General features: G+C 40.0%; 2 protein-coding genes and 1 non-coding gene across 19 annotated transcripts; 1 reads left to right on the forward strand and 2 right to left on the reverse strand.

Annotated features, from left to right (window-relative positions):
* Positions 1-3,385: 3,385 nt before the first annotated feature.
* LOC133255241 (collagen alpha-1(I) chain-like) lies at positions 3,386-16,416 on the reverse strand. The gene is made up of 4 exons (XM_061429767.1): positions 16,228-16,416; positions 16,004-16,162; positions 15,293-15,894; positions 3,386-14,281 (listed from the first exon to the last, which is right to left on the reverse strand). Exons 1-4 carry the CDS (start codon positions 16,414-16,416, stop codon positions 14,227-14,229), a joined length of 1,005 nt encoding a protein of 334 aa, XP_061285751.1. The 3' UTR covers positions 3,386-14,226.
* Positions 15,454-128,238, forward strand: KTN1 (kinectin 1). Of its 17 annotated transcripts, XM_061428970.1 has the most exons (45): positions 15,454-15,541; positions 16,262-16,323; positions 44,949-45,501; positions 48,613-48,750; positions 50,120-50,290; positions 52,961-53,091; positions 62,303-62,419; positions 64,232-64,372; positions 69,055-69,161; positions 69,977-70,109; positions 71,953-72,040; positions 74,618-74,784; positions 75,413-75,481; positions 76,743-76,780; positions 77,597-77,687; positions 78,061-78,129; positions 78,968-79,005; positions 79,152-79,233; positions 80,026-80,094; positions 87,482-87,516; positions 87,936-88,026; positions 88,971-89,039; positions 89,639-89,676; positions 90,350-90,440; positions 90,590-90,658; positions 91,871-91,908; positions 92,477-92,567; positions 92,645-92,713; positions 93,202-93,239; positions 95,044-95,134; positions 97,907-97,975; positions 99,007-99,044; positions 100,689-100,779; positions 102,792-102,878; positions 106,397-106,486; positions 110,866-110,946; positions 113,289-113,378; positions 113,499-113,591; positions 114,691-114,762; positions 114,970-115,053; positions 115,219-115,302; positions 118,201-118,284; positions 120,133-120,225; positions 121,073-121,193; positions 127,762-128,238. In XM_061428970.1, the coding sequence occupies exons 3-45, from the start codon at positions 44,979-44,981 to the stop codon at positions 127,764-127,766; spliced, it is 4,074 nt and encodes a 1,357-aa protein (XP_061284954.1). In that variant the 5' UTR covers positions 15,454-15,541; positions 16,262-16,323; positions 44,949-44,978; the 3' UTR covers positions 127,767-128,238. The 17 variants fall into 17 exon arrangements, with proteins under 17 accessions (XP_061284954.1, XP_061284952.1, XP_061284957.1 ...); XM_061428968.1 differs by lacking the exon at positions 16,262-16,323; XM_061428969.1 differs by lacking the exons at positions 15,454-15,541; positions 16,262-16,323 and adding an exon at positions 16,460-16,547.
* A 152,046-nt stretch (positions 128,239-280,284) lies between these two features.
* Positions 280,285-280,346, reverse strand: LOC133256286 (U7 small nuclear RNA). The gene has a single exon (XR_009739160.1). It is a non-coding gene; the product is annotated as a U7 small nuclear RNA (small nuclear RNA).
* Between the last annotated feature and the right edge of the window lie 8,012 nt (positions 280,347-288,358).

The following is a 288,358-nucleotide window of genomic DNA, read 5'->3' on the forward strand; positions in this document are numbered from 1 at the left end:
ATGATTTCTTATGTCTGAGCTTTTCTGAGACAACGAATAATTTAAAACAGATGTGGCAGATATGAGGTTTGCAAATTGAGGGGACACAAGAAATACTGTAACTTTTATAGGATGAATCATATGAAATTTATGTTTTGTAAGTCAAAATTGTGAAACATCAGCAATTTCATATGCTTTACTCGTAGTTTTTCTCTGCTGCTACTACTGCTAAGTCATTTCAGTCGTGTCCGACTCTGTGCGACCCCATAGATGGCAGCCCACCAGGCCCCACCGACCCTGGGATTCTCCAGGCAAGAACACTGGAGTGGGTTGCCATTTCCTCCTCCAATGCATGAAAGTGAAAAGTGAAAGTGAAGTCTCTCAGTCGTGTCCGACTCTAAGCGACCCCATGGACTGCAGCCCACCAGGCTCCTCCGTCCATGGGATTTTCCAGGCAAGAGTACTGGAGTGGGGTGCCATTGCCTTCTCCCAGTAATTTTCTCTAAATCAAGTTAATTCTATTTAGAACCTTCATCTTGTCACACTGACTAGAAAGATAATCTAGGCCGTATGCAGGATTCCTCTACACTTCCCCCTTCATCTACTCCTGTCCTCCCTCCAGCCTCTTCCTGTACCTGAGAATACGTCAAAGTTCCAGGGTGAATGGGACATTTGGGGAAGGGAAAAGAAAGAAAAAGAAAGTCGCTCATTCGTGTCCGACTCTTTGTGACCCCAAGGACTATAGCCTACCAGGCTCTTCCATCCATGGGATTTTCCAGGCAAGAATACTGGAGTGGGTTGCCATTTCCTTTTCCAGGGGCCCGACCCAGGGATTGAACCCGGGTCTCCCACATTGTAGGCAGACGCTTTACCATCTGAGCCACCAGGGAAGTCCTTGGGGAAGGGGAAGAGCATCTATTTAAGTCGATGTTGTGCCTTTCATGTCCTTTGCCTCTGTTCTTCGTAGGCTGTGCTGAGCACATCCAAAGAGTCATGTCTGACTCTTTGCAACCTTGTGGACTGTAGCCTGCCAGCTTCCTCTGTCCATGGGATTCTCCAGGCAAGAATACTAGAGTGGGTTGCCATGCCCTCCTCCAGGGGATCTTCCCAATCCAGGGACTGAACCCATGTCTTTTACATCTCCTACATTGGCAGGCTGGTTCTTTACCACTGGCACCACCTGGGAAGCCCAGGCTGTGCTATGTGCAAGGAAATCAAGAAAGGCTCTTAGGGACCTGCCAGTCTCTGGTCAGTGGTTTCTTCTCTGAGGTCTTATTGCTTCCATGGTAAGTAGCATATCTGTGATTGCAAAAGGGCTTCCAAATGACCATGACAAGGCTTACTGTAAAGGAGCTGGGTCACTGTGCACAGGGCCTGGACACTCATAAACACTCACTAAAATTGATCTGAGGAGTAAATAGATAATCCCAAGTGGTCAACCTAAGCATACTAAGCTGAGTGAGTGGGAAAATAGCAATAGCAAACTCTTACAGGATTCTTAACATGACAGGCATTGTTCTAATTGCTCTGTATAAATTAACTCATTCAGCTCTTGCAATGACCCTAAGAGTTATGTAACTGAGCAGAGCTAAAGTAAGCTCTCAAGATTGTAGCAGACCCCTGCATTTGGACTCTAAAGCCTGTGCACTTAAGCACTAGTCCATACAGCAGCCCAAGCATGGAGGATGCTTTCTACCTTTGTAGAGAAAGAGCTAGGCCTTCAATCTCCTCGTGTATTGCTTTTAGCTTCAGCACAGATTTCACTAGTGGCATTTATCTATGATATTTCAGATCACTAAAGAAGCCTGGGCAACATCCTGGCTTGCAGCCAGCCCTCTGGCCTTCCTGTCTGGTATACTTTGCAGGACTGGTCATGTGAGAAAGACAGCTAACAGCAACAATTGATGGGTGATGAATGGCTGGAAGTAGGGCAGCTCGAAGCATGACGGGGACAAGGAATGCAATCAGGAAAATGCTGACCTGGAACTTGAGTGGGGTAAGTTGGGCTGTGACGGATGGAAGGCAGCAGCTGCACGCATGGCATGTTGGCACACACAGTCAGAAACGCTACTTAATTTGAATTGAAATGGGCAACTTGAGAGGCAGAGCTGCAAGCAGTGACCACAGCCACAGACCAAAATACAGACCTTCCATTAATCTGTCCAACCACACTCACAGTCTTGGGTAGTATTGTTGTTGCTCAGCATCGTCCTTCAATGTGATAAAGCACCATGATACAGAGCTGTGGGCCCCAGAGCCATGCATTATGAGACTTCTGTGGGAGGAGTAGGCAGAAAAGGCTTCAGACTGAGATTTAATGGGCCCATCAGAGCCAATCTCCAAACAAAGATTCCTATTTAATATTTGGAATGGTCATTTTGGAGCACACTGAGGTGTCTGTGAATGAGGGCAGAGTATTATTGGTTCCTTTTTATTTCACACCTCAAAGTCATGGGCTCCCTATGTTATTTTTCTTCTTTCCTATTGTGGTTATTGAACTTACATTCAGCCCAAGTCAGAGCTTTGGGCACCTGGGTGCCAGGAAATTTGACTCAGCAGGAACCTGATCCTGAGCGATCAGTGGACTGTTGGGTCCATGCTCTGTGGGCTCCATATTATTCTGGATGCACTTGCTTGATTTGCATGGGGGAAAGACTTCATGGTTCTGTAACTTAAAAAAAAATACTTATTTAATTATGGCTGTGCTGGTCTTCTTTGCTGAGCATGGGCTTTCTCCAGTTGGGGTGAGTGGGGGCTATGCTCTAGTCGCAGCTTGGGCTTCTCATTGTGGGAGCCTCTCTTGTTGCTGAGGATGGGCTTCAGGGCATGCGGGCTTCCATAGTTGTGGCACGTGGTCTTAGCTGCCCCTAACTTATGGAATTGTCCCAGACTAGGGATCAAACCCATGTCCCCTGCATTGGCGGGCGGATTCTTAACCTGGATTACCAGGGAAATGCCATATAAGTCTTTAATCCATTTGGAACTGATTTTTGGTGTATGCTGTAAAGTAGGGGTCCAATTTCATTTTTTTGCATATGGATACCCTGTTTTTCTAGCACCATTTATTGAAGAGTATCTTTTCCTCATTGTATATTCTTGGTACTCTTGTCAAAGATCAATTCACCATATATGCATGGATTTTTTTTCTGGGCTTTCTATTCTCTTCCTTTGGTCTACATATCTGTCTTTATACCAGTACCATGCTTTTAATTACTGTAGTTTTAAAATATATTTTGAAAATATATAGTTTAAATATATTTTCATCTTTGTTCTTTTCCAAGATTGCTTTGACTATTTGGAATCTTTGTGGTTCCATATGAATTTTAGGATTTTTTTCTATTTCTGTAAAAAATTGCCATTGAGATTTTGATGAGGACAGCATTGACTCTGTAGACTTCTTTGGGTAGTAGAAACAATTTAATAATATTAATTCTTCTAATCATACAACTCAATAGCAAATAAACCAAACAATGTGTATTAAAAATGCACAAAGGACTCAAACAGACATTTCTCCGAAGAAGATGTACAAATGGCCAACAGGTACATGGAAAGATGCTCAACATCATTAATTAGCAGGAAAGGCAAATCAGAAATACAATGAGATACCACTTCATATTCAGTAAGATAGTTATAATAAAATAAGACATATGATTTTAAATGTTGGTGAGGATATGGAGAAACTGGAACCCTCATCTATAATTGGTAGGAATTAGTGCAGCTCTTGCAGAAAACAGTTTGATAGTTCCTGGAAAGATTAAACATAATTACCATAAGAGGCTAGCAACGCTGCTTCTAGATATATACCAAAGAGACCTGAAAACACAATTTGTACACAAAATTTGCACACAAATGTTCGTAGCAGTGTTATTTAGCCAGAAACAACTCAAATGTTCATCCGTTGATAAATGGATAAATTAAATGATATATTCACAAAATGCAATATTATTCAGTCAAAAAAGGGATGAAGTACTAATTAATGGTATAACATGGATGAATCTTGAAAAAATTACGCTGAGTAATTTTTTACTCAGCGTAAAAAATTACTGAAAGAAGCCAGTCACAATTCACATTTTGTATGATTCTATTTACATAAAATGTACAGAATAGGCAAATCAATGAAGACAGAAAGTAGGTTAGTAGTTTTCAAGAGCCAAAGGGCTTCGGTGGAAATGGATATTCATTACTAATGTCTATGGGATTTCTTTTTGGGATATTGAAAATATTCTAAAATTGACTGTGGTGATGGTTTTACAACTGAATATACTTAAAATTATTGGCTTGAATACTTTAAATGGGTGAATCGTATGATTTGTGAATTATATTGCAATAAAATATATATATTAATTATATACAACACACATGGAATCAACAAGAAAGGAACAAGAAATACATTAATTTTTAAACATTTTATTTTAGCCCCAAACCATATCAATGACCATTTATTCTCCAATAGTTTGATGTAGGGTTAACATTTCTCTGAGTATAAGTTTAGTGATTGAAGTTCCACATTGCTTTTCTTGCATAAATCACACTGAAAAGAGTTGCATATGATTTCCCTTATACTTTTTTCTTAAAAGATAAATAAGAAATTAAAGACATTAGCAATGTAATTGCAAAGGTCTTTTAGATTTTTTTCAAGGTCCTTGTAATCTTTTGTATTCATCTCACACACTCCTAATTTGTTATAACAGCTTTATTAAAATAATTCACACACTATAAAATCACCCCTATAAACTGTACAATTTAGTGGGTTTTAATAAAATTCACAGTTACACACACACACCTATTTTGACATTAAAATTTGTATTTACCACTCTTTCCAAAGTAATAGACACAGTTTTAATAAACAGTTCTTTTTGCACTCAGTATTTGATTAAATCATGTAAATGCAGTCACAGAAATTTGACTTGAGAAAACATAACTGACCCTTGGTAAGCATCCTCATTCACCAGCATAGATGTTCTTGGGTGTTCTAGTGTGTGGCCTTTGGCACAGGTGTTGCAAAGCAGTGAATAGTACAGAGAGAATGGAGAGAGCCCCTGAGTCTGGAGAACAAGTTAAGAGGAGGCTGGTAATGAGAGTTTCTACTAATCGAGCAAAATGCTCTCTAGAAGCTTGAAGGAAGAAGAAAATCTTATGGCTTCCTATAAGTGGCTTTGAAATGGGTCTGTAATAGATAAAAGCTTTCTCTTCAGAGGAAAAAAAAATGGAGAGATAAAATGAGCCTCAGTATATGGATCTCTGAGCTTCAACAATTATCAACATGAGGTCAGTCTTGTTTCATCATCTGTAGTCCCATGTACTTCCCCCCATAAAAATATGGATACAATTTTGTTTTTATTATTTCTCTTCCAAATGGAAGAGTACTTTAGGTACAGCAAAACACTAATCTAGCAACACAGCTCAATGAAAGTTTACATATGTATATACCAGTGTAACTATCACTTGGATCAAGACAGAATGTTCTACCTCATAACGCTGGGAAAAAAACATACAGAATATTCTTAGCTTATTGGGAGGTTTCTTAATGTCCCCTTTTAGTCCTCACCGCCCCACTCCACAAGATAATCACTATTCTAATCAGTCTCACTATAAGTTAGTTTCACCTGTTCTTAAACGTCATGTAAATGAATGGTATAGTGTGTCCAGCTTCTTTTAATCAATGTCATGTCTATGAGATTGATTTACATGGTTGCATATAACAGTAGTTTGGTTTTTTTTATTGTTTTATAGTATTTTATTATGTGGATACACCATAATAAAGATTATTTTATTGGTTTGTTTAATTTTTGGTAGTTTAAAAAGTTTATTTTTTACTTTTTTAATTTTGACCCATGTGTCTTATAAAATCTCAGTTCTCTGACTAGGAATTGAACCCTGGCCACGGCAGTGAAAGCACCGAATCCTAACCACTAAACCACCAGGGGACACATTATTTTTTAGTCCATTTTACTGTTGATGGACATAGAAGTTGCTTCTAGCTTTTCCGTGAAGCTTCTCATACATGTCTTTTGGTGCATATATGCACTCACTCCTGTTGGGTATATTTATTAGAGTGGAATTTCTGGTTGTAGAGTATAAACATATTTAGCTGTAAGTACTATAAATTTCCCAAACTGTTTGTACCAATTTATACTCCTACTAACTCCATCTCTGGCAGTTGGTGATGGACAGGGAAGCCTGGCGTGCTGCATGTAGTCCATGGGGTTGCAAAGAGTCGGACATGACAGAGTGACTGAACTGAACTGACTGATACTCTCACCACCGAGTGAAGGCAGATCTTTCAGTTGCTCCACATCCTTGCCAACATTTAGGATTGCTGGTCTTCAGGGGTTTCAGAAGTGTAGTGGTAATCATTATTCCTTTTCCATTTTAATTTCTTTAAATCAGATAATATGTTTATTATTAAAGTCCAAGAGGATGTAGTTAAGTTAAAATGGGAGTCATTAGAATGGGCCCAAATTCAGTTGACTAGGTCTGACCTAGAAGAGGTCAGAGCACAAGTGCACAAAAGACCATGTGAGATCATAGTAAGAAGGTGCCTATCTGCAAGCTGAGGAGAGTCCTTAGGAAAAGCAAACCTGGTGACAATTTTGATCTTGGACTTCTAGCCTCCAGATTGTGAGAAAATTAATGTCTGTTGTTTAAGCTGATCAGTCTGTGATATTTTGTTATGGAAAACCTAGCAAACTAATCGGAGAAGGCAATGGCACCCCACTCCAGAACTCTTGGCTGGAAAATCCCATGGACCGAGGAGCCTGGAAAGCTGCAGTCCATGGGCTCGCTGAGGGTTGGACACGACTGAGCGACTTCACTTTCACTTTTCACTTTCCTGCTTTGGAGAAGGAAATGGCAACCCACTCCAGTGTTCTTGCCTAGAGAATCCCAGGGACGGAGGAGCCTGGTGGGCTGCTGTCTATGGGGTCACACAGAGTTGGACACGACTGAAGTGACTTAGCAGCAGCAGCAGCAGTGAACTAATGCATAAGGTAAGTGAATATCTAATTTTATAAGAAACTCTTCTCTAAAGTAGTGTGTCATTTTGCGTTTTCACCAGCAATGTATGAGAGTTTCGGTTGCTCGGCGTCCTTGTCAGCACTTGGCAAAATCTTGCTAGGTGTGCTGTTGTTACTGTTGTTCGGTTGCTAAGTCACGTCCGACCCTTTGCGACCCCATGAACTGTTGCATGCCAGGCTCCTCTGTCCTTCACCATCTATCAGAGTTTGCTCAAACTCACCATTGAGGCGGTGATGCTATCTAACCATCTCATCTTCTGTTGCTCCCTTTCCCTCGTCTTCAGTCTTTCCCAGCATCAGGATCTTTATCAAGTAAGTGTGCTGAGGGATCTAATTATGTTTTAAGTTTGCAATTCCTTAGTGACTTAATAACACCGAACACCTTTAATTCTTATTTGCCAATCAATGTAGCTTTAATTTTCAATTTTCTGATAATTAGTTACAGTGGACATATATCTATATGATTATTGGTCATTTGGATAACCTCATTTGTAAAGTGCCTATTCAGGTATTTTGTCTGTTAAAAAACAGGATGTCTGCCTTTTCCTTTTAGAGTTGTAGGAGCTCTTTACATATTCTGGAAATAAGTATTTTGTTGGCTATATGTATTTCAAATATCTTCTCCCAGCTCTACCTTGCATGTCACTCTCGTAATGATGTTTTTGATGCAAAGAAGTTCTTCATTTTAAAGAAGTGAGATTTTTAATCTTTTATGTTAATACTTTTTTCTCTTATGTAACAAATGTCTATCTCAAGATTATGAAGATATTCTCCTATGTTTTCTTCTAAAAACATTATTTTAATTTTCATATTTAGGGGTACAATCTGTTTGAAATAAGGTTTTTTGTGTGTATATGATGAGGGAGGCATCACACTTTTCTTGACCAATTGATCCATTACTAATTTACTGAAAAAAATGTATAAAAATGTTTATTTATTTAATATATTCTTTATTGAATGAACGATTCTTTAAATTCTACAGTGCTTTACAAGCTTCAAAAGTGTCACACAAGTGATTTCTATGGTTCGTAATAACCCTTTTTTTTCTCCTTCCCCTATACTGCCTCTTTCCCCTCCCCTCTCCCCACTGGTAACTAGTTTGTAAGTCTGATTCTTTTTTGCTTCATTCACTAGTTTGTTGTAGTTTTTAGATTTCAGATATAAGTGATATCATATAGTATGTGTCTTCTCCTGTCTGACTTATTTCACTTAGCATGATGCCCTCCAAGTCCATCCATATTGCTGAAATGGCAAAATTTCCAGAACGTGTAAAATTTAAACTATAGACAATATGTGAGGAATGGAAGGTGGTAGTATTCCCACATGAGGGACTGGAAGGCAGTGCCACAGGAGTAATATAATTAGGAATGAGTAAGTAGGGTTATAGAAAACTTTAACATTCAAAAGTATTGCCTATGAAAAATATTAAGTCCTGAATAGGCCTCCTTCCACCCATCCTCCCCCAAAATTCAGAACACGTGGTCTGATGTGGATCATACATAATATGTGGACTACACTTTGGGAAATGCTAGTAAAGGCATGGCAGGTACTGTAGGTCTCTTTCCTTTTTAGCTCATGTTGATATAATTACTTTAAAAACTCTGTGGACTTCCCAAGTGTCCATTTATAATCTATTTTTCATGATATAAAAGTCAGGGGACTTCCCTGGTGGTTCAGCGGCTAAGACTCCACGCTGCCAATGCCGGGGGCCTGGGTTGGGTCCCTGGTGGGGGAACTAGATCCCACATGCTGCAACTAAAGATCCCATGTGCCTGCCGCAAATAAGACTGGGTGCAGCCATATGAATAAATAAACAAATATTAAGGAAAAAAAAAGCCAGGCCCATAAATCTCTTTCAAATAAGCTATTATCTACCTTGGACTCTCTTTGAAGTTGTGGTGGGATAATGGCTTCAGATTTTTAGAAGCCCCACTGTTTAAACAGAGAACATCTGCAAGGTAGGCTCTTAAAAATCCTTAGAACTTCTGTCTGTCTGTAAGGATCTAATCTGCTCCACCTTAAACCTCTCTGACTTTTTGCTAAAGAATCTTGTAGTTCTAGCCTAGATTTACTTTCTGCTCTGAAGTCATTTGAAGATTGTTCGCCATCAACAATAGATTCCTACAACTGATGGGATAAGATTAACTACAAAATTTATGAAAAGAAACTGGAAGGAAGTTTAGGACTCATTCAAACCTGATGCTTTGTGTAATACCTCAGTTGTTGATTTGTACTTCTTTCAATCAAAACATTTTTTTCTTTTTCAGAGATATGCTATTTCCCTTTTCTCAATACTAAATAACTTTTGCCAAAAGTATTCATTGAACTTTCCAGTGGCGTATCTGTGCTTGGATCTGAGCTGTTCACTAATCTTGACATTATATCCTCTATTGCGAGGCTAGAAGCTGAAAGCAGTTTGTTACTGTTGACCTTTATGCTCTTGTAATTTAGTTTCTTTTCAATCTCCTGAACCAATGGGAATTCAGATCTCTCATAACAGTCCTGATGCACTCAGTAGAAGAAATACAGTTATAGAAAAATAAAATTTAAAGTCAAAGAAGGAAAAAAGTAGTAAACCAAAAATCTCTTTCATTGGCCTTTAGCTGACAGTAGACATCTCCTTTCTCTCCTGGTAATTTCACAGGAGGTAGACTCTGAGTTTCTAAGTATGATGAATATTTCTTGATTAGTATTTAAATTCACAGTTCATTGTTTTTTGAAAATTCTGCTCTTCTTTATTGTTGTCCTTGAAAAATCAGAAGAACTGATTCATAAGAGCATAATACAAGACTAGCAATCTATTTACCCCATTATATGGCTGAGGGTAGTACCAATAGAGGTTTTGTGGGAGGGATTGTTTTATCTCAGTTGTTTCTGACCTGAAATGAAATAAATCTTAATCTTGAGTTCTACTCTGTGATTGGTGCTGTAAGCTCAGTCCATCTGTGAACAGATCTTTTAACAATCACTGATGTCATTACCCAGACACAATAGAAAATGACAGTGATGCTCAATACTTAGAAGATTAGGGTACCCCACCAACAAACCCCCATTGAGAGTGACTTCTGATGAGATACGAAAGAACACTGAGCTTTTTCTAGAAAAGTCAGAGCTCACAATCATACAAGCAAAAAATAAATTATTGGATTAAATGGGTAAGTATAATTTTTGGTCAGTTAAGGAAATGAATGCTTGGTGAACATGACATATCATAAACTAAAACAAAAGTAAAAAGGCTTAAATAACAGAGCATTGCAAATGAATATGAAATATTTGGGTTGGATTAGATGATTTCTATCATCCCTTGCAGATCTAACATAAATTTTTCATACTGCTGGAAAAATTAATGAGAATTCACAAAAAAAGATAAAGATCAGAGTACCACATTCATGTCCTAGAAAATATGGGACAATATGAGTAAAGAGCACACATTAGCATGACAGTCAGAGTTTTCCCTTCAACTTGCCAAGAAAGCACTGTCCCCAAAGACATGTAAACAGGATGTTTGTGAAGAGAAGCTAGTGAATGAATGGGCAAGCCATTGTCAGATGGTTCCCTCTGGGATACAGAATAAGCCCGGGTGTCATCAAGGATATATTTTGGGAGAGTAGTTGGGCCTGACATAAACAAGATCCACGCTACAGCAAATGTGTTGAATTATTTCAATGTCTCAATAAGGTGATCAGCTGTCCCAGAATTCCTGGAACTGGGGGGTTTCCTGGGATATGAGACTTTGAATAACAAATGTGGGAAAATCTCAGGCAAACTGATAGAATTAACTGCATTCAGCCCAAATAGAACTATGCTGTGTCGCTGCAGAGATCAGAAGCCAAATTTTTAGAAGCAGATGATTAAGTAATCTAGCCCTAACTCTAACCCTAATCCAGACAGAGAAGAAAAACACAAAACTCGAGGAGCTTCAGGCTGGAAAGAAGGAAAAGAGGGGCCAGAAGAGCCATGTGGTGAGGTTACCGAGATTAAGGAAAAAAAAGCCTTACAGGAAGTAATCAGCTGTGATGTGTGACAGAGAAGAGTTAGTAGCAGGGAGATCCTCGGTGACTTCAATGAGAGGTGTGTCAGGATCCAGTTGGGGCAGAAGCAGAAGTAGGTTCCTGGAGTATAAGCAGTGAGTGAATGGGTAGTGAGAATACAGTCAAGTGAGTTGCTTACCAATCTACCAATCAATCAAAAACCTGGTTTTGAAGGAAATGGGTAGATAGGGTGATCTGGAGTTTGAAAGAACTGTTTTCCCCCTCATTTAAGTGGAGAGATTCCTGAATACACTCATGACTGATGAGAGGGAAAGGTTGAAGATTCAGAAGGAAAGGGCACTGCTGATGGACTAAGGTCCCCAAGGAGGCCCAGAGGGCTCACATCCAGAAGTCTGTGTCATGAGAGTTGGCATTCAGAGGAATTCTACAGCCTTCACAGACTAACGATTCACAATGGAGCTTGTAGTCTATTTATTCACTCTCACAAATACAACATTTCCAAAACAATGTATGGAAGTAACAAAAGGTAGCTTTTAAAAATTGTTGACCTGGATCAAAGGAAATTGGTAAACTGGAGATGTGGCCCGAAATAAATGGAACAAAGCCTGGGAAAGGTTAATTACAGGGTTGTCGTAGTATAGGGAGGAGAAAACACTGGGCACGGACTGACTGGGATCTTAGAGTTATCAAGAGGAGCTGAATATGAGCAAGCAAATAGAAGTGTGGTTTAAAAAAAAGGCACTTTTCTGTGGGACACATATTTTTGAATGCATGATTTATATTCAAACACCTAACATGATGCTGTGCATGTTGCAAATATTGCTGACTTGGTTTGATTTGTTGCTACTGATCTGCTCTCACCAGGTCATGCTCTTAAGAATTATTTGGGCAGCAGTGGTGACAGTTATGCTGAAATATCCATGTTCTCTTGCCTGACTCCTCAGGCTGAGGTTCCTCCCTGCAACTTAGCTGCTTGGGGTGAAGCTTGTACAAACAACAGTGGTGAAAGAGAGCAACTTTTTTTCCCCTTTGTGTGACTAAGTTGCCTTCATGTTGACCACATTTTAAAATTTAGGGCTCACTGAACAACTAATACTAATCAACTGAGCTAGCGGCTCAGCAGTAAAGAATCTGCTTGCCAATGCAGGAGATGAAGGAGACACGTGTTCAATCCCTGGATCAGGAAGATCCACTGGAGAAGAAAATGGCAACCCACTCCAGTATTCTTGGCTAGAGAATCCCATGGGCAGAGGAGCCTGGTGAGCTATAGTCCACAGGGTGGCAAAGAGTCTGGACACCACTGAGTGGCTGAGCATACACGCATGCTACACAGGTAGCTTTACCTCCCTAATCAATCCTGCCCAAGTTTCCCTGCAAAGGCCCCAGTTATGTCTCAGGATTGTACAGGCACAGTGGAAACTCCCTTCTGCTGAAATAAGACTCTAAGATTTCTTGCAGCTATTTAGGAGTGGAAGTAAGATGTGTTGCTTATCTATTACTGTATAACAAACTATCCAAAAGTCATAAAAAATTAAATACAGTCAGAAATTCAAGCAGGGCTTGGCTGGGTAGTTTTTCTGCTCCATGAACTACTGACTGGGATCACTTTGTGGTATTTAGCTTGTAGCATGGATGGTCTGGGGTTTCTAGAAGCCTACTTTCGTATGTTTGGCACCTTGGTGGAGGCAGTTGGAAGGCTGTGCCCAGCTGGTCCTCTCTTCCTCCCCCTGTAGTCTCAAGGCCTTGCCACATGGTCTCTCCAAAGAGGTAGCTGGACTTCTCACATGGCAGCTTAGGGCTTTAAGATCAATGGTTCTAAGAGACAGCAAGTGAAATTGCCTGTCTCTTACAATCTGGGCCCAGAAATTGACACAGTGTTAACTTCTGGCATACCCTGCTGGTCAGGACGGTCACAGAGGCCCCTCAGAATCAAAAGGAGGGACACTGATCCCACCTCTCTATGCAGAGTGGCGAATGATTCACGGTCACCTTTAGTCTGTTATGAAAGAATTTGAATGCCATATGCTTGAAGAGATTTTACGTGAACATGAACAATGCAGATCTCTGATAAGCAGTTAAGTGCCAGATACTTTGTTAGGATACCTGGTTATTTCTAGATCTGCAGTTGTAGCTGTCTGTATGAACGGCCCCACTCCACTATTTGGGTGGAAAAGGTGGACCTGGAATCTGGTTTTTACTTTTAATTCTGTGAAATGCTTCTGTTATAGTTTCATCTCTGCCATCCCTTCACTGGTGAAGTTGGAGATGTAATCTGTTACTCATGTACTACTCAAATCTCTATATAATTCACCACTTCTGGGAAGTCTTCCCTAGACAAAACAGGAATAGCCTGCTTTCTCTCTGTCTGCTAGAGATACGTACTGTGAGTCTTTAAAGCTTTTCCAAAATTAGAAAAAAGAATTATTACATGTTAAAAATTGGAAGGTACTCTCCAAAAAATTGTACTTTGTTAAAGAGGTGGGGGGAATACTCTTTAGTTAACAGTGTTACACTTTATCATTTTCAATAAAATTTATTTTCTAAGTTGTCACAGCTAGAGATAGCTCAGCTACTGGGAGTGTTAATCCTTTTTAGCAAGTTAGTTGCTGTTTCGGTAACACTGAGGGTAGTAAGCAGCAACCAAGGTTAATTATATCTGTTTAATTATAGTTAATTATATTATATTTCAAAACTTAGAGGGTAGGTCTTAATTCCTAGTAGGGTTTACCATGCATAACATTTCTAATAAATCTTTTTGATTTGATGTGGATAAATATGAACTTTATAATAAGGAATGAAGCACACAGTCACTTCCTTTTAAAAAGCCAAAGTTCAAAAACTCAGAGAAGTTGGAATAGCTGATACATTTACACTTCTTTGTTTCAAACTACAGAACACAAAAATAAGTGATCCCTGAATATAAGAAGTGGCATATTTGCTGTAAACATGCCTCTAAGCTCGTTTCTGGTCTTATGTACAAGTGTACCTAAAAATTACTGTCTCTAAAACGACACTGGGCTTTAACAGAAATCATAAAAATTATAGAATTTAAAAATTCTAACCTAAAACCTGCTTTAGTACCAACCAGAGGAAATTAGACGGTTATTGGTAGGGTAATCAAGAGTCCTTAAACTCCTTTTACAGAAATGATTTTTCCCACCTTTGTAGTAAGAGACTAATGGCTTCTCTCTTCAGTGAAGCTGGATCCTTTATCACAGGCTCAGGAGACAGCCCGCGGCTTAGAGACAGACTGCTTTGAGGACGTTGGAACCGCCGAGGTGCTGAGTAACCCTACTGAGAAAGAAAAAAGAGGAGGCGCTTCCGGAGTTAAAATAAGACAGAATGCATCATTGGAGAACACAGTGGCTGAAGGACTGGCAGAATTCTCAACAGCTCAGGCTACCACATACTGTTCAGTTTTCGTTTGTACTTTGGAGGGTCTTTAGAAACCTCTGACAAAAAAATAGAGGTACAGTACCTTTTTAGCCAGTCAATACAAAGGAAACCCTGTTGGTATAGGAACTGTTCTGATGTTCATTACTTAAAAATTGCTCGTTCCCCTTTGTCAGTATGGAGGGGGAGGTGTTAGTGATGAGTCTTAATTTTTTGTATCCCTATCCACCCTCTAAAAGCTTTTGAATTATTTTGAGCGCTGATAACATTTGAGGAGAGTTTGTAGTGTTTTGTGTATGTTCTGTACAATGTCTGGCATTCTGCGAGAAATTGATAAGCAGTAAATAATAAACACATCTCATTCGCCAGTGGACCAGAAAGATCGCTGTCATTCTTTTAGCAAAGAGCAAACTAATAGGCAGGAATTCTGGCCAGCCTCTCCTTTCCGTTACAGCTTCCAGTTATTTACCCAGGCTTAAGGAATGGCCACCGGTTGGCAGACACAACAGCTTCACAGTATTTGCACACAATTTATTTAGGTCGGCTTAAAATCTTTCTCTTTGACGCCAGGGTTGTCCGACGAATTCAGAGAGAAACTCTGGAGACAGAGGGATGGAAGATTTCGTTTTCCAGTGATTTCCGAGGAGGAATCTGGGACGGGCTGGGTGAAATCGAGTACCATTTGCTTAAGGTTAAAAAAAAAAAAAAATTCCAGTCTGGGGGGCCAGGTGGTGCTTCGGTAGGAGGGCCATGCAAGACGAAACCAGCTTTGGAGGAAGGACGCGGGGGGTGGGGGTTCCTGCAAGAAGAGAATTCCGCTGTGCCTCGAGCGCCCACCCTCCACCTGGCTGCGGGACGTTATCTCTGGAGAAAAGCCCTGGAATCCCGAGCCCGCCGGACGCTGGGACTTACCGAGTGCGCGGGAGAGCGCGCGGGGGCCGAGGCGGCGACGCCTGTCCCTTTAAGGGGCCGGTCTCCGGGCACCGCCGGGGCCCAGACGCCGGGACGTGCCGGGGCCGCCCCGCCCCGAAGCCGCCCGTTTCCTGCCGGGCGGCGCGACGGCACCTGAGCAACTGCGGCGGCGGCGATTCGGAGCGGGCGGCCGGGGCTGTAGAGCCGGCGCCGCCGCGTGTTCCCGGTCTCCTTTCCCGGCCGCACAGGGTAAGGGAGAGCAGGCCGCGCCGGGCCCGGGCTCCGACCGCGGGGACCGCGGAGGGGGGAGGGCTGCGCCGGCCGCGGGGTGCCGGGCCGACGGGAGGGCCGCGCCGGGCGGGGGGCGCGGCCGCGGGGTCCCGACACCACCCGCCGCCGCCCCGCCGTAGGCCTCGGGCGCCGGGTCGTCTCCGCCGCCGGGCTCCAGCTTGGGCCCGGCTGCCGGGGCGGGCGGGCTCCGAGGGGCCTCTCGGCCTCACCGGGCCGCCCCGGCCCGACCTCGGTTCCGCCGCGGCGCCTCCTCGGAGGACGTCTCCCGAGGGCGAGGTCGGCGGGAGAGGGCCCTGGGGTGACCGAGGAGCCTATTTTTAGCCAGGCGTGAGGGCCCCCGGGAGGGAAGGCGGATTACCGCCTCCTCGGCCGGTGGACGGAGGGAGCGTGTCCCCGGCGGCGGCCCTGGGCCACGCTTACGCCATGCTGGAATTTCAGCCCTCGCCGCTCTCGGGGTGCTTGGGGAAGCAGCGCTCGTCCGTGCTCAGGCCCCCTCCCGCCGACCAGTGCTTGTCCCCGGGCCCCGGAGTGGGGCGGTTGAGGATGGGAAAGCAGCGTGAGGGGAGAGTTTGGAAAAATCTGGGGACCGCCCGGGAGAAGGGGGAAGTTATTCTTCCTCTCCCTGAGGGGTGTGTCTTCCTTACGGATTCTCCCTCCTCTCTTCGGTTATCCAACAAGGAGATTTTTGGCTTCGGGGACCTCGACAGAAAACCTAACCTGCAGTCTAGAGAAGTCGTACGGTAATCAGACGTGGGCAGTGCTGCCCCGCGCGTCGGTGGTGAAGGAGCATGTGGGTACCGGAGACAGACAGCCCCAGGCGCGGGGAGCCGCATCCTAACCTCAGCTAAGCTGCACCCTGATTAAATTCAGGAACGGGTTGTTTAATACTAGCTGTTCTTTTTGGGAGGAAGGACGAATCTTAAGTTCATGGTTGGGCCTATTCCAGGAGAGGATTCCTTAGCAGGTATCTTAATAAGCACTGCTTAAAAAGCTGCAGTTGGAAGTTAACTGTTCAGAGTTAAGGGGTTTTTTGAGATGCTTTGTGGAAACCCTTGAGAAATTTAGACAACCGTTTTCTGCTAAAGATAAACATCTTGAGGTGAATGAACTAAACACCCTAAATTGTGTAGGACTTCTCTTAAAGTTTGAATTCTTGGTTAATTAGGTTGTTCTTTTCACTACTTCACCTAGCAGGCGAATGGTATCACTGTTTCCAGCTTGGCTGAACTAGTTGCTGCTGAGACTGGTATGATTGTCCCAAGAATAACATCAGAGTACTCTTAAGTTGATCTGTTTTGAGTAGACATGCCTTGCTATAAATACTTTTCATATTTAATGTGTTATCTGAGAAGTGGCCCCCACCCCCACCCCCGTCTCCGACCCCCCACCTGCTCTTCTTTAAGGATATAACAAGAAATAACTGGGTTTATTGTTTGTAGATTCTAAGGAAAATTCATTAATTCATCCTTTCCCCCTGCCTCCAACATTGAATTAGAAATGTCTCTTTTAATTTTGCAGCCTTTAGCAGTGTAACTGTCTATCAGATGCACTTAAAGAGTGAGGCATTCTGTTTACCTTTCTGAGATTCATACTGAAACTTATAACAAAGCCTGATGAAATTTTTTCTTAAAAATATTAAGCTCTTTAAAATTATAAAGAATATTGAGTATTGTATAACTCTTATGGGATCAGGGTCAACATTATGAAGAGCCATTAATTTACCATTTTGTTTCCACTTTAGTTTTTTCTGTATCCTTTAATATCATAGTCTCTTCTGCTTGATGCAGATGTTTTCTTGATTGTCTCACTCCAAGCCTTCTTAGAGTTTATAGACGTTAATCTGCTTTTAGTAGGGAGAACATTCTAATAATTAGATATTAAATGGCAATCAATATGACATTTATGAAGGACCTGAGGTTAGTGAAGGACAGGGAAGCCTGGTGTGCTGCAGTCCATGTGGTTGCAAAGAGTGGGAGGCGACTTAGCGACTGAACAACATGAATAAATAAAGTTGAGTTTCATTGTTTCCTCTTTCAGTATTTGTGAACATGACTTTGTGTGTTCTGATCTTAGAAATGTAGTTTATGTACAAAGCACAGGTAAAACATTGGTTTAGATAAGAATAGAAGCTTTTTTTCCCTATAAACAAAATTAAGCAGAAAGGGGGAAAATTATTAGTATCATGACTAAGGAGTTTGATTTAACTTAACCTTCTGTATCTGAGCTCTTGAAAGAGAAAAGTAATGGCAGTTTATAACCGTTTGCATGCCAGGCTATTGAATTGGTGTTTTAAAGTCCACTCCCCTACCCTCAGTCTTTGAAATACATTGTAGCATAAGCCATTTAGGCTCTTAAAATTAATTTTTAAAGTGGTATAGGGTTTTAATTGGTTTTATCTTAAAAAGATGAAATAGGTAAAATAGTATACTTTTAGTTTTTGTTATTTAGTCAATAAGTTGTATCAAATCTTGTCTGACTCTTTTGCAACCTCATGGACTGTAGCCTGCCAGGTTCCTCTGTCCATGGGATTCTCCAGGCAAGAATAGTGGAGTGGGTTGCCTTTTCCTTCTCCAGGGGATCTTCCTGACCCAGAGATCGAACCCGCGTCTCCTGCTTGGCAGGCAGATTCTTTACCACTGAGCCACCTGGAAAGCCCATACTTTTAGTACTAAGAATAATTTCAGTAATGACTCTATTAGGAAATCTATTATTTCTAGGAAATGTGTAAGATGAGTTCACTTCTTTTTAAAAAAGTTATGATTTTAGTATTTTACCTATCACTTTACTACAGTTAAGAATTTTAACCTCACGTCAAGTTTCAGCAAAGTGATTTGTATACTACATGGGACTTACACAAAATGAATTGTTTATACTCCCCTTCTTCCAGGGTATTGCTTTTAGGGTTTCTCTTCTTACTAATTACTCTCCTTATTTAGTCTTTATGATTCGTCCTCACTCTTGAAGTGCTCTTGGTTCACTTTACTTTCTATATTCCTCTGATGATCTCATCCAACGTCATGGCTTTAAATACCTATATGCTGATGGCTTCCATTTTTATATCTCCAGCCCAGACTTACCTCCTGTGTTCTGTAAAACCTGTTCTGAATTTCCTTTTGGATGTGAAGTAGTAAACTCAAACTAAAATTCCATGTTCCTCTTTAAACCTGCCTAAGGTGCAGTGTAATCTGTCGTACTAGATGACAGCTCTGTCCAACATTCAAGTGAAAAGAAAATGGAATCATCCCTGACTTATTCATACTTGGTATTCTTGGCTCAGTCTTATTTTGAAAATATATCCAGAATCAAGTCACTTCTTACTACCTCCATTGCTCACTAGGCTAGTCTAAACCAGTCTTCTCTCTTGTCTAGATTTCTGCAGTTAAGTTCCTGATGGGTTTCTCTGCTTCTGTCCTGGCTCTCTGCAGTCTTTTTCAGCAGAGCAACAAGATCATAACTCTGTCTTCAAAAATCCTGCAGTGACTTCCCATATGCATCGTAAAATCTGAAGTCCTTATGACCTACAAGGTCTTACAGAATCATCCTACTCTCCGCATCTCCCCTTGCCTCTCCCAGGATAGCGACTGCTCCGCCTCCTGCTTATTTGGCTCCAGTCCCACTGTCTTAGGGACTTTATGCTGGTTGTTTCCCCTCCTTGAATCACTTTTTCTGTGAGGTATCTCTATGAGCCATTCACTTGTCTCCTTCATACCTGCTCTTTAATTGTTTTTCAGAAGTCTGCTTTCCTGCTTAAAGCTGCACTTCCCTGCTTATGATCCCTGTTCTGTTTTCCATAGCGATTGTCACCTTCCAACAAGCTCTAAAATTTGCTTGTTGATTTTGCTTATTGTCTCTTTTCTCTGCTCCCAGACATACTATACTGTAACCTCTATGACAGGGCTTTTTGTCTGTTTTGTTTATTGATGGATCCCAAGAATTGCTCAGTGGTAAAGAATCCGCCTGCCAATGCAGGAGAAATGGGTTCAATCCCTGGTTCGTGAAGATCCCCTGGAGAAGGAAATTGCAACCCACTCTCCTGTTCTTGCCTGGGAAATCCCATGGACCGAGGAGCCTGGCAAGCTACAGTCTATGGGGTTGCAAAAGAGTCAGACGCAACTTAGCAATGAACAACACCAGTGGTTTAGGGCAGTGCTTGGCACATAACATAATCTCAATAAAGATTTTTTAAAATTTTGTTTATTACAAGTGAATTAAAATCTATATCTCCTGCAGGGTTTTTCTTTTTTTTTTTTTTTACTGTGATGCATATCTCAGTTTTGGACACATGTGGTTTTCAGTTTGCTCCTTTCCTATGAGCAGACAGCACAAGAAAAATGGCTGGGAACCTTTGGGAACACCTTGATGGAGGAAGGGATGTTGGAGTTGTGGTGGAGACCTTACCTGTCCCATGTGATTAGGATCATTGGTTAGGTCTTTTAAAAAGTTGCTTAAAGCGAGAACTCAAGGTATCTGTGCACTTGGTTTTAACTTTAAGCAGGTACTTTTATTTGCCTCTCATTTTATTTGGATCAATCTCTTGTCTTTGAGTAGAGGTCTCCTGATCTTTTTGCTATGCATCATACCCTAAGAGCATTATCTATGATTTCTAGTATTCTTTCTTTAAAAAGTAAAATGAAACTTTCAAACTTCAAAATCATTCTGGGTTTTTCCAATCCTTATTAAGACCTTCCAAAGGATTTAACTTAGTTTTGTAGAAATGAAAGCTTGATCTTTATTCTGTCATTTAATTGATTTATAGAAATAAAATATATAAGTGAGTAGGTGTTAGCCAGAGCATTTAGCTTTCTGTAGACACCAGCCCCTGTATTTTTAACCAAGGGGACAAATGTCATTTAATTCAGTGAGAGGTTCTTTAAGATAGCTTCTATATTGAATAGTTCTCACAGGATCCTAGCTGTCTACCATTACTAGTGGAGAATGTCATTTATCCACATTTATTTTGATTCTCAGTGACATCTGCAGTTACTTATCAGAACTTATATGATTTTTAGTAATTACATTGTATATCAAGAGCCTTGATGATGTGCTACATTCTCACTGGAAAATGTGTGATGATTATTATTTATTCTTATACATGAGTCACTTAAGTTGCCAAGGAAACAGTCTGGTCTGAAAGTCAGTAGTAACTAGGAGACCTGTAGGTCTTAGACCTTATTAACTAAACTTCTGTGCAAGTTTCTTGTCTGGAGAATCCCATGGACGGAGGAGCCTGGTAGGCTGCAGTCCATGAGGTCGCTGAGGGTCGGACACGACTGAGCGACTTCACTTTCACTTTTCACTTTCATGCTTTGGAAAAGGGAATGACAGCCCACTCCAGTGTTCTTGCCTGGAGAATCCCAGGGACGGCGGAGCCTGGTGAGCTGCCGTCTATGGTGTCACACAGAGTTGGACACAACTGAAGCGACTTAGTAGCAGCAGCAGCAGCATGCAAGTTTCTTATTTTTCAGTTCTTTAATTGTGTAGTGTGTGGTGTAAGTGGATAAAGTGTGGGTGCTAGGGAGTCCGAAGAACTTGGCTTTGAATTTGGCTTTGCTTCTTAAAACCACTTACTGTATGTGTAGATTTACCTGCCCAAGACTCATTTGCCTTGCTTATTTTATCTTAGTAGTTGCTACATAAGTGATAGCTAACATTAGAGTGCTTATTTGCTGTTTAAGACTTTGTAAATACTTTATGTATAGTATCATATTGACTCCTCTCCACAGCCTTATGAGAGAGATGGTATTTGATGGAAACAGTGGAGGCAGGTTAAGTAATTGTCCAAAGACACAAAGCAAAGAAAAGGAGGAACTGGAATTTGAACTAGATATTCTGACTCTAGAGCCCATTCTCATCCATTGAGCTGTTTTATAAGAATGTTTTCTGGAAAAAAAAGAAGCACTGTTCATGTGCAGTTGTCTTTTGTTAGGTATTATAAAATTTCATTAAGGTTATAAAGATTTCTTTCCCATGGAGCTAGAGGATTAACTCTGAAAGCTAGTGACTTAAATTTGAGGACCTAAAGTTTTCCAAGGAGAGAAAATAGTAAAAGCTACTTAAAACCAAATGCTATAAAATATTTTATATAGAAAGCAGTAGGTAGACTATTATCTTTTTAATTTATAAGAAATTTTTTCAGTCTTAATTCCTATGTATGTGCATTATAAGTTACTGCCATGTGATCTTGTAGGCATTGCTCAGTGGTTATTTTGGAAAGGCCAACCCTGATCATCAAAATACATGTCCTCTTTGTCTGAGCTTTACATTTTTCTTCATTGCATTATCAGTTATTACCTAACATCATAAAGCTGTGACCAACCTAGACAGCATATTAAAAAGCAGAGACATTACTTTGCCAATGAAAGTCCATCTAGTCAAAGCTATGGTTTTTCTAGTAGTCATGTATGGATGTGAGAGTTGGACTATAATGAAAGCTGAGTGCCCAAGAGTTGACGCTTTTGAACTGTGGTGTCGGAGAAGACTCTTGAGAGTCCCTTGGACTGCAAGGACATCCAACCAATCAACCCTAAAGGAAATCATTCCTGAATATTCATTGGAAGGACTGATGCTGAAGCTGAAACTCCAATACTTTGTCCACCTGATGGGAAAAACTGACTCATTTGAAAAGACCCTGATGGCTGGGAAAGATTGAAGACAGGAGGAGAAGGGGACGATAGAGGATGAGATGGTTGGATGGCATCACCAACTTGACGGACATGAGTTTGAGTAAGCTCTGGGAATTGGTGATGGTCAGGGAGGCCTGGCGTGCTGCGGTGCATGGGGTCGCAAAGAGTTGGACATGACTGAGCAACTGAACTGAACTGATAATTTATGCTTATTTATTTATTTGTTTGATATCTGTTTCACCTGTAAGAATATAAGCATTATGTGGCAGAAACTTTGTCTTGTTCACCACTGCGAACTGTGTTTTTGGTACTTAGGTACTGCTCGCCAGATTTAATTTTTTTAAAAATTAACTTATTTTAATTGGAGGTTAAATACTTTTCAATACTGTGATGGTTTTTTGCCATACATCAATGTGAATCAGCCATAGGTAAACATGTGTTCCCCCCATCCTGAACTCCCTATTCAACCTCCCTCCCCACCTTAACCCTCTGGGTTGTCCCAGAGCACCTGCTCTTGGTGGCCTGCTTCATGCATTGAAAATGAGTGAATCAGTTGTCTGATGTTTGCAAACGATTGGGACTCATTGAGCCTTCTGCTTTCCTTGTCATTTGTGCCATCCTCCTCCTCCATTAGCATGACTAGTTGATTTACATGGAATGCCATGTAAAGTGAGACTTCAAGAATAAGGGTTTCAAGTTGACTCTTGGGAGGGGGATGGAAAATAAAATTTAATACACGAATTTCAGCAAAAATACTTCTCTGCTTAGTAGCAGTTAATCTTAATTGATCAGTAATGTAAGTTTTCTAAGTGAAATATGTACATAAATTATTTAGTGATTGCATATGTCTAGATCTATTTATCTTTGAAATAAATTTGAACAAGCTACATTGAAAGCTCCTCAATGTTCTGAATGCTGTGTTGTTGAACACTTATTTCCTTAAATTTTAAAAATCCACACACCGGTTGAATTTATGTGCTTCTGGACTGTACTTGTTTACTTTATTGGGAAATCATGCTTATTTGAAATGTGTTCTATAATTATTTTACATAGTTTTCATAACCTGGATGTCTCAGGTGGCTGAACGTGATTTCTGTGAAGTGAATTTCTCAAGCTTCTCGTATAATTTGGTATTTTCATTTCTGGGTATAGTTTCAGTTACTGTGGTGTATAATCCTTTTTTGTATTTTTTTTTTCCTAAACACTATAAATGGGATCCTTCTGTATGAGTTTATTTGCAACTTCCTTTTTCCCCTCAACTTTATTGTCCTAATATTTTTCTTCCATGTTATATATAACTTTGATTCATTCACTTTCACTTCTACATGGAATTTCATTGTATGTATATTTTCTAATTTATTATCTGTTGATGGACATTTGGGTAGTTTCCAGTCTTCTTTTACTATTATAAACAATGCTGTTATGAATACCTTGTATGGCTCTGTTGGTGCACTTGCATCTATACTGTCTCTAGGTGGTGTTTTAAAAAATTTTTTTGTTCTTAAAATAAGAAATAACTTTCACATTATGAGACTCAATACATTATCAGATATAAACATATATAACTAAGTTTCTTGGGGGGAAAACCCTATGTGTTGCTGCTGCTGCTGCTAAGTCGCTTCAGTCATGTCCGACTCTGTGCGACCCCATAGACGGCAGCCCACCAGGCTCCCCCATCCCTGGGATTCTCCAGGCAAGAACACTGGAGTGGGCTGCCATTTCCTTCTCCAATGCGTGAAAGGGAAAAGTGAAAGTGAAGTCGTGTCTGACTCTTCGCGACCCCATGGACTGCAGCCCACGAGGTTCCTCTGTCCATGGGATTCTCCAGGCAAGAGTACTGGAGTGGGGCTCCATCGCCTTCTCCGCTATGTGTTGCTAGTTTGTTTCATTAAAAGTACAATTGCTAATCAAGACCTACTAAGTTGATTTTTGTTACCTACTAATGTGTTGAGATTAGCAGTTTGAATGAATTGTTTTGGACCTTATATCTCGCTTGGAGTGGAACTGCTGAATTGTAGGAGAGTTTCATTTTCAGCTTTAGGTAGTGCTGAGTTGTTTTTAGGTATAATTGTAGTACCAGTTTATTCTCCACATTCTTGCCTATATAGTTGACCCTTGACCATCTTGGGGGGTTAGGGACGTTGACCCTCTGTGCAGTCAGAATTCATCCTATAATTTATAATTGGCCCTCCATATCCCCTGTTTCTCTCAAACCGTGGTTGGGTATCTGTTGTGTTATACTGAGGTAGTTACTATTGAAGAAAATCTGTGAATCAGACCCTTACATTGCACTCCGGTGTTGTTTAAGGGTCTACCTTACATAGTAATGGTAAATAATAAAGTTAGACAGCCGGTTGGGCATGAATTGATATCTTGTGGGTTTTGCATTTTTGCTTATGAGTGGAGATGTATTTTCCAAAATTTGCTGGCCATTTTTGTTTCCTTTTCTCAGAAATGACTGTTGGGTTTTTTTTCTTTATTTTTTAAAAATAATTTTTGGTTGTGCTGGGTCTTCGTTGCTGTGCATGGGCTTTCTCTAGTTGTGGGGAGCAGGGCCTACTCTTGGTTGAGGTGCGTTGGCTCCTCCTTGTGCTGGTTTCTCTTGTTGCAGTGCACAGGCGCACGGGCTCGAGTAGTTGTGGGTCGCATGCTCTAGAGCAAGGGCTCAGGAGTTGAGGTGCACAGGCTTAGCTGCTCTGTGACATGTGGATCTCCTCGGTCCAGGGATTGAACCTTTGTCCCCTGCGTTGGCTGGCAGATTCCTGCCTACTAGGTCTATACAGTCATCAAAAACAAGACCGGGAGCTGACTATGGCTCAGATCATGAAATCCTTATTGCCAAATTCAGACTGAAATTGAAGAAAGTAGGGAAAACCACTGGACCATTCACATATGACCTAAATCAAATCCGTTACGATTATACAGTGAAAGTGAGAAATAGATTTAAGGGACTAGATCTGATAGAGTGCCTGATGAACTGTGGACGGAGGTTTGTGACATTGGACAGGAGACAGGGATCAAGACCATCCCCAAGAAAAAGAAATGCCAAAAAGCAAAATGGCTATCTGAGGAGGCCTTACAAATAGCTGTGGAAAGAAGAGAAGTGAAAAGCAAAGGAGAAAAGGAAAGATATACCCATTTGAATGCAGAGTTTCAAAGAATAGCAAGGAGAGGTAAGAAAGCCTTCCTCAGTGATCAGTGCAGAGAAATAGAGGAAAACAATAGAATGGGAATGACTAGAGATCTCTTCAAGAAAATCCCAGGTACCAAGGGAACATTTCATGCAAAGATGAGCACAATAAAGGACAGAAATGGTATGGACCTAACAGAAGCAGAAGATATTAAGAAGAGGTGACAAGAATACGCAGAAGAACTGTACAAAAAAGATCTTCACGACCCAGATAATCACGATGGTGTGATCACTCACCTAGAGCCAGACATCCTGCAAAGTCAAGTGGGCCTTAGGAAGCATCACTATGAACAAAGCTAGTAGAGGTGATGGAATTCCAGTTGAGCTCTTTTAAATCCTAAAAGATGATGCTGTGAAAGTGCTGCATGCAATATGCCAGCCAATTTGGAAAACTCAGCAGTGGCCACAGGACTGGAAAAGGTCAGTTTTTATTCCAATCCCAAAGAAAGGCAATGCCAAAGAATGCTCAAACTACCACACAATTGCACTCATCTCACCTGCTACCAAAGTAATGCTCAAAATTCTCCAAGCCAGGCTTCAGCAATACGTGAACCGTAAATGTCCAGATGTTCAAGCTGGTTTTAGAAAAGGCAGAGCAACCAGAGATCAAATTGCCAACATCTGCTGGATCATGGAAAAAGCAAGAGAGTTCCAGAAAAACATCTATTTCTGCTGTATTGACTATGCCAAAGCCTTTGACTGTGTGGATCACAATAAACTGTGGAAAATTCTGAAAGAGATGGGAATACCAGACCACCGGACCTGCCTCTTGAGAAACCTGTATGCAGGTCAGGATGCAACAGTTAGAAATGGACATGGAACAACAGACTGGTTTCAAATCTGGAAAGGAGTTCGTCAAGGCTGTATATTGTCACCCTGCTTATTTAACTTCTGTGCAGAGTACATCATGAGAAACCCTGGGCTGGATGAAGCACAATCTGGAAATAAAGATTGCCAGGAGAAATATCAATAACCTCAGATATGTAGATGACACCACCCTTATGGCAGGAAATGAAGATATTAAAGAGCCTCTTGATGAAAGTGAAAGTGGAGAGTGAAAAAGTTGGCTTAAAGCTCAACATTCAGAAATCTAAGATCATGGCATTCAGTCCCATCACTTGATGGCAAATAGATGGGGGAACAGTGGAAACAGTGGCTGGCTTTATTATTCTGTGCTCCAGAATCACTGCAGATGGTGACTGCAGCCATGAAATTAAAAGACGCTTACTCCTTGGAAGAAAGTTATGACTGACCTAGACAGCATATTGAAAAGCAGAGACATTATTTTGCCAACAAAGTTCCGTCTAGTCAAGGCTATGGGTTTTCCTGTGGTCATGTATGGATGTGAGAGTTGGACTATAAAGAAAGGTGAACACCAAAGAATTGATTATTTTGAACTGTGGTATTGGAGAAGACTCTTGAGAGTCCCTTGGACTGCAAGGAGATCCAACCAGTCCATCCTAAATGAGATCAGTCCTGGGTGTTCATTGAAAGGACTGGTGTTGAAGCTGAAACTCCAGTACTTTGGCCACCTGATGTGAAGAGCTGACTTATTTGAAAAGACCCTGATGCTGGGAAAGATTGAAGGCATGAAAAGGGGATGACAGAGGATGAGATGGTTGGATGGCATCACCGGCTCCATGGACATGAGTTTGAGTAAACTCCGGGAGTTGGTGATGGACAGGGAGGCCTGGTGTGCTGCGGTCCATGGGGTCGCAAGGAGTCGGACATGACTGAACTGAACTGAACTTAGGGAAAGTCCTTGTTTTTCTCTTTGATAGGAGTTCTTTTATGTTCAGAATACTAATTTTTTGCTTATCACACATCGCAAATGTCTTTTCCCACTTTGTGGTTTGTGTTTTTCATTCTCTTATGGTTTCTTTGTTAATAAATGTTAAACCTTTTAATTTAGTAGAATTTCTCAGGATTTGTGTTTTATACTTTGTGTCTTGTTTAAGAAATCCTTTTCTACCTCAAGGTTGTAAAGATATTCTTGCATGTTGTCCTAGGAAGTTTAATGTTACATCTCATAATTCTTTCTCAGGAGTTGATTCTTGTTTTTTCCCTTTTGTGCTGCTGGTGTATTTTCTCCAAAATTCCACTGCTTTGCATTTCAGTTTGTTTTTTTAAGTAGTAAAATGTGTGAATTTAGTAGATACTTTTGAAATAAATCTTTGAGTTATTAGTATTATGTGCTGTCCACACCTTGCTTTTAGAGTCATAGGTAAATATTGTGTAAGAGCATTAAGGTATGAATGGTTGTCTAGTAAACTTTGAAGTCTTCACTCTCCCCCAACCCCCATATGAAGTTAAAAATTTGTAAACATTTCAGTGATACCATTGTTTGCATGTGGTTTTCTGAAGTTATTAAGGACATTTGTTGTGAAGTAGTCTGGTTAGTTATTTTCTTAAAGTTGCAACTGTTTGTGCTTGATATTTTATGGTTATATTGTAGTGCACTGTGAATGTAGACCTATTTCTCTGTATCCAGCTTGGAGTATACATACAATCTGAGGATTCAGATCTTTTTCAGTTTTGGAACATTCTCGGCTCTTTAAATATGTTAATAACTCTCCAGTACTTCTCTTACTTGTTACTTACTTCAATTACTTCTCAAATTTCTTCTCTTTTGGTTGACCTATGTTAGAGTCTGTTAGTTTATCCTCTGTGTATTTTAATTGTTCTTTCAGTTTTTTTTCTCTTTATTTTTCTATGCCTTGTACTAGGGTAGCAATTTATGTTTTTCTTCTGCTTCTGTCCATTAAGAGTTTATTCTGTCTGTTGAGCCTACATGGCAGTATTTACAATTTTCATTTCTTAGATTTGGAGTTGCTTTTTCATATACACCTGCCTGTTTCATTTGTCTCAGTTTTTGTTTTATAATCTTTTTGCTATTTTGTAAAAAGATTCCTTTATCACTCTGACAGCTTCAACATGCTCAAATTTAAAAATCTTTGTCAGACTGTTACATAAACTAATACCATCTGGTGTGAATTCATGTTTTTATTGATTTTTGTTTCCTCCCCACATTATTAAATTTCTTCCTGTGTTTTGGTTTATTTATTTATTGAGTACATTTTGAGTGGAGTTTTTTTTTTTTTTTTAAACCTTTTTTCCATCCCCCACCTCAAAATTATTATTTTTTTAACTGTTTCTACCTGGCTTACTCTTCATCTAGTTGCAAGCTAGGTTTGTTCTGAAGCAGTTAAAAAGAGAAAGCAAGGTGGATAGAAGTGTTTCTAAGATGAAATCATATACTGAGAAAGAGGGAGGTAAGGGTGTGTGTGTATGTGTAGAGAGATCTCATGTTTAGGGGAGTATTGAATGAAATCTAAAACGACAGTTTCCTATGATGGAGAGGAATATAGAGTAGAAGAGCACAGAAAAATCTATGGGTCAAAGCAAGCAGCTCAGTTGTGTCCAACTCTTTGTGACCCCATGGACTGTAGGCTGGTAGGCTCCTCTGTCTGTGGGATTCTCCAGGCAAGAATACTAGAGTGGGTTGCCATTTCCTTCTCCAGGGAATCTTCCCAAGCCAGGGATCAAACCTGAGTCTCCTGCATTGCAGGCAAATTCTTTACCATCTGAGCCACGAGGGAAGCCTAAGAAGAGCACAGGGGTACAGTTTATGCTCTGAATTTCCCTTTTGCTTCATACTTGATTCTGGAACCATGTATATATTTTATATAATTATTAAAAAATTTCTAGAGGAAAGGAAATCCTCTTACACTGTTGGTGGGAATGTAAGTTACTGCAGGCACTGTGGAAAAGAATATGGAGGTTCCTCAGAAAACTGAAAATAGGATTACCGTGTGACCCAGCAGTCGCCCTTCTGGGCATATATCCAGGCAAACTTATAATTCAAGAAGATACATGCACCTGTATGCTCATAGCAGCAGTATTCACAACAGCTAAGACATGGGAACAATCTAAATGTCCACCAACAGAAGAATGGATAAAGAAGATGTGGTACATATATATAGTAGAGTACTACTCAGCCATAAAACAGAATGCATTAATGCCATTTGCAGCAACATGGATGCAACGAGAGACTGTCTTAATACTAAGTGAAGTAGCTTACATGTGGAATCTGAAATATGACACAAATGAACCTATCTATGAAATAGAAACAGAATCAGGGACGCAGAGAGTAGATTGGTGGTTTCCAAAGGGGAGGGACTTCCCTGGTGGCTCAGAGGGTAAAGAATCTGCCTGCAGTGTGGGAGACCCAGGTTTAATCCCTGGATTGGAAAGATCCCCTGGAGAAGGGAATGGCAACCCAGTCCAGTATTCTTGCCTGGAGAATCCCATGGACAGAGGAGCCTGGAGGGCTACAGTCCATGGGGTCACAAAGAGTTGGACACAGCTAACACACACACACACACACACACACACACACGTGGGAGGGCTGGGAGAGGGTTTGATTGGGAGTTTGGGATTAGAAGCTATGAACTGATGTGTATGGAATGGATAAACAACAAGGTCCTACTGCATAGTGCAGGAAGCTATGTTCAGTATCTTCTGATAGCCCATATGGAATCTAAGAATATGAAAGAGAATGTGTATATATATTGAGTCACTTTGCTGTACAGCAGTAATTAACACAACGTTGTAATTCAGTTATACTTCAATGTAAAAACTAAAATTAAAAAAGGGGACAATTTGAATATCAGTAAAGACAATAACTAATGAATTGAAGCTAGTCAATTGTATGTTTAATCTTCAAGTTCGTAATGCTAAAAATTTTAAAAAAGTTGCTGTTGGGCTAACATTATTTTAACAATTTTGCTAAGTAAAGAAAAATAAGCATTTATCCTACTTTTCTTATATGAATTGTATCTCAGGGTAGCCAAATAGGTCATAAGAGAAGTTTTTTTCTGTAGATGTATTCTAGGTAAGAAAGAAAGAGGGGATGGACTTAGAATATCACCATTTTGCATCTCCTGATGAATAATGTCTAGGCAAAGATCTCCAGTAGTTGGTAACATCATGGAGACATTGAGGGACTTCCCTGGTGTTCCAGTGGCTGAGATTCTGAGCTCCCAACGCAAGGGACCCAGGTTCTATCCCTGGTCAGGGAGCTAGATCCCATGTGCCACAACTAAGAGTTCTCTTGCTGTAACTAAAGACCCCACATGCTTAACAAAAAGAATGAAGTTCCCGGATGCCACAACTAAGACCTGGTGCAGCCAAATAAATAAACTTTTGGAAATGTGCCACGCTGTCTGTGCCTTAGTCTTGCACTGAGGTCATAATCCTAAATCTGATCTAGCCTTTAAATTTAACTACCAATTTATAGGAAATAGAAAAGACAAAAACAAAAACTTGTTAGCACTGTGGGGATTCCATCGACAAAATTCATACTGAGAATCTCTACAAGAAAACTACCTGGTTTTTCCAACCCCCAATTCTCGGATTACAAGAAACTGAATAATAGATAAAGGGATGACAAATGAAAGGAGACAAGAAATAAACATCATTCAATACAGAATAACTGAAAAAATATTTACACAGCAGTTGGGGAGATGTGAATACTGGCTTGATATTTGATATTAAGGGATTATTTTTAATTTCAAATTTGCTGTGAGGCTGGATTTTTGCCCTTTTTCCTCTCCAGGCTTAGGGCTTCTATAAAGCTATAGCACTGTTACCATAGGTTTTAAGTCTGATTCTTTTTCTTAGATACGCTCCCCTCACCTCCCCCTGAAGCTGCCCCCTGCCTCTCTCATAGACTCTCTAAGACTGACAGGTGGGTCTGAGCCTAGCTCCCATCAACTCTGCTTTTGCCCTGGATCTTGGTGCACATGAGATTTTGTGTGCAGCCTTTAAGAATGAAGTTTTTAGTTTCCTCCAGTCCCAGGGGGCTCCTGCAGTTAAGCTCTATTGGTCTTCAAAGCCAAGGCCTCTGGATGGCTCATCTACCTACTGCCAGAACCTTGACATAGGGCTAAGAACTCTTAACTCCTCTGGGAGAACCTTTGCAATACAGTTATTTTCCAGTTTGTGGGTTGCCCACCCAGAACATTATGGGATTTGATTGTATCATAACTCCGCTCCTCCTACCGATCTCGCTGTAGTTCCTTCTCTGTGCCTTTGGACTGGAGCCCACCAGGCTCCTCTGTCCATGGAATTTTCCAGAAAAGAATACTGGAGTGGGTAGCCATTCCTTTTTACAGGGGATCTTCCTGACCCAGGGATCAAACCCGGGTCTCCTGTATTGGCAGCAGATTCTTTACTGTCTGAGCCACCAGGGAAGAAGCCCTTACGTCTTTAGTTATAGAAAATCTTTGTGGGTAGTTTCCAGTTTTTTTCATTGATGGTTGTTCTACAGGTAGTTGTGAATTTGGTGTGCTCATGAGGGTAGGTGAATTTAGGGTCTTTCTACTCCACCATTTTGGCTGTTCTATAAAATCTTTTTTTTTAAATTTGATTAAAGAAAAACATGTTTGTTTTTGTTTGTCTTGAGTCTTTCTTGTGACACGTGGGTCTTTTTTTCCTTATGTGGGCTCTTTATTGCAGCTTTTGGGCTTCTCTCTAGTTGTGGCACATGGGCTGTAGAGTGCAGCGGTCTAGTTGTGGCATGAGGGTTCCAGAGTTCGTGGGCTCTGTAGTTGTGGCGTGTGGGCTCTCCGGCTGTGGCCTGAGGGCTCACTAGTGGTGATGTGAGGGTTTAGTTGCCCCGTGACGTGTAGGGCCTTAGTTCCCCATCAGAGATTGAACCTGTGTTCCCTGCCTTAGAAGGTGGCTTCCTGACCACTGAACCACCAGGGAAGCCCCATCTCTTATAAAGTCTTAATGAAAGCTTTTTGTGTAACCGTTGGGTGGTAGGCGAAGGAGGCAAGCTCTCTCTTTTCCTTGTGTGAAGTATGGACATTTCTTTTCCTTTAGTTTACCCTTTGCTGACTTGGAGTGTATAATGTATATAGTCACTCAGTTGTGTCTGACTCTTTGGGACTCTGTGGACTATTGGGAGCCCACCAGGCTCCTCTCTCCATGGGATTTTCCAGGCAAAAATACTGGAGAGGGTTGCCATTTGCTGACTTGGACCCCTTAAAAAGTCCCAGTTTTATGTACCTGTCTCATTTCTACTTCCCCAACTTATAGCCTTGTGTTTCCTGTGATAATCTTGAGTGGCCATTAATACTTTCAGTTCCTATATCATATTTCCTCTCTCCCAGGATTTCCCTTAATTTCCAGAAAACATGTCTATTTCAAAACAAAGCAACTTCCGTAACGTTTAATTGAAAGAGTTTTCACTTCCAATTTAAGAAATAGAGTCCTTAAATTAGCTTTAAAATCACGGTTTAATTTATAATTTAAAAATACAGTGAATTCAGTTTAAGCTTAAATTATATTATGAAAATAATATACGCACAGCGGAAACAATGTAAACATTCTGAAAGATTTAAGATGAAAAGTTACCAGACACGTACCCAGAAGTCACCATAGAGTTAATGGCTTCTGTTGTGTCCTTTCAGGAGCTCTCTAAGCATGTATGGGCATGACTGTGTTACTTAAAAGGGAATTTTCTCTGTATGTAGTAGTGATAGTCGCTCAGTTGTGTCCTATGGACTGTGCCTACCAGACTCCTCCGTCTGTGGAATTCTCCAGGCAAGAATACTGGAGTGGGTTGCCATTTCCTTCTCCAGGGGATCTTCCCCACCCAGGGATCAAAACCTGGGTCTCCTGCATTTCAGGCAGATTCTTTACCATCTGAGCCTTGTGCAACTTGCTTTTTATGTATACTTGGTTTATTTACAATATTTTTGAATGTCTTGCCACTTTACATGTGAAGCCCTACTGTAAGGTTATTTAATCATTTCCCTAATGTTGGACATACGGTTCTTTCTAATTTTAAAGTTGCTTTACTAACAGTGAACACTCTTTTTAGTGTGTCTTTGTATTTGTGTGATTACAATAAACTACCAGAGAAGGAGTTTTCTCTGTTGAAGAGTATGCACTATTCTTATATCTGTCTAGGAGATTGCATTAGTTATAACCAAGTTAGCACTACCTGAGAATACTGGTTTACATACTTCCTAGTTCATGTCAAATTTTGTAAATACAGTTTTATTGAGGTATAAGAGGTATAATTGACACACAATGAACTGCATGTATTTAAGTGTACAATATGATAAATTTTGACATGTGTACACTGATGAAACCATCACCACAATCAGGATGGTGTACATATGCATCATCTCCAAAATTTCCTCATTCCTGTTTGGTAATCCCTCATTCCCACATGTTCCTTCCCTGCCAATTTAAGGTGGAAAAGGTAACATTGTTTTAATTTGCATTTCTTTAATATGAGTGAGGTTGCAATAAAATATATATATATTTGTTGGATATCTTTTTCCCCTCTAGGAATCTTGTAAAGGTGTCCTTTAACCTTTCTGTCTTGTGTTCATCTTTTTCTCACATTTTTTGCTGATGTTTGTAAGTTAAGGCTACCAGACCTTTGTCTTTTTTGAGTTTAGTCCCTTATTTTTTCATAAAATCTTTACAGTGTTTTCTGGGTCAGTTTTTTCCATTTTTTCCTTGATGGCTCTGAGTATTACATGAGACATAGGGGGAAAAAACCTTTTACAAACAAAATTATTTTACATGAAAAGAAATACATTTGTCTTCTGATTTTTCATGGTTTAATTTTTTAACCTTTAAAAGTTTGGTCCATAAATAATTTAGTTAGGGGCTTTAATTTTTCCCCAAATTGGCTACCATTTATGCTGATACTATTTATTAAATCATAGATTTACTTATTGATTGGAAATGGCTCTCTGATATTATAGTAAAATTTTCTCACGTATTTGGGGCTTTTTATATTACATTTATTTGGCAGTTTTTGGGCAAGAGGTAAACATTCTTGTTTCCTAGTGAAGTTTTCCAATAGTTCCCTTGGAGTTTTTTGAATAGTATTTGACATTCTTATCTTGTCATTTACATTTCATGTTTAGTTTGTGAAATGATATTAAGTATTATGTCTTTTTGGGAAATAGGCAAGAATAAATATATTATTTTATCATTTTAGTACCCTCATTGATGAGTGACCGAAGGCGATGAACTTTAGCTTAACACTTTTTAACTTCCCTGGTGCTCAGACGGTAAAGAATCTGTCTGCAGTGCAGAAGACCTGGTTTCAATCCCTAGGTTGGTAAGATCCCCTGGAAAAGGGAATGGCTACCCACTCCAGGATTTTTGCCTGGAGAATTCCAGGACAGAGGAGCCTGGCATGTTATAGTCCATGGCATCACAGAGTCAGACGTGAGTGAGTGACAAACGCTGTCACTTTAACACCCTGGCAAAACTTTCCTAAAGGATGATAGGGTTTGAAGTATGTTTTCTGTTTGTTGATAAATTTCATCAATACCATGCATCAGTTATTAGGAATGCCTTGTGGTAGTGGAATTGGACACAGTTGATGAGGTTTAGGGCAGTTAGAGGGCCACAAGGAGAAGTTACGGGAGGAAGATTGTGGATCAAAACTAGGAAGAATATTCTAATGTCTTTATAGAAGGAACTTATGGGAGGTGTTTATTCCTAATAAGCATAAAATCACTGACCATTCAGCTGGGATGTAGTTGACTTAGATGGCCTCTTCCAACCTAGAGATCTTGTGAAGTAGATTTTAAGACTGTAGATTTTAGGGGAAGGAAGTCTTCTGTATATGGTGTAACTGTGTTACAGATACATCAGTGGTATGAATTTCATGTTCTAATGTTAATTTTTTGAACAATTTTGATGATTTATAATCATCTTTAGAAACTGATTTTATGTATTGATTTGAAATACTAATTATTTAAATGTATTATTAAGTTTCTGGTAGTAAAGCTTTTAATTTGTATAACTTAAGTTAGCTTTCTTTACAGAATAAACTTAACCAGGTTATTTCCTGTGGATATGTTTTAAAATGAACAGTGTCTTTTCCTGAGAAAATGGACTAGTTCGGGCTTGATGGATAAGCAAAAATCTGAAGGACTGGCATAACTCTCAGAAGCTACCAGCTATGCAGATCCATTTCAGTTTTTTGGAGAAGCTGTTCAAACTGATTTATCTAGTCTTGTATTAAAGGGAAAACAATGAATGGTTAAAAGAGAACCAATAGAAGTTTCATGTGTTGTGACATGATACCTAATGGAGAAATTGAATTTCATCACTCATCTCTGGCTTTAGTTGGATTTGTTTCAGATTGGGGTAGCAGTACTCTAGATTGGGTATTGCTGAAATAATTTAAGGGATGTGTTAATAAGGTGTGAGTCATAGAAATAAGTATGTGTTGCAGTATACAAGGAGAAATTGCACCTCAGCTTTAAGATTCCAGTGTAGTCTGTTAGGTTAATTTTAGGAAGTTGTAAATGGAGTTCCCATGTTAGGCAACTCAGTGTTTGCTTTGTTAAAGTATTTTATCTTTTGATTGGTTTGAATCTTTTCCTCTTGTTGTAAAAGATAATTGTATACTTGTATTATGGACCCTGGGGCGGTTATAATTTTGTTGTAGTGACAAACTAGAGAATAGAAATTTAGATAAGTTTTTGTATTTTGATGGCCTTTTCAGGAATTGATTAATTTGTTTTTTTTTATTGGTTTGTAGAATCAAGTTTTAAAAAAATTTTATTGTAGATTTAATACACTTGTAAACTTTTAAACTTTTTCAGCTATGCAATATATAAGATGAATTCACTTATTTTCTTGTGTTTTCTTGAAGTACTTTATACATTTTTTTAAGTTGTCTGGATGTCTTTATTTGATCTGAATGATCAAGCCTTTCCTCTACTGATTTGAAATAATTTACAATAAACTAAATTAAAAAAATCAGTTTGGATCTATTTTAGATTTTGAGTTCTATTATTCTCTCTTCATTTATCTTCGTTGCACTGCAATATATTATGTTTCTATAATTGCTAGACTATTATGCCCTGTCCCATAGAATTCTGTGAACATGTACATAAAAATAAATGCTCTAGGATTTTAGGAAGAGGAGAACTATCTGTAGGCATGGTGCTTGAGCTGGAAGAGTAGATCTCATTGACACTCAGGTTCGGTTTTTATACCCTGTTTTAGTTTTTAAAGTTGTGTCTCTTTTGTTTGGTTCTGTTGGGTCTCTGTTGCTGCGCGTTGGCTCGCTCTAGCTGCGCAGGGCTGGACTCCTCTCTGGCCGCTCTCTTGTTGTGGAGCATGGGTTCCAGGGCGTGTGGGTTTCAGTATTGTGGTGCCAGCCTCAGTTTCCCCATAGCATGTGGAATCTTCCTGGGCCAGGGATTGAACTTGTGTTCGTTCCCTGCATTAGCAGGCGGATTCTTAACCGCTGGACCACCGGGCAAGTCCTATGCTCTGTTTTGGATGCTCTGTAGGTACTTAACCTCATGCGAAGAGTTGACTCATTGGAAAAGACTCTGATGCTGGGAGGGGTTGGGGGCAAGAGGAGAAGGGGACGACAGAGGATGAGATGGCTGGATGGCATCACTGACTTGTTGGACGTGAGTCTGAGTGAACTCGGGGAGTTGGTGATAGACAGGGAGGCCTGGTGTGCTGCGATTCATGGGGTCGCAAAGAGTCAGACACGACTGAGTGACTGATCTGATCTGAGGTACTTAATCAGCTAGATCATAGATTCATTTAAAGTCAGTGAATCTATTTGTCCAGTACCGATAAACATCTTGTGTTCTCCATTCCAGGTTTTAAATTTAAGTGGAGAATAAAGTGAGCAAAATTTATAAATAAAATATTAGCCATATAATAATTAAAATGTATTTTATAGGACCGACAGTGCCCCCTTTTTTACCCTTACTCTGAACTAATAACTTTCCCATTTCATTAAGAAAATAGTAGCATCAGGAGGATAATTTACACAGACTTATACACTGTATCGACCTCCTTGCCTGGGCCTATATATTCCCTAGATGTCTGTGCTTCCATCTAAGGCCAGTCTCTTTAGTTGCACACCAAATTCTTTCCCTCTTGCCATTTGAAAACGTTGTCCCTCACCCCTCTCTCTCCTGCCTCATCAGACTTTCCCCTTCTACTGGATCATCTTGATCAGTGTATTAACATGCTGTAATTTCTTCTGCCTATACAAACCAAATTCCCAACCTCATATTCCCCTCCAGCTTCCATTGCACTTTTCTTTATTACTTCATAGGAAATCTCCAGAGTCGTCTCATCTGCTGGAGTTCTCACTTTTCACTTCTTTTCAGTCAGGTTTTGATGATCACCACTCTATTGTTTTGGTCCAAGTTACCACTAATGTCTCTGTTGCTAAAATCCAGTAGTCAGTTTCTAGTTTTCATTGTACTTTATTTACTAACACCATTTAACAAAGTTGATTCATCTCTCCTTCTTGATATATTTTATTCATTTAGCAACCAGAGTGACATTCTCCTAATTTTCTTTTTATTTTATTCTCAATTGTTCAGGGGCTCTGTCTTGAGACCTGGGCTCTGTTTATCCTCATTCCCTTGGTGATTTTTTTCTCTAAGCCATGGTCCTTCCAATTCTTTGTCCTCTGCCCCTTTCAAATGATCTCTTCAACCTCATCTTTTACTACATTTCCTCTTGTACATTATACTTGTCTTTATTGTTCTTGCTCAAATGTGTCAGGTGTGTTCCTGTCTCATGTACTGTATATAAGTTGTATGTAAATTGTGTAACAGTGTTACACTTAATGGATGATAAAATAACTATACAAAGTGAATTAATAGACTGTTGTGGAAGATGGTAGTTGAAAAGATACTTTCATTGTAATGATTTGAGCTATGTTTTGAGGGATAAGCGAAGATTTGATAAAAGGAACAAGGCAAAACTTTTTGGGTTTGATACTAGAAAGGAGGGGCAATTGGACTTTGTAGAAAGTCATTCCTTTTGGTTTCCCGATTTAGAGTCTGCTGTGGCTTTTTACTGCTAGTTTTGTCTACTTAGTTGACTGCTAACCTTCCGTATCTGGTTATAGTTTATATTTCTCAAAATCATATCTAGAACTCCCAGACAAAAACTTACTCCTGTATTCTTGAACTTGACATGTGATTTCATAGTTTACAGATTTCTTCCAAGCTGGAAGCATTGGTGTTGTCTTAGATTCCTTCCTAACTTTCACCATCCTCTAATCTCCATTGACTTAATTCACCCTATCAGATCTATTTAGCCTATTGAAATAGTCATTTTAATTGGTTTCCTTGCACTTGTGTTAACCTATCCATTGGATTTTAAATTTTGATTGTAACTTATTTGTAGAAGTCCTAATTGATTCATATCTACCTAATTACTTTTGATAGTTTCTATTTTTTACTCATTCCCCAGTTTCCTCTTAGTTACTTTATGTGTGTAGGTTATAATCTATATCTACTAATTCAGGTATCTTAAATCTTTAGGGATGTGATTCCTTAGTTTATTTCTGTTGCCTCTTGCTCATGGTGGCTTATCTCGTGTTCTGTCATTTTGTGTTATGGGCTCTTATCTGAATGACAGTATTTGGGAATCTTGAGCTTCCTGGCTTGAGGGAGCAACCCAGCAAAGAAGATGTGCATTCATTTTTGTCACATGCACTATGGGTACCACCAACTTGGGACCGCTTAAATATTTTGTCTTGGCATTTCCAAGATCATGTAAGTAGTTTGGACTTTAGCTCTGTGTAAGAAGAGACCCCTAAAACCAAGTCAGAATTGGGACCAAAAGTCAGGACTCTTGACTTCATTGTAGTGCTTCATTGTACTACTAGACTGTAAATAAGTGGTGGATGACTAAGGATGGTGACAGTATCCCCTTTGAATAAGCATAGATGGGAAGAGGAAAACAGAGAAGAAGCTAGAGGGGTTTTACAGAGTTGTAGAGGAGATGTTCTATGTATGTATGTACACATACATACCTATACTCTAAACATAAAGCAGAAGTGTCTTATAACTTAAACACAAAGGCGTTTTGTGTTTAAAAACTTTGTGTTTAAGTTATAAGACACTTCTGCTTTATGTTTAGAGTATAGGTTAAGATCCTGGGCTATAGGGCCACATTTCTTAAGATTCACATCTATATGTTACTACTTTGAGCTTTGTGGCTTTAGATAAGTTACTTAACCTCAGTGCCTCACTTTCCTTGTTTTTAAAATGGGAATGATAATAAGGTTTTGAGAATTAAATGAGATATTCACAATAGATGCTTAAAGTTCTAGCATAAAGTAATTGCTCAAAAATGTTAATTGCATGTGATAAATAGTAAGAAAATAAGTAAAATGTATTTAAGTTTTAGTTGATTATTAATTTCCTCATTTGGCCTTTAAATATATTTGCCTTCACTATGTGATTTCTTCTAATGCAAACTTATTAACTATTTGGCCCCATGTTGTATAATTAGAGGAAGTCTATTTAAAATTTGGTTCACTTGACAGAGGCATCTCTACTGCCGTTAGCTGTTAATTACATTAAAATTGTGTTCTTTTAAAGTTTAAGGTGTGATTAAGTTAAAAGGTCCTTAATATTACAAAGGGAATGTGATAATATGGAAGAAATTAGCATTGGTGACTTCTGCTGTCATCTCATAGTCTGAGACTCTGCTTGTCTCCATGTTTTTCTATTAATAACTCAACAAATGTACGTTGAATTGCTACTATGGACTTAGATAGTATGGACTTTGATACCTGATTCCTGTCGTCTTGAAAAATGAAAGTGAAGTCGCTCAGTCCTGTCCGACTCTTTGCCACCTCATGGACTGTAGCCCACCAGGCTCCTCCCTCCATGGGATTCTCCAGGCAAGAGTACTGGAGTGGGTTGCCATTTCCTTCTCCAGGGGATCTTCCCGACCCAGGGATCAAATCCCGGTCTCCTGCATTCCAGGCAGACACTTTAAACTCTGAGCCACCAGGGAAGCCCTTCCTATCATCTTGAGTTAAATTAATTCTGTCTCAACTTCTCCTTCCCATTTCTTTCACTTTTAAGTTGGCCACCCCCGCCCTACTACTTCCTTTAAAAATCTTTCTGTCTTTCATCTTTTCCGTGTATTTCTCTGAATTTCATTCCCAGTTCCTTCTTGGCACCTTTCCCCCTGCTTTGTATTACGCTTCTACCTATGGGTATAATGTAAAACTGGAATACAGAATGAAGCAGGGAAAAGACTACTAGAGTTTTGCCAAGAGAATGCACTGGTCATAGTAAACACCCTCTTCTAACAACACAAGAGAGGATTCTACACATGGACATCACCAGATGGTCAATACCAAAATCAGATTGATTATATTCTTTGCAGCCCAAGATGGAGAAGCTCTATACAGTCAGCAAAAACAAGAATGGGAGCTGACTGTAACTCAGATCCTGAACTCCTTATTGCCAAATTCAGACTGAAATTGAAAAAAAGTAGGGAAAACCAGTAGACCATTCAGGTATGACCTAAATCAAATCCCTTACGATTATACAGTGGAAATGAGAAATAGATTTAAGAGACTAGATCTGATAAGAGTTTCTGAAGAACTATGGACTAAGGTTCATGACATTGTACAGAAGACAGGGATCAAGACCATCCCCAAGAAAAAGAAATGCCAAAAAGCAAAATGGCTGTCTGAGGAGGCCTTACAAATAGCTGTGAAAAGAAGAGAAGTGAAAAGCAAAGGAGAAAAGGAAAGATACACCCATTTGAATGCAGAGTTCCAAAGAATAGCAAGGAGAGATGAGAAAGCCTTCCTCAGTGATCAGAACAGAGAAATAGAGGAAGACAATAGAATGGGAACTACTAGAGATCTCTTCAACAAAATCAGAGATACCAAGGGAGCATTTCATGCAAAGATGGGCACAATAAAGGACAGAAATGGTATGGACCTAACAGAAGCAGAAGATATTAAGAAGAGGTGGCAAGAATACGCAGAAGAACCGTACAAAAAAGATCTTCATGACCCAGATAATCACGATGGTGTGATCACTCACCTAGAGCCAGACATCCTGGAATGTGAAGTCAAGTGGGCCTTAGGAAGCATCACTATAAACAAAGCTAGTGGAGGTGATAGAATTCCAGTTGAGCTCTTTCAAATCCTAAAAGATGATGCTGTGAAAGTGCTGCATGCAATATGCCAGCCAATTTGGAAAACTCAGCAGTGGCCACAGGACTGGAAAAGGTCAGTTTTTATTCCAATCCCAAAGAAAGGCAATGCCAAAGAATGCTCAAACTACCGCACAATTGCACTCATCTCACACGCTAGTAAAGTAATGCTCAAAATTCTCCAAGCCAGGCTTCAGCAATATGTGAACTTTCAGATGTCCAAGCTGGTTTTAGAAAAGGCAGAGGAACCAGAGACCAAATTGCCAACATCCGTCGGATCATGGGAAAAGGAAGAGAGTTCCAGATAAACATCTATTTCTGCTTTATTGACTATGTCAAAGCCTTTGACTGTGTGGATCACAATAAACTGTGGAAAATTCTGAAAGAGATGGGAATACCAGACCACCTGACCTGCCTCTTGAGAAATCTCTATGCAGGTCAGGAAGCAACAGTTGGAACTGGACATGGAACCACAGACTGGTTCCAAATAGGAAAAGAAGTACATCAAGCCTGTATATTGTCACCCTGCTTATTTAACTTATATGCATAGTACATCATGCAAAATGCCGGACTGGATGAAGCACAAGCTGGAATCAAGACTGCCAGGAGAAATATCAATAACCTCAGATATGCAGATGACACCACCATTATGGCAGAAAGTTAAGAAGAACTAAAGAGCCTCTTGATGAAAGTGAAAGAGGAGAGTGAAAAAGTTGGCTTAAAGCTCAACATTTAGAAATCTAAGGTCATGGCATCCGGTCCCATCACTTCATGGCAAATAGATGGGGAAACAGTGGAAACAGTCAGTGACTTTGTTTTTTTGGGCTCCAGAATTTCTGCAGATGGTGATTGCAGTCACCATGAAATTAAAAGATGCTTACTCCTTGGAAGGAAAGTTATGACCAACCTAGAAAGCGTATTAAAAATCAGAGACATTACTTTGCCAACAAAGGTCTGTCTAGTCAAGGCTATGGTCTTTCCAGTGCTCATATAGGGATGTCAGAGTTGGACCGTAAAGAAAGCTGAGCACCAAAGACTTGATGGTTTGAGCTGTGGTGTTGCAGAAGGCTCTTAAGAGTCCTTTGGACTGTAAGGAGATCCAACCAGTCCATCCTAAAGGAGATCAGTCCTGAGTGTTCATTGGAAGGACTGATGTTGAAGCTGAAACTGCAATATTTGGCCACCTGATGCGAAGAATTGACTAATTTGAAAAATCCCTGAAGTTGGGAAAGATTGAAGGTGCAAGGAGAAGGGGACAGCAGAGGATGAGATGGTTGGATGGCATCACTGACTCAATGAACATGAGTTTGAGTAAACTCTGGGAGTTGGTGATGGACAGGGAGGCCTGGCATGCTGCAGGCCATGGGGTAGCAAAGAGTCAGACACAACCGGGCGACTGTACTGAACTGAACTGTGGTATATTAATCACTACTGTAGTTCTTATTCATTTTGCCATTTTTAAACAAAGAGTTGAAAACTTTGTGAGTTCTTCTTAAACTAACAAATTTTAAAGTATTAAGACAAGTGAGACTGCACCCATGATTATTGCACAGTTCTTTAATTTACATATTAATCTTAATGACCTATTTATTATACATGAGATATTTTGATCCTGCAAGTAAAATTATGGTTTTGATTATTCAGCATTTAATTGAATTTAGTAGTCTCAGTATTTACAGTTTTAACAGCAATATTTTATTGAGTTGATACTTGTTAATTCAACCCATTCTGATGTTATGTATTTAGTCTCAGCTTTTCTTATTATATGTAATATTGCCCTGAACATCTTTACATATGCTTTTCTTTGTACATGTCTTGGGATAAAGCATCAGGAATATTGGATTAAAGCAATGCAAACATTTTCTTGACTTTAAATTTGCCTTGGTGTTTTGGTTGGACTCCTCCTAGATGCAGAAGGAGAGCTCAAATGAAGGGGCATTGAATTGTATGAAGGGAATCTCCTGAAAATCTAAAGACTGAAATCATGATTCTTCCAGCCTTATATGAGACCTAGAAAAGGGAAGTAGAAAAATCATCAGGAATCTGTGTTTCAGAGTTTCTGTGGTTTCAGAGTTTCTCTGAAGGTTTCAGAGTTCTGTGTTTCAGAGTTTCTCTGAAGGTTTGCTTCTTTATCTGCTTCGTCATAGATTTTGTCTCCTAAGAAAGACTTATGCTGCATGGACTGGAGCTTACTATTCATCAAAGACCTTCTGACTTTGATTTGACATTTTTCCAGCATTTTGGCTACTGCTCAGTGTCTTAGCCTCTTTTCTTTCCTCAGAGCAAAAATCCATAGAGTTCTAACTCATTGTTTTGTCCTTTTTCTCCCCTAACCTAACCCTCAGCCAAATTGAACAGGCTTTGTAGCCTGTGGATGGTAATATTAAACAAAATCCAAACGTAAAACATCTTTTAAAAATAATTTTTGGTTGACCAGTGACAGGCATAATAAAATCTGTCTAATAAAAATTTTTGGATAGTTCATTAATTATTAGAGAAGAACAATTCTATATGTTTCTTTTTAGTATTTTGTTAGCCTGTGATTCACTCTCCCCTTCATCTTGTTAAATCTTTCTCTTAGTAGTCCAGGGTTACATTAATATCCTTTAAATTTTGCTTAAATTGTTGTAATAGGATGGGATTACCAATTTTGTTTTTGAAGTATAACTTTTTTGCAGTAAGAGGAGAAGGCAATGGCACCCCACTCCAGTACTCTTGCCTGGAAAATCCCATGGACGGAGGAGCCTGGTGGGCTGCAGTCCATGGGGTCGCTGAGGGTCGGACATGACTGAGCGACTTCACTTTCACTTTTTACTTTCATGCATTGGAGAAGGAAAGGGCAACCTGCTCCAGTGTTCTTGCCTGGAGAATCCCAGAGACGGGGGAGCCTGGTGCGCTGCCGTCTGTGGGGTCGCACAGAGTCAGACATGACTGAAGCGACTTAGCAACAGCATTACCTTGGAAAAAAATCAAGAGAAGCAGCTTATTTGTAATTTATTTTAGTGCCAAATGACTAACATTTTGATTTTTATTTTATTTCCATATTCTTGATGGATCCCACCATATCATGAGGCAATGGTTAGCTGGAATAAAGGTGCTCACAGCTGAATGAACTCCCTTTATTTTCTTTGCTGTTAAGAGTGTGTACTTTCAATGACTATCTAGAGTGTTAGTAGTTAATGCCTCTTTATTTCCATATATAGTATATTCATAAACATCGTACAATAAGAGAAAAACTAAATACTGATAGTATCAAAGTAGATATTTTGGGAAAAATGAACTTTTTTTCTGTCAGAATCTTTTCACATGCTTGAAAAATAGAAGGATGTCTTACATTCCTAGTTACCAAAAAAAAATTTTTTACAGTATATAGTATATTTGAACTGTAAAGTAATCAAGTATATGATTTAAAAAACTAACCTGTTTAGATTTGTAGATCAGGTTAAATCTGAAGACCTCTTGAAAAAACAGAGGTTTTGTGTGTTTAATTTTTATAAGACTGACCCAGGTTTTTGTTTTTTCTTTTTTCCCCCACATTTAGGTTTTATAGGATCACATTAACAAAGGCACCATGGAGTTTTATGAGTCAACATATTTTATTGTTCTTATTCCTTCAGTGGTTATTACAGTAATTTTCCTCTTCTTCTGGCTTTTCATGAAAGAAACATTATATGATGAAGTTCTTGCAAAACAGAAAAGAGAACAAAAGCTTATTCCTACCAAAACCGATAAAAAGAAGGCGGAAAAGAAAAAGAATAAAAAGAAAGAAATCCAAAATGGAAACCTCCATGAATCCGATTCTGAGAGTGTACCCCGGGACTTTAAATTATCTGATGCCTTGGCTGTAGAAGATGAGCAAGTTGTACCTGTTCCATTGAATGTGGTTGAAAGTCCAACTAGTGTTAGAGAAAGAAAGAAGAAGGAAAAGAAACACAAGCCTGTACTAGAAGAGCAGGTCACCAAAGAAAGTGATGTATCAAAGATTCCATGCAAAAAAGTAGAACCTGTCCCAGTTACTAAACAGCCGACTCCCCCCTCGGAAGCACCTGCTTCAAAGAAGAAACCAGGGCAAAAGAAGTCTAAAAATGGAAGCGGTATTGTAATCTATTAAACTTTATTGCATGGTTTTATTTGTTTTAATAACTTTAATAGAGTTGGAAGTTCAGATACTTTAAGTGTGCACACATGCTAAATATTGAGTTTGAAATCGAGATCATTATCCTTTTCACTATTTGTTTTCATTAAATGCTGCTAGAAAGAGTTAGTATTGATCATAAAACAGCATTTAAAGCTAAATTTCACATTACACATATGGAAAAGGCCTTAAGTGGAAATATATAAAATGTGTTTTACTAAAACCACCAAAGACCTATAAATATCAGTAGTTAGAAGCTTTTACATTTATTTCAACCAATACTTTCTAATCAATGTGATAAGAATTAAAGATGAAAAGAGAAATCAGTTATCATTTTTATCCTTGATTGATTTACTTTGCAAACATTTATCATACGTCTGTTTTGTGTTAGTCACTATATAGGTGCTAAGACTACAGAGGTAAAGAGTGCATTTTCCAGGTAGTCACATGCAAACTGTATATACAAGCCGAAATTCATTATTATAATATAAAAAGTTTAGTATAATGGGCTAGATATGTCTCAGTCAGTATCGGCGTACTAAAGTGGGTCACTTAGAGCATGTAATACCTAAAATTAATCTGAAGTGTTGAATAAATATTAGCTAGTTTTTCTTGGTGAATTGGGTGCTCTAAGGAGAAGGGTTAACAGATGCAAAGGAAAGGACATGAGAAATGGTGTGCTGATAGGTGAAAGTGTGAATTGTTTGCTCTGTGTGAAAGGATTTGTGTTTACCATTAAGTTGTTTTCGTATCTTAACTTGTGGAATATTAAGTTATCGTTATATTGGATTTTAAATATTTACTTGCCAGCTATGTCAAGCATGGTACTAGAGAAATAAGAGTAAAGGGGAGAGGAGGACATGTGAGCCAGTAATGAAATATGACTTACATAAGAAAAGTACGAAGTATAGAGGTAGTACAGAAGCCAAAACAACTGGTACATACGGGACCCGTGGGCCAAAGGCTTTGCAGAGGAGGCAGTGCCTGAACTGGGTTTGCAGAATGACTCAGTTCATTAAGGAGATAGTGGGATTTTATTCCTCATTGGCAGAAGATCATGCATAAAGGAATAAAGGTGCAAGAATGCAGTGTGTTGTTGAACCCTGAAGTGGGAGGTAGGGAATGGTAGGAAACAAAATTGAAAAGGTAATGGAGTGGGTAGATGAGGATGGTTTTTGTGTACAGAGCTAAATAGGTGGGATGTATAATTTGGCCATTGTTGAGGACTTTCAAACAGGTTAGTTTCCATTGACAGATTTACATTTTAGAAAGGTATTTTTGGCAGAACTTGGGAAAAGAAGTTTCATAGGGCAGTGTTTGATGTAGGCAGACTTGTTAGGAGAGTATTGTTTTCCAAAGTTAAGCTGAAGGACTGAACTGTGGTAGTGACAGAAAAAGTAGAAAGGAGATTAGAGGGATCTGCAAAGCAAAAATGACATGGGTAACCTTATTGGATAGGATATGGCAGATAAAAAGGAGAAAGCAGGATTAAAGATGATTTCCAAGTTCTAAGTTAGGTCAGGGTTGGCAAACTGCAACCTGTGAGCCAGATCTGGCCTGTTTCTGGTTTTTTATAGCTCATGAGCCAAGAATGGTTTTTATATTTCAAATAAAAGAAGAGTAATATTGTGTTAAATGTGGAAATGATATGAAATTGAAACCTCTGTGTTGTAAATCAAGTTTTTTTAAATGCAACAACACTCTTGTTAACATCTGTTTGTGGCTGGCTCTCACAAGGCAACAGCAGGTGAATAGTTGTGATAAAGTCTAAATGGCCACAAAACCTTTACTGTCTGTTCAGACCTTTATAGGAAAGGTTAACCAACCTTTTATTGGTAGATGTGGATAGCACTAAGAGGCAATACTGGGGAGAGAGTGGATGTGCATGGAGAGGAGAATGCTCTCAGTTTGTGTTTCTGGTGCCTGTGGTGGCTGTTCACATAGGGAGCAATTCAGGATGCAGTAGGAAAGTTAGGTACAGAGGCGTAAGGCTAGAATACAGATTCAGAAGATTCAACTACTAGCATGCAGGTAGTAGTTGATGTCATGGTTGTAGAGAAGATTATTCAAGGGAGGTATTTAAAATGAGAACACAGCCCTGAAAAATACTAGATATAAGGTATTCAGTAGGAACAGCTTACAAAGAAGACTGCAAAGGAATATTCCAAGTGTAAGAAAAGGATTCTCATGAAAGCTGAATTTTAAATTTTATTTATTTTATTGTGGTAAAATAAGTATATAAAAATTTTACCATTTTAACCATTTTTAAGTGTATAGTCTATGGCATTAAGTACACTCACATTCTTGAACAGTCATCACCACCAGCCATCTCAAGAACTTTTCATCTTTCCCAACTAAAATTCTGTACCCTTTAAGCACTAATTTCCCACTCTTTCCTCCCCCTAGTTCTTGGCAAGCAACATTCTACATTCTGTGTCTATGAATTTGACTGCTCTAGGTACTACATTGTAAGGGAAATCATACAATGATTGTCCTTTTGTGACTGGCTTATTTCACTTAGCCTAATGGAGAGGAGAGAAATTTAAGGAGGTAGAGACCAATAGTTTGAAATGCTGAATAGAAGTTAAATAAGGATTAAGGGATATTATTGATAGAATCAGGCATTTGGGACATTAGGGACCTGAGTAAACTTTTTTGTGAATATAATGAAAGAGATAAAAATCAGGTTGCAATTAGTTGAGAAATGATTGGTAGAAAAGAAAGTACAGACTGTTCTTTTGTCAATATAAGAAGGAAATGGGTGTGGGAGGCTAGGGATTACAGTGGTGGGAAGGGTTTTATTTTTTAAGATAAGAGATTTGACAATGCCTATAAGCTGAGTAGGGTTAGGAGTGGCTGAGAAATGGGATATAAAAGGAGCAAGTACTAGAAATCCTGATGAAGTTAAAGAGCAGTTGTAGCAGAGCAAGAAAGCTAGAATAAGTGAGGGAATTGTATATCAGAGTTTAAAATTTTGGTGGTAAAGCATTCTGGGAAGTATTCATTAATAAATTTTTTTCTGATGTGTTCATTTTTTGCTACTATGATTTTTCATTTATTTTTAATAAAGATGATCAGGATAAAAAGGTGGAATCTCTTACGGCACCTTCAAAAAAGCAAGAATCATTACCTCTGCATCAAGAGACTAAACAAGAAAGTGGATCAGGAAAGAAGAAAGTTTCATCAAAGAAGCAAAAGACTGAAAATGGTGAAACATGTAGATACGTATTTTATAGCTACTAATTCTAGAGAAGTCTACTAGGACAAGGACCCTAGAGACCTCACATGCTCCTTAATTCTCAGCTTAATGTGTATATTAACAACTTTAGTACTAATACAAGTCTAGGGTGCTTTGACAGATGGGCAGGGTATAAGTTTGTGGTGAAAACCTTAATCTGAAATTTAAAAAAGACAAAGCATTTATAAATATTCTCATTCTTAAGTGAGTTTTGAAAATAATGTAAATAGCATAAAAGCTCTATAGAAGAAAAGTTTTCCTGAAATATATGTACTTTTAATATCATGTAAAGATCATACTTGAGAACACTATCTAGATTTATCATTACCCTGCATTCCTAATCATTAAATGTAATGTGCATGTCTATATGAGAAGCATCCAGTTAAAAGTGATGGAGCAATTTTTATTCTCAGTTGTCCACGAGATGTCTTAGCTATGAAATTTATGTAGATTAAATAGTAATTTTTATAATATTGGTCTGTGATAGCAACCTGTGCTAGAAAATTGGAAAGGGAAAAGGTGAAATTCTGTTATTTGCATTAAAATTATGGTATATCAAGCAATCAGGTATAGAAAAAATCATCCCAGTATTTGATAATATCAAGTATTTATTACAGATTTTAAATAAAAGAACTGTATGTGCCTCCAAGTTTTTGTTTTTTTTTTTTAAAGTAGGGCTATAGAGAGATTTCCATATGGGTGTGGAATTTTGTGTCTCTAACCAACAAATATCAGAACGCTACTTAAACTCTTACAGTTCTTCACATTAAAGCTAGAAACTAAGAAAGCGTCCTACCTTCACTTTTAATGTTGTTTTGGAAGTTTTAACTAGTGTAGTATGATGTGCCATGTAAGTTAGAGGTATAACTATTAGAAGATATCTACAAGGAACAATGGCTATTTTTGTATCTAGCAAGTAAAAAAATCAGTTAAGAATTATCAGTTGGAATAAGAGGTCAGTAAAGTACCAACATACATAGAAATTAATAATTTTCCTTGAGCACTAGTTAAATGTGAATGGATTCTTAGTTAAATCAGAAGAAACATGAGATCGAACCAAAACATATAAGAATGTATAAGAAGAAATTTTCAGATATTGTTAGAAGAGATGTGTGATACACTTTAGATAACCTAAGTGATATGTTGTAAAATAATATTGAATGGCTATTTCTTAATTTGAAGAGTGTTTTGACTTGTTAAAAAGGATATATAGGAATTTGAAGCCAAATTGAGCTGGTAATAACTGCATTTATCATGAAACTTAGTTGTGCTTACATGTTATTTTATTACTCCATTATAAAAAGCCTTGTGTGATTATGATTTGTAATTTAACTTGCAGTTTTGGTAGATGAACCCCTTATTCATGCAACAGCTTATATTCCTCTGATGGATAATGCTGATTCAAATCCTGTGGTGGATAAGAGAGAGGTTATTGATCTGATTAAACCTGACCAAGTAGAAGTAATCCAGAAAACAGGGGCTAAAAAACTGAAGATTGAAACTGACAAAGGTAATGTATACAGAGTGCAACAACCTGTTGTATTGAAAAAACATATTTTTGAGTTCTTACGGAATGAGTGCATTTTCTCATAGAATCAATGAATTCCAGAAGGCTAATAGAGTCTTTGTGGTAAAGGATTTATTGGTAGTTTTCTTATCCAGTCCTCTCAGTTTTATAGAGCTGAACATTGGACTTTGACTTTTCTGAAGTCTCGTAGCTGTTTTGCTGTCTGATAATCTCTTCCCTTCTTTTATTGTCTCAGAGTTTTCTGTGTTAATTCACAGAAAACTATTATTTTGGCCCATGTGGCTTGTGGGATCTTAGTTTCCTGACCAGAGACTGAACCTAGAACCATGGCAGAGAAAGTGCTGAGTCTTAACAGCTGGACAGCCAGGGAACTCCCTATTATTATTTTTTTAATAGGGTTTTCTTTTTTTTAAGAGCAGTTTAAGTTCATAGCATGACAGGAGCCGGCATATTGCATATTGAGTGCAGCACTTTTCAGGATCTGGAATAGCTCAACTGGAATTCTATCACTGCCGGTAGCCAGCGTGAGGAACTCCGTCGGCCCATGACAAAGGTCATGAGGAAGGAGGCTCAGCATACGCAAAGGCGGGATCGAGCCTCAGGAGTCCCCCATCTACCCCCAAAACCAGAGTCTGCCTACTTTCTGCTTTGTGCTTTCACCTACACCTCTGACTTTACGGGGGGCTGTACCCCACTACCTCTCTCTGAAAAAAGAGTTAGCTTACAGCTCCAGTTAATAATTCCTGGGTGTGACAGTGTTTAACCTACGAACTCCTTTGGAAATCCTCTAGCCTGCCTGAATAGGTTTTTCTGGCCACATGTGATTGCTCAGAGCCTCCCAACTGTGAGAGGCATGAAATGTTCTAAACTGTCTAAATACAGATTCCTTTGAGCAGTTAAAAGATTGATTAGAAATTGTATTGGTGAAGGGATTTTCACTTGTCAGCCAATGTTTGCTGCTAAATTTCCATATCCCTTACCTGCTGTGTCCCTGGCAGTGTATTGATTAATATAATTGGTGTAAGTAGTAGCTTTAATGTTTGTAACCTGGGACCCTTGAGTTAATTCTTTTTCTTGTTATAGCCCACCACACCTTTGCTCTGTAGGAATGCAACTTTATCTAATGCTTTTGGAGGGTGGCGCTCGACTTACCACCTTTAGAGAAAAATACGTTTTCTGAAGAAAGGGTCTTAAAATGTTAACAGGCCTCCGGGCCAGAATATGATGCAAATCACCTAAGCTTTTGCATATGATAAGTCTGCAGGAAGAAAGCCTAGCTTGCTACATGACTCTACCCCTTCCCCCATTATCCTCTATGGATAACTTAAGGTATAAAAACTACTTTGGAAAATAAAGTGCGGGCCTTGTTCACCGAAACTTGGTCTCACCATGTCGTTCTTTCTCTTACCTTCTGGCTGAATTATTCAGCCTCTTTTCTCCACTGAATTTCCTCACTGAGCTATCCTTATTCTATTCGTCTTTATATCCTTAATTAAAGTATGATTAAGCAGTTGTTTCCTGATCCTCTCCGACGCCGTCCCCGCTTCGAATTCCCTGGATCCACCAGGGCTGGACCCCGGCAATAGCAAAATTGAGTGGAAAGTACAGAGTTCCCATATACCCCTTGTTCCCATATGTGCCCACAACTGCCCTTTTAAACTTATGATATAGCTGAAATATTAGAAGCTCTGGGCTCCTTTGGGTCTAACAGGTGGCTGTTGCTTTTATGGAAACACAGGTGTTGTCTAATATAAGAGCTCTAGGGGAACTGAAGTGAGGTATTTGGTGCATGGATTTTTAAAATGTCAGGATTGCTTTTATGTAGTTTATTTTTGTAAAATAAGACTTTTTGTTAATTGTCTCATTTTTTTGTCTGTAAAGTTTGGCTCATATGTTGTGAGTATTACAGTTAAATAAGAATATTTGTGAACATATTTAGTATAGATACTAGCATACTAGACATTTGAATACTTTTTTTTCCCTTGGCACTTTAATACTCTGCAGTTTGGATGTAAACCCCTATGTATTATATATGTCTGTGTGTGTGCGTGTGCTCTCAGTCACATCTGACTCTTTGCAAGCCCATAGCCTGCCAGGCTCCTCTGTGGAATTTTCCAGGCAAGAATACTGGAACAGGTTGCCATTTCCTCCTCCAGGGGATCTTCTTGACTCAGGGATCAAACCTGAGTCCCTTTTGTCTCCTGCATTGGCAGGTGGATTCTTTACCACTGCACTTGGGGAGCTCGTATACATAATATATGTGGCAAACAACAAGGTCCTACTGTTCAGGAAGCTATGTTCAGTGTCCCATGATAAACCATAATGGAAGAGAATCTAGAAAAGAATCTGTATGTATAACTGAATCACTTTGCTCTATGGCAGAAATTAGCATAACGTTGTAAATTAACTATATACTTCAATTAAAAAACATATTCTGCAGTTTGAGCAAATTTTTAGTTAATTATTCAGTATTAAAGATGATAAGCACTTTTTCCCCCTCTCTTAACTAGAGCATTTATGTTGTTTGACCTGAAATGTAAGTCTATTTTCTCTTGGTTATTGACTTTCTGGGTCAAGAATTCTTGGTGCTTTACCTTTGCTGTCTTATCATGTATCTTCTAAATGTTAATTTCTTTTTTTCCCTCTTTTAAGAAAATGCTGAAGTAAAATTTAAAGATTTTCTTCTGTCCTTGAAGACTATGATGTTTTCTGAAGAAGAGGCCCTTTGTGTTGTAGACTTGCTAAAGGAAAAGTCTGGTGTGATACAGGATGCTTTAAAGAAGGTAAGCGTAGTTTTGCTTATGAGCCTATTTGAGAGCAGTGATTAGAAGTTCACCAAGCAAGACTTCTGCTAGAGCAATAAATTATAATCTATTCCAATCTTATACCCCAGTAACACTTAGTCACATTTAAAAGTTCTGGAATGCCTTCAGAAGTTATTTCATGTATCCATACTAATCAAATTACCTATTTAGTTCAAACAGGTATCCGAGTCATCTGAGGTTTGACAAAAATGAATTGCTTATAATAAATAAGATGATTTATATAACTTTAAAGTCATTTGGCACATGGCTAAGTTGTACCTTGCTTTGTTGTGAATGTAAATACTGAAAGCAAGGTCAGGTGATTTCTGGATAACATGGAATGTTTTTATGATTGAAGGTAGCACCATTCAAAGCATCTGGGAATCTTTTTCTTGTGTGTGTATGAGATATTACTTTTTTTAAAGTAAATGCTTTGAATGATAAAATCATTGCTATGACTGACTAAAACTTGAAAAAATCCATTAAGCTGCTATTTCTCATTTTATTATATTCAATATTATATCATGTGTACTATGGCATATTGCAGAAGGTGACAAGTTTTTAAGTGTTACTTGTGTGAGATAAGATGACATGGTATCTGGTGTTCAATATTAGATAGTGGACTTAACCATTCTTAGGGCTTCCTTGGTGGGCCAGACGGTGAAGTCTGCCTGCAGCGTGAGAGACCAGGATTTGATCCCCAGGTTGGAGAAGGAAATGGCAACCCACTCCAGTATTCTTGCCTGAAAAATCCCATGAATGAGAAACCTGGTGGGCTACAGTCCATGGGATTGGAAAGAGTCAACTGAGCAACTAAAACTTTTTTTTTTTAAGCACACATACTCCTAACATGTTTCTGCTTTAAAACCTTTAATGGCTTCCATTTTTTCTTAAAGACCACCCTGGTTGAAACCATGACTTCTCTTTTGATTACTGTCAGTATTCTCCTAATTGATGTTTCTGTATTCCCTTGTAGCCTTCTAATCTATTTTTTCTACACAGTTCCAAGGTAACCTCTAAGGGTAAATCAGGTTATATTGTTCACTGCTTTAAAAACATTTTGGATATCTTTCTCTTTGCACTTAAAACATAATCTAGATTCCTTCAAAGGCCTATGTCTGTCTATCTCTGTAGCCTTATCTCATGATATTTTCCTCATCCTCTCATTAAAGCATACCAAATGTTCTCTTCCGTCTGGGTTGTCATAAAACCCCTAAGCCCTTACCCTCAAACTTCTTCCTTTGTTTAATTCCTCCTTCAGTTTTCCATTTAAATATCATTTCCTCATTTAAGGCTAATTTGAATTCCTAGTCTAAATTATTCTCCCTCATAGACTTTCTCCTAACATCTAAATTTTTTTGTCATAGCATTTGTGATGACATTATGTCTGTCCATATTTCCAAGTATCTGTTGACAATGTTTTACAAATCTGTGGCATTTTACAATGTAGTATGCTTATTAGTCTCCATGTGGTGCCAGCACTGGTTCAGAGTAAAGGATGTGTTCAGGGCTCCTCAGAATAAGTGTGATAACTGTTTGACTTTGTATCCAAAGTCAGATAATTCTCTTGCAAGGAACTTTCTTGCAAGTGTATATCTTAATATATCTTTAAAGAGTTCTTAGAGGTTTAAGAAAATCTCCTAGCAGGGAAGAACCTCCAGCTGAAGTTAGTTACTAACTGTTTGAAATTACTCCTTTTTAAAATTAATTGGTTCAGGTTTTTCTCTTTTGGCTAAGGCTGTGGTTGGTGGTTTATGGGTGCAAGAATAGACATTTTATTGCTTGGGACAGCTTTGAACTCTAGAGATTAGTCAGACTCCCCTTGATAGCTGAGAAGGCAGGCTGAGAAGGAGGTTGGGAATTGTTAAAGATAATGTTTTGAAATAGAATGAACATTTTGAAACTTTACATTTTTTTCCTTTTTCTTGGAACCTTTGGCTTTCAATTAAATCTTGTTCTGGCTTTCTCAGGGAGTGGTTCTATTCTTATCTTCAGGGACTCAGTGCCCTTGTAGATCCCCTGTATCAGGAAAAGACTAGGTGAGTTTAATTACTCTCTTTTCATGTCATAAAAATTGAGTCTTGGTCAGACCTTTTAGTAGATTTCAAGATCCTGGATATAGGTGAATATTCACAAATAATAAAGACCACCTCAGAGAAAGGGAGAAGATAAATGCAGGAATACAAGCATAGGTGTGGGATAGAGATAGAGGAGTTAGAGGACTTGCTGACTGATTAGATATGGTGCTAAAGAAGAGTCTAGAATGAATGTTTGTTTTTGTTCTGGAGTAACTGGGTAAATTATGGTGAAAATGGTTATTCATGAATACATTGCAGAAGAAGAGAGAGCAGAGGGTTTTGAAAATTTTTAGGGAGTTGTTTTAGGCATACTTTGGAACTTTTAAGTGGTTATAATCATTTCACAGTTGAATATATATTTCTGTGGAGTTGAAAATAGCTTGCATCGGGAGTAGTTTCGAAAAGTAATCAACTGTCATCAGTACATACAGGGGATGTGTGTTAGCCCAGAGAGGATGTGTGGAGAGGTAAGAAAGCTCAGGAATGAACCTTGAGAAGCATCAATATTTAAAGGTCAAGGAAAGCCACCACAGAGGATACTGAGAGAGAAAACACCAGGAAACAGTGGAATCACAGATGCTTAGGAAGGGTAGAGAGTTCAGCAGTGGTGGTAAAAATCACCAGTGACATGCTTTAGAGCGATCAGGGAGAATAAGGATTGAAAAAATGGATTTGATATCCTTAGTAAAAGCACTTCCATTGTACTACTAGACTGTAAATAAGTCGTGGATGACTAAGGACGGTGACAGTATCCCCTTTGAATAAGCATAGATGGGAAGAGGAAAACAGAGAAGAAGCTAGAGGGGTTTTACAGAGTTGTAGAGGAGATGTTCTATGTATGTATGTACACATACATACCTATACTCTAAACATAAAGCAGAAGTGTCTTATAACTTAAACACAAAGGCGTTTTGTGTTTAAAAACTTTGTGTTTAAGTTATAAGACACTTCTGCTTTATGTTTAGAGTATAGGTTAAGATCCTGGGCTATAGGGCCACATTTCTTAAGATTCACATCTATATGTTACTACTTTGAGCTTTGTGGCTTTAGATAAGTTACTTAACCTCAGTGCCTCACTTTCCTTGTTTTTAAAATGGGAATGATAATAAGGTTTTGAGAATTAAATGAGATATTCACAATAGATGCTTAAAGTTCTAGCATAAAGTAATTGCTCAAAAATGTTAATTGCATGTGATAAATAGTAAGAAAATAAGTAAAATGTATTTAAGTTTTAGTTGATTATTAATTTCCTCATTTGGCCTTTAAATATATTTGCCTTCATTATGTGATTTCTTCCAATGCAAACTTATTAACTATTTGGCCGCATGTTGTACAATAAGAGGAAGTCTATTTAAAATTTTTCCTACTTTCTCTTTTCATTTCCTATCCACTTTTTAAAATTATAGCATTTGTTTATAAGATACTTATATATTTAATGTTTGTTTTGTGACTGTACCTTTTATGATTGTTTCAGTCTTAATTCTACAGCTTAATGGTGGGTTCAAAGCTTGATATCAGTTCTTTTGTCATAAACTTATTTATTTAATGTGGCTTTGCATTGACTCTTGTATAAATATTCCCTTGGACAAAGCATGTCTTTTCAATCCGGAGATTCAGTGTCCCTTAAAAGAATTGAAATAGTGGAGGTGATGGAATTCCAGTCGAGCTATTTCAAATCCTGAAAGATGATGCTGTGAAAGTGCTGCACTCACTATGCCAGCAAATTTGGAAAACTTAGCAGTGGCCACAGGACTGGAAAAGGTCAGTTTTTATTCCAATCCCAAAGAAAGGCAATGCCAAAGAATGCTCAAACTACCTCACAATTGCACTCATCTCACACGCTAGTAAAGTAATGCTCAAAATTCTCCAAGCCAGGCTTCAGTAATACGTGAACCGTGAACTTCCTGATGTCCAAGCTGGTTTTAGAAAAGGCAGAGGAACCAGAGACCAAATTGCCAACATCCACTGGATCATGGAAAAAGTAGGAGAGTTCCAGAAAAACATCTATTTCTGCTTTATTGACTATGACAAAGCCTTTGACTGTGAGGATCACAATAAACTGTGGAAAATTCTGAAAGAGATGGGAATAGCAGATCACCTGACCTGCCTCTTGGGAAATTTATATGCAGGTCAGGAAGCAACAGTTAGAACTGAACATGGAACAACAGACTGGTTCCAAATAGGAAAAGGAGTACGTCAAGGCTGTATATTGTCACCCTGCTAATTTAACTTATATGCAGAGTACATCATGAGAAATGCTGTGCTGGATGAAGCACAAGCTGGCATCAAGACTGCCGGGAGAAATATCAATAACCTCAGATATGCAGATGACACCACCCTTAAGGCAGAAAGTGAAGAGGAACTAAAAAGCCTCTTGATGAAAGTGAAAGAGGAAAGTGAAAAAGTTGGCTTAAAACTCAACATTCAGAAATCTAAGATCATGGCATCTGGTCCCATCACTTTTGGGAAATAGTTGGGCAAACAGTGGAAACAGTGTCAGACTTTATTTTTTTGGGCTCCAAAATCACGGCAGATGGTAACTGCAGCCATGAAATTAAAAGACGCTTACTCCTTGGAAAGAAAGTTATGACCACCATTTCACACCAGTCAGAATGGCTGCGATCCAAAAGTCTACAAATAATAAATGTTGGAGAGGGTGTGGAGGAAAGGGAACCCTCTTACACTGTTGGTGGGAATGCAAACTAGTACAGCCACTATGGAGAACAGTGTGGAGATTCCTTAAAAAACTGGAAATAGAACTGCCTTATGATCCAGCAATCCCACTGCTGGGCATACACACTGAAGAAACCAGAAGGGAAAGAGACACGTGTACCCCAATGTTCATCGCAGCACTGTTTATAATAGCCAGGACATGGAAGCAACCTAGATGTCCATCAGCAGATGAATGGATAAGAAAGCTGTGGTACATATACACAATGGAGTATTACTCAGCCATTAAAAAGAATACATTTGAATCAGTTCTAATGAGGTGGATGAAACTGGAGCCTATTATACAGAGTGAAGTAAGCCAGAAGGAAAAACACCAATACAGTATACTAACGCATATATATGGAATTTAGAAAGATGATAACAATAACCCTGTGTATGAGACAGCAAAAGAGACGCTGATGTATGGAACAGTCTTATGGACTCTGTGGGAGAGGGAGAGGGTGGGAAGATTTGGGAGAATGGCATTGAAACATGTAAAATATCATGTATGAAACGAGATGCCAGTCCAGGTTCAATGCACGATACTGGATGCTTGGGGCTGGTGCACTGGGACGACCTGGAGGGATGGTATGGGGAGGGAGGAGGGAGGAGGGTTCAGGAGGGGGAGCACATGTATACCTGTGATGGATTCATTTTGATGTTTGGCAAAACTAATACAATTACGTAAAGTTTAAAAATAAAATAAAAAAAAAAAAAAAGTTATGACCAATCTAGATAGCATATTCAAAAGCAGAGATATTACTTTGCCAACAAAGGTCCGTCTAGTCAAGGCTATGGTTTTTCCAGTGGTCATGTATGGATGTGAGAGTTGGACTGTGAAGAAAGCTGAGCGCCAAATAATTGATGCTTTTGAACTGTGGTGTTGGAGAAGACTCTTGAGAGTCCCTTGGACTGCAAGGAGATCCAACCAGTCCATTCTGAAGGAGATCAGCCCTGGGATTTCTTTGGAGGGAATGATGCTAAAGCTGAAACTCCAGTCCTTTGGCCACCTCATGCGAAGGGTTGACTCATTGGAAAAGACTCTGATGCTGGGAGGGATTGGGGGCAGGAGGAGAAGGGGACGACAGAGGATGAGATGGCTGGATGGCATCACTGACTCGATGGACGTGAGTCTGAGTGAACTCCGGGAGTTGGTGATGGACAGGGAGGCCTGGTATGCTGCGATTTATGGGGTTGCAAAGAGTCAGACACGACTGAGCTACTGAACTGAACTGGATCTTTTTTGCCTGTTGTCTTTATTTTTAAATGGTTGTCTAAGGAGGCCTTACAAATAGCTGAGAAAAGAAGAGAAGCTAAAGGCAAAAGAGAAAAGGAAAGATATACCCATTTGAATGCAGAGTTCCAAAGAATAGCAAGGAGAGATAAGAAAGCCTTCCTCAGTGATCAGTGCAAAGAAATAGAGGAAAACAATAGAATGGGAACAACTAGAGATCTTTTCAAGAAAATTAGAGATACCAAGGGAACATTTCATGCAAAGATGAGCACAATAAAGGACAGAAATGGTATGGACCTAAGAGAAGTGAAGATATTAAGAAAGGGTGGCAGGAATACATAGAAGAACTATACAAAAAGATCTTCATGACCCAGATAATCACGATGGTGTGATCACTCACCTATAGCCAGACATCCTGGAGTCTGAAGTCAGATGGACCTTAGTGGAGGTGATGGAATTCCAGCTGAGCTATTTCAAATCCTAAAAGATGATGCTGTGAAAATTCTGCAGTCAACATGCCAGCAAATTTGGAAAACTCAGCAGTGGCCACAGGACTGGAAAAGGTCAATTTTCATTCCAATCCCAAAAAATGGCAATGCCAAAGAATGTTCAAACTGCTGCACAATTGCACTCACCTCACACGCTAGCAAAATAATTCTCAAAATTCTCCAAGCAAGGCTTCAACAATACGTGAACTAAGAACTTCCAGATGTTTAAGCTGGATATAGAAAAGGCAAAGGAACCAGAGATCAAATTGCCAACATCCATTGGATCATAGAAAAAACAAGAGAGTTCCAAAAAAACATCTGCTTTTTTGGCTACACTGAAGCCTTTGACTGCGTGGACACAACAAACTGTAGAAAATTCTTCAAGAGATGGGAATCCCAGACCACCTGACCTGCCTCTTGAGAAATCTGTATGCACGTCAAGAAGCAACAGTTAGAAGTGGAAATGGAACAATGGACTGGTTCCAAATTGGGAAAGGATTACATCAAGGCTGTATATTGTCACCCTGCTTATTTAACTTCTATGCAGAGTACATCACGCGAAATGCTGGGCTGGATGAAGCATAAGCTGGAATCAAGATTGCTGGGAGAAATACCAATAAACTCAGGTATGCAGATGACACCACCCTTATGGCAGAAAGCAAAGAAGAACTGAAGAGCCTCTTGATGAAGGCAAAAGAGGAGAATGAAAAAGCTGACGTAAAATCCAACATTCAAAAGACGATCGTGGCATCCAGTCACATCACTTCATGGCAAATAGATGGGAAACAATGGAAATAGTGACAGACTTGATTTTCTTGGGCTCCAAAATTGCTGAGACGATGACTGCAGTCATGAAATTAAAAAACGCTTGCTCCTTGGAAGAAAAACTATGACGAATCTAGACAGCATATTAAAAAGCAGAGACGTTACTTTGCCAACAAGGGTCTGTCTAGTCAAAGCTATGGTTTTTCCAGTAGTCATGTATGGATGTGAGAGTTGGACCATAAAGAAAGCTGAGCACCAAAGAATTGATGCTTTTGAACGGTGGTGTTGGAGAAGACTCTTGAGAGTCCCTTGGACTGCCTGGAGATCAAACCAGTCAATCGTAAATGAAAATCAGTCCTGAATATTCATTGGAAGGACTGATGCTGAAGCGGAAGCTCCGATACTTTGGCCACCTGTTGGGAAGAACTGACTCACTGGAAAAGACCCTGATTCTGGGAAGGATTGAGGGCAGAAGGAGAAGGGGGCAACCAAGGATGAGATGGTTGGATGGCATCACCGACTCCATGGACCTGAATTTGAGCTACCTTCAGGAGCTGGTGATGGACAGGGAAGCCTGGCATGCTGCAGTCCATGGGGTCGCAAAGAATTGGACACGACTGAGGGACTGAACTGGATCTTCTTTACCTGTTGTCTTTATTTTTCATATTTTGGTCATAAAAAAAGATAAAGCTTTTGGTTTATTTCTTATTTTTGTTTACTTCTCTACACGGTGAACTCTGTCTTCTACTATGTTTTCAGCAACACATCTTTTTCTGTTTGCTGCTTCTAATTGGATTATATATCTCTTATGGTTTTTTATTTCTACTTTGGGTTTTGCCAACTCATATTTCATCTCATTCTGTGGTCTTATTTTCTTCTGAATTATTTCTTGTGAGGTCTGTTCCTTCCTCTTGTTTTCAAAAATTGTTGGTATGTTAGACTTTAAAAAGTCATGGTGATCTTTTTTAATCACAGTTTTTGTCTGTTCTTGACCATATTTTTAGAGTTATTTTTTTGCACTTGGGATTTGGTTTTTCTTATTGCTTTTCTTGCTGTTTTCTCATATCTTACATAGACCCTGTTTTATTTCTTTTTCATTGATACTCCTTTTCCAATGATAAGTGTTTCTCTTGCATCATCTCTGTGGCTGGAGGTTGATAATGAAGGGCCAAGGCCCACAGTTCTCCTTGGGCTATGAGTCTTTCCTTCTCAGATAAAAAACTTCATTCACTACAGCGTATCTCACTGTAGAGAATCTCTCGTAACTGCCTCACTGTTTAGCTGCCCTCTTTGAATTAGGTTTATCTGTCTAATATCTTCTATATTTCTACTTCTGCTTCTTGAGACCTCCTAGCAAGAAAATTCCTACCTTCTATCTTTGTTCTTGTGCCTAATACCAAATTGGGGATTGCTGGTTTTACCTTTCAGTGTAAGCTTGTTAACTTCAGAGATCTATGTAACCCATGGCATCTCTGTAGTCTTGGGTATATTCCGGCTGGGTTGCTGAGCATCTGCTTTGATCTCCACTACTTTTGGCAGTCTTTCTGATATTATGCTTTGACATTACAGTTGATTGTTTTATTGTAGTTCAGTTTGCATAGGTTTCATGTTCCTTTTTTTGATCTTTTAGGAGGGAGAGAGTACTGTCTTGACTTTGTGTTTAAAAATGGAAGTCTATCATTCTTTGTAAAAATCTGTTTCTTGATTGATATGTGTCCTATTGTATACATCAGAACATGTAATGATATAGCGATTTTTCCAAATGATATTTCACTGACAGTGTTTGTCAGTCATTCTATTTTATATAGCGAACTCTGCCTTGGCCTAAGAACACTTCATATCAGATAGTTCATTTTCATAAAATTCATTAGCCATTGTTAATTATTAACAATTCTGTATTGATTTCTCAATTGTAGTACAATAAAGGAGAGTTGACTGCACTTGTTCATCAGCTTCAAGAAAAAGACAAGTTAGTGACTGCTCTGAAGGAAGATGCTGCCTCTATGAAGGATCGGTGTAAGCAGTTAACCCAGGTGAAGACATGCTTGTATTTAAGGGTTATACTTTCTGAATCAGAGGCAGTGAAGGATTTTAGAAATTGTTTATAATTCCTCATTTATCTGTGTAATTTACACCCAGTGAAAGTAATTTTCTTTTAGAATTTAAGTGGTGGAAATACCACTATTTCATGGTATTATATCCTATAGTCAAATTGTGAATTTAAAATAGCAGTACTTTTAGGTATACTAATTTCAGAATAATGGAACTATCTGGACACTGGGAGCATGTTTCAATTGGTTTTGACCTAGAATTATTCTATAGAAGCACAAAACTCAGTGTGATCTTGTTTAAATCCAATTTATTGGATAAATGTGAAACTCTTACATAGGTAGTTTTTAATCAGTGAAGTTCTTTAAACCCTTTTTACTCTGAGAAGTTTTTAAAAAAAATCTTTTAAAAAAATATAAAAGTACAGACTTCCAGTTATAAAATATGTAAGTCCAGGGGAGGTAATATACAGCATGGTGACTATAGTTGTTAATACTGAATTGTATATTTGAAAGTCGCTAGAAGAGTTATCACAAGAAAAAATTTGTAACTACGTGTGGTGATAATGTTAACTAGACTTATTGTGGTGATGATTTAGCAATACATACAAGTACTGAATCATTATATACTCGAAACTAATGATATTCTGTGTCAGTTACATTTTAAAAGATCATGTAGACTGAGGACGTAATTGAAATTCTATAGTAAATGTAGTCTCATTTTTCCTGAAGTGCTTTTTCTCCTTTTAGGTGTTAAATACAGTAGAGTAAATGAAGTTTATTTCACTGTCATTTATGTAGCTACTTGATTACATTATGAGAATGGCCTCATTTGAATATAGAATCTTTTCTGTGAATTTAAGGTGAATAAAAGTCAATGGAAAACAGATTAAGATTAATCAATTATGACTGCTAAAATAAGTATTTCTATAAGGTTAGAGACTATAATTTTCTGATTATTTTTAAAATTAGAAAAAGAATCTGTTTACTTTTGTGTAACTCATTGAGTTATATACTTAAGATGTGTTGTGTATGCTTTTCCTAAATGTATTATGTACATCAGTAAAACAATTTGCACATGTAAATAAACTCGTGCTAATGGGCAGCTCTTAGTTAAGTGAATATCTTAAAGTTTATCAAGCCGTTTCTTAGAACAGAGGAAATGGACTGATCATACCTGCAGGTAACTTTAAAGTTGCTTGGCTTTCTTGCATTTTAGTAATTAATATTTCTTCTAGGGGTTCATAATACTTGCAACACAAAACAAAATCACTCTTTTAATGTTTGACTTGGGAAGATAATAAAACTTTCTGAGTTTTACTTTCCCTATTCTGCTATAAACATATCCTTATCTCTTCCTATAGGAAAGAGACTTTTCTCTTCTTGACGATTTTTTTTTTCCTGGGGGCCTTTTCTGTACTCCAGAAAAGAGCTGGTACCTGGAAATAATGAAGAATTAACTGGTTTGCTTTAAAAATGTTCTTTTTTATAATCAAGTTACATGTAGGATTTAATCCCACATTCAGCTCATTAACTGTTAGACCAAAAGTACATTTGAAATATGAGTAAACAGAGCAGCTAAGTGTTTTATGAAGGGAATTGGTATAAAGAGCAGGTAAGATGTAGAAGACAATTTTTTTTTAAACCTTTGACCTTGGTTTTTAAGCAAGTACTTATTTCAGAATTCATGATTGTTTTGCTGACATCTTTTTTTTACTGATGTTAAATATGTTTTCTTAGTAAAATCTTGTTCTTATTTTTTTAAGTATTTTTTTTTTTCCTGATTTACTCTTCTAGGAAATGATGGCAGAAAAAGAAAGAAGCAGTGTGGTTATAGCAAGGATGAAAGATCGGATTGGAACGTTAGAAAAGGAACATAATGTGTTTCAAAACAAAATGCATGTCAGTTATCAAGAGACTCAACAGATGCAGATGAAGGTATATTTTTGTTCTTTGAAAAGTTAAGTGAAAGTAAAGTTAGAATGTAATATTTTATTCCACATTTCTTTGAATACAAAATTAAATAGTTGTATTCATTTTATTAGCAAACTTAAGTGCCCTGTGCTGGCTTTGATATAAATGTTTAATTAAACTGGCTCCCTCTCCTTAAGTAAGCAACTTTTTTAGGTGGGTAGGCTGGAAGCTGACAAGTAAATACTCTGTTACAATAGAGGTAAGTAAGCATCTGGTGCTTTGGAACAATGGAGATGAGAGGTGGGGAACAGAAGGAGTGTTAGGGAAGACTTGTTAGCAATGATAAAACAGACTTTGTTGATTCTTTGGAAACAATTAGGCATTGTTAGGAAAGAGTGAAGGAATGGGCACTGGGTATAAGGCTTATTACCCAGTGAAATTCCTTCCCATCCCGAGAGATTGGTGGTTCAGTAGGTCTCTTTTGGGGCCCAGGACTGAGCTTTTTAATGAGTGCACTCCAGGTATTTTTGATATAGGTTGTCTAGAGATAACAGCTTATGAGAAATATGGTGATGGTTGTGGTATTTGGCATTCAGGGCTGGAATGAAGAGATCTAGAGAAATAAATAAAGGTCTTGTATACCTGAAGACATGTCAACAGACATGAATTTGAGCAAACCCCAGGACATAGTGAAGGACAGGGGAGCCTGGTGTGCTGCAGTCCACAGGTTCGCTAAGAGCTGGACAGGACTTAGCAACTGAACAACATACCTGAAGACTGGTGGGCCAGTGAAGGAGTTTAAGCAACCCAGCAATGTGTTTATAGTATTTTAAATTATTACTCAGACATAGTATGAGAGTGATAGCAATGTGAAGAGTGGAACAAGGGATAGTGGGAGGACTTTTGCCAGAATCCAAGTAAGAGAACAAAAACCTTAAGTCAAGACATTGATAATGAGGCCATTTATTTGATAAAAAAAAAAGGTAGTAGATAGGGCTTGGTGATGCAGTGGAGAAGAGAGGGAAAATGATAATGGTTTTAGCTTAAGTGACCTTCAGTTTTGTGTTCTTATTTTTGCCTGTTTTCTTTCAACATTTTAAAGGGTTCAGTGCTTACTGTCTATTTTTACAGTGTTAATCCATTTTCATGATTTCCTTTAGGTCTGGACCAGTGATTTTTCGTTGTTTTCTTTCTTTTTGTTTCCTCACCCTCCCTTCCATTGAAATATCATTTTTATTATTGATAAAAAGACTATTGAAGAATATGGTTTGGCTTGCTTGTCAAGTGGGCTTATAATACTCCACTTAAGTGAACCTTGTGGATCAATGATTTCTTTTGAAATTGTTTCTATTGCCAGATGATGCTTCAGTTTGAAAGTGCTTGTTGTCACCTCAAAATTAACATGTGTGTAAAATTTAACTGTTGATTTTGGTCAAGTTGTTTTTATTTTCTAATGTTGTGAAGCAGTATTATTATTCTGCTTGAATCCTTTGAATTCTCTCTCCTTTGCCCAATCTACAGTTTGTTTTAAAATCTTCAGTTCAGTTCAGTTCAGTCTCTCAGTCGTGTCTGAATCTTTACAACCCCACGAATCGCAGCACGCCAGGCCTCCCTGTCTATCACCAACTCCCAGAGTTCACTCAGACTCACGTCCATCGAGTCAGTGATGCCGTCTAGCCATCTCATCCTCTGTCGTCCCCTTCTCCTCCTGCCCCCAATCCCTCCCAGCATCAGAGTCTTTTCCAATGAGTCAACCCTTCGCGTGAGGTGGCCAGAGTACTGGAGCTTCAGCTTTAGCATCATTCCCTCCAAAGAAATCCCAGGGCTGATCTCCTTCAGAATAGACTGGTTGGATCTCTTCGCAGTCCAAGGACTCTCAAGAGTCTTCTCCAACACCACAGTTCAAAAGCATCAATTATTTGGCGCTCAGCTTTCTTCACAGTCCAACTCTCACATCCATACATGACCACAGGAAAAACCATAGCCTTGACTAGACGGACCTTTGTTGGCAAAGTAATGTCTCTGCTTTTGGATATGCTATCTATATTGGTCATAACTTTCCTTCCAAGGAGTAAGTGTCTTTTAATTTCATGGCTGCAGTCACCATCTGCAGTGATTTTGGAGCCCAAAAAAATAAAGTCTGACACTGTTTCCACTGTTTCCCCATCTGTTTCCCATGAAGTGATGGGACCAGATGCCATGATTTTCGGTTTCTGAATGTTGAGCTTTAAGCTAACCTTTTCACTCTCCTCTTTCACTTTCATCAAGAGGCTTTTGAGTTCCTCTTCACTTTCTGCCATAAGGGTGGTGTCATCTGCATATCTGAGGTTATTGATATTTCTCCCGGCAATCTTGATTCCAGTTTGTGCTTCTTCCAGCCCAGCATTTCTCATGATGTACTCTGCATATAAGTTGAATAAGCAGGGTGACAATATACAGCCTTGACGTACTCTTTTTCCTATTTGGAACCAGTCTGTTGTTCCATGTCCAGTTCTAGCTGTTGCTTCCTGACCTCCATATAGGTTTCTCTAGAGGCAGGTCAGGTGGTCTGGTATTCCCATCTCTTTCAGAATTTTCCACAGTTTATTGTGATCCTCATAGTCAAAGGCTGTGGCATAGTCAATAAAGCAGAAATAGATGTTTTTCTGGAACTCTCTTGCTTTTTCCATGATCCAGCAGATGTTGGCAATTTGATCTCTGTTTCCTCTGCCTTTTCAAAAACAGCTCGAACATCTGGAAGTTCACGGTTCACGTATTGCTAAAGCCTGGCTTGGAGAATTTTGAGCATTCCTTTACTAGCGTGTGAGATGAGTGCAATTGTGTGGTAGTTTGAGCATTCTTTGGCAATGCCTTTCTTTGGGATTGGAATAAAAACTGTCCTTTTCCAGTCCTGTGGCCACTGCTGAGTTTTCCAAATTTGCTGGCATAGTGAGTGCAGCACTTTCACAGCATCATCTTTCAGGATTTGAAGTAGCTCAACTCGAATTCCATCACCTCCACTAGCTTTGTTCGTAGTGATGCTTTCTAAGGCCCACTTGACTTCACATTCCAGGATGTCTGGCTCTAGGTGTGTGATCACACCATCGTGATTATCTGGGTCGTGAAGATCTTTTTTGTATAGTTCTTCTGTGTATTCTTGCCACCTCTTCTTAGTATCTTCTGCTTCTGTTAGGTCCATACCATTTCTATCCTTTATCAAGCCCATCTTTGCATGAAATGTTTCCTTGGTATCTCTAATTTTCTTGAAGAGATCTCTAGTCTTTCCTGTTCTGTTGTTTTTCTCTATTTCTTTGCATTGATCGCTTTATTTCTAGTTTTTCTTGCATTCAGTTTTTAGATACGACCTTAGTTTATTATTTCTTACTAGCATTATTACAACATTCTTTTTTATTTTTAGAGAAGGTAATTTATTTTTTACTTTTTAAGTTGATTGATTACTTTACAGTATTGGTTTGATTTCTGTCATACATCAACATGAATTGACCATAGATGTACATATGTCCCCTCCCTCTTGAGTCTTCCTCCCACCTCCCATCCATTCCCTCCCCTCTAGGCTGTTACAGAGCCCCAGTTATAGCATTCTTAAGAGGTCTCTTTTCCAGTCTAATATATAATTAGCACAAGATTTTTATTTGTAAAATACTGCTTTGGTCACGTTAGTAGTTTGCTGAAAAATGAACAGTTCTTTACTGTTATCAGAATTCCAGTAGTATTTTCTGTGGAAATGCTACTAATAATGAAAAGTGAATGAATCTCTTTTCAGGTTCTTAACCCATCCACTACTTTGATGCTCTAATTTGGCTCAATCCTCCATCTTCCCAGCCCCCAGCCTTTTGAAATATTCTTTTCCATTAACCAGATTATTAAAGAACTGATTTTTCCTGACCTCATGTAATCTTTCCCCCTCTTAATTGTGACTTACATTCATTTGAAAAGTAGTTGGATAGTTGTGGCAATATCTTTTATTGAAGGTTAAGGGTTTTGAATTGATTATTTCTTTTTTTGAACTTGATTGCTTACAGAGGTCAAGATATGGTTTATATATGATAAGTTTTCTGAGAATTAGCAACATATACTTTTTTTTTCCTCTTAATTGAATAGGTTTACTAAAAATTATTAAGAGTTTTTCACATACTAAAGTGAGGATGTGAGAATATAAGTTTCAGTGTTTTTTGTCTTTTGATTCTATAATTCTGAAATAAAAAACTAGAAGCCAAATATTTTAGCAGGTAGACTTTTATATAGTGAATTTGCCATCTATTTGGATATGGCTCAATTTGTAACTTAATGTAAATGTTTCAAACATATGTTCAGTCTTTAAATTTTTGATTACTAAAACCTTTTATTAAAATATTGCTAACTTAATTGACATATTCTAGATCAGTACAGTTTCAGTTCTCTATGAGTCTTGTGTAGAAAAGATTTCTAAAAATATCTTTCAGTTCTAAAACAGCATCTTAGATATTTATTTTGCATATGATAGCAGCCAGCCTCTACTTGCTTTCTTGAATGCTGTGATAACTTATATTTACTTTGTATTTGACACTATCAAAATGTATCCTTTAAATTTGCTTATATTTATTTGAGAAGAATATCTAGACTTTATGCTATTGATGCTTTTTTACTTTTCATCATGATAAATTTTCTTTGAGGTTAGCTCTGGCAGTTATTGTTTTCTAAATCTTACGTGTGTAAAATAATTTTAGTTCCAACAAGTTCGTGAGCAGATGGAGGCAGAGATAGCTCACTTGAAGCAGGAAAATGGCATACTGAGAGATGCTGTCAGCAACACTACAAACCAACTAGAAAGCAAGTATGTTCCCAAATGCTTTACTTTTAATAAAATGACAGTATTTTCATTGAATGGTAGAGTGTTTTCTTCAGTCACCAAAATGTGTTTGATAGTAATTGGTTAGACTTTTGCTTTTTACACGTGTTTTTAAAATGAATAAATTTTCAAAACCTATCCTCCTGCTTTTGAAGAAGCTCTTCAGGTAAACCGCATGGTAAATACTAGTGCCACCAGTGCCATAACTTACAAATTTAAGAGGCTGAATTAGCAAGTTTTAGACCTATTTCCTGTAACAGCAGTTCTCAACCTTCATTATTCTGAAGAGTATCTGGCATGTTAGCTACAAATCATATTCTTGAGTCTTATCCTTGTAAGTGTATGATTTAGTGGCTCTGAGGTAGAGTCCTGGAATCTGCATGTTAAGACACATTCCTTGTGATAGTGATTTAGTTGGTCTGAGCCATACTTGAGCATGCAAGCATGCACAGTGCCATACTTTGAGAAACAGTCCTAGAGAAGACTAGCAGCATGCTTACATAGAATAACTATTCTGATTGGTTGATTCAGAGCACTGATTTGAGAGTGATTCCTGCTCATGGTGTGTGGTTACCCATTTTTCTTGATTATTTTATGGTAACTTAAGTGTTTATATTATTGTCATCAGAATGATTCAGAGATTATATTCAACCAAATTCTTTATTAGTATACACTTGGAGCATTTGTTGTCATTTACCTGTAAGTGGAATCACTAACTCAGCAAAACTCACATGTTTTCTTTAGTAATTTACATGTGTTTGTAATAATGGAAGGTTCCTAATCCAGTTAACTGTTTTCAGGCAGTCTGCTGAACTAAACAAACTGCGCCAGGATTATGCTAGGTTGGTAAGTGAGCTGACTGAGAAAACAGGAAAGCTACAGCAAGAGGAAGTCCAAAAGAAGAATGCTGAGCAAGCAGTTACTCAGTTGAAGGTGAAACATTACCTTTATTTATCATTTCATAAATAATGTGGCTTTTCAATCCAATGACCTGAAAGTGTATATAGCTTTTGAGAAATGTTGTTTGAGGCTTAATGGGCCTGTATAGAAACATTTACACTAATGAAAGAATTGAATACAGGCTTGAGTTTGAAGTTAAAGACTATTTGAAGATATAAAAATTGATATTAGCTGAGTGACAGGCATAAACAGAATTTTACCTTATGTGTGGAGGTGAGGGTCTGCATGTATAAGACAAAAATCAAATTTTTGATAGGTAGTTAAAATCACCTTCAGCATCACTTATCAATAACTTGGATCTCTAAGTAAGGTTAGTAGAGCCTATTTTTATTTCAGCATTGGAATAGATGATTTTCTGTTGTGTGAGCATGAGGCCAAGTAATACTCCAGTTGCTTTCACTTGAGCCACAATAGAAAAAAAAATCACACAGTTTCTTTAGACACCAGAGTGGCACTTGGTGCCATTAGATGCTTATACTGAGAAGACATGCATGGGGTTGCTTAGGCTGACTGAGAGAGAGGAGTGGACTTATTTTTCTTGCACATTTTAGCCTGTGCATATTGAGTAGAGTGATGAGTAGAATTGTCTGTTCCTCCTTGTACAGAGGAGAGGATTTGTTGAACAGTTCAGTTTCTGTAAGTTAAATGTATTGGATAGATTCCTACATAAGTCATCAATATAGATGGTATACTTTAATACCAATTCCAGAGTTCAGTTCAGTTCAGTCTCTCAGTCGTGTCCGACTCTTTGCGACCCCATGAATCACAGCATGCCAGGCCTCCCTGTCCATCACCAACTCCTGGAGTTCACTCAAACTCACGTCCATCGAGTCGGTGATGCCTTCCAGCCATCTCATCCTCTGTCATCCCCTTCTCCTCCTGCCCCCAATCCCTCCCAGCATCATCGTCTTTTCCAGTGAGTCAACTCTTCACATCCCAAGGATGGAGGAGCCTGGTAGGCTGCCATCTACGGGGTCACACACAGTCGGAGACGACTGAAGCGACTTAGCAGCAGCAGCAGCAGCAGCAAGTCTTTGCATGAGGTGGCTAAAGTATTGGAGTTTCGGCTTTAGCATCATTCCTTCCAAAGAACACCCAGGACTGATCTCCTTTAGAATGGACTGGTTGGATCTCCTTGCAGTCCAATGGACTCTCAGGAGTCTTCTCCAGGGCAGTAGAGGTTAAAAGGGCTCTGAGGATAATTGAATGTAGAAAGTAGCGTACTTTTTGTTTTCTTGAAGTTTTCATGGGTCCCTGTGGGAGAGTGATATTGTTGTCCTAACTTTTATTAAATATTTGTCTTGCTAATATATTTGCTGATGACATTCTTAAATATGATGTTTGTGCTCTATGGATATGGATAAGTAGATTAATGACATTAAATATTGTAGTCATAATTGAAGTGTTGTGCTATACCTCAAAATAAGAATTTTAGGAACCTACTAAAATTTAGCAATAAAGATATCATCCTGTCTTTTGAAAAGCCTGTCACCTGAAGGAAGATTTTTGGAAAGCTCATCATAGCTAAGTGGGTCAGATATATACATAGCAGCAGCTATATTGATCCACCAGCACAAATAAGGAGTTTCTGAAATCTCTAATCTGTAAATCCTGTATATTGGCAGGTAGAATGGCTGTGACTGATAGTATCTGTGCATATTATCAGGCTGAGCACATCTGCCTATGTTATTAAAATGTGGGAGACTAGTGACTAGTTGTTGGAAGAAGCAGTTTTATGGCACAACAGTAAAGATAGAAGATGCTTTTTTTCTGTAAATTGAAATCCTGTGTTTGTGCTGACTTATCCTTTCCCCAGGTTCAACTTCAAGAAGCTGAGAGGAGGTGGGAAGAAGTCCAGAGCTATATCAGGAAGAGGACAGCAGAGCATGAAGCAGCTCAGCAAGGTAAGGGGAAGAAATATTCATATAAAGTTACTATGTAATTCTGGGTAAAATTTCTGCCCTTCTCCATATGTGAAGAAAGTATAAATTGGCATTTTGGTTATAGCTCAATAAAAATAGCTTTTACACTTTGAATACTTTTATTTCTTTAACATTTCTTAGGGTTTTAAAAATAAGTCTCTACTGGTTTTGTCTGAGGTATTAAGTTGCAGATAAAATTATAGTCCATAAACAGGGTAGTAGGAATCTATGTGTGTTCCATTTCTGTGGTTATTCTCTCTCATTCCATGATCAGTTCTTTATTTAATTTTTTTTTTCTAAGAAGGACTCATTCCTGTATTGTGAAGAGAAAAATGGTGAGAGCATTACCATTCCAAGTAGCTGACTGAAAACTATCTACGTAATGCTGGCTTTCACTATTCTTAATTTGATGAATTCATTTAGGAGATAATGGAGCTTGTAATAGTGTGTTTTATCTGTGTCCCCCTTCTTCCCATGAAAGTGGTGGTGAGCCTATAGTAAAATACAGTTCCAAACACAAGAGTAGATCATACAGAGTTTTGGCCCTGTGTTAGACCTTTGGTTTCCTCTGATATTTTTTACCCCTAGGCATTTCCCTTTGGTTCAGTATTTAGATATGTCTAAGATATTTGAAGGCTTTTAAAAAATATATATGAAGTTTGTTGTTATGTTAAGCTATATTAGCTTATTTTAAATTAGTATGTTATATTTCATCAACAAAGCATTAGATTTTAACAATAGTATGACTGTGTAACTCAATGTTGAGTCAAGATAAATAAAAGTACAGTTCTTGAGCAACGTTTTTAATTTCCTGAAGTTAATTATTGCTATATATATATATATATATATATATATATATATATATATGATGATTTGTTTATTTTGCTGCCTGGGGTCTTGGTTGTGCAGCGGGACCTTCCTTGCATCATGTGGGCTCTTTCTGTTGCGATACACACGCTAGTTGTGGTGTGCAGGCTTCGGTAGTTGTGCTGCTCTGTGGTATGCTGTGTGGGATCTTAGTTCCCCACCAGGGATTGACCTTGCATCCCCTGCATTGCAAGGTGGATTCTTAACCCCTGGACCACTAGGGAAGTTCCTTCTTTATATTTTTAACTTGCTTTATATTTTTAATTTGCTTGATCTTTGTTTTATTGTTTCAAATTTTACCTAAGGTTAAACTCCTTAACCTCTCTGTTTCCCCCAGCCTCTCAGCATGTTAGATACTGGTGAAGCTCTCAGTTTTTCCTGAGGCTATGCCTTTGGAGTCCTCATTCTTTCTGCTCCAGTACTTGTTGCTTTCTAGGTTGACGCTGAGCTGTCTTCTGAGACTTCCTTTAGTCTGTTTACTCTGTTTTCTGGATCCTATGTCATTGCCATCTTTTAGCTTTCCTCCCTCATTTAATAGTATATCTTTTAGTTGCTCTATAAGAATATACCTCAAGGTACATTTCTTGAGGCTTTGAGTATCTGAAAATGTTTTTAGTCTTTCTACTTTAATGCTTAATGGGTAGTTTGGATGTGGAGTTCTAGGTTGGAAATAGTTTTCCCCAGAGAATTTTGAAGGTATTAATTTGGTGTTTTAACTTTTCCTAATATGGTAAAAAATATGCTCTCCTGATTCTAATCCTGGATGTTACCATTACATGTTTAATTTTCAAGAGTTTTTTCTTGAGTTGTGTTCCATTCTATTATTAGTGTCTTGTTAAAGAAGTGACATTATCTTAACTTTTCTTAAAACCATGTAACACACTCATATATACATTGTTTTTCTCTCTGTTTGCCTCTCTGTCCTTGGTGGTAGTGTGGTATGTTTTTATTTGTTTGTTTTTTCCTCCTCTGTTTTAGAATTATTTGTCTTATAGAATAGGGGAGGCAACTCTCATGAGTTTCTGTTTTCTTGAGCTTTTACTTTACCCTTCCTCATCTTTGCCAAGTCAGTGATCATCTCTCCATTTGTTTTATCTTAGTTTCTTGTCATTTGGAGTTCTATTTATTTTCTAATTGCATCAAAGACTGTTTTTGTTTCTCATTTTCTTGTTTTGGGATTATTGCTAAGAATAGAAGTAGGCAGAAAAGTGTTAATTATTTCATCTTACACCAGGACATTTGTCAGCTTTTAGCATCTTTGTCTGTTCTCCAGGTATGAGAGTACGAGGAATTGACAAGAAATTCACTGAATAACTTACTAAAACATCTTTGGGGAAATTAAGAATGTTTTCAAGAAATGATATACAGTTTTAAACATTCATGTACTGTTCAGATAACACATTTATTAATTATGTATTTTGTGTCAAGCCTTGGGCACAGCTCTGGATATAGAGAAAAGGCAATCTCTGATCTCAAAAAGCTCACTCTTTGGGAGAAGAGGTGAATTAGTACAGTGTGGCAGGTGCTGTGAAAAAAGGTAAGCATAGGCTGCTCAGGGGAGCCACATATAGGTGGGAAGGCACAGGAGAGATTCAAAAGGGGAATATTCCAGGGGAGGTAAGCCTGCTCTCAAGATGAGTAGCAGTAACCAGGCAAAGGAAGAAACCTTTGTAAAATGCAGTGTTTTGTTAGATCTACAGAGTAAATTTGTGGCCAAAGAAAATGAAGTACAGAGTCTGCATAGTAAGCTTACAGATACCTTGGTATCAAAACAACAGTTGGAGCAAAGACTAATGCAGTTAATGGAATCAGAGCAAAAAAGGGTGAACAAAGAAGAGTCTCTACAAATGCAAGTTCAGGTATCTAATTTTCCCTCTTTAAAAAATAATAAAGATGGGCAGTGGTTGGATGTGTCTTGTGTAGGAGAGAGAGGATAGCCTCTTTATCCTAATTTTGGAGTGGGGATGAAAAATTTAAATTTAATCTTCGAGCAGTTGTCACAATATGGTCTGAATATGTGCTCAAAGATACCTTTACCCACAGTCTAATGCTTTTTGTATTAGATTAGGAACAGTACAATGTATTCTTAATTTCTGCTTTATAAATTAGCTCTGAGAATAGAATGCCTCATCATTGTTATTTAAAATGGTGCCTTTTGGAATCTTAAGTGAAGTTGCTCGGTCCTGTCCCACTCTTTGCTACCCCATGGATTGTAGCCTACCAGGCTCCTCCCTCCATGGGATTCTCCAGGCAAGAGGATTGGAGTGGGTTGCCATTTCCTTCTCCAGGGGATCTTCCCCACCCAGAGATCGAACCCAGGTCTACCACATTCCAGGCAGACGCTTTAACCTCTGAGCCACCAGGGAAGCCCTTTGGAATCTTGAGTACCTTTAAAAGATAAACAGATGTATCTGTAACTCATTTTGTTCATATACATTGGCATTTTTAATAGCACACTTCTTCCCTCTCCTTTTTGGTTTTTGAAAGGATATTTTGGAGCAGAATGAGGCGTTGAAAGCTCAAATTCAACAGTTCCATTCCCAGATAGCAGCCCAGGTAATGGTGCTTTCTTATTGCTTGTCATTACTAGTAACTTCCTAGCTGTGTAAATAATTTGAGTGCCTGTGCAGTGCCATGCACTGGATTAGTAGTTGGGTGACTAGTCAGTGAATCACCTGGCTGATCCTGAGTGGTAAGTGCTCTGATAATTATGTTTAGTGCTGTGAGAGAACAGTATGAAAGAAATCCAAATCTGACTAATGGGAAGGTGGGTTAGAGAATTTTTAACCTTAGGAGAGAAAAAAATGTCCACCATCCTGTCACAAAAAAGGAGGAATTGGCCAAACGGTGTCAAGAATAACCGTTTATATATTAAATGTATTCATTAAATATTCACTAAACCTATTGTTCTTTGGCATCATTGTTGTGTAACGTGATAGGTAGGTAGATAGATACAGATACATAGGCTTTAGAATATAAATAGTATAACATTAAGAAGAGAAGAAACTTTTAAATACTTAACTGGTTAGCTTGTTTCCGTAATATACATACTGTGAATTTCAGTATTTCAACTTAAAATTCTAAAAATTGTTTGTAGGAAAAATAATAAGAACAGAAGTCACTTTTCTGTGTGAAAAGTAGTTCTAACATCAAAAGCTTATTTTTAAGGTTCAGGCAAGTTGAAAATCCCAAAACTGTAAACAGGTTTTTTTTCCTAATTGTTTTCTTTGTAGGAACTATTGTGTAAAATTAATTGAGAAAGAATTACATAGGTGTTTGTGTGTTTATGAATGTTTGTGTGTATGTAAATTATTAACTCAAATTGGATTGAGATCTTAAGTTATAGCTGAGAGGTAGTTCTAGAAGATTTATCAGAAATTAAATACTTAGTACCTTTGAAAAGTAGAGATGAACATGGGCTTTATTAAATGACTTGTTAAACTTAATCATAAATGATATCATTTCATTACTAGGAATTTTTATTAAGGAGAAGCTCATAAATGAAAAATAGCCTTTGCTGCCTTTTTTTTTTTCCCTGTGTACGTGTTGCTTGTCAGTTAAATAGTTTTCAGGCCTGCCAACTTATTTCATTAGAAATGTCTTATGATGCTAATTCCCTAATACTGGAAGCTGTTGATCAAATTTACTTTCAGAATAATAGCTGTTATTCAGTGAACATTCATCATGAGCCAGCTACTTCCTTAATTTTATATACATTTATTTCTTTTAATTTTTAAAGCCCTATTGTGATGATTATTGTACAACTTTTGAACTTTCTCTTAAAGGCTTTTGTGTTGACACTGTTTTTCTTTCTTAGACCTCCGCTTCAGCTCTAGCAGAGGAATTACATAAAGTGTAAGCCTGCCTTCTATATTTCTCTTAAAATTGCTTAGTCATCACTAACTTATATCTGTTAGATTCTACACTTACGATTGATTTTATGTTCTAACTTGTTCAGAAATTACTCTCAACTAGATTTGGAACAACTTTAGCTCTTCTACCCCTATGCATTGTGTATTCTGTGTTTTTATGTCTTTGTCATAAAAAGAGTTGGAAGAACTCTTTCCTGCAGGCATTAGCAGTTATGTGGACGAGATCACTGTGATCTGAGATTAGTGGAAGTTAGTTTTTGTATCTAATAAGTAGTTACACCTACTCTCTATCTAACTATGGAGTGGTTGGATGGCATCATTGACTCAGTGGACCTAAGTTTGAGCAAACTCCAAGAGATAGTGAAGGACAGGGAAGCCTGGCCTGCTGCAGTCCACGGGGTCGCAAAGAGTTGGACATGACTGAGCCATTGAACAACAACAATCTAACTATATGGTGATATGCCAAAAATAAAATTCTTTTTTTGTTATGTATTGTATAATTTGTATAGACATGGATCACGTAAGTTCAGAAGACCTGAAAAATGCTTTTGACATTACCAGGCTTGTGAGGTTAAATTATTAACTTCTTTGACCTCAAGTTTTAAAATAGGGGTATGTATTTTATGAAGTTGTAGTAATGCATGTGACAGTTAACTACTAACTGAAAGGGTCTATAGAGATTGAAGATACAGTTATATGAAATTTACTCAAGTAAGGTTGATCATACTTGAGGCTTCTAATCCTTTGTGACTTAACTTCTAAATGTTTATTGACTGTACAAATCTATTTCCTTTTAAAGGATTGCAGAAAAGGATAAGCAGATAAAACAGACTGAAGATTCTTTAGCAAATGAGCATGATCATTTAGCAAGTAAAGAGGAGGAACTTAAGGTACAGTACTTCTTAAAAATGGCTGCAATACTTCATAGGCATTGAATTATCCTGATCTTGTCATCAGTACAAATGTCTGTGAAGCCTGGAAAATACTCTAGAATTCATTTGGAAATTGTCTCTTTTCGAAACTACAAAATCCTCTTTAGCCCTCTAAGAGGAGAAGTTCAAAGGCCTTTTCTCACGTGATATTATTCACGATAATTTGGGAAATATGTTAAATAACAGGACTTGATAGTTTTCTTTCTGATAGGAAGTGGTAATTTGAGGTTTATGCTTTGAGACCTTTGCTTAGGTAGAAAAGAGACATTACACAACTTCAAATCTAATTTTATATTAAATAATTCTAATATTATTTTTCCTTTTGTTCTAGGACATACAGAATATGAATTTCTTATTAAAAGCTGAAGTGCAAAAATTACAGGCCCTGGCAAATGAACAGGTAGATCTTTATTGCTTTTAAGCATTTACCTTAGAATTACAGTTTGTTTATACTTATTTTCATTGGTATCACAAGCCCTAGTTTTATCCATGTAGATAATAAGTATAATGGTTACCTGTGTTTGGCTGCGTGATGTGTTGTTAAAAGCCTCTTCTGTTTGACCATGACCCTCACAACTCACCTGAATGTTTCTGTTTTCATGTTGAAATTAATATTTGGTCCAAAGAAATTGATCACTTTTGAGTTATTGGTGAGTGAAGTGAAAGTCACTCAGTCATGTCCAATTCTTTGCGAGCCCATGGCCTATACAGTCCATGGAATTCTCCAGGCCAGAATACTGGAGTGGATATCTTTTCCCTTCTCCAGGGGATTTTCCCAACCCAGGGATCGAAGTCAGGTCTCCTGCATTGCAGGTGGATTCTTTACCAGCTAAGCCACAGAAGGGAAGCCCAGGAATACTGGAGTAGGTATCTTTTCCCTTCTCCAGTGGATCTTCCCAACCCAGGAATTGAACCAGGTTCTCCTGCATTGCAGGCATATTCTTTACCCACTGAGCTGTCAGGGAATTATTGGAGGACTTGATTATAGCACTCATGTGCTGATTTGTTTTCACCTTCTACCATTTAATCAGAAAAGGATGTAGCTTTTACTAGGATAAAAGTTGATCAGTGAGAAAAAATACTAGACAGCAAAAATTATTACAGTAATGTATGCTATTCATTTTACTATTAATATTTACTGTATATAAAATATAACTTTAATAAGTAAAATTAAGTAAAAGAATAGGTTTGAGTGCTTCCTGAGAAATAATAGAATTCTCATCTCATTCCCAATATAGGCTGCTGCTGCACATGAACTGGAGAAGATGCAGAAAAGGTGATTAAAGTATTGCTGTACTTTAGGCCATTCATACACTTATGTTGAAGTGGAATTGAAGAAAATATTACTGCTAATAACCAATAGTTGTGTACATAATTTATATAAGCTTTCTGAATGTATGAAGTATTTTTTTTTTCTTACAGTATTCATGTTAAGGATGATAAAATACGATTGCTTGAAGAGCAGCTACAGTGTGAAATTTCAAACAAAATGGAAGAATTTAAGGTGTGTAATTAAACTTGTCAACTCAGCTTTCTTTGAACAACCTTGTATAATTTTTAGTTGAAGTGAATGTAGAAATAACTACTTTTTATATATAATCACTCTGAAAAAGTATTTCTATAGTTTACATGGGGACTTAATCTATTATTTTGACTTATTTGTTTTTATAATAGACTTGATATTTGTTTTGCCCCAACCTTTTCTCTACATTTTTAGTTGATAGTTTGACATGTTTTTATTTGCCTCTGTTGCTGATGTAGTATTAGTTTCTGTTCATGGCCAGATATCTTGAGTATTATTGTAAAGTATTCTGATTGCATGGGTACATCTCTGCATGCAGTAAGATTTGCTTTTTTTTTTTTTTTTAGTTTGTGTTGTTTTTTTTTTTTTTTTTTTTGCTTAATAGTAATCCTGTAAGTACTCTCTTATGAAAGCAGGGTTTCCCAGAATTCATTGGGACAAATTGTTAAACTTTTTGAAGTACACATGAAAGGGTTCTAAGCCCAGTGTTAAAACATTTGGGATAAACCACATGACTGAATTAGACTACTTTTTAGATATCATCATACATGTACTTTATACCATTACTGTATTCCTATACCCTGGAAATAGATTCATTGAAACTGAAAAATGAAGCCACCATGAGATTTGCATTCTTAGGTCAGTATATAATTCATCTCTCACTTTATAAGTGCTTATAGTAATTATACGGCTTTGATTTTTTAAAAACTTACTCAAATGGTTGCTTTGTTAATTTTTCCTAATAAAGCAGTAAATTGAGATTCTTTCTTTTAGATTCTAAGTGACCAAAACAAAGCATTACAATTAGAAGTTCAGAAGCTACAGACTCTTGTTTCTGAACAGGTACGGCTTTTCATGAATTACAAGTTAGAAATATCCAATGTATAACAAGGTACGGTTCTTCTTAAATAGTAATCAACTAATTCATTTTTAGGAATTTCGTTTAAATGTAGATATGTCTTTTAATTGCATTTCTAGTCATCTTGTGCTAGTCAAGTATCTAAATTGAGGAAAATTAACATTTTTTTCCTTAGAAGAAGCTAATATGAACCTGTTTATAAACACCACCCCCACACCAAAAGAAAAAGTTTAATAGGATGCATAAAAATAATTTCCTTAAATCAGTTTGATACATTTAGCTCTCAGGATAATAATCCTTGGTCTTTGGGAGCTTCAGTTTTTGCCTCTCAAACAGTGTGGATTCTTAAAAAGAGACTGTTTGAAACCTACTTTGTTGTTGTTTAGTTGCAAAGTCGAGACGGATTCTTTTTGTGACCCCCTGGACTGTGTGTAGCCTGTCAGGCTCCTCTGTTCATGGGTTTCCCGGGCAAGAATACTGGAGTGGGCTGCCATTTCCTTCTGCAGGGCATCTTCCTGGCTCAGGATCAAATTCGAGTCTCCTGCATTGGCAGGAGGATTCTTGACTGCTGAGCCACATGGGAAGACCTTGAAACCAGTACCAGCACTTAAAAGCATTGATGATCAAATTGTTTAATTTTTCTAAGGCCTCTCATTCCAAGTCTTTTACACTGAGATTTTATTTACATTCTAAGCTTGTTAGAATTAAATGGGGGAGTTTATATATAGTTGAGTAGCCTAGTGCTTTGTGTATAGCAGACATCTTAAGCCTTAATTCCTTTCCTTTAGAATATTTATTTTTCCCATCTCATCTCCACCTGCTTCTGCCGTGATACTTCTTTTTGTATTTATAGCAAGCCATCAAAACTATAGCAGCCTGAATAAGCATGGCTCCATAAACTCGCGCCCCAGGTGATGTCTGTTCTATGGCTGTTCTTAAGAGTTGCATTCATACTCTTCTAAATATAATTCTTCAAATTCTGGTTTTTAAAAGTATTCTAGAAACACGTCATATTATATGACACATTAAAATAGAAGCCTTGCATGTTTCTCTATTACTGTTAAATTTGGACACATTTTATTAGAAGCTGAAATGTAATAATAGCACTTCCTTTAGCAGATGCCTGCTTTCTTTTTAAAATTCACATTTGTATAAGTACAAAAGTAGTATAACATTTTAACACCAAAGTTTGTAAAAAAGACAAAAATTATGCATAATGCTACCACCCTAATATAGTCTGGTATAATAACAATTAAAAAAAAAAATTCACATCTATGCAGGTGTTGAATTGGTGTAAGTGGCTGTGCCAAATGCTGTGGAAGTATCTTAGAAGTATTTTGTTAACATCCACTTGCTTGTCGGGAATTAATCCATTATTTCTTATTTTCCTTCCCTACTAAATATGATGTTAAGTGCTTTGCATATGCTTTATTACGTTACGCTGTATCCTTTCCAACTAAAGGTAATGGAAGAGAAAATGTTGAATGAATAATGTTTAGTGCAGGGATGTAACTTCATGCCAATGTAATGCTCAATTGGTATTTCATTTTTATTCTTAAATCTTACTCCTATTTCCTTTTGTTGTGGTATGGCTTTTAACAAATGTAGTATTTCATCAGTTTAAGATTTTTTCCTCCTTCTCAGTTTATCACCCGAAGAGTGGATGTATCTTAGTCTCTGGTTACAGTTTAATTGAAGGCATCTTTGATTTTTAGTGTTATGTAGTGTTATTCTCCCAGTTGTGAAATATAGCATTGGTGACTTGGATTAGATAAAATATGATAGATATTTTTTGGTTGTCTTAATTCTTATTCAGAAAAGCAGAATGTAATTCTTTTTTTGAATTGGTTGTCAGAGATTCTGAAACATCTATTTTAATATGTAAAGTTTTAAACTTTCTAAAATTAATTTTATGGGAGGTAAAATAAATACTTAGAAACTCTTCAGTCTGCCCTGCTGCTGCTAAGTTCCTTCAATCATGTCCAACTCTGTGCGACTCCATAGACGGCAGCCCACCAGGCTCCCCTGTCCCTGGGATTCTCCAGGCAAGAACACTGGTGCGGGTTGCCATTTCCTTCTCCACTGCATGAAAGTGAAAAGTGAAAGTGAAGTTGCTCAGTCGTGTCTGACTCTTAGCGACCCCATGGACTGCAGCCTACCAGGCTCCTCCGACCATGAGATTTTCCAGGCAAGAGTACTGGAGTGGGGTGCCATTGCCTTCTCCGCTTCAATCTGCCCTAGAATTCCAGTATTAAAGGTGCTGGTGATTCTTACTTAGGTTTCAACAGAGTACCTGGATCTTTTCTTTTTAGTTTTATTCTGTGTTTAAAATGATACTCTTTATCAGTAGATAAGAGTAAAACCATTAGCCTTAATTTTTTTTCCCTTAAGATAACCTGATACCCTAAGAACTGCCATTCTAACATCTTACATAAAATTCCTTATCATATGTGTGGAGTTAATATTTTTTAAAATCCCAATTTCTTTTTTTTTGGGGGGGGTTTGAATTGTATTTTGTTAAAATACTTTTTATTGAAGTATAGCTGATTTAGACTTGTTTAAGTTTCTGGTATACATAAAAGTGATTCAGTTATACATATATATATTCTTTACATTTTTTCATTGTAGTTTATTACATGATATTGAATATAGTTCCCTGTGCTATACAATAGGATCTTGTTTATCTAATTTTCTTATTGGGTCAGGCTTCCATCTATAAAGCTTCTGTGTATTTTTAGATATTCTGTTAAGTAACACTGAGCATGAGATGGGTTTTTTTTTTTTTTTTTTTTTGAGTGAAGATGAGTTTTATGAAGAACAGTCCAAAGAAGAGAATTCCATAGCCACATTTTAAAATTTATCTAAAAGAACTGTTTGATAACAAGGGAAACTCATTTTTTAAGATTTGCTCTTTGACTAATTTTTAGAATTTTTTCTCTTGTTCTGAAAACTCTTTAAATTAAAAAAAAAGAATAGTCTAGAAAGCATATGTAATGCTCAAAATCCTCCAAGCTAGGCTTTAACAGTACATGAACCGAGAACTTCCAGATGTTTAAGCTGGATTTAGAAAAGGCAGAGGAACCAGAAATCAAATTGCTGGGATCTGTTGGATCATAGAAAAAACAAGAGAATTCCATAAGAACATCTAATTTTGCTTCATTGACTATGCCAAAGCCTTTGACTGTGTGGATCACAACAAACTGTGGAAAATTCTTCAAGAGATAAGAATACCAGACCACCTTACCTGCTTCCTGTGAAACCTGTATTCAGGTCAAGAAGCAACAGTTAGAACCAGATATGGAACAACGGACTGGTTCAAAATTGGGAAAGGAGTACATCAAGGATGTATATTGTCACCCTGCTTATTTAACATATTTGCAGAGTGTAAACCATGCGAAATGCCGGGCTGGATGAAGCACAAGCTGGAATCAAGATTGCTGAGAGAAATATCAATAACCTCAGATAATGCAGATGATACCACCTTATGGCAGAAAGCGAAGAAGAACTAAAAACCCTCTTGATGAAGGTGAAAGAGAAGATTGAAAAAGCTGGCTTAAAACTCAGCATTCAAAAAAGTAAGATCATGGCATCTGGTTCCATCACTTCATCGCAAATAGATGGGGAAACAATGGAAACAGTAAGAGATTTGATTTCTTGGGCTCTAAAATCACTGCAGATGGTGACTGCAGCCATGAAATTAAAAGATGCTTTCTCCTTGGAAGAAAAGCAATGACAAACATACACAGAGTATTAAAAAGCAGAGACATTACTTTGCTGACAAAGGTTCGTATAGTCAAAGCTACAGTTTTTCCAGGAGTCATGTATGAATGTGAGAGTTGGACCATAAAGAAAGCTGAGCACCGAAGAATTGATGCTTTTGAACTATAGTTTTGGAGAAGACTCCTGAGAGTCCCTTGGACTGCAAGGAGATCCAACCAGTCTATTCTGAAGATCAGCCCTGGGATTTCTTTGGAGGGAATGACGCTGAAGCTGAAACTCCAGTACTTTGGCCACCTCATGCGAAGGGTTGACTCATTGGAAAAGACCCTGATGCTGGGAAAGATTGAAGGCAGGAGGAGAGTGGGACGGCAGAGGATGAGATGGTTGGATGGCAACAGCGCTTGATGGACATGAATTTGAGCAAGCTCTGGGAGATGGTGAAGGACAGGGAAGCCTAGTGTGCTGCAGTCCATGGGGTTGCTAAGAGTTGGACACGACTGAGCAGCTGAATAATAAAAAAGCATATGACTGTGATGTTGTATTTTTGGTTGTTATTATGACTTCTGTCTTATCTTGGCAGACCAGAGAGCCAGCCGTTTGGTTTTTCCCTCTGGTCATTTTTATTGTCAGTGCTAGTAAAAGAAGAGATAAAAGATTAGCGTAATTTAATTTTTTTCATTTCCACACTTCTTTAACCCCTTCCTACCCAGCAGTCAGAATTCCAAGTGACAGTTGAGAGATGAGCAGTTTAGTTATAAAAAAATTTCAGTCCCTTTGCCCCATGGATTTTTATCCTGGAGGAAAAGGTTGAGCTTATTGAAGCAGAAACCAACAATGGTACCAAGTTGTTGTTTCTTTAGGTGTGGGAAGCAGAAAGATAACAAATACCAGGTAAGGTAACCTGCATATAAACTAAAGAAGAAAAGACTTATGGACTGTAGCCTACCAGGCTCCTCTGTCCATGGGATTTTCGAGGCAATAGTACTGGAGTGGATTGCCATTTCCTTCTCCAGGGGATCTTCCTGACCCAGGGATCGAACCCAGGTTTCCTGCATTGTAGACAGACGCTTTACCATCTGAGCCACCAGGGAAGTCCCCCAATCTTGTGAATAGAGCACACAAATAAATCAGTCACTAAAATCTCATTTATTCAGAATAAAACAAAACTTTTTTTGGGTGGGGAATATCCTGAGCTGTCTTTTTTTTTTTTGAGCATCATGAGCATCATGGAAAAGACCCTGATGCTGGGAAAGATTGAAGGCAGGTGGAGAATGGGATTACAGAGGATGAGATGGTTGGAACAAAGGAACAGGATGACTTTTTATTTTTATTCTAATACTTTTGTCAGATTCAGTGGAGCTTGGTGGGCTACAGTCCATGGTGTCACAAAGACTCAGACATGTGTGAGCAACTCACACACACACATACAACAAGATTATTAAGTAAAGATGGTAGAAGTAGAATATTTTTTTCTCTTTTGCCCTGCAGCCTTGTTGTATTTTATTGAAGAAAATTTCATTACTGTATAAGATGTAATTTAGAAGATTATCCAGGGAGGAGGAAATTGGGTTGGATTAGATTAATAATATATAAAGTTAAAATACTGGATTGATACTGAATTGGGTCAATTTAATACAATTGAATATTCATTGAGCAATTGACGAAGAGTACTTAAACTGTAACCTTGTTAAAGGATATCCAGTCCACTAAATTTTTACTGAGAGTATGCTAGGTACTGTGCTACAATGCTAAGGCTATAGAGATGAATAAGGCTTGATTCCTGCCTTTGAGAATATGGGTGGAGATAGATGTATACATAGAAAATTGTGATGAATAAAATTCTTCTTTTTTTCCAAAAATTCTTAAAATGTGGATAGGTTTAGATGAAGAGAGAATTCTATCTGAAGGAGAATAAGGATGAAGAGGCACCACAGAGAGGGGACAATTAAACCTGATTTTGAAAAAAGCCAAGAATTTGCTGAGTAGCTAAGGGGAAATCCAGGCTAAGGGAGTACAGTATTAAAAGTCATGGCAGTGTGTGGAAAATTGGCATATTCAGGGTATATTGTGGAGGTGTAAGAAGAGACAAGCTTGCTAGGGCCTAATCATGAAAGCTGTGTAAGGACCATGAGCTTGATCTATTATGTGGCTGTGCTGCTGAAGGATGTTGAAAGAATGAATAAGCATTTTGTCTGGTATGTTAGATGAATCATAATGGTATCCATGAGGTGTTTGAATTTATGTGGTAGTGAAGTATGCAGTACTAAAGGTGTAATACAACTAATTGATTAAGCTTCATATAACTAAGACTTAATAGTATCTTTTTAAAATTGAGTTACAATTGACATTACTTTCAGGTGTATAACATAATAATTTGATATTTGTATTACTGTTAAATGATCACAATAAGTCTAGTTAACATCTGCCATCATGCATGGTCGCAAATTTTATATTGTTTTTATGTGAGATGGGATTCATGAAAAATAAAGATGGACAAAAGTCATCTTGATGAAAGGTTTATAAACTTACTGCATGATTTATTTTTCAGTTTATAATCATGATTTAATATATTTTTGACACCTCTTTCCTTTCTAGTGGTAGGAAAGTTTTTTTTCCCATTGAGAAGTTCTCCTGTACCCCTCACAATATAATCCTTGTGAACTAGAGGCAGGGTATTATGATATTTGAGATGTGTAAAGCTGGAAACTTAACCTAAGGTATTGAATAAAACATAGTTAATTTTTAGAAATATTTAATAAATGAAATCTTAGGACTAGGATTTGGTAATGGAAAAATTAATAGTATTTGTGAAAAATGGTTGTAATAATGGTTTTAGTAAAATGGGAAAAAATTACAAACCTAGTAGTATTAGGAGAAAGCAGGTAGGGAACAGAAGGGGTAGAAGAGAATGTTGAAGGGAAAAAGACCCTGAACCTGTTTTGTCAGGTTACTTAGCTGCCTGAAGGCCTAGGACTTCGAAGGGGGTGCCCCACTTCTGGACACATAGTAAATTATAACATTGAGGAATTTGTGTGTATAGGGGGAATACTAGAAGATGGGTCAAAGATGGGGACCAGCTCACATGTCATGTTTTAACGTAACAAGGAGACTATGTGCTTGTGTTTCTTCTGCACTTGATAGTCAGTTTTAAAACATTCTGTATATTGACTTAGGTGGTGGTTATGTGAAATCTGCATGTTAAAAATTCATTGAATTGAACATAGGTTTTGTACACTTGCCTTATACCTTAGGTGAAAAACAAAAATGAAAAAGAGCAAAGCCTCTTTCTTGGCCTACAAGGCCTTAGAGCCTTGGAATTTTAGATTTGAAGAATTAATGTAAAGGAGAGGCAAATTCTCTTCTTATCCTTAAGATTTTCTTTTATGGTAATTAAAAACTTACTCACAAGGGTAAGTTTGGGCATTTCCAGCCCATTTTATACTTCATCTTTGTCTTTTGTGTAGCCTTGTCTCTTGTGTTTTCTGAATGAAAAAATTCTTTAACTATTAGCAGTCTTTACGGATCATCTTCCTAAATTTTGGATCTATTTAATACTAAACAATTTTCATAGAGTTCTATTTATAAAGTAGTTTTATTTCATGCAAACTTGGTAAAAGTATCTTTTTTTTTTTTTTGGTGATTTTGTTTTAGCCTAATAAAGATGTTTTGGAACAAATGGAAAGATGGTAAGAGATTAAAATTATTTTTAATATTTTAATGACTCATTTCTACCAAGTCTGAGATAACAGAATGATTAACTATATTACTGTAAATTCTTAAAATTTTCTTTGTACTTCACAAAGGGAAGAGAGTGATGTACTGTTGATTGCTTTGGCATTCCATTAGGTTTGTGAGAGTCATGTATGACCATGATTTACTTGTTTAGGCTAGCATGTAAGCATGCATTACTTGAATACATTTTACTTATTGGTAAAGAGGAAGAACCCTTGGACCAGGATTGAAGATCATCAGAAACCTTTGTAGAATTGAAAGTTTATAAAGAACGATGGGCATAAGAGTTAATCCATGTCAAATATTTATTTAGAAATCATGTCATTTTCCTTGAAATAGAGTTCATACATGTGTTTTAAATTTATTATTTCAGCATTCAAGAGAAAGATGAGAAGTTGAAGACTGTAGAAGAATTACTCGAAACTGGACTTATTCAGGTGGCCACGAAAGAGGAAGAGCTGAATGTAAAGCATATTGTATATTTGTTTTACCTGTGATTATTCAGTAACATGAAGAGTTTTTGCTGTAACGTGTAATATTTTTCCCATAGCTTTTAGTTACCCACGTTTAATGAATTTATATGATGTTCTTTTTTCATTAAATTTAAGATTTTATTATAAATAGAAAAAAGTGTGGTTGACTGTAGCATTTACTGCCTTAATGAAGTAGATACTGTTATTATGGTTTCTAGTGCTTTCCCACCTCCACCCATGCCTGAATTATAACCAAACAGTAACTAGTTATAATAGTAACCAGTAGAGTTGATAAGTTCATGAAATAGTGTTAGAGACCAGAGAAATGAGAGAATGAAGTTCCATTTTATGGTTATCATTAGCCTTGCCTGAGTGTGTGCTAGGTTGCTTCAGTCGTGTCCGACTCTTTGCAACCCCATGGACTGTAGCCCACCAGGCTCTTCTGTCCTTGGGATTCTCCAGGCAAGAATACTGGAGTGGGTTGCCATGTCCTCCTCCAGGGGATCTTCCTGACCCAGGGATCGAACCCGCATCTCTTATGTCTCCTGCATTGGCAGGTGGGTTCTTTACCTCTAGCACCACTTGGGATGCCCCATCGTTAGCCTTAAGTAACTTAATTTGAATACGATTGCTGGAAGAAATAGGGTAAACAGTGTATTTGATTTTAAGGCGAGAAGTGACTTGACAAGTGGTATACTTTGTGGTTTTCAGGTTGTGGAAACATAAGTAAAAATACTTGAGAGGATAATCAAATTAAAACTCTATTTGGCTGGCTCTGGAAGTTACAGAATTGTAGATATGTAGAGCAACTGAGATTTCTGGGCCTTCAGAAAGGAAAAGAAGCAGCTAGAGAGAAGTGAGAAGCTACTGTATTTTGAAGGTAGTTGTTTTTTCAGAAAATTAAAGTATGTTGTACTTATGTATCTTTGAAAAAGGCAATAAGAACAGAAAATTCATCTTTGGCAAAAGAAGTTCAAGATTTAAAGGCCAAGCAAAATGATCAGGTAATATATTAAATAGACCCTATAACCGTTCTCTTTTAAACAGTGGGCGTACCTGTTACCAAATACAGTAGCAAGTCTTGTTTGTTCCTCCTTTCCCCAACATGGCATTTGCCATTTGTAGTTTTAATCTGTGATTGATTGGTGACTTGATTTTGAGTAATACGAGCTGCAGTTTAGTAAACGCTGACTTTATGGCAAACACTGGATAGAGTACTCTAGATAGCATGTCCTTGCTCGTTACTGTAATGATAGATGGTTTTGAATATACATATGTAAAGTAAAAATTCTAAATAATAGTAAAAGAGGTTACCTATCTTCTCCTTATATGGTTAGGATCATTGAGTTAATAATTTTAATATTTATACATTGGTTTTTCTTTTGACCTACACTTACCATAAGTAGCTTTAAAGCTCCTTACTTTCAAAGTGCTTTTCATAATTCTGACATTTAAAAAAATCTGGAAAGAATTAATTTCCAGGTTTATTTTTCCCAGATTTTGCTATAGTAGAAAATGTAATTTAAAAAATAACATACTTTTCTATTTATGGCCCATTTATATTTTGAGCATATTACTAAGTAGGATACCCTCCTATTTCTAGGTTTCCTTTGCATCTCTAGTTGAAGAACTTAAGAAAGTGTAAGTAATGACATTATTAAGCTGGTCTTTTTCTTTTGCTCCATTTTCTTCGTGCTCATAAGTCTTACTTTATTGTGCAGTTGAGGTGGCTAGGATTTTTTCATTGTTGGAATAAGGCAACTTAGCTGTGCTTTCCCAGTGCAATTTGTGATTGTTAAAAATCCGTTTCCATGGTGGACTCCCATTTATTAACTTAGAGTATCGAATTGTTAATTTTGTTTATGCAGTAAGAACTATTAATGAACAGGTTATATTGAATAGAGGTCAGTTCTTTCTGTGTGTTGTTTTCTTGAAGTGTCTGTGAGGTTTAATGCTATAATTGTATATAAGTTCTGCTATAGCTTTCAAAGCTCTCTAGAGGCCTTTATTGTTGAGAGGAACTCAGTTCTCCCCAGTGTTCTTTGGAATACAAATCTTACATTGCCTGTGCTCTTTTGAAGCGTGTCACCAGCGTCTCCTTGCGTGTATAGGCTTCAACCGTCTAGTAGTTACTGCTTAGTTCTTGTTTAGGAAGAACTCTTAAGTGTTTTTTCCTGGCTGCAAGTTGTTCTTTTACTTAAAAGGGGGAGAATTGATTTGGTGAACTTGTTCATGATTTGGTGCTGTTTTTATATGTTAGTGGTGGGTTTTGATGATTTCTGTCCACGTTTAACACTGCATTTCCTTATCTAAGGATCCATGAAAAAGACGGAAAGATCAAGTCTGTGGAAGAGCTTTTGGAAGCTGAACTGCTCAAAGTTGCTAATAAGGAGAAAACTATTCAGGTATTGAGAGAGATAAAACCTATGTTTTGTTTTTTTGTTTATCAACTTTAGTGAATACCATTTAATTTCATGTGTTTGTCTGTACATTGCATTTTATGTCAATTTCTGTGTTTCCATTGTCCAATCTTGTCTGTTTTGTCATTGTCAAGGATTTGAAACAGGAAATAGAGGCTCTAAAAGAAGAAATAGGAAATATCCAGCTTGAAAAGGCTCAACAGGTAAAAATCCCAGAGCCATAGCATGACAGATTTATTAGTGTATATGTATTTATGAACTATTTGGTTTTTTTCTTGTTACTCAGAAAACAACTTTTTAGTAGTGTGTTGTAAGTATGTTGGGTTTTGTGCTTATTATTTTTGCCTGATTTAAGAAAATGTTCTTAATATTTGAATCAACATACCTTTTAATTGTTAAAGTTCTTTTTCTGGGAAGTTTTCTGTAGTAATGTTTATTTTAGTTTGCCAACTTAACAAAACACCTTGGTAAACTTTTTTTTTTTAATGCATGTTCCAAAATATTTTTAATATATGTATTACTCAACCTTTGCCTATAGAATAAAGTACAGATTTCATGGAGGTATTTCAGAGGTAGATGTGGTTACTGGAAATAAATGTGTGGTTTTGGTGAATTTAATCTGATAAGGTTTCATTGAAAGAAATATTGAGATTGCATGGAAGAGATGATTCATACATTGATCCAACAGATTAATTTAGAAATGTTTATTCAGTTCCTCCTACTTATCAAAGTATAATTTGTTGGAGATAATGTGTTGAATGAAATAAGGTATGAGGAAATGATTAAACTCCTAACAGAGATTGAGAATTCAGAAAGTCCCCTCCTGAGGAGCTGATACCTAAGCCAATATCTGAAGGGACTGTGAGAAGACAGTGGGGAATAAAAGATCCTATTGTATTGTCTATGATAAGAAGAGATTAAAGGAGAGTATAAATAACACTCCAGTATTATTATCTGGAGAATCCCCATGGACAGGGGCCTGGTGGGCTATAGTACATGGGGTTGCAAAGAGTTGGACATGACTGAGAGACTAAGCACACACTTACATAAAGTACTGTTGAGTAGTTGGCCTTGAAGACTGGGAGGGAAAAGTGCTCTGACATTGTAGGGAGGTATGTGGACAGTTAATATTGTAATTTTCACAATTTTAGGTTTTAGAAGTGTCACTTGCCTTAGACTTATCATTCGTAACTATATTCCTTGTCTCTTCTCCCCCTACACCCCTTTTTAAAATTTCTTACTCTTACTGTCATTGGAGTCAGGACAGGGTGAAATCAAGTCATCTCATTTTGACGTGAATAATTCAACTAGGATCTTTGTGATTTGAAATGTATACATTTTAAGGTTTATCATAAGCGTAGTAAAGTAAACTGAAAGAAAATGAGTTACTTTTTTTCTGCTGCTTTGCATTTCAGTTATCTATCACTTCTCAAGTTCAGGAACTTCAGAACTTGTAAGTATCATCTTCCTCACTTCCCTTTAATATTTCTTTTCCACAAGTTAAATATAAAATTATAATGAAAATCCTAACTCCTTTTTATTTGATTTCAAGTAATATTTTAAAGAACATCACATTATATCTTATATGCCTCAAGGTCTTAAATTTTTCATTAGACTTTAACCTACAGGTTTGCTGATGGGAATGGGGATACAGTGGAAGTCTTATTTTTCTGGTTTATAATCTAAATACGACCTTAAACTGATATGTTGCTCTTTGCTCATTTTAATAGCCACTGTGAAACTGGTTATAAATTTCATACCCAAACTAGTTATAATAAGCTAAATTTGCTGGTATTGACTTAAACAGTACGTTAATGGGTGGGAATAGAGCTGCTTCTCAGCTTGATGTCTCCAAATTCTTATATGACTTTATACATAAAATATTTATTTTTTAGTTTATTTAATCGATTTGGGTTATGAGTACAATCTGAAATATACTTTTCAGTCTCCAGTACTTTTACTTTGTTTAGTCTTTCGTCATGTAATATTTTCATTGATAGTTCTTATTAATTTACTGTTAGATTGAAAGGAAAGGAGGAACAGATGAATAACATGAAGACTGTTTTAGAAGAGAAGGAGAAAGACCTACACAATAGAGGGAGACGGTTACAGGTGAGAAGTTAAAAAGAAAAGGTAACATCCTTTTTTATATTTCAATATCAATTTTATTCAGACTTATTCTTTTTTAGGATCTTCAAGAAGAAAATGAATCTTTGAAAACTCATGTTCAGGAATTTGCACAGCATAAGTTTCAAGAGGTATAGTATAAACAGATTGCCAGCATATTTTATAAAAAATGAGTAATCTCTATTTTACTGTACTAGAAAGTAAAGAAGTTAATATATTCTCCTGAGTTTTTTTTTTTTTATTTTTTTGCCATAAAAATTACTGTGGTATCATAGTTTTATTGTTGTTGATAAAATAAAATTAACTTTTATTCCTGTCAAATCTATGACTGCCTCATTTGTGAACCTGAGTCTGAAAGCATTTCCTCTCCTTAATTTTTCAGACGGACTCTCATTCTCCTTTTTAAGTGTCTGTTGTTTAAGTGGTGTATTAATCTGTAATCCTTTAACAAATGGATATTAAAAATTAAAGAAAATTCATTCTTTGTTTTATGAATAGCTCGATCTTAAATCTACCACAGATAATTGTGTTTTTATTTTATTGGTGACTGATTCTATAATATGTTGTAGAACCTGATCTTTTTGATGTTAGAATTAAAAATGTGAAATCTGTTTCTTAGGCGTGTTCTGCATCACAGTTTGAAGAACTTCAGATTGTGTAAGTATACTTTTAGCTAGCATTTTAAAGAGGAAATTTTCAATATTTTCTTGAATATCCTTGAATATTATGATGAGTTTCTTCTAAGTCTTTAACTTTCTTGTTAAGTGGGAATTATAATCCAAGGGTAAATAAATCTCTATTTGGTGTAATAAACAGAGCCCTTTCAAGTGCTTTCAGATACCTGGAGACTATCCTTTCCAAACTCTTCAAATGCATTTTCTAAAATAGTCTTTCTATTAATATAGACTGGTTTTAAGTTCTCTGTCTCTCTCTCTTTTTGAATGAAGCATGTAATTATTGTAAAGAGAGGTTAAATTTATTTCAAATTAAAATCATTTTTATTACTTGAAAGATCAACATCTCTGAATTAACCAGAAGATAATCTTAGCCATAATCTTGATGGTGAATGTGGAATCTTGCTATAAAAGTAACTTCCACTTTGGGGAAAGTAGTATCTTTTGTCACATTAGTCATATTGTGCCGAACAGTAAAAATATTCAATCTAATGAGCCAAATAGTAAAAATATTCAATCTAATGAGCATGGGCTTCGCAGGTGGTGCTAGTGGTAAAGAAACCCACCTGCCAAGGCAGGAGACAAGAAGAGATGTGGGTTCGATCTCTGGGTCAGGGAGATCCCCTAGAGGAGGAAACAGGAACCCACCCCAGTATTCTTGCCTGGAGAATCCTATGGACAGAGGAGCCTGGCAGGCTGTAGTCCATAGGGTTGCAAAGAGTTGGACATGATTGAAGTGACTTAGCAGCAGCAGCAGCAGCAGCGTACATGCAATGAGCAAAGGAAGTATTAATCTGTTCATCCTAGAAAATTTTTATCCTATGAAGTCTGTTCTCTTAAATTTGTCTAAGTGGTAAAAACTATGTCTGGACTTAATCCTTTTGGCCTTCTATTAATTACTTTTAAGAGATTTTTGCTTAGATATGATCTTTTCAGTTGTTTAAGAAGTGGCTCTTTGAAGCTGTTGTCTTTAAAGAAGTAAAATATTGAAGATATTTATTAAGTCATTATCTTCATGGAGAAAAGGGGATGTCCCTGTTTATGGCACTAATATTGCTCATTTGTACAACTGTTTATCTTTTGGGCTTGTGTAACTGTCAAGGTGTTTTTGTGTCATTTGCAAATAGAAAGCTGAGAGACATGTTTGAGGCCTGTTGTTAGTGGTGTGGTGATGGTGGTTTAGTCGCTAAGTCGTGTCCGACTCTTCATACCCCATGGACTGTATAGCCTGCCAGGCTCCTCTGTCCACGGGGATTCTCCAGGCAAGAATACTGGAGTGGGTTGCCATTTCCTTCTCCAGGGGATCTTCCCAACCCAGGAATCGAACCCAGATCTTCTGCATTACAGGCAGATTCTTTACCAACTGAGCTACAAGGGAAAGCCCTCTTAGTGGTATATAGATCATTAAAGTATGATTTTAGATTTATTTCTACCTTACATCAAAAAATTAATGCAATATTTGAGGGAGCACTTTTAGGTTTACAGAGAAAATTGAGACAGCGATACAGAGAATTTCTGTATACCCTCCCCTCTCACTTCTCTTCTTATTTACATCTTATATTAGTGTGGTAATTTGTTACAATTCATGAGTGAAGTCAGTATATTGTTATTAACTGTCCGTAGTATCCATTAGGGTTCAGCTTTGTGTTGTACATTCTGTAGGTTTTGACTAATGTATGATGTATCTATCATTATAGAATAATAAAAGGAAAAGTTTATTGTCCTAAAATTCTTCTATGCTCCTCCAATTCACCTAACTAAATAAAACATCTTTGTAAAAATTCTAGGTTGAAAGAAAAGGAAAATGAAATGAAGAGATTAGAAACTATGCTAAAAGAGAGAGAGAGTGATCTTTCTAGCAAAACAAAGCTGTTACAGGTAAATGTATTTACTTAAAATTATCATGTGAGTTACTGTCTTCACATGTTTGAAAACAATTTTAACTACTAAATAAGAAGATAGAATACAAAATGACATTCCTTCCCACCCAGATCCTGGGTCTCATTCCTCAGATAACTACTGTTACTTGTTCATATATAAGTGCCCATGCATAAAATGTGTGTGTGTTTAAATACACTGTATTTTTAATCATACACACTTTTGTATTTTGCTTCTCTGCTCAATTAGTAATCTTTCTGAGATATTCCCACATAAGCACATTTTTATCTTAATGTTTAATGATGATGTTATATTTTTTATATACAATATTTTTTATATACAATAATACAATAATATGATTGTATTATTATTTATACCGCCAGTCTTAGCTTATGAATACCTAGATTATTTAGAGTTCTTTTTCCTGTTAAAACAATTCTATGGTGAGTATCCTTAACACACATACCTTCTGTACTTACAGTGCCATGCTAAGTTGTCTCAGTTGTGTCTGACTCTTTGCTATCCTAGGGACTGTAGCCCACCAGGCTCTTGTGTCCATGGGATTTCCTAGGCAAGAATACTAGAGTGAATTACCATTCCCTTCTCCAGGTGGTCTTCCTGACCCAGGGGTTGAACCTGCATCTCTTATGTCTCCTGCATTGGCAGGCTGGTTCTTATACAGTACTGTATCTGTATTTAAAATTCTTACAAGTGAACTTATGGGTGAAAGTTTTATGCAGAGGGTTTTTTCCCTTCTTGAAAGTGATATTTAAAATAGAAAATAATATCACTTCATCTTCATGTAGTTAGTATTGAAAGTCCTTGTAGAACTTTGTTTTGAAGTGACAGAAGATTTTAGATGTCTGCATTGTCTCATGCATGTATGTGAGAGTTGGACCAGAAAGAAGGCTGAGTGCTGAAGAAGTGATGCTTTCGAACTGTGGTGCTGGAGAAGATTCTTGAGAGTCCCTTCAAACCAGTTAATCCTAAAGGAAATCAGTCCTGAATATGCTGAAGCTTCAATACTTTGGCCACCTGATGTGAAGAGCCAACACATTGGAAAAGACCCTGATGCTAGGAAAGATTGAAGGCAGGAGAAGGGGATGACAGAGGATGAGATGGTTGAATGGCATCACTAATTCAATGGACATGAATTTGAACAAACTCTGGGAGATTGTGAAGGACAGGGAAGTCTGGTGTGCTGCAGTCCACGGGTCGCAAAGAGTCTGACACGACTGAGCAACTGAACAGCAACAACATTGTCTCACATACTTGTTTTCACATTTTCTGCTCCAAGTGTTGGTTCTGACACATTCCCTTTTGTTCCCGAGTCATTTTGGGAATTTTGTCAGATAATGCTAAATTGCCCTCCCAAGTGTTTTTACTAATTTATACTCTCCGATGGACTGAATTACAACTAACAACTAAACTACACTCAATTAAACAACTGAACTACAATAACTAAATTACATTCTCCAACAGAGAGCCATTCCTTTTCATCCTCATCAATACTGATGAAGATGAAAGATTTGATATTCTGCTTGAAAGATGGTTAGATTATTTTAATTTACATTTGCTAGTGAGAGAAGTAGGGCTCCCCAGGTGGGCTTATTGGTAAAGAATCCTCCTGCCAGTGCAGGAGACATAGGTTCAATCCCTGGAGAAGGAAATGCCTAACCACTCAAGTACTCTTGCCTGGGAAATCCCATGGACAGAGGAGCCTGGTAGGCTACAGTCCATAGGGTTGCAAAAGAGTTGGACATGGACGCTACCAGTGAGAAACTAGTCTTCTGTCATATGTGGGGCAGTTTAAGTTTTTCTTTTGACTTCCTTTGTCCTCTCCCCCCAACCTTAGAAGTTTAAAACTTTTATGTACTCAGATGTAAGTAATTTTTTGAGTTTGAAGTCTTGAAATTTATCTCTCCTTCTATGATCATAAGAATGTTTTCACATGTTTTCTTCTAATACTGTTTATAATTTATTTTTGCTCAGATGTTTTATTCACATGTAATTTAAGTTATGAGATTAGCATTTCAACCTTAAAAAATAAAAGACAAGCTACATTTTAAAGTAATCTGTTATTACTTTGCTGCATTGGTTCTTCCCCCTCCTCCCCTCACCCTCGCCCCAACATTTGGAGACATTTTTGGTTGTCACAGCTGGTAGAGTGGTGCTGCTGCATCTGCTGGATGGAGACTGTGGACACTGCCAAGCACCCTACAGTATGTAGGACAGCCCCTCACACACAGACATGTCCAGTACAAAATTGCAGTAGAATTTGCCCTACTGATTTGAGGTATCACCCTGTAGTAAATTCCTACAGGTGTTTGGGTTTGTTTCTGGATTTCTTCCATTGAGACATAGTATAGAGTAATTTCATTATTCCAATTTTATGCATGTGTGTATGCTAAGTTGCTTCAGTGGCATCTGACTCTGTGACCCTGTGGACTGTAGCCTGCCAGGCCCCTCTGTCCATGGGATTCTCCAGGCAAGAATTCTGGAGTGGCTTGCCATGTCCTTGGGCCTCCAAGGGATCTTCCCCACCCAGGGATCAAACCCGCTTCTCATATGTCTCCTGCATTGGCAAGCAGGTTCTTTACCACTCTTGCCACCTGGGAAGCCCTATTCTAATTTTATAAAGTTTTAATATAGGGCTTATTATACTGTTAGAAAATCTTTATTATTTTAGAATTTCCCTGGCTTGTGTGATATGTTTTAGTTTATATTGAAAATAAAAATTCCTGTATTCATGTTTAATTTTTGTTTAAATAGGAAGTACAAGATGAAAACAAATTGTTTAAGTCCCAAATTGAGGAGCTTAAGCAACAAAACTACCAACAGGTAGGTTCTGTTAGATGCTTTGCCCTTTATTTAATGTGGTAAAAATTTTATGACTCAAGACTTTTGCCTTTTCATTGTTTTATTTATTTATAACTGTTTATCAAATTTCCTAAAATATAAAGCAGTTTGCTATGTCATAGCCAAGATATGGTAATCTATAGTTTATAAAGTATCCACAATATTACTGTATATATATTCCAGCTCTGTTTTGTATCTGTGTGTCTATGTTTTCAGATCCTTTAGAATGCTTTCCTTAGCAAGTCAGATAAAATCCTTTAGAGGTCAGTTTAAAACTGTGTGTATGCCTTACTTCTTCCCCTTTTCTCAGAACATCTACAATTGGAGAGAAACTAAGAAATGTGTAATATTATAAGTAATAATTTACCACTATTCAAAATACTTGTTCAAAGTATAATTCTGCTTGAATTATAAAAATGTGTGTATGTTTTTTTAATTAATGTTACCAAAATAGTTTTTAAATTAATTTATCTTATGTATGTATATGGATAAATTGGAAACTATTTTGAAGGACAAAAGAATTAGCGTCCTTGTCAATAAGAAGTTTATAGTAGTTTAGTTTGGGAGATTGTATTCATCAAGAATAAATACTGTATATGAAGGACTATGTACATAATATGTAAATATTATGTAAAAATTTTTACATGCAAATTACCTAACCTTTCTTTCATTAATGGTTTTATTTTTTTTACTTTTGGAAACTTAACATAGTCAAATATGAATTTTGCATTATGAAAATTTAAGGTATTAACTAGTGCTTTACACCTGATAGGAAACTGATATATATTTAAGTGAAAAGTTTTAAGAATATAGTGACAATGAAGATTTGATATAACACTCAATACGTTTTCTAAATGTGTACCTGTTTTTATTAAAATTACTTTTTGTTGGCATATCAATTATGCTATAGTTTTCCCTTTGGTGTTGTCTTAATTTATGTCTGAGAAGAGTTTTAATTATTTGCAATCTTCTGGAAAGCTTTGTTTTAAAGTAACATTGAACTCTTTTAATAGGCATCTTCTTTTCCCCCTCATGAAGAACTGTTAAAAGTGTAAGTAATAATTTTTATTCACAATTTGAAAAGTGGTAAATTTTTGTTACTAAATAGTTCTCAGATAAGCAATTTAATGTAATTGCAAATGCTCCCCTACTATTTACAGTTCTATTTGGATTTCTTGGATAGTAGATCAAAGACCTTAGCTATGCCTTTGGCTGAGCTAATGTACCTTTTATGATATTAAATATTTGGATTTCTTTGAACATTTTGTTGAGCGTGATACTGGTTTTTCAGACATTCAGAAAATATCTAATCACATAGAGCTATACTTTGAAGCCTTTACTAATTTACCTTAAATTACCTCACTTATTCTACTGATATCATTATGGAATTGAACCATGCAAATTTTGGTTTCAGTTCAATTCAGTCGCTCAGTCGTGTCCGACTCTTTGCGACCCCATGAACTGCAGCACGCCAGGCCTCCCTGTCCGTCACCAACTCCCGGAATTCACTCAGACTCACGTCCATCGAGTCAGTGATGCCATCCAGCTAGCTTCTGTATTAAAAAAGCAAATCTTGTAATCTTTATGGTTGCTCTCTTTTAAGGAGTTTTTTTTTTTTTTTTTTAAATGGAAACATTTTTATTGTGGGTCTGTATTTTTCTCTAAAAGGCTATATTTAAGGTCATTTCAGATAAGTTGGTATGCTTCAACATGTTAAATGTCAGCCACATTAAGTATATTCAGTGATATATCTATATGTTCTTCCATCTTGACTTGTTTACAAAGTTGGTGGTGTACAAAGTTACCAGTTTAGAATTATTTACTGTTAAATTGGGTCTTGAGTTTGTCTATGTAGAGCAAGGGTCAGCAAGCAAACTTCTTTTTAATAAATGGCCTGATAGTGAATATTTTAGGCTTTGTGGGCCACATAGTTTCATACTCTTTTTTTCCTTTATTCCCCACAGTTCTTTAAAAACATAAAATCAGGTCTTGGCTTGAGGTCCATACAAAACCAGACTGTGGGTCTTGCCCAGAACTGTGGTTTGCGAACCTCTTATATAGAGCCTTATTCTTAGGGAAGAGATATTTGTACTTTAATTTTCTACCCTAGCTACTTCTCAGCTATGACAGAATCAAAGTATAAATCTTTGCCATTTCTTTCTGCATTTCTGGGAAGTAACTAAGTCATTTGACAGAACCAAAATAACACGAATTCTAAGACTATTATGAAAGTGAAAAGAGAACACCTACCTTACGTTAATGTCATACTTTTATTGTGGGTTAGCCACTGAAAGTCATAATTGATTTCATTACCTTCTGAAAAAAAAAATTTAAGGGAGTGCACCTAACATCACTTTTTACTCTTGTGAAAATAGCTACTTCACACTGCCCTAGTTAAAAATAGAAGTAACCACAACTATAGCAGTTCATGTATTCATGAACTGTTTCTTAGGGGATGATTTCTTTTTAGCATAAATGTCAGCATATCATACTGTGAAGTTTTATTTATTTCTGAAAATAAGAATTCATTCTGAAAATAGATTTTCTGTGGTAACTGTAGTTAAGCTTAAAGAGTTTGCCTAGGTTACTGCGTTTTTCAAAGCATCACCTACTTGCTGTTTTTATTTTGTAGTAACTAATACTATGTTCACTGTTTACCTAAAATACTGTTATATAAATCCATTTTCTGGTTTAGAATTTCAGAAAGAGAGAAGGAAATAACTGATCTCAAGAATGAGTTAGATTCTTTGAAGGATGCTGTTGAACACCAGAGGAAGAAAAATAATGTAAGCAAGTCTTTATCAGAATAAAGCTTATTATTATTATTTCACTGAAATCCATGGATTAGAATTCTTTTAATCTACTTTTACTTTAAATTTCTTAATCTTTGTAGAAAAGTACTGTTTTGTGTGTAGGTTTTTTGAGAACATTATTGAGGAAATCACTTTATTAGAGAGTAGGTTTTTTTTTTTTAATGAATAAGTGAAAAGTCCATTTTGTACACATCTGAATATTTATATATTCAAGTTAGAATTATTATAGCTTCAGGTTTAAAAAAAACCTATAGTTTACTTTCTGTTGAACTTTTACTGGAAAATTATTCTTTCAGCTCATTATCTTAAAGGCTTTTCTTTTTTTGACCGGGCTAGCCTTTTTGTAAACTATAAAAGTAATGCCAGAATTCAAACTTAGTATTTTCAATAATTATGTATCTTTTGAAGTCTCTGGCACTTCCCTTTTTAAACTGAGAGGTGTTTTCAAATTTTGGTGATTAAGCATGTTAGAGGCCTCCCAACCTGAATGCATTTAGGTTAGAATGGATGGGATAGTGCCCTGAGAAATATTGACAAATAGTAAATTTAGATAAGTTTCTTTAAGTCTCTCTGATCAGAAGACTACACCTTTAAGTAGAATACAAGCATTCTTGGTAAATGAAGAATTTTTGCACACACAAGTTTCATTGTTAAGACTTAAGCAAAGTTAGAAATGTTATTGAAATCTAAGCCGGTATTTTCTAATGAAATTTGATTTTTCAAAGTTTGCATTAATTTGTTAATTTAACAAGTTGACATGTTTCTGCTCCCCTGAGTTTGTCAAAATTAGGTACGTGAATTGCCCTTTGTGTGTTTATAATGTTACTAATAGCATTGCTTGGCCAAAAAACCTGAGATGAATTTGCCAGTATTACTGTTGACATCTTAGCTGTGTTTTATGATTGGAATTGTAAGATAAGGAAGGCACAGGAATGCCTGTTTAATGCAGCAGCAGTAGCAGTGCTGGAGGCATTGCAGTGTGTGAAAAGAGCCAGGACACTGGAGGCCAGCAGATTGTGACGTCAGTCCATTCTAGTTCTGCCTCCTCATTTGCTTTGTACATGTGGTCATGCTTATTAACTTACCTAAGCTGTGGTTTTGCCGCCTATAAAATGGGAATACGTACCTCTCCGGGTTGTTACGAGGATTAATGAAAATTTATGTGAAGTGCCAGGTACAGTGTTGGACACACAAGTAAGCATTCAATACATGGTGGTTATTGGCTTTTTAGGTTTTGTTTTCCGTCTTTTTAGATTTCTATATCTGAAGAAAGATGGAAATATAGCAGATTGTCCTTATTCATATTTGCTAATGGAATGCTGTTAAAATAGATCTTTCAGAGCTCAGCTTCTTTCTCTTACAAGAATGGGTTTTATAGCTTTCTAGCCTTCCTGTTTGCCTTGATCAAGTAGCTTGTGCAATTCCTGTCAGGTTGTTTTTTGGTATGCACATTTGACCATGCCAAGAAAGAGAGAGAAATACAATGAATTCCTATGTCATTCTTAGGTAGACTTGAAATGTGTTAAATCAATAAAACATATTTAGAGGAAAAATTGTTATGCTGCAGTGGAAAGTCCCATGAATGATATTGGGTCCTGTTTCAAAATCATATTTAAAGCCTTTTGTAATACTGTGTATTTGTTCTGTCCTTAATCCTTTGATATTCGATGTACCTGAAATTATATTTGTAATCTTGGTTTCTGTGCTTACTTTTGAATGCTTTCTTCTTTGTCTTGTGTGCATAGTAATTACTTTAAAGCTGGCATATTTGGTGTGTATACTAAAACATGGGAAGTGGGCATCTTTATTTTCTCATTCAAACTTCTAAACATTGCTTTTTATTTTTTTGCTAATATACATATTTTCCCATTGAAATAATTTTGCAATAACCAGCATTTAAATGCAGTGCAAAATACTGATGAAGCGAAAAGCAAAAATATTTCAATAATGGATAAACTGAAATCATTCTTTCTAAAAATGATTAGGACCTTCGGGAGAAAAACTGGGAAGCAATGGAAGCATTGGCATCAACTGAAAAATTGCTGCAGGACAAAGTGAACAAGACTTCCAAGGTTGTAATGCTAACTCCTAGAAACAATCCACTGAACAGAAATTCTGCAGCTTGTCTTAAAATCCGACTAAAGCATTTAATTTTACTGCAATTTAAATATAAAATCTCCTTATCATCCATATTTATCACCTTTCTCATCTCTGCTTTTTTCACCTACTCCTTGAAGCTTTAATTTGGGGCATGCTGCTTTGTAGTGATTGCCTGATTTTTGAGCTTTGGTGATTACTGCTTTAAGCTTAAGAGTCTCAGGAGGCCTATGCTACCCATGTAAGCTCTTGTCAGACAGAGTGTACCTCTTGGGTTGGTTAAGAGAACTTGGTGAAAACTCTGAGCCAAAAAGATCTAATCTAATTAACAAACACACACCCAGTGGACTCTCCTAGATTCTCTGAGGCATACCAAGATGACTCAAACAAGGTGGAAAACGATGAAAGTCTTCAGAAGTACAGGGAAGGCATCAATTTTGGGTGTGTTGTTGGGCATGGTCCCTTAGAAGAGATGAAATTAAACTAGGTTTTTAAGTGGCTGGACAGTAATGATGCATATATGTTTAGTATACAGTAGTAGCATAAGGGATAATTCTCTTAACTGGGGTATATAAAGTACTCCTGAAACATATATCCCCCTCTGTCTTACAAATGATTAAGAATTCTCCCTGAGTTCAAGTTCTTCATGGATTTAAAGATTTCTAATAATTATAATTGAAAAGTTGAATTTAAAGATTGAGAGAAATAAATGGGGGCAGTTTCAAGAATTTTGAAAATTCCTACCAAGAATAAACTTGGAACAGAATTGGTGAATTTTGTTATGGGTTAAAGTTCATTATGTTATTCAATTCAGCATTCTAGAAGTATCTAGAAGTATTCTAGAAGTATCTTAGCACATATTTTGTGTGCTAAGGTAGTATGTTGAATTTTAAATGTAGGTCTTTATGACATTTGAAGGACTTTTTTTTTTAAAGCAGAGTAGAATTTTAATAATTTTAATAAAATATATGTTTGTAGTTATATTTCCTTTAGTGTAATGGATTTGTGTTTAGTTATATACTTACTCATCAGGCCCTAATTTTCACTAAAACCTTGATTTGAGACAGCTAGCAAATATTGGGACCAGAGAAATCTAGGCCAGAGAATAGAAAAATCTAGGCCAGCTTGGACATTATTGTTTCATTGTCAGTGGCTGTGGTCAGCTCTGTTAGCAGTAGGGGCTCTGTATAGTTTCTGATTGTTTCTATAACTTTGGTTTTCACTGTTAAGAGCTCCCTTTTAGCTTTTATTTTGTTATGAGGCTGGTTATCTACAAAGTGCTAAACTCTTAATATCATGCTATTCGTACAAGAAGTTATATACCACTTGTCATAGGCATTCTTACATGTTATGATTCCAAAAGAAAACTAGAATTTATTTTACTATGTGTTTGGTGATGAATATAAGAATTTATCCATGTTTCAAACCTCATCACCAAATGCGTGATGGCCTCTTGCATGGCTAATGATCTATAGAGCAAAGACATACTCTTTCTCTGTTTTAATGTGTGTATTTAGACAGTCCTGAGATAGCATAGGTATAAAGTGATACTGATTAACCTATAGACTACAAGTTGTACTATAAGGAGTAAATGTTCTTGAGGAGCCACTGTAAATGACAGGTTCACATGAAAGACATTTCACATACTATTACACTTAGATAAAAATAGTAAGGAAATTGTAATAGTAAGGAAACAATGATGCAATTTTCAGTTATATCTTTTCCAGATTTTAAGGTGGAATGGAAATTGCTATTCACAACCAAACTACTATGTCAAATGAAAACTTTTTACCTAACTTGTTAGTACACCTTTGTTCTTGTTAGTTACAAATTAGACACCTATTTCCTTTAGTTAGATTATTTTTCCCTTGGGGAATTTTCAAAAAATTTTCTGTCCCACAGTCTCTCTTCTTAACTGATTTTCTTTAGAGGTTGCTCTACTGCTTCTATGCTTCATTGCTCAGTCATGTCCAACTCTTTGGGACCCCATGGACTGTAGGCCGCCACTCCTCTGTCCATGGGATTTTTCAGGCAAAAATAATGGAGTGGGTTGCCATTTCCTTCTCCAGAGCATCATCCAGACCCAGGGATCAAACCCCTGTCTCCTGTGTTTCTTGCATTACAGATGGATCCTTTATCTGCTGAGCTATCAGGGAAGCCTACCACTTCTATGGTCAGATGATAAAGATGAGCTCCTGATTGTTTCTGAATTAGCTGTTAATCATTTTCCTTAAATGAATGTACCTTATTTTATGCAGTTAGATGGGTATATTTCTGAAAAATAGTGGACTTCATTGAGTTATTGAAAATATTCCATTAAAACTCATTGAATTATTGAAAATACTCTATTAAATATTCCACTTTGAAAATCCTGCCACTAATCTGAGTAAAGTAACAGCATTGTGTATGTATAGAATATGATTAATCTCTAGCTTCTTACTGCATAACTTTAGATTTTTTATACTATTAGATTTTCTTAAATTGAAGTGTGTGCATCTTAAATCTGTAATAGATTTGAAAGATCAGTTTAAATAATGGGGGAAAGATAGGCTTGAGATCTTGCTAGCTTGCTTGCCTTCTTGTCACCTGTTGAACTTCACCAGTGTTTTGAGATGATTTTCTTGGCTTTGTTTAGATGTGTATTTTTATAGATGTCTTTTTTTAATCTTGTAGAGATAATTTGAATATTAGATATTTATTTTTGTGTGATCAAATCATTATCCTAATTTTGACAAACTGTGGCTTTGAATTAACCATTGATACCCATTAGACTTGGATTTGAAATCACCAAATCTAGACATGCATTTGTAATACTTATCTTTAAATTTACAGCTGACAGAGTCCATGCATATGTGTCAGAATTAGTTTTCTTGATGTATGGCATTGGTGAAGTAGTATACCATCAATTATTCCTCTTTCTCTTTGCTCTTTTTCTCATATGTACACTTGTCAAATTTTGGTGGTTCTTTTTTCCCCCTTTGTTTAGCATAAATACCTTCACTTGACCTTGAAACTGGAAGTATCAAAGTTGCCATTTTAATCCCATTATTAAATTTAATCCCATGATTTGTTGTCCATCAGTGATGTATTTTTTGAAAAGAGACTTGCCAGCCTCAGTTATGTCACCCAGATGCATATTTTTTACATGTAGCTTGTTTTAGCTGTAGGAAATGTTTTTTGTTTTGGCTTGGTTTTTGAATTGTTCCTGGAGGGGTATCACTTGATGGCAAGGAAAATGTTAATATTGTCAGATATTGCCTTAGCTTGATTAATGTAAGACATTATTTGTTACTTAGGATGCTTTTGAGATTTTGCAGATTTTTTTCTTATGTAAGCATTTTGATATTTCAGAATGGGAAATTTGAACATTTGTCAGTAATAAGAATTTTAAAAATACCTTGCCTTTTCTTCCTTTAAGCTTAAAAGACTGTAGCTTTTTAATTTTTCAATTCTGTAATCTTCTGAGTTTGATTTGGTGCTTCCTCTGCTTTAGGAAAGACAACAACACGTAGAAGCTGTTGAGTTAGAAGCTAAAGAAGTTCTCAAAAAATTATTTCCAAAGGTGTCTGTCCCTTCTAATTTGGTAAGATTAATTAATTATTTTTTAAAACATGACATCTTCATCATTATTTAAGGAAGTTGTGAATAAGTAGCATTTGCACTCTGCACTTGGTTTTAATGGTGTGCTTATCAGTCTTTCTCATTTTTAACCTAGGGTGTCTTGAGTAGTTAAAATCAGTTAACTTGGTTCAAAATAATTTGTGTTTTTTCAATTGCTACTTTATTATAATCTATAAAATTTATATATAAGACATTATTTAGGTTATAAATATCATAAATGGGAAAGAAATATTTCTTCATAAGTCAATAGTGGTTGAAAGTGAAAGTGTTGTCACTCAGTTGTATCCTACTCTTTGCAACCCTATGGAGTGCAGCCCACCAGGCTCCTCTGTCCGTGGAATTCTTCAGACAAGGATATTGGAGTGGGTAGACATTTCTGTCTCCAGGGGATCTTCCCGACTCGGGTCAAACCCTGGTCTCCTGCATTGTAGGCAGATTCTTTACTGTCTGAGCCACCAGGGAAGACTCAGTAGTGGTTAATAAATCAGTAATATTCTTAATGGCTTTATTAAAAATAGAACTTAATTTTAGGTGATTCCTTCTTAATTTTAAGAACACTTTATTTTTAAAAGTATTTAATACTAAGAACTAGGCTCTTTTTATTTCAAAACTTAAGATTTTGGTTATCCGTTAACTTTTTAAGCAAAAGTCTTGAAGATGATTTGGAATAGCTTGTTTTATCTGAGATTGTATGTGTTTTAAATGGGAGAGAAAAGTTTACTTGATTCAGAGAATATAATGAATATTTGAGGGCAGAGAAAGAAAGCCAGTGAGTGTGCATGTAGTTTTCTAAAATGATAATAGAAGCCTTTTTTCTTTTAATGGAAAATCATATATACAGTCAAAAGTAGAGAGAATAGCATAATGAGCCTGATGTACCTTGTATCTCACCTTAACAGTTACCTATACGACATGCATTGATACTGACAGTTTTATTTTGGAGGAAGTCAAACATCAGAGCATTTCATCAGTAAATATTTCTAAATAATAAGGATTCCTTCAAAAAATACTATTGTTATATTTTTAAAAAATTTCTTATATCCTACATCTAGCCAATACTTGGATTTCTTCAGTTGTGATACAATCTATTTTAATGAAATAATAACAACTTACTGTAGTTTGTTTTAGTCAGGATTCAAATAAAGTCAACATGTGACTGATTTAAGATGTCTTCTAGATCCTTTTTATTCCACAGGTTCCCTTTTGTCAGCATACCTTCTTGCCCACTTTTTTTTTTTTTTAATGTAGTGGTTTCAAGTTCATTTTCCCAGTCTGGATTTAGCTGACTGCATCCCTGTAATGTCAGTATGTTCCTCTGTCCTTTGTGTATCTCGTAAATTGGTAATCAGTGGAGGCCTGATTAGATTCAGACTCAGCACTCCAGGGGTAGGACAGGGTGGAGGCAAGACTATTTCATGAGCAGTGTTGTGCACTTCCATTAGGAGGGCCATAAGGCTCAGTGATAAAGTGTCTGCCTGCCAGTGCAGGAGATGTGGATTCAATCCCTGGGTTGGGAAGATCCTCTGGAGAAGGAAGTGGCAACCCACTCTGGTATTCTTGCCTGGAAAATTCTGTTGACAGAGGAGTCTATTGACCATGGGGTCGCAAAAAGTTGAACATAGACATGACTTAGCAATTAATCAACAGCAGTGTTTGCCTATGCTTCTTTGGCCCTTTGGAGCTTAATCTTTTTGACACAGCCCTGCTAATCTTTGGTAGCTTCTTTGCTTAGTGGTATGATAAGATGTTCCTGAATTTATCATATGCATTTCCTGCCCCAAATTTTGAATCAGGATATTTCTCTAAGGAGAGGGCTTCGGGTGCCAGGTGTGATGTAAGTAAACTTAATGACCTGTTCTCTGTGCAGTCTGAGTTTAGCTGCTTGCTCTCTTAGGTTTTATCTATGTATATTCTATGTCTAACTTGCAGAAGAAGCAAAAATGCTTCTTTCATTGTAACTGTTGAGGACATATTCAGGTTTGATGACTTAATAGATAATTGGTTGAATTGATGAAATACTGTGTTCTGGGTAATATGGATAAATTGTCAGTTCTAGTGCTGTTTTTACAATAAACACAGGAGGAGTTGTTCTTCCTATATTTCATATTTTTTTACTTTGTAGCCATAAGTCATTTTTATTTCTGTATTCCTACTCTATATTTCATTAATGGAATAATGAAATTGGGAGATTTGTTTGATAGTATTTTATGAGCCAGAAGAGTTCATGCTTTGTATTTCTCTTCTAAGATTATATAATATCACCAGAATTAAAAATTCTTTTTAATGTAGCAAATTATTTCTTAACAGCTGTATTACCCACCTGCAACCACCAAACCTTTTTTACACTATAAATATTTATGAATCACTGTAAGACATGGATGATTATATTTGGCTTCTGTTCATCCACTTGTTAAAAGTTGAATACTTTTGCATGTAGTCTATATTTAAGAAATATATTAAGTTTTCTGCGTGCTACTTAGAGTCTAGTATATAAGTTTTTAGAGATATGATGGATAATAGACTATTTACCTTAAGATAAAGCAATAATAATTAAATTTAATATTAATATAGTCAGTAGATATAAAAGGGCTTTTATACATTAAGTAATTTTTGTAAACTGTTTTCTATTGCTTTTTTGCTAAGAAAATCTGCAGAGAAGAGATCTAAACTATATGATAGAGATTGAAGGGAAGTTTATATACTTTAAGTGTCTAAACAATTTTTCAACTGAATTTAATTTATATGGAATCTTAGTATTTGAAGCTAAGTAGGATTTTAATAGTATGTTTTCATCATCAATCAAATTTATGATTGTGCTCAGTCATGTCTGACTCTTTGCGACCCCATAGACTATAGCCCATCAGTCTCCTCTGTTCATGTAATTTTTCAGGCAAGAATCCTGGAGTGGTTTGCCAGTTCCTCCTCCAGCCCAGGATTTGAACCCATGTCTCCTGCATCTCTTGCATTACAGGAGGATTCCTTACCACTGAGCCACAGGGGAATGTAATTTTTTTTTAAATGAAGAGACTTTTATGACTAATATGTACTATGGGATATTGCACTACAGGGTGATCTCAGCATCCAGTTTTCTTTGTTTTTTATTTTTATTTGATGAAATACAGAGAATCCTGATTCAGCCACATAACTAAAGCTTTTAATTAGAGCAGTTAATATAAATTTCATATGTGTGTGTTTTTTTAAAATCTTGAATTAAACTAAACCAAAGACCTATCAGTGGGCTTCCCTGATAGCTCAGTTGGTAAAGAATCTGCCTGTAATGCAGGAGATCCCAGTTTGATTCCTGGGTGGGGAAGATCTGCTGGAGAAGGGATAGGCTACCCACTCCACTATTAGGGCTTCCCTTGTGGCTCAGCTGGTAAAGAATCTGCTTTCAGTACGGGAGACTTGTGTTCGATCCCTGGGTTGGGAAGATCCCCTGGAGAAGGGAAAGGCCACCCACTCCAGTATTCTGGCCTGGAGAATTCCATGGACTGTATAGCCCATGGGGTGGCAAAGAGTCACACATGACTGAGCGACTTTCACTTTCACTTTCAAAGACCTAAAAGACCTAAGAGGAAATTTGCTTTAAAGTATCTACCAAACACACTTTATCAGAGTTTAAAATTTAGACAAGAAGCATAAAAAAATCTAGAATAATTTATTTTTAACTAATAATTTATTTTAAAATATTTAACTAATAATTTAATAATTTATTTTAATGACTAAAACTATAAGAATGCCTTGTGTTTGCCTCAGCTAACCTTACAGTACAAATATAATTTTTGTTGATTTTAAACACATAAATGTTCATGTATTCTTATTTCTCATTATGATTTTTTAAATGTTTCATAATATTTATTTTCAAGTATTTTCATAATGCCTGGAACACCCTCATAGAATCTAAAATCTTCTGACCAGTGTATCTCTGTAGAACTATCTCCTAAAAAAAGAAAAGTTTGAAAAATTGCTTAATCTAAGCTTTCTCTGTCTTAAAGATTGAATCTATTAGTCCCAGCACTGGTTAGTGATAGAGAGTAATTTTAGCCCAAATCTTACCTGTATGGCCTGAATTTATTTGCAAATATCCTTGGACAGGGTAAATAAATTTAGATTTGATTTTGATGGTAATATAGTACACAGGCATATTTTTAGTGTTTATTTTCAAGACCAGGTCATGTACAACTTACTTAACAACTATAATCTTTTTTGAGATTTCCATAGGGATGGTGTTTGTCTACATAGGTTTCTTTTTATAATCTTCCAATTTGGTTATTTACCTTTTTTTTACTTATTTCATTTAGGTATTTTTAAAAATTAGTTATTTGATTTTTTTCTCCACAGAGTTATAGTGAATGGTTGCATGGATTTGAAAAGAAGGCAAAAGAATGTGTGGCTGCAGCTTCAGGTTCAGAGGAGGTTAAGGTTAGTTCAAGAAGTAAAGTATGTATATTTTAAACAAATGTAGAAAAAAAGAATAAATCAGAATTTGTCCTTAAGTTTGGGAAAGATAATAACTACATTATGAGTAGAATAGTGATCTTTTCAGAAAGTATAAGGTGATTTCATTTTGTGTACATTTTGGTGCAAATGCTATTGTCTTCCTCAAATTTGATATGTGTACAAAGCTGGTATTTGTCATTTCTTTAGCTCTGTTATCTTCAGTTCAGTTCAGCCACTCAGTCATGTCCAACTCTTTGCGACCCCATGAATCGCAGCACGCCAGGCCTCCCTGTCCATCACCAACTCCCGGAGTTCACTCAGACTCACGTCCATTGAGTCAGTGATGCCATCCAGCCATCTCATCCTCTGTCGTCCCCTTCTCCTCCTGCCCCCAATCCCTTCCAGCATCAGAGTCCTTTCCAATGAGTCAACTCTTCGCATGAGGTGGCCAAAGTATTGGAGTTTCAGCTTTAGCATCATTCCTTCCAAAGAAATCCCAGGGCTGATCTCCATCATAATGGACTGGTTGGATCTCCTTGCAGTCCAAGGGACTCTCAAGAGTCTTCTCCAACACCACAGTTCAAAGGCATCAATTCTTTGGCTCTCAGCCTTCTTCACAGTCCAACTCTCACATCCATACATGACCACTGAAAAAACCATAGCCTTGACTAGATGGACCTTTATTGGCAAAGTAATATCTCTGCTTTTGAATATGCTATCTATATTGGTCATAACTTTCCTTCCAAGGAGTAAGTGTCTTTTAATTTCATGGCTGCAGTCACCATCTGCAGTGATTTTGGAGCCCCCCCAAAAAAATCTGACACTGTTTCCACTGTTTCCATTGTTTCCCGATCCATTTCCCATGAAGTGATGGGACCGGATGCCATGATCTTCGTTTTCTGAATGTTAAGCTTTAAGGCAACTTTTTCACTCTCCACTTTTACTTTCATCAAGAGGCTTTTGAGTTCCTCTTCACTTTCTGCCGTAAGGGTGGTGTCATCGGCATATCTGAGGTTATTGATATTTCTCCCGGCAATCTTGATTCCAGCTTGTGCTTCTTCCAGCCCAGCGTTTCTCATGATGTACTCTGCATATAAGTTAAATAAGTAGGGTTACAATATACTTGACGTACTCCTTTTCCTATTTGGAACCAGTCTATTGTTCTATGTCCAGTTCTAACTGTTGCTTCCTGACCTGCATACAGATTTCTCAAGAGGCGGGTCAGGTGGTCTGGTATTCCCGTCTCTTTCAGAATTTTCCACAGTTTATTGTGATCCACACAGTCAAAGGCTTTGGCATAGTCAATAAAGCAGAAATAGATGTTTTTCTGGAACTCTCTTGCTTTTTCCATGATCCAGCGGATGTTGGCAGTTTGATCTCTGGTTCCTCTACCTTTTCTAAAACCAGCTCGAACATCAGGAAGTTCACGGTTCCTGTATTGCTGAAGCCTGGCTTGGAGAATCATTTATAAAACTGAATATTTATCTCTGATTCTCTTTTTAGTTTGGGTTCAGGAAGTAAAGATCAGTTAATAGGTAGAACCTGACTGGTTTACTGACATAATACACTATTCAGGAGTGTTCAGAGCCTAGATGCATTTTTATGCTTGACTGCTAAAATTTGTGAGATTCATTTTTTTTTGTATCTCAAGTGGCATGAATATAACCCTGTGGCATTGTGACTTTATTTCATATGATGGTCTGCTTTGATTTTACTGTCTCACTAGGTAGTGACAAACCTATTTATATAAAATTGTATGATTATATTTTGTATTAAACATACTCTAGAAGTTTTATCTTTTGGCCATTCCTCCTGGCTTCTCTGGTGGCTCAAAAAAGTGAAGAATCTGCCTGCAATGTAGGCGATCTGGGTTCACCTCCTAGGTTGGAAAGATCCACTGGAGAACGGAATGGGAACCCGCTCCAGTATTCTTGCCTGGAGAATCCCATGGACAGAGGAGCCTGGCAGGCTGCAGTCCTTAGTGTTACAAAGAGTCGGACACAACTGAGTGACTAAACTTTCTTTCCTGGCATGTGAGATCTTAGTTTCCCGACCAGGGTTCGAACCTGTGTCCCCTGCATTGGAAGCATGGAGCCTTAACCACTGGAATGCCAGAGAAGTCCCAGACTGGGAGTTTTATTAGGAAAATCAAATGACTTAACAGTGTCATTGAATTTCACTGCCACTTGAGAAGGTTGAAATGTAGTGATTAATGATAAAACAGAAGCCATTTATCTTAATATATCAATAAGTTCAGAAACAAATTTGAAGCACAAAACTTTCTGGTAAAACTAGAGAATTTTTATTTATATCATTCTTTGCAGGATTTGGAGCACAAGTTGAAAGAAGCTGATGAAATGCACACATTGTTACAACTAGAGTGTGAAAAATACAAATCCGTCCTTGCAGAAACAGTAGGAAATGATTTTTAATCTACATTTTAAAATAATTACTAATTTATTACTTAGTGGCTTAAGTAGTTTATCTTTGTATTAGAACGTGAATTTTTCAGAACAACTATACTGTGTTCATAGGAAGGAATTTTACAGAAGCTACAGAGAAGTGTGGAACAAGAAGAGAATAAATGGAAAGTTAAGGTTGATGAATCACAGAAGACTATTAAACAGGTATTTAAAGAAAGCTTAGTGAAAAAAATAAGTAAGAATTGTGTGAACTATTGGAAAAAAACAAAATCCAAACAAACTGGCAGTTCTCAACGTGGGGGTTCTGGATCAGCAGCATCAGTATCTCATGGGAACTTGTTAGACATGCTTTTAGGCCCCACCCATAGCTTACTGGGGGTGAAACTCTGGGGCCAACACAGAGTTTCAAAGAGCACCCCCTCCACCCCCCCGCAATGATACAGTGTTTTAAAGAGTTTTAAAAACACTGTTTTAAAGAGCCCTGCCTCACCACCACCACCCCCACCCCCACCCCACCCCCTACCCTGCTATGATAACAGAATGTAAAGCGGTGTTGAAGAACCACAATGTGATAACATAAGGCAAATAATTTGGTGTTCACAATGTTTTCAAACACTGATTTGTGACTCATGATATAGTATTCAAGAAATAGTAAGACCTTCTTCTGTTCATGGGACCTGAATGTTGTTAATGTAGTCTTAGTTTTTCTTCTATTTACAGTTTTCCTTCCATATCCATCAGGAAAGTGGTTTCAGAATCTTCAAAGATGCCCAAATCTGGTATCTTGAATGCTCATATAAAATGAATAGTAGTACTTGGGTGTGGTAAAGAGTGCCGTCTCTTGCTCACTTGTTTTCCTGGGCCAACCTGTGCAGAATCTAGAATTGTTGATGGTATTCTGTAATAATACATTTGGGGATTGATGAAGCTGATTATCAGTTAATTGTTAAAAAATTAAGCACTTTAGCTGGACCTCATATAATGTCATGCAAATGAGGTGGTTTTGATCACAGTTTAAATCAAGTTATATGTGACACTGTCATTTTTAAGGGCTTTTAAAATTAAGTTATGGCTTTAAATGAGATACATTTAAAAAAAAAAAAACACCTCTGGGGACACAGTTTTTGAGGGAGTAGCCTACTGTTTTTTCCCTTTGCCTGGTAAAGAAAGTCACTCTTTCTCCTTCCAAAAAAAAAAAAAAAAACCACCTCCGAAGTATCTAATTGATTAAAATTCTACAAGATAGAAAAGCCTTTGTATCATTGGTGGTTTGACTTAGTCTTATAATTATTTCACATTTCAGATGCAGTTGTCATTCACATCTTTGGAGCAAGAGCTAGATCGGTTAAGAAGAGAAAATAAGGATACTGAAAATGTATGTTATCTCATTGTTTGATTTGTAACCTATGGCCTCATTTTTAGCATTAAGGCTGTGTTTTAAGATTTCTTTTATCTAATGATGTGGTTGTTATACTTTTATTGAGATGGTATAGTTTTGGATTCAGTAAGTCTTGTAACTTTTCATTGTAGGGAAGTATCTTAAATTTGTTTCTTAACTTTTCCTTCTTTGTTTCATTGCTAGCTGAGAAGAGAACGAGAGCATTTGGAAATGGAGCTAGAGAAGGCAGAAATGGAACGATCTACCTATGTTACAGAAGTCAGAGAGGTACTTAAAATAGAATTTTTTCAACTTTGCTTCTCAGGTGAAGTTAAATTTATAACAGAATGATAAAATATTTCAGTGTAAGTTGTTTGTGGCAGAACTTCCAAGTAGCATACAAACATGGGATATCATAAGGAGATCAATCTTAAACTCTAAACTTCATTGCAGCTGAAAGATCTGTTGACTGAATTGCAGAAAAAACTTGATGATTCATATTCTGAAGCAGTAAGACAGAATGAAGAGCTAAATTTGGTAAGAAGCTTGTTCTCCACTGTGTATCAAGTAGGCTCTGAAAACACTTGTGTTGACATGTGGAGAAGCCATCCAAACCTTTCTCCTTGCTAACACCCTTAGCTTGGCATTTTTAAAGTTTAAGATAATCTTCATATTCTGATGATTCAAGATGGTCTGTCTTTTCTTGATTTCTAAGATGATCCTTCTTTTCTTAGCTCCTAACAATGGCATGTGTGGCTTGCAACTCTTTTTCAAAAAAGTTTTCTGTGTTTTATAAAACCAGATTTCTTCAACAGCATTATTTTCAGTGAATAAAGACATTAAACAAGCAACGTAAACACTGGCTGCATTGTAAAGTTTCTCAGAATTACCATAGTTAACTGGGCCTCTTATATTCTAACATGGAAGGAGATTAGTGAAGGTGGAAGATACATACTCTTCTTTCAAGGGCAGTGATCCAATCTAGCTTCTTATTTTAACTGGCATTTCTGTACATTATATATAAGGCAAAGCTTATGGAATTCTTTACCATCATCATATCATTCAGAGCATAATAATTTTAAAACTACAGTCTCAGAGTTAGCTAAATGTTGTATACAGTTGTACATAGAGTACACTGTATTCCCATTCTTAAATTTTCTGGAAATTTACACTGACAGGCTTATTTGTTATATAAACATGACTATCTTATTGTATGTTTCAAACAATAGTCATTATGTCTGTCTGTGACTTTTAAAAATTAAAAATGTTACTAGATTTTTAAAAAGTACCTGAATGAACTCTAGTACAATTGCAATAAGCTGACTGTCTCCTTACTATAAGTTGGTGCTGCCAAATTTGGAATTTTCTTTTTAGTATTGCTGTATACCGAAGAAAATTTCTTAACTTGTTCATGTTAAGCAGTGTTACAGCAGTGATCCATGGGAATCAATTTTCAGAGTAGGGCTGTCTATGAAATGCACACATCAAGTCCCCACCCTGACCCCCTGTCCATACACACACCCCTTTCTAGTTTTAAAATAAAATTTACCTTCATTTTACCTGAATTGAATCATTCCCACTGCAATGTAGGATTAATTTTAGGTACACTGGCTGTATATTGCACAGATTGGTACTGTGGTATGCTACAGCTTTAAGGGATATGCTTATCCTATAATGTGGTTTTAAAAAATCCATTTCTAACTACAGTTGTTGGAAATTTTACGTTTAACTTTGGTGCTTCATGGCTGACTCCAATAGTAGCTTCAAACCCAAGGATTATGTTGAGTCTCCATTTAGCCTGGTGCTCTCTTTGTATATTTTGACCCTTCTGTCAAAAGGTCATTTTGAACAGTATTAAATTTTTTTTGCCTTGAGTTTGCAGTCTTCATTTTAATCTTTCTGTTTGTCTTTTGCTCAGGGTAACTTCCACATTTTAAGATATATTAAAGTAATTTTGTTTTTGCTTATACATTGTATGTTCCTGGGCCAAAGGAATAACCTCTCTGATGTATGAAATCAGAGTTAAATAAAGGAGCGAAAACTGAAGGATTTGGAAAGAGTTTGCAAAATCAGATTTGCAAATGTCATGTCTTGCATGCACTGATTGTTTCTACATGTTTGAAATGCTAGTGTCTTATATTTTCCCCTTTGGGGTTTCCAGAACTGTTTGGAATGCTTTGCTTATGGGTAAGAGACATAATCAATTAATTTGATGAGTTTAATTAAAAAAGTTATTTTTGTCAGTCCATTTCCTTCATTCATAATTATTCAGAATACTGAGAGAAGAGGCAGTATGTATTGACACTGGAGTTTAATACAACTTTATAACTTTTAACAAGTTGGTTGAGATGTATATGTTAAGATGTTTCTTGTTGGTATAGTTAAGTCATTGTGGTCTTGCACTCATTTCTCTAGTGACATCTTAAATGATGAACAACATTTAAATTTTTGAAGATTTCATTTTACTGGATTTTTGAAGATTTCATTTTCTGTTCAGTGTTTTTAAAAATATTACATAATTCTTAACTATATAGGTTAAGAAAACCTTTAAACAATTAGTAAACTTTATTACTTGCCTTTTAATTTGAAATAAATGTGGGCAAATAGGCTTTATGAATAGTGAATAATACTTAAAATAGCTGTGACATAAACCTAGACAGTGTATTACAAAGCACAGACATCACTTTTCCAACAAAGGTCCAGATAGTCAAAGCTATGGTTTTTCCAGCAGTCATATATGGATGTGAGAATTGGACCATAAAGAAGGCTGAGCGCTGCTAAGAATTGATGCTTTTGAATTGTGGTTTTGGAGAAGACTCTTGAGAGTCCCTTGGACTGCAAGGAGAGCAAACCAGTCAATTCTAAAGGAAATCAGTCCTGAATATTCATTGGAAAGACTGATGTTGAAGCTGAAGCTCCAGTACTTTGGCCATTTGGTGTGAAGAGCCGACTTATTGGAAAAGACCCTGATGCTGGGAAAGATGGAGGGCAGAAGGATAAGGGGCCGACAGAGAATGAAACGGTTGGATGGCATCACTCATGAGTTTGAGCAAGCTCTGGGAGATAGTGAAGGACAGGAGAGCCTGGTGTGCTGCAGTCCATGGGGTCCCAAAGACTTGGACACGACTTAAGTGACTGAACAACAACAGTACTTAAAATAGTAACACTCTACTGTAATTTTATGGTTTTGTTTTTATATCTGCAGTTTTTTAAACTCTAGTTTGTTACTGTAGCTTTTCTTAAGTTTAGCTTTACAGATTGGAATCTCCACTGCTTACAGCTTTTCTATACATCTGATGCAGCATATTGGCTAATCCACTGTGCATAATAACTGTTAGCGATCCCATTCTTTCTCATTCATTCTTCAGTCCTAGGGATCTCAGCGTAATCAAAGAAGGATGTGAATTTAATTGTGGTGTTCCTTTATTTTTACAGTTAAAGAAACAGTTAAATGAAACACATGCAAAACTTAGAACTGAACAAAGTGAAAGACAGAAAGTAGCTGGTGACTTGCATAAGGTAAGACACTGCTTGTCCTGAAGATGCCATATCATTATAATGTATTGTACTTTGAGTCTTAAGCTGACATACTGCTAACTTCTGATTTATTCTTTTGCATCATCCCATTAATTTGTTCTTAAATTTAAGCTGTTTGCTACATAGTTAGATATTTGGAACTAGACTTTTTGGCTTGTTTTTCCATTTTTCATAATTTGCTTTTCATCATATTTATATAATTAATTGCTTTGTAAAGTACAGATTACATTTTGAATTTAATTGATATTACTCTTAAAAAATTTGGTTACATTCATATATTTTTTATTGGGATTTGCTTATATAGTCATTTACAAAGTATATTTCTTTGGATCTTCTTGCTTCCTTGGTGGTTCAAACGGTAAAGAATCCGCCTGCAATGCAGGAGACCTGTGTTTGAATCCTGGGTTGGGAAGATCCCCTGGAGAAGGGAATGGCTACATACTCCAGTATTCTTGCCTGGAGAATTCCATGGGCAGAGGAGCCTAGCAGTCCACAGTCCATGGGGTCGCAAAGAGTCAGACATGACTGAGCGACTTTCACCTCACCTCATCTCATGTGTCTAAAAGAAGTGTAGATCTCTGCTGTTTCAGAAATTTATTCCTTTATTTCTTTGTAGAAGTATGTTTCTCTTAATCTCACATAGATGGGTGATATTTAGGATTACGTTTTTTATTCTTTGTGTTAGTTTGACAAGTTATTTGTAATTCTGCTGAGATTTTTAATAGTGTAATTTGTATATGCTTCTATCAGAGCTGCTTTCAAGCTATGATTGTGTTTATAGGAGATACAGTCAGCAAAACAAATATGTCACTTTCTGAAAGATTGAAGGAAATATTTCTGTTCATTCTATATGATTATAGCTTATAATTATTATGCAAAAGTCTAGGACTCTAGAGTTGGTTCATATTTCTTTGATGTTGTGGCCAGTAGAGAAAATGTGAACTTAAGTTTTGGAGCTCTGACTTAGATATATATAATACGTTGTCAAAACTGAGCAATCTGATTTACTTTGATACTTGATTTTAGTGTTTGACACTGGACAAACTAATAAAACATGCAGCTTTAGCCTAACAATTTATTTTCTCAGAAGGTGCTTTAAAGATATTAAACAGGTGCTCAAAGATATGGATATGCCATGTTGTTTGGCATAAAATGGCAATAATAGTTGGTAGTGAACTGCCCCATATCTATATAATAGAAATATTGTGTAACTCGTGATTGGAAATGCATATAAATATTTACTGACATGTAAAAAGATAACAAAATTTTTCATGAAGTAATGTGTATGTTAAAAGCCCACGTACAGAACATTTTCTACCAGTCTTCCATTAGGACGTATATGCACTGACAAGGGATTCACACCAGGAATCAACAAACTCAAAAGTTTTAGGATTTACTGCCCACCTATAGTTTCTTTCACATACTCTTTGTTAATATGACTCTTTAAAAATGTAAAAACCATTCTTAGCTTATAAACTGTACAAAGACAGAGTGTGGCTAGATTTGGCCAGCCTCTGATCTAGACTAATATCACTGATGTGATCTTGATCTAACCTAAATACCACTGAGGTTATTTCTGCTTTTAATTTCTTTATACATTTCCTTCATTGTTTGTGAGCATGTGTTTTTATAATCTGGTAGGGGAGACAGCTATTTGATTTTGGATAAAAAACTTGAACAGGTTGACTTTTATGTTGTATTGTGAGAAGAGCTTTAGTTTTACACAAAATATGTAAGGAAATCACTCATTTTTTCATATATTTATATATATATATATATAGTTATCTACCAATTGTAGTATTGATAGGCTCTATATTGCTTTCCTTACAGGCTCAACAGTCACTAGATCTTATCCAGTCAAAAATAGTAAAAGCTGCTGGAGACACTACTGTTATTGAAAATAGTGATGTTTCCCAAGAAACGGTATGCATTTTCTTTAGGTCCAAATCTCTGAGCTAATTACCTTATAAATTATGTGAAGAATGAAAAATCTACAAGATCCATCTCTGAAAAAATGCCTTTGTAATATGCTTCCATCAATTTTGTTGCATTCTTAACTCAAGGTCATCTTTTCTTTGAGGTATCTTATCTGAAATTCTGTGTTTTTATTAATGTTTGTTTTCACTTTAGCTTGGTGAGATATTACATTAATGTTTAGGTTTGAGTTGGGAGGTATTATGGTATACTACTTATGACTGTAGACTCTGCTCCTTGCATTTGAATCCTGATTCTGTTGTTCAGTAGCTGTGTGACTGACTTAGGGGAAACTCTTTAGCCTCTCTGGGTTTCAGCTGCTCCATAAAAGGTAATGATGATAGTACATATTTTGTAGGATTGTTGCAGGGAATAAATGAATTACTATATAAAAGACTTAGAATAGTGGGTAACCCAACAATGCCTCAACTTTTGTAAGAGCTCAATATATGTTTGTTTTTTTTCTGTTGTTGTGAGTGTATTCTCCTTTGGCTCTTTGTACACTTTTTTTATGAAAGCAGAAAAATATTTTTGTCTGATATTCATAGTTTCTTTATTTTACCCTGTGTAGCCTAGTGACAGCATTTATATAACATTAAACTTGCTTAGGTGCAGACTACCTTGCACTGCGAGGTAGCAAATACTATGCTCTATGTGGTTTTATTGTCAATTTTCATGTCATCTTTCAGATTTTTTATATCTGTGTGTGAAACAACAATAAAATATTTTCTGATTTTGGTTGCAAATGCCTTTCCCTTATGCTTAGGGTTTTTCATCTCTTTAATCTTTTTCTTAGGAGTCTTCTGAGAAGGAGACAATGTCTGTAAGTCTAAATCAGACTGTAACACAGTTACAACAGTTGCTTCAGGCAGTAAACCAACAGCTCACAAAGGAGAAAGAACACTATCAGGTATTAGGTAAGAATAACTGAAGAATTGCTGTCTGTCCGTGGATAATTGACATAGTGTGTGTGAATGTATATACAGTGTGTATTTACCATAAATATAGAAACTCTTGTTACCATAGTGGAGATTTTCCCTCTGTATCTCTCTCAAAACCTTCAACTGACAACTTTAGCTTTCTTGGAGTTTTATTTCCATCTTGTATATACTTTGATCTTGTAGTTTAGAGAAGAAAATACATACCTTTTTTTAAAAAAATACATACCTTTTTTTTTTAAAGTTTATCTAAGTTTCATGATTATAGCATTATACTTGTGCACATTGCAAGGTCATAACCACCACAAGACTAATTACCATCTGTCACCGTACAGTTGACCTCCTTTTTCACTTTTGCCCACCCTCCAACTCCCTTCCCCTCTGGTAACCACTAAGCTGTTCTGTTTTGTGAGTTTTTGTTTTGTCTTATTTTGTCTGTTTCATTTTCTTTAGATTCTACATACTAGTGAAATCATGTTATTTGTCTTTCTCTGACTTAGTTTATTTAGCATAATACTTCCAAGTTCTAACCATGTTGTTGCAAATGGCAGTATTTTCTTCTTTTTTTATGGCTGAGTAGTAATTCATTGTGTATGTGCGTGTGTGTGTTTACCTTCTCTATCCATTCATTCATTAGTGGACACTTAGGTTGTTTCTATAAATCTTGGCTATTGTGAATAATGCTGCAATGAACAGAGCCGTGTATATACCCTTTTGAATTAGTATTTTCATATAGAGATACTTTTCTTCTTTGACCTTTCACATAAGATGCTGAACTGAAAAACTGTCATCACAATTTACATTGGAAGCTGGGTTTTATTTAAAGTTGCTTATGGGTAATCAAAGAAATACATTTTTTAATTCTTGAAGTGAAAGTCTTGGCTGAAGATAAATAAACCATCATTAGCCAAACTATGTTTTGAAATTTTATTGCCCATATGACCTGAGAATGCATGTTGATGAATTAATTGTTGGTCCCTGGGTTTTACCTGTTTTAAGAATGACTTAAGTCACAATGCCTTGGGTAATTAAGATGTTCTGGTATGCACTGAATACTGTAGATATTCTTCTTTTGAAGCTGTTTGTTCTATAATAAGCATGCTGTCCTGGAGATCAGTGGAGTGGCCTGTGCAATGCCCCGGGGCAACTTACACTGAATTCTCCCTTTCAGCACTCAAACTTGGGACTCTTAGCTTATGCAGAGGCCTCAGGATAGGTTAGTGAAAGTCACTAAGTCATGTCCGACTCTTTGTGATCCCATGGACTATACAATCCATGGAATTTTGCAGGCCAGAATACAATTTTGTAGCCGTTCCTTTCTCCAGGGAATCTTCCCAACCCAGGGATCGAACCCAGGTCTTCTGCATTGCAGGTGGATTCTTTACCAACTGAGCCCCCAGGAAAGCCCTGGGATAGGTTGGGTGCCTTGAAAAAGTTGGGAGGGACCTCCATCTTGATTCCAGGGGCATTCTATCTCACTTGTAGATTGTCTTGCCTGCCTTTAGTACATACTCTTCTTTAAGCTGCTATTTCAGGTCAGTTACCTCTAAGAAGACTTTGCACATACACTCAACTCATTCTTCTAACTTGTCACAAGAATCATATCTCAGTCTTTTATCCTTGGTAAGCTGGCTTCTCAGTTGCCTAGAGTTACACTTCTGCCACTTTACCAGCCTCCCCTAACTGAGAAAATAACCTTGCTTCCTGTGTCCCAGGGCAGCTTTCCTTCCCACATCTTCAGTCCTGTTTTCTTCTCCACATGCTGCTTCTGTTTAGTCTTGAAAACATGCTCAAATATCTTATTTTAACTTTCTGCTTCAGGATACCATCCTAGTTTTTTTTTATTTCACTGCTTAAAAATTTTTAAAAGAAGTAACTATCCTCATAGTATCTACTTCTTTACTTACTAGTCTCTACTCTGGAGAAAGGCTTCTTTTTCTGCTGTTCCAGGAACTGGATGAAATGACCTGTCATTCCATGTCATTCATTAGTGATTGCCTAATTGCTGGAGCTGATACAGGATCTTCTTTTGCGTACAAGATACTGCAAATAGTTATGAATTCTAAATATGGTGAGGTCAGTCCATAGAAGGGTTTCATATCTGAGAACCTGCAAAATTATAAGCTGTCCTGTTACCCTTTTCCCTTAGGCCTTGTCAATAATATCTCACTAGCATCTCAAAAGTATTCTCTAGTTATTTTCTTTTTTTTTTCTCAGACGTGTGGTCTGAACCATTTTGGCTTTCCTGTTTCCACTTTGGTCTTAATCATATAAAATTTGAGCCTTACACTGATTATCAATAATAACACTTTCATTTTTCAGATTTTTTTTTTCCTGGTTTATAAAATTACAGTGTGTAATTTGTTAAAAGAAATACATATACCCTGGCAACACAACTAAAACTGAACTGTTGTTTAGCGGGAAGCGTATCTGAGTGATGACTCAGCATTCTTTTGTCAGCTGGTGAACATAAGTCCACTTTTGGCAAGTGAAAGGGTGGTTGAATGATCAGTAGTGTATCATGCGGGTTAGATGGATTGTATGAATTCAGAGGCCCACCAGCACTTGAGAACTCTCCTTGCATAGGTTCTATCCAGCACTGACAATGATTACCCCTCTGTAGGGGTCCCTTGGTTCCCACAGCTTTTCTTTATGCCTTTTAAATGTTTGTGTTATCCTTGGTTTTTTAACTTCAGCCATCATTTTTCCTCAGTGTATACTCCCTCTTGTTAACTCTTTTAAAACTATCACTACTACCAGATGATTAAATTGGAAATACAAATTTCTTAATCATCAAAATTTATAGGTTAATGCCTGATGTCAAGAATCTTCTCTTTTTCCCCCCTATTTTATTTAGGTATAGTTTATTACTTTTTTTAAAAACTGAAGTATAGTAAATTTACAATCTTGTTTTAGTTTATGGTATACAGCACACACACACACACACACACATACACACACACATATTTTAGTATCTTTTCCATTATATTCAGTTCAGTTCAGTCACTCAGTCATGTCCAACTCTTTGCGACACTATGAACCATAGCACGCCAGGTCTCCCTGTCCATCACCAACTCCCAGAGTCTACCCAAACCCATGTCCGTTGAGTTGGTGATGCCATCCAGCCATCTTCATCCTCTGTCGTCCCCTTCTCCTCCTGCCCCCAATCCTTCCCAGCATCAGGGTCTTTTCCAATGAGTCAACTCTTCATATGAGATGGCCAAAGTATTGGAGTTTCAGCTTCAGCATCAGTCCTTCCAATGAACACCTAGGACTGATCTCCTTTAGGATGGACTGGTTGGATCTCCTTGGAGTTCAAGGGGCTTTCAAGAGTCTTCTCCAACACCACAGTTCAAAAGCATCAATTTTTTGGTGCTCAGCTTTCTTCACAGTCCAGCTCTCACATCCATACATAACTACTGGAAACCATAGCCTTGACTAGACGGACCTTTGTTGGCAAAGTAATGTCTCTGCTTTTCAATATGCTGTCTAGGTTGGTCATAACTTTCCTTCCAGGGATTAAGCGTCTTTTAATTTCATGGCTGCAGTCATCGTCTGCAGTGATTTTTGAGCCCAAAGAAATAAAATCAGCCACTGTTTCCACTGTTTCCCCATCTATTTGCCATAAAGTTCTTGCCTGGGAAATGGAAAAAGGAGCCTGATGGGTTTTAGTCCATTGGGTTGCAGAGTCGGACATAACTCAGCAACTAAACAACAGCAATAACATATTGACTCTTTTTAGTTTTTTGAAGAACCTCAATACTGTTTTCCGTATTGGCTGAACCAATTTACATTCCCACCAGGAATCTTACTTCTTCTTATTATGTATTTCAAGTGCATGTGAATTGTTTAAGGTAATGGTGTACATTTTCAGTATGGGAAAAGCTATTTTTAAAAGGCAAAAATGAGAGAGATAATATACAGTAATTTAGTTTTCTAAATCCTAATACACAGAACTTAGCATTTCTCTGAATTGTAGGGGTAGGTGTATTTATCTTGTATCCTTAATTTGGAAAACATTAACCTTTTTTTCCTCTTGGAGATCTGCCTACTCATCTCCTATTCTTCTCTTCCCACCCCACCACCTCTCCAAAAAGAAGGCTATCATTCCCCCATGCTTTTTAAAAAATACATATTTAGTTATTTAATGGCTGTGTTGGGTCTCAGTTGCAGCACTCTGGCTTCTGTCTGGTTGCGGGTGTGGGCTTAGCTGCTCTGCAGCATTTGGAATCTTAGTTCCCAGACCAGGGATTGAACCTGTGAAGGCAAATTAGAAGGCAGATTCTTAACCACTGGACCACCAGGAATGTCTCTCCCCCATGCTTTTTAAAGTAATTTTTTTTATAGCTTTGGACTGGTAACACTAGTATTTTGTAGTATAAGTTTTTTTGTTTTTAGATATCTACTTTTTCTTATGTTGTATATTTGCCTGGTCTCTAAGTGTTCCAAGTGTATATCTGACCATACCAGAAAACTTTATTACCCTAGTGTCTTTGTTTGGCTGCTATAACAAAAATCTTATACACTGGCTTAAGCAGCTGAGATTTATTTTTCACAATTTTGGAGGCTGGGGGAGTCTCAGATCAAGGCACCAGTATATTCTGTCAGATGAGACCCACTTGCTGGTTAAAGATGGCCATCTTCTTTTCTGTCCTTACCTGGCAAGAGGGGCACTGGAGCTCTCTGGGGTTCTTTTTTAAGGGTATCAATCCCATTCATGAGTGGAGTCTCCTAAGGGCCCCATTTCCAAATACCATTACCATGGGGATTAGAATCTTAACATAGGAATTTTGAGGAAGAGGGAGACACAAACATTGAGACCAAAACACCCAGGATCCCTTACCTGGAACCTGTGTGTGGAATCATGTGGAAGAAGGATGATGGTTTTAATAGCTAACACTTTGTAAGTGTTCCTCTAAGAATGAACATGCTTCTAGCATGTGGTCATTCATTTAAATGTTCACAACAACCCAATGCAGTAGATAGGTAGGGATTGTTAATAATAATCCCTTAATATGTTTTAATTGTCATTTTACAAGAGAGCCAAAGGGGTTCTGTAAATTGCCCAAAGTCACATAGCTAGAACTAGTTGAGCTGGGATTTAAATCAAGGTGGTCTGAGCCCAGGCCCTGTGCTCTTAATCTGTACTTTTCTCGCCCTGCTTCAAGCACTGTGTGTTCTGATCCGTGTTGGCATTGCTTTCTTTTCTCCTCATTCTATCTAACCCTCTCTTGCCAGCCTCTTCTAGTTTCTTCCTTCAGTCCTGGCTTTTTCCTGAAGTTGATATTTAGTTTGTCAGTAGTGAATTGGAGAGACTTTTAAGCTATCCAGGAAAAGTGAGGTGAAACTTTGTTTATGTGTTTGTTATATATGTGCCTTCCTTACTCCCTTTAACAAATAGATTTTTTCATGATACAGTTGTCTTTTGTTTCTGAAAGAAAAAAGTTCTTTTTTGGTGTATTGAAGTATGAGAGTTAATGTTTCAGATAAAGACTAACTTCTGTTTCTATACTTTACACTTGATTGTCATATGGACCTTCATTTTCTGTAACGTGTTTACACAGCACTTCTCAGTTTAATGTAACAGTGGCCTATGTAGACTTTCTAATCGGCTGTTAATCTTGCTTCAATTATAGTATGTGATAGCCAGTGATTACTTTTAACTTTCTGATTGCTTCTTTTCACCTCAACTTTTTGAAAAATTTCACACATTGTGAAAAGTTGAAAGAATATATAACATTCAGTCACCCTTCAACTGCTTCATCTTTTTATTTGTGTATACATATTTTGTTGCTGTTAAACTATTAGAAAGTCACTTTCAGATAACATGATCTTTTATCCCTAAGCACTTAAGTATGCATCTCAAGAACAAAGATATTCTCTTATAAATCTGTAGTATCACTGTCACATCCAAAATCACACAAACAGTGATTCTATAATATCACCCCTTTTTTAAGGTGTCTCTGCTTATACCTGAAATATCTTTTTAGTTACTTTTTTCCAAACCAGGATCCAGTCAAACTTCACATGTTGCATATGGTTAAATTCTTTTAGTTTTTTTAATGACTTTTGAAGTTTAATTTCTTTGGTCATTTTATCTGACTTGGAAAGCTTCAAAAGGCCTTAGAAAATTTCTGAAACTTAAATTATTTATTCGTGGGTGGAGAGTTATAAATTTCAGTCTCTTTTCAATGCTGTTGATTTATCTTATTAGCTTTATAGTCTCTTGAGAGGAGCAGTAATACAAATGGATTCCCAATGTTGTTTTCTTAAATGTTTTCTAAATAGGGTTCAAAATCCCTACATTATTCTCAGTTTGGTCTGAGGTTTTGGCTCACATATTTTAAAATCCATCTGAAAACTTCTTCTGAATCCTGAGATTTTTCTCTTATTTCTGATTACCATTAGTATTGACTGTTCTGATTTTAGTTGAAAGGGCCGTGCTGGATCAAATGGAATATGTACCTTTGGTGTTTGATAGACGTCTTCTGACTGTCTTTTGTTTCTTTGTTTTAAAATGAATTTGTTTCTTTCTGATCTTTTGCAGAGTGAAGTAATTGGGAAGCTGTTCATTCAAGGAAAACAGAAGGCATTGTATTATATTTTGCCAAATTAAAGCCTTATTTATGTTTTCACCCTTTCTACTTTGTCAGAAACACTGAACAGAGTTTTGTCTTTTCTAATCCTTGTTAGACTACTGATTTAAAGAGAGAAAAAAGCCAACTCTGTAGACACCTTCAGAGTTTAGTTTTATAATAAAAACTGTTTGAATAATTAGACCTTTACATTCCTGAAGATAAAATAAACATGTAATCTTTTATCTTATTTTGCTCAATAAAATTGTTCAGAAGATCAAAAGTGGTAAAGACAATGTAAAATTTAACATTTTAATACTGATGTTGTACACTGTTTTACTTAACATTTTGGGGAGTAACTGCCTCTGACTTCAACTCAAGAAAACACTTTTTGTTGCTAATGTAATCGGTTTTTGTAATGGCGTCAGCAAATAAAGGGATGCTTATTATTCAAATGTGTTCTGATTTTCATTGAGCTTTAACACGTTTCATTAGCACTTCAGAACAACATAATTTAGAGCACAGTCATTAATCGCAACTCCAGACAGGGTAGGTTTGGTGCGTGTTGCCTTCTCAACTGGAGCTCTGGGTCTTCTCTACTACCCACTACCTGTTTTGGTCTATAACATTAGTAGTCTTCCCGTATATACTGGGCCATTCCCTATACCCCTCTCTATCAAAAAGTAAGCTCCAGGAATGCCAGAATAATCTCTCTTGTTCTTTGCTTTATCCCAAGCCCTGGGGAAGTGCCTGTTTCAACTGTGCTCAAATATTTCAGTGAGTGAATAGGTGAAATTAACTTTTATTGTTTATTTGGCCATGCTGCGCAGCTTATGGGATCTTAGTTCCCTCATCAGGGATCAAACCCTGCAGTGAAAGCACCAAGTCCTAACCTCTGGATCACTAGGGAATTCCCCAAATTCATTTCTATACCTTGAGGGTTATCTAAGGTGGTGCCTTTACCACATAGCACATGCACCAGATAGTATTTCTAATGTATGTGGATGTAAACTGAAAAGACTGCTCATGGCCTTTGGGCTACCCCAGGCCTTACTGGGCTGCTTTCAGCAAACTACTGGGAAATTGGTCTGAAGGCCAGCCAGGTACCGTCTAATCAGTATCTCTTCTCCTTTTGCCATTGCCTTTACTTCCCCAGTGACTCAGTGGTAAAGAATCTGCCCACAGTGCGGGAGCTGCAGGAGATGTGGGTTCGATCCCTGGGTTGGGAAGATCCCCTGGAGGAGGGCGTGGCAACCCACTCCAGTATTATCTCCTGGGAGATCCCATGGACAGAGAAGCCTGGCGGGCTATAGTCTATAGGGTCACAAAAGAGTCGGAAGCGACTTAGCTTGGCATAGCATGGTGTAAAGTATTCATATCTCTGCCATCTGAAAAAAACAAATCCAGCATTTCATGCTATAATCTCTTCTTGCTATTTTTGTCCTTTCAGAGCTTATTTTCTCAGAACTGTGCAATTGTATTAAGTATGTTGATTTGGAAAAAAAAAAATTGAGGACTTGGTGTAATCTCTTATTAATTTCTGTCCCTTCCCTCAACATCCCAACCTAAGACATATTCATCTTTTTGCCTCTGAGGAGGCAAGAAGCTTGCAGTTAGGTGCAGTTGTAATTGATGGTGGTTATTAAAGTATTGAAAGTTTGATTGCTGTTGCTTTAATCAGTTTGTCCTACTTCCTTACTCCAGAATCACATAGGAAAAGCTTATCACACTCCCTTTCAGTTCTTCAGAATGCCAAGACAGCTCCATGTTCTCTGAAGTCCATTTCCCTCTAGGTTAAATATCCTCAGTTCCTTAGTTGTCCTGAATGATGGAAGGCTAAACAAGCCTTCTTGTCTTACCCATTCCCAGCTGTTCCTCCTTCCCGTGTGCTATATGCCAATCGCTGGGGAAGGGCGAGAGCATCAAAACAGGGCATCCATGTCCTCAGACTCTAGTGGCTCCTCTTGTCACTGTTGCAGCCAACTGAGGCGGAGAGCCCTGAGAAGATTTGTCAGAATGGCAATGACTACTGGGAGGGGAGAATGACCAGCATAGTTGACAGCAGGCATCTTGATCCTTGAAAAAGAATGGAGAGTTGTGGAAGGGAGTGACGGGATACCTGAGAAGCAGGCTATACCCTTCAGTTTGGTGTAGCAAAGCTAGTGTAATTCTGGGAGGCCAGTCACGTTGTGTAAATCATCCAGGCTTGTGTTCACCCCAGCCGCAAGGAGGCAGTAGCTGTATTTGCCCATGGCATTTGCCCATGGAGGGTTTGAGGCAGGACCAGATTTTTCACACATCTTGTAGATGGCAGGTACAGGAGGAGCAGTGACCCCAGAGGAGGGCTGCATTTGCACCCTCAGGTGAGTCAAGAGATGTTTGTCCCTTGACCGCATTCATCATCTGGGTCCCCAGAGAAGGGAGAGCAAAGAAGGAGTTAAAGAACAGATTCCTTGTTGCTGCCACTAAGGCCAGTGACATCACCTGTACTTGAATTAACTACAGTTACAAGAGAGTTGTGGGGATCTGCTCCGGATGTGCTTGAGAGAGGAGGGAAGTGCTGCTCGAAGATGCTGCTTGGGAAAATGAGGCTGAGGCCAAATCCAAGCCCTTTTACCAACTGGTTGATAGATTTTTCTCTTTCTTCTTGACTCAGTTTCTGCCATTTATGTTTTTCTTGGAAATGGGGAAATTTCATATTCATTCGATTATGACAGCTGATATGTAATCACTCATACAACTTAGCACATGCCAGACATTTTTAAAGCACTTTACTTGCATTAATTCATTTAATCCTCACCAGAATTTATTGAAGGGGCGCTTTTATCATCATCCCCATTTTATAAATAAGGAAGTTGAGACACGGGTGCTGAGGGTAGGGGTGGAGGTTTGGACAATTATACAAGGCCTCACAGCCACTGACTGGAGGAACTAGGATTCCATCCTCCAACTTAAACTTTCTGGCCTCCTTCTCTTATTGGCACACTGATAAATATATTCACATATATATGTGTGTGTAATTATGTGCATAATTTAAATTTACAATTGAAAAAAATACTGTATAGTTTTTTAACCCTACTTTTTCCTGATGTTATTATATACCTTCTCATTTTTCTCTTCATTGTACTTTCCAAGGGATTTTCAACCTCAGTGATTCTCAAACGTGTGATTTGTAGGGCCCTGGGCTTCCCTGAGGCACTTTCCAGAACTCTGAAAGGTCAAAACTACTTTGATAATACTAAGATGTTATTTGCCTTTTTCGCTGATGGTGTTAAAAGAAGTAGGTAAAACTGCTGGTTCTTCAGCAAGGATCAAAACAGTGACTCCAGACTGTTAGTAGGTACTGTATTCTCACCACTATTCACTCCCATAAAGACAATATTGGATTCACTGGACAAAGTCTTTTCTGATGAGATCAGTAGTGGTATTAATGAATGTGGCTTTTTTGTATATATAATGAAATGTGTCAACATTTGGAAGATCTGCCTAACTCCGTGAACCAGAATTTTTCAAATCACCAACGTACAATGTTACAAAATCAGGCTTGGGTAAAAGATTCATTCAAAAAACAAGATAAACGAATGGATTTTAATGTAACAGTGGAAAAAGTTCATTGATAGACTTTCAGACTCTGTATTACAATTAATCTTTAAGAAATTGCCACATCTGAAATGGCTACTTTCCAGTTTTCCAATGACATTTCTGTGTGAGGCCATATTTTCTTCATATACTTCAAGCAAAATGACTTGTCACAACAGATTCAATATATTAGTAGAAACAGTTGTCTTCATGTAAAGCAATGCTGGTCTTCTCACTACATCTATTTTGATTTATTTTGTTTTAGGAAATGAAGTTACATTTCTTGAGAACATGTTCCTTGTTATTTTAAAATAAACGTTTGTAATTTACTTGAAAACTCAGCAGTGGCCACTGGACTGGAAAAGGTCAGTTTTCATTCCAATCCCAAAGAAAGGCAATGCCAAAGAATGCTCAAACTACCGCACAATTGCACTCATCTCACACGCTAGCAAAGTAATGCTCAAAATTCTCCAAGCCAGGCTTCAGCAGTATGTGAACCATGAACTTCCAGATGTTCAAGCTGGTTTTAGAAAAAGCAGAGGAACCAGAGATCAAATTGCCAACATCCTCTGGACCATGGAAAAAGTAGGAGAGTTCCAGAAAAACATCTATTTCTGCTTTATTGACTATGCCAAAGCCTTTGACTGTGTGAAGCAAAACTGAAAAATTCTGAATGAGATGGAAATATCAGACCACCGGACCTGCCTCTTGAGAAACCTGTATGCAGGTCAGGAAGCAATAGTTAGAACTGGACATGGAACAACAGACTGGTTCCAAATAGGAAAAGGAGTACGTCAAGGCTGTATATTGTCACACTGCTTATTTAACTTATATGCAGAGTACATCATGAGAAACACTGGGCTGGAAGAAGCACAAGCTGGAATCAAGGTTGCCGGGAGAAATATCAATAACCTCATATATGCAGATGACACCACCCTTATGGCAGAAAGTGAAGAGGAACTAAAGAGCCTCTTGATGAAAGTGAAAGAGGAGAGTGAAAAAATTGATTTAAAACTCAACATTCAGAAAACTAAGATCATGGCATCCGGTCCCATCACTTCATGGGAAATAGATGGGGAAACAGTGCAAACAGTGGCCGACTTTATTTTTTTGGGGCTCCAAAATCACTGCAGATGGTGTGTGCAGCCATGAAATTAAAAGACACTTACTCCTTGGAAGGAAAAGTTATGACCAACCTAGGTAGTGTATTAAAAAGCAGAGATTACTTTGCCAACAAAGGTCCGTCTAGTCAAGGCTATGGTTTTTCTAGTAGTCATGTATGGATGTGAGAGTTGGACCATAAAGAAAGCTGAGCACTAAAGAATTGATGCTTTTGAACTGTGGTGTTGGAGAAGACTCTTGAGAGTCCCTTGGACTGCAAGGAGATCCAACTAGTCCATCGTAAAGGAGATCAATCCTGGGTGTTCATTGGACGGACTGATGTTGAAGCTGAAACTCTAATACTTTGGTCACCTGTGAAGAACTGACTCATTGGAAAAGACCCTGATGCTGGGAAAGATTGAGGGCAGGAGGACGAGGGGATGACAGAGGATGAGATGGTTGGATGGCATCACCCACTCAACTGACATGAGTTTGAGTAAACTCTGGGAGTTGGTGATGGACAGGGGGGTCTGGTGTGCTAAGGTTCATGGGGTCACAAAGAGTTGGACACAACTGAGCAACTGAACTGAACTGAATTTACTTGGTTTAACTTTTATTACATTGAATATTAATAGAAATAACAAAAAAGTTTTTAAAAGTGTAAAGGAGTACTGAGACGAAAAATTTGATGGCTACTGGTCTAGAATACTATTCTTTTTCAGTGGTTTTAAAATTACACTGGGCAGTTCTATCAGCACTTTCTTGTATTTTGTTTTATATTTAAATCACCTGGTTTTATCATTTTTCAGTCCTCTCACTTTCTTTGCATTTATTTTGTTGCATTTCGTCAACTTGCTGTCTTTAAATTTTAATTCATTTATTTTCAATTTTTCTTATTTTCTATTTCCTTTTAGAGGCTGTAAGTTTTCCTTTGGATTTCTTTGTATCCCACAGATTTTGCTATGTGGGAATTTTGTTGTCTTTCAGTTCTTACAATCATGAATATTTCAAATATACAGAAAGTCATGGAAAATAATTGAAAACACTTGTGTACCCCACTCAATATAAAATATTAACATTTTATCATATTTTTTAAAATAAAAACACAACAATTGATACAGTTAAGGCATTTTGTATCTCTCCCTGATCCCCTTTCTGTCCCTCTCCAGAGGTAGCCACTGCACTCAAGGTAATGTTTATCATTTACATTTTTTGAAGTATAGTTAATTTACAGTATGTGTTAGTTTTAGGTGTGCAGCATAGTGATTGAGTATTTTTGCAGATCATATTCCATTATAGGTTACTATAAGATAATGGGCATTCCTGGTGCTATACAGTAAATCCTTGTTGCTTATCTATTTTATATATAGTAGATTGCATCTATTAATCTCATACCCCTAATTTAACCCTCCCCTCTTCCTGCCTTCCTTTGGTAACCACAGGTTTGTTTTCTATATCTTTGAGTCTGATTCTGTTTTGTGTATGCATTCATTTGTATTATTTTTTAGATTCTACATATCAGTTCAGTGCAGTTGCTCAGTCATGTCTGACTCTTTGTAACCCCATGGACTGCAGCACATCAGGCTTCCCTGTCTATCACCAACTCCCAGAGTTTACTCAAACTCATGTCCATTGAGTCAGTGATGTCATCCAACCGTCTCATCCTCTGTCGTCCCCTTCTCCTGCCTTCAATCTTTCCCAGCATCAGGGTCCTTTCCAATAAGTCAGTACTTCCCATCATGTGGCCAAAGTTTTGGAGTTTAAGCTTCAGCATCAGTCTTTCCAATCAATATTCAGGGTTGATTTTCTTTAAGATGGACTGGTTGGATCTCCTTACAGTCCAAGGGACTCTCAAGAGTCTTCTCCAACACCACAGTTCAAAAGCATCAATTCTTCAGCGCTTAGCTTTCTTTATAGTCCAACTCTCACATCCATACATGACTACTGGAAAAACCATAGCTTTGACTAGATGGACCTTTGTTGGCAAAGTAATGTCGCTGCTTTTTATATAGATGATGTATAGTGTTTGTCTTTCTATGTCTGATTTACTTCATTAAGCATTAAGCAAATGGGAGTATTTAATTCCTTTTTATGGCTGAGTAATATTCCCACACCCACATCTTCTTAACCCAGTTGTCTGTTGATGGTTACTTGGGTTGTTTCCTTGTTTTGGCTATTGTAAATAATGCTATGAACATTGGTGTGTATGTATTTTTTTGAATAAGTGTTTTCACTTTTTTTCTGGATGTATACTCAGGAATGGACTTGTTTAATCATATGATAGTTCTGTTTTTAGTTTTTTAAGGAACCTCCATACTGTTTTCCACAGTGGCTGTACTAATTTCTGTTTCTACCAACAGTATTAGAGGATTCCTTTTTATCCACATCTTCTCCAACTTTTGTTACTGGCAAATTTTTTTGATGATGGCCATTCTGACAGGTGTGAGGTGGTAACTTGTGGTTTTGATTTGCATTTCTCTAATGGTTAGGGATGCCAAGCACCTTTCTGTATGCCTGTTAGTCACCTGTGTCTTCTTTGGAGAATGTCTATTCAGGCCTTCTGCCAATTTTTTGATTGAGTTATTTGCTTTTTTAAATGTTGAATTGTACTAGCTGTTTATGTATTTTGGATATTAACCCCTTGTTAGTTGCATCATTTGCAAATATTTTCTCCCATTCACTAGTTTGTCTTCATTTTGTTGATGCTTTCCTTTGCTGTACAAATGTTTGTAATTAATTTTGTAAAATTTTAATTATGTACTTTAAGGTTTTTTTAGGTACTTTTAGGTTTGTAAAAGTTTAATTAGGCACTATTTATTTTTGCTTATTTCTTTTGCCTTAGGGGAGTGATCCAAGAAAATATTGCTATAATTTATGTCAAAGAGTGTTCCACCTATGTTCTCTTCTAGGAGTTTTATGTTTTCAGGTCTTAGGTTTAGGTCTTTGAAGCATTTTGAGTTTCTTTTTAAAATATGGTGTGAGGGAATCCTCTGATCTCATTGTCTTATATGTACCTGTCCAGTTTTCCCAGAACCACTTGTTGAAGAGAGTGTCTCTTCTCCACTGTATATTCCTGCCTCCTTTGTTGTAGACTAATTGACTGTATGTATGTGGGTTTATTTTGGGCTCTCTGTTCTGTTGATCTGTGTGTCTATTTTTGTGCTAATACTGTGCTTTTTTTTTTTTTTTAATTTTGTATCAGCAGAGAAGGCAATGGCACCCCACTCCAGTACTCTTGCCTGGAAAATCCCATGGACGGAGGAGCCTGGTGGGCTGCAGTCCATGGGGTCGCTAAGAGTCAAACGTGACTGAGCGACTTCACTTTCACTTTTCACTTTCATGCATTGGAGAAGGAAATGGCAACCCACTCCAGTGTTCTTGCTTGGAGAATCTCAGGGACGGCAGAGCCTGGTGGGCTGCCGTCTCTGGGGTCGCAGAGAGTCGGACACGACTGAAGCGACTTAGCAGCAGCAGCATCAAAGAAGTTTGTGCAACTTAAATTTTTTTATTAAAATTTTTTTTATTGAAGTATATATTTGATTTTGTGTTTCATATGTACAGCAAAGTGATTCATTATACATACACATATATCTATTTTTTCAGATTATTTTCCTTTATAGGTTTTACAAAACACTGAGTGTAAGTTTCTTGTGCTATACAGTAAGTTCTTGTTGGTTATCTATTTTATACATAGTGAAAATGTTAGTCCCTCAGTCAGACTCTTTGCATATCTGACTCTTTGTGACCCCATGCACTGAAGCCTGCCAGGCTCCTCTGTCCATGAAATTCTCTAGGCAAGAATACTGGAGTGGACAGCCATTCCCTTCTCCAGAGGATCTTACCCAGGGATTGAACCTGGGTTTCCCACATTGCAGGCAGATTCTTTACCAGCTAAGCCACCAGGGAAGCCCTCTACATAGTAGTATGAGTATATTTTGATTACTTTAGCTTTATAATAGAGTCTGAAGTCTGGGAGGGTTATTTCTCCAGCTTTGTTCTTTTTTTCTCAAGATTGCTTTGGTAATTCTGGGTCTTTTGTGGTTCCATATAAATTTTAGGATTATTTGTCCTAGTTCTGTGAAAAATGTCATGGGTATTTTGATAGGGATTGCATTAAATTTGAAGATTGCCAGATATCCTTCCATTTCTTTGAATCATCTTCAGTTTCCTTCATCAGTGTTCTATAGTTTTCACAGTATAGGTCTTTAGCTTCTTTGGTTAAGTTCATTCCTAAGTATTTTAATATTTTAATGTAATTTTTAAAGGTTTCTTTTTTTTACTTTCTGATATTTCATTATTATTGTATAGAAATGCAACAGATGTCTATATATTAATCTTGTATCCTACAACCTTGTTGAATTCATTTAGTAGTTCTAATCGTTTTGGGGTGTATGTATCAATTAATTTCATGTTTCTATAGGCTTAATACATATGCATGTATCCTGAAACACATAATAGTGTTTTCAAACTTTTTATATAAATCATTCTGTCATTTGCTTTATTTGGTCAATATTAGTTTTAAAATTCATATATATAGCTTTTATTCATTCATTTTTAAGCATGGCTATGCTACAATTTATTTGTACATTTCTCTGCCAATAGACATTTTTATGTTAACTTTTGTTTTGATTTCCTTTAAGCTAAGAGATTTTTTTTTTTTTTTTAGCTTGTGTATTTTCCACATCATGGATTTTTAAATTAAAGTTTTTGAATGTTACTGCATTTGAGTCAGTGAACATGGTCCATATGACACGTCACATAGACTTGGTTTTTTTTTTCCTCCTGAATGTGTGGAGACTTCAGAAGAAAGAAAAATATAAACCAAAAAAAATTAATTTTGGTTTAAAACAAAAGAGATTATATGAAAGACTGCTAAGCTTTGGTGGGAAATGATTTTTATCTATAGAGTAGTTTGAATTTTCACTTGACTTTACCAGGCTAGTTGTTATTCTCTTTGGTTAGAAAATGAGAGTGCCATGCATGTTGAATACTTATTTTCTAGTGATCTCAGGAACACAGGAAACAGAGTCAAACAGGTGGAGAAATGTCTTATTTACATTTATATTTATGCATTATCTGATGTTTTTGTTATGAAAAATCAAGAAATTATGAGTTTTTGAGCAAAGAGCAGATTCTTTCTGAGTTATTCAATACAAAGTTCTTGAGATATCATTCAATGCCAAATACAACCTTTTCGTTTTTCTGCTGAATGCAGTATTCTTTTCAAAATATCTGAAGTATGGTATTGTTGATTGTAATTCATAGACCATAGTTGTAGAAAATGCAACTTCACTTACACTATGAATTGTGTTAAGGTGTGTTCATCACCACCGAAATTGTGCAGGCTTTTCAACCTGTGTGTCTCATTTTCCTTCTTGCTAGCTGTGCCAGTAAAATAAAACTGTGGCTCTAGTAAATTCTAATCTAAATGCAATCTAATTCTTCAGCAATTGCTTTGTTGCCAAGTTCATGGTCAATATCTGTAAGTATTCTAAGCCATTGAAAAGAATGGGTATTTTCTATCTGTTAAATTCAAATTTATTAATTCCCATGGTTCCCAAGCTGTGTTTCTAGTTTATCATTTCTGGGTTGCCTCAGGAATGCATTTCAAACAAGTTCCAAGTGATGCTGATATTGCTGGTTTGGGGACCACACTTTGGAAAATCATGCATTATGGTTTTCAATTTGCTTTCCTTTTTTTGTAATTTCTTTACGTTTTTTTTTTTTTTTTTCTGTCAAATGAGAGTTCTTGTTTTCAAATATTGCTAAATATTTACTAATATATTTTTATGTTACTTTTCTAATTTCTACAAATTTGAGCAGGGAGAGATTGCAGCCTGTACTCAGTCTAACATGTTGAAAACCAAATTCTCCCAAGATATGCCTAAAAAAGGTGAAGTGCTAATTGGTGGTTTTCTTGGTGTTTCTTGTTATTTCCTGGTTATGCCACACAAGGAATATTGTCTCCTCTTTGGTGAATTTCTTTATAGACATGAATGCTATCCTCCCATTGACCAGTGTTATGATTTTTAGCCCCTTGAAAGGAAGACATAGTTGGAATAAAATTAGATGAGACAACAAGTTTTTCTCACTTATGATACCAAGGATAGGATGACTTATGTCCTCAACAGTGTGAGTACAGTACAGAAACCCAGGTATAAAGATTCTTACAGACTCTTTACCTTGATGGTCCCTTAAGGGACCCTTAAGGGACAGTTTCTATGGACTGGATCTTCTGTTAAAACAGATGAACGTGTCTAGTCAGGTGGAACAGGGTTTTTTATTCTGACAATCAATCTTCATAACTTTCTGTCCATAGCCTGACACCTATTGAGTAAACTAACCGCATTTCCTACCCACATTTGCATGGAAAGTACAAAACTTTCTCATAGGTGTCGAGTACCTGGTTTGAATGCTATGAGTAGCCTGCATACTCTAAGCCATACCAGCAACTGGCCATACTGAGACAACTGGCCTGCTCTCCAGTCACTCTCAGAGTAGCTTAGGAGAGAAGGATGAACTTCTTTCACCACCTTACACTACATCACCCAGCACCCTAGAACATACGCTCACTTAGCACACACCACCAAACTTTTAACTAGATTATGACCGATGCCCCTATAAAGCAACTAATTAACCATAGCATTTTATCAATGATAACAGTAATACAAGAATAATAGCATTGTAATAATTACATACATTTGTTGAATGCTATTTTCCAGCATTCGCTGCAACACATGCTAAGTGTTTTTAACCTCACGTTTCATTTTGTCTGCATTACCCACATTTTTCAGAATGCAGGATATGTGTGTGTGCCATGGACCAGACATGATCCATGTGAGGGAGAAATCCAGGGGGATTGCCTTGGATGCTGCCCAGAAAAGACTCAGCCAGACCAAGCTGTAGATACCACCAGAGGCCTATGAACTGAGGAAGAAGCAACCAGCACGTTCCTGCCCTCAAAGGCAAGTGCAGGCGTATGACCTCCAAGGCAGGGAGGGAAGAGTTGGGGTTGGCAGAGTTGCACCAAGGAGCTCAGATCCCCAGGAGCGTTTGGGGGAGAGCCACGCAGAGGAACACCCAGCCCACAGCATGCGGTGTGGACAAGGAGCATGATCTGCTGTCGAGTGTGGCTGCTAGGGCTTATTAGTTACCACATACAGCAAAGCCTCTCACCCCAGAGGGCTGTGGTGAGGAGTGGGGCGCTGGCCTGATAATGGAGATCCTGCGTGCCCCTCGCAGTGAACCAGAGCCTCCCTCAGCACGGAGGCACCAGCATGTGCACTGAAGTACATCTGTGGCCAGGAACTGAGTCCTTGTTGCCAGAAAGCCTGTTTAGGTTCCCTGAGTACATGTCTCAGCCTCATTTGCTGGTGTGTCTTTCTTATTATTTCTAATTTGGGTGTCAATGTTGTAGTTATCTACAGATCTCAACATGAAGCAACATCTTTATACTGGGCCACATCACGGTTAAGCCCATTCCTTCTTGACTTCATTTCTGGGATAGTTTTTGTTTGCTTATGTGCCTGCTTTTGAGGTACTTCCTAAAAATATGGGTATGTTACAGTATGTTTATGGGGGATACGTGACTTTTATCCATTTAATAAATTTTTATTGTACATCTTCTAAGAACCAGGCTGAAGGTCCAGGGAGCAGAGAATGAGAGACATGGTGGTATCTTTACAGAGCTCAGGGGGCCATGGGAGTTCCAGATCATGGAAAGTCCAGTGACAGGCCACTGAGCCAGGTCAAGGACGGCTCCCAGGAGAGTACAAGGTCTCGGCTAAGGCCTGCAATGGAGGGTACAGGCAGAGAAGGGAATTTAGGGTGGGGTGTGGCAGAGTAGGATGGGGGGTGGTGAGGGGGTGGAGCAGGAGGTGTAGGAGGGGGTGATGGATGATTTAGGCGTGTTTCTACCTTCGTCTAAATGGCTCTCCCCTCCTATTGTCAGGCAGGTATGCGGTAATGTTGACGTGACAATTCTGTACATAGGATTTCACTCTTAAAGCATTTCTGAATGAGAACCAGAGCAATCACATTTTTAAATAAATTGCATTTATGGATTGCAAGTTAGGAATTAAGACTTGGCTTAAGCATGTCTTAGTCCATTCAGACTGTTATAACAAAAATACCACAGACTGGGTAGGTTAGAAACAAGAGAAGTATATTTCTCCCAGTTCTGGGAGGTGGAAGTCTGAGATCAGGGTGCCAGCATGGTGGGGTGAGGGCCCACGGCCACATATGGACTTCTCGCTGTGTCTTCACATGGTAGAAGGGGCAGAGGGTCTTTTACATGAGGGCTCCTCCTCATGACCTAATCACCTCCCAGAGGCCCACTTTCTAATGCCATCACCTTGGGGCTTAGGTTTCAACATATGGATTTTGGGAGGGCACATTCAGACCATGGCAAGCATGATATCTGCTCTGAAATGTTCCTGACCATGTATGGCCTGTCCACCCAAAAGCCACACCCAACCTGCTCTTTTGTTGCCTCCTATTATAGGTGCTGAAAAGCCAAATACTTTTCTAGCTTTCCTTGCAGCTTAGAGTGGCCATGTAACCCAAATTTGGGCTGTGAATGTGAACCCAAAGTAGAAGTCTGTAAGAGGGGCTTCCAAGAAAAGAAGTTCTCTCCTGATTTATTAAAAAAAAAAAAAAAGAAAGAAAGAAAGCACATGCTCTGGTCCCACCCTTTGGCCTTTCCCCTTTCTCCTGCCTTGAATATAGACACAATGGCTGGAGATGCAGCAGCCATTTAGTGACATGAAAGACAAGCCAAAGAAATGGCACAAAGGGCTCCCAAGTCTTTTCAATTTTTACCTATCCCTGTGACATCTCGCTTTCAGACTTCTGCGTATGTAAACAGAAGCAAAAACCAATCTGTTTAAACCACTTTAGTTGATTTGCAGCCCGTCAATCCTGTTGCATGATGCTGGGCAGAATCTACTAGTCCTTCTTCTGAGTTTCTGTTTGCATGTTTTGCAGTCTTGCATTCCATTATCACTGACTTATTTTTTGCTTGTCTGACTTTCCCATTACTGTGAGCTCCTTTGGGTCAGGGACTATCTTATCATTTTGGTGACTCCAAAACTACTATAGTGCCTGGCACATAATAGCCACCTCATAACACTTTGTTGAGTGAGTGAAGAACTGAGTGCAAAATGTAGTCATGTGAAGGGTGATGTGGGGAAGGAGACATAAGCGGTAGTGAGACCAGGGAAGAGGTTGTAGCAGGGAGAATCCAGGCAAGAGGTGATGAGAGTACGCGCTAAAGCAGGACCATGCAGATGAGAGAAAGGATGGATTCAGGGGTTATTTAGGAGACAGGATGGACAGGACCTAGTAAGAACTTGGGGAAGAGAGGCAGGGAGAAGAAGGCTCAAGGATGGATGACAGCCTCTTAATATGGAGTGGGTTTGAGTGTCCACTGGTTCTGTGATCTTGGGTTAGTTACTCAGACATGTTGGTACCTTTGTCATCTCATCTGCAATAGGATAACAGTAACACACTCCAGGAGTTGGTGATACACAGGGAGGCCTGGCGTGCTGCAGTGCATGGGGTCGCAAAGAGTTGGACAAGACTAAGTGACTGAAGTGAACTGAACACACTCTTCTGTTTGTTGTAGGAGGGAAATGGCTTAGCACCTGTAAATTCCTTATAACAGAGCCTAGCTCATTGCAGATATTCCATAGTTGTTATCAGTTGTCATTGTCAATATTGGGGCAGGAGAGCAAGAAACTAAGGAGGCTGTTGAGAGAGGTGAGAAGAAGCAGGAGGGGGGTTCAGGAGGAATGAGAAGGAAGGGCCAGATAGCTAGGAGAGTGATGCCAAACACCTGGAAAGAAAGGCTTTATTTAAAGTGGGACTGAAAGCATCTAATGTTCTCAAGAGAAATGGCATTAGATACAGGCTGCTTTTATTCAAGACTTGTGTCAACTGGTTGTGCTGCTTTGATTATTGTTTTAAACATGTCTCAGGGGGCTGAGGGTAAGAAATGAAGAGCTGAAGATGCTCATTTTTAATGTGAAGAATTGTAAGCTATTGTAGGACACAGTAGGAGCCTCGGGAGGGTTGTGCCTACCAGATTTCTGAGACAGTTAATGCAGCCCAATAGCAAGGATAACATAAGAGGCACCGCGTGAGGGCCGGTAGCCCGGAGGCAGTGGAAGATCCTGCACAATGAGCAGGATAAGATGGCCGGGCAGGAACCACAATCAGCCGCTGCATTCGGCACCCTTTTCTAGGTTTTAGGGGAACAGTAACAAAAGCTCCGCTTATGTAGTGCCTACAGGGGTCAAGTATGTTGTACATTACTTCATTCCTTGCAAGACTGGGATGTTATTATGTCCATCTGAAGGATGAGAAAACTGAGGACTGAAGATATTAAGTCACATTTCCAAGATCCGCCAACCAGAAAGATGTAGAACCAAGATTCAGACCAAATCTGGTCACCGAGATGTGGGTGTTTCCCTTTTTACTGTGTTGTACTTTATGACACTGCTGCTCAGGGAATTTTATTGGAGTTTTTGCCTCTGTTCTACAGGAGGTGCTTTTCTTTTCTTTTTTAAAAAATAATTTAATTAATTAATTTATTTTTGGCTGCCCTGGGTGTTTGTTGCTCACAGGCTTTTTTCTCTGGTTGCGGCGAGCAGGGGCCACTCTAGTTGTGCTGGGCTGGCTTCTCACTGTGGCGGCTGCTCTTGTTGCAGAGCACCCGATCGAGGGTAAACGGGCTTCAGTAGTTGCCACTCCCGGGCTCTAGGGCGCAGGCTCAGTGTGTGGCCCACCGGTGTAGTGGCTCTGTGGCATGTGGGATCCCCACCTCAGTGTGGGCGGGCCTCATCCCATCAGTTGGAGGCCTGAATAGAACAAAAACACTGACCCTCTCCCAGAGTAGAGAGAATTCCTCCTGCCTGCCTGCCTTTGAGCGAGGACATCATTTTCTCCCGCCTTCGTACTTGAACTGAAACATCAACTCTTCCTGGATATCGAGACTGCTTGTCTTCAGCCCGAAACTTGGCCCACAGCGTTCCTGGTCCTCCAGCTTGCTGACTCACCCCTGACAGCCTCCATGATCACACGAGCCAATTAATTATGATGAATTTCTTTCTGTCTCTCTTTCTGTGTGTGTGTGGCACACACACACTTTCTCTGGAGACCTTTGATGAAGACACTGCAGTGCTGTGCACATGAACTCCAACAAGTGATAGTGAAGCATGAAAGTAAATTTCCCTGCAAAATGCAGGAGATAGAAACTATATTACAGTTATATGTGGACTTGGAGCAAATATTATTCCTTGAACTTTGTATTAAGGACTCTGATTTCAGGACAGGACAAGTCACGGTAGCAAAGCACTGAAGAACGCTGGATGGGGAAGTTGACAACTCTCTTACTCGGACCCCCGGGGCCTCGCCACCAGACTTCCATCACAGCCTCTGTGAATACTATAATGATCACAGGGTTCACTCAGGAGTCTGGAGGCTCTGTCTTCCCCCAGACACATGGGTGAAGAGGGAAGGGAGGAGGGCATACATCACACAAAACAGAATCTGCATAAAATGCAAACCAAAGAAAAGGAGGACATTTCCTTTAGCCATATCTGGCTGAAGCTGGTCATCAGTTCCTCACAAGGAGAGATTGGAAGGTGGTAGAGAGTCTAGCCCACTGTAGATTACCTATCGTTTGTTGTGTATAATTCTGATTAACTGTAATGATAGTAATAATAACAGTGGACATTTATTGTATGATCACTGTATTCCAGCTGCTGTGCTAAGTACCTTAAGGGTATCATCTCTTTTAACTGTCACACTAAATGAAGTAGATTCTCATATTACCTTATCATATAAATGAGAAAAGTGAGACTCAAAGAGACTCATCAGCTTGCTAAGATTGCACAGCTACTGAGTGGCCTGATTAAGGTTTCATGCAGGCAGTGTGATGTACATACAGCCTGTGTTCTGAGCTCTACTCCCTGGAGTGAAGGTGGCCATTCTCATCTGGTTCTTTTGGCTGACTTCATAAAGATACCTTCCAAGTTCCTGAATGGAGTGGTCCCTATGTGGCAACTGCAGTCAAGATTGTGGTGTCCAGATGGGGCTGATGAGGTGCACAGCTTGCCTATTCAGTGCTGCCTGAGTCAAATTGTGTGGGACTGGATGTGCCATTTTTTTTATGTGGCAGTTCTCACCAACAATGACTTTTGCTGCTTCTTGGGATGTCAGCATTGTAGTTAGATCATTTCCGAATACCCAGGAATTGGTTCCTGGAGAAGGCAATGGCAACCCACTCCAGTACTCTTGCCTGGAATATCCCATGGACAGAGGAGCCTGGTAGGCTGCAGTCCATGGGATCGCTAGGAGTCAGACACAACTGAGCGACTTCACTTTCACTTTTCACTTTCATGCATTGGAGAAAGAAATGGCAACTCACTCCAGTGTTCTTGCCTGAAGAATCCCAGGTTCAGGGGAGCCTGGTGGGCTGCCATCTCTGGGGTCGCACAGAGTCGGACATGACTGAAGCAACTTAGCAGCAGCAGCAGGAATTGGTTCCAAATCCTTTTGTCCCTCAAGCTGTATGGCAATAGGTAAATGATCTAAACCTTTAGATCTTGTATCTGTTAAGGAGGGAGTCTAGCACCTGTTTCATAAGATCATTCTGAGGACTAAAGGATAAACCTGGGTCAAGCATATACAGTGCCTGGCACTCAGAAGGGACTTAAGGAATGTTGGTCTCCTAAAGGAAGAGCTATAACTTTTTGGTCCTGCATCCTTTAGGGTTGTTTTTTTTTTTTTCTCCAATACACATGAATAGAGCCCTTCAGTTCAATCTAACATATTTGTTGTGTACAAATATGGGCTCTGATTCCCGAGGGTCCCTGGCTCCTGAGGTGGGTCGGCAGACTAGGTCCTTGGTTTGTTACAGATCTTGGCATGGGCTTGCAGGACCTACTGGAAGCTCTGAAGAACTGAGACCACGATGGCATGTCCTGCTTCCCACTTAGGGACTGGAGTACAGGTTCTCTAGTCTCAGTGCAGGGAAGCTAGCACAGACTTAGCTGTGTGCCCAATGGCTCATATCCCGGAACATGAATTCTGAAGAGCACCTTCCTACTGCACAGAAAAAAGAAGTCCAAACCTTTGCACCTTGGAGGTGGCAAAGGTGGCATTTTCTTCAGCAACAGGAAGGAGGCACATGAGTAAAGAAATTTGTGTAGTCGCAGATTTCCCTTTCTCCCTTATTTATCTCATAAGACCCTAAAGGACCTGGTGGAGTCTTGACTCCTCCATGGAGTGGAGACAGAGGCTAACGCTTGTTCCAAGGGCTGCCTGCGTGACTCCGGTTGTGTCAAAGGTGTTTGCTCAGGAACAAGCTGTTTGCTCTTCATCCTGACATCTGCTCAGTCTAGGTGCTGGAGCTATTTTGGGTAGCTGACTACAGGAATTACTTCCTATCATCCCTGAACGGATCTCATGAGCCTATAATTGCTCTGAAACTCTGTATGTGTATGTGCCTGATAATAAGTCTGATTTAGAGGCTTAGAGTTCTCTATGGATTTTTCTGCCCTTTCTCATGACCACTGGTTCCTCTTTAGCCAGCAGCGGATAAAGTCTTTGAGGAAGAGAATCCATGCTGAACACAGCCTGGTCTGAACATGCTCTTCTGGCTGTACTGGGTGCCCAGAGCTGGGCAGATGCACCTTCACAGGAACCAGGGAGCCTCAGGAAAGGGTGTCCTCTGGGTTTGCATGGGGCTCTGGGCTTGAGGCCTAAGCTGAGAGATGCTAGGACTCTTGCCACGCTAAGCCTCTTGTCCTTTAGATGTGAACTGTATGACAAGCCTTAAGCGAACTTAAAAAGGGAGAAATAACAGAAAACTGAGCCAAAGAAAATAGAATTAAGTAATTATAATGGCGTGTTTGTCAGCAGGATGCCTTCCAGTAGGTTCAAAAAACATAAATGGATTTCTAAGGCAGTTAAAACCTCTCCTCAAAGATGCTATTAAGGCTGGGAGGGAGGTTTGGGGGAGAATGGATACGTGTATATGTATGGCTGAGTTCCTTCACTGTTCACTTGAAACCATCACAACACTGTTAATTGGCTATACCCCAGTACAAAATTAAAAGTTTAAAGTTTGAAAAAAAAGATGCTTTAAACAGCAGCGGTAGCAGCAGCCATAGCATTTTTACAGGCCTTACCTGTGCGCCTGACACAATGCTCAAGCCTGCATAAATGTGGCTCACTGAGCCCTTATTGCATCTCTCTGATATGTGAAGTCTCACCTCCTTTCACACACATGGAAATGGAGGCACTGATTTTAAACCCATGGCTGGACATCACAAAGGGATGCATGGCAGCACCGAACTTCAAGTGCAGGTCTCACTCCAAACACCTAGGTTTTGATTAAGAAGTTCCAAAGCAATGTGAGCATGAGGCGATTTAGTGATGGAATACACTTTGCCTGTTTCATGGGACTGTTGTCAGAATACCGAAAAGCATTCTGAGGACCTGCGATATTGTACAAGTATAGAGAAGCAGTATTATCATTGGGTCATTTGATTTTTCAGCTCTATGATGGACCCTTAGTGCACATCTCGTATGTAATCACTAGGGGGAGGCAATAGACAATGCATATAAGCAAACTTAGTCTTGGAAGGGAAGTGTATTTTTCTTGTAATTGAGGCTCAGAGATTTAAAATAGAAAAGCAAAGACTTGTGTTAGGCACTGACTGCCTTTCTCATCCAGATTTGATCTTGTGCTTCCACTGAAGAGTTTCCACGAAGGCATCTTATTCTCTCATCAATACTTTGAACAGTGGCTGTTGCCCAGCAAATGAATGGAAGATGCTAAAGGCTAAGCATTGACTCTCTTGTTGTTCTCTGGCTTCTTGCTTTGTTCCTCTGTAATCACTTCTGTTTTTCTTAAGGTTTAGTTTCCCCTTTCTTCATTCCTCTGCAGACCATGTGAAGCAGAGCTAGTGAGGCATGTTCTTGACTATTCTCTTCCACTTAAATGTGCCCTTCTGGGCTAGTCTGTTTGGTTATTGCATGCGGAACTTTCCATGACTATTTCTAGTTCATTGTGATCCTTGTGCTTCTTCTATCATGATTTGTTCTCTTCTCTTTCCATTCTTCTAGAATTCTTCATTTCCCTTTTGGAAAGGGAAAAATGTTGGACTAGTAGTTCAAGCCTTATGAATACCACTCGTGAGCTAGTTGGCTTTGAGACACAGAAGACCACTGTAATGAACACCAGGAGTAACAATAACTTCCAAGTCTACCATTCAGATATAGCATTATTTACTTCATTACGTTAATCTAGCTCTTGCCTCTGCAGAATTACTCAAATAGTCCACCATCTCTCCCACTTCAAATATTTCTGGGAGTCAGTCTCCAGGTACTTATGAAGAAGTCTCTACCTGCAGTGTCTGCACTGTTCTGCCAGGTGAAGACCCTTTGTGGGAAAGCCATATGGAACTCTACTGCCAAAAGGAAGAAGGGCTGTCTTAACCTGTCTTACTACCTGCTAAAAGGAGCCCAGAGCAGTGCTGCTCCAACTTCCAGGTGTGACAGTTTACCACCATCTCTCTCAACTTCAGGACTGGCTGGAGGTGGGGAGAATAGCCTTTCCCCCAACCCCCATCCCACTCGACTTGTGAACATCTCTTCTCCTTTATCAACCAAGGGCCAGTCAATGGTGCTCAGCTCCCCTCCCTTAACACAAGCCCTACATCCTTCTGAAAACAAGGTATTTGCCAGGCATAACCTAATATTTTTGAAGCTATCAACGGACATATCCTGAATTCTTCCCACGAGACTTACCATGCACGTCAACTATTATAAGGCCTGTCCCTGTGGCTCCTGACCCCCAGGGGTGGACATGGAGGCTGTGGCTAAAGATGAGATCTCTACTTTGACTGAAAAGAACTGCCACTGAGACCAGGGCTATCCTCTTGCCCAGGTCTTCATGGCTTTCTTCCTTCACGTTTCCCTCGATCTCTATCTTTCCTTCTAAATACCACTGAAATGTGTTCACGACTGAACAGGCCATGTCGAAAGACACAGATTTGCTTGAATAGGCTCTCCTAACCAGATTTGGGACAACTTGGACATGAAAGTTAATAATCAGAGTAATAATGACAGTAGTGGATAAAAACACATTACATTAAATAAATAATCTACCAGTCCATATTTATACTGAATAAAAAAGGGAAGGAGAAGAAAAATCCCTTCTTTGTAGAAGAATGTAAATGAATAAATACAGAGCAATGACAGAATTTCAAAACTCATCCTTTTTCAGTCACTGCAGTAAAAATTAATTCAGGTAAGAATTTTTAATGGATGCTAAAACCATTGGGTGAAAGGTTGATGAGGCAGAGGGTACTCACAGTTTCTAAGTATCATCTCCTAGATTGCTTTCTAATTACAAAGGGGAAAAGGTCCCTTATGAAGGAGAAATCTGGCAGGCACCACCTTAGCTAAGTGATCAACGTTAACATCAACAATAATGGATACATTGACATCATGGCCTCTGGTGTGACACACGAGGATCAACACCACCTGTGTGGGATTCTTGCCAAAAATATTTAGTCTGAATCTAATCAAGAAGAAACCATAAAACACGTCCAAATTTGAGGACATTCTACAAAACAACTGGCCTGAATGCTTCAAAAATTCAATGTCATAAAAAATGAAATGAGAACTATCCAAGACCTGGTGATATGAGAATTATCATGAGAACTAAAATGAGAACTATCTCAGCTGGTAAAGAATCCTCCTGCAATACAGGAGACCCCAGTTCAATTCCTGGGTTGGGAAGAGCCCCCAGACAAGGGATAGGCTACCCACTCCAGCATTCTTGGGCTTCCCTGGTGTCTCAGATGGTAAAGAATCTGCCTGCAATGCGGGAGACCTGTGTTCGATCCCTGGGTTGGGAAGATCCCCTGGAGAAGGGAACAGCTACTCACTCAAGTTTTCTGGGCTGGAGAATCCCCACGGACAGAGGAGCCCCAAGGGCTACAGTCCATGGGGCCACAAAGAATCAGACACGGCAGTGACTAAGCAAAGCACAGCAAGACATTTCAGCTAAGTGCAATGCGCGATCCTTGACATTGGGAAAAGTTAGCCTCTAAAAGACAGCTTTAGAACAATTGAGGAAGTTTGAATATGGATGGTAATAGTGTTGTATCTATGTTAGAAATCTTAACTTGTATAAAAACTTTTAAGTGAAGAAATAAAATGAAATAAAATATCATTCATTATTTACATGAGTTTGTTTTTCTAAAAGTCTACAGATTTTATGGGCTGGTAATTATTTCTGTGATTCTTACTTGCTCCTTTTCTGATCTTCTCTCTCAATTTTCTTTCGGTTATTTCTTGGTAAGACAGATCTCACAAAGAGGGACAATAAACAAGAAATGGCATTTTAAATATTTATTTTTAAAAATTTTATTTATTTTTTTGGTTGCATGTCATGAGGGATCTTAGTTCCCTGACCAGGGATTGAATCTACACTCCTGCCTTGGAAGCATGGAGTCCTAACCACTGAATTGTCAGGGAAGCCCAAGAAATGGCAGTTTGAAGGGCACCATTATTATAGCTGGTATTTCCTTTGGGGACAGTTGTGGGAGAGTCACAGCTTTTGACAAAAGAGGCCATTTCTGTTTTTAATGGACAAGGGCTTGGTTTGGGGTAAGACCTTAAGGACTTTGTTTAGGTTCTAAAAGTTTACTTATTGAAAAATGCAGTATTTCCTTTCCTTGCTCATACTAGCTCAACACCCAGGGCAGAAGCCTGGAAGCAGGGAGGCTCCGTAAATAGGTCATTTGGATCATGGAGCAACTTGGACATGGAGCCCGAGGGGCAGTGAAGCCAGCAGTTCTTTGCCAAGAGGAGAAACACTTGTTACTACTGGAAAATTATCATTACTATTTTGCTACTATTCAGTTCAGTTCAGTTCAGTCGCTCAGTTGTGTCTATCTTTTTGCAACTCCATGGACTGCAGCATGCCAGGCCTCCCTGTCCATTACCAACTCCAGGAGCTTGCTGAAATTCATGTCCATAAAGTCGGTGATATCATCCAACCATCTCATCCTCTGTTGTCCCCTTCTCCTCCTGCCTTCAATCTTTCCCAGCATCAGGGTCTTTTCCAATGTGTCAGTTCTATGCATCAGGTGAACAAAGTATTGGAATTTCAGCTTCAGCATCAGTCCTTACAATGAATATTCAGGACTAATTTCCTTTAGGATTGACCGGTTTGATCTTGCAGTCCAAGGGACTCTCAGTCTTCTCCAACACCACAGTTCAAAAGCATCAATTCTTTGGTGCTCAGCTTTCTTTATAGTCCAACTCTCACATCCATACATGACTATTGGAAAAACCATAGCTTTGACTAGATGGACCTTTGTTGACAAAGTAATGTCTCTGCTTTTTAATATTCTGTCTAGGTTGATCATAGCTTTATTTTTAAGGAGAAAGCGTCTTTTAATTTCATGGCTGCAGTCACCATCTGCAGCGATTTTGGAGCCCCGCAAAATAAAGTCTCTCACTGTTTCCATTGTTTCCCCATCTATTTGCCATGAAGTGATGGAACCAGATGCCATGATCTAATTTTTTTGAATGTTGAGATTTTAGCTAACTTTTTCACTCTCCTCTTTCACTTTCATCAAGAGGCTCTTTAGTTCTTCTTCACTTTCTGCCATAAGGGTGGTATCATCTGCATTGCATATCTGAGTTTATTGATGTTTCTCCCGGCAATCTTGATTCCAGCTTGTGCTTCATCCAGCCCGGCATTTTGCATGATGTACTCTGCATATAAGTTAAATAAGCAGGGTGACAATATACAGCCTTGATGTACTACTTTTCCTATTTGGAACCAGTCTGTTGTTCCATGTCCAGTTCTAACTGTTACTTCCTGACCTGCATACAGGTTTCTCAAGAGGCAGGTCAGGTGCCAGTATTCCCATCTCTTTAAGAATTTTCCACCGTTTATACTCTTATTTGAGTTCCAAAAGGAAAAACAAAAACAACCCCGATCCCCACCCCCCCCCAAAAAAAAAACAAAAACTGAACTGAAGGAGCATAAGATTGACTTCAAAAACAATGGCACTGGAAAGAAAGAATAAATGTGTAAGGACAGTCTTTCCTGACAAATATAAATCTTTTCTTGGCTTTGGAGAAGTTTCTTTGGTTTTGATTTTTGAGTTAGGAGATAAGTTGAATTTGATATAGGAAGTATTTCAGAGAGAGGATCACACCATGAGAACCAAGCTCCAGCTTTGACGTTTGTTGATGGAAACCCCAGTTAAGTCTGGGTGACCCCACCCAGAGCACGGGTGACTTGTGTGTTCCCTGCCTGTGGTACAGCCCAGGGACCACAAAGGTGGAGAAGGAACGGGCGATTAGGGGACATCCAGGAGGCAGTCCCCTACCCCTTCTTAGTGCAAAGAGAACTCCAAGGGTTGTGCCCTGTAAAGACAAGGAGGGGCTGAGAGAGGCCCAGGGTGGGGCTGGAGAAGATGCCAGTATAGCCATTTACTTAATTTTGACAAGAATGAGTTTGTTACCATCAGCAGAAGAGGGGCTCAGATACAGAAATTAAGTTGGTTATATATAATTAATATGATACCCTGACAGTCTGAGTCAGGCTCTGAAATTGGAATGGCTATCCCTACTTCGTTGGGTTTATCTGGGCCTGAATAAACTGCTGTTACTGAGAGCAGATCATATCTGAACTTCCCTTGCTTTTTTTTCATTCATTTATTTATGTTTTTGCTTGTTTTATTTTAGATTAAGATTTTCCCAGGACTGGGAGGCCAGGCCCTTTATTTCAGTCTCTTCCTCCTCCCTGCTTCATGTGGGATTCCTGATCCAGAAGCCCATGGGGGTGGTTTGCAGTGAATCTTTCTCTACCTTTCTGGGGCTCATTCCTCAGTCTGCACCTGGTGCTGGCCCGAGATGACAGAGGAGTCTCGGGGCACGGGGACCCAAAGGCGCCCCGAGGAGAAGCCCCTGTGCAGTCATTCAGAAACAGGAGGATTTCTTCCACCCCTGGGCGGCAGCAGCTCTTGCTGCAGTTTGTCTTTCAGCCACTCCGGTTACTTCCCCTTGAACGCCCTGGAGGCGCAAGGATGTGAGGCAGCTGCCAGGACCTGGTCCACTCCGTCCACTCCCCGCACCCTGTATCAGTCCATGGTCCACGGTAGGAAGGGCCAGGCTGGGAGGCCGCCGGCTGCCAGCCCTGGAAAGCCACCACCCTGGGCTGTGAGGGTCTTTGTTATTAATCACACAGGTGAGTGTGAGTGCCAGGCGCCCAAGGAAGTTACATGGAACTCTACAGCTTTAAGAGCCCCAAGGAAACTGCATTTGTTTCAAATGTCTAGTAATAAACTGTCCAGTACTAGGACTCGCTGTCCTAGTAAACAGAGTGCCCCATCTAGGGACAAGAATTGGAGGTGACTCTCTCCTATATCCGCAGCAGGGTGTAGGCTGCTGGTGGGCTGGGGTGGGCAGCTGGCCTTAGGAGGCTGCAGCGTCTGAGGAGTGATTATTCTAGAACCTTTGTTCCCACTCCTCCTCAGTGCTCTGTGGTGCAGCACAGCAGATGGTGACAGCTGGGTCCTGCGGGGCTGCACTCACCTTTAATGAAGCGGGCAGCCCCCTACAAACACTTATCATTGAAGGGTCAGTGCTCAGCCAGGCACCTACCCTAGAAAGCATGTTGGGTGCAGGACCAAGCCAGAGGTCAGTTTCTTTATCTGGAAAAATGGGAATCTGATAAGGTGGGTTAAAGGAGGAAAGCTTGATAGAAAGGAGAAATAAGATGCAGCTTCACATGACATTGAAAATACAACAGAAGAGGGAAAAAGTTTATTCAGGAGGAATAAATGGGTTTGTAAGTGATGAGGTCAAATGCAGTCACAATTTACCATCAAACTTTGGGGCAATGAGGACAAAAAAAAATAGTAACGGGCAAGAGAATTTCTAACTATTAAAAGTTAATATTTCATGCCTTCTAGGTACCAGTTGGGTTTTCCTGGTGGCTCAGATGGTAAAGAATCTGCCTGCAATGCAGGAGACCAGGGTTCAGTCTCTGGGTGGAGAAGATCCCCTGGAGAAGGAAATGGCTACCCACTCCAGTATTGTTGCCTGGAAAATTCCATGGAAGAGGAGCCTGGAGGGCTACAGTCCATGGGGTCACAAAGAGTCAGACACGACTGAGTGACTAACACTGAGACTGGGATACCAGTGACTGCTTAGGCATTTGCCAGGGAATGTCTCATTTCATCCCCTCAATAGTCCTATGAGGAGGTCCCTAACTTATGCCCATTTTTACATATGAGCAAATGGGGAGCGAGGTTACATAACTGGGAGGTGGTGGCCCCAGTTGCACTAGGCTGTCTCCTTCCAGAGCCCAACCTAAAACCTTCCTCCTAATGCTGTGCTGCCTCAATATACAGGAAAGGGGTTGTGCAGTTCTTTCTGGCATTTTGATGTGTATCATCAAGCCAAGAACCATAGAGGAGTCCCACAGACACCCAATGGGCCACACCTGATCTCACCTGGTCACTAATGTGTTTGTGGATGGAGAGTGGAAAGCCTGTCTCGGGGAGCAGGTGCAGTGAGGCACTGGACATCTTCCACTCCAGAAGGCCACCTGGAGAGCAGAGGGGCAGGGAGCCTGGCTTCCCATTAGGCTTCCTCAACTCTAGATTCTGCCAGTTCCAGTGATGTGCCTTCAACTGATGGATGACAGCTATGCTGAAAATCAGGAGCAAGGGGAAGCAGTTTGCTTCAACTATGTTTTAATATGTCATTTTATGGACATATCTCAGGTTCCCCTCATTCTCTCAGCCTCACTTGCCTCCTAGATACAGCTGGTTACTTCATCTCAGCTGTTGCAGTATGGGTCAGCTCTGTAAAGGCTCTGTGCAGTTCTGATGCCCAGAGTCTCTGCCTGCTCCTAGGACTTCTGGATGTGAATGAGCATCACGCCATGTGATGGGGAGGGGCCATTTGATGTAACTCAGACATGCAGGGAAGTTGAATGGGCTACATTTTGGCCAACAAGACTGGAGGTAGGTAGATAAATTCCCTCTCCATTCTTCCCTTTCATGGACAGTCCTGAGATACATTTTCTTCTCTTTATAGCTTGACCAGAGATATCTAGTGTGGCTGAACAGGTACACCCATTGTGCAATTGCTGCATCTCTTTAAGATTTGGACAGCACAGTAAGGCATCAACAAGCATTTACTTCCCATTCTTTCCCCTTGTTTTCACTGCCCTGGCATTGTACTGCCTGAATAAAACTTTAGCCCTTAACACTTGCCTATGAAATCTAGGCTAAGAGTAATCTTACCTGGGCTTTGGAGTTCAGAGCGAAGTTCCTTCTGAACTTTTCTTCTAGGTCACTCTCCTAGAGGACGGTGTTCAGGACCAGGACCATTCAGTTTTAAAGGAAGATAGTCTGGTCCATGGACCAGACTGTCCAAGAAGCAGAACCTGGTGGCTTTGGTGTGGGAGATGTGGGCTCTGTTCAGAAAGCCTGATCCCCAGCATCTCCACGGCAAGTTTGATTGGGACTGGGGATTTGTAACCAGAGGACTGTAATATCTGCCACGATCTCTCATTTCCTTGCTGCTTACCAGGTCCTGTCTTGATGGCCCCATCTTTCCTCTTTTGTCTCTCACTGGTGGCTGTGGCTTCAGCCTTCAAATCTTATTGAACTAAGATGATCCAAACTTCTCTGACTGAGCCTAATATCATTCCTTACTAATAAGCTAAATGATGGCTTGGCCTCCAAGGGGTGCACATCTTTGTTGTAAATTCATGATATTAGAAAGTTACAGCTATGACTTTCCATTCTGATCACTCTGAATGAGCTCCCTAGCTCTGATGTGACTGCCAAATTCCTGTGGGACTCTCTGCAGATGAATTCTGGAAAAACTGTGAGAAACCATGTGGTCACCAGAGACACATATTTCAGATCCCTCTTTGTTGGCGCTCACACAATGATGACATAACCTAAAATTTCATGAGCCAACAATTCTCTAAAAATACATTTTAAGTCTTTGGGACTTATAAAATGTCCCCCAATTCTTCATTATGTAGCTACCATAATGAAAATACCAGATCAAAGCCACCCCATAGCAAAGTTGCTGAACATCCATTCCAAGTTAATGATGAGTGGATGCCTTGGTAATATCACTGTGAAAGAAGCTGCCTTATCTGGGGAGAGAAAAGATTAGTTCATGACTTCAGAGTCCCTTGGGCTGGGTCTGATTGGAGAGAAGATGGAGAAAGTTCTTTGGGAGTCAGGGAAAGCAACCCAGCCATGCATGGTCCACGTAACTCTGTTCTTTTCCACATCTAAATCTTCAGGGATGACAACGCTGAGGCAGAGAGGTGCATTGTGGAGCTTCTGAGGCACTGCTTGGAGGAAAAGTCACTTAAACTGGCCCTCCCAGGGCTCTTTGAAGAAGCTCAGGTTGGACATACACTGTCTTGGCCTCAGAAGCAGTGGTCACCCGGGCCTGCTCTGAAAGGAGCTCATCAGTGCAAAAGCATTAGGGCTGATGAAAGGCAGGGCATTTGGGTAAAGACAAGGCAAGATGCCCCAGAAAGTCCAGAGACGAGGCACTGGCGTGTCTCCATGAAACAGCCCAGGAGCCAGAAGGCTGCGTGTTCGGAGACCCCACTGACCAAGCCTTGGGTCTCTTTCTCCATCCATTCTGTGTTCCATTCTCCTCCCTACTCTTGTCTCATTGGAAATGACCCTGATGCTGGGAAAGATTGAGGGCAGGAGGAGAAAGGGGTGACAGAGGATGAGATGGTTGGATGGCGTCACTGATTCGATAGAAATGAGTTTGAGGAAACTCCAGGAGATAGTGAAGGACAGGAAAGCCTAGTATGCTACAGTCCATGGGGTCACAAAGAATCGGACATGACGTAGCAACTGAAGAACAACAACAACACCTGTCTGGTTCCCAGAGAACAGAACAGGTTACAGGGTCTCGTGGATGGGTTCATGGGGTCTGGGTGCTTCCTGGAAGAGCCTCCTGCTCTTCTACCTTGGACACCATTTCTTGCTTAACAGATGAACATCAGAACTGTACAGGCTCATTTCATATCAGGCTGTGTATGTTACAGGCATGACCAGGAGGAAAACAATCTACAGCATTTGGAGTTGAAGACTTTTTGCTATAGGGCTCTTTTGGGATCACAGACTTTTAAACAGAAATCTTTCCCTAGCATTTTCTTGGTTGTGTCTTTGGTGCCAGGGTGTCTGACTGCTGTTGTGTCTGGGGATGCATCCAGAATTGACTACTGATGATTCAACCCTGGGGTCTAATTTCTCCCTCTCTTTCTAGACACAGCAGGACTGTGGTGAGGTCACCACGGGCCTTCTGAGTACAGATACAGTGTCTACTCAGTTTCTTTTGTTCCTTTACTTCCTTCACTCTGTGTGAACCTTTCAATAGCTGGGTTGGACCATTCCTATGAAGAGGGTTGGTTAAATTCCCATGAAGCAAAGTAATAATATAGCATTTCCATGGTGGCATAGCGCTGCTGTTTTTGTTCTGTTTGGGGCTCCATAAGGCTGTTGTGGCACTCAGAGCTGCTGGCTCTTCCTGGAGTGCTGAGGAGTCACTAATGTTCACTGTTGAGAAAGGAAAATACTTTACTCTGGAAACCCAAGACAGTGGTATATACACAGCTGCTGCTCTTGGATGAGCGAGGCAAACTACATACTGACATTTCTAACAACCTGGGCATCTTCTAAAATAATGGTTTTCAAACTTTTAAAAGAATCAGACCCCTCCTCAGGTGAAAAACCTGATGTATTAAACAGATAAACAGAAGCCTTGGCTGTGGAGGTGGGAGAGATGCGCTACCCTCTTGATCGTCTCTTTTCCCTTTCCTCTCTTGGAGGAATCCCTCTGAGAAACCCTGGTACTCTGTGGAACAGTGGGAAAATACTATGCTAGCAAGAAGCGTGACCTGATCTATTTTGGTGCTTATTGGCAAGACCATGGCACCATCCTTAGTTTGAAGAAAAATAAAACAAACATTTTCGGGTATCAAAGATCCAGGTGCTCTGGTGTCTATATAAGGCCATTTTTGATACTCCTGGTGGCTCAGCTGGTAAAGAGTCTGCTGCAATGTGGGAGACCTGGCTTCGATCCCTTGGTTGGGAAGATCCCCTGGAGAAGGGAATGGCTACCCACTCCAGTATTCCGGCCTGGAGAATTCCATGGACTGTAGAGTCTATGGGGTGCAAGGAGTTGGACACGACGGAGTGACTTTCACTTTCCTGCCTAGAGGGATAGAAAAACTTCTGTCTTTTAACAGGCACATAGATACGGGCTCATAGTACCCAGAAAAACACAAAGGTACGAGGAGGACCACTGGTGATCTTGTGAGCTTACAAGTCAGCTCAGAACTTAAGCAGAAGTCCTCACTCGTTGCTGAACCAAGGCTCCTTGACAGTTGAAAAATCAAAGGGTTTCTTTGGGGTTGCCTTGACCCTCTGTTTCTCATGATGTACTCTGCATAAAAGTTAAATAAGCAGGCTGACAATATACAGCCTTGACGTACTCCTTTTCCTATTTGGAACCAGTCTGTTGTTCCATGTCCAGTTCTAACTGTTGCTTCCTGACCTGCATACAGGTTTCTCAAGAGGCAGGTCAGGTGGTCTGGTATTCCCATCTCTTTCAGAATTTTCCACAGTTTATTGTGATCCACACAGTCAAAGGCTTTGTCATAGTCAATAAAGCAGAAATAGATGTTTTTCTGGGACTCTCTCGCTTTTATATGATCCAGTGAATGTTGGCAATTTGATCTCTGGTTCCTCTGCCTTTTCTAAAACCAGCTTGAACATCAGGAAGTTCACAGTTCACGTATTGCTGAAGCCTGGCTTGGAAAATTTTGAGCATTACTTCATGAAATCAAAAGACGCTAACTCCTTGGAAGGAAAGTTATGACCAACCTAGATAGCATATTTAAAAGCAGAGACATTACTTTGCCAACAAAGGTCCGTCTAGTCAAGGCTATGGTTTTTCCAGTAGTCATGTATGGATGTGAGAGTTGGACTGTAAAGAAAGCTGAGCGTCAAAGAATTGATGCTTTTGAACTGTGGTGTTGGAGAAGACTCTTGAGAGTCCCTTGGACTGCAAGGAGATCCAAACAGTCCATCCTAAAGGAGATCAATCCTGGGTGTTTATTGGAAGGACTGATGCTGGGGCTGAAACTTCAATACTTTGCCCACCTCATATGAAGAGTTGACTCATTGGAAAAGACCCTGATGCTGGGAGGGATTGGGGGCAGAAGGAGAAGGGGACGACAGAGGATGAGATGGCTGAATGGCATCACTGACTCGATGGACACGGGTTTGGGTAGACTCCAGGAGTTGGTGATGGACAGGGAGGCCTGGTGTGCTGCGATTCATGGGGTCGCAAAGAGTCAGACATGACTGAGTGACTGAACTGAACTGAACTGAACTGACCCTCTGTTGGTACAATGAAGCCATTTGGCTTTAAAGTCATGATAATAAATTGATAATTTTGGTGACTGTTACATAATTGTTTTAGGGCCAATGTGTTTGGCTTGACCTCTACTTCCCCAAGTTTTCAGTGCTCATGTGTTGTTGATGCCCATTGCTGGAGCACGTCGTGAACCATTCACCAGCTTGCCAGGGCTAAGTCTTTCTCAACAAACACAGCTAAGGAGATGTGGACAGCAGGTGAAAATGTGTGTTGTGAGGGGTACTGACTGACAAGGGCTGTATGCTACCCTCATCTACCTTGCCAACTGCTGTTATTACCCCTACAGCTTCCACTTGGCAATAATGATCATACACTGATCACAGAAATTGTTAGTTCCTTGTCATGTGAAAGGAAAAAGGAACAAAGACTTGGAAATAGCTTGTAGGCTTAGTCTGACAACTCACATCCCATTAAGTTCCATATATTCCTATGGAATCAGGAAGGGGAAACTTGTAAATTCTATTAGTTCCTAACTGAGTGATTGCTAATTGTTTATATATTTAAAAACACACAGAGAATTTTATTTAATACTGTTGTCATCGTTTGGAGAGAGGTTTGTTTTGACAGAGCATTAGATCTGACATCTTGAGGTTAGATCTTGACATGTACTTGGTTCTCCCTGAAAATTCATAAATATGGAATTTAAAAAGTTCTTTTATGTGAGTATTAAAATGATAGGCACTAAATTCTCTCTCCAATTTATTGGTTATATGACACTGAAATAGTACTTGTCAGGACTGAGGAAGCTGGCTTGCTTCATCCACGGGGTCCCTGCTTCTCCCTGGAGATAAGCATGAATTACCTCTCTGCGTCTACCCTATGACACTTCCCTGAAACACTTTGTTCTATGAACTATCTTCTTGGTTTATAAAAAAGCAGTAATGCAATGAGGTTCAATATTCAGAATCTGGCATGCATATCTTGCGTTAAGGAGCTGACACAGTTAGAATCGGTTCAGTCAGGTCAGTCGCTCAATCATGTCCAGCTCTTTGCGACCCCATGGACTTGCAGCACACCAGGCCTCCCTGTCCATCACCAACTCCCAGAGTATACTCAAAGTCATGCCCATTGAGTCAGTGATGCAATCCAACCATCTCATCCTCTGTCATCCCATTCTCCTCCCGCCTTCAATCTTTCCGAACATCAGGGTCTTTTCCAATGAGTCAGTTCTTCGCATCAGGTGGCCCAAGTATTGGAGTTTCAGCTTCAGCATCAGTCCTTCCAACGAATATTCAGGACTGATTTCCTTTAGGATGGACTGGTTGGATCTCCTTGCAGTCCAAGGGACTCTCCATAGTCTTCTCCAACACCACATTTCAATTGGTGGTTCAATTCTTTGGCACTCAGCTTTCTTTAGAGTCCATCTCTAACATCCATACATGACCACTGGAAAAAGCATAGCTTTGACTAGACAGACTTTTGTTGGCAAAGTAATGTCTCTGCTTTTTAATATGCTATCTAGGTTGGTCATAACTTCTCCTCCAAGGAGTAAGTGTCTTTTAATTTCTTGACTACAGTCACCATCTGCAGTGATTTTGGAGCCTAAAATAATAAAGTGTGTCACTTTTTTCATTGTTTCCCCATCTATTTCCCATGAAGTGATGGGACCAGATGCCATGATCTTAGTTTTCTGAATGTTGAGTTTTAAGCCAACTTTTTCACTCTTCTCTTTCACTTTCATCAAGAGGCTCTTTAGTTCTCTGCTTTCTGCCATAAAACACAGTTAGAATAGCAAACTTCATTTATGACTGGGGTGTTGTTGACTAGCACAGGAAGAGCATCAGTTTGAGTTTTCTTTGATTGGTGATGATGAATTTGCCATTCATGCATTCGGTAAATATTAGTTGACCACATTTTCTGTGCTCTGATCTGCTGCTTTTCCTTTGCTCTTTCTTTACGTGTTCAAGAACTTAATCTATTGGTTAATTGTCTGATGCTATGGAGACGTTGAGTGTAATGATGGACAAGAATACAACAGTATGTCTGAATGAACCTACAGTTCTTAGCCCTTGAACTTATGGAGCAATTACATCAGCTACCATTCCCTTTTTCTGGTAAGCAAGATTTCAAAATAGTGACTGTAGATGAATTAGAACCATAGTAAGGAAGCTAAGATGATGCGATTCAGAATAAAATTGTCTGGGCTTGACTGCTGACTCAACCGGTTACTGTTTAGGACACCCTGGGAAAGATGCTTCACATCATGGGAACTCAGTTCTCTGATCTGCAAAATGGGGTAATATTACATCCTAGGTTCAGGGTGAGAGGTAAATTAGAGAATCTTCTGAAAGCTTATAGAGTAGGACCTGGTATGGGGAAAATTCTTAGTAAATGTTAACTCATCGTTTTTTGATCTCTTTAGTTTTCCTTAGTTATTATGGGAAATATAGTAAAGAGTGATCATCGCATATGAATAGAAAATAGCCTTTTGACTTACCTTCTTGTCTAAAAGCTTGCTGCCAAAGATGCTCTCTGGGGGTGCAGTATATTGTTTTCTTTACTTGCTTCCATGTACAATAAGTCAGGTACGGCAGTGAAGTGAACAATTGCAGTAGATGTCAGGAGACACAGAGTCAGTTGTTATACCCAAGTGGCTATGGAACAACTTTGGCTCAATTCTTCAATCACTTTCAGGTCCTATTTCCCTGTGTATAACACTGAACGTTGGAACCACAGTAGGTGGCAGTGAGAGCCTTGAGATACGTATGCATTGTGGTTTAACAAATATTTTAAAGAACTCATGTATCATGTAGTGCAAGTGAGCAAAAGCACACATCCATGTGAACTCACTGGGCTCTCTAGAAGTCTTTTAATGTGATTAAGAACCAAGAACCTATCATTTATTCAGCCCCAAGTATGTTCTAGGTTCTATGTACTTATCAGCCCATTTATTCTTCATAGTAACTTCATGAGTAAATTGTATTATTTCCATTTTTCACATAAGGAATCTGAGCCTCCAGGAGTTTAAATGATATATTCAAGTTCATATGGTTAGTGAGAATCAGAGAAGGGATCCAAAGCCAGACCTGTCTTAAGTGCAACCCCTGTGGTAGTCATCAGTGCTGTTTACTTACCCAGATCATTTAATTGCCAACACAAGATTCTCCTTCTATAGGGGCGATTGGCTACTCTGTCAGCCTATGTGTCCTGGGTGACTGTGATGAGCAGAATGCCCTGCAGCCTGAGATAAACTTGTAGCATGAGCATGAAATAAACTTTGTGTTTTTTAGTGGTTAAGGTTTTGCAATTCTTTGTTACTGCAGCATAACCTGGCATATCTTGACTAATACATGTTCCAAAAGGTGATTAACACTGATAGCTAAGTTATCTGCAATTTTCCTATTGCTCAAGTAGAGGCAGCTGGCTGGATCACCTTGAGGAGGATGGATAATAATTAAATGTTTATAAGTGCTGATAAGATAGGTCACAGGTTGAAAAGGATCTTTTGTCATCCCCATCCCCTCAGTGTTTTCTTTTTAATCAGTTTCTTTTCCCTCTCTTCCCTTTCCCCCACCCTTCCCTTCCACCTCTTTCATTTTTTCCCTCTGGGCCTCTGTTTACTCTCTGGACAGATCTAATGCCTAGCGCCTGAAAAAGAAAGTGAAAGTGTTAGTCACTCAGTGGTGTCCGATTTCTTGCAACCCCGTGGACTGTAGCCCACCAGGCAACTCTGTCCATGGAATTCTCCAGGCAAGAATACTGGAGTGGGTAGCCATTCCCTTCTCCATGGGATCTTCCTGACCAAGAGCTCAAACCCTGCATTGCAGGTGGGTTCTTTACCATCTGAGCCATCAGGGAAGCCTAGTGCCTAGCAGCCCTCAGATGATTTTTAAAATAGGAAGAAAAGTTCAGAATCCAGGAAAGCAGTGTTGAGGATTTCAAAGATGAAAATGCTCATCTTTTAGTTAGCAAATTGGTTAAAAAAAATGATGTTTAAAGAGTTTACCTTTAACTAAGCAAAGAAATCATAAGTCTCAATATCTCAGTTTCATATATTTTCAATATTCTTTTCACCTCTGATTCTCTTGGTATTGAGTCTATGTGGCCTAAGGAGGCATCTTGGCTAAGATGCTTGTGCAAGCAGATTGAATTTATTTCTGGCTGGGTCCATCCCTTTCTGTCACCCAATTCACATCAATAAATATTTAAATATCAGGCCAGCAGCCCCTGAATGGAACCCTGGGGATCAGGCCTCTGTGACTCCCAGCTGATCATTATTAATTCAATGAATGTAGTTGTAAATTAGCTAAGAACATACAATGGAAGCAATTACATGTGCTATTGTCAATGTGGGCTCACTTCACTGAAAGATGTTTTAAATTTGCTTTTGCCTCATTCTAAAAAAATATGCAATTTGCTTCAAACTAAATGCTGTCTTAGTGTCCTGTCCAAATATTAAGAATAAGGCAGGTTGGAAGAGCCTTCTCTGAAATGTATTGCTCTGAATGACTTAAAGGTTTGCAGAGTCATTTTTTGAGTTAATGTGAATTGGCAGGCAAATGCTTTTCACTGAGATGAATCATGCTCTCAGGGTTACCTGGTTTTTTGTCTGAGTTAGAGAAATCAGAAGTAGATAGAAATGAAATGACCCATTATCAAATAATCAATGAAAAAGCTACACTCCTGCAATGTTTCTGGATCAATATACAAGTTACCTTTCAGACAGATAAACTATTCTTGTGTAGTTCAGAGCAGAACAAAGCCCACTTCCAGCCAGATGTCCCAAATACATTGTGTGTGAGAGCAGAGGAAGAAGGCATTAACCCACCAGGCACGCATGCATGCGCGCGTGCGTGCACACACACACACACACACACACACACACACACACACACACAAGCAAAATGGGTTCTGTCTGTGCAGCAGCTTTCCTAAGCAGTACCTGATAAGAGTGTTCTTGGGAACATGATCCAGATCCAGAGACACAGCTGCTGAAGGTTTAGGGGCAAATGTAGATAAGGCTCTCCAGAAAGGGCATGTTCATTTCCTGAGGGCAGGGGCAGGAGTATAAAACCACAAAGACTTTCTAAAAGGCAGCCTCATGGTACCTATCAGAATTAAAATTTCTGTGCTCTTTGATCTAGCAATCCAGTTCCAAGAATTTATCTTAAGATGTATTTATAGATGTGTAAAAAGATATTTATGAGGACGTTTCTTTGTTGTGATAGTAAACACATAACACATCTTACAAATGCCCATCAAAAAGGGAGTGGTTAAGTAAATCATAATCTGTTAATACTGTTGAATATTATCAGCCATTAAGAAAATGAGATTAAATATATATGTGCTGACATATGATTTGGGGAAGTTATTCAACCTCTCACTGCTCGAGTTTTCTCATTTGTAAAATGAGTATAGTATTTAATAAGCTGAGTGACAGACTAAATGAATATATTTGTGTGTGTATATGTATGTTGTACATATGCAATTTTTAATCTTTGGAGAGACTAAAATTCAGAAAACTGAGAAATCCAGTAGATAGAGCTAAGTTTAGAATCCCAAGACCCTCATCTAGGAGGAGGGGTGGGAAATGGGGAGACAAAGGTGGAAGGAAAATAATCTTGATTGTAAATACACACGATGCCAGGCTCTCTGCTGCATAGTTTACATAATCATATCATGTAATCCTCATAGTCATATGAAGTGTAGGTATTATCATCTCCATTTTACAGGTGAGAAAATAAGGCTCAGAGAAACCTGCTGCTGCTGCTGCTAAGTCGCTTCAGTCGTGTCCGACTCTGTGCGACCCCATGGACTGCAGCCTACCAGGCTTCTCCGTCCATGGGATTCTCCAGGCAAGAACACTGGAGTGGGTTGCCATTTCCTTCTTCAATGCATGAAAGTAGAAAGTGAAAGTGAAGTCGCTCAGTCGTGTCTGACTCTTAGCGACCCCATGGACTGCAGCCTACCAGGCTCCTCCATTCATGGGATTTTCCAGGTAAGAGTACTGGAGTAGGGTGCCATTGCCTTCTCCCCAGAGAAACCTACCCAAGGTCATACAGCTGTGTGTAGCAGAGAGAGCTAAGCTTCCCGTGTTGGTAATGTCAAAGCTGTGCTTTCTATCACCTCCTTCCAGGCTGAGAGAATATCATAGTCATCCCTGGATATTCAGTGTCTAGCATACAGCCTGACTCCATAATGCTGGTTACATTTAATTAAATATTTGTTGAAAAATTGAGGATATTGACATGGGAATAATTATTATGACACTTCTTTGATGTGTAAGCTTTTCTGTACTTATTTTATTCCACCTTTATCAGTTACCATAGGCTAAGTTATGCTGCGGTAACAAATAACTCCAAAAATCTCAGTGGACTGTTTGGTTGCTTGTATTTCATGAATTGACTGCCTCTCTGCTCCATGTTTCCTTCATTTCAGGACTCAGGCTGAAGAAACAGCTATTTCCTGGGACATTGTGAGTCTCGTGGGAGGGAGATGAGGGATGGAAGAATTATCTATCCATTAAAGCATCCATTTATGGTCATTAAAACTTCTGCACAGAAGTAGCACATGTCACTTCCACTCACATTTTATTGGCCAAAGTGAGTCAGATGGCTGACATGAACATAGTCAGGTGGGAAAAGTATAATCTTCCCATAGAAAGAATCTATTGGGTGGGCCCATTGAGGAGAAGCTTGGAGGAGAAGCTTGTAAGAGAAGCAATTGATGTTTTGAAGAGTAATGCACACACCCCACTGCTCTATTGCAAAATAAATTTTGAGCCTCTTAAAATAGATACTGTGTTTTATACTTCTGTTAGCTTATATATATATAGAATGGAACTTTTAATTACTCTTATAATCCTAGTCCTTCTTCACTAAATAGTAAACTTAATTATGCTATTATAGGAGTCAGTCTTATGCAGATACAGTGGTTCTCAAAATGTGTTGAGGGAACCCTAGTACTTTCCAAGACACACTCAGGGGGTCTGTGAGGTCAAAATGATTTTAATAATAATACTAAGTTGCTATTTCCTTTTTCACTCTCATTCTCTCATGAATGTACGGGTTTTTTTTCCAGATGTTACATGACATGACTATTGGAACAGATCAAATACTGAAACAAATATGACAATCCAGTTATCCAGGCATTAAAGAGATTTGCAAAAGTATGTAGTAATACCACTCTTCTCACTAATGTTTTCATTTTGGAAAATGAAAATTTTCCAAATGTGTTTGATAAAAATGTTCATGTGTATTATATTTTTTTCTTAATAAGGTTAACAAATGTATTTTTTAAATTTCAGCTTTAATTTCTAATATAGCAATATATTATATTGATCCTTTATAATCAGTTCAGTTTAGTCACTCAGTCATGTCAGTCTCTTTGTGACCCTATGGACTGCAGCACGCCAGGCTTCCCTGACCATTACCAACTCCTAGAGCTTGCTCAAACTCATGTCCATCGAGTTTGTGATGCCATCCAACCATCTTATCCTCTGTCATCCCTTCCTCCACCCACCTTCAATCTTTCCCAGCATCAGGGTCTTTTCCAATGAGTCGGCTCTTTGCATCAGGTGGCCAAAGTATTGGAGTTTCAGCTTCTGCATTAGTCCTTCCAATGAATATTCAGGACTGATTTCTTTTAGGATGGACTGTTTGGATTTCCTTGCAGTCCAAGGGACCCGCCACAGTCTTCTCCAGCACCACAGTTTAAAAGCATCAATTCTTCAGTGCTCAGCTTTCTTTAGAGTCCAACTCTCACATCCATACATGACTACTGGAAAAACCATAGCTTTGATTAACTAGATGGACATTTGTTGGCAAAGTAATGTCTCTGCATTTTAATATGCTGTCTAGGTTGATCATAGCTTTTCTTCCAAGGTGCAAGCGTCTTTTAATTTCATGGTTGCAGTCACTGTCTGCAGTGATTTTGGAGCCCCCCAAAATAGAGTCTCTCACTGTTTCCCATTGTTTCCCCATCTATTTGCCATGAAGTGATGGGAGCAGATGCCATGATCTTCATTTTTTGAATGTTGAGTTTTAAGCCAACTTTTTCAGTCTCCTCTTTCACTTTCATCAACAGGCTTCATCCAGCCTGGCTTTATTTATCCTTATAATACATGTAAACAATAGCTCTCTGGGGGTACTTAATAATTTTAGTAAGAGTGTAAATGGGTCTGAGAACAAAATGTTTGAGAACCTCTGTCCTAAAATGATGTGGCAGGCCCTATTTCAGTGAGAATATAAGTGCTAAGATCATTAAACACAGTTAACGTTTCCTTAGCTATAGTGTGGAGCCCAGTGGGTTCTTATAAATACTGTTATTTTTCATAATCATCACCAGTGTTCCATATCTTGTACTTTCTGAAGGAGCGAGATGATTAGTTTGTTAAAGAAGATTGGTTGCATGAATTATTTTCAGCCTTGTAAAAGTTCACAGCTTGATGTTACATCAGTAATGAATAAAAAAAAATGGTGGTACATAACCCTGAAACGGAGAAGGCAAAGGCACCCCACTCCAGTACTCTTGCCTGGCAAATCCCATGGACGAAGAGCCTGGTAGGCTGCAGTCCGTGGGGTCGCTAGGAGTCGGACACAACTGAGCGACTTCACTTTCACTTTTCACTTTCCTGCATTGGAGAAGGAAATGGCAACCCACTCCAGTGTTCCTGCCTGGAGAATCCCAGGGACGGGGACGCCTGGTGGGCTGCAGTCCATGGGGTCGCACAGAGTCGGACACGACTGAAACGACTTAGCAGCAGCAGCAGTAACCCTGAAAAGAAAAATGCTGCTTTCTAATAAGGGGCCCTAGTAATGTAGCATCGTCTTGGATCTTTATCATCTTGTCTCACTAGCTTCAGATGAATTACAGAAGAAACCAAGCCACCTGTTTACACTGATGAATGAAAAGAATGAAGAACATTTTGTGGAGAGCCTTTATTTAGGCTCTATAGTGTTTCTCATTATGAACTAAATTAAGCCGACTTTTGCATTTGTGACCAAGCGCCGCCAGCTTTTTTTCTTTAACTTCCCCTTGTTTGGGGTTGACACTATGCTAGTACCCTGCCTGCTTCCCGAAGAGGCATCTCCCAATGAAAGGACTTTGACTTTGTGGGCAGAGTCTTGTTTCTGTTGCAGAATTCTTAACAAATGACCTTATTCTGAAAGTTCTGGAAGGACAGTTCTGAATGGGCAGCTGGATGAGCACATTTTTGCATGTGTGTGTTGGAATTTAACGCCAGGAAGAACTTCAGTTCTTCTGAGAAGGCAGCAGTGCTGTGTCCCCAGCAGCGAGAGGTATGTAACGTGCTGCATTTCATTTTCTGCCTCAGCTTTCAGGAAGCTCACATGATATTTATTTTTGGTGATTTTTCTTCTTCTTTAATGCAAATACTTCCATTTTGGAAGCATGCACAAGATATGATATTAATAAATGAGCAACAACAAGTCAGATGCAGAACAGCCTTTAAACATAGGTAGAGGCGGTAACAACAACATTTTGAAAGGCTCAGCTAGTACAGAAATCCCTCCTGAGTGTCTTGTATCTGCCACTGCTACGTGAAATTGCCTGCATCAGGTCCTCCTGTCAGGTAACAGATTTGATCTTCAGAAATCTGCTATGCTACAAAGAAAACATGCTACCAGGAGAGTCATACTCATATTTGGGATGAAACACTGATGAGTCAATGAGAGTGTGAACTGAAAGAGAACTCAGCTATCTGAGGTCTCAGACATATTTTTTTTTTCAGATGTATGTTTTTATTAACATATACCTCTCAGCTAGTGATCAACATTTCCAAAGAGACAGAGAGAGAGATTTTCCCCATGAGGGTTTTATAGAAAATTTTCCCCTTCAGGTAAGGTTTCCAGATAAAATGCAGGACACATGCAATATTTGGGACATGCTTATACCAAAAAATTATTCATTGTCTATCTGAAATTCAAATTTAACCAGGTGTCCTATATTTTTATTTGCTAAATCTGGCAACCCTACTCTTAGGGGAGCAACATAGAAACCTTTCTACTTGCTAATGTTGCTTGCTAATCACCTCAAAAAGTGATTCATAAATCACTTTTGATTCATAAACAGATGTATATTTTACTTTCTAGTATATCATAGGGTCAATCTTTTTAAGTGGGTCTGAGAAGATAAATGGGTTATGTACAATTTGGTTTCTTTCAAGTATCTGCTGAAAGGAAAAGCTTTTATGTAAACAGGGAAGTAACAAAGCATTTCTTTTCTCCTGTGGGTCCCAGCACATGAGAAAGCACACCCAAGAGAATTCTTCCAGCCAGGTTCCTGCTGCCACCCATGATGACCCCTGATGGGGAAGCTTGAGACAGAGACAATAGAATGCACAAGAAGGAATGGGGAGACCAACTTCTAACTAGTGAGGTTTAGACTTTACAGAGGAAGGACACTTGTCATTACACAGCCAAGCCAGGTTTAAAATTCCTAAAGATGATACTTTGAACTGTAACATTTCTGGAGCTTGGACCAAGTGACTCCTTCGTTTTGTGTGGTACAGACCTGGATGTAGCTCACAGATTATATTGCCTCTAAAAGCCCTCTTGTTTCCCATCCATCTTTGTCCTGCCCCACAAAGATGCACTGAGATCTCTCACAAACCATCCATTATTCCTTTGCCAGGAGCATCCTGACTTTAATACAAATAAATAATTAAAAATAGCAGTAAAAAAAAAACAAACAATAACAAAAATAAACACCCAAAACCTTCTCTGCTCTTTAAGTTGCGTGTGGCTTAGACTGCTCACTTTGCTTTCATCCTCAGCTTGGCGTGAATTATACGCGCTTTTGTAAACCCAAAGTTAAAGCCCAGCATGGCTTCAGATAGCTTCATGCTGCACGCCTTTATGTGGGTTATTTCTCACACACACTATGATGATTCTACTTCTGCAGAGACGGGCAATGACTTGCTGAAAATATTGATTAATTGCATTTCATTCATTGGTTTGCTCATTTTACAAACATTAAAAAAAATGCATACCTTGTGCCAGGAGCTGTGTGCAAGGCACAGGCAAAACAGATAAATAAAGTACAGTCCATGCCCTCAAGGAGCTGACAGGTTAAACAAATATTTGCAGTTTGGTGTGGTAAGTCCATAGAGGTGCTGCAAAGAGGGGCTGAAATGCTGTCTGTGGGAGGGGGAGGGGAGAAAAAGCAGCTCAGAAGAGATTTATGAGTTGAAGCCTGAGGAATAAATAGGCATTTTCTAAGTGCAGAGAAGGCAGAATGGGAATAGCTTGGGCAAAAGCAAGAACTTCATATAATATATAAAGTGTTATAACTTGTTCAGTGAGAGGCCTCCACAGGCTAAAGATGATCCATTGGGATCTCAAAAGAAACAGCTTCACTTTGTACCTGTGTTTTTATGCAAAAATTAACTTTGTTAATATTTCAGTAAATGATTCATTATTTAGTTGCTAAGTTCTGTCCGACTCTTGCAACCCCATGGACTATAGCTAGTCAGTCTCCTCTGTCTTTTTTTCCCAGGAAATAATACTGGAGTGAGTTGCCATTTCTTTCTCTAGGGGATCTTCCCCACCCAGGAATTTAACCCCTGTTTTCTGCATTGGCAGGCAGATTCTTTGCCACTGAGCCACCAGGGAAGCCCCATTGGGCATATGTAATCTATTAAGTATAGTGCTCAGCCGGTTGCATGCTCAAAATGTTTTACCAAAGGGGGTGCTCATAATCAAGCTAATTTGGTTTGCCACTGCTGGGGTGGTAGGGCTTCCCAGGTGGCGCCAGTGGTAAAGAATCCGCCTGCTAATGCAGGAGACAGAAGAGACCTGGGTTTGATCCCTGAGGCAGGAAGATCCCCTGGAGTAGGGCATGGCAACTGGCTCCAGTATTCTTGCCTGGAAAATCCCATGGACAGAGGCACCTGGCGGGTTGCAAAGAGCTGGACACGACTGAAGTGACTTAGCATGCATACTGGAGTGGTAGAACTAGGAATTCAGTTCATGGCCGCCAAGTCTGACTGTAACAGCACCAACAGGAGTCTAGATAACGATGTTTCTTTTGGACTAGGGCACATCAAAATATAGATAGAATGCTTAGAGTGCTTGTTAAAAAGAGGCAGATTTCCAGGCCTATCTCAGATTAAGAGAGTCAGGAACAGGTCCCAACAACCTGTATGTCTAATGAGCTCCCCAGGTGATACTTATTGCCTTAGTCTGGTCAAGCTGCCATAACAAAATACTACAGACTTGGTGGCTTAGATAACAAAAATGTATTTTCTCACAATTCTGGAGCCTGGAAAATCTAAGATTAAGTTTCCATCAGGGTTTAGTTTCTGGTGAAGACTCTCTTCCTGGCTTGTGGACGGCCACATTCTCTCTGCGTCCTCACATGGTGGAGCACAGCGTTGGCGTTTCCTCCTTTTCTGTTTTGTGTTACTGAAGTATAGTTGATTATGATATTGTGTAAGTTACAGGTCAGTTTTTAAAGGTTATACTCCATTTATAGTTATTCTACAATATTGACTATGTTCCCCCCTACTGTACAATATATCTCTGTGGCTTATTTTATACATAATAGTTGGGACCTCCTGCTTCCCCAGCCCTCTGCTGTCCCTCCCCTCTACTGGTAACCACTAGTTTTCTCTATATCTGCAAATCTGCTTCTGTTTTGTTATATTCACTAGTTTGTTGTATTTTTTTTAAGAATCCACATATAAGCGATATCATACAGTATTTGTCTTTATCTTTCTGACTTACTTTACTTAGTGTTATTCCCTCCAAGTCCGTCTGTGTTGCTGCAAGTGGCAAAATTTTATTCTTTTTTATGGCTGCATAGTATTTTATTGTGTATGTACGTTTATATGTACACACACATATTTATATATACATACACACACACAAGAATATATACACACACAAATATATTCTTCTTTATCCATTCATCTTTGTTGAATGTTTAGGTTGCTTCCATATCTAGGCTATTGTAAATAATGCTGCTATGAATATTGGAGTGTATCTTTTCAAATCAGTGTTTTTGGTTTTTCCAGCTATAATATATACCCAGGAGTATCAGTGTTATTGGATCAGAGCTCTACCCCTGTGACCTAATTTAACCCTAATCACCTCTTTAATGACCTTATCTCCAATACAGTCATGTGGTGGGAGGGGGAGAGTTAGAGCTTCAACATATAACTCTTGGGGCTTCATAGTTCAGTTTGTAGCATTTATGTTCACTGAAGTTTGAGGACCACTCCTCTAGTCTAACCAATAAATAGACAGTAAAGTGAGTGATAGGTTCTGAAGTAGGTCCCTTTTTCCCTAAGTCTGAACCCAGAGGAAGAATCAGAGAAATGAGGGATTTTCCAGCTTCCAAACTAGCGTTGTTCAACTGAAATGTAATAGAAGCCACATTATGAATAATATATGCAACTTAAAATTTTCTAGTAATCACATTGAAAAAAAAGTGTTAAGAAAAGGTGAAATTAATTTTAATAATTGCTTAGCTTAATTCAATATATCCAGAATATCAGTTCAATGTAAAATCAATATATAAGGTTATATAAGGTGTTCTATAATTTTTTGTATGAAATCATTGAAATCCTGTAATATTTTATACTTAAAATCTCAGACAAGCCAGATTTCAAGTGCTCAGTGGCCCCATGTGGCTAGTGGCTACCATACTGGACAGTCAGTGCTAGAGTATTACAACGTCCCATTCAGTGCTTTGGGAAGCAGAGGAGATAAGGTGTGTTGTGAACACGCTGTTCAAACAGCATCATTTCTAATAGAGGCTTTATGATTATGATTAGTCCTGAAATGTTTTTGTTAACACGACTCTCCTCTAACCAGCAGCTTAAGATGTCAAGTTTGAGCAGAGAACAGAAGCCGACGGCTCATCCTAGCAGCTGAAGAAATTGTCACCATTCAGTGATCTGTTTACCATTTACATAAGAAATCTCAAGCTGCCCGAGCTGGCTGGTGACTCAGCCAGGCTGACTGGATGATAGTTTGCCCTTAAATGAAAACTGAGCTGCATTTGATTTATCACCCTCAGCTGTCACTTCTCACCTCTGCTGAGCCTTTCCCAAGACCACAATAAATGTCACTTCAAAGGTTCAGGGCTGGATTTCAACTGTGAAGAGCGTATTAGTCCTGAAACAGGCTCTTTCAAACAAAGCAGTGTCTGCAGTCAGTGTTGGGGGTGGGGAGAGCATATGGAGAAAGGTCCTTGAATTTTATATGAAGAAGAAAGCATTAGGTTAACCATGAGGTTAACTTGATCCCACAGGACCGAGTTTGGGATCCTCCAGGACTACTGGCATATTATCAGTGCTGAGATGTGTTAAGGTGTATCTTGGGACCCACCAGAGCCCAGATGCTTCTAGTTACTTTGAAGACAACAAATTCTTGTCTTATTGGAGGAAACTGATGGTGTTTAGGTGGAAAAGAGAAGTTTGGTGGGGAGGGCATGAAAGGTCACTCTCATATATTTGAGTGCTTTTTGGAGAAGAAATTAGACTCATTCTGTATAGTCAAAAAGGGCAGAATTAGAACACATTTTTAGTTCATTATAGAAGTGTTTTTAATGAGATTGTGGCATCATTAATGAGATCCAGACATTAGATTGTGTTTCCCTAAGGACATTGATTGAATACCTACTTTGGGTCAAGCATTGCCATTCATATTATTTCAATTGAATTTCACAATGTTTCCCCAAGGTAGGTGCTATACCTCGTTCCAAATGTGGCACCCCCCTGCTCCAAAGCCATAATGACAGCAGCCAGGGTTCCAGCGTCTGCCTTGCATCTGGAACCTGCTGAATGCTCAGCTTTCTAAAACCAACTTTTTGCCCCAGAGAGGAAATCAAATGTAAAGGTCATTTGCTTTCTTTGCTGGCTTGCAAAGGACACAACTTGTCTGTCTTGTAGGATGAGATTTAATTTTTTTAATTTAAATTTAGCAGATGTGAGAACTACATTAAAACAACCTGTAGAAAGTTGCTCAAGGTTTTTCTTTAAATGAGCACTTCCTGTTCTCACCAATGATAATGTGTGTCATGGCAGAGTCTAAATTTTCTATGCAGATTTAAATTTTTTACTAGCCTGTACAATTTGTGCATCCACAATCAGTCTCATTTGCTATGATACATGAAGGAATATGTTACTGACCCAAGTGGGTCCCTAACAAAGGTCCTTCTGCTCAGTGTTGCTCAAGCCAACAGAACAAGACAGTTCTTCTGCTCAAGGTTTTAGTCTTTGATCAAAGAATGAAGAGGTGTGAGCGTGGCCTCTAAAGCTCACGCTCTCCCAGAGAGACTGTAGTGGGGGCTGCTTTATAGGGATCTCGCCAGCACAGAGTGGGTGGAGGGAGTGTGGTATCAGGCGCAGCTGTGCTGCTTGGGCTCTAGATTGCGGAGCCGAGAGCATTGCCTCTGCACACGGCTCTCCACTGCCATCTTGAACTGAATGTCCCGGGCAGCTTTTCTGCACACAGCCCTGGAGCTGAGATGTTGGCACAGTCCTGTTATAAACGGGAACTCCAGGCTGAAGGGCCAAGTGCGAGGCCTCTGGACTTGGCACCCTAAGAGCAAAGGGACCTACATGACGCACAAAGGAAAAGGTTAGACCTTATCACCTAGACTCCGGCTTTCTTTTCTTGGGGCCCCCAGTGGGCTTTGCTGGTAACTGATGTGTTCAGAATGCAATTCTAACATGGATACTGGTTTTTCTTTTGTTGTAACCATGGGATGTGGGGTAACTCAGGCTGCCTCCCATCTCTTGTGGCAGGAAGTGGAGTGTGAATATCTATATGTGATAGAAACATGTAATAAGATATTCAATGGCTGATACTACCGTAAGCTTATGTGTCAGGCATTGTTCTAAGGGTTGATGGGTCTTAGCTCGTCGTTTTTGCTATCTCTCTCTCAATGCAGATACTGTTATTAAAATACCTCTGCTTTATAGAAGAGGGAACTGAAGTACAGGGAGGTCACATAACTTACCCAGGTTGGGCAAGTAGTGAGTGGCAGAGTCAGGTTTCGACCCGGCTGTCTAACGAGCAGAAGTGTAAGGGCTGTGTTGTCTTCCACTGTGGTTGGTTGGTTATTATGTTGTGTCCGATTCTTTTGAGACCCCATGGACTATAGCCCACCAGGGTCCTCCGTCCATGGGATTTTTCAGGCAAGAATTCTGGAGTGGGTTGCATTTCCTTCTTCAGGGAATATTTCTGACCCAGGGATTGAACCCATGTCTCCTGCTTTGGCAGGCAGATTCTTTATCACTGAGCCATCTGGAAAGCCCTGTCTTCTGCTGTAGCAGAGCTTAATTTTTCTCCTACTTTACCAGCAAACCAGAACGCTGGTAAGACCCTGGTGGAGCCCAGTCTTGTGCTCTTCTGTATGGTAACCATGTGTGGCTGCGAGCTCTTGAAATGAGGCTCATCCAGTTTGACATATGCTGTAAGGAAAAAATAAGTACTGGATTTTTGAGGACTTAGATTGAGAAATAGAATATCTTTGATTGTTTGCTCACGCATATGTTCACTTGTTCACTCACTATGTCCCAGTACCCGGGAGGCACCAACAGTGGGATGGAGCAGAGTCAACCAGACAGATTTGGCTCCTGTTCTCCTCTAGCTCTACATTCTGGAAGGGCTGGAGAGTTGGGGGTGGGAATTATTTCATGGACCCCATGAAATAATTATATAAGTAGTTAATTACCATCATTATTGTTAAAAAGGAGAAGAGGTTTGCTGTGGGAGGTCACACGCCCTTGCTGCTGCTGCTACGAAGTCGCTTCAGTGATGTCTGACTCTTTACAACCCTATGGACCATAACCCGCCAGGCTCCTCTGTCTGTGGGATTCTCCAGGCAATAATACTGGAATGAGTTGCCATGCCCTCCTCCAGGGGATCTTCCTGACTCAGGGATTGAACCCGTGTCTCTTACATCTCCTGCATTGGCAGGCAGGTTCTTTACCACTAGCACCACCTGGGAAAGCCCCATAGGGCACCTAACCTTTGGGGCTGCTCAATATATTATTCATTCAGTAAATATTTGTGAGTGCAAGGATGAAGCTATGGGATTAGAGGAAACATCTCTGAGGAAATAACTTCCAGATAGAGTTCTGAAGAAGGAGCAGAGAGGCAGGTGAAATACTGGGGGTGTCTGCTGAGATCACAGGCCCGCCATGCAGATGACTCTGGCCAGCCCTTGCTTCACATCAGGGACAGTTGTTTCTGGCCAGGTTTCAGCAGCATAGCTGAGCCCAGAGTTTTGTGGGATGGGCAGAGTGTCTGGGAGCTGTGACCGCTGGCATGGAGAGCCATGGTCACAGGCACAGGGACTCTCAGGGAGCCGGCAGGAGAGTGGCCCCTGGCCGCCACCTCCAGCATCACCCTGAGTTCAGCACCCCACGCTCACAGGCTTCCTCATGGCGGCTTCGTGTCTTCCTCTTTGCCCCTACCAGTTTGCCTCTGCAGCATTCATTTCCCTTTATTGCACAATCCATTCAACAGGTTTTTATTTTGCTGTTGTTTCCACTCAGGGTAAATGAGACCTCTGATAGGGAGAATGATTTAAATCTTTTGCGACTCTGAAGGACAAAACGTTCCCAATTCCTTCCCCCTGAGCAGTTTTCATTTCCATGGCAAGTTACCGCGGAGCGCTTATTCTTGTCAATAACCGTGTGGCAGCGAGGAGGCGGAGTATGGGAGGAGGAGAGCCCTGGGCTCCGTGGCTGGGTGTTGGGTGGCCAGAGTCTGCAGCTCGTCACTTGCCTGATGTGAGAGGGAGCTGGAGTAGCCTGGGTTGGGGACAGAGGGCGTCTTTGGGCAGTGGGAGGAATGCTAGGCATCTGCCCTTGGGCCTCAGGCTGTGCTGAGCCTCACATTCCCCGCTCCCCGCTCCCCGCTGCCCCATGCAGCCCCTGGGAGAGTTGATTCTTGAATGGGTCTCCTTCAGTTCTTTGCACACCTGATTCCAGGTTGCCAAGTTACCCAATGAACCAGAAAACAATAAAATCACCATAAATCCAGCTGGGGGTGATTTTGCTGGGTTCTGAGTCTGTATATCCCACCCAGATCTTATATCGGGCTTGAACATTAAGAGGGCTATCCCAGGGTGGGTAACAGTGTTGGCAGGGAAGTTTGGCACCATGCCCTGAACACACTGGGCACCCAACAAATATTTGTTAAATCAACGAATAAGAATTCTTATTAAGGAATACCATTTTTAGTTAATTTGCAACACATGTACTATCTGGGTGGAAAGTCAAACCAGCAATGCATTATAATGTGCTTTGGTAAACACTGTATATCTTTGTTCTAGGATTTTTCTAAAAACCCAGCTGAGTCTCAGTTGGGCTCATTGTCTCTGAAGTCTCTTCCTGCTGTAAGATTCTGTGATTCTTTGAAGCGTGCCTGGTCAGAGACAGGCTTCTGACCTGAAGGAGGGTAGTCTTCAAGGCTTTGTGTCTACCCTAGTGGTGACTGCTATTTCTTTACAGCAGTGTTACAACTTTACTGCTGCTGTTGTTCAGGGCTGGATAATTCTTTGTGGCAGGAGGCTGTTCTGTGCATTGTAAGGTGTTTAGCAGCATCCCCAGTAGTACCTCCTTACTCTGCCCAAGTAGTGAGAAGCAGTCTTATTTCCAGACATTGTCCAATGTCCCCTGCCTGAGAACCAGTGCTCTATAGGAGTAAATTGAGACAGCAGTGCCGACTGTTTGGAGAAGTCCATTATGCAAAAGCAGTTCCTATTGGGATATATCACACGGCATGCAGGATTTGTGGATTTGGCATACCTTAAAATTGCCTGGCCTCTCCTAGTGCCACGTACCGGTGTGGGGGGTGTGGGGGAGGAGTGTCCCTTGCACTATACGGCACTGGGGGTGGATAACGGGACACGACAGCAGCTACCCACTGTGTTGCCCTTTTGTTCACACCTCCCTTCTTTACTCCTTGTGGTAGAGCCGTGGTTCCAGACCCCACATGTTCACTATAATCACCTGGGAACTTTTCCAGCTCCACTGTGAGGGTTTTGACTGAATTGGTGGAGGCTGGGGCCTGGGCATCTGTATTTTTCTTTCAGGTGATTTAACTCTGCAGCCAGGGCTGGGAGGCCCAGGTGTGGCAAAGACCAGTCTCAGCTGGCCAAACTTTTCCAAATTTATTGTCAGTGATGCTGACGATAGCTCCCTCTGTGGTGACAAGTAAAGGAGGTAACATTTGAAAAAGTGTCTTACTTACTGTAAGGTGCGAACTAAATGTATGTTTGTACCTCACCTACTTCCTTTCTCGTACCTTCCCCTCTGGGCCCATCAAATCTTGGGGTGCTCTTTGTGTGGCTGATGGGGGTTAATTCTCTTCACTCCCAATGGAATCACTTTAGCCCCTTGAACCTGGAAAGAACTAGTTTCTGCACATTTTTGAGACACTTGGGCCACAGCAGACTCAGAGGGCCCTCTCTGCGTACTCCTGGAGGTCATCAGAGCTTCCAACAGTGAATCACCAGCGGGACCAAGGGAACCCATTCCTGGCCAGGGGTGTGTCTCAATCACAGCCTGCTAATTTTTAAAATACTATTTATTGAGCCTGCTAAGTTGCTTCAGTCATGTCCGACTCTGTGCGACCCCATGGACTGCAGCCCACCAGGCTCCCCTGTCCCTGGGATTCTCCAGGCAAGAACACTGGAGTGGGTTGCCATTTCCTTCTCCAATGCATGAAAGTGAAAAGTGAAAGTGAAGTTGCTCAGTCGTGTCTAACTTAGCGACCCCATGGACTGCAGCCTGCCAGGCTCCTCGGTCCATGAGGTTTTCCAGACAAGAGTATTGGAGTGGGGTGCCATTGCCTTATAGAGCCTGTGTATTAGTAAACCTGAGTCACACAGGTCAACAGAAGGTGACATGAAAAGGAGGGGTTATGAACTTCTGGTTACCAGGGGATGGGTCGGGGGAAGGATAGTTAGGGAGTTTGGGATGGACATGTACACACTGCTGTATTTAAAACGGACAACCAACAAAAGCCTACTGTATAGCACAGGGGACTTTGCTCAATTTTACGTAACAACCTAAATGGGATAAGAATTTGAAAAAAGAACAGATACATGTATATGTACAACTGAATCACTTTGCTTTACACCTGAAACGAATGCAACATCATTAATCAACCATACTCCCATCTAAAATTCACTGGAGACCTCCAGCTCCCCCCTCCTTCCTCAGCATGAAGACATGGTGGAAAGGTGGCTGTCGACAATGCAGGAAGAGGGTCCTCACCAGAAATCAAATCTGCTAGAATGTTGATCTTGGACCTTTCAGCCTCTAGAATTGTGAGAAAATAAATTGTTAAGTAAAAAAAAGAAAAGAAAAAGAAAAAAAAGGGGGGCTGCATTCATTCTTTTACTCCTTTATTTTCTTGTTAAAGGGCCCTCTGCAAACATAGGCCCCTGGGATTGGAGCAATGCCTTGGTATGTTTAACTGGAGAGTGATAAATATCCTTGGAAAGAATGCTGCTGACCAGTTACAATGTTTAACCAGGAACAAGGGGCTCCTGCCAACATCTGGTCTATGCTTGAGCTTCAGAAAAGCTTACCATTTCATCAGGCAGCAGTGGGTAGTCACAGACTACATGCCCACCAAATTCTTTCCCCAGTTCATTCTCCTCCCTTGGAATGCAGTGCTTGTAAAATATATGAGGTGAATGTTTTTCATTGCTTTGCCAGAGAAAGGTAACCCTGGGCAGGTGATTTGTAACCAGAAACTTTGGATGGATTCTGTGACCCCACCTGAGAAACCCATTCCTGATATGTCACTAGACCAGCAGTACAACCAGCGGTGATTTTGCCCCTGGGGGAACATATGGCAATGCCTGGAAACACTTTTGGTTATGACAATTAGAGAAGGATACTGCTGGCATTTAATGAGTAGAGGCTGGGAAATCCTGCTCACCATCCTACAAGGCTGGTTAGGTCTCTCAATCAAAGAATTATCCAGTCCAAAAATGTCAATTGAGGTTGAAGAGCCATGCTTTAAGCCAACCAGTGTCCAGTGCTGGCTCTGTGCTGTTACTGGGATGTGAAGTCCAGGCAGCTGTGTCCAGCCAAAGCCTGCTTCTCACCTGTTGAAACAGCTTGCCTAGGTTGGTGATCATCATGGTTAGATATGGGCACACAGTGGTCAAATAATGATGGTTACAGCCAAATTCATGACTATTTCATTAATACCTACTCTGTGCCCATCCAGAGCTGGGCCCCTTATGTACATTATCTCTGAATTCTCACAATAGTCCCAGATCATGTAGAAGAGTGAGCAGAACTTCAGACAAGTGCAATTGCCTGGCCAAGTCTTCATGGCTAGTAAGCAGAGGATTCAGGATCTGAACCCAGGTCTCTTCCATCAAAGAGGTGTTGCCTATTCCTGAGAAAACAGAGGGGAAGGGCAGTGGCTAAGTGTCTGGATTATTTTATTCACCTTTGGGATGGGTTTTGCCAAGAGTTGGTCTTCCCTTCCTTCAGGTAAACTGTAGTTAGATTAAGTCTTCACTTTTGTAATTTTCAACCTTACCTTGATTCGTTTGAATGACTAGTGATTTTGATGGGTGCTCTTTCAAGAAATAACAGTTGCATGTCACACTGTGGGCGGTGTAACTTCCCTGAATCAATCTTCAGGCTGCGTGAGCCAGGTGGGGTGTCTTGCGCTTCGGGTCTCTGGTTTCTCCAGGTGGTCCTCGTCAGGCTGGGATGACGCCGCTTCTACCTACATCAGCTGTGGGCACTTGAGCTCAGGCACTCTCCGGGCTCCCACGTCTGGTGTCTGCAAACACTCTTGGCACCCATGCAGCTGCTGTACCTCGGAGACTTCTCTGGGCAGCTATGGAGAGGTTCCCCTGGCACCAGAATACGTGAGTAGCCAGGCTAAAGACTTAATTTCAAGGCAAGTTCCAGCAGTTAGGCATGTCACAGGGCTTCTCTGGGTCTCAGTTTCTAGATCTGAACACAAGGTGGTGTATTTTGCACTTTTCTATCTATAATTCTGTGACTCAAGACCGAGAGAAATTTGAGTTCCAATCTAAGGAATAAGGTAGGGAGTAAAAGTCTAGAGAGACTACTTTGCCAAATCTGGAGGAAGGCAGCAGCTTCAGACTAGGCTCCCATGCTTAGACCTCAGCAAGCTTCTCTTCTCCCATTTCCCACCTTCATTGTTTGTTTGTTATCTTTGTTGATTCATAGAAAACCCTGAAATGGATATAAACAAGGGGGAGGGGGGCAGACTAAATCTGGGTCCCTCAGAAACACCATCCCTTAGATCTAATGTCATGTTTGCTGCTCACTGCAGTAGCTCCCTCTTGGAGAAGCCAGAGGAACCTTTCTCTAGTTCTTCTGGCTAAATACTCCTGAGTAAATTAATGCCTTTGTCCCCCCATGTACTTTGGTCTGGTTCCCTGCCCCCCACCACTCCTCCCATATCCCCTTCAAGAGAATGGAGCCTGCCCCTCTTCACAGGTCAAGTCACACAGGCAAGCATGATGTGACCCTGTACTGCCTACTTCCTGCTGACCAGCTGGGGCTGTGCCTCACCTGAGGGGGAGGTCTTTACCAGTAGGATGGCCAGTGAGTGAGGTCAACCAGACTCCCTCTCTGGGGAAAAAGTGAGTTAGGAGTCAAGGGGAACAGAGAACACTCAGGCTAAAAGATCCTGTCAGCTGAGGGGCCTAGATGAATATCAAGGTAAGAGTCCTTTTTCACGGCGGAGAAATTGATAGATGAAAGATGCTCACTGAGGGTTAAGATTTGCGTTTGTGACAAAACCTGGGGATGTTTCGATGGGCCACTTCGCATCCTGATCATCTGCTGTGCTAGCCATGTCAGGGTGAGCAAAGTAAGTTAGAGCCCCCGCCAGGGCGATACGTACTAAGAGGCACCGCTATTAGAAGAGGCTCAGTGGGATTTGTTTTCTGACTTGCTCTTTGCTTGAAAGTCTCATAGTACAAGTGGGAATTTGGATTTCAGGAGGACAAGTGCAAGTGTGAAATCCATTCTTTAAAGCCCAGCTCAGAGCAGGCCCTAGGCAAAAGTGGGATGCCTGTGAAATTCATTTTCTGGTTCTACCAGGCCCTTCTTTCTCTGTTTTTCCATCTGTTATCCCAGCTCCATAGCCACCTCTCCCCTTTACAAAACTTCCCTATAGCGTAAAGTAAAACATGACTTAATGTACTACTGAGGGAAAGGAACTAAACTGAAAAGACTACATGCTGGACAAACCAACACTGACAGTCTGGAAAAGGCAAAACTATTGATGCTTTTGAACTGTGGTGCTGGAAAAGACTCTTTTGAGTCCCCTGGACTGCAAGGGAAGAGATCAAACCAGTCAATCCTAAAGGAAATCAACCTTGAGTATTCATTGGAAGGACTCATGCTGAAGCTGAAGCTCTAATACTTTGGCTACCTGATATGAAGAGTTGACTCGTTAGAAAAGACCCTGATTTTGGGAAAAATTGAAGGCAGGAGGAGAAGGGTACAACAAAGGATGAGATGGTTGGATGGCATCACTGACTCAATGGACATGAGTTTGAGCAAGCTCCGGGAGATGGTGAAGGACAGGGAAGCCTGGTGTGCTGCAGTCCATGGGGTCGCAAAGAGTCAGACACAACTGAGTGACTGAATAACAACGAGTGGAGACAGTGAAAAGATCAGTGGTTGCCAAGGGGAGGGGCAAATAGGTGGACCACAGAGGATTTTTAGGGCGGTGAAAACACTATGTCATATATTTGTCCAAACCTATAGAATGTATAATGCCAAGAGTGAGCCTGAGTGTAAGCGATGGACTCTGGGTGATGTTGTGCCAATGTAGTTTCATTAGTTGTCATAAACGTACCCTTCTGGGGGGATGTGATAATGGGGAGGCTACACATGGGTGGGTAGGGGTATATGGGAAATTTCTGTACCTTCCTCTTAATTTTGTTGTGAATCTAAAACTGCTCTGTAAAAAAAAGTCTTAAAAAATACAAAGCTAAAACCAACCAAACAAAATGATGGTTAAGACAGAGTGTTAACTTATACTACTAGATAATTTTGCCTTTGAAGGCCAATAGCTTTAAACCAAAGAAAGAGTTGCAACTTTATAGATGCACAAAGAACTGTGCATCACACTAAAAATAGCATTTACTCAACACCTTTGTAAACTCAGCAATTGTGGTTGACTTGGTTGCCTCCTAACCAGGCAGTCAGTCTGCACCAACCCCTCCTTCTTGCTGAAAGAGTCCTGCTTTTCGTTTGGCCCCTCCCCCTGGTGTGTTCCAGGGAAGTGATTGAACCCCTCCACCAGGAGGAGCATATTGCTTTGATCTAAGCCAGTCATGCTACCTGGACTTCTATTGTCAGGGAACTGCATTAGAGATGGAGTGCAATGCAGACCTGGCTAGGGAAACATAAGGGGGCTTCTGGGAAATGTCTTCTTTCTTGATGTAAAGGGTATCTTGGGGAGAATCTACCAACGTGCTCTCCTGCTGATTGGTGTTGCCAGAGGTGGTGCTGCCTGGAGTGTCATCTTCCATTCTGCATCCTTCAGGGGAGACTACATTGCAGATGGCACAGCAGAACATGGAGAGCATGAGTCCTTGATGACATAAGAACCTCCTTGACCAGCCTTAGAGCAGCCCCAATTCTGAGCTTATTATTGTAATTCCTTAATGTTGATTTTTGGGATACTCTTAGTGGGGTCTTCTGTTATATAGATCTGAAAGCATCCCAGTGAATGCCATGCTAAATGCTTTATACAGATTATCTCACTCGACCCTCACAGCTTTATGTGCATGTGTGCTCAGTCGTGTCCAACTTTTTGCGACCCCATGGACTGTGGCCATCCAGGCTCCTCTGTCCATGGGGATTCTAGGCAAGAATACTGGAGTGGGTTGCCATTTCCTTCCCCAGGGCATCTTCCCAACCCAGGGATTGAAACCATGTCTCCTAAATTGCAGGCAGATGCTTTACTGCTTGGACCATCAGGGAAGCCCTTTATAACTTTATAACGAGAAAATGGTGACTTGAAGAAGTTAAATAGCTTTCTACAAGTCACACAAACTGCAAGTGTGGCCTCAAACCCAGGGGCCTGCCTTCAAATAGCCTGGCTCCTAACCAGTATGGTTGAAAAACTGTCTCTTGTCTCTGCCTCCCTCTGGGTAAATCTCTTAACCTTGCTAGCCTCAATTTTCTCGTCTATAAAGAAAAAAACTGGACGGCTTCAAATGTCCTTCCCATCACCTTGCTGGACATAGGAGGCCATTGCTAGTGGCCTCAGAACAAATTCTAGATTGTTTCTAGCTCTTTATCGGCTCTAGGGTAAAATTCTCAGGTAGAATCATTTAGGTCATTTAATACTTAAGTTAGATGCCCAGGTAGCCAGGACCTGGGAGTCCAAGTCCAGGTGGGGTTCCCCCAGAAGCAACCCTGAACAAGGACTTGAGGGCAAGTGTTTAATTTGGGAGATGATCCAAGGAAACACTGTAAGGAAATGAGAAAGTCAGAAAGGGAGAGAATGAAACAATAAAGGATATGTTATCAAGCAAATTAGGGCTTCCCTGATGGCTCAGTAGTAAAGAATCTGCCTGCCAAGCAGGGGACACAAGTTTGATCCCTGGGTTGGGAAGGTCTCCTGGAGATGGAAATGGCAATCCACTCCAGTATTCTTGCCTGGGAAATCCCATGGACAGAGGAGCCTGGAAGTCTACAGTTTATGGGGTCACAAAGAGTCAAATACAACTTGGCGATTCAGCTACCACCACCACCACGTCACAAAAAGTCTAAATGCCTTGGAGATTGTCTTCCAAAAGGTTTTCTTCCTTCCCTGTGATTCAACCTGCATCCACACTTAGGAGGACTCTCAAAGCTCAGATTAGCCTACCTTCCTTTGTACCTTCACTTGGATTCCCTGGTCCTACTTGAGGCACTTCTGCAGGTCTGATTCACATCCAGGTGTAGTCCTGGCTGCTCATGCTGCTGAAGCTAACGTGGGCACCTTCCCCTGTATTTTACTGTAGCTATTCATGCTATGTGGCAAAGATGGAGCCCAGCACTCAGTGCTGATTAGATATGAGCACTCTGTGTGCTCGTTACCCTTGTCACAGGAACTTCCTGTCACTCCAGCTCACTGTTTCAACAGCTTCAGACCCACAACCGTCCAGAACATTCTGCCTCAATGGTAACCTTTATGTGCAAAGCCTGAGGCTTCACAGGACAGCTCAGTTCAGTCACTCAGTTGTGTCCAACTCTTTGTGACCCCATGGACTGCAGCATGCCAGGCTTCCCTGCCAATCACCAACTCCTGGAGTTTGCTCAAACTCATGTCCATCAAGTTGGTGATGCCATCCAACCATCTCATCCTCTGTCACCCCTTCTCCTCCTGCCCTCAATCTTTCCTAGCATCAGGGTCTTTTTCATAGAGTTGGCTCTTCACATCAGGTGGCCAAAATATTAGAGCTTTATCTTCAGCATCAGTTGTTCCAATGAATATTCAGAGTTGATTTCCTTTAGCATTGACTGGTTTGATCACCTTGCTCTTTTCAGTTGCATTCTTTACAGTGCCAGGCACAGAGCAGCCACTAGTATGTTTACAAGTTGAATTCAGTGTTTTTGTAAATGCTATTATTAGTAGTCTATATAGGTGGATGGAAAATTAGTCATAACTATTTGTAAAGTGAAAGTGAAGTCGTTCAGTTGTGTCCGACTCTTTGCGACTCCATGGACTGTAGCCTACCAGGCTCCTCTGTCCATGGGATTTTCCAGGCAATAGTACTGGACCCCGTAAATCCCATTGTTTTTCATTCACTAAGTTGTGTCCGAATCTTTCTGACCCCATGGACTGCAGCGCACCAGGCTTCCCTGTCCTTCACTATCTCACAGAGTTTGCTCAAACTCATGTCCATTGAGTTGGTGATGCCATCCAACCATTTCATCATCTGTCACCCCCTTCTCCTCCTGCCCTCCATCTTTCCCAGCATAGAACACTCTGTCTATACCAAAACCCTTTCTACAGGGCTTTATGACTGGTAGTTGAACTTATGCTAAGCCTTTTACTCTATATGTGGGCTTGGGCAAAGTAGGTAATGTTCTAGAATCTTAGTTTACTAATCTACAAAATGAAGATAAGTGATAGTATCTTCTTATGTAGGGTTATAAAGATTAAATAGAAAAGTGGATATAAACATAAATATAAATTCATACATACCATAAAGACATGCATGTTTTATATATCTCTATCTGTATCTACATAGGTAATGTTGTTTAGCACAGAATCATAACAGAGCAAACACTCCATCTGGGGTGGCCATTATTTTTATTCCAGAGACAAGTTATTCAGTCTTCCTGATGATAGGTTTCTTCATTTGGGAACAGCTGTTATTGTCAGCAAGTGCATCAATATATCAAGCCCGGATCTTTTGCCCTCTAACTTCTATGCAAAGGTTCAGTATTGAAACTAAATTGTTAATTCCACTCTCCCAAAGGAGTAATTTTAAACATGTGTTGATCTTGTTTTTTCTTCTGAAACTAGAGAGGATAATTCTTTTTCATTTGCGTGATTTGCCTTTAAGTAAGAGAAATGAGTTATAAGGCAGTGTTTACCGAAGTGTCTTCTGAAAACTCTGCTCGCTGGAGGTGAAGTCTTTCTTTCCAGTCGCCACGCCCCTTTGTACAGTAAAGGCTCTGAGAAGTACTGCAAAGTCCCCAAACTAATTTGAACATGGAATCCTTCTGCTACGTGACATTTATTAAACACTCCTGAAATTTCCTAGCACAAATTTTGATTTGTTTGCCTTCTTTTCAGTAAGGATTTTTGTGCTGATCACCAGCACTGTAGATGCTGAAAATAAGTGCTTTATTTTCACACAAAAAATAATTCTTTTTCTTTTCACCTTAAAAACTTTTTTCCCCCACCTCTTCCTTTTGCTCTTTTCAGAAGGACATTTTTTAGTGTCCACAAAACTGAAAAGGCAGAGAGGCTTTTTCCCCTGCTCTCTGCTCTCCCCTTGTCTACCTCCTTTCAAAAATAAATCTACTCCTAATTCTTGAATACCAGCTGCTTCCACCCCAGCAGCAGACTGAGTTCCGCGTGGAGAAACCTTGCTGCCCTCTTATTTGGCACTGTCCTTGGAGAGGGGCTTTCCCATTGTAATGAACATGAAAAATTACAACCTGAAAAGGAGGGCATGTTTTCACCAGAAGCTTTTCCTCTTCAACCCCTTCCCAATGTTACTAAAAAAATAGCCCTAAAGAAGAATATCTGTTCTGTAACTGGACTGCTTGCACAAAGCAGGAGGTTGAGAGAAAGGTCAACCCCATGATTTGAATGACAATGGCTCTTCCTTCTTGTTCCTGCTCTGATAAAGACAGGCCACTTGCCTTTTGCAGGCAAACTGTGTAATTAGGTGTGAGGGACTGTGCCTTAGAGAAACTCAGAGCCATAGCAGCTTAGCACTGGCTCTCCAAGCCCAGATTTTCCATTATACAAATGAAGCAGTTATGACCCAGAGAGGTTAACTGCTTTGACCCAAGTCGCAGAGCGGAGGTGTCTTCTTCCTACTGCTCTAATGATACGTTTCTTTGCTTTCCTTTTCGCTCTTTTCTGTGTGTGGGTTGTGGGGAGGAGAGAGGATGTATGGCTTCACAAATCTGACTTTTACCTTTCCCCACTTGCAGCCAAGAAATATATTGCTGGGCTCAAGATCCTTCTCATTCATTCAATAAATATTTATTAAGTGCTCACTGGGTGTTGGGCATTGTGCCAGGACATTCTTCCACTGGGTCTGTTAAACAAACAAGATTTATTTCCCTCTGAAGCTGGTGGAATGAGGCCCTAGGCCAGTTGCTATATATACAAAAAATGCTATTTTCTGGTTTCTGGCACCAGGCATTTGGACCCAGTCACCAAAGGACCCCATCTGGTGTTTCTATCTCCTTACTTGGTGTCCCTTGAACTGAGACCTTGGCCTTGAAGCTTTGTAGAGGTGGCCTGCAGAATCTTTGTATATCTGTCTCCTTGCTGGGCAGAGGGATGGTCCTTCTCTTTGAACACTGTGGCAGAAAGGAATGGAGCCTGAGTAGTGCCCCTTTTCCAGCCCCTCATCTCCGCAGTGCCAGGGACCCAGCTAAGATGATCAGGGGTGTTCCCCAAATCCAGATTCCAGGGGTGAGCAGACTGATGCTAGGAGGAGGGGAAGGGAGTGGAAGATATATGCTCTGGCTATAGGAGGTCATCACCCTCCATCACGTCCCACTCTGAGGTATTAAAACTTCAACAAATCTATACTGAGTGTCTTCTACATGCCAGTCACAAGTCAAAGTGCCTGCACATAGCAGTAAACAACACAGGCAAGGGCCCTGCCCTTGTGGATCGTATATGTGAAGGTGGAACCTACACGGGGCAGTTTCCTATGGATCACTGATAACTCAGTCCAGAGCGCAGGGCGCAGGGCAGGCCCCCGAGGCTGCTCACCAGGGGAGAGTAAGGGAGAGACAGTGAGTGTTGCCGAAGAAATACTTGGTTCACTCCTCCAGTTTTTCTGGGTCTTGACTTCTGTTGCACTCTCCATAGAAGCAGGAATTGCCTGTGTCTTTCCTTGTAAGAGAACTTCAATCTCCTGACAGTTGACACGGCTCTGGGCATCAGTGGAGAGGACCAGCCCACCCACAGCGCTTTGCCTTCATCATTCCACCTGCAGAGAATCTGGGGCTCTTTGGTGACTGGGGCTGATATGTCGAACTTGTCTCTGTAATCAATATGATGAAGAGTCTGGAAGGATGCTTCTATAACATTCTAGAGCCCAGAAATATTAAAAAAAACAATGTTTCCCTGCCTAAACAAGTCAGAAGACTGAAGAAGAAGCTGTTCCATCAGAGCTGAGGTTTTTAGACAACGGTGTTTGGACCAGTGGCCTCAGCATCCCCTGTGCTGGTTACATAGTGTTACTTAACAAACTGACTGCAAAGAGATCAAACCAGCTGATCTTAAAGGAAATCGACCCTGAATATTCATTGAAAGGACTGATGCTGAAGCCAAAGCTCCAGTACTTTGGTTACCTGATGCAAAGAACTGACTCATTGGGAAAGACCCTGATGCTGGGAAAGATTGAAGGCAAAAGGAGAAGAAGGTGGCAGACGATGAGATGGTTAGATAGCAAAGCCAACTCAATGGACATGAACCTGAGCAAACTCCGGGAGACAGTAGACAACAGGCAAGCCTGGTATGCTGCAGTCCATGGGACTGCAGAGTCGAACACAACTTAGCAATTGAACAGCAACAACAACTTAACAAATTACCCCCAAATTTAGTAGCTTAAAAACAACAAACATGTATTATCTCGCAGTTTCTGTGGGTCATAAATCTGAATGTGGCTTACTTGGGAGCTTCAGGCTCACAGTCTCTCATGAGGTTGCAGTCAAGCTGTCAGTACAGGCTGTGGGCTCATCTAAAGGAGAGGCGATCCACGTCCAAGGTCATGCATGTGGTTGCTGTTGAGCCTCTGTCTCTTACCCTGTTAGTCTCGTCATGGGGCTGTTTCTTAACTTGCCACCTGGCTTCCTCCAGCACAGGCCATCCAAGGAAGAGAGAGTGATCCTTCAAAATGGGAGCAACAGTTTTTAAGTAACCTAAACTTGGAATTGATAGCACACCACTCTGGTCATATTCTCTGTTAGAAATGAATCGATAAATCCAGTGTGTTTGACTGCTGGGAGGTGGGATGACAGCATTCAGGAAGAAAAGAGGTAGGGGATCTAGAGTGTCCTCTGAGGTGATTTGATTGGCTTAATTTTTTAAATCTCCTCCAGATATGGATTCTCAGAAAAGGATGCAGCCTGTGGGTAGAGAGAGGGTCAAAGAATACTTCAGACAGAGGAAAGACCCTTTCATACTAATACTTCTTATCGGAGACCCCTATGAGAGCTGTCTGTTAGGAGCTAGTGGGGAGGGAATATGGGGCAGTGTTGATTATCCAATTCCCACTAGGATACGTCCTTTTGAGAATAAGCACCCGACTCCAGTACTCTTGTCTGGAAAATCCCATGGACAGAGGAGCCTGGTGGGCTGCAGACGATGGGGTCACTAAGAATCGGAAACAACTGAGCAACTTCACTTTCACTTTTCACTTTCATGCATTGGAGAAGAAACTGGCAACCCACTCCAGTGTTCTTGCCTGGAGAATCCCAGGGATGGAGGAGCCTGGTGGGCTGCTGTCTATGGGGTCACACAGAGTCAGACACGACTGAAGCGACTTAGCAGTAGCAGATTTCATAGCAAAAGGAAAAAAAGTTGCATTTGGAAAGTTGATTTCAACTGGGTATATAGGACTGATAAAGGAAATCAGTCTGAATATTCATTGGAAGGACTGATGCTGAAGCTCCAATACTTTGGCCACCTGATGTGAAAAACTGACTCATTAGAAGAGACCCTGACGCTGGGAAAGATTGAAGGCAGGAGATGAAGGGGATGACAAAGGATGAGATGGTTGGATGGCATCACTGACTCCATGGACATGAGTTTGAGCAAGCTCCAGGAGTTGGTGATGGTTAGGGAAGCCTGGTGTGCTGCAGTCCATGGGGCTGCAAAGAGTCAGACACGACTGAGCGACTGAACTGATATAGGCTTATCAGCCCCCACCCCTCCAAAATAGCTAGCTGTGAAAAAGGTGTCAGACAAGTAACCCAAGTTAAGAGCAGGGTGTAATGCAATGAAGACTGGTGAGGACTAGGGAAAAGTGGAAAGTGAAGACCCCATTAAAGGAGGCAGCTGCTATATAGCTTCACTTGTGGCAGTATAGGCAATGGTTGTTATATCTTCATATTTTTAAATAAAAACCTGAAATCCAGACTTTTAACTGAAAGTTCCTATGTACAAAATGTTGGCAACTAATTAAAAAAGTGTTTAAGCCCTGGGTTGGCCCATTTAACACACACACACACACGTGTGTGTGTGCAAAGTGCCCTGACAGATGACCTGCAAGAGATGCGTGCAGGAAATACACACTTTTCCTGACCAACATTTCTCCTTATTGTTTCAGCTTGAGGGACACATCCCAGAAGAAGGAGCACAAGGGTAGGGTGACATTAGGTATTTATGGTAAGTTATGGTGCAAAATTGTTCTGAAAAAAGACACTTTTATCCTAACTTATTTGATCATAAAAATAATGATGTCACTTTGTACAAGTGCTGATCTCTAGGAAATGATTACGTTTTGATGAGCTTCCTGTAAAAGAACAAAGAAATGTCTGTATTTTCTCACCTGGCTCTTTGAGGGCAAGGAGTCTTCCTATTTTAGAGAGGAGGAAATAGAGATTCCTTGAGGTTCCTGTACGAACTGACCAGAAATCCCAAAGACACCCAATTTTAAACTGAGACAAGTACTAAGAATGTTTGTGTTTGCATCCAGAGAGATTTTACATGAGTAAGGAGAAATAATTAACTGTGAAAATGGAAAAAAAGAGGGATTTAAGTTAGACATAAGGAAGTACTTAGAGAATAAGAGGACCCTTAAGGCACTGGAAAAACGGAGAGGAGAAACTCAGTTATTATTTTTTAAACCTACAGTTTCTAAATGGCAGAATTAACAGATTTTTTGCTGATCTGCAGAGGGCGGGTGAAGGAGGCAGCCCCTGGATCCTTTTCCATCCTGTGATTTCTTCCTGAGCCTGGCAAACAAAGGCCGCCCAGTTTACTAACTCACCAAAATGATTTACCAGCTGTCTCTTCCCCAGGAGGTAAACAGGCAATAAAATAAATGAAATTCCTATTCTTTATTACTTGACCCTCATAAATCATCACTCACTCTGGGTGACCACTTATCTCTAAGGCATCACCAAATATTTAAAAAGCTCTCACATTTATTATGAATGAAATAGAAAAAATGAGCGAAAAAACTGAATGACTATGTGTCTTAGTACAAGGACAATTCTATAAGCAGCAACTGTTAAGTTTCAGAAAAAAACAGGAGACTGTGTGAGCGTGCGTGCGTGCGTGCGTGTGTGTGTGTGTGTGTGTGTGTGTGTGTGTTGGGGGAGTGAGAATTCTTAGACCCATCTCAGTTTCTTCCATTTTGTTCCCAACCTTTCCTAGGATTAGATTCACTCTAGTGAACTTTAGGTCCTCACTGAGCGTTGGATAGAATCATATGGGATATTACTTTCTACATTTGGTTACTGATAAAGTCTCTCTTGAACTAAAAGTTTATTGTGCCAAAGTAGGGGGCTTTTGTATGGTGCTGGTGAGCAAGCGGGTGCTATCCTGTCACCATGACAACAAGTATTTGCATTGAAGAAGCTCCTCAGACCACATTCCAGTCACGTGGCCCAGAGGGACCCCTTTGAAGGCCTTATAATCTTTTCCCTAAGCGTGATTGTTAATATCTTCTGAACATAATCATTAACCATGTTCTGTAACAGATAATTACCTCCTGTAGTTTGCATTTTCTATCCCTGAGAGCTCTGTGAAATTTATAGAGTACATGACCTCCTCTACTGTTACTTTACCTAACCAAGTAAAATAAAGCAATTTGACTTTTTGAAATATGGGGAAATTTGCATTTTACACAAAAATATTGTGTTGACCTTGGCATCATCTGTATATATCATGTGCTCTGGGCTCCTGTTTGTTCCATCTTTGAGTATCTCTCACAGGCAGCTTCTGAAATGCCAATGGCTCTGTTCTCCTTTCTGTGTCTCCTCTTTTCCCCATGAAGTGGGCTCACTTATTGAACTTCTAGTCTCAATTTGGATTTCATATTTGTTGTACTCACTTGCTTGGATGTATGGGACTTTTCAACATTTTTCTTTGCAGAAATTTCCCCTGTAGTTTTCTCTTTATCACCTAACATCATTTCTTGAGACTTCAAAGGCTCGTGTCATGACCCAGGGAAGTCCTGTTTCTCTCTTGACTCCTTTTTGCCCAGGAACATCTCTCTGGCATAGGTGAAAGCCTCCTCTTCCAGGTTCCCCAAACCCATTTTATCTTTAGGGGTACACTGAAAACTTTAGGGAAGCTAGATGAAATGAGTGTTAAAGAGTGTATTCGAGAAAAAGGAAAGAAAAAAGAAAACTCCAAACCCCAAGCTTCCACAGAGATTAATTTTTTCTAACATCTTTCCAAGTCTTTGATTAAAACATTGCACTATATTACACTGTTGTTATACACATTCAGCGTCAGTTCAGTCACTCAGTTGTGTCCGACTCTTTGCGACCCCATGGACTGCAGCATGCCATCACCAACTCTCAGAGCTTACTCAAACTCATGTCCATCGCGTCGGTGATGCCATCTAACCATCTCATCCTGTGTCTATCCCCTTCTCCTCCCGCCTTCAATCTTTCCCAGCATCAGGGTCTTTTCTAATGAGTCAGCTCTTTGCATCAGGTGGCCAAAGTATTGGAGTTTCAGCTTCAACATCAGTCCTTCCAATGAATATTCAGGACTGATTTCCTCTAGGATTGACTGGTTTGATCTCCTTGAAGTCCAAAGGACTCTCAAGGGTCTTCTCCAACACCATAGTTCAAAAGAATCAATTCTTTGGCACTCAGCTTTCTTTATAGTCCAACTCTCACATCCATACATGACTACTGGAAAACCATAGCTTTGACTAGACAGACCTTTGTTGGTAAAGTAATGTCTCTGCTTTTTAATATGCTGTCTAGGTTGGTCATTGCTTGTCCTTCTAAGAAGCAAGCGTCTTAATTTCATGGCTGCAGTCACCATCTGCAGTGATTTTGGAGCCCCCAAAAATCAAGTCTGCCACTGCTTTTACTGTTTCCCCATCTATTTGCCATGAAGTGATGGGACTGGATGCCATGATCTTCATTTTTTGAATGTTGAGCTTTAAGCCAACTTTTTCACTCTCCTCTTTCACTTTCATCAAGAGTCTCTTTAGTTCTTCTTCACTTTCTGCCATAAGGATGGTGTCATCTGTGTATCTGAGGTTATTGATATTTCTCCCGGCAATCTTGATTCCAGCTTGTGTTTCATGCAGCCCAGCGTTTTGCAGGAGGTACTCTGCATATATGTTAAATAAGCAGGGTGACAATATACAGCCTTGACGTACTCCTTTTCCTATTTGGAACGAGTCTGTTGTTCCATGTCCAGTTCTAACTTCTGCTTCTTGACCTGCACACAGATTTCTCAGGAGGCAGGTCAGGTGGTCTGGTATTCCCATCTCTTTCATAATTTTCCACAGTTTATTGTGATCCACACAGTCAAAGTCTTTGGCGTAGTCAATAAAGCAAAAGTAGATGTTTTTCTGGAACTCTCTTGCTTTTTCAATGATCCAACAGATGTTGGCAATCTGATCTATGGTTCTTCTGCCTTTTCTAAAACCAGCTTGAACATTTGGAAGTTCACGGTTCATATACTGTTGAAGCCTTGCTTGGAGAATTTTGAGCATTACTTTGCAATTGTGTGAGATGACTGCAATTGTGCAGTAGTTTGCAAATTCTTTGGCATTGCCGTTCTTTGGGATTGGGATGAAAACTAACATTTTCCTGTCCTGTAGTCACTGCTGAGTTTTCCAGATTTGCTGGCATATTGAGTGCAGCACTTTCACAGCATCATCTTTTAGGATTTGAATAGTTCAACTGGAATTCTATCACCTCCACTAGCTTTGTTCGTAGTGATGCTTCCTAAGGCCCACTTGACTTCACATTCCAGGATGTCTGACTCTAGATGAGTGATAACACCATTGTGGTTATCTGGGTCTTAAACATCTTTTTTGTATAGTTCTTCTGTGTATTCCTGCCACCTTTTCTTAATATCTTCTGCTTCTGTTAGGTCCATACCATTTCTGTCCTTTATTGTGCTCATCTTTGCATGAAATGTTCCCTTGATATCTCTAATTATCTTGAAGAGATCTTTAGTCTTTCCCATTCTATTGTTTTCCTCTATTTCTTTTGCACTGATCACTGAAAAAGGCTTTCTTATCTCTCCTTGCTATTCTTTGGAATTCCGCATTCAAATGGGTGTATCTTTCCTTTTCTCCTTTGCCTTTCACTTCTCTTCTTTTCTCAGCTGTTTGTAAGGCCTCCTCAGACAACCATTTTACCTTTTGTCATTTCTTTTTCTTGGGGATGGTCTTGATCACTGCCTCCTGTACAATGCCACAAACCTTGTACACATAGAATGTGGAATCATTACTGTGATAAAGAACATTTGGGTGTTTTAAATGTAACCGCGCTGAGGCACCTGGATTCTGAAGGTGAAACTTCAATATCTTGTCTAGTCTTTAATATCTTGCTATATCTCACAGGGTAGGAATGGGGCATGGAGAAGACTGTGATCACACATAACATCTACTCCCTGCCCTGCTGGTCTTTCTTTGCTAATAAAATTGATTAAAAGGAGCTTGCAGTGCTATTGAGTGCCATATATTTTGAACTCCAAACCAGGACCTGTGGCAAAGCCATTGTACTATATAGGTGGTAGAAGAAAGTGGTCAAAGGTCTTACTGTGGAAGGAAAAAGCCCTGGGGAGGATGCAAAAGGTCAGCCTGCTGGTTGGAAGGTGGAGAGGTGACTGGGCAGGGGCTGTCCCATGTTAGTATATATATATGCTATGTATCTAAATATGTATATAAAATATATATATACCCTATGTATACACTCAGGTCTTTAAGAGAGCAGCTGACTAGGGTACCTCTATCTCCCGAAAGCATTCAGAACAAACTTCCTCAAAATATGCCACTTAGGCATGTGGATTATTTTGAGCTGAATACAATCAAGGCTCAAGAGACTCAGGAAGAGCTTTCTACCTCCCCCTTAACTACAGAAAAGAATTTAGATAATAGAGAGAGAAAGAATGCTATTACCAGAGATAACTTTTCATCTGAATGAGCTCTCTGTATGACAGGGCAAGCATCTAATTACCAGACATCTGCTCTGCTTATTGTCCTCCTCCCCTTGGAAGCCCCAGGCCCTACCACATTCCTCAGCTCCGGATGGCATGGGAGCCTCAACTGCCCAACTTGCCTTTGGGCCTCATATTTTTATGGCGCCCCTGTACATATGAAATTAAATTGGTTTTTCTCCTGTTAATCTGTCTCGTGTCAGTTTGATCATTACTCCAGGCAAAGAACCTAGAAAGGTAGGAGGAAAATTTTTCTCCCCCACACTGCTCAGTTTGCTTTTGGATATAGCTGCCTGGTTTCTACAGCGTTACAGCTCCCCTTTCTCTACCCTCCTCCCAAAAACCCAGGAAATGGGGCCGGTCCCCTATCTGTGCTCCACTCCTGGCAAAGTTTCTATTATAATGAGCTCCCTTGTGGTGCAGAAATCAATAAACGTCTGCAATGAATGCCTAATAGTGAACCCAATTATACACCCCCCCCAGTTGAGTATTGTTTTATTTAATATGCTCATACCTTTTTAATGGTAAGCATAAAGTTGTCCTGTGTGTGGGAAAACATACTTGCGTGTATGTGTGTTTGTGTGTGTAAAAACTTCTCTAATTAGCACTACCAAGAGTAAAGATTCTTCTGGGATGAGGCATTGAGATTGGAGACACGGAGACCCCATCCAGCCGTATTTCTGAAGGCCTAAGGCAGAAGAAACTTTTGGCTAATGGAATATAATTATTCCAAGTGGAAGGTGGCCAAGGTGCTGGAGTTAAAATTTCCTATCCTCACACACACGAAGGGTATCTCAAGAACCTCTTTGTCATAATCAGTTGGACGCAATTTCCAGGGATGAATGACAATGTGCTAGGGTAGGAAGATAGCAGCTGGCTGTTTGGCCATTCCATTACTCTGCATTAATTTGGCTTCTTTTTCTCTTTTGGTCAGAGCCCTGGTGGTGATGAACTCATTTAGTTCTCTGCCTGCCACATGTCAGTTCAGAAAACTCACAACACAGTGTGGCATTAATTACGTGAGGTGGGGTCAGGGCCAGCCAGTTGCACCCAATGAGTGTGGATGAGCTTTATTCATTGGCAAAAGTAACAAACAGTCACTGGGACTTGAGCCAGTCAGAAAGCAGGTTATTCATCTCAGTTCGATTCCCCTGGGATGAACTGGCCCAGGCCTTGATTGGCTTCAGCCACACAATGGTTCTGTTGTACTCACCAATCAGTGCACTGGGGTCCTCAGGGGCACTGTCAAAGCTTTGTGCTGATATCCATCAGATAAACCGATTAAATCTGCATTAATCACAGGGCCCAGCTCAAGTGCTGCCAATGCCCTTGAATATTGCCAGGAGGATCAGTTGCTTTGGCTCAGAGAAATAAATGCATTTCTATCATTGCCAGAAGCTATTATCTGGTGACAACGTCCTAGTACATTGGTATTCTTTTTCAATTAATGAGCACTGTGGAACAAATTCTGACCATAACCGCATACACATGCTATTCAGAGACGGGAGAAGGTAGAAAAGACAGACTGAGTAACATGGGAAGGCTTTTCAGTGGCCTACGAGATCTGGCATCGTTGATTCCTATCTGTCTGATAATCCCCATCCCTGTCCTTGTATATGCTATATACCCTTCATGTGCCTTCTCTCCTGCGTTAGGATTTTGCACTGGATCTGCTCTGCCTGTAACACTTTGCCCCCCCAGATATTTGCATGACTGGCTCTTTCTCGTTTTTAACATCTTGCTTAAATGTACCTCTGCAGGGAGACCCTTTGTGATCACCCTGTAGCTGGGCCTCACTTCTTCACTCAGTGTTACATCATCCTGTTTTACTTCCTTTATTGCACTTACTCCCATGTGAAATGCTCCTATTGAATAGATTATTTGCCTGTAATGTGGCTTCACTAAGTTCACCACTATATTCTCAGCCTCTAGCACAGAGTCTGGCACACAGTAGGTGTTTAATAAACATTTTTGAGTGACTGAATTTTTCGGGCTCCTATAACCCCTTCTGGATTAATCAGTGGACATATGGTGTCCATATGTCAGGGGTCCTCATTTCTAAGACAGTGTTTCCAAATGTTGGTTTTGGGTTGAGAACAGATTGCTTTGGTTAATAGCTACTTTCTGTTTTAATCATTAGTTTTAACCTTGAAGTGGGTGGAGTAGGCCATGCCTTAGAAGTTTATCTTAGGATGAGATGGTAAGGGGGTATCTATTAGTGTACTAGTCTGCAAATCATTTAATAGCTCCCAACTATGTCAGATATCCAGTCAAGATTTCATTTGGGAGGTTGGTTTTCTCTCTTTTGTGACCTGTGGCCCCGTCAATACTTACAGGCCAGCAAAATTAGATTATTAATAAATGAGAACACAAGCTTTCACAACGTTTGTGAAGGGAGCTTTGGCAATGCTATAGGAAGAAACTAAGTTGTAAGAAGGAGATAAAAAGATCCCTGTGCTCTTCTCTCTGTGGGGGCGGGAGCTGCTTTTTCATCCTGTGCTGATGACAACTTTTACCCCTTACTCTTATCAAACATCTTCAGATTCAGGAAGCTAGAAAGCATGGTCTTGTGGTTGAATGACCACACTCTTTTCACCTATAAAAGGACTCAAGCAATTTGAAAAGCAGCAAAATAGAAGCGACAGAGTACTTGGGTGAAAGTACGGATATTACTCTCCAGGGTTGCAGACTGCATACTGTCTCTTAAGCAAAACAAAAAATGAGGCTGTTAACCAAAAACAAGAACAGGAAAATTACCCTCACACAAATATTTTAGATAAAACAAGATGTGATTTTCGATGCAAGTTTTGAGTCCAGAGTTTTGTTTCAATATGTATGTTCTTATGTAATTTTCTGATATTGTAGATTGTTTCTTGCACGTGTACATGCTCAGTCATTAAGTCGTGTCTGACTCTGCGACCCCATGGACTCTACCCCACCAGCAGATTTTCCAGGCAAGAAAACTGGAGTGGGTTGCTATATCTTTGGGATCAAGTATCCTGCCTCTCCTGTGTCTTGGACATCTTCTGCGTCTTCTGCATTAGCAGGCAGATTCTTTACTGGATTCTTTACCACTGAGCCACCTGGGGTTTCTTGCATAGCAACCCTTCAAACTGCCCCACCACACACAAAGACTAAATAGTACGTGCTTTGTTTTCTTCCTAAAGAAGAAAACATGAAAATGGTTAACTTTTCAGAAGTGCTCTCTGTTGCAAGAAAACTGCCACCAGTGAACAGTTTTCCTGTGTTCTACATGAAAAATACAATTATTTCATATCCTATCAGCCTATGTTCCTTAACAAATTATTTATTGTAGAGAATACATGATGCTTTTAGTGAAACCTGTTTTGGAGTCTAAAAATTTATTATTTAAGACATATATGTTAGGTCTCTGGCTATGATAAGCCTATCTAACACTTGTATCAAACCATCGTTTCTGCCAAGAATGCCTAGAGGATGTGGATAAAGTACAAAAGCAAGGTTTGTTTGAAAGCATCAGAGAGATACTGAGCCTGTTATTATTTGAAGGGCCAGATTCTGGAAAGAAAGAAAGCTCATTGGAATAAGCACGTTTTATCTGCTACCTTCTTCATGAGACCTTTAATGTAATAGACATGGATAAGATGCTGAGAATCTGGGCAGCGGTTTCATATCTAAGGGTCAGAGAGGACTTCTGAGCTTTTAGCAATTTCATGAAGCTAGGGAGACAAATAATAGAGTCCAGATTTGCAAGAAACCTTGGAGTCGAGGACACAAAAACCTGGAGAGCAGTGGATCAGATGCTGTATCGGTTTTCCCTTCAAGATATATCCTGTTTAATTTATGCAAAGTAAGCAACCAGAAGGCTGCTGAGACAGAATGGAATCTTAGGCAGCGCTGTGAAGACAGAAATTTAAGTTCAGGGTCCCTTGAGGAGGAGGAAGCATAGGAAACATCCTAGATTCTCAGTTGGGATCCCTGGGAGGCCTAATCCCTAGGAGTAGGGGAGAGAACCAAAAATACTGTAAACCTGATGAGGACTGAAAACAAATCTTGAGCAAGAATTGATTCTGATTGGGTTGATATTATGTGCCGCTATAGCATTTGGCAGAGAATAGAGAGTATCTTCTCTGGAGTGATATAATATGGAGACACTACAGCTTTTCATGCACGACACTTTAGTATTCAATAGAAAGTTATAAATCATGCTAAGAGAAGGAGACAGAATCTAGAAAAGCAGACCAAGAAGTGACCCACAAAATGGAGAATTTCATTGAGAGTAGAAATCTATACAGAAAAGTAGCAAATGGAAATTTTAGAAATTAAAAAGTCCTACATCTGAAATTAAGAACTGAGTAGATGGGTTTAACAGCAAATAAGATACAGGTAAAGGGAGGTTTGGTGAGCTATACAGTGGCTGAATAGAAATATCCATCCTGGAGACTGGAGGAAAAAGAAGATGGAAAATATATACAAGAGTATAAGAGACTTGTGAATAGATCTAACATTTGAATTCTATAAGCAGAGAAGAATATTTGAAGAGATAACAGTTAAGAATTTCCCAAGCTGATGCATCAAACCTTAAATACAAAGATTCTCTGTGAACCCAAGCAGGGTAAATAGAATGAAGACCATGTCTAATCATATAATAAATCTGAATCAACACAAAGAGAAACATCTTAAAAGTAGAGAAGAAAGATATATTTACCTCTAAAGGAACAACAATAGACATTTGACTTCTCAAGAGAAAAAAAATGGGATCCAGAAAACAATGGAATAAGATCTTAAAGTGCTGAAAGAAAATAATTGCCAAGTTAGAATTTTATATTAAAAATTTTCCCCAGAAGTTTAGACCTGAAAAAGATGTGATAGGCAAATAAATAACTATATTTCAATATCAGAAAAATGGGTAACAAAATTTAGAATGAGCGAAAGGCATGAATAAGTATTTTGCAGGAGAAGAAATACAAATGGTAAGTTAATGCACAAAGAGAAAAGGAAAGTAAAGGGCCAAAATAAAACTATTTTAGGCTCCAAAGCATATTTTAATTTACTTGTTGGCCATGCAGCATGTAGGATCTTAGTTCCTTGACTAGGGATTGAAACCATGACCCCTGCATTGGAAGCGTGGAGTCTTAACCTCTGGACTGCCAGGAAAGTCCTCCAAATAAATTCATTATAAAAAGATTTTATAACCCATTAACTTTTTTGGATGGATCAAATAATGTTAATAGATGTTAAGTCAGTCCTTGAATAACAAAGCTAGAAAGATGAAGCCTCATCTTTTCATTTTATAAAATACATTTTTATCTCATCTGCATTACAGGAAGAAAATACAGAGACAAAGATGTTCATTTGCCCCAATTTAAGAAGGAGAAAGTAGTAAAAGAACTTATATTTTAATGGACCCATGGTCTTAAACTGTTTATTCCTTTGACATTTCAACTGTTACTGGGAAAAGGCAGAGTTTGACACTGATCCCCATCCACATGGGAATTAAATTCTAATAGTAGGAGACAGAGAAGGCAATGGCATCCTACTCTAGTACTCTTGCCTGGAAAATCCCATGGTTGGAGGAGCCTGGTAGGCTGCAGTCCATGGAGTCGCTAAGAGTCAGACACGACTGAGCGACTTCAGTTTCAGTTTTCACTTTCATGCATTGGAGAAGGAAATGTCAACCCACTCCAGTGTCCTTGCCTGGAGAATCCCAGGGACGGGGGAGCCTAGTGGGTTGCCGTCAATGGGGTCGCACAGAGTCGGACACGACTGAAGCGACTTAGTAGTAGTAGTAGTAGGAGACAGATAGGAAACAAACAAATGGTAAACACTTTAAAGGAAAGTGAAGCAGATAAGAGGATAGAAAGGAAAGAACCTTTTTAGAAAAGGGCTTTGTGCATTTTTAAAAAAAGTAATATTTATTTATTTATTTAATTTATTGTTGGCAGTATTGGATCTTCATTGTTGCGTGTGGGTTTTCTCTAGTTGCAGTGAGCAGCGGCTGCTGTTCGTTGAGGTGTGTGGGCTTCTCATTGCGGAGGCTTCTCTTTCGAAGCACAGGCTCTAGGGCACGCAGGCTTCGGTAGTTGTGCTGCCTGGGCTTAGTTACTCCGAGGCATGTGGGATCTCCCCAGACCAGGGTTCAAACCTGTGTCCCCTGAATTGGCAGGCGAATTCTTATCCACTGTGCCACCAAGAAAGTCTAAGAAATGAACTTTTAAGATAAACTGATCAAGGGGCTCTTCACAGAGGACATAGTGTTTGAACAGAGATCTAGATGAAGCCAGGGAGCAAGCCACGTCAATGTTTGGGAGAAGGGCATTCTAGGCTTCAACAAGACCAGCACGAGTGGACAGAAAGAGTGAAGGGAAAATGAGGTCAGAACAATAGTCTTAGGGAGCTATGGGGAGGATTTCAAATTTTCTTTCATTGTTAAGCACTTTGAGAGACTTTGAGCAGAAAAGTAACAGGATCTGACCTAAGTGTTGAATGAGTTACCCCGAGTACTATGTGGAGAATGAGGGGGTTTGTTTGGATTCAGGGACACTATTTAATGGGATATTTTATTAGTTCAGGCACGATACTGGCTTGGTCTGAGATGGTTGTAGTGAGTTACAGAGAAATGGCTAGTGATATTTGGAACATATGCTTAAAATAAAGCCAATTGGATTTATTAATGGATTATTTGTATAGGATGAGGGAAAAAGAAGAGTCAATGTGGAGCCCAAAATCCTTAGGAACTGAAGGAATGGAGGGAAAGTTTTGTGTTTACAATATACTGATAAATACTGAGAAGTGAAGGCAAGGGGAATCTGGAGCTGGGGGACCTAATATAGTTGTGGGGGTACGTAGCCAGGCAAGGTTCACTGCTATCCCTTTATATGCTAGTTTTTTTTTTTTAATTAAGCATCTCAAAAATAGGTTTACTTTTTTTCATGTACATATATCTATTCTTTTTCAAATTCTTTTCCCATTGAGGTTACTACAGAATTATTGAGTAGAGTTCCTGTGCTATACAGTAGCACCATCCTTGTTGGTTATCTAATTTTTTCTTCTTAAATTTTTTACTGGACTATAGTTGATTTAAAACATTGTGTTAATTAAAAAAAAAAAACATTGTGTTAATTTTGCTATACCACAAGTGAATTACTTATACATATATCTACTTTTTAAAACATTCTTTTCCCATATAGGTCATTACAGAGTATTGAGTAGAGTTTCATGTGTTATATAGTAGATCCTTTTCAGTCATCAATTTACATATAGAAGTGTTTATATGTCAATCCCAGTCTCCCAATTTATTCCTCCTTGCCTCTCCCACCCCCTAACCATAACTTGAATTTTCTACACCTATGACTCCATTTCTATTTTGTAAATAACTTCATTTGTACCATTTAAAAAAAAATTCACATATAAGTGACATCATAAGATTTTTATTTTTCTCTGTCTGATTTACTTCACTCAGTACGGCAGTCTCTATGTCCCTTCATATTTCTGCAAATGGCATTATTTCATTATTTATGGCTGAGTAATATTCCACTATATGTGCATATACATGGACCTCATCTTCTTTGTCTGTTCCTCTGTCTGTGGACATTTAGGTTGCTTCCATGTCTTGGCTATTGTAAATAGTGCCACAGTGAACATTGGGGTGTATATATCTTTTTGAATTATGGTTTTCTTGGGGTATATGCACACAAGTGGGATTGCAAGATCATATGCTAGCTCTATTTTTGAATTTTTAAGGAACTATCATACTATTCTCCATAATGGTTGTACCAGTTTATACTCCCACCAACAGGGTAGGAGGGTTCCCTTTTTTCTACATCCTCTCCAGCATTTATTGTTTATAGGTTCTTTGACCATGTCCGTTCTGACTGGTGTGAGGTAATATCTCACTGCAGTTTTCATCTGCATTATTCTAATAATTAGTGATATTGAGCATCTTGATATGTTAGTTTCATTCCCTTTTTGACTTTGGCTGTTTTGTCTTTCTGTGAGGCTTTTTTTTGGGGGGAGGATAAGTATTTCTTTTTTTTTTAATGTGTAAGTTTAAGATTTACACTGTGTTGATTTGATATACTTACATATTGCAATATGATTACATCTGTAGTGTTAGTTAACACATTTATTATGTCACAATTTTCTTTTGTTTTTATGTGGTAAAAACAATTAAGATCTAGTCTCCTAGCAACTTTGAAGTTTATCATTTATCTTACTGTTGTGTTCTTTCCTGGAGAACCCCAGGGACGGGGGAGCCTGGTGGGCCACTGTCTGTGGGGTTGCACAGAGTCGGACATGACTGAAGCGACTTAGCAGCAGCAGCAGCAACTGTTGACTATAATCACTATGCTGTGCATTAGATCTCCAAGACTTTTTAATCTACTGGTTGTAATGTTGTACCCTTAAAAAACACCTCCCAATTCCCTGCAACCTCCAGACCCTGGTAACCTCCATTCTACTCTTTGTGTCTATGATTTTAGTTTTATTTCTTTATTTATTTGTCTGTGTTTTTAGATTCCACGTATAAGTGAGATCATATAGTATTTGTCTTGCTCTTTTTTTTTCTGTCTTTCTCTGACTTATTTTACTTATCATAAGGCCCTCAAGTTCCAACTATGTTGTCACAAATGGCAGGATTTGCTTCTTTTTCATGACTGAATAGTATTCCATTGTGTATACACATTATATGGACTTCCCTGGTGGCTCAGATGTTAAAGAATCCACCTGTAATGCAGGAGACCTGGGTTCAATCCCTGGGTAGGGAAGATCCCCTGGAGAAGGTAATGGCAACCCATTACAGTATTCATGCCTAGAAATACCATGGACAAATGATCCTGGAAGGGTCCACAGGGTCGCAAAGATTTAGACACGACTGAGAAACTAAGCTCATACACACATATACATTGTATATACCATATCTTTGTTCATCTGGCAGACACGCTGTTTCCATGGCTTGGCCATTGTGAATAATGCTGAAAGGAACATGGGAGTGCAGATATCCTTTAGATATCCTGTATTCATTTCCTTCGGATATATATACAGAAGTGGGATTGCTGGATCATATAGTAGTTCTATTTTTAATTTTTGAGGAAACTTCATACTATTTTCCATAGTGGTTATACCAAATTTACATTCCTATCATCAGTGTGGAAGGATTCCCTTTACATCCTTGCCAACGCTTGTCTCTTGTCTTCTTAATGACAGTCACTCTAACAGGTGTGAGGCAATGTCTCATTGTGGTTTTGATTTGCATTTTCTGATGATTAGTGATGTTTGTACCTGTGGGCTGTTTGGATGTGTTCTTCGAAAAAATGTCTGTTCAGTTCCTCTGCCCATGTTTAATCAGACATTTTTTCTTTTTATGGAGTTGTATGAGTTTTTTTTAAAATGTTTTTTATTTGGCCGTGTAAGATCTTAGTTGTGGCACATGGATCTTTGGTTGTGGCACAACGGCTCTCTAGTTGTGGTGCGTGGGCTCAGTAGTTGCAGCGCGTGGGCTTAGTTGTCTCATGGCATGTGGGATCGTAGCTCCCTGATCAGAGAGGGAACCCATATCCCCTTCATTGGGAGGTGGATTCTTAACCACTGGACCATGTACCATGTATGAGTTCTTTATGTATTTTGGACATTAACTTCTTATCTGATACATGGCTTGCATATATTCTATACCATTCCATAGGTTCCTTTTAATTTTTTTTTTTTTTTTTTTTGCTGTGCAGAAGATTTTAGTTTGATGTCCTATTTGTTGATTTTTGCTTTGGTTACTTGTGCTTTTTGTGCCATATCCAAAAAAATTATTGCCAAGACCAGTGTCAAGGAGCTTCTTCCTTATGTTGTCTTCTAGGAATTTATAGCTATGAGGTCTTATATTTAAATCTTTAATCCATTTTGAATTGATTTTTATGAGTGGTTAAGATAGGGGCTTCCCTGATGGCTCAGATGGTAACAAATCTGCTTGCAATGCTGGAGACTGGGGTTTGATCCCTGGGTCAGGAAGATCCCTTGGAGAAGAGAATGGCTACCTACTCCAATATTCTTGCTTGGAAAATTCCATGGACAGAGGAGCCTGGTGGACTACAGTTCATGGAGTTGGAAAGAGTCGGACACGACTGAGTGACTAACACTAAAACACTAAGATGGGGTATTTTTGGTGGTGTTCTCTTCTAGGAATTGTTACTTCTTTTGCCTTATCCCATGAACCTTGAGACTAGATTCAGGCTTTACTATCAAACTGACCATTCCAAGGGGTAGAGCTCTCTGGTCTTTAGGACTGGGATTTGGATCTTTGCTTTGAACTCTGCAGATCTGAAATCTAGCTGTCAGGGATGGAGCAACAGTAACTCACTAGGGAAGACATCTCCCTCCTCTCACTAGAACTGCAGGATGATATAACCAGGAATGTCCCTATCCATTCTGAGCACATTCAGTCAGTGTGTTGTTTAAATTAGTGAAGGTTCACTCAGAGCTAGGAGTATGGCCAGTTTTTCCCATGCATATGGTGGAGGTGGATAGTTGAATGAGAATTAAACTTCTCTTTCCAAGAGATAAAGGAAATATATGCTGAGTGGTCCAAACAAAAAATGCCCACTACATGAGGGGAAAGAGGCAGCATGCTCAGGGAACAGGTGGAGAGAAAAGTACTTTGGGTCACTGTGGCCAATGAATAATGACCCATCAAAGGACAATTATTGGGAGAACATGATGTAACGATCTAATCAGAGCTCACTGATAGACATCTCCAAGGACACATACCTAAGCTGAACCACATCCTGCTTTAGACATTATAAGGAAATTATAATGTGTGTATCTAAGTCAGAGCAGTCTTATCAAGGAGCTTCTCAAAAATGTCAGTATTGAACTGTTTTCAGTTATCTTAGAAATAAACTATTCCTCTCTCCAATTGATTGCAGCACTGGCCCTGTTTCTGATTTAAAGAGATCAAAGATCAGAGACAGGAAATGGATTAGTTCACCAAATGTGTATCATAGGTCATGCTGTGTTAGCGCCAAAAGGGATCTCAGAGGATGTTCAGTTCATTCCTTCAACTAGATGATGGTGAAGAAACGTTTAGTTGGAGTTTTTGATACAAAATTACATATATGTTTAAAAACTTAAATTAACCCATCTATGCAAACTATATGACTATTGTGCTCATACTTTGCCATTTCTGCTGGGCTCATGTCTGAATGAAGGGTAACTTGACCCTTATGGCATATCTCCTTTGTCCTTTCCTATCAGTCATTCATTAATTAGAAAACATTTTTCTGAGTACCTATCACACATCCGGAACTGTTTTCAGCTGAGAACACAGCAGAGAACAAGGCAGACATGGAGCTCGCCATCAAGGTCTAGAGGAAAGAGACTGAAGAATGCAACTAAATAGTCAAATACGTTGTTAAGAAATTATGACATTATAAAGGAAGCAAAACTAGGATGGTATAAAGTAATGAAAAATGGGTGGGGAGAAGCTCCTCTAGCTAAGAAGGTCAAGAAATAATTCTCAGAAGAATGGAGCAATTTAAAAATTTTAACTCAAGATTATCTGAGAAAATATCAACAGGCCTAGTTGAGCTCCAGTCCCTGAGGACAGCTCCAGTCTGGACAATTGAGATGTTCCTAGAGCTCTTCTTCTTGCTGGGCTTTCCCAGGTTAAGGATTCCTTAAGTTTCTGAGAGCTTCACCAACTCTGTCTGATCCAATTTGTGGAAACCATGGCCAGGAATGGGCCGAGAACAAGTTGCTTCTTTGGGGGACGCATGTACACTGGCAGGTTGTATCCCAGACAGCTCTAGGGTCACCATCCACATAGACGAAGTTGAATACAACTATATACGGTGGCTTTGACCGAGATGGGGCTTCCTATTACTGTGGTTTCCCCTTTGATTTATCTTATAAAATAATCTGGGTTAGGGGCAGAGTGGGGGCCAGGAGAATAATGGTAGGGGAGGCAGGTTTGAGGAAGACAGTGGATTCTGTTTAATTCCTTGCTCCCTAGTTAAATTCCATGACGGCGGTCTAGAGGGAGGGAGCTTCAGGACTTTCAGGTTTCATGAACCTTAGCCCTGTATTTTCGGAGAAGGTAATGGCAACCCACTCCAGCACTCTTGCCTGGAAAATCCCATGGACGGAGGGGCCTGGTAGGCTGCAGTCCATGGGGTTGCTAAGAGCCGGACACGACTGAGCTACTTCACTTTATTTTTTCACTTTCATGCATTGAAGAAGGAAATGGCAACCCACTCCAGTGTTCTTGCCTGGAGAATCCCAGGGATGGGGGAGCCTGGTGGGCTGCCATCTATGGGTCGCACAGAGTCGGACACGACTGAAGCGACTTAGCAGCAGCAGCAGCCCTGTATTTTTTAAACAGAACCATCACTGCAGAACATGGATTCCAAAAGCCTTGAGGGCTTCAAAACTAGTTGTTTGTTCCTGGGAAGAAGTCCAGAAACTTCATGTTGTCGAAACTTCCAAATGTGATGAATAACTTGGAAAGCTCGAGTGTCATCAATGCTACCCTCCCACCCCAAACGTAGTGATACTGTGTATTTATTCAAATACCCTTTGTCCTTCTTCCTCTTTGTTTCCGAATTTAAGTTCCCTGAGAACAGAATCTTTGATTCATCCGTGCCTCCCAGTGCCCCTAGAACAGCACTGCCCCATATACACTAGGTGCTCAATAACTATTTATTCTGTCATTTAACCTGGTAATTTGCAGAATGCATGTGATGATGAGTCAGAGCTTTTTTAGCTGGGGTCTCCCAGAAAGGTTTGAGTCCTAATTCTCCGGCAGAATAACCCTGTCTCTGGGCGTTGGAACAATCTGGAGGCTCTCAGCTGGGGAAGATGGAAAATCCGGTGTCAGAGTGCCCTCACATCCCAGTGAGATTCTGAAGCCCTCTGCCTGAGCAGGGGTGGAAGACAGGGTTGTGGGCTTCCTGGGACCTCCTTCACCTTCAGCAGCAGTGGTCTGAGTGCTGCACCAGCATGTTCCATCCAGTATGCCCAGGAGTCTATTCCAGAGTTTGTGTTTAAAGAGAATCTAACTTAACCTTGCTTTTCATTTTAGTCTTGGAATCAAAAAGGAAAGTTCAGTCAATTCGACGTTAAGAACGTATTTAATGACCTTTCCCAAATGGAAGGCAAATGCCCATAGCCCACAATTTTAATCCAAATCAATTCCTTTCCTAGCATGAAGAACAAACAAAAATAACTTCACAGGAAGGTAAATGCCAGAGGGGACTTGAAGGGGTTCCTAGGGTACCTGCAATGTTCAGCAGTTGATCTTTTACAAAGGTAAACAGGACTTACCTTGCTGGTTTCTGAGCAGTTTGTGGGGGAGATGTGTACCAGGCTTCAACAAAACATGGTTGTGAGCCTGAGTGCCAAGTGCTTTGCATGAAGGGCGAAGCCGCCTGGGTGTGGGGGGTACGGCCACGTGTGACTCAGATGCCTGCTGCTTGGAAAGAACCACAGTGCAATTAAAAGACTTTTTCAGACTTGGCAATATTGTTAATTCCTTTGCCATTTTATATGAGCAGGAGGATTAATTAGCATTGGCTTTATAGAGTTGTATCTAAATGCATATGTTTTAGGTTAGATATTTCTTTTTACAGGATGAGTCAGACTTGTTCCCAACTGTGAAGGCCACCTCCTGGGATTCATTTTGCCTGCCTGAATGCTTCTGGTTTGCTCAAGTGTGTTATTCAGGGATGACACCAGGACCATCTACAGCGAGGTGGACTCTGTCCTTACCTCGCAATATTACTTTTGAGGAAGAAATCAGAAGGAAGATGAGCAGGGATTTGCAGTACAGGGGTGGACTCGGTCACAGAATTTCCTCTGTTTTTGTCCAGTTCTGCAAATGACTTTTAAAAACAGTCTCATTTTCCCAGTTGCATTTCCTTGTATTTCTTTGTGTTCACACTTTAAAAGGAGAGAAAAAGAGACAAACTCTTTGCAGCAGGGGCGTCCTTTAATGAAGCTCAGAATAGCCCTCCAGAGCTATTCACTTGGACCTCTTTAGTGTTTGAATCTGAGCCCATGAGGGTCCCAGGTCTTCCTTCTATCAATTAAGCCATAATTAGAATAGTTTTTCTCCAAAACTTCGGTGACCTTGGAAATATAGTTTATTCCCAGAATAGACGTATGCTTGATTCTCTTATTGCTCATGGCAGAGAGGATAATGAGAGTAGTTTGTATTACTCATTTCCCAGCACTAGGCTTAGCACATGGAGGTGTATAGTAATGTTTGTTGAATGAATAAATGTTTGACTTGGTGCTTGGGCCATCATCTGGGGTGGGGGTTCTCAATTTAGCCTGCATGAGGTTCACCAAGATGGCTCATTAGAGTCTTTCCAGGCTCAAACCTCCCAAGTTATGATTTGGTAGGTCAGAGAAAGGCTTCAGAAATCCATATATTTATCAACTCTCCTGATGATTTTAGAGGCAGCTGCCCTTTGGGCCTCACACACAAGGGAAAGAAATTTCTCTGGGGGATATGGTGCTTCAGAACTTCAGAGGAAAAGTTTCTCAGACTAACTTAGGCTCTTTCTCATTTCTGTCCAGGCCCACGGCCTCCTCTGAGACCCCCGTGGTGGCTCCCTCCTCCCGTGAGCACCATTGCTCAGGCAGTCTCTCTAGATGCCATTCTCTAGCCCTCCACTTCATCATCAGTGCAGAGTCCACTTTGCTACAGATCAGATTCTTGCTGTTCCTATGGAGCCATCTGAGAATGGCCCAGCCAGATTATACCCTTTGGTCTTACTCTGAAGTGAAAGTCAGTTGTGTCTGACTCTTTGCGACCTCGTGGACTCTACAGTCCATGGAATTCTCCAGGCCAGAATACTGGAGTGGGTAGCCGTTCCCTTCTTCAGGGGATCTTCCCAATCCAGGAATTGAACCCAGGTCTCCCGCACTGCAGGCGTATTCTTTACCATCTGAGCCACCAGGGAAGCTGGTCTTACCCTGAGATTGTACAAATTCACTGCTGGCGAGTGTGCCTTGATTAGTTTGGCTCAGGTGACATTTCTGCACATTTCTCGTGCTGTGTGTTTGCATAAGACACTGAGTCAGGTTACTTACAATGAGATTATATATTTAAATTCAGCACAGTTCAGGGTATATAATCTATGCCCCATACATTGTAGATACTTTTTCCTCCATGGAATATAAACTCCTTGAGGGGTAGGACTGTGTCCCATTCCAAGGAGTCCCTGAGCCAAACTATTGATAGATTTCTCAAGGGTTCACCTGCAAGTTAGACATCAATCTGATATAGTCATAAAATAACTAAATAGCGAAGCCCTAGGATGTATCATGGAGAAGGAAATGGCACCCCACTCCAGTACTCTTGCCTGGAAAATCCCATGGATGGAGGAAGGCTACAGTCCATGGGGTCATGAAGAGTCGGACTCGTCTGAGTGACTTCACTTTCACTTTTCACTTTCATGCATTGGAGAAGGAAATGGCAACCCACTCCAGTGTTCTTGCCTGGAGAATCCCAGGGATAGAGCAGCCTGGTGGGCTGCCGTCTATGGGTCACACAGAGTTGGACACGACTGAAGTGACTTAGCAGCAGCAGCAGCAGGATGTATCAGGTGGGCAGTTTTTAGCAACTGTTGATGCCTGTCACCCAGAGAGGTGCTGATAAAACGAGACAGGAAGCAACTGTGGGCAAAGGCCTCCTGAGTAGACCCAGCAGGACAACATTCTCTTCACTCTGAAAAGCTGGGGATACTTACAAACACTCCTCTCACATCCTCCCTGACTCTGTAGGAACACAGAAGGCTTTTCATGGCAGGCAGATTTTGTTGGGTCTCATTAAATGAGCTATACTTTCTATAATAGCATACATGTGTGCCTTAGAAATAGGAGTAGAAATAGCAAAGCAGAAAAATTGTAGCTACAGAAGAATATATTTTAATATCTAAACTACAAACCACAGCGGACAGAGACAGAGAAGTCTCCCTACTTTTGCCAGCCCTGATTCTCTTTCTTGCTCCTTAGGACACTCATTGGCACAGTCTGAAGAAAAGCTCTGAGGATTCCTTTCAAAGCCTGTGTCACACATGTTGCCCACGCCCACTGGGTGGGCTGCTTTGTCTGCAAACTGCCGGTCAACCAGACTGAGCTGTTTAAAACAAAGGCAAACTTACTCTTAATAAGGAGTTCGTGGCTGGCAGTTTCTGAGCAAGTCAACCCCCTGAGTTGGTGATTCTTTAATTCTTTTGGCCTTTTTTTTTGTTAAGATGACAAAATGGTCATCATAGCTCTGAGGTTCTAACATGACTCCAAGGGGAAAATAAAGTATTTTTCTCTCCTCCTCTCCTTCTGTTGGGCTTCCCAGGTCGTTCGGTGGTAAAGAATCTGCCTGCCAAGTAGGAGTCGTGGGTTTGATCCCTGGATCTGGAAGATCCCTGGAGAAGGAAAAGGCTACTCACACCAATATTCTTGCCTGAGAAATCCCGTGGACAGAAGGGCCTGGCAGACTACAGTCACTGGGGTCGCAAAAGGGGGGTTTAGTGACTAAACCCCTGCTCCTTCCATTCCTTCCTTCCCATCTGTCTCTCTGTCTTTTTCTTACCTCTCTCTGCCTCTTCCCTTCCTTTTTCTCTTCTCTCCAAGATCAACAGTGTCTGCCACGTGAAGTGGTCAGGTTGATCTGACCATGAAAATCTCGGCTACTCTACTTTCTTCTTTGCATCTAGCATTTAATTTAGTCTAAGGAGAACTTGCATTCCCTGAAAGTTAGAGGGGAAAAAAGCAGTTTAAAAGGGCAAGAACTAGAATTTTTGAAGAACCTAAAAATATCTATACTGTCATTATCATCATCAATCTACCCACTTACGCATCTACCTACATCCCTGCTATATCAGCAGTGGAAAACAAGAGCCACTCAACTGGCAAATAACAGGAAAGTCCTCAGATAAAATCTAGGCACAATACACTGTGTAGTTACTAAACTCCATGCTCTTGAGAATTGTTAAGTAATTCTCATCATTTATGAAATTTAGTCTAGCAGAGTCATAAAATTGACTTTCCAAACATTTATATTCATTATTTAAACAGTTTTTTCCCCAGCCGTGGCCATGGAGAACATAGAAAAGTCAGATTATTCATTTCAGACATTTTGGGTCTATGTATATGTCAGATTTTATAAATATTTTAAATTATTTTTAGAGCTATAAATGTTGTTTTGTAACATTTTCTCTTAAAATAACTGCATCTATTTACTCAGGCTTTTTATTTCAATGGAAAGCACACTGCCAAGAAGACAAGAGCTTGACATTTTCTACCTAAAATCTTTTTTTTTTTTTTAAAGAAAAAGTCATTCAAAATGAAATCAAATAAAGACCATAAAGCATCTTGAGACAGATGACTTTAAACTCCCTGTAATAACTTTTCAGTTACTGCCACTGTTCTCTGGTGCTTTGGGGTGGGTGCTCATGGCTCGTGGGGTAGACAGGGAAGAGGAGATGCCTGACCCTGTAAGAGATGGTGTGTGTGGGGTGGGGCGAGTCAGGTTCTGCTGAGCTGTGTGCTCTGAATATGGGGAGAGGCCCGGTCCAGGCCGTGGCATGTCCTCCTCCCCGTCAGGAATTTGAGAAGGGGCTGGAGCTTCATCTGGGCTCTGCCCCACCTGTTGTATGGTCTACCTGTTTCTTCAGTGGTGTTATGCAAGTGAGGTCTCTGTCTAACAAAGCTGTCCTGAGTGTTGACAGTCAGGGCCACCCCTTCTTTGGCTGGGTCACCGAGAAAGGGTCTGGATTTAGGCAAAAATATGTTTTCTCAAGCCCTTACCCAGCAAGGGAAGACCTGCTAATAGTCTTTTCACTGAATATGCCCAGGGCCTTTTTCTGGACCACAGAGCCTGTGAAATTTGTACTGAGCGTCCCTCTGCCCAGTGTGGCCTCTGATGCTTTTAGTGTCATCAGATGCTTGAATTTCTCCTGCTTCCATCACACCTCCCTCCTCTGCTCTAGCAGCTATTCTCTCTAAAACATGAAGATCATCGGAGTGGTGCTATGACATTTAAAAAAAAATTAAGGTGAATTCATATAACACACAACCATTTAAAAGTTTACACTTTGTGGCATTTATACATTTCTGATGTTGTGTACCTATTACCTCAATCTAGTTACAGAACATTTTCATCACCCCAGACAGAAACCCTATACCCCTTAAGCAGTCACTTCCCATTCTCTGCCCCCCTCCCACCTCCCGCATCTCCTGTGCCCAGCAACAACACTAATCTCGTGTTTCTGTCTCTATGGACTTACCTATTCTGGATATTTCATAGAAATGGAATCATACAATATATGCTCTTTTGTGTTTGGTTTCTTAGCATAATTTTTTCAAGCTTTATGCATATTGTAGCATATAACAGTACTTTATTTATTTTGACTGTGCTGCATTGTGTGGCATGCAAAATCTTAGTTCTCCAGGGATGGAGCCCAGGCCACCTTCAATGGAAAGGTAGAGTTGTATCCACTGGACTGACAGCGAAGGCCCAGTAGTACTCTATTATTTTTCATGGCTGAATAATACTCCATTCTACTGATATACTACGATTCGTTTATCCATTCCTCTGTTGATGAACATCTGGGTTATTTCCATCTTTAAGCTATTGCTGAGTTTTTTTTTAAGGGCTGTTTTCTTTGTTCTGTTTTTATATAGGAAACCATAAGCTAAGATCAGTAACTGTGGACTCCTAAGAGTCTTGAAAAGGTGGCATGCACCAGTTTCTAGACTCTGTGGTCTGAGCTTCAACTGCTCCAGAAAGTGTTTGCCTGTCTCTTTCTTAAAAGCCTTTCTGACTCTAACAGCCCCCTGCTCAGGACTAACAGCACTTGCACAAAGGAGGTCTTCTCCATATCAGCAGCAACCATACATCTACCAGGCGAGTTAGTCTCTTCTTCCTTCCACAGTTATTCAGCATCTCTCTTGCAGGTTGTCTTTCCTGTCCTGTAAGCTTGCCCTTCACTTGGGAGGTTTTCCCCATATCAGCAGCAACCGTACATCTGCCAGACGAGTTAGTCTCTTCCTCCTTCCACAGTTATTCAGCATCTCTCTTGCAGATTGTCTTTCCTGTCCTGTAAGCTTGCCCTTCACTTGGGAGGTCTTCCCCATATCAGTAGCAACCGTACATCTACCAGACGAGTTAGTCTCTTCCTCCTTCCACAGTTATTCAGCATCTCTCTTGCAGATTGTCTTTCCTGTCCTGTACACTTGCCCTTCACTTGCTTTCATTGGTCTTAGATTTCTCCAAAGACTCAGAGCTCCCCGTACACCAGGCACAGAGCTAGAATTTGGAGGTTGTGATAGAAACCTGGCAAAGTGGCTAGCCCTTCTTGGCATTCAAGTTTCTTGCACTTGAAAGTGGGGCCCATGGGGATGTTAAGCTGCCTTCTGGCTTTATAAATTGCTGAGTGCTAAAGAATTAGTGCAGAATGGAAGGCTTAGGTGAGTATGATTTTAAAAAACCTCAGCTGTTGGGCTCCCTATGGCGAAGGGCAATAACAGATGGTCAACCTGCTGGGCTTTGAATGATGGGCTGTAATTCTCCTTGTCCTGTCTGCTGACTTCACAGGCCATTGGAGCCCTGTCTTAAGTTTATAATGTCGCCAAGACACCCACTGGTGTTTTAGCCCACATCTGTCTAAGAATTCTCCTTTATGAGTTACAGGGAGGATGTTCCTATAAGGCTGTACCCTGGACGGCCAGTCTGTAGGGCTAATACATGTTTTGATTATTTTCCTTGTTGAGACAGTTCAGGATGGCCCAGGAGTGACCTTACACTTTTATAAAGTCCCAACCTGCTAATGTGATTAAGTGATAAGTGTTTAAATGTGCAGAATGTTTTTCTACCAGGAAGCCCAGCTGAAGAGAAAACCACTGCAGCTTCATTGCATCTTTGGAGGCCTTGCCGGCTTCTTGTCGCCTAAGTCACTGATGTCCCCTCTAGTTTGTACTTGGAGGATGACAAGAGTCAGAAGATGACATCACAGGGGAGGAGATTTTTAGCTCCACTGTGGATGAAAGAAACGTGTATCCTACCCCACTTAAACACGCTTAATGAAAAACCTATAAAGCTTTCCTGTCCCTATGAAGCTTGCTTCACCTGTTTATTCAGGCCTTTCCTGAAGCTGGGGAGGCTGACGTGGTTGGGTGATGTCTGGGCCACTGTGTTTTAGGACAATACCTGTCAGCTCAGAGCTTGGAGAGGGAGGAACGTTTTCATTCCAGGCTTTGTGCAATTTTATGAGAAAAGGAACCCAGGGAAATGAACTCCCAGACTACCCTGTAGGTACGGAAGTGGATGTGGCACTGTCTCCTCCAGGCCTCCCCTCCTACCCCTCTCCTTTTTTTTTTTTTCCTACCCCTCTCCTATCTCCAGTTTGCTTATAAGCAAAACCCAGAAGAAATTCTTCCCCACCGCCTCCCTCCACGTCACACACCAGGGCACCTTCCAGAAAGAACATGAGGGCTAGCTCTGAGAATTCCAGGGCAACAGGCCTTACAGAGCCTTGTGACCTGCTGTGGAAGGAATTCTGGGCCTTGTGCCCATAGTCCGATGGCAAAAAGGTTAACTAGTATTGAAAACAGGGTGGAGGACCACGTCAATAAATAGTAGGAAGTAAGATTTGTGACTACTTCTGCAGCATGATTAAATGGGGCGATCTATACTGGGAAATGTACCCACACCCTCGTGGGACTCACCCTGGGTTCACAGCGCTAATGTTCTCCTCTTACACCCCTGCCCCTCTCCTGCTCATGCCGGCCTTTCGCAGATGGTCAACCCAGGACTGTCCAACAAGCTCACACCCTAGCAGTCTATTCTGGGCAAAAGCAATCGGCAATAAATATTTTTCTGTGAAATACAACCTGAGTGCTCAAGGTCTTTCTATGTGGCTGAAAGGAGGCAAGGTTGGTGGGGAGGGCCCAGCCCCTGGTGAGACCCTCCCTGCCCTTTTCCAAGCTCTCTGCTGGGCCATCATGTGGGCTGACTTAACCTATCCTCACCGTGAGCCTGTGAAGTAGGGATTATTATCACCATCTTTTCTAGATGAGGAAATACAGTCTCAGGGAAGTTCAGTTTATTTATTTCACTCCCTGCTGTTTTTTAAAGGATTGGAGGTAGTTAACAAAAGTGATTAGGATTCAAAAGGAAAACAGTAAAGCTTGATGCAGAGACAAGGAATGACGGCAAAGCATGGAAGAAACATTCAGTTCAGTTCAGTCGCTCAGTTGTGTCTGACTCTTATGAATCACAGCATGCCAGGCCTCCCTGTCCATCACCAACTCACTGGAGTTCACTCAAATTCATGGTCCATCGAGTCGGTGATGCCATCTAGCCATCTCATCCTCTGTTGTCCCCTTCTCCTCCTGCCCCCAATCCCTCCCAGCATCAGGGTCTTTTCCAATGAGTCAATTCTTTGCATGAGGTGGCCAAAGTATTGGAGTTTCAGCTTTAGCATCATTCCTTCCGAAGAAATCCCAGGGCTGATCTCCTTCAGAATGGACTGGTTGGATCTCCTTGCAGTCCAAGGGACTCTCAAGAGTCTTCTCCAACACCACAGTTCAAAAGCATCAATTCTTCAGCTCTCAGCTTTCTTCACAGTCCAACACTCACATCCATACATGACCACTGGAAAAACGATAGCCTTGACTAGATGGACCTTTGTTGGCAAAGCAATGTCTCTGCTTTTGAATATGCTATCTAGGTTGGTCATAACTTTCCTTCCAAGGAGTAAGCGTCTTTTAATTTCATGGCTGCAGTCACCATCTGCAGTGATTTTGGAGCCCTCAAAAATAAAGTCTGCCACTGTTTCCACTGTTTCCCCGTCTATTTCCCATGAAGTGATGGGACCAGATGCCATGATCTTAGTTTTCTGAATGTTGAGCTTTAAGCCAACATTAAGTCATCAGAAATGCACGCACACTGGCAGAGTTCCTAGATATGATCATAGACTTAGCTCTGGGTTCCCTAGAAGCCAGAACAGAAGGAATGACAATTTATAGGTAGAAAAGTTAAGTGACTTACACAGTAAGTAGAGGAGTCAGGTTTGGAATCCAGTTCTGTGTGATGCCAAAGCTCATTCATTCATAGAGTAGGACTTGTGGTCTTGAATGATGGCCATGGCCCAAGTCTGAAACAAGAAGCTAAGCAGTGCTTCCTGAAGATTTGGGCCAGACCCTCAGTGCCAGGTTTATCAAGAAGCAGCAGAATGGGGCTTGCCATCCCCCAGTGCCCTCTCAGTGGCCCCTCCCAAGGCTATCTGGGATGAGGACTGGGAGGCAAGAGGAGGAGTGGTTTTCCTGATACTCAGGCCATGTGTATGCTGGGCAGCAGATAGCTCACCATGGGGAATGGAACGTTTTCCCTTCTTTGAAAAGTGAAAGTGAAAGTCACTCAGTCATGTCCGACTCTGCAATCCCATGGACTATAGCCCACCAGGCTCTTCTGTCCACGGAATTTTCTAGGCCAGAACACTGGAGTGGGTAGCCATTCTCTTCTCCAGGGGATCTTCCCAATCCAGGCACTGAATCCAGGTCTGCCACATTGCAGGTGGATTCTTTATGGTCTGAGCCACCAGGGAAGCCCTGTCTTCTTTGATGCTGGGAATGCATGAGAAGGAAAACTAGCCGCTGGAGGTTTTCTGAGTGGCAGAACCACCAGGCCCATCCTGTGCTGTCACCAAAATTCAGCATGATGAAGGAGTCCTTAGAAAGGCCAACCTGAGCCCCTAAAGGGAGTAAGTGGGGCTATAAAGCCTGGTGCCTGCAGAGTAGTCTATAGAGTTCTGAAGACAGAAGGCCCACTGGAGTTGCTGGGACTGTGGGGCTATGTCCCCAGGAAGAGAGGGGGGCACCTCTCACCCTAGCTTGTTCTCCACAGCCTTTGGTTGATAGTAAATGTATCCCTAAAGCTTGTACTTGCCTTTGTTTATTCTTGAAAGAGTTGGTGTTAACAAGAAAAACCACAAAGCCAAACTGATATCACTTGAATTGATGCCTATACCAAATTTGGACTTAATACCTGACTTAATTGTAGTTTTGACCTTCCCCAGAAATGTAATTCTAATAAACCACTCTGGAATTTTCTGGTCAGCTCCAATGATGTATTCTGTCACAGAGGACCGCTCTGTTCCCACCTCACTCCCTCACCCCCTAATAGGAGGCAACTGCATGTTAAAATCCTTGTCTTCTTCTTCCTCCCCAGAAGAGGATGTCCTGGCCTAAAAAAAAAAAAAAAAAACTATTTCTTTTCTTTTGTCAATACCTCCCTTACACTATCCTTCTTCTGAGAAGCCAGGATAGCTGGACAGAGGTGGTACCTTGAAGAAGAAAGAAAAGGGGGTGGTGGAGGAAAACAGGCATCCCTACTTGATAAATATTTACATCTTTATTTTTTTTATTGTTTAATTTTGAAGTAATTTCAGACTTACAAAGAAGTTGAAAAAAATCTTACGAAGTTTCTCTATATCCCTCTCTCAGCTTTTTATATTAGTAACTTAGAAACCATAGCCCAAAGATCAAAACCAGGAAATTAACAGCAATATGATATCATTAGTTAATCTACAGGTTAATTTCATAGAATTAAATTCAAATTTAATTGAAAAGCAAGTCATTGGAATTTTTCCAGTTGTCCCATTAATGTCCTTTTTCTGGTCCAGCATCTAGCCCAGAATCCCAAACCACATTTAGTTGTCATATTTTCCTAGCCTCCTTGAACCTGGAGTCAGTCTTTGTCTTGCACGACTGATACCTTTGAAGATTGCTAGCTAGTTATTTTATAGAATGTACAAGAGTTCGGGTTTATCTGATATCTCCTTCTGATTAAATCAAGCTTTTTCATTTTTGGCAAGAATATTGCAGACATTATAGGAGGTGGTGCAAGATCAGAAGTTTGTATATTTTCCCCTAGAAAATCATCATAAAAGAAAATATATCCATTTTAACACTTAACAACAATTTTTTAAAATAATGGAAAAAAATGAAGCTCCATCCTGAACCTGTGCTCTATGGGACACTGCTCTGCTTTCTTATACTGTCTCTCAACCAGGGGACTCAACATCTCCTTCCCATGGTTCCTTCTTCAAGCCTGGCCACCTAGCATGTGAGGCCTTCTCTTAGGGAGGTGAAGTACTTCAGGAAAGATGTACCATCTCTTGTGAATACACGTCCAAAAAGTAGTAAAAATGGGGCTACCACCTCTAGTGAAATAAAATTTATTTGGGGAGAAAATTGGAGGTAACAAAATGAACGTGGTTGAAGAAAAACGTCACCTATTTCAGAATATGTAATGTAGAACATGAAAGCCATCCTGTCACCTCCAAGGGAATCATTACATTAGTTTGGTGTATATTCTGAGTTTCCATATGTTAACTTGGAATTTAGTGTTTTCACTTAATGTATCTTGGAGTCAATAACTTTTTAACTGATATTGGAGATGGCACTTGACCTTTTTGATATTAAGTTTCTTTTTGGGGGGATATGGTGGTGGTCACTTGGCTTGTAAGAGTTTCTCTGATTTTGCATCTTGTTCAATATTTTGAGAGCATCTGTCTTTATTGACAACCCAATCCTCTTCACAGTTCTCCCACTTTGATTTCTTAACATTGCCCTCCATCCACCCACCACCCAGACCAGCAATCTCCCCTCCATCTCTGCGTACCTTGTCCTCTTTTCAAACCAAATGCTCCTTCCCTTTTCCTGATCTCTTGTCCAGTGTCCCTCTCTGGCTTGTTGGCTTGCTTATCACATGTGGCTCTTTGCTGTCATGCAGATTTGGATCTTTCCTCCCTTCTCTCTGAGTCTTCTTGAAGGATATCTGTACACTTCCTACAACTTCAGCTCTCATACTAATCCCTAACTAGGAATCTGTCTGTGTTAGTTTCCTAGAACTGCCATAACACAGTACCACAAATTGAGTGGTTTAAACCAACAAAATTATTATTAGTTAGTTTAGTTACTTATTCTCTAACACTTTTGGGGGCTTGAACCTGAAATTGAGGTGTTGGCAGGCCTATGTTCTCTCTGATGGCTTTGTGGGAGCTGTGGTAAAATTTTCTGGAAAACAATTTGAAAAGATACATCAAAAACTTATAAATGTACGTATCCTTTGATATAACAATTCCATTTTTAACAATGCATTCTTAAAAAGCAAAGATATACTTATGGACAGAGATTTATTTAGTACAGGGATGTTCATTACAGTGTTGTTTATAATAGTAATGAAAACCTGAAAATGACCTACATGTGAAACAATAGAAAATTGGTAAGATAAATTATGTTTTCCCCATATGACAGAGTACTTAGCAGGCCATACAAATTGCATTGTAGACAAAGTTTTGGATACAGTACATTGCTAAGAAGTTTAAGCAGGCTATAAAGTGTATTCAGTTTGATTGCAACCTGTTATAACTTTGACTTTCCAACTTTCTCTACCCTCAAGAAGCTACATATGCTTTTACATCCTGTGACTCTAGCCCCCATCCAGTTGACTGTAAGAGATCTCTCTTCTAGGAAATTCCCTCCTCTGTCTTGCATCACTTAAGTTTGGAGCTTCACCCCTTTGCAGACTCCCTTGTCTGTTGGAAGCCAGCTTTGCCAGGCTGATATCTCTTCCCTCATGAAGATTTGCAGAAACATGGGCAATAATTGGTTCCCTTAACTCCCTCAAACATAAGTAATACTGAGCTTTGATGCTTAATACAACTTTCCTGAACACTTGGGTATAATATATGGGAGTGGCAAAGCCAAGAAAGGAAAACTTAGAATACTAGATGTTTGCTCCCAGAAAACTGGTGCTTGGATCAGTCTCACTTGTGTATCCATGTATCCTTTATTGATTGTTTCTCTGCTTTTCTTCCTAATGGTTACCATTTTGCGAGGACTAGCTATTACTTCTTCTTTAGAGTGTCCTTAAGCTTATCTCCCCTCCCAGGAGTCCTTGCTACCAATCCCTCTGAGGCCTTAACTATAGGAAATATACTTTGTAGAAATTAATTGCACCTACCCGGAGGATAACAACATTTAGACTATTATGCTGAGTGATTTAACTTCGTGTCAGAAACCTCCCCATTTCAGGATGAGATCTTATTATTGTATGACCAAAAGGCCATTGAAGAGACCCTTTCCTCTATTCCCCTATTCCCCAGAACAGAGACAATTCGAACACCAGTTATCATTCTGTAATGCAAACATTCCTTGTAGTAATAATAGGAAATATTGTACCTCTGCCCTATGTCTTTGCTCTTTACAAAGAATGTTTCAAAAAAAATTCAGTTTCAACTACATAACATGTATATATATGATATATATAAAAATATATATCTAAACCCCTTGAAGAGACATACCCTAAGATATAATCCGGAGAAGGCAATGGCACCCCACTCCAGTACTCTTGCCTGGAAAATCCCATGGACGGAGGAACCTGGTAGGCTGCAGTCCATGGGGTCGCTAAGAGTTGGACACAACTGAGTGACTTAACTTTCACTTTTCACTTTCATGCATTGGAGAAGGAAATGGCAACCCGCTCCAGTGTTCCTGCCTGGAGAATCCCAGGGATGGTGGAGCCTGATGGGCTGCCGTCTATGGGGTCGCACAGAGTCGGACACGACTGAAGCAACTTAGCAAGATATAATCAGCAATGACCTCTAGATGACAGGTATATTAGCCATCTATTGCTGTGTAACAGATTACCTTAAAATTTAGCAGCTTAAGGCAGTAAGCATTTATTATCTCTCAGTTTCTATGGGTCAGGAATCTAGATGCAGCTTAACCGGGTGTCCTCTGACTCAGGGTTGCTCACAAGGCTGCAGTTAAGGTTGTGGCTGGGTCTTAGTCATCTCAGGGTTCAACAAGCGAAGGATGTATATGTGTGTGTACACGTGTGTGTGAGAGGAAAAGAAATATTAGTCTTTTGGTAGCCTCTTACTTTGGGGGTCTCCAGGACCACCCCAGGTTTGATGATTGGCTAGGAGGGCTCACAGGACTCAGCACGTAGTCGTATTCTATAGAGTTATAGACCATAAACTATTACAGTGAAAGGCTACAAAGCAAGATCAACAAAGGGAAAATGTGCATGAAGTCTGGAGGAAACTAGGCACACGTTCTCATTTTCAAGAGTCTTCTTCCAGTGGAGGCATGCAGGACACCCTGAATTCCCCCAGTAGTCAGCTGTGACAGTGAGTATGAAATGCTGTCTGTGAGAGACGTTCAGTAAAGTCTCAATGCTCTGAGTTTTTACTGAAGGCTAGTCAAGTAGCCGCCCTCTGCCAGGCTGATATCAAGAGTCCAGAATCTTGGAAGGGAGGCTGATGCTTAGCATAAAAATATTGCTTGCACAAACAGTTTAGTCACAGTGAGCCCTTCTTATCAGGGAATAGTAGGAACCTTTCCTCCTGAAAGCCAGGCTCCCAGATGCTGGCCAAGGGCCAGACTTGCAAGCAGCCCTTTCTAAGGATGACAGTCTCAGGCCAGCTGTATTAACTCTTTTCTGCACATCTAATCTGGGAAGTGATATCCATGACTTTTTCTGTATTCTGCTCTATAGAAGTGATTCTCTAGGTTCAGCCCATAGTCATGGAGGGAATTTCAAAAGATGTGACTGCCAGGAGGAAGGAGCTCTGGGCCCTCTTAGAACCTGACCACTAGAAAAGGAGTCTCAGCTTTTCTCATCAATATTTTCTATCTTCTCTCTAATGATCCGAAGCACTTCTATGATAAGAAAAGCTATTTGGAAACCATGATTAACTATATATATAGCAGTATGTATGTGGTAGAAAAAGCAATATATTCCTTGTGGAAGAAAACTAGGATTTCTTTAGGCTCCACCTACACTCAAGTGTAGATTCTTATGGCCTAATAACTCTTGTTGGTATTTGAGATGGTGAAGTTACCTGGGAAGAAAAGTTGCAATGTTTCTAGTTATAAGAATAAAGGCGGGCTTAAGGAAAGTGTTTAGTATTTTAGAGACAGCTTCAGTAGTGGCAGGAGACCTGAAGTAGATAGTAATTTGTTAAATGGTAGGCTGTGGAGGTGAGGGGAACCTCACCAGGCTCCAGAAAGCTTTAGACTGAGGCAAATGTTATGCCTGGAGATATTTGGCAAGAACCCATGCAGGTCACTGATAGATGCATGTATGCCGGGCAGGGTGAGGAGGCCTGGGGAGGATGGAGCTAGGAGCGATGGTGTTTCCAGGGCTGTTCTGGCAGGAAGAGATGAGGAAGAAGGAACTTCTCCCCTCTCTCCTGACCTCAGGACTTCAGAGAGGAAGCGAGCCTGGCCCAGGAGAAGATGGACCTCTCGTAGCATAAGTGAAGGTGGCTGCCTGAAGGTCTCTTGTCCATGGTGGGAAGGATGCCCACTGACCTTCAGAGGTGGACAGTGGCATGGCAGTTGGGAATACTCTGCTGTTGGGTATGTGGTCACACAGAGGGCATTAGAACAGCATCTGGGTCACAGCTGGGCATTTAGTGAGGGAAGGAGAGAGGGAGAGAAAGAGAGAAGTGATAAATGAAGAAACATATAACGTACTCTGGAGGCCATTAAGAAGGCCTCCTCCAAATCTGTTCTTTTCTGTACGCACAATTGAAATAGTCTAATATTTCTAATTTTATTGTGTTTATTTATTTACTTTTGGGTCTGTTTCTCCCCACCATTAATGTAAGCTCTCTGAGGGCAGGGGTTGTGTCTGTGTTGTGCCTGGCATAAACTAGACAGTCAATTAATGCTATACAATTGAATTAAAAAACACATTGATGCCAATACTTCACATTCATTGCCTTGCTTCTGTTCTTATTGGTATTTGAAAACAGCTGCATATGTTTGCCTTTCAACTTGGTGGATTGCATCTGTAGCCTCCATGAACTTTAAAAAACAGATCTGTCAATATTATGCTAAATGAAGGAAGCCAGATGCCAAAGGCCACATATGGTGTGATTCCATTCATATGAATGTCCAGAGCGGGGCAGGTCCACACACAGAGAAAGCAGATTAGTGATTGCCAGGGGCTGCAGAGAGGGAAGAGGGAGTGACTGCTCATGGGTGTGGGGTTTCCTTTTTGGAGTAACAAAAATACTCTCGAATTAGATAATAGCAATGGTTGTACAACTCTGAAGATCTTAAAAACCACCGAATTGTACACTTTAAAGGGGAGAATTTTATGGTATGTGAATTATATCTTAACAAAGTTGTTAATAAAAAATACAGATCTGTCATTAATTTCCCCTGAGGCACGGTGAGTATTTCTTTTCCTGTGGTTCCACAGATAAATAAAACAAGGCTCGCGGGCAGTGTGGTGTGATGGAAGTAATGTAGGCACCGGAGTCAGACACACCCAGATCTGTAGCCAGGCTCCTTACCACCGTGTGCCCCTGGGCAGGTTACTGTTCTGACCTCCTGACGCCTCATTTCCCTGCTTTGAAAAAATGGGTATTCTAACTTTAAGACGTGGGACCATGTGAAGGTCAACTTCATTAACCCACATGAAATGCCCAGCCCTGGGCTTGACAGTTTGACAATGAGCTTGGTCCTCTTCTCTCCTCCTCCTCCTTCAGCAGAGCTGCAGAGTGGCCAGGTGAGTGGCAGAGTGAGTAATTAGAATCTGATTACTGAGATAGGATCCATTTTGTAGCATCCAGAATGACCAGTCTGCCTCCTGAAGCCCCTTTGTCTGCACTGGTTCAGCATTGTTCTGTCCACGATTTGCCATGGGAGGTCACCGTCCCTTAGCCTCCTTTCTCATCAGATCCAGAACAAAGGCCCTGCAAATGTCACTGAGCACAGCCACCAGGGCCTTGTCACTGCTCTGGAGACGGGTGCTCTGTCTGTGTCCTTTCCGAGAAAGAAGGGGGTGGCCAGACAGAACTCATTCCACTGATTCTTTGTTGGCTGGGCAGTTCTGCAAATGTTTAATAATTGTCCTCTGGGACATAAAAAGCCCTGAAATGTGGTGTGTGCTAACATCCATGGTGTGCTTTCCCCAGGGCTGACTTAAAGCCATCGGTGTGATATCACTGAATATGGAGTTGGGAAGAGATGCACCCAGTCAGTTATCTCAAGATGAGGGAATGGGTTCTGGCATATTATTGTCTTTACAGGATAGTTACACCATCAAGACTCAGCAGAGTTTATAGGTAGCTTCTAGCATGACTGCTCAGGGAGGAAGGGGTTTCCTGGTGTGAATTTTCAAAGCTTGATACCTCTGTTGGCCCTTTTGCCTCTTGAGAACTCAGCATAGATGATACCAAACTGTGAGCTTGCAGCTAGGGCTGGGGATCTGCACAGGGATTTATTGGAGAGTAGTGGAGGGGTGGCTGTGAGTCCAAGGTAAGCCTCTTCGGGAGAGGGAATTTTGACCATGTGTGAAGTTGTCAGCACATTGAGGCCACTCGGAAAGACTCAGACACTATCTCTTACAGCCTGATGTGTGTGCAGATTTGACAAGGTCAGAGTCACACAGCTAAGGTCAAAGGATTATAGGATGCATGTTAAGGAGAAAAGCAAAGATGTCTGGCAAGTTGGCATCCTTACAAACAGAAGCTTTGTAAACCTAAACTAATGAAGTCTCCGCTCCTCTGGAGGGCTGACCCATCTCAGTTTGGGTGACAGGTTAGATAGAATGCATTCCTGGAAGCAAAAGCACATATTGATCAAGCTTATTATGGAAATAATCTTGAATTCTGGGGCTCTTTAGAGTTTTTAGGATGGAATGTTAGTTGGGGAGGAAAGTGTGCTGTTGTTTGCCATGAGTATACTGAATGAGTTCATGCTCTTCTGGTCAAGAATAGTGGGTTAGTTAGGGTAATCTAGCTGCTATAACAAACTAGCCATTTAATGCAAACATTTTATTTCTTAGGACTTCCCTCTGATTGGCTAAAAGTGGGGTGGCTCTATCTCCTGTAGGCATTTAGAGATCCAGGTTGACAGAAGCTCTGGTAATCTTCATTATATGGGTCCTAACATGGTTTTTCCAGCGGTCATGTACGGATGTGAGAGTTGGACTGTGAAGAAAGCTGAGCGCCGAAGAATTGATGCTTTTAAACTGTGGTGTTGGAGAAGACTCTTGAGAGTCCCTTGGACTGCAAGGAGATCCAACCAGTCCATTCTAAAGGAGATCAGTCCTGGGTGTTCTTTGGAAGGAATGATGCTAAAGCTGAAACTCCAATACTTTGGCCACCTCATGCGAAGAATTGACTCATTGGAAAAGACTCTGATGCTGGGAGGGATTGGGGGCAGGAGGAGAAGGGGATGACAGAGGATGAGATGGCTGGATGGCATCACTGACTCAATGGACGTGAGTTTGAGTGAACTCCAGAAGTTGGTGATGGATAGGGAGGCCTGGTGTGCTGCAATTCATGGGGTCGCAAAGAGTTGGACATGACTGAGTGACTGAACTGAACTGAACTGAACATGGCCTTACCATTGATACCAGGCCAGTAAATAAGGGAAGAACAAGTAGAGAAGCACATCTGCTTTTGAACCACATCCATCCCTCTCATGTTCTTGATTGGCCCCCTTTGGCAAGAGGATGAGTTTCTTGAACTGGGCGACTATTAACTGAAAACCCTCTGCACTTATGCCGAGCTCTTTGATTTTTAGATCACCAGGTTGTCTCCAGCTAGACAGCCACTTCCTAGGAACAAGTCTACACTACAGGGAGGAGCAAATTCTTTGGTATGCAGCAGGCTCTGTCTGCCATAGACAAGAACAATTCTGTGGTCAGCCTGGTGCTGACAAAGAGCTTTCTTTTGCCAACAGTGTCTTTACTTGGATTGGGCAAGTTAGCATTTTGTCTCACATTTCCTTTCCAGAGGGAAGTTGGGCTAGTAAAAAAGCATGACACTATTGTGTCAATAGGGCGCCAATAATTGCATTCGGTCTCTGCTCCCCCAGGCGGACAGTTCTCAGAGGATGTGGGAGCACTGGGTGGGGAAACTAAACTGAAGGAGCAGTTCTTTCAGCACTGGGGGAGCCCTTAGATGAAACCATCCCCCTTCCTTCTATAGCAACCTCTCTGATTCTTTGATTCCTAAAGAGTCATGTCTGACTCTTTGCGACCCCATGACTGTAGCCCATCAGGCTCCTCTGTCCATAGAATTCTCCAGCAAGAATACTGGAGTGAGCTGCATTTCCTTCTCCAGGGGACCTTTCCCACCCAGGAATCAAACCCTGGTCTCCTGCATTGGAAGGCAGGTTCTTTACCATCTGAGCCATCGGGGAAGCCCAATAGGCTCCTGTTAAATCCACTGATGTAGTTATTTACTGCCCTGGGGGTTTTAATTGAAGCCAGCCTGAATAACAATTAAGGCCTCCTAGAAGCTGTTGGGACAAATAAAGTATTGTTGGCCCACTAACCCCCAACAACTAGAGCTACTTGCTATGAATTCAGACCTCATCTTTTCATGCCTAGAGATTTCTGAAGATTTATGTCTCCAAGTTCAAGCCTTGAGAGATAATAAACAGTAGATGAATGTATTGAAAACTAACTTTTTGGCCAGAGGGAACATCTATGCCTCCATGCTTTGCATATGCAGCAGGAAAGTGACTCACTTCACTTGTTCTCATTTTACAAAAAAGCAGACATAATTTAGCAGGTGACAATCGGTTGCCAAGTCTCTATTCTAGGTGCAGGGGCATTGTTCTAGCAGCTGACTCTATTTGCCATCTCTGACTTATCTATCATTTTACAGGTCTTGATAGGGTCAAATGATTCATCTGAAGCCATAAAATTGGTTAGTAAGAGTCACCAGAACACAAGACTCTTGACTTCCTAGGTGTGCATCTTGTGACCCTCTTATCATCACCTGGGTGAGCTGATGGTAAGTAATTTTGTTCCAGGCTAAACTGCAGAAAATTCCTTGACTTCCTGTATCTCTTTGATAAAGAGTTGACCCTCAGTTTGGGCTATAGCATAGGAATAAGGAGATTGTTCCTTTTCTTTTGGAACCTTCCCTGCTGAGTCACCTGCCACTTTTGAGAATGTAACAGAGTCAGCAATGCCTGTGGAAAATTCTTCTTTGTCGGCAGAGAAAACATGGTATTTAGCTAAAGCAGGATGTTCCCCAAAGACTTTATAGGAGTTACAGAGTGCCTGAGGTGGGTGGGAGCTCCATGGATCAAGGTATCACATAGTAGTTGGGTGAATTTTTCCATGGCTGAATTCCAGGAAAATTTCCCCTGATATGATTTCTATTGTTCAAAGTAAGCCTGTTCCTGCCCAGGGCTTATGAGAGTGGGCATGTCCAGATGGGTGGGTGGAGAGGTACTTGGGAGGAGAGATTATTTTTTTCTCATTAAGAGCCAGTTTATTCCACTAGTTCCTGAGCTCACTTTGCCCTATAGTTGGGAGAAGGGTGTGTGCCTCCCTGCTGAGCTTTTAATCTGAACTTCAAAGCTTTACGAAGCAGGCTCCTGTATCTTTTTTCCTGCTTGGTCTCCATGGAAAACTGATGAGGTCTGACCTCCTTCCAAAGTGTCCACAGCAAAATATCTACTCAGAGCGCTGTGGACCTGATGTGAGTCCAGGGAGAATGGATCTTGGGCCACTTGTTTGAACAACTTTACTTCATGTCTATTAATTATTTTTTCAAAGATATCATAAAGAGTCTGATTTCTATAACTATGACTATTTAAGGATTATTGAAAGGATTTATAGGAAGTGATGAGAAATTTGAAATCCAGTTCAGTTCAGTCACTCAGTCTCCGACTCCTTGCAACCCCATGAACCGCAGCACGCCAGGCCTCCCTGTCCATCACCAACTCCCGGAGTCCACCCAAACCCATGTCCATTGAGTTGGTGATGCCATCTAACCATCTCATCCTCTGTCGTCCCCTTCTCCTCCTGCTCTCAGTCTTTCTGAGCATCAGGGTTTTTTCAAATGAGTTGGCTGTTCGCATCAGGTGGCCAAAGTATTGGAGTTTGAGCTTCAACATCAGTCCTTCCAATGAACACCCAGGACTGATCTCATTTAGGATGGACTGGTTGGATCTCCTTGCAGTCCAAGGGACTCTCAAGAGTCTTCTCCAACACCACAGTTTAAAAGCATCAATTCTTTGGTGCTCAGCTTTCTTTATAGTCCAACTCTCACATCCATACATGACCACTGGAAAAACTGTAGTCTTGACTAGACCTTTGTGGACAAAGTAATGTCTCTGCTTTTGAATATGCTATCTAGGTTGGTCATAACTTTCCTTCCAAGGAGTAAGTGTCTTTTAATTTCATGGCTGCAGTCACCATCAGCAGTGATTTTGGAGCCCAGAAAAATAAAGTCAGCCAGTTTCCCCATCAATTTTCCATGAAAGTGATGGGACCAGATGCCATGATCTTCGTTTTATGAATGTTGAGCTTTAAGCCAACTTTTTCACTCCCTCTTTCACCTTCATCAAGAGGCTTTTTAGTTCCTCTTCACTTTCTGCCATAAGGGTGGTGTCATCTGTATATCTGAGGTTATTGATATTTCTCCCGGCAATCTTGATTCCAGCTTGTGCTCCATCCAGCCCAGTGTTTCTCATGATGTACTCTGCATATAAGTTAAATAAGCAGGGTGACAATATACAGGCTTGATGTACTCCTTTTCCTATTTGGAACCAGTCTGTTGTTCTAACTGTTGCTTCCTGACCTGTATACAGGTTTCTCAGGAGGCAGGTCAGGTGGTCTGATATTCCCATCTCTTTCAGAATTTTCCACAGTTTATTGTGATCCACATAGTCAAAGGCTTTGGCATAGTCAGTAAAGCAGAAATAGATGTTTTTCTGGAACTCTCTTGCTTTTTCAATGATCCAGTGGATGTTGGCAATTTGCTCTCTGGTTCCTCTGCCTTTTCTAAAACCAGCTTGAACATGTGGAAATTCATGGTTCACATATTGCTGAAGCCTGGCTTGGAGAATTTTGAGCATTACTTTACTAGCGTGTGAGATGAGTACAATTGTGCGGTAGTTTGAGTATTCTTTGGCATTGCCTTTCTTTGGAACTGGAATGAAAACTGACCTTTTCCAGTCCTGAGGCCACTGCTGAGTTTTCCAAATTTTCTGACATATTGAGTGCAACACTTTCACAGCATCATCTTTTAGGATTTGAAATAGCTCAACTGGAATTCCATCATCTCTTCTAGCTTTGTTCATTGTGATGCTTCCTAAGGCCCACTTGACTTTGCACACCAGGATGTCTGGCTCTAGGTGAATGATCCCACCATTGTGATTATTTGGGTCATGAAGATCTTTTTTGTACAGTTCCTCTGTGTATTCTTGTCACATCTTCTTAAAATCTTCTGCTTCTGTTAGGTCCATAACATTTCTGTCCTTTATTGTGCCCATCTTTGCATGAAATGTTCCCTTGTTATCTCTGATTTTCTTGAAGAGATCTCTAGTTGTTCTCATTCTATTGTTTTCCTCTATTTCTTTGCACTGATCACTGAGGAAGGCTTTCTTATCTCTCCTTGCTATTCTTTGGAACTCTGCATTCAAATGGGTGTATCTTTCCTTTTCTCCTTTGCTTTTCACTTCTCTTCTTTTCACAGCTATTTGTAAGGCCTCCTCAGACAGCCACTTTGCTTTTTTTGCATTTCTTTTTCTTGGGGATGGTCTTGATTCCTGTCTCCTGTACAATATCACGAACCTCCGTCCATAGTTCATCAGGTACTCTGTCTATCAGATCTAGTCCCTTAAATCTATTTCTCACTTCCAGTGTATAATCATAAGGGATTTGACTTAGGTCATACCTGAATGGTCTAGTGGTCTTCCCTACTTTCTTCAATTTAAGTCTGAATTTGGCAATAAGGAGTTCATGATCTGAGCCACAGTCAGCTCCCGGTCTTGTTTTTGCTGACTGTATAGAGCTTCTCCATCTTTGGCTGCGAAGAATATAATCAATCTGTTTTCAGTGTTGACCATCTGGTGATGTCCATGTGTAGAGTCTTCTCTTGTGTTGTTGGAAGAGGGTGTTTGCTATGACCAGTGCGTTCTCTTGGTAGAACTCTATTAGCCTTTGCCCTGCTTCAAATGCCTCTACCCACGGGGCATTGTTCTAAGAAGCCCATTATTGGTCATTAGAAAGCTTGATGGAGCAGGAATTGTTCGGCTGGGCCCAAACCTCCTTTCCCCACCCTGAACATTGCCCACGGAAAGATCCTGTGCAGGCCTGTGGCGTCTGGGCTTTCTGCCAGAGAACATTCTCTGGTAGTGCTTTCTGGGGGAAGACTTGAAATGCTGAGGAATTAACACTCCAGGAACAACCCTCAGCCAATGAGGGACAGGAGTTGGTGGGTGACTCCCCTAGCTTCCTTGCTTACAATGACCAATTTTGAGGTGGTTTCTACATAGTCTTGAAGATGGTCCCTGTGGGGTGGAGCCTCAGCTATGTGCAGTCATAAATTTCTCAGTGATGCCCCTTAACTGGCTTACTGCCTGCTGGTTTCAATTTCCAGCTCTGTCACAGTGTATGCTTGTGGCTGGCTGTTCAGCCACTTAGCCACGTCTGACTTTTTGTGGCCCCATGGAGTAGGTTCCTCTGTTCATTTCCCTGGCAAGAATGCTGAAGTGGGTTTCCATTCCCTTCTCCAGGGGATCTTCCTGACTCAGGAATTGAACCCACATCTCCTGCACTGACAGGTGAATTCTTACCACTGAGCCCCCGGGGAAGCCCCCGCTGTGTGCTGGTCATCTCCAAATAAACACTTGAATTCAAATCCTGGTCTCAGCCTCATAAGGAAACCCAAATTAGACTTGACAAATGTCTAGTCTTTTCCTGCCAGAGATAGAGTGTCTGAAAGATGGAGGAGGTGGTTAGAACCACTGTGGAGGGCTCACAGGGTCACATGTGCTGACCTGTGAGCACTTGCTGAGGTCCAGAGCCTTCTCCTCTCTCTGCTGTTGGTAGACAGATACATGTCTGTCCAGCTGGGGGCTGAACTTCTCTGCGGTGGGAGAGTACAGTGCCACAAGGTAGACGAAGTAAGAATAGCAACTTGATGGGGAAACAGATTGACCTGCAGAGTCAATATTATTACGAAACAGCATTTGCCCTTCCCTGGCAGTGACACAGGACAAGTGTTGGCCACAGGGGCCACCGGAACAACCCCCACTGTGTGTATTGAAATACCAGGTGGTGTCTGGATCAGCTAAGAGGATCAGCTGAGTCTTGGTGGGAGGTTCCAAGCAGCTGGCTGCTTTGGAAAGGAGAGGGACTTGTGGTGCTCTGGTGCTCTCTCAGCTGGGGTGGATGGGAGGAGAGGGTATGACCGAGGTAATCTCTGGTCTGGAGGGGCACACAGTTTCTTTTCCTTGTGAAGACTGGTGTCCCTCATTCCCTTTGGTGCCTAGAGAAACTATCTCTCAGGAAATGCCAAGTAGGGGGCCCACTGGCTTTGTTCCCTGGTGCACAGAGTATTAACTCTGAGTTGACACTGTACTGTTTCATAGGCTTGAGTCCATACTGAACTGTGGGCACAGTCAAAGGAAATTAGCCTTTCTCCTCTTCTTGTCATACCTAAAATCGAATTATGTGACTTCTTGGACATTTTTCCTGCCTATTTTTAGGTGGCACAGATAGCAGGGAGCTGCCACTTGACCCTAGCCTCAGGCAAGATGGTGGAACAGCCTGGTTGGGGCACTAGGCTGTCCTGTCTATGGAGCATCACTCTGACCTCTGGTCCCTATGCTCTGTGACAAGTACAGGGCCAAGTTGAGTCCTGTGGGGTTGGTAGGGACAGGAGGAGAAAGGGAAGGGGGAAAGAAAGGACCCTTCTAAAAGGAGTACTTCTTACTTGACGAAGAGGAGGCACTACTTTCTGGCCTGGTTTCATGAGCTGGTCCATTCTTTTAGGACCCAGCCAAGCTGAGAAACTAGTGAATATTGGGAAGTGACCAAGTGCTTATAGGTTAACGTGTTGATAGAGATAATAGCTGGTGTTTGCTGAGTCCTGCTTTTTCCCAGGCACTCTGTGAAGGGCTAGGCAAGGATGGTCCTGTCTAATTCTCAGAAATTAAGAACTATAATTATTCACATTTTCGTGATGAGAAACCAAAGCATAGAGAAGTTAAATAACTTTCCCAAGGCCAACTGACTAGTAAGTAGTGGGGCCAGTGCACAAACCCCATGTTTTCAATACTTGTGTGTTCAGCATTCACTGCACACCAAGCACCTGTTCTAGGTGAACTGGGTAGGCAGTGTCCCTGCTCCTCTTCTAGCAGATCAAGTCACGTGAAAATTCAAGAAGCAAATGTATTAACAGACTCTCAGGTAGTGATTGAAATAGGCAGATGTGGTGAAGTCCCTCAGTCAGTCAGTTCAGTCACTCAGTTGTGTCCGACTCTCTGAGACCCCATGAATTGCAGCACACCAGGCCTCCCTGTCCATCACCAGCTCCCGGAGTTCACTCAGACTCACGTCCATTGAGTCAGTGATGCCATCCAGCCATCCTATCCTCTGTCATCCCCTTCTCCTCCTGCCCCCAATCCCTCCCAGCATCAGGGTCTTTTCCTATGAGTCAACTCTTCACATGAGGTGGCCAAAGTATTGGAGTTTCAGCTTTAGCACCAGTCCTTCCAATGAACACCCAGGATTGATCTCCTTTAGAATGGACTGGTTGGATCTCCTTGAAGTCCTAGGGACTCTCAAGAGTCTTTTCCAACACCACAGTTCAAAGCATCAATTCTTTGGTGCTCAGCTTTCTCCACAGTCCAACTCTCACATCCATACATGACCACTGGAAAAACGATAGCCTTGACTAGATGGACCTTTGTGGACAAACTAATGTCTGTGCTTTCGAATATGCTATCTAGGTTGGTCATAACTTTCCTTCCAAGGAGTAAGCATCTTTTAATTTCATGGCTGCAGTCACCATCTGCAGTGATTTTGGAGCCCAGAAAAATAAAGTCTGACACTGTTTCCACTGTTTCCCCATCTATTTGCCATGAATAGGGACCATGATGGGACCAGATGACATGATCTTAGTTTTCTGAATGTTGAGCTTTAAGCCAACTTTTTCACTCTCCTCTTTCACTTTCATCAAGAGGCTCTTTAGTTCCTCTTCACTTTCTGCCATAAAGGTGGTGTCATCTGCATATCTGAGGTTATTGATATTTCTCCCAGAAATCTTGATTCCAGCTTGTGCTTCTTCCAGCCCAGTGTTTCTCATGATGTACTCTACATATAAGTTAAATAAGCAGGGTGACAATATACAGCCTTGATGTACACCTTTTCCTATTTGGAGCCAGTCTGTTGTTCCATGTCCAGTTCTAACTGTTGCTTCCTGAACAATAGGTTTCTCAATAGGTTTCTCAAGAGGCAGGTCAGGTGGTCTGGTAAGGAACAGTGGCTGCACTTTACTGGAGCAGCCGTGAAGAGATACCCCACAACCAAGGTAAGAGAAACCCAAGTAAGACGGTAGGTGTTGAGAGAGGGCATTAGAGGGCAGACACACTGAAACCATAATCACAGAAAACTAGCCAATCTGATCACACGGACCACAGCCTTGTCTAACTTAATGAAACTAAGCCATGCCATGTGGGGCCACCCAAGATGGATGGGTCATGGTGGAGAGGTCTGACAGAATGTGGTCCACTGGAGAAGGGAATGGCAAGCCACTTCAGTATTCTTGCCTTGAGAACCCCATGAACAGTATGAACAGGCAAAATGATAGGATACTGAAAGAGGAACTCCCCAGGTCGGTAAGTGCCCAATATGCTATTGGAGATCAGTGGAGAAATAACTCCAGAAAGAATGAAGGGATGGAGCCAAAGCAAAAAGAATACCCAGCTGTGGATGTGACTGGTGATAGAAGCAAGGTCCGATGCTATAAAGAGCAATATTGCATAGGAACCTGGAAGGTTAGGTCCATGAATCAAGGCAAATTGGAAGTGGTCAAACAGGAGATGGCAAGAGTGAAGGTCGACATTCCAGGAATCAGCGAACTAAAATGGACTGGAATGGGTGGAGTCCCTAGGTAACCACTTTAACCTGGGAGGTCAGAGAAGGCTTCTTGGAGGTGACATTTAAGCTGCAATCTCAAGGACGAGGAGTGAGACTGCAATGATGACGGGGAAGAGAAGTTCTGCAGACAAACAGCAAGAACACAACAAGAAAAAAGCAGTCAAGGCAGGGACAGAAAGGAGAGTGACAGGGGAAAGGCAGGAGCGGTCCCTTCCAGAGCTTTCCGGTTAACATTCTTCATTTGCTCAGCTTCTTTCAGAGCTTAAAGGGGCCTTGTGGCTCCCCTGAGGGCATCAGTGGGCCAAGGGGGCTTTTTCACCTGTGATTAAACCACGTGAGTAACACTGTGACCAGGACCAGAGTGTGAGCCATGTGCCTACCTACCCCACTCCCCTGCTTGGCGCACTCTGACTTCACCCAGGACATCAGACAGTGCTGCATGGGGGGAGCCACCCAAAGACTTCATATCAGCCCTGTGCTACCTCCACTCCCTGGCAGGACAAGACCTGTGCAGCCACTTCTGGGCTTGGTGCCAGTGCCTCTCACTGAAAAACAGCGGGGCTGATTACAATGATGTTTTCCAAAGGAAACAAGGGAGAGAATGTGACGTGGGCTGAGATTACAACTCACAGCATTTCACATCCAGGCCAGTTTTGGTAGCAAAGGTTTAGACTCCTCCCTGAGAGTGTTTCCAGGAAACCCCAGGGTATGAAGCTATAGTGCCAGATGTTCTAGTAAAAGGAAAACCTCCTAGAACAAATAATAATAACAGAAGGGCAAATTAATCCTGTAGGTAGGACAGAGAGAGTGTGCTCCAAGATTGTAACTAGCAGACTGAATTCCTTATGCCGCATGCGTTGTTTCTTCATATTCTCTACCACTTCTGGGACCGATCCTTTGAAACTATCAACGTACTGGTCCTAGAGAGGCAAGCAGCTGGAGAAAAGGGATTTTCAGTCACCCATGAGCAACACATTTCATACTTTGAGAAGGAAACCCCTGACAGCGTGTGTAGATCACACGGCCAAGGCAAAGGTCACTGTCTAGGTCCTGAGCTAGAATTCTGTGCTGTGAGGGTGGGTATATGTGTATTAGAAGTCTACAGAGTTCCAGCATACATGAGGGTGAAAAGGATGTGGGAAGCATTGATCAAACCTCATCTAATGTGGGTACTTTAGGAGTACATCCAGGAAATCGTAATGTTCACACCAGTCTTAATATAAGCTTAGATTTTCCTTTATACTTCAGTGTTCCCGCATCCTGACAAAATCATTGCAAATCTGGGGAGGGGTGAGGGTTTCACTGGGATGGGCTCTCCTAATCTCCAAGTGTTTGATGATGGGTAAGACCAGGAATGTGTCACTGATTAGTCTAGGATCAAGTAGGGTCTCTATACACAGTGAAGTTGCTTGGCTGAGGGGCTGAATGCGCAGGTCAAAATCACGCCAGCTCCATTGGCAAGCCATTTGTCGAGGTGTGCAGTTGTGTTATCAAAGAAAATGCTTCTCAGATCATCCTTCCATGCTCCTTCATTCTTTTTTCCCCTTAAAACATTTCCCAGAATATCTTCTGGGAAATTGACAGACAATATGTAAAACAAGAGTTCAAGGATAAAATAACTTTGGGAAATGCTTGATTAATTGCAGACAGATTTCTTTTAATTGTAGGATTTCTCAGAGCATTTAATATATGATCTGCATTCTGAATCTCTCAGAGGCAGTTTCGGTGAGCAGAATTTCTCAGGCTATGGAAGCATCTTAGAGGACTAATGCTCTGTGAGCACTTAGAATACTGTTTTTAATGATTGAGGCTTCACTCCTTAGATTTACTTTAGGCAATGTTTGCTCTGGGCACCTGTCATTGTTTTATCAAATGGGGTCTAGCACAAATGTCAAACAATTTTGCCTTGACTTCTTAGTGGTGAAGAGATAGCATGCTTTTCTGTAAGCAGTGGTGAAATATTTGAGGGTGCACAAAGCCTTTAGCACATGGGAGAGCATCTTCTTGCATAAATGGTTGATATTTAACAGCTACGTATCCTTCTTAGGATTCATTAAACATCAGCAACCAAAATGTTTCCTTGGGAACTAAGAATTTTTAAAGATAAAAGGAAAGGTAGTAAAATAAGGAATTTATTCTGAATCCCCCCCGCCCCCGCAATTTTAAGCTTTCTGGCAATAAGGAACCATCCAGGCAATATCTTTGATGTGTCTTTCAAATGAAAAATATCTGTCCCTTCCTCCTTCCCTCAATGAGCAAAGAATCAAACAAGGTCAGGACATTCTATGTGCCTCTTCTTCTTCCTATCTGCCTCCCTCACGAGCATCACTATAGAATGGAGAGAAGTTTGTGAAGGACTGCTTGTGGCTCTGAGGGTTGAGAGGGCCTGGCTGCCAGGTGGGTCCTGTCTTCATTGGCACAAGCTCTCTGCTCCTGCATAGTTGGTCAGGGGCCACCCTAGAGTCCAGCAGACTGAATTTGAGGATGTCATCCTTAAGTACAGTTGCTGCACCTGGAAAGCTTAGGTAGAGTAGGTTTTCAAAGCATATGAAGGTCAGGGAGCTAAGTCTCTAACTCACCCACATATTTGAGGTCCTATGGATTATCCCTTCTAAATTCAGATAGATTTGCATGTGGTTTTATTTTGCTCATTCCACTCTGTGACTCATGTAAAGTAGAAACATCCTTACTCAGAAAGTCACCCAAAATATAGCAGCTACCACTGTAGTTTTTGCTAAAAATTTTCATTTTGGTTTGTTCTACGTGGACCTGGGACTAGTCAGAAAATTTGAAGGACATCACAGCATCATCATAATCATGGCACCAGTGAGAGGTACTTCTGCTTTTGTGCTTGGAGAAGGAAAAATTTCTTACACTGATTGGAAAAGCAGATAAATTCAAATGCTAATCCCCTTGCCTACTCATTTAAATTTGGCTGTATTTGTCTTTCCAGGTTTTTACTCAAATCTATTCTCCATATATTTGCCAGCCAGATGATGAAGAACTTGGCAAGCTTTGAAAGTAATTTCCCTTTTTATACCCCGAGCTAGCCCCATGGAAGACAGTCTACAGATTTATGAGTAGAATGACCATACATTTTGGTTTTCCCAGACAGTCCTGGTAAATGCTTGTTGATTGATTAATGATTGTTAATTATTTTTAGCTCCCAGTTTCACTATCTGAAGTGTTCTCTTTGGATGATGAATTATGTGTTCTCCCTACTTATGAGTAGTAGAAATGGGTAGTTAGAAAAAAATGCCGCAGTTGGTAAATCTCCCTTTTTAATCATTTTAATCATTTTGACTACCACCATAATTGAAAACAACACACACATATTTATAGACACACGTATACATTATAGGGCTTCCCTGGTGGCTCAGATGGTAAAGAATCTGCCTGCAATGCGGAAAACCCAGGTTAGATCCCTTGGTTGGGAAGATCTCCTGGACAAGGGAATGGTTACCCACTCCAGTGTTATTGCCTGGAGAATTCCACGGACAGAGGAGACTGGCAAGCTATAGTCCAAGGGATCGCAAAGAGTTGGACACACAACTGAGCATGCACACATATACATTTCTTTCTTTGTTAACATTTTATTTATTTATTATGAATTTGTTTGACTGCACCAGGTCTTAGTTGCGGCACATGGGATCTTTCAGTTTGGTTTGGAAACTCTTGTGGCATGTGGGATTTAGTTCTCTCACCAGGGATCTAGCTTGGGTCCTCCTGTTTTGGGAGCTTGGAGTGTTAGCCACTGGACTACCAAGGAAGTCCCTACATTTATTTCATGGGTCATTAACTTTAGCCAGCATTTATTAATTTCCAGCTGTGTCAAATAAAGCATATAGAACATTCTGAATTTCCACTGCTTCCATCAACCTTTCTCCCTTCCTGCTTTGGTCAGTCATTGTCAAGGCTTACATGTGTTGGTTGCATGTGTATTCTGTTGCAAAAATGCAATCAAGCTTTCTGTTTTGTCTGTAGGTAGACTCTATAAGCTGAAATGCAATGAGTAACCTTTATAATCTCATAATTGTGTAACTATTTCTTCCTGGGAGAATCAACTACTATGAAGGAAGCTTTAGTAAAGGAAATGTCATTTTATATCACAAACAGGAGAATGTTTCAAGTCAAATTATTTTTTCCTGCATTGTAATAATTGCTCAATAATTTTTCACATTTTGGTTTGCGTTATATCTGGAATGATGTTTTACACAACCTTTGCTTGTTTGTTTCCTCTTGAAGTTTCTGATAGTCTTTTTTGTTGTCGTTAACTGGAGAAACATGTTTAAGAGCTTCCAGTTTCTTAATCATAAATGGAACTGTCTTCTTTTTGAAGATCGTCTTAGAGTCTTCTGACTTCTTGTTTTAATTTGGGTCAATTGCTTTCTGAGTAGATTTCAAAGTTGTCACCATAATTTTTTTCATTAGGTTCTTGTAGTACTTTTATTTTCAGAGCTCAGTTATTATTCTTTCTCAAATTCTTTTGTTGTTTTGCTGAAGGTTATCATCAAATAATTGATGGGAATAATATATAGAGTAATTTTATTCATCGCTGAACTTCTGAAAATGTCTTTTGCCTTCATACATGATTGGTACGCATTAAAATTTAAAAGTCTAATTTATTAGCCTGGGTCCAACCAGGAGACAGATATCACGTAGTAATTTGAACAGGAAAAGTAATATGGAGAATTACTAACTCTAATAGACTTCCCTGTGGCTCAGATGGTAAGGAATCTGCCTGCGATCCAGGAGAGCCAGGTTTGATCCCTGGATCAGGAAGATCCCCTGGAGAAGAGAATGGCTACCCACTCCAGTATTCTTGCCTGGAGAATTCCATGGCCAAAGGGGCCTGGCAGGTCACAGCTCATGGGGTCACAAAGAGTCATTCATGACTGAGCAGCTAACACTTTTAACTCTAATAAAGAATTGGTTGTTGCTGTTCAGTCACTCAGTCGTGTCTGACTTTTTGCGACCCCATGGACTGCAGCACGCCAGGCTTCCCTGTCCTTCACCATCTCCTGGAGTTTGCTCAGACTCACGTCCATTGAATTGATGATGCCATCCAAGGATCTCGTCCTCTTTTGTCCCCTTCTCCTTCTTCCTTCAATCTTTCCCAGCATCAGGGTCTTTTCTAATGAGTTGGCTCTTTGCATCAGGTGGCCAAAGTATTGGAGCTTCAGCTTTAGCATCAGTCAGTCCTTCCAATGAATATTCAGGACTGATTTCCTTTAGGATTGACTGGTTTTATCTTCTTGCAGTCCAAGGGACTCTCAAGAGTCTTCTCCAACACCACAGTTCAAAAGCATCAATTTTTTGGCACACAGCCTTCTTTAGAGTCCAACTCTCACATCCATACATGACTACTGGAAAAACCATAGCTTTGACTATACAGACCTTTGTTGGCAAAGAGGATTGGAGTAATGAGCAATTGTCTAGTAAGAAGTAAAAAGAACACCAAAGAATATACGAATAGCACATATAAGGAGCAGTTAGAGACTGAAACAGAGCACCCAGGAAGAGCATGCCTCCTCTTCCCTGAGCCAGAGATGAGATCCAGATCTTGTTGGAAAGAGCACAGCCATGGCTCTCTGAGTAGCAGAGGGCTCATTGTGGTGACATGCCAGTTGGAACTCCACCCTCTGGAACTTGCTGGAAATCTACCCTTCTAGGTGCTGGGGAAACCTGTTCATGGAGCAGTATCTTATCAGGGGTGTTGCGTGACAAAACTGCTTGAAAGATAATTCCAGGAGAACTTCAGGCCACTGGGTGCTGCTGCTGGTAGCCTTGGGCTATAGGAATTGGGTGCTGGAGCAGCTGCTTGCACTGTGGGAGCCTGCTAGGTAAGCACACACAAGCAAAAGTCAAAGTGTTAGTGGCTCAGTTGTGTCCAGCTCTTTGCGACCCATGGACTGTAGCCCACCAGGCTTCTCTGTCCATGGGATTCTCCAGATAAGAATACTGGAGTGTGTTGCCATTCCCCTCTCCAGGAGATCGTCTTGACCCAGGGATTGAACCTGGGTCTCCTGTGTTGCAAGCAGATTCTTTACCTTCTGAGCCACCAGGGAAGCCTAACCAGGAAACAAAACCCTGTGGTATCTCTGCAGAATCCTCTACTGACAAAACTTCAGTAACAGCAGTCAAAGAAAAATATTTAAAGGGCCCAGATTCATTTTCCTAGAGCAAACAAAAAAGGAGAATTTGCTCCTTATTGGCCCAGAGACAATAAATCAATAACTGGCCCATCTAGGTTCAGGAGCACATCATTAGAGTGTTGGAGATTCTGCTGCAATGCCTTCTGACAGCTTGTGGTGTGGATGAGAAGTCTGATAGCATCCTCATTATTTACTCCTTCATGGGTGACCTGCTTTTTTCCTTTCGTGAGGTTTTAGAATTTTCTGTTTATCTTTTGAGTTGGATATTTTATCAGAATGTGTCTAGAAGTCAACGCCCCCCCTCCCCCCTGCCAAAACCTGTTTGAGACTCTGTAGATCCTTCTAAAGATCTGAGTCCTCAGCTCAGAAAATTCATGAATTGTTTATTCTTTTATTGTTTCTTCATATCAGCTTCTGTTCTCCCTTTTTGGCACTCCTACTGAGCAGGTGTTGGGCCTCATGGGTTGGTCCTCCTCGTCTTTGCAATTTTCTTCTCAAACTTTCTCTTTGTCTTACAGTTTGAAGTTTTGGGAAATTTTCTTGGCTTTCTATTGTACATTACCATTCAGTCTTGGCCACATCTGTGTTAATATTCCAAACTCCTCCTAAATAATTTTATTTTGACAATCATATTTTAGTTTTAATGTATCATTTTTTTTCTTTTCATGATAGCATGATTATTTTATGAATGCAATATCTATCCTCTTAAACCTTTCTGAGGATACCAATTTTAAATTTTCTTCCTAAGCTTCCTCCTATTCCTTGAATATTCTGTTTCCTGAAGTTTCATTTACTTTCTTTGTTTATTTTGGTCTTTCCATTTCACATTGCTGATTTTCCTCAAAAAAATCTAGCTTTTTTGAGATTCCTTTCATTTATGAATGAATCAGTCTATTATTCAGTTCAGTCGCTCAGTCCCACTCTTTGCAACCCCATGAATCACAGCACACCAGGCCTCCCTGTCCATCCCCAACTCCCCTTGATGACTCACGTCCATCAAGTCAGTACTGCCATCCAGCCGTCTCATCCTCTGTCGTCCCCTTCTCCTCCTGACCCCACTCCCTCCCAGCATTATTAGACTGATTCATAAGGAGACTGATATGACCTTTCTCTGTAGCTGTATGGGAAAGTTTACCCAATAGCCCCCTTCCCTGAATAGGATGGCCAACTTTAAGGTTTGTGTAAGCACATTAGGTGTGCCAGAAATCAGGCCACTGCATCCCCAAGCTGCAAAGGATGCAAGCTGAGTCCTCTGAAATGAGAGGCGAGTTGTGTCTATTCCAACCCTTAGTAGGAGATGAGACTCATAATAACATCTCTTCCCTGAAATCATAAAACAGAATCTTCCAATTTTATTTATTTATTTATTTGAGGTTAGGAATCTGTTTTTTTTTTTTTTTTTTTAAACTTTACAAACCTCTTTTGTATTCTCAATTGCATGAGGGTTTTTTGAGCTGATTAACTCATTACCAGCCACCTACTTTGAAAATTGCTATATCTTCTTTAGTATCCTATTTTGGAAAGCAATGTCTAATTGAATCTTCTTCTGACAAACCGTGGTCCACTGGAGAAGGGGATGGCAAACCACTTCAGTATTATTGCCTCGAGAACCCCATGAACAGTATGAAAAGGCAGAAAATATGACACTGGAAGATGAGCCCTGTTCCCCTGTCCAGGTCGGTAGGTATCCAATATGCTACTGGGAAAGAACAGAGAAATAAATCCAGAAAGAATGAAGAGGCTGGACCAGTTTGTCCTAGCTTTTCTTCCAAGGAGCAAGCGTCTTTTAATTTAAAGTCTGTGTCACCGTCCGCAGTGATTTTGGAGCCCAAGAAAATAAAATCTGTTACTGTTTCCACTTTTCCCCCATCTATTTGCCATGGCGTGATGGAACCAGATGTCATGATCTTAGTTTTTTGAGTGTTGAGTTTTTAAGTCAGCCTTTTCACTCTCCTCTTTCACCCTCATCAAGAGGCTCTTTAGTTCCTTTTTGCTTTCTGAGTTATTGGTAGAGGGATATATATATAATTCATTGTCTAAACTGGAACAGTTTTGAAATTAACTAGGGTGCAATGGGGACACAAGGATGTATGGTCTCCCTATTTATTTACCCCTTTCCAATCTACAGTTGTTTTCCCTTTATGATCATATCTGTTGCCATGATATCAACTATAACATCAGTTCAGTTGCTCAGTCGTGTCTGACTCTTTGCGACCTCATGAATCGCAGCACGCCAGGCCTCCCTGTCCATCACCAACTCCCGGAGTTCACTCAAACTCACATCCATCGAGTCGGTGATGCCATCCAGCCATCTCATCCTCTGTCATCCCCTTCTCTTCCTGCCCCTAATCCCTCCCAGCATCAGAGTCTTTTCCAATGAGTCAACTCTTCGCATGAGGTGGCCAAAGTACTGGAGTTTTAGCTTTAGCATCAGTCCTTCCAAAGAAATCCCAGGAATGATCTCCTTCAGAATGGACTGGTTGGATCTCCTTGCAGTCCAAGGGACTCTCAAGAGTCTTCTCCAACACCACGGTCCAAAAGCATCAATTCTTCGGCGCTCAGCTTTCTTCACAGTCCGACTCTCACATCCATACATGACCAATGGAAAAACCATAGCCTGACTAGACGAACCTTTGTTGGCAAAGTAATGTCTCTGCTTTTGAATATGCTATCTAGGTTGGTCATAACCTTTCCTTCCAAGGAGTAAGCATCTTTTAATTTCATGGCTGCAGTCACCATCTGCAGTGATTTTGGAGCCCTCAAAAATAAAGTCTGCCACTGTTTCCACTGTTTCCCCATCTATTTGCCATGAAGTGATGGGACCAGATGCCGTGATCTTCATTTTCTGAATGTGGAGCTTTAAGCCAACTTTTTCACTCTCTTCTTTCACTTTCCTCAAGAGGCTTTTTAGTTCCTCTATAACATACATAGTAATATTTTCCAATTTGCATCTAACTTCCCTCTTGAGCTCCTGATCCATATTTCCAGCTCTATGCCAAACATCGCATCCATTTGCCCCACAGTCATCTCAAATTCAGAGGGGTTCAGTTTCCTTTCAAAATCATCTCCTCCCTGCTTGTCTTCAATGAGGTCATCCAGTATTTTGAGCTGAATATCTGGCTAGAATCTGGAACCCCTCCTTCCCTCCTCCTTGCCCCTTGTTGGTCTCCAGAGCCTTCCAATTCTACCACTGAAATAGCTTCTGAACCCATCCCCGTCTCTTACCACTGTCTTGTCTTTGGTAGAGGTCTCATTATATCTTTTTCTGGATTGTTACAACGGCTTCCTTTTTGGTCTTTCTGCCAAAGACTTTCCTCGCTTCAGTCCAGCTTCTGGTATCCTATCAGATAATGAACTTACTATTCATCTGCTTAAAGATTTGTGCTGCCGCCACTTGCCAAGTCCCTTATCATGACATGCAAGGCCATTACAACCCACGAACACTCCTTTTTAAGTTCTCGTCTCGTCTGATACAAATGCCCCCCAGTCATGCTGCAAGTATTCCATTCCCCAAGCAACACTTTTATGCCCCTTCTGCAGCTCTGCCTCTGCACACGCTGAGCTCACTGAAAGGCCCTTCCTGTTCTTCCCCAAAACAGCTTCCTCAGAAACTGAAGTAAAGCCTCACCTCCTTTGTAAAGCCTCCCTGGTTCTCCCACTCAGTAAGCCCCCTTTCCAGGGCTTCTGTGGTTCCCCCTTCATGCCTTCCACCCACTCATCTCCTCTCTGTTTACACGTCTCCTTCACTTTCCGAACTGGTTGTTTTTTAAGGATGGAGACTTATTTCCCCAGATCCTGGTACTCAGAAGGTGCTCAGTAAATTTTCATTGAACACTGATAATATGAGTGATGGTTTGTGACAATATGTGGTTACCTCTGAAATCCATCTGGGATGCAGCCAAGGACAATCTTCTGCCTTCTCCTTCTTCATTTTCCCCTTCCCCTCTTCCTGCTGCTTCTTCTTCTCTACCCTCTTCATGCTCCTCCTCACTATTAGTCTTATTAATTAGAAATAGTGCAAATTATTAATAGTAGGATTTTATAGAAGGACCTACATTCTCTAGGTATTATTCTAGGCCCCTTAGAGATAGCTTCTCCTTTAATCTTCAAAATTGTCTAGCAAGATGGATTTTCTCTAGCTGTTTTACTGCTGAGGAAGCTAAGATTGAGAGACATTGAGTAACTTTCCTTAAGGAGCAATAGCAAGGAGATGGGATTAGAACCAACCCTATTTGACTTCAGATTTCATAGCCTTTTTCTCCCTGTTTTCATTTGGAGGCATCTTCCCCTTCTTATGATTTTTAGGGATCACATGTCTTCCTCACCATCCCTGACCTCCCTTTTTCTCTTCCTTCCTTACCATTTTACCCAGAGGCTAGTTCTGGGCTGTCCGCCACTAGGGCCTACCCTCTGTGGTTCAAGACTCACAAGTTGTCCCCAGCATCCTCTGGCCATTGAAGAGTCACTTTTTACTTGGTTCTAATCCCATTCGCGGAGAAGGCAATGGCACCCCACTCCAGTACTCCTGCCTGGAAAATCCCATGGACAGAGGAGCCTGGTGGGCTGCAGTCCATGGGGTCGCTAAGAGTCGGACACGACTGAGCGACTTCACTTTCCCTTTTCACTTTCATGCATTGGAGAAGGAAATGGCAACCCACTCCAGTGTTCTTGCATGGAGAATCCCAGGGACAGGGGAGGCTGGTGGGCTGCCATCTATGGGGTCGCACAGAGTCGGACACGACTGAAGTGACTTAGCAGCAGCAGCAGCAATCCCATTCGAGGTAAGAATAAACTAATCTGAGAAGGAAACCAGCTCCTGTGTACCAATGGGAAAAGCCAGACTAGGTTCTCAGGACTCCTGCTTTCCTTCAAAAGAACACGTGGGAATTTAACAGGGGCTTCCTGAGGACATTGCTGTGTTTGTTGTTCAACACAGATGGGGTGAGGTGAATGGTGGCAATGGGGGCTGAGGGGGGAAGGCTGCAAGGGAGCCACTGCTCAGAGAGGTGTTTGAGGATTCAGGAGGCTCAGGCCACAGCGCCAGAGGCTGCTTTCCTGGCTTATGTGCAGAGCAGGTTCAACTTATCCTATTTAAATTTTATTCCAAAAACAAATATATACTAATTAAAGGAAACTTGGAAAATTCAGCAACCACAAGGAAAAGATATCACTCATACACCTGCCATGGTGGATGCGCCTGAAAACATTTTATGCATGCACCTCTCTGCACACATGCTCACTCTTTCCTTTTATGAAAATGAGCTGGTTCTCTGTGTAAGTTTCATGTTACTGAACAGTATTTCTCCACGTCATTTGATATGCACTCACAGTACTGTGTGGTCACTTGTTGCACATGGTTTTGGTATGGTCTCTGTGATTAGAAATGAAGGAGTGGGGAAGACAGGGATGCAGAGGCAAAGGAGGACACACCTGAGACGACCGCACCACTTGCCCTACAACTGGCTCAGACACTGCAAGTCAGGACGAGAGGGAGCTGCAGCGGCGGCTTTCAGGCCACCTCAGTCACTTCCCCAAGGTCACAGAGCCATGAGTGGCTACTGCCTGGGGTGACTGGGTGCTCTGTCTCGTAGGACTGTTGAAGGTGTCACAAGTATCCCCCTGGAGCAGGGAGAGAGGAAGCATCTCTCCCCTTATGCCTTATGCTCCCAGTAGTCATGTATTACACGATGGATGTTCGTTCTCGTGCACTTCTGGGTGGTTCTTGTCTGAGCCATGCTTCTTGGTCAGACAAAACTCAGGGTGGGACATGAGTCCCACCCCTTGGGTAGGGGTGCTGCTGGCAGGTTGCACCTGCATGATCTGTTCAAAATCTATGCAGAACTGGTTGCCACTGCTGTGGATGGATAAAAAGTGAGGCGGAGACTTGAAAGTTGTGTACAGAAAGTACCCTGTACATTTGGACTAGAACTCAAATCTGACTGGCTCCGGATAAACATCCCGTGCAGCTAAGATTTCTTTTATTTCTAAAGACTTTTCTGAACTGTGGTGCTTCAAAGCTTATACTTGTAACATTGTAGCCCAGGGGGCAGGTTGCCATGACTGTTCTTACTTCGGTCGGGTGCTGTCTCTAGACAATCCCTGTGGCCAAGGAGGCATGACCTGTAAAATGACAGTGGCTTTCCTTTAATCATATTTAGAGTTTAGTGAAAAGCATGTTCCTCAGAAGACAAAACAGTAAATGTCCAATTAGATCACAATTAATAATGATGCATATATCAAAACTTCCTTCGTACAGAGCTCAAAGTGCTGTAAGTTTTATTTAAAGCTCAGTTTTCAGGGGAACTCGATGAGGACATTATGTAGAAAATGTTTCATAAAATGAACATAGTTCCCCTTTGGAAGAAAGCCTCTGAAACATCTGTAGGATCTCTCCTGTTTCTCCTTTCCACCAAGTTCACAGAAAAAATACATTGAATATTGTATTAGGGCTTCCCTCATAGCTCAGTTGGTAAAGAATCTGCATCTGCAATGCAGGAGACCCTGGTTCAATTCCTGGATCAGGAAGGTCTGCTGGAGAAGGGATAGGCTACCCACTGCAGTATTCTTGGGCTTTCCTTGTGGCTCAGCTGGTAAAGAATCCGCCTGCAATGCAGGAGACCTGGGTTCGATCCCTTGGTTGGGAAGATCTCCTGAAGAAGGGAACGGCTACCCACTCCAGTATTCTGGCCTGGAGAATTCCATGGACTGAGTCCATGGGGTCACAAAGAGTTGGACATGACTGAGCGACTTTCACTTTCACTGCATCTGGAAGGCTGGCAGAGTTGGTTCTTTGTGAACCAAACTGGAAAGGCATTTCAGAGACAGACTTAAAAATACTTTTAGTGGCCGTTTCCCACAGTAGCCTTCCAAGATAGATTCAATTCAGTGTTGTCTAGTGGATGCAAAGTTGAATGAGATGCAAAGCAATTATCCCACTAAATGGACTGGGACAGTCTAACCAGAGGGTGCTGGCCTATTTCAGCACCTCCTTGCCCTTGGGTTAAAGGTGTGTCTGAGCTTCCTCTTCCTGGGCCCTTTGTTCGTATCCAGAGCTTCTTTGGGTAGGGCATAGGCAAACTCAAAATCCTCTTGTCTGTTTTAAATTGGACCTTTAATCTCATCCTTTGTTCCTGGTTGATTTTGCTGCAGAAACCAAGAGAAGCAGGTGGTTTCGAGTAGTGTGGTTGCTTTTGATATTATGAAAGGCTATGATCAAAACAACTCTGCACACCTAGTTTCAAACAGGCCTACCTTTCCTAAGCCCATCCCAAGTTATGTATGTGTATATGCGTGTATGTGTGTGTGCGTATTAGTCGCTCAGTTGTGTTTGAGTCTTTGCGACCCCATGGACTGCAGCTCGCCATGTTCCTCTGTCCATGAAATTCTCCAGGCAAGAATACTGGAGTGAGTTGCCCTTCCCTTCTCCAGGGATATGTGTGTATATACACACACATACATACACATATACATGTGCATAAATCTACCTCAGCAAGGATAGCTACACTCAGATTTGTGTTTTGGATGGATTTAAATAATTTCCTCAAATAAAAGTACATTTGCTTTCAAATGCATTTTATTCTTTCTTTCTCCTCCTTCTCTCCCTCTTGCTTTTTGGTGCTGGAGCTCACAGGCTTTGAAGTGCTTGGTGTTACACCCATTTGAACTGTGTGTTCTGAGCTAGGTTTTCCTCTTCCCTTATCTCAGTATTTGCTTCTTGACTCCATATTTTGCATTTCTGTCTCCCTGGATTATTTTTTTTATCCATCTAGGCCTTTCTCCAGAAAATTTCTTATAGAGCAGAAAGAAAAAAAGTGATGATTTGGGGTGTGAATTTAGGGAAAAGAAGTTTCGAGTTCAGGATAAGGAAATATTAAGGAAGGAATGGGTGATGAGAAATCCTGGAACATGGGATAATTTTTGGCATTTTTCCCTAGAAGAGGTTGAGAATCAGTGTGTTAGCCCCAGCTCTAACTCCCAGTTCAATGATCTATCTCATTTTGGTAGCTTGAAATCAACCATTGTGAAGGTATTTACACCATGGAAATTGACACACATAACAAGCCTCTCTGGAGGCTTGTTAAACTTTTACCAGAGAATCTTGGGCGCTCCCACCAAGGGCTTACTTTATTACAGCTGGGAGGCCTGGATTATAATGTCTTCATAATAGATTTTATGCAGAAGGCTCATTTATTCCATTTCCCTTCCCCATATCAGATTGCACTGGCTGAGATGCCAAAGGCTCTGAGAATAGGGTCCTTCTTTGAGCTGTTCTGTCTGCTTGGAACTCTGCACCCCCCATCCCTACCACCCACCCAGAGAGCAGCATGGCTCACATTCCCTCCTCATTTTCCAGTTTTTGCTCAAAACTCACCATCTCAAAGAGGCCTTTCCAGACTCCTCGTTTATCCCTGCCACCGCACTTCCTGGCCTTCTTACTCTGTGCTTTGTTTTCATTTTCCATGTTCCTTAACCCTCTTCTCACACACTATACACTTTGTTTATTTCTCGTGTTTAATATGTGTGTCCCGTTCTGGGATGTAAGTTCCTTCACCTCAGTGATCTTTGTTTTTTTCACTGATATTTCCCAAGCAACTAGAACGCTGTCTGACACATAGTACGTGCTGAATAAATGTTTGTTGAATGAATTGAACAAATGAGTCATCCTGCCTCTAAACAAATTGTTGGGAGTTTATAGAATGGCAATGAAGCCCTGGTGCATGGTGTCCCTGTCCCTTTCTGAAGGAGGTGCCCCTAGGAATTCCACAGGGGATGGGCTGGAATCCTCATATCTGGAAGAGGTTGCCTGAGGATGGTGGGAGAAACAGTTTATTGCCTCTGCCCTGTGGCCATGACCAAGAGGATGTTGTGAAGGAGACTAATTCCCTCATCACCTTTCTGCAGGCCAAGTAGGCAGCAACGATCATCAGTATTCCCAATTTTGGGTCCAATCAGCTGACCTGTGCTCTGCACGTCTGCCAGCCCTGTGAGCTCTCTGAGAGTCACCTGTCCCCTCTGGTCCTGACCTCCTTGCCAACATCTGCAACGTTTTCCCCCAGACCCACCTCGGGACTGTTGTTGCCTCTGCATGAGCCACTGTATGGTTACTACCTTTGTGTATTTGCCGGAGGTTCTGCAGCAAAAAATAGACACAGGACAACCTCACCAAATGGAGGAAGAAGCTTGCAAAGGAGACAGACTCCACGGCCAGATGCCAGCCTCTGGCCCTCCTGCCCAGCTGGCTTAGGGCAGATCTCCTCTGGGCAGCAATGCTGTTACACTGTGTTTACACGATGCGTCAACCCAAAGACAGATCGCCAACTGACGGACTCGAAGACACTTGCGCCTCCCTCTTTGGGGAGAAAAGAAACAGGGCAGTGAGGTTCTTTTTTGTTTGCTAGAGCAGAAAGTATAGAATGGTAACTTAGTCTTCTAATCTGCAAAATAATGATAAGTTGGTTTTATTTCATGGGATTTTCACTAAGCTCAAAGAGATAATACCTAGGAAAGTTGTACTTTAGGAGTACAAAACAGCTTGCAAAGAAGAAGACATTTGTACTGAGTGCAATAAGTTTCTTATTTAAAAAATGGCCACATTTTCTGATCTCAGATTCATTTTTCCTTCCAGGAATTACCTTCATAAGGAGGGAAGGAAGGGAGGAAGGAGAGAATGAAGGAAGTAAACAATGATATGGAAAGAAAAGGAAAAAGATAATAACAAGAAACAGAACAGGCTGCCTTAGATCGTCTGCCTTTGTGTACCACATTAATATATTTCTGTTATTAAAAAGAGGGTTAAAATGCCCCTCAGTCTTGGTTAATGGCATGATTATGTCACAAAAAAGCCACTGTTCTCTGGAAATAAAATGCTATTCTTTTAAAGACAAAGGATTCCTATAGCACTAGGAAAAATCAGCCACTATTTAGTACCTGGAAAATGAGAATCATTTGCATGGAAGTAAACAATTGACTTCCAAAGAGATGCTTCTGTGATTGAAGATAAACCCTAGGGATTGTAAAGTTTTATGTGTTCATAAAATGCCCAGTTGTAGTGAGGTTTTATAGAGAAAACTGTAAGTGGCTAAGAAGAATCAATATCAGTTTACCTATCCATCCATCCATCCATTCACCCATCCACCCATCCATCATGTTTAAGAGCAGGGACCCTGAATCAGACTTACAGTGTGAATTTCACCTCCACTACGCAATAACTGCATGATCTTGAGCATGTTCCTTCATCTCTTAATGACGTTCACTTGTTTATAAAATAGAAATAATATTAGTACCCACCTTATACCATTGGTCTGAGGATTAAATGAGTTAATATACAAAAATAGAGTCTGGCAGATAATAAACACTATATATGGTAGCTATTATTCGTTGAACCAATATTTATAGAATCCTGCTATGTACTAGTCAAACTTTCCCCTTTCAACAAATTTTCATCTACAAGAAAAATTCTCATGGTTGCAGAGTGTTTATGTAATATATATGGATATACAGTAGTCTCTCTTTATCCATGAGGAAGACGTTTCAATGCCCCCAGTGGATTCCTGAAACCATGGATAGTACCAAAATCTATATGTACTGTTTTTTCCTATACATGCATACCTATGATAAAGTTTAATTTATAAATTAGGCAAAGGAAGAAATTAACAATAATAATAAAATAGAATATGTTGAAACAGTATACTAGAGTAAAAGTTATGTGAGAGTGGTCTCTCTTTCTCAAAGTATCTTATTGTACAAATTTAAAGCCTTTTCCCAAATTGTAGGCCATTTCTGGGTAACCAACATTCTGATAATCACTGACAGATAGATGTGAGTTTGTCAGATAAATGTGGAAAACGGTTTAGACAATTTCCAAGATTTCTATGTCAGATACCTCTTAAGCATTATTTCAGATCGTCTTAGCCTCATCCGTGTCTTATTTTGGCCACTTCTGCGGGGACCAACTCAGGGAGAGCTCCGACCAGCTTCATGCGGGCGCAGCAAGCCATGCCTCGCTTCAGGCCCACTTTCTGCATCTCTCACCACCCACCCCAGAGATTTGTTATTGATGCCTCAGGTTGGGATTCCTCAGATACCAGCTAGGTTCATAGGTTGCATCTTGCAGAACATTTCATGCCTCCTCCTCCCCGTTTCAGGTGGCAAACTCCATAATGAACCCTTCACCCCACCCCCATCCCTCTGCCTGGGATCAGACTTCCCTATTTTTGAGCTTTCATCTCAGGCTCTGCTTTGTGGGGAAGTTGGGTTGGGAAATCCTTTTCAGTATAAAATGTAAGTTTTCTGCCTGCTTTTCCCCGTGATTGCACAGAGGAAAGAAGGCAGAAACCAAGAGTTCTTAAATTGGGGTAGGTGGATAAGACTTCAGGGAGTCTAAAAACTCTAAAATTGAATGCAAAATTGCACGTGTGCATATTTTTTCCTGGGGAGGATCCGTAGAATTCATCAGATTATCAAAGTAAGCAATCAATAACATAGAAGAGGGAGAAGGAAGGAAAGGAGAAGTTTGTGTCCTAAGGCGGTATTTGAGAGAGAGGATAGAGATGGGCACCATGGTGCAGACTTCCAGGTAGTGGAGTGTGATGGCACCAGGGAGAGGAAAAGGGTGAAAAAAAATAGGAAATAGGAGTAAGTGGTATGAAAAAATAAAAATGCAATTAAGTAAAATTTAGAGACCTGACTGGGACAGCACCACATCTGGCCAGCAGAGAGTAGCTCCAAGGAATTGTTCAAGATAGAAACCTTTTATAGGCAGAAGAGGCACAGGAGTGAATTATTTTCGGCTTAAGTAACCTTCCTGTGGGGGATGGGAGGGAGCTATGTGGCAGATTTCCTCACTGATGCTGACCAGAAAGTTCCAGACTGACCGGTTCAGACTACATTTCTGGGGGAAGTTGTAAAGGCAATTAGATTAGATATTAAGTCTTGGTTTACTGATATGGGCCTTAGCACAAGTGACTCCATTTAGGGCCTGTTCTTTCTTTTATTAACAATGGAAAACACAGTTCTCTGGTTTTACTGCTGGACCTAGGTTGGAAACTGCCTCTGGCATTCAGGTTTTCACTCCCTATTCAGATAGTCCCTACTAAACATCTATATCAGAACCCTCCCATTTTCTGCAACCAGAACCTCAGTGTCCTGATTTGTCAAAGAAATTTTTAAAGAACTTCCAGCAAGAAAATTCTTGCATCCTCTGATTCATGTCCCTGAAGTTTGACTTCTAGTGGCTTTTACTGTAGGTACACCTAGCATTGTCTGGTTTTGCCGAGTGTAGAGGAACCCTAGCCCAGTCTTCAGCTAGGGGCCCTATCCAGCCCCCATCAACAGAAGTATCACGCTAGAATAAAAATTATGTTAATTGAATTTTGAGAGTTTGTGCCTTTGGGGCAGGTGGCCAGAGAGTCAAAATTTAATTTACACACTGATAAGAGTTGAAAAGTGATACCTTCTAATGAACAAAATGTCTACAACTGATATGGCTTGATATTAGCATTACATGTTCATCATATTAGCATATAGTTAGAAGGCTGGATAGATTCCATTGAAGCAGAAGTTTCTCTCCATTTTGGGTTTGCTTTGATGTTTATAGGTATTACGACAGACTTGAAAGTAGTAACTAGAATCTGGTTAAAAACTCACGTTTGGCCCTTTCCTATAGGTTGGTTTATATCTTTTGACTGGCGGGAGCCCTAAAGAATGAGAAGGGCAATCTACTATGTTGGTAATCGCAACTCACAATGGCCTTGGCTGGAAGATCCTGGTTTGGGGAGGACTAAGTTTTCTCCTTTTCTCCTCCTTGAAATGTGAGGCCTCGCTCAACAGCTTTAGGCTGGACAGATGTCTTTAAGCTTCACAGGACTGTTTAGAAACTAAAATTTCTTTTCATAATGCCACCAAACCGTTGTGATTGACTTCTGACACCACCACAATTGACAGTTTGTTTTAGCCTCAGTTTTCTTCGGCCATCCCAGTTTTTCCCCATCTTCTGTTAAGGGAATAAGGTCACAATCAGAGATATGTGTGTGTATAGTTAGCATGTGTATGCATGCACAATTACTCTGAATTTGTACACAAACGTTCATAGCAGCACTGTTCACATTAGCTGAAAATGGAAGCTGTCCAAATATCCATCAATGAAAGAATGGATAAACAAATTATGGTATATATATGTACAATGGAATATTACTTAGCCATAAACAGAAAAGAAGTACTGATACTTGCTACAACATGGATGAATCTTAAAAACATTAAGCTAAGTGATAGAGGCCAGACACAAAAGGACAAATGGTTCATGATTCCATTTATACAAAATAACTAGAATAGGTAAAGCCACAGAGACATAAACCAGATTGGTGGTTGTTAGGAGGTGGAGAGAGCATGGGAATGGGGAGTGATTGCTTAATGGGTATGGAGTTTTCTACTGGGATGATGAAAGGTTTTGGAATTTGCTATAGGTGGTACATGCATAGTGAGTGAGCTATGTCATTTCAGTCATGTCTGATTCTTTGCAACCCCATGGACTGTACCCCACCAGACTCCTCTGTTCACGGGATTCTCCAGGCAGGAATACTCAAGTGGGCTGCTGTGCCCTCCTCCAGGGTGTCTTCCAGCTCAGGGATCGAACCTGCATCTCTTAGTCTCCTGAATTGGCAGATGGGTTCTTTATCACTAGTGCCAGTGGGGAAGCCCCACATACATAGCCCTGTGGATAAACTAAATGTCAGTGTACTGAAGACTTTAAATGGTTAATTTTACATTATGTATATTTCATCTCAATAAGAAAGAAAACCAGGTTACTCTGAATGCAATGTGGACGCTGCTGGAAGGATAGGTTTCAAGGCTATTGCAATAGTCCAGGTGAGAAACTATGATAGCTTCAATGAAGGAGTTGGCTATGAAGGTTGAAAGGCATGTATGGACTCAAGGGATATTTAGAGATAACTGTAAGAGACTAATGACTAATCCTCACATCACAAGAGCCCCAGTGTAGTATCAAAATAAAAAGCAAATAGGAGTTTCCCTGGGCTGTTCCACTTGAATTTTTTGCTTTATGTTCCTAGAATTCCTTGATTTTGTAGGTATATGTACAGTAAAAAAATACTGGAGAAAGAAATGGCAACCCACTCCAGTGTTCTTGCCTGGAGAATCCCAGGGATGGGGGAGCCTGGTGGGTTGCCATCTATGGGGTCACACAGAGTCGGACACGACTGAAGTGACTTAGCAGCAGCAGTACAGTAAAATATGTTATATTGGCAGCCATTGTGCTGCTATGCCATTGTGGAGAATTGTCGGCTTTGTGCAGGAGACAGCTTGTGTATTGGTTACTTTTTTCTTATTGTGTCTGAGAAGCCTCCTGGAAGGGAGGAGCAGAGATATCAGAGAACCACCCAGCCCTGGGTGGGGTCACACACCCCTTAGGAGGCTAACAGTATGTGCTTTGATGTGCAATTGGCACACAGGAGTCAATAAGCTTGTTGAAACCAGATGGAAAAATCTATGACATGTTTCCCTGAGCACTCTCAAGAAAGTACAAATAAAAGAGAAATCATTAAATTGGCCTAGGGATTGTAATTAGGCTAGGTGAATTCCCTGCCTCTCTCATCCCCATATTGAGCCTCTCCAAGATTAGCTTTGGGGTATTTATTTATTTGTTTTCCACAATAGGAGACACTTGTCTTGGGTATTTCTGTCTTTATTGTAGAAAGAGTCAGGTTAATGAGGTACTGATTGGCAATGGGACAGTCTAGCAGAGCACATTAATCTGAATGTATCAGGTTTGAAATTGTTGTTCAAAGGTCCTCTCCCTTTGAACCTCCCTATCTTATCATCTTTCTTTAGGGTAAAGATGATTATTTTTTAGAAAAATCTCCAAAGCAGGGAAGGCCCCACTGAGTGTTTTTATCATGAGTTAATCTTCCTGGGAGACGAATGGCCCTCTGGGTAGACCTTGCCGTTAATACCATCCTGAGTGTACAATTATCTTCTAATAAGCATAGTCTCCATCATTATTGCTTAATAGCTTAATTGTATTACCTAGGATGAAGGCTGTCCTGGGCCTAGTCAAAGACAGTTCAGACAGTCTGAGGTTTCCTGTTGGAAGAGCTGGTTGCCTGGAGCGGGACAACACCCTCGGAGATGGTGTGATGAATGGTCATCTGTCTCAAGGCCCCTAGGCCTGCTCTGTCTGTAGAGCACTTAGCTCTCAGCCTGAGGGTTGGTGTTTCTAAGGGCACTGTCCCCTGCCTCAGGTGGACTGAAGTCGGAGCAAATGGGAGGACTGAGTTCAGTCCTGACATGTATTTAACAAATGCTGTGTGGTGGGGTTTGGAGAAGGAAATGGCAACCCACTCCAGTGTTCTTGCCTGGAGAATCCCAGGGACAGGGGAGCCTAACGGGCTGCCGTCTATGGGGTCGCACAGAGTCGGACACGACTGAAGCGACTTAGCAGCAGTGTGGTGGGGTTAGGGTTGCACAATGACACAAACCAGAAACCAGCAGTGAAACCTAAGCAGACTTAGGAAACAACACAGCAGGAGAGGGATTTTCAGAGTCTATCTTTGAAAATGTTAGAGAAAAACAAAATTTTTTTTTCTTTTAATTTTTTAAATTGTTTAAGTCATGGATGAATAAATCATAATTATAAAAATTTCAGTTACCACAGATGTAGCTGTTTATTTGTGTCCACTACCAAGATAGAGGTCATCCTTCACTAAGCCTGACCGACACCACCCTGATAATTTCACTAAGAATAGAATTCCTGAACAAAATGGAATTGTTTGTATATTACTCATGCATTGAAGCAATTTGGGCCTGGCTTGAATTCACCACAAGCTGAATGTTTCATTCAAAAATTTTGTGTTATTCCACATTAAAGGCCCTTGGCTTAATGCTGGCATAGGATTTTGTAAGATCCTGCAGCTTTTAAAAGAATATTGATGTTAGAAAAATCTAATGACATGGTTAGACCATACAGCGGTTAAAATTTAAATGGAGAAAGCACTCTCTGAGATCAAAAAGACACACATAATGGCATCCTGGCTCTGGGAACTGGAGCAGGAATTTGGGGGTCATCTGCTCTGACCTCCCAACTTTATGGGTGAGGAAACTGAGGTCTTTTAATGAAGATTCTCGACACCGACACTCCAGCTGAACATTTATTATCTTTGATATTTTAAGTGGTCGTGTTAAGTTGCTTCAGTCTTGTCTGATTCTTTGCAATCCCATGAACTGTAGCCTGCCAGGCTCTTCTGTCTATGGGATTCTCCAGGCAAGAATACTGGAGTGGGTTGCTATTTCCTTCTCCAGGGGATCTTCCTGATCCAGGGACCGAACCCACATCTCTTATGTCTCCTGCATTGACAGGCGAGTTCTTTACCACTAGCGCCACCCAGGAAGCCCAAAGTGGTGCTTTTTGTCAATCAAGTCAATTTTTGTTTTTAACCTTCTGATCAATACACTATTGACCTGCTTATTTATAATAATAAAACCCTGCTATTTATTCCACAAACATAACTTGAAAACCCATTGTTGCCAGGACCTGGGGAGACCAAGGTCAGGAGCCCAGGTCTTCCCGTTTGAGGAGCCCACCAGGTACACAGTGATAATATGAAGTCCCATAATAAAGACAACAGTAAATGCCTTCCTATGTTTATGCTTTTGTAGCTTTTCTCCCTCTCCCTGTCTTCAATCCTCTTCCCTTTCCTTTCCATCCCTCATATTACCCTTTGTGGTGTAACTACTTTTACAGACTACTCTATCCCGTACTGATTTCTCCCATGTCTCTGTCATGCTCACAGTTAAGATGCTTTACAAGTTGATTATTGTATCAGTCAGGATAGGCTAAGTTACTCTTGGGTAGCAAATGGACTCTAAGTCTCTGTGGTTTGGCATAATAAAAATATGCTTCTCATTCATACTCAATCTTCTATGTTAACAGGGAGCCTCTGTTGCGGTCAATGAGGGGTCTTGCCTGACAGAGGCTGTATCCTGAAGTGTACTTCCATGACAAAGGCCATCAGGGAAGGGAGATTGGAGTTGGGCACTGGTAGTTAAATATTTTCACTGAAAAAATGATATCCAACATTTCTATTTACATTCCATTGCCTGAAATCAGTTACTTGGCTGTACCTCACTTCTAGGGGCTGGAGACATAAAATCCTTCCTTGTGTGTGGAAGGAGAATCTGAATATTTATGAACATGTAAATGACAATCAGAATTACATAGTTCTTATTGCTCTGCTAGTATCTCCAGTATGTTGAATTTACTTTATCAAATTGTAAGAATTTTGAAGGTAGAGGTCTGTGTCCTTATTATTTTGTAAAACCATAGTGTCCAGCAGAGGGCACAAAACCAGACACGTAATACATTTTTATTTGACTTGAGATTTTGTGAAATTCTGATTAATTAAACCCAGTTTATTTTTCCTTCAGATTCTGGCTTTAATGGATGGATTAAAAGCTTTAGAGAAATTGAAGGCTTTGGCTCAGTTCATATTCCTTGCTGGCAGAGCCTAGTGAGGGGCTTTCAAGCAGGAACCTGAACCCATGGAGGCCTTTCCAATTCTCAGACCTGTCTAAGTGTCCCCAGAGATCATCACTCATGTACCACCACTCTCGGACACAATCATTTGTTCAGCTTATAACAAACCAGGCAAGTGACATCCCACATTTATCAAGTATCAGCGGGAGTGCACATACCAGATGACCACTGAGATTCTTTCTGAGATTCTTCAGTTTTTCTTAAGGAAGGCGGTGGTGAGATAGAGTCTGTGCCTATTCACTGGCTGGAAGATCCCGGAGCCCCAGGGCCAGAGTCAGAGACTCAGCTTCATGATTCACCTGTGTGTCAGGCTTTTGAGACCCCTCTGTGCTTAGACCCATCTACCTAGGCCTGTTCAAAGTCACCTGATCCCTGAACTCCTGCCTCACCTCTGATCTGTAATGCCTCCTCAAATTGTAGGTGCTTCAGACTGACCAATCATTCAGTGCTTTTTCAAGCTACCTCTAAGTTTTCGTTCAACATTTATTTTCAGGAGGTTGCACGGGGGAGCATGGAGAAACAGGGTGACATTGGCATTCAAATTGTCCTCCATTGCTCCACAAATTCAGTTCTGGCCCTGTATCAGTTACCTAGTGCCAACATAGTACTATGTAACAAAATATCCCCAAATGGTGGCTCAAAACATTAGCCATTTTTTATTTCCTGTGAGTATTGGGATAGCTGGGCTCATTCATGCATCAGTTCAGCTAATGGGTCAGAAGAAGGCCACTTGGACTGGGGTGGCCATGCCTGGGACTGCTGAGTTCTCCTCCCTGGATCTGTCTTATGTGCACATGTCCCGTACATGCCCCTGGAGTGCTAGCTCAGGTGTCGTCTCAGACTGGCCTGCACATATTCTCAGGATCATCACAGAGAAACAAGAGAGGAAGCAGAAACACTCAAACATTTTGTGATACCTCTATAAGTGTCAGTTTGTTACGGTCCCACTGGCTAAAGAAAGTCACATGATTCAGCTCAGGGTTACAGTGGACGGGGGTCTACAAGTTATAGGAAAAAGAGATATTCATTGGTCTATCACAGTCCCCAGATGTGCCTATGGCACACTGCTAAACTATACCCTACAATGATCAGGATCTCAGAAGCAGGTTTATTGTGGAAAGAAAATTTTATGCTGCTGCAGTACATTCGGGAAATGACTAGGATTTCACCGTGGGTGACTGAGAGCTAGCTGGGATGACAGGACACAGGACAGGGACTGAGACCACTGGACACTCTTATTTCGTTTACATTCAAGACCTGGCTCTTCTGAATGAATGGAGCTCTCTTGTTCAGCGATATGGAGTTGGTCATGAGCATTATCATAGTCGTGCATTTGCAGATAGATGGCAAAACAGATGTCTTTCCTCTTGCTAGGACTTGAATTTACACAGGAAGGGCAGGGAGTGCAAAGTTTTCCACATTACAGCTTTATCCCCGGAGGAGATGCCGTCAGTTTTGGAGAGCCAAATAATGTCCTCAGTCAGAATTCAAGAGCCACTAAAATGATGTAACGCAAACAGTGTTTTATCAAAGGCCACAGAAACCAATTTATATGCTGTGCCTTTCTGATCCTCTCTACCTTTCTAACCACAGGAGATAAATGACAAATATTATTAAAATATTACTTAGTTTCAGAGGGAGCCTGGAACCTCTTCAACACTGCATCTATATCCTATTATAAAACTTCTCTTTAATATACTAGGAAACATGGGTGGTTTTTTTTTTTAATAGTTTTTGGAGTCTGGAAAGAAATGTCTCGTTTAAAGTGAGTTCCTTATCTCATCTGGACTGGGACCTGCGCGACAGCTAGGCGTGCCACATTAACTGCATCGCACATGCAGTGCCAGGGGCAAGCAGGCTGTTGCTTAACAAGGATACATGATAGCTAATTGCACTTTAGGCCATTGGTTTGTCACTGTGACACTGCCAAGAAACAGTTTCAAAAGCAAAGCAATGAGGCCAAATCTGATTTACTTATGAGCCTGAAAATCGTAAACCAGCCTGCTCCCCAGCAATATGACATTCCCGAGGATTTTGGCCTGTGCCGTAGCATATCGTGTGCACTGTTAGATGACTGAAATCTGTGTCTGGAATATATTATGGATTCTTGATGTCAATCATCAATGGTCATAATCCTCCTATGCACTGGCTTTGTCTTTCCCTACATTCTGCATCAATAGTCTGTAGAGACAAAGCTTGCCTGCTGGGGAAGGCAATGTTTAACCTCCCTAATTAATGGATTTGAATGAAAGAACATCTCCAAGGTGCTCAGAAGGAAAAGATTCTAAGGCGATTTACTCATCGCTCTTTTGAAATGCTTTGCCTGCTGGTGTATAATTTGCAAGTACATAAGGAAGTGAATGGTGAATGCTCAAAATATAATATTCAGAGCTCATCTATTTATGTTTGTATTTATTAAGTTCTTTGTAAGTCTCAATTTAGCAGATGTCTTCTGGCTCAAAATAAAGCTCTTCATGAGGGAGTCAGTGTGGCTGTTCAACAAAAGTCACATTATCATTTGAGTACAAATATTTGCAAAATAGAACAAACTGGAAAATTGAAGGAAAAAAATACCCACTGGAATTTGTGAGTCATTAAATTCTCATGTGCATGACATATTGTGAAAAACTTTGTTCAGTCTTTGGGTCAAAGGATCCTTTCCCTCCTCCTTTCTTGGCTTTTGATGCTAATAAAAAACTTTATGGGAATGTGTGTGTGTGCGTGTACACGCGCGCATATTCACAAGCCTTCTCGTGCTGCCTGCAAATCTTCATATGAGAATATGTTTCTGGAGGATGTTATAATGTGTTTGCATGTCATGTTCCAAGGTCCAAAGAGTACATGGAAAGGTCACTGGTCCAAGGACACGCTTTACCTCTGAAGGAGTACCATGTCTTTGTGCCCATGACAGCCTGCTCTTCACCCAGGGCCAAGCCCTTGCTCCCTAGTTAAGCTCCTGTTTGTGTCTTAAAACATCTTTCCAGTGTCTACCTCATTCCTCTCCTCTGAACTCGCTCCTTCCTTTTTGCCATTAAATGCCATTCTGTTACTGCACACATGGCGTTTGGGTTATCCCAGTTCTTAATTCTGGTTTTAGCTCAAGATGTTGACTTTCAGATGTCTAGCAGCTCCATATTCTGTAACCTGTGGACTGTCTTGTCTTACCTCTGCATTTATTTGAGGCCTGGGAGGTCCCTGCTTTTTAAGGAGGTGAATTCAGGTGGAATATAACACCAAGATTATCTTTACAAATCTCTCTACGGCTTCAGCCTTTCCTAGCTAGTTATGTTCCCCCCAAATGAAAGTTCTTTGCTAATATGCAATAATGCTTCCACCAAGAAAAGGATCTAAAATTTTTTTCACATGATTTATATTTTTAGCCTCTGTTACATTTAGAGCTAAGGATTCTGCAAGTTTATTACCCACTGTGTAAATTAATACTTACTTTTACTTCCTCTAAGATATCATCCTTCAAGGCCTGGTTCTGGAATTCTGAGACTTTGGGCCTTGGTGACTCCTTCATCACTTTTCTGGATTTATCAGTGTAATTGAGTTTCCCTCAATCTTTGAGTTTCTGGATTTGAGAATCTCACTGTTACTATTTGATAGTGTTCCTACTTGTGGATACAGGTATGACTGGGGAGACAGATGCCTGTTCAACAATTCTTTTTGCAGGGTATTCAGAAAGGAATTGCTTTTAGTTAAAGTTACCATGAGCAGGAAATGCCTCTGAATTTCAGTCTCTTCACTATCCTCTCTGAATAAGCCCCCATGTCTCACATCCAAGTTTCCTATACAGTTAGATTCTTTCCCTTTGTCCTGAATGTTGTTATGCAGTTTATATTGTCTAATACTGTTTTTATCCTATTGAAGCATTTTCTTTTCCTGAACTGCCAATCGTTTTCTCTGTATAGGTATGTTTAATTGGGGAATTTACATCTTGTGAATCATACAAGAGGAGATGTGAAGTAGTTCAGTTCACTTCAGTCACTCAGTCATGTCTGACTCTTTGGGACCCCATGGACTTGCAGCATGCCAGGCTTCCCTGTCCATCACAAACTCCCGGAGCTTGCTCATACTCATATCCATTGAGTCGGTAATGCCATAGAAACATCTCATCATCTGTCATCCCCTTCTCCTCCCACCTTCGATCTTTCCCAGCATCAGGATCTTTTCTAGTAAGTCAGTTCTTCTCATCAGGTGGCCAAACTATTGGAGCTTCAGCTTTAGCTTCAGGCCTTCCAATGAATATTCAGGACTGATCTCCTTTACGATTGACTTGTTTGATCTCCTTGTAGTTCAAGGGACTCTCAAGAGTCTTCTCTAACACCACAGTTCAAAAGCATCAATTCTTTGGTGCTCAGCTTTCTTTATAGTCCAACTCTCACATCCATACATGACTACTGGAAAAACCATAGCTTTGACTGGATGGACCTTTGCCGGTAAAGTAATGTCTCTGCTCTTTAATATGCTGTCTAGGTTGGTCATAGCTTTTCTTCCAAGGAGCAAGCATCTTTTAATTTCATGGCTGCAGTCACCATCTGCAGTGATTTTGGAACCCAAGAAAATAAAGTCTGTCACTGTTCCCATTGTTTCCCCATCTATTTGCCAGATCCCATGATCTTCGCTCTTTGAATATTGAGTTTTAGCCAGCTTTTTCACTCTCCTCTTTGACTTTCATCAAGAGGCTCTTTAGTTCCTCTTTGTTATCTGCCATAAGGATGGTGTCATCTGCATATCTGAGGTTATTGATATTTCTCCCAGCAATCTTGATTCTAGCTTGTGCTTCATCCAGCCCAGCATTTCTCATGATGTACTCTGCATTTAAGTTAAATAAGCAGGGTAACAATATACAGCCTTGATGTACTCCTTTCCTGATTTGGAACCAGTCTGTTGTTCCATGTCTAGTTTTATCTGTTGCTTCTTGACCTGCATACAGATTTCTCAGGAGGCAGGTAAGGTGGTCTGGTATTCCCATCTCTTTAAGAATTTTTTCACAGTTTGTTGTGATCCACAGTCAAAGGCTTTCAGTTCAGTTCAGTTCAGTCACTCAGTTGTGTCTGACTCTTTGCGACCCCATGGACTGCAGCACACCAGACCTCCCTGTCCATCACCAACTCCTGGAGTTTACTCAAACTCATGTCCATTGAGTTGGTGATACCATCCAACCATCTCATCCTCTGTCATCCCCTTCTTCTCCTGCCTTCAATCTTTCCCAACATCAGAGTATTTTCAAATGAGTCAGCTCTTTGGATCAGGTGGCCAAAGTATTGGAGTTTCAGCTTCAACATCAGTCCTTCCAATGAATACCTAGGACTGATCTTTAGGATGGACTGGTTGGATCTCCTTATAGTCCAAGGGACTCTGAAGAGTCTTCTCCAACACCACATTTCAAAAGCATAAATTCTTCTGCACTCAGCTTTCTGTATAGTCCAACTTTCACATCCATACATGACTACTGGAAAACCTTGACTAGACGGACCTTTGTTGGTCAAGTAATTACTAGTCATTAACTAAGTAATGTCTCTGCTTTTTAATATGCTGTCTAGGTTGGTCATAACTTTCCTTCCAAGGAGTAAGTGTCTTTTAATGTCACAGCTGCAGTCACCATCTGCAGTGATTTTGAAGCCCCCCAAAATAAAGTCAGCCACTGTTTCTACTATTTCCCCATCAATTTGCCATGAAGTGATGGGACCGGATGCCATGATCTTGGATTTCTGAATGTTGAGTTTTAAGGCAACTTTTTCATTCTCCTCTTTCACTTTCATCAAGAGGCTCCTTAGTTCTTCTTCACTTTCTGCCATAACTGTGGTGTCATCTGCATATCTGAGGTTATTGATATTTCTCCCGGCAGGTAATGTGGTCTGGTATTCTCATTTCTTTAAGAATTTTTCACAGTTTGTTGTGATCCACACAGTCAAAAGCTTTGGTATAGTAATAATGCAAAAGTATATGTTTTTTTGGAACTCTCTTGCTTTTTATATGATCCAACAGATGTTAGCAATTTGATCTCTGGTTCCTCTGCCTTTTGTAAATCCAGCTTGAACATCTGGAAGTTTTTGGTTCATGTACTATTGATGCCTGGCTTGGAGAATTTTGAGCATTACTTTGCTATCATGTGAGATGAGTGCAATTGTGTGGTAGTTTGAACATTCTTTGGCACTGCCTTTCTTTGGGATTGTAAAACTGACCTTTTCTAGTCCTGTGGCCACTGCTGAGTTTTCCAAATTTGCTCACATATTTGGGAAGTAGGCAGTTGGACATTAAGATCAAGGGCTCAAAGGTGAGATCACAGGTGGAAATACAAAGTTAGATTCATCAGCATCAGATGCTATTGTGGCCATGGAAATGAACAAGATCCTCCAAGGAGATAATGCATAAGGATGAGAGGAGGATGTTGATAGAACTCAACTCACAATGACATTGTAATTCTACACAGATGATGCTCTGCTCATCTCTTGGTTACACTTATTCATTCCTCCTCTTGTACAACTTTACATCTTCTTGTACAGAATTTCTTAGTCACCCTCAAATGTTTGATTTTTTGGTGTGATTAGTTGTTTCTTTCTTGTCAATTACAGTTACTTGAAAATGTTGTCCAGAAAGTTGTTTTTTCCTTCCTTCTTCCTATGTCTTTTCATAGTTAATGACTATGCTTCTCTGAAAGCCTCTGTCCACCTCTTTCTTTCTTTCTCTCTCTCTTTCTTCCACTCTTTCCTGTGACCACTTCTTTTCTCACCTGACTCAGAAATTCTGAGGAAGGTTGTACCAGAATCACCAGTATTTCAGGGTTAGGAAGATTATATCCTTGTAGGCAAATAATTCTCAGGACCATGGTCAGCAGCATACTTGTCCTGATATCTGCTTCTCTCCCAATTGCTAATTATTGCTATACCTGTCAGCCTTCACCTTCATCTCCTGGTCTCAGGCACTGTTTATTTCTTCCTAGGGGAAACAGAGTGTCTGCATTGGTAAACTATATTTCTCAAAGTTCTCTCTCTTACTCTTATCTGTCCATCACATCTTCCTTCGGGTGAATCAAAAGTCCAGGGCAAGTTGAATGTGAGTTATTCCCAATACTATAAAATGGCATGTGAAATTGAGAAAACTGTGTTTAAGATCACTTAGGTGACCTATGCGATATATTCAAGATTTAGCTAAGAGAAAATGGTTCGTCCATATCTCCCTGTAGTTCTTCAGTTGTATGAGAGAGAAATAGACAATAACTCTTGGAGAGGCATAACCACTGAGAAATATCCAGGGGTAGAAAAAAGCTTTGGGGACATCATTTTCAAATAAGTGATTTCCCAAGAGAGAACCATACACTAACCAATAATGAAATGTGGAAATAACTGTAAGGAGAGTTGAGAAAACACTCAAGAAGGAAAATGTAAGATTTGTAGCAAATAGAGCTTAAGTGTCACACTGGAGTCCCTAAGAACATTTTGAATTTCTTGAGCATTGGCAGTGTGGTGCCTTGGAGGATATATTCAGTGATAGCTTCAGCTCTGAAGCCAATAGATGTCCACGGCTTTTTGGATTGCCCTAATGCAGAAGGGTGTTTAATCTTGGGTTTGTGTTTGTGTTCATAGAGGAGCTGATTCTGCTAAGTGATTCAGAATTGTGTACATGTGTATCTCTGTATCTATGGGATTACAGGAATTTCTTTTTTTTTTAATTAATTAATTCATTTTAATTGGAGGCTAATTACTTCACAATATTGTAGTGGTTTTGCCATACATTGACATGAATCAGCCATGTGTACATGTGTCCCCTATCCTGAACCCTCCTCCCACCTCCCTCCCCATCCCATCCCTCAGGGTTGTCCCAGTGCACCAGCCCTGAGCACCCTGTCTCATGTAGCAAACCTGGACTGGCAATCTATTTCACATATGGAAATATACATGTTTCAATGGTATTCTCTCAAATCATCCCACTCTTGCCTTCTCTCACAGAGTCCAAAAGTCTGTTCTTTACATCTGTGTCTCTTTTGCTGTCTCACATATAGGGTCATCGTTACCATCTTTCTAAATTCCAATATATATGCATTAATGTACTGTATTGGTGTTTTTCTTTCTGACTTACTTCACTCTGTATAATAGGCTCCAGTTTCATTCACCTCATTAGAACTGATTCAAATGCATTCTTTTTAATAGCTGAGTAATACTCCATTGTGTATATGTACCACAGCTTTCTTATCCATTCATCTACTGATGGACATCTGGGTTGCTTCCATGTCCTAGTTATTATAAACAGTGCTGTGATGAACAGTGGGGTACATGTGTCTCTTTAAGTTCTGGTTTCCTTGGAGTATATGCCCAGGAGTGGGATTGCTGGGTTATATGGCAGTCCTATTTCCGGTTTTTAAAGGAATCTCCACACTGTTCTCCATAGTAGCTGTACTAGTTTATATTCCCACCAACAGAGTAAGAGGGTTCCCTTTTCTCCACACCCTTGCCAGCATTTATTGTTTGTAGACTTTTTGATAGTAGCCATTCTGACTGGCGTGAGATGGTACCTCATTGTGGTTTTGATTTGCATTTCTCTGATAGTGATGTTGAGCATCTTTTCATGCATTTGTTAGCCATCTGTATGTCTTCTTTGGAGAAATGTTTGGTTCTTTGACCCATTTTTTTTTTTATTGGGTCGTTTATTTTTCTGGAACTGAGCTGCAGGAGTTGCTTATATATTTTTGAGATTAATTCTTTGTCAGTTGCTTCATTCACTATTATTTTCTCCCATTCTGAAGGCTGTCTTTTCACCTTGCTTATAGTTTCCTTCATTGTGCAGAAGCTTTTAAGTTTAATTAGGTCCCATTCGTTTATTTTTGCCTTTATTTCCATTACTCTGGGAGGTAGGTCATAGAGGACCCTGCTGTGCTTTATGTCAGAGAGTGTTTTGCCAATGTTTTCCTCTAGGAGTTTTATAGTTCCTGGTCTTACATTTAGATCTTTAATCCATTTTGAGTTTATTTTTGTGTATGGTGTTAGAAAGTGTTCTAGTTTCATTCTTTTACAAGTGGTTGACCAGTTTTCCCAGCACCACTTGTCAAAGAGATTGTCTTTTCTTCACTGTATGTTCTTGCATTGTTTGTCAAAGATAAGTGTCCATAGGTGCATGGATTTCACGAGGTTTGTGGGTCAAAAGATTTGATTGCAAGATAACTTTCTGCTCTATTCCTAGAGGCTAAATTAGAATATATACCAGACTATTTTTAGAACATTGCCTCTGTGTGTGTGTTTGTATATATTTTTTATGGTAAAATAAGAATTTAGTAGAAAATTTGATAGAGAAGGCCATTTAGGACTCCAAAAAAAGTTACTCTAAATTCACTTAGTAAAAACATATTCTTCAGTTCAGTTCAGTCTCTCAGTTGTGTCTGACTCTTTGGGACCCCATGGACTGCAGCATACCAGGCCTCCCTTCCCATCACCAACTTCCAGAGCTTGCTCAAATTCATGTCCATCGAGTTGGTAATGCCATCCAAACATCTCATCCTCTGTCATTGCCTTCCCATCCCACCTTCAATCTTTCCAAGCATCAGGGTCTTTTCCAATGAGTCAGTTTTTTGCATCAGGTGGCCAAACTATTGGAGCTTCAGCTTTAGCCTCAGGCCTTCCAATGAATATTTAGGACTGATTTCCTTTAGTATTGATTTGTTTGATCTCCTTGCAGTCCAAGGGACTCTCAAGAGTCCTCTCCAACACTACAGTTCAAAAGCATCAATTCTTCGGCGCTCAGCTTTCTTTATAATCCAACTCTCACATTCATACATGACTACTGGAAAAACCATAGCTTTGACTAGATGGACCTTTGTTGGCCAAGTAATGTCTCTGCTTTTTAATATGCTGTCTAGGTTGGTCATAGCTTTTCTTCCAAGGAGCAAGCATCTTTTAATTTCATGGCTGCAGTCACCATCTGCAGTGATTTTGAAGCCCCTCAAAATAAAGTCTGTCACTGTTCCCATTGTTTCCCCATCTATTTGCTATGAAGTGATGGGACCGGATGCCATGATCTTAGCTTTCTGAATGTTGAGTTTTAAGCCAACTTTTTCACTCTCCTCTTCCATCTTCATCAAGAAGCTCTTTAGTTCTATTTTGCCTTCTAAGGGTGGTGTCATCTGCATATCTGAGTTTTTTTTTTTTTAATTTTAAATTTTATTTTATTTTTAAACTTTACATAATTGTATTAGTTTTGCCAAATATCAAAATGAATCCGCCACAGGTATACATGTGTTCCCCATCCTGAACCCTCCTCCCTCCTCCCTCCCCATATCATCCCTCTGGGTCGTCCCAGTGCATATCTGAGGTTATTGAGATTTCTCCCACCAATCTTGATTCCAGCTTGTGCTTCATCCAGTCCAGCATTTCACATGATGCACTCTGCATATATGTTAAATAAGCAGGGTGACAATATACAGCCTTGCGGTACTCCTTTCCTGACTTGGAACCAGTCTGTTGTTCCATGTCCAGTTCTAACTGTTTCCTCCTGACCTGCATACAGATTTCTCAGGAGGCAGATAAGGTGGTCTGGTATTCCCATCTCTTTCAGAATTTTCCAGTTTTTTGTTATCCACACAGTCAAAGGCTTTGGTGTAGTCAATAAAGCAGAGTAGATGTTTTTCTGGAACTCTCTTGCTTTTTTGATGATCTTGCAGATGTTGGCAATTTGATCTCTGGTTCCTCTGCCTTTTCTAAATCCAGCTTAAACATTCTTCTTAGAGCTTAACTGTGACTCAATGGTGAGGGATAAAAAGAAACCTCTTGAAACAGCAGCATTGGCCAGCAAGCTTAAACATGTTGCTAATATTTACTATCCAGATCTCATAGGATTTGGTGGAAGTTATCAGTTCCTTCCCCCTGGATCTTGGCATTCTGTACTCTCAGTTTATGAACCCCTGCTCAGCTGAGGAGATTGTGGCTTCCATTCTGTGGGTCTAGCCCTGCCCTGTAATTGAGTGTAGCCAATGAAAATCAGCTTTGTAATTCTATCAGAGTTAATGTCCACTCTTAGGTAACGCATGGATTTAATGCAGTATTTAAAGGGATAGTTTACTTCAGTTCAGTCGCTCAGTAGTGTGCAACTCTTTGTGACCCCATGGACTGCAGCATGCCAGGCTTCCCTGTCCATCACCAACTCCTGGAGCTTACTCAAACTCCTGTCCATCATGTCGGTGATGCCATCCAACCATCTCATCCTCTGTCGTCCCCTTCTCCTCCTGCCCTCAATCTTTCCCAGCATCAGGGTCTTTTCCAATGAGTCAGTTCTTCACATCAGGTGGCCAAAGTATTGGAGTTTCAGCTTCAGCATCAGTCCTTCCAATGAGTATTGGTCCTTCCAATGAATATTCAGGACTGATTTCCTTTAGGATGGACTGGTTTGATCTCCTTGCCGTCCAAGGGACTCTCAAGAGTCCTCTCCAACACCACAGTTCAAAAACATCAATTCTTTGGCGCTCAGCTTTCTTTTTAGTCCAACTCTCACATCCATACATGACTACTGGAAAAACCATAGCTTTGACTAGATGGACCTTTGTTGGCCAAGTAATGTCTCTGCTTTTCAATATGCTATCTAGGTTGGTCATAGCTTTTCTTCCAAGGAGCAAGCATCTTTTAATTTCATGGCTGCAGTCACCATCTGCAGTGATTTTGAAGCCCCCGAAAATAGTCTGTTACTGTTCCCATTGTTTCCCCATCTATTTGCTATGAAGTGATGGGACCAGATGCCATGATCTTAGCTTTCTGAATGTTGAGTTTTAAGCCAACTTTTTCACTCTCCTCTTTCACTCTCATCAAGAGGCTTTTTAGTTCTACTTTGCCTCTGCCATAAGGGTGGTGTCATCTGTGTATCTGAGGTTATTGATATTTCTCCCAGCAATCTAGATTCCAGTTAGTGCTTCATCCAGCCTGGCATTTCTCATGCTGTACTCTGCATACAAGTTAAATAAGCAGGGTGACAATATACAGCCTTGCTGTACTCCTTTCCTAACTTGGAACCAGTCTGTTGTTCCATGTCCAGTTCTAACTGTTGCTTCTTGACCTGCATACAGATTTATCAAGGAGGCAGTCAGATGGTCTGGTGTTCCAATCTCTTTAAGAATTTTCCACAGTTTGTTGTGATCCACACAATCAAAGGCTTTGGTGTACTCAATAAAGCAAAAGTAGATGTTTTTCTGGAACTCTCTTGCTTTTTCTGTAGGGATAATCCTTTATGTAAAAGGCAGTTGTTGTTCAGGAAGGGCTTCCCTGGTGGCGCTAGTGGTAAAGAACCCAACTGCCAATGCAGGAGACTAAGAAATGTGGGTTCGATTCCAGAGTTGGGAAGACCCCCTGGAGGAGGACATGGCAACCCACTCCAGTATTCCTATCAGAGAATCCCATGGACAGAGGAGTCTGGCAGGCTACAGCCCATAGGGTCACAAAGAGTCAGACATGACTCAAGTGACTTAGCATGCACTTGAGCAGGTGTCCAGGAAACTCTAGCCATTTTTTCTAGGTATCCTATCTGTGTAGGGACACGTTTGTCCTAGTTTCGAGTTTGTCTGCCATAGTGGTCTCAGCACACTGCATAACCCAGCCAGACCACCATATACCACCAACATATTTGAAATAGGACATTCTTACTCTCATAAGCCTTCTTGCATTGCTGATAGATTTCACTGGTAGGATATGTTACAGGCTAAACTATGGTCTCTTTTTCAGTTTCCAAAAAAAACTTTAGGTGGAAAGAAAAGAACTCTGAGAGCACTATATATTGTTAATAACATGAAATCAGTTTGCTCATATGTTGCATGAAACTAAATACACACGAGACAGCAACGATTACAGATTTTCTTGAAAGTGGCTCCTCTCCTCATGCAGTTCCCTTTGGAGGGAGGCATGCTAGGTTCATCAGTTCTGTTGCCCTCCTGATCTCATGATGGGCAGGGTACATGAGAGGAAAAGAGTCTAGCCTCTCAGGGTTGGGTCTTACACAGTCTTCAATCTGCAGAGTCAGGTTATAGGTATTGCATCCTAATTATTACCTTACAAGGATTAACTAGGCACATGTACCCGTCTCTGCCTTTTCTTTTATCAAAGATCACCTTCCTTTTCACAACTCTGCTCTTGCCTTTGTGTTTGCTCTCTCCTACATCACCAGTTTTTTCCTCTTGGCTACCAATTTCTATAAGCACATAAGTATTCTCTAAGATCTCCCATGCTGAAAAATGGTCTCTTGAATCCACTTATCTGTTCCCCTGAGTAGCCAAACTCTCACAATGTGTTGCCTATGTTTACCACCTCCATTTCTTTATTTCTCATTTGTACTTTAACTTTAGTTAAGTTTCTGCCCCAGTACTCCACTAAAACTGGTTTCCTTCCACTAAAACTGTTCTCCTTAAGGGTATCAGTGTCTCACATGTTGCCAGTCCAAAGGGCTATTCTCTGGCCTCATCTGATTTGACCCTTGAACAGCATCAACAACTCCAGTTGTTGACTGTTGACCATTCTCTCCATCTGCCAACACATTCATGTCTTGGCTTCCTGGTTTTGGTTCAACATCACTGACCATTCTTTCTCAGCTTCTTTCTCTACTTAATTTTCAAATATTAGTATTTCTCTAATAATTAGTGAAGTGTTTTTCATGTGCTTTTTTGGCCATCTGCATGTCTTCTTTGGAGAAATGTCTATATCTTCTGCCTACTTTTTAAAATTTAAATTTATTTATTTTAATTAGAGGCTAATTACTGTATAATATTGTATTGGTTTTGCCATACATCAAACAGAGGCTACAGTCCATGGGATTGCAAAGAGTCGGACACAACCAACATGAATCTGCCACAGGTGTACACATGTTCCCCATCCTGAACCCTCTGGACAGAGTGACTAACACTTTCACTTTTATCACAGAGTTGGCACTGTGTAAATATTTCTTGAATAAATGAATGAGTGAATGTCTTTAGAAATGATAGTATTCTATAATTTCTTCAATATTGGTTTGTTTTTAGCCTGCTCATAGATTTTCTGTCCACACCTGTCATTGATTTCCAAGCAAGACAAAGCAAAGTATTAAGTGCCCAAGTATCATATTCTGCATAAAGCTTGAAAGCACTATATTTAGAAAAAGTTGGCAAGCATAAGCTCTCAGTCCAATTAAATTTTAGTGTAGTAAAAGTATTAACGGAGACAGTGGACTGTAGTTGATATCTGAACAGGGAGTTTCTGGCCATTTGCATTATAGATGTCTATTAATTAACAGGCAGTGCTAGGAGAATAAGATATAGCAAATAAAATTTAGTAGATTGAAGAAGACTGACTCTTTTAACCAACCTGACTTAAATCTCTTTGTTATGAAGAATATTGATCATGAATCCAATTTGATTTGGCCCATCATGCCATTAAGGACTAGCCTTGTAAATGTCTCTAGACAGCCAGTCTTACTTATGATCAATCAGACTTCTACTATAAAATTCTATAAGGTAAACAAATATTAAGTAAAGATTATGGTCTAGTTCCTTACTCTAGGCCAGTAAATACAACTCTGTCAAGTTCATGCCCGTATTATCAGGTTATATCCAAATCTGCGATTTGATTCTGGACTCATAGCATTGTCACCGTAATATAGTTGTCAAACCCAACAGAATTTGGCCAAAATGATGCTAGCAATGTAACGTTTTTTCAAAAATATTTTCATAAATTTATATACAGTAAAATTGACTCTTTTGTATGTACAGTGTTATAGATTTTAATACATGTAAAAATTCATATAAGTAGTCCCACAGTCAGGGTATATATGGTTGCACCACCCCAAAATGTCCATTATGTGGCTCCTTTTCAGTCACATCCTCCCCTCCTCCCAGCCACTGGTAACCACTGATGTGTTCTCAATCACTGTAGTTTTGTCTTTCTGAGAATGTCGTATAAATGAAATCATACAAAACATAAATTTTTGGCACTGGCTGCTTTTTTTAAAAATTCAATTGGAATATAGTTGATTTACAATGTTGTGTTACTTTCAGGTGTACAGCAAAGTGATTCAGTTACATGCATACGTATATTAATTCTTTTTCAGATTCTTTACCCATAGCAGTTCAGTTCAGTTTAGTCGCTCAGTCGTGCCTGAGTCTTTGCGACCCCATGGACCGAAGCACGCTAGGCCTCCCTGACAATCACCAACTCCCAGAGTTTACTCAAACTTTACCCATATAGGTTGTTACATATAATACCATATAGGATATTGAGCAGAGGTCCCTGTGCTATGCAGTGGGTCCTTGCTGGTTATCTATTTTATATGTAGTAGTGTGTGGATGTTAATGCTAAGCTCCTAATTTATACCTTCCCCCTATGTTTTCCCTTTGGAAACTAAGTTTGTTTTTGAAATCTTTTATTCCTCTTCTGCTTTGTATCATATTTTAAATTACACATGTAGGTGATATCATATGATATTTGTCTTTCTCTGTCTGACTTCACTTATTTCGTTCTTTTTTATGGCTGAGTAACAGTCGTGTGTGTATCACATCTTCTTTATCCATTTCTCTGTTGATGGACATTTCAGTTGCATACCATGTCTTGCTTATTGTAAATAGTGTTACAATGAACATTGAGGTGCATATATCTTTTTGAATTATGGTTTTCTCTGAATATATGCCCATGAGTGGATTGCTGGATCATATGCTAGTTCTGTTTTTCTCCATACTGTTCTCCATAGTGGTGGTATCAATTTATATTTCCATCAACTGTGTAGGAGGGTTTCTTTTTCTCTGTACCCTCCCAGCATTTATTGTTTGTAGACCTTTTGATGATAGCCATATTGACCAGTGTGAGGTAATACCTCGTTATAGTTTTTATTTGCATTTCTCTGATAATTAGTGAAGTGTTTTTCATGTGTTTTTTTGGCCATCTGCATGTCTTTGGAGAAATGTCTGTATCTTCTGCCTATTTTTTGACTGGGTTGTTTGTTTTGACATAGAACTGCACGAGCTATTTGCATATTTTGGAGTCAGTCTGTTGAACGTGGTTTTCCGCATTCACTGTAGAATATAGAAGTGTGGTTGACTTTAGTGAGGTGACCTTATATTCTGAGGACTTGATAATGTACTTATTCTTTTTTTTTCCCCAGACTGCTTAAGCTTTTATGTAGACAATTGCATTATGTATGAATAGTGAAGTTTTCTTTCTTTCTTTCTATTTGGTATGTCTTTTATTTCTGTTTATTGCCAGTCGCACTTAACAAGACTTGCTGATACTGAAAACGGTTGGTGAGAGTGGACATCCTTGCCTTGTTCCCTGTATTGGAGATAAAATATTCAGCTTTACGTTATTAAGTATAATATTAGTTATAGGTTTTTTGTAGATACCTTTTATCAAGTTGAGGAAGTTCTCTTGTAGATCTAGTTTGCTCAGAGTTTTTGTCATAATGGATGTTGATTTTTTTTTCAAATGTTTTTTCTGCATCAATTGCTTATGATCATATGTTTTTTTTTATAATGCTAATATTGTGGATTGCATGATTGAGTTTTAAACATGAGCTCATGTTTTAAACATTCCCTGGATAAACCCCACTTGGTTGTGGTGTATTATTCCTTTTATGTATTGTTAGGTGCGATGTACTGACATTTTGTTAAGGGTTTTTGCATCTACGTTCATAAGTAATATTGTTCTTCTTTTCTTTTCTTTTATTCTTATAATCTGGTTTGGGATCAGGATAATGACTTCTGGTCTCATAAAATGAGGTTGGATAGGTTTTTTGTGTTTCTATTTTCTGAAAGAGTTTTATAGAATTTGTATGATTTCTTCTGAAAAATTAATTAATTTTTGTTGAGGTATAATTGATAATATAATTTAATTATATAACAATAATATAATAATATATTATGTAATATCAAGTATAATATAAATTATATTAGTTTCAGATATATAACATAATGATTCACTATTTATATACACTGCAAAATGATCACCATAATAAGCTACCATCCATCACTATACACATGACAAAAGTTCTTGTGAGAACTTTTAATATTTACTTTCTTAGGAACTTTCAAACAAGTTTGTACCTTTTTCCTTCTTCAACTATTTTGCCCACTTCCGCATCCCCCTTGCTCTCTGGCAACTGCCAGCCTGCTTTCTAAATCTGTAAACTTGGTTATAATGTTGTTGTTACTGGTTCGTTTTTTCGATTCCACATGCTAGATCAGATCATATGATATTTTTCTTTCTCTGACTTACTTCACTTAGCATAAAGTCCTCAGTGCCCATCCATGTCTTACAGATGGCAGGATTCCACTCTTCTTTATGGCTGAGTGGTATAGTCCTTTGTGTGTGTGGGCGTGTGTGTCTTTTCATCCATTCCTCCACTGATGGGCCCTGAGCTTGTTTCCATATCTTGGCTACTGAAAATAATACCACGACACATGCATGATTTCTTTTTTTAAATGTTTGGGAGAATTCACCACAGAAGACATCTGGGTCTGAAGATTTTTTTTCAGGTATTTATTAATCAGTTACTTAATCATTTTAGAACTATTCAGGTTTTATCTATTGCATCCTGTATGATTTTTGCCCCAGGAAATATTGTTAATGTTTGAAGAGTTTTCACACTTTTAAATTTAATAATAATAATAGCAGTTGATTTAGTGGCCACTTGATATTTTCTTTTTCCACACCTAATCTATAATCTTATAACAATTCTTCAAGGTTAAGCAATTTTCTTCACCTTATAGCTGAATAAAACTGAGACTTACGCACTCGCCCTCTGTGGTGGCCCACACTCTGTGGAGAGCGCTTCTCTCTGAATCTAGATAAATCCACTTCTTACCATGGAAAAGAAACCAGAACAAAAACTGAGAATTATAGGAATGTAAATGACTTGCTCAAAGTCACCTTAATGCTAACGAGAGAGGTCAGAAGACCAACCTCCATTTAACTCCCAAACCTACATTCTTTCCATGGCAACTTGCACAAATTTAGCATGTATGACTTCTAGATACGGGATTTTACTAATTGTCATCGCTATTGATATGAAATATGAAATTACCTGACTGTTAAAATGATCAATGTAAAACACACTTTGTATCATGACAGATAATCCATTCCCCCTCAGCTTCATGCTTTGTGTAGGGAAGACTTTTTAAAAATCCTTGTGACAAGGAAACTCATAAGTCACAACACTTTACTTAAGCGTCTCTGAGCATCTCTCCCCAGCATTACTCCCCGTAAGTAATACCACACTACTTGCTTGGACCTGCTACAGATAATTTAGTTATATTTGATCACTCTCTCTTTCTCTTGCTCCAGATAGTGTATCTCAGAGTCTCTTGAGCCTCATTGTTGTATCGGGATTGTATGTTGATGCAATAGTCTATTGTTTCCATTTTTATAGAGTCATAAATTTCCATAAAAGATTGGATGGTATACATTTGCTTTTGATGTTTTTAAGTCTTAGGACTTTGCAAGGGATGTTTTATAGTGTCTGCTGTATTTATCAAGTAAACAGTGTTACCGAGAACCACCCACTTGCTGTTTGTGCTGTGTATTCAAGCTCTAGGAGATGCTTCAGCTACACACACTGTGGGTTCTACATTTCCCAGGGACTTTTTAGGCTATGCAGTTGAGATGGTCCTTTAAGCCACTTAGATTCATGCATCCATTTTACTTTGCTGGTGATAATCAGGAGATGGTACATTTATCATGAGGCATATATTTTGATGTGATCATCTGAATATGTTCTGCCTTTTTAAAAAACATTGTGTTTTAGATGTTAACAGAGAGAAAAGAAACTAGCATTTATGTACTATAAGAGAATTACTTTACACATATTAACTTCAATAATCCTCTCAATGAGTCTGAAAAATAAGTACTTTTAAATCTTATTTCATAGATTATTCAATTCAAGCCCAGACAGATTAAATGATTTATGCAAGGCCATATAGGTTAGAATTGGGGAACTGACACCTAGTTCAAACTGTATGACTCTAGATTCCATGAGCACTGATAGCAGTATATCTGCTCTGCCGTTTTTCCTCAGTGCTGGTTGTCGTCAACCATGTATGTCTAGAAAAATTCTGCCTTTTTCATTATTTTAGCATCTGACTTAAAGTTTTACTTCTACTCCATAATAATAACACCCAACAATGGCTAAATAGTGTAATGATGAATAGTACAGGCTTTGGAGCCAGGACTCTCTGCATTCAGACTCCAGCTCTGCTATTTATTAGTTGTATAACTTTGGGCAAATTATTTAATTTCTCTTTGCTTGAGTTTCCTCATTCAGTAATAATTGTAGTTACCTCAGAGGCTTGCTATGAGGACTAAATGAGTTAATATTTGAAGGATCTTGGAATAGTGCCTTTCACATTGTGAGTACTATACATGTGATTGAAATTTGGGGGGTAAAAAAATTTTCTTTAATGATTGCAGATTATTCTTTCATTTGGATGTGATATTTTATTTAATCTCCTCTTAGATGTTGGACACAAAGTTGATTTCAGGATTTTGTGTTAGCACATATTGTTACAATGAACATCTCTATCTGCATTTGAGTTTTTTCTGGGCTTAGAATTACTGTGTCAAAGGACCAAACACTTAAGAAATTCCTTAAATATACAAATAGGCTAATATTTTCAAAGAAACTTACAAAAAATTATAAGCAAAAATCACAGATAAAAATGTAAAAAGAAAACAATCAAGTTCCCAAGATGTAGGTTTTTTTAAAAAACAAAATGGAATTTTCATTTTGAGATAATTGTAGATTCACATGACTCGCTAAGAAATAGTACAGAGATCCTGTGTACAATTTGCTCAATTTCTCCCAATGGTAACATTTTATAAAACAATTTTACATTATCTCAACTAGGATATTTCACTGATGCAATGAAATTGTATCAATTGATATTTCGTTTTCTTTTCAAGGAAAAGAACATTTTTATCACCACAAGAATCCCTCCTGGTGCCCTCCTCTCTTGGCAACAGCTGACCTGTTCATCATGTCCATAATTCTGTTATTTCAAGGATGTTATATAAATAAAACCACAAAATCCGTGGTTTGGGATTGTTCTTTTTTCCCCCCACCTAGCATAATTCCCTGGAGAGTCATCTGAGCCATCTGTGTCCATAGTTTGCCCTTTTCATTGTTGAGTAGTGTTCCATGGTATGGATGTACCATGTTTGTTCAGTGATTATCTGGTGAAAGACATCTGAGTTGTTTCCAGTTTTTGGTCATTATGAATAAAGCTGTTATGACCATTTGCATGCAGATGTTGATGTAAACATAAATTTTAATTATCTGGGAGAAATGTCCAAGAGTGTCATTGCTGGATTGTATGGTAGTCACATTTTTGTTTTGTGTGGAGCTGTCAGATTGTTTTCCAGAGTGTTATTTTTTGTTCTCAGCAGCAAGCTATGGATGATCCAGTTTTATGCAGTCTTGACAGAATTTGGTGCTGCTATTGTTTTTCATTTTAGCCACTTTGAAAGGTGTGTGGTGATTTATCATTGGAGTTTTAATTTGCATTCCCCTAATGGATAAGGCTGTTGAACATCTTTTCATGTGCTTACTTGCCATCTGTATATTCTCTTTGGTGACATGTTATTAATGCTTTTTTCTCATTTTCTAATTAGATTGTTTTTTAGTGTTGAGTTTTTATATATTCTAGATTCTAGTCCTTTGTTGAATATGTGGTTTGCATGTATTTTTTCCTAGTTTGTGGCTATCTTTTCATCCTTTTAAGATCTTTTGCATAGCAAAATTGAAAGTTTTTGATGAGGTCTAATTTATCAGTTTTTCCTTTTATAGATTATGTTTTTGTAGACTTCTTTATTTAGTCCTACATCCCCCAATTTTTCTCATTTTTTTCTAAAAGTTATAGTTCACATTTATTTTTTTTCCTGAGGGGTTCTTCTGATAAAGACCAGAAACCTACTAGACCAATTCTAGAAGAGCTATAACACTTAATTTTGAATTATACATTTAGTCTGTGATTCATTTTGAGATAATTTTTTATAAGGGAATCCCTGGTAGCTCAGTGGTAAAAAATCTGACTGCCAATGCAGGATACCTAGGTTCAATCCCTGGGTTGGGAAGATCCCCTGGATAGGGAAATGGCAACCCACTCCAGTATTCTTGCCTGGAGAATTCCATGGAGAGAGGAGCCTGGTTGTCTACAGTCCATAGGGTAGTGAAGACTCGGACACAACTGAGGGACTGAGCATGCAAGAGGCTTAAGCCCAGGTTCTTCCTTTTTTGTTCTATTTTGTTTTCTGGCTTCCGATGTCTCATTGCTCCAGTACTATCTGTTGTAAAGGTTGTCCTTCCTGCATTGAATTGCTCTTGCACTTTATAAAAAAAAATCAGTTGGACATATTTATGTGGGCCTATTTATGGGTTCTGTATTCTATTCCACTGATCTATACATTTATCCCTCTAAAATACCACACCATCTTGATTATTGTGAAAGTGAAAATGTTAGTCGCTCAGTCGTGTCTGTCTCTTTGTGATCCCATGAACTGTAGCCTGTCAGGCTCCTCTGTCTATGCAATTCTCCAGGCAAAAATACTGGAATGAATAGCCATTCCATTCTCCAGGGAATCTTCCTTACCCAAGGATCAAACCCCGATCTCCTGCATTGCAGACAGATTCTTTACTGTCTGAGCCACCAGGGAAGCTCAAAGTACAGAGAATCACCCTCCTTATGGCAAAGACACTCTGCCTAGGCCCCAGCAAGATTTGAACTTGTGACCCCTGGTTTATAAGACCAGCACTCTAACCCCCAAGCTATGGAGACAAGTCATATATCTCTTTAATATCTTTAATATTTGATATCTTTAGTATCAAGCAGAATGATTCCTACCACTTTATTTTTCAGAATTGTTTTTAGCTATTCTAGTTACTTTGCCTTTTTGTACAAGTTTTAGAATAATGCTGTTTGAATCTACAAAAACTCTTGCTGGGGATTTCAATAGAGATTGCATTAAAGCTGTGTATTGATTTAGGGATAAATTACATCTATATTGAGTCTTTCAATTCACAAATACCATATATCCCTCAATTATTTAGGTCTTTGATTTCTTTCTTCAATGTTTTATAAATTCCAGCATGAAGATTCTGTACATGTTTTGCTAGTTTATATACAACTATTCATTTTCTTTGTTGTGAATGGTATTGCATTTTTAATTTTATTCTCCATATATCATTATTAGTATTGATACATAGAAATGTGATTAATTTTAAAAATATTGATCTTATATTCTACAACCCTATTGAACTCACTTATTAGTTCTAGAAAGGTCTTTGCTTTCTGCTTTATTTTTGTATATTCCTTGGGCTTTTTTACAAAGACACTAATGTTATCTGAAAATAGGGACATTTTAATTTCCTTTGTTTTCAATCTTAGTGCCTTTTATTTCTTTTTCTTGCCCTGTTACAACATGGAACTTCCAATACTATGTTGAATGAATTGTGAGAGTCTTATGTTTTGAATAAGGGGCTTCCCTGATGGCACAGGCAGTAAAGAAACTGCCTGCAATGCAGGAGACCCAGATTTGATCTCTGGGTTGGGAAGATCCCCTGAAGAAGGGAATGGCAACCCATTCCAGTATTCTTGCCTGAAAAATCCACGGGCAGAGGAGACTGGTGGGCTACAGTCCACGGGGTGGCAAAGAGTTGGACACGACTGAGCAACTAACACTTTCACTTTCTATGTTGAGTAAGAAAGAGAAACAATTTAGCCCTTTTCCTAATCTTGGGGAGAAAGCATTCAGTGTTTCTTTATCAAGTATGATGTTAGTTGTATAGGGGCTTCCCTGATAGCTCAGTTGGTAAAAAGTCCACCTGCAATGCAGGAAACCCCAGATTCCTGGGTCGGGAAGAACCTCTGGAGAAGGGATAGGCTACCCATTCCAGTATTCTTGGGCTTCCCTTGTGGCTCAGCTGATAAGGAATCCACCTGCAATGTGGGAAACCTGGGTTCGATCCCTGGGTTGGGAAGATCCCTTGGAGAAGTGAAAGGCTACCCACTCCAGTATTCTGGCTAGAGAATTCCACGGACTGTATAGGCCATGGGGTTGCAAAGAGTCGAAGACGACTAAGCACCTTTCACTTTCTAGTTGTATAGGGTTTTTTTCATTCATTTTTGATTGTTTTTGTTCTTAGACATTTTGTATCAAATTAAGAAAGTTCCCCTTTATTCCTAGCTTTCTGAGAATTTTTTTCCTTATCACAGAAGGGTGTTGGATGTTGTCAAAAGCTTTTTTGAAGATACAAGTTTTTGATCATTACAAATTGTTTGTAAGGCACTCAGGCAATAATTTTTGTAGGTGCTGAATCACCTTCCTCCAGATGGATACATGGCACCTGCAGGTAGTCAAAGCCAACCATGCCCATGTGTTTTCCCTTTCAGCAACTTGTCTCATTGTGTTGGACAACAGTTTATTTTCCCAGGCTTTCAGAAACGTTTGAACATTTCAAAAATGTTTATTTTTCATGGGTCCCTGAGAAATGTGCAAGAGCTTTATTTATTAAAGTTGAAATATTTTCGTTATTCAGATCTCTCAGGTTTTTCCACTCAAGTCTTGTTGCTGGTTTGAGAAATGTGACTGGTTCAGAACTGATTGTCAAGTGGTGATATGTGAGGGATTGTACAGCGATGTTGCTACAAAGTATGAACTGAGTTAGATTTCTCTGTCTTGGATTATTCCCACTGCCCACTTTCAGAACTTTCTAAAATAACTTATTCATGTGACTCATCCACAGTGATGTGCTGGTAAAGCTTTAGTAACCAGCTCTCAGGATTGGAAGTGACCTCTGATTTGCTGATTTCCGTGATGTACAGAGATTTCCCAGGTGGCCCTGGTGGTAAAAGAACCCACCCACCAATGCAGGAGATGCAAGAGACGTGGGTTTGATCCCTGGGTTGGGAAGATCCCCTGGAGAAGGGAATGGCAACCCGCTCTAGTATTCTTGCCTGAAAAATCCCATGGACAGAGGAGCCTGGCGGGTTATAGTCCGTGGTGTCGCAAAGAGTCAGACACGATTGAAGCGACTTAGCATTCATGTGTGATGTAAAGGTTCCACCATAGCAAACTTTAGGCATCACTATGATGTCACTGAGCATGGAGTTGGGACAAGATGAAAGGTACAAGCTGGCTCCAGCATACTGCTGCTGCTAAGTCGCTTCAGTCGTGTCCGACTCTGTGCGACCCCATAGACGGCAGCGCTCACACATAACTCTGTATAACACTGGTGACAGCATGTCTGACACAAACTGCCCAGGCACTCCGCTTCTCAGACTATTATGGGATTGTCACTTTTTTCTGAGTGTTTTTAAGAGTATATGAAAGAAAGAATAGGTGGTCAGCCCTGCAGAAATGGACTTCAATGATTAGCACATACAACTTGTGGGGGGGACATGTTTCAATAGTTCACGTTTTTGTGACTGAGTAGTATGGATGTACCAGTTTATGCTCTTCACCTATAGTAGGGCATCTGAGTCATCTCTAAGCTTTTGCTTGAGAATAGAGCTATTATGAACTTTCACGTGCAGGTTTTTATGTGCACATAACTATTTTTAAAATATGCCTTCATTAGTCTCCTCCCTTTGTCCCTCACCCAAAGCCTGAAATCCTGAAGTAGTAATTTCCTTGTTTTTTTAAACTCCAATTCAAGATATAACAGCATTACTGGAAAAAGGCACAGTGGTACAGAATCCGCCTCCCAATGCAGGAGATGCAAGAGACGTGGGTTCAGTCCCTGGATTGGGAAGATCCCCTGGAGTAAGAAATGACAACCCACTCCAGTATTCTTGCCTGGAAAATTCCATGGACAGAGGAACCTGGAGGGCTACAGTCTATGGGGTCTCAAAGAGTCAGACACGACTGAATGAATGAGCATGCGTTGTGTAATTCCACCCTTGGCAATGATATGTTAGAATTTTAAGAGATGCTGGCCATTCGAAGCTCATGTCTAAATGTGGTCTGGTCTTGACCCACGTGTTAATCCTAACAAAATGTTTTTTAGCATTCACATAGAGCATCACAGGGATGGTTAGCTATCCTACTGGCTTTTAGGACCTGCTAATATCTTCACCCCATTAGCATGAACCTCTGCTCAAATTCCAAGTCAGATAGAATGAAGCAAATAAACCCAAAAGCCATGTCCTGCACCTCAGCATGATGCGGCTGAGCTATCCTGATCATATGCTGTTTGAGATGCATCTTTGATTCTTGTGTTGACTGATGCTGGGCTGGCATCATGAGTGTAAGGATTTTCATTTCTCTGAAGCATTACCTTTTTGAGGGGGCAAAATTGCTGAGTAATTAACAGAGTGAGTCCAGGGCAGACAGCCTGGGTTCGAAATCCAGCTCTGTGGGTGTTAGATGTGGGAACTTGGGGGAGTTCTGCCGCCTCTCGTACTCAGGTTTATCATTTGTCAAATGGGGTAAGGATAATATTTACTTCATGCAGTTGTTATCAAGATTAAATGAGATAATGTGTAAAGCATCTAGAAAAAGGTTTAGTACATAGTACACGTTCAGTACCTCGTCATCACCACCATCATGATGCACGTGTTGGAGTCAGGAGAATTTCAGGGCCCATTCTCTCCCTTAAGAGCCATTGACTTCCTCACAAACTTGGCTCTCCTTTCCTTGTGTCATGTAAGGCTCCTCAGTTCCACCCCACAGCTCCCACCTTCCTGGAGCTCTGCTGAATACACTGATTTTGGACCCCTCCACTCTCTGCATTGGATGCTGGGGGTGTTGCTCACTCCTGTCTCAGGGCTGATAGGCAAACAGAAGCCAGTTGACTGACCTGCAAGGTATGCCCTTGGGTCTCCTCCACTGCCTGCCACCCCTTCTGCTCCATCTCCTCTGCACAGAAAGGGGGCCTCACAGGCCACAGGCCTGGGCTCAGCTCTCACCTTGCAGGTCTCTAAACCCTGGTATTCTTCCAGGGCAGAGGGGAGCTGTTTCCTGCCCCCAGCACCCACCACCTTGCTCTTTTTCAGCTTCTTTTGCAGGTCTTTTCTCTCTACCCAATCCAGACTCATTGCCCTGTGGTACCTCCTTCAACTCAGGGACCTTGGTTTTCTCTACACACAGCAGGGAGCGTTCTGCACATAGGTGGATTGGCAGCACTTCCCAGAGCTTCTACCAGATCCTCTAAATCCCACTAGCCTGCAACTCCTTAAGGCTGAAGCGCGTTAATCTTCATGTCCTGCTAAGACCCAGAAAAGTGCCTCTATGTAGTGTATCAATATTTATTAAATGAATGCTTGAATAAATGATGAATTTCTAGAGAGCACTGGAGGTGGGGGAAATGCCCTGCTAACATGGGTCCTTGCTACCTCCCAGGCATCAGCCTTCTGTTGGAAAGTTGGCCCGTAATCCTTGCAGTACTCTTCGGCTGCTGATTTTCCAACTGTGGCTTCACACCTGTTTCATTTTACAATATTTATTGGGAAAGCACTTTAGCTGCTTATTATAGTCAGATATCATCCATGACAAGCCATTTTCCTTGAATTAGCTCAGTGAGAAGTATTTCTAAAGGCGTTAAATGAAATCATCCAGACATTTCCCATGGCCAGCTGGACCAGCAGCCAGTTCAGCCCCCTGGCTTGAATACAGAATGGAATGTGTTTTTAGTCTACTCCAAGCCCCAAACTGCTACTAATTCTCACACTAATAAATGGGGCTTTAGCAAATTCTCCTAAGCAAAAGCAACAGGAGAATTTACAACTGTGCTTTCAGTAAATTAAATGAGATAATGCAGTGCCTGGCACGTAGTAAGCAGCCAGTAAGTGCTAACTGTTATGTCTCTGGACAACACTACAGAGAATTGTTGCAGAAAATATAACTAAAAAGATGGGGGCTGATAGGGAAAATATTTTCAAAGGTTAGTAGAAAGTAAGGTCATTTAAGGGCTTCCCTGGTGGCTCAGACGGTAAAGCGTCTGCCTGCAATGCGGGAGACCTGGGTTTGATTCCTGGGTTGGGAAGATCCCATGGAGAAGGAAATGGCAATCCACTCCAGCACTCTTCCCTGGAAAATCCCATGGACGGAGGAGCCTGATAGGCTACAGTCCATGGGGTCGCAAAGAGTCAGACACGACTGAGCGACTGAGTGATTTCACTTTCAAGGTCATTAAAATAATTATTTCCTTGAAGTTAGGAATAAAGAAGATAATGCTGAAAAAGAAAATCATTTAATAAAAATTAAAGGGATGAAAATAGAGTTAGGAGATTGCTAGAAAGCTAATAGGCAACGTGCATTTTATAACATGTATTTAAAAACATGAATTACATGCACTCACCCTGGAAAATTTCACTCAATCAAATCACATTGTCACAAACTGCTGTTACAAAAATTTTGAGATATACCAAAACAGCAACACCAACAAGGTAGAAGTAGAAAATTGTGCTTACATCCTTAGATAATCATTTCAAAGGGTTTTGGGTAAATGCAGAAATCCTCACTGAAACTTGAATCTACAAAACACGCGCTGCGTAGCTCTGTGATTCCATCCTGGCTGTCCTGAAATAACGCCTGTGATGCTATCAACATGCCTGAACACATGGAACTTGCTTAGGGAAACTCATTAACTCCAAGATCAGGATCCTTTTCCCGAAATACCTATTCCTGGCTTCCTGATGCCACTCTTTCTTTGCTTTTGTTGTTAAAGATGAAAATATTGATTTTAACCAGACTGAAACTAGTTACCAGCTCCGCTTTTACTAATGCCTTTTCAAAGTACTGCTTTATTCCCATTAATTTTGGATGTTCCTGTTTTCCATAACTTGAGTTTATAAGCCTGAAAATGGAATTTTATAGCACGATGCCTCTTGATGATTACCTTTTATTCCTGGGTGAGCAGAAGGCTGATTCTTACCCAGCCTGTGATCAGGAGAGGTGATCTTGGTGGAAGAAAAATATAATGTGATTTTGGCAGCCAGCCATACTGGGTCATTAGCTGAAAAGGAGATATGACCCAAGGCTTTTTTTTCCTAATTAAAAAAATGTTTAGTTTTTAAAAACCACTTTATTGAGGTATGATTGACTTGTAAAAAATCGTACATATTTATTATATACAGCTTGATGAGTTTGAGGATAAATCACTTTCAAAGCCACAGACATATTCATCACCTTCTGGAAGGGGCTACTTTTCTTTTGCCTCCTTTATTATTACTGCTATTAATATTATTATCTTGTGTGCACTTGTGTGTGGTAAGAGCGCTGAAGATGCATCCTCTTAGAAAATTTTAGGTACTGTTGGCTGTGAGCACTATGCTGGAGAGTAGATCTCCTGGATGATGTTCTATTACAGCAAGACTGGTGGGCAATCCAAGGGGGAGAGAGGTTAACCACAGCACAGAATTCCTGATGGAGTCTGCTTTAAAGGTGGCCATGAGATAGTGCCAGCTGACACCATGGGGAGCAGAGCAGCGAGCACACTGGGGGAAAACTGCTTGGATGAATGAGGGCTGTGAGACATGATGGTGTGGAGCCGATCTTGTCCTGAGTCAGAGTCAGTAGTAGAGCAGGATGGCCATCTCCCCACCTCCATCTAAGAAAAAGTGGCAGTATTTCACTCTAGCAAAAAGCTAGAAATAAATCATACTTTTGCTTTAAAAGTATACCTCTGAAGTAGTTGGAGGAAGTTTTCAATAAATACATCCTGAACAGAGGCAGTTGTCATAAAAACAAGATCATTAGAACACTTGTCTAGGTAACTTACTCATAGTGTAGAAAAAGCCTAGTTTCCTCCCTGAATTTATGGCTGGCCAGAGCCAATTACAGTTATATATATATATATTTTAAATTTTATTTTATTTTTAAACTTTACAAAATTGTATTAGTTTTGCCAAATATTGAAATGAATCCGCCACAGGTATACATGTGTTCCCCATCCTGATCCCTCCTCCCTCCTCCCTCCCCATACCATCCCTCTGGGTCGTCCCAGTGCACCAGCCCC

This window comes from Bos javanicus, chromosome 10 (assembly GCF_032452875.1).
Source record: "Bos javanicus breed banteng chromosome 10, ARS-OSU_banteng_1.0, whole genome shotgun sequence".
Taxonomy (NCBI): Eukaryota; Metazoa; Chordata; class Mammalia; order Artiodactyla; family Bovidae; genus Bos; species Bos javanicus.

Coding starts and splice junctions, on each gene's coding strand:
- LOC133255241 (XM_061429767.1), bottom strand. CDS start 16,416: ATGCGGCTCCCCGCGCCTGGGGCTGTCTGTCTCCGGTACCCACATGCT. Junction 15,895..16,003: donor GGCTGAAATTCCAGCATGGC/GTAAGCGTGGCC, acceptor GGCTAAAAATAG/GCTCCTCGGTCACCCCAGGG. Junction 14,282..15,292: donor CGCGCTCTCCCGCGCACTCG/GTAAGTCCCAGC, acceptor TTTCTTTCTCAG/TAGGGTTACTCAGCACCTCG.
- KTN1 (XM_061428970.1), top strand. CDS start 44,979: ATGGAGTTTTATGAGTCAACATATTTTATTGTTCTTATTCCTTCAGTG. Junction 91,909..92,476: donor GTTCAGGAACTTCAGAACTT/GTAAGTATCATC, acceptor ATTTACTGTTAG/ATTGAAAGGAAAGGAGGAAC. Junction 102,879..106,396: donor AAGTGAACAAGACTTCCAAG/GTTGTAATGCTA, acceptor CCTCTGCTTTAG/GAAAGACAACAACACGTAGA.